We start from the raw sequence: 263,057 nt of genomic DNA on the forward strand, positions 1-263,057 counted from the left end.
TCCTGCTCCTGTGGCAGGAGCACTGATTTAATCTCCCTGGATGCTGAGAGGACTGGCTCAGGCACCAACTTGGGATTATTCCGGGGTAGCTGGGTTTTCCCTCATTTAAAAAAAAAAAAAGTCCAAAATGCTTTGTGACACACCAGGTCTTAATCAAAATTAATTTGTATGTGTCATTAATTCTCCCAGGATGAAAAAAAACCCAAACCACCAGCGTGGGTAACTGCATCTGTTTGCAAGGTGTTACTGGGGCACTAGAGGTGCTGTGTGAAGATGAGAAGAGCAATTTCTGGAAAGCAGAAGGTTCCTCGCAAGCAGCAGGGAAGAGCCGCACCTTCAGCTCTGTGGACCCTTACACCCGCCGCGGACGTTGGCTTTACGGCAGCACCGGCATTTTATTCGCCTTGATGCGCGGGCAGGTGAGGTTACGGCTGCCGCGCAGGTTCAGCTGGGGCAGGGACACATCAGAGCAAATTACGGGGAAGAGCTTCTGGGGTGAAACTCCCGTGAGAAAGAACGAACACGAGAAACTCCTCCCCAGCCGCTCCCAAGGGCTAATTGCTGAGCGTGATGGACCAAGAAGCACGCAAGGAGGGCCCAAGCAAGTAATTATCCTGCCTCAGGAGGACGATCATCACCTTCATCTGCAGCTGGGTTCAAGCGGAGGCTTGGAGGTTCATGTGGGTCAGGGCTGCTGATCGGCAGCCTGGCCGCACTGGTTTGGGCGCGGTGGAGATGCCAGCCCTGGGCTGGGCTGGCAGCAGGACCGGGACGTCCGGACCGGCAAGGACTGCCAGCAGCGCGTGGGGGTCAGATGGCCCCAGCGCTCCTCAGTCCCGGGGTCCCAAGGGTGACGCACCATCCCAAAGGGTCACCGATGTGCTTAAGGCAATCCAGGGAGCAAAGAGGGAAAAGTGGAAATCCTTTGAAAATCCGCACAGCCCAGTCTCTGCCACGCAGCTCTCGGTCTGTCCCGGTGTCCCTCAGACGTCAGCAGGCATCGCTGCGGCAATGCTGGGCAGCCAAGAGCGCCAGGAACCTGCCCTGCGCTTGCACAGGACCCGCGGGCAAAGGGCCGACCGTCCCTAAAGCACCGGGGAACTGCGCAGTCTGGGGAGGGAACAGGGCTCGGCAGCCGGTGCACAGGGAGCTGACCCCGGGTCCCACCTGTGGGATCCTGCCCTTCCCCGCAGTTTAAAGAAATGGGGACAAGAGAGAGAGCAAGGAAGGAAAAAGAGACTGGAGATGCACGGGCCCTCTGTCCAGAGGGGAAGGGAACGTGGATTCCCTTTGCACTGCAGAGAGCCTTCGTGAGAGGACAAAAAGAAATCCCCTCGCTGCTGCTCTTTGAAAAACAATTCCCCTTCCTTTCTGTCCTTCAGGAATCTGCATCAGCTGTGCAAGGCAGAATCTGTGCCTTCAGCAGGGCTTGCTCCAGGGCCTGCCTCTGCCTCCGACTGAGAGCAGTGTCCAGGCACAAGTCACCAGCGCTCGCCGTGCTGGCAGGGACGCGGCTCACGGCACGGCAGCGGCTGAGCCAGAGAGAGGAAAAACCTCCAGCAGCAGTCGGTCAGATCTGCGGGGCCGGGCTGCCGCCAGGTACGCTCCCCGGGGAGGCAGCGCTCCGCTCCTCGGGTTATTTGTTGTTGGAGCCTCAAGAAATTGGAGAGCGGGGTGGGTTTTTTGGGAGCTGTAAGCACACAGGCAGGAACTCAAGAGCCCCCTTCTGACCCCTCCAGAGGTATTTTGAAATAAACATTTTAAAAGGTTTAAATTGACAGCAGATTTTTCATGAGTTGTTTGTGGAAATGACTAATTACCTTCCCCTGATTAAGACTGAGCTCTTCCAGCCGTGCCTGCATGACAGCTGCCCCGTGGCAGGGACTCGTGGTGGGGTTGGCACCGGCCGGCAGCACCGCCAGCCGGAACGCTGAGCCGTCCCCGTGCCGCCTCAGACCCAGCCCTGATACAGCCAGTGGTGCTGGGAGCCACGGGGCTCGTGGGGACGGTGCTCAGCCTGGTTCCGTGGAGAGCTCAGCAATGGAGAGAAGAGATGAGAGAGGGGTGGGAGCTTCCTTAGCCCAATCCGGAGAGCTGGGCCCCTGGGTAATAAATCCCTCTTGTTTGTGCAGAAAGGGGATGCCGAGTTTCCACTCTCCGCCCAATTAAAAAACAAAAGCCGTGATTGCAGCGGCAGGAGTGTCCGGCTGATAACGCGCCTGCAGCTCGGTGGGGCGGCTGCCCTGGCGGCACACAGCGGGATGTCTCCGGGCTGGTCCCCACCACACCGAAGCCACTTTCCTTTTCCCTCAGAGCGCGCACGAGGGCTGTCGCAGGGCCAGGAGCCAAGGCGGATGCACCACGCCAGGTTCTGGTGTGCCCGTACCTCACCGGAGACCTGCAGCCCCCCATCTGCTGTGCCGGGGGGCCGGTAAAGCCGCCACCGGGCCAATGCCGCAGCGAGCGGCCAGCAGGCGGGAACGGGGGGCGTTTTGTCCCAGACACCAGCTCAGCACTCCAGACGAGCAGGAGTCACGATTGTCAGCGTGCTGCAGCCGGGGAGGCCGCAGGCTCGGCAGCAACAGTAACAACATCCAGCAAATGCCCCAACGGGAAAACACCGTCAGAACAGCAGCTAGCGGCTTTGCCAGGCGCTGTCCCCAGTTAGGGACCAGCTGGTATTTTTGCTCCCAGAGCACTTGTGGTCCCCCCGTGCCCCTCTGCCCCGTGCAGCACGGGTGATCCTCACCCCCTGCACCCCTGGCCGGCCAGCCTCTGCCCCGTCCCGCCGGAGCTCCGGTCCGGTGCCCTTCTGGGCGCTCTTCAGCTGGCGGCACAAACCATCTGGGACGCTGCTGTGCAGAGATCTTCAGCCACGAGCAGCGTCCCCACCGAGCTTCTCCAGCCTCACCTCAACGTCCCCGATCCGCCGAGGGTCTGACGTGGGGGACAGGCAGCTGCGAGCTCTCAGGGTGCCATCGGCCCCTGCTTTTATGTCAGCATCTCTGCCAGCCCCAGGGAGGCCCATCAGGCACCCGCCTCTCCCCTGCCTGCTGCCCCCACTCCTCCCAGACGCGTTTCCAGGCAGGAGCAGAACAAGACGGAGAAGGCAGGCACCCAAAGCTGCGGTCGCCCAAGGCGTCGCTCCCGGCTAACCCCACGTTGGCTGGAAGGAGGGCGGCCCCATACGGCGTCTGGGCAGGGACCCTCCATTACCCACCGCCCCCCAGCCAGCACCTTTCCCAGCCCTCCCGGGCCACGGACGCAGCCCCGCGGGGACACGTCCAGGCGCCGGCTGAGCAGCTTCTCCCTCTGGTGACACTGGGGAGCGGGCAGGCTGGGCACGCTGCGCCATCGTCCCCAACCGGGCGAGGGGGAAGCACCACAGGGCTGATGAACCAGCTCTACGCCAAAACGGCACAGGGACCAGAGTGAGGGACCGATGCTGTTTTGAGGGCGGGACAGCAGCCTGGGGTTTTTCTGTCTTTTAAGCATCGTCTCGTTTTGCTATCAAGGGAGCCAGGACCTCCTCAGCTGGGTTCACCTTCACCAGCAATGGCTCTAAAACCCCGGGGCTGAGGGCAGGCAGCCCCTGCCCCACGCTCTGGCTTCCCCCAGGGAAGTGGTCCCGAGCCCCCACGGGTTTGGGTGGACCCTGCCCCGCTCCCCAGCTGTGGCACGCCCCGGCAAGCAGCTCGGCTCTCCTGCCGCTGCCGCACTCGCCGGCTCCCTCCTTCCCGGGACGGCGGCCGAATCCAACACCCAAAATCCGGGTGGAAAACGGTCCGTGTCAGAGCACGGAGGGCAGCTGGCAGGATAGGGCCCGAGCGGCAGCGTGCCCGGCCCAACGCGCCTCCTTGCCCACACAAAAGCTTCGGGCAGTGTCACAAGGCAAACAGGCTTTAACGAACAGGCATGCGCAGGCACGTCTGGGCACCGCGGCGCTTTCGCAAGCCGTCCTCTGCTTGGTGCAGAGCTCCGGGGTGCACCCGAGAGCTCCCGTGCGCTGGAGTTAAAACAAGGATGAGCTTGTACTTCCCAGAGGACAACTGGAGAGAAAACATCTCGGCTTCTCTGCCGGTCCAGCACTGCCGGGATTCCCACCCGGGGATGCACGAGGGGCTGAGTGCCTCTCGGAGCCTCGTCCCTCTGTGCAGCCCCAGCGGCGGCTCCCGCTGTGAAGAGGCGGCGGTGAGGATAGAAGGGCCGTGACCTGCGGTTATTCTGCCGTCCCAGGCCCTCGCTGGGGGGACGAGGAGTTTCCAGGGAGTTCGCAGAGGTTCGGAAGCGGTTAGAAACCCCGATCTGACGCGGCAGGCAGCCACCCGCTGGCATTTTGAAAAGGGAGAATTTTGGGGTAAAGCGTTTTTTTTTTTTCCGCACAATGTTCTCCACATTTAAAAACCAAAACAAACCCCCCCAAACTTCCTGAAACATTGGTGCCCCCCTGCTCCATGAGGACACGCTTTCCTGCAGCCGCCCCGTGTGCCCCCGGGGACGCGAGCTGATGGAGCGAGTAGGGGAGAGAAAAAAGAGAACATGAGAAAAAAAACCCCCAACAATAAAGAATTAAAAATTGTGAGCCCCCGTATTTCATTCGTGGAATTTGTTCAAATGCAAATTTACCCACAGCCTTTCAAAAGTTTCTCACACTTCTCCGCAGAATCCCAAGCAACCCTGGGAACGAATGTGATTTCTCAGCAAGTCAGCTCTTAAAAATGCTCAGGGCAGGAGCGCCGGGTGGCATCCCGGGAGGCCCCGGGGTGCAGCGCAGGTCCCGGGCAGCTCAGGGACGTCACCCGCAGGAGCCTTCGCTGCTCGTTTCCGAAGGAAAGTGCCGGGGCAGCAGGGCTGGTCTCAGCCCGTGACACCACACGCTGTCACCCGGGCTTTGATCTCCGCAGCCTCTGGGAGACGTGAAGGAGGGAGCGCGCGCACGTTTGTTTTTTCCAGCTCCATTAGCTGACCTAACGAAGTAATGACATCCCTCTGCAGCCCTGGGAGCAGGAAGAGGTTCCAGGATGATTTAGTTGCTCCTGAAAGGCTGCTTTAAAGAATAAACTAATTAGCAAGCAGCCTTCGTTTCTGGATTTAGCAACCTTTCAGTGCAAATTAAAGGTGACGAGCAGCGTCTGAGCTGAGAGCTGCACGCGAACCTCGCTGTGCCAGGCGCTCCTCTGCTGAGGACAGGTCTGTGTGGGGTTGTGCGGGTGCCGTGGGACCGCTGCCTGCCACCGTGGGGCCGGGCGACCCCTTGCTCGTGTGGCCAGCGGGTGCTGCCCGGCCGAGGGCTCCCAGAGCCGCCGAGGGACTGGTGGGACTCGAGGGGGATGTGGAGCTGTTTGGGAAATCACTCGCGGCCAGCGGGCACTCACCACAGCAGTTCTGTGCACGTCGGACATCCCTCCTCTCACACAGCCAAGGGCTGGCACAGGCAGGGAGCATTTTTAAAAATATTAAACGTTGCAGGCGCATCCACGCATCACCACTCCTGCCTTCCTGGGCTCACAGGGTGAAACCGAGAAGACACGCAAGGGCAACCTGGGCTAGCGGAGGGTGTCCCTGCCCATGGCAGGGGGGTTGGAACTAGATGATCTTTGAGGTCCCTTCCAACCCAAACCATTCTGTGATTCTATGATTTTTGCACAGAAGCAAGCAGGGGGCCAGGCCCGGCTGCGGAGGAGCCAGCCTGAGCAGCTCCAGCCAGGAGCGCAGCAGGGTGCTGCGTCCCACGTCCCCCAGGAAGCGCCAGCACGGGCTGGGATTTTGCCCCTGAAAAGCCCGTTCCCCTGCAGCCCCGGGGGCCAGGGACATCCCGCAGGCAGCTGCTGCTCGGGCCGGAGGCGGCAGAGCCCCTCGCCATCCCTCCTGCCGCAGCCCCCCACCCTGCCGGGGCTTTCCTTCGGCATCAGCTGGAGGCGGGGGTAGGGAACAGCACCCAGGCCATTTATCTGCTGTGGTTTAGTTTCTTCCTTTGCTCACTGTAAATCTTTCTTTAAAGATGCTGACCTCGGCTAATGGACTGGGGTTTCCTCTGTGGCTTTTAGGGTGCCCCAGGGCCCCCTCCCACCCCACTGCTGGGTGAGCCCCTGCAGACGTCTCGACCCCCGGGACAGTAACTCCAGTCGTCTCCTTCCTCCCCCTCCTGTGGGAGTGCTCAGTCTCCCTCCTTTACACAGATATTAACAGCAACAGGGAGGGCTGGGTGAAGCTTCGCAAACGGGCTTGGAGAGGAGCTGCAGTCTGTTGGCGCAGCTTTCGGCACAGCGGGCTCCGGATTTACTGAGCAGGGAGGAAACCCGGGCTTTCCAGAGGGACACGATGTTCCTCGGAGTGTCCGTTCCCCAGATACGCTGTCTCCAGGTTCTCAGAGCTGGTGTAAGATGCCAAGGGAGAAACAAAGAGAAAGGGAATGCCATGGAAATCGAAACCTCCGTGGCACCCAGCAGCAGCCGCTGGAGGATCCTCAAGGGGACACGCAGTTTCTGGCAGCCCCAGGCAGCCCCTGCTCCCTCCCAGCCCCAGAGATCGGATGTACGTGGAGAGCAGCCACGGGCAGTTTCCCGACACCCAGGAAGGCAACAGGGACAGCAGAGCCCACGGCAGGGCCAGGGGCTTCAGAGCCACGTTCACTGGGGGACACCAGCGGGGCCATCAGGGCGATGGGCTGGGGACACTCGGGGACCGTGCTCTGCAAATGCTCTTCCCTCTTGGCATTTCTCCACCATTCAACTCATTAATTAGTGACACAAAGTGGGATTAGCAGGAGCGAGTAGGGCAAGGCTTTGGCATAATCCCCGTGTGGCATTAAGAGTGCGTGTAAAGCCCGGTGAGCACCTGCACACAAAAGCCTGTTGCAGTTACCAGGGAGCCCCACGCAGGCTTAATGGACTTTGGCTTGAGTCCTGTGGGGGGGACACCTATTAGCTCTTTACTCCCTGGTGTAAGCTCCTTATCTCTCGCATGGAGGCAATGCGAGCAGCTCCAGCACCTCCAGCCCCTTCCCTCGCTCATGGCAGGGCCGAGCCCCTCCACGCTGGCACAGCCCGGCATTCGGAGCGGAGCGAGGCACCGTGCCGCAGGAGCGCAGCCACGTGCGGTGCCACCGTGCGACGTGCCTGCACCGAGAGCAGAGAAACGGTGCCGCTGGGCAGGCGGCTCTGTGTGCCCGACCCACCCAAAGCAGCACGGACGCCACGCATGCCGGGCACGGCTGGAGAGGAGAGGGGGGAGCGTTGACAGGGAAGCGCTGACCTGTAATGACGCCGTGGCTGAGCTTGGGCAGTCGCAGGAAGCACTCTGCTGCTCCCACGGAGTCAGAGCGACAGCCGAGCTCGCAGTGGGGAACTCGCCATGAGGATGGAGGAGCTTTGGGATTTCATTTACACAAGTGCTGCTGTGCTGGGCAGACTCTAAATGGCAGCAGGAAAACAAGGCAAGGATGCACCCAGCCCTCTGCGGCACAGGGAGTCACCCTCAGATAGAAGGAAGGAAAAAGGTGAGACAATGCATGGGGCAGGATACACGGCTGAAGCGCCGGCCACTGCACAGCACCGCCTTCCAGCCACAGAGCTGGGGTCCCCTCGAGTGGCACAGTTCATAGTCGCTGCTCATTGGCAGCCTCTTAAATAAAATAACTTTCCATGTGTAAAAGCATGTTCTGCAGGAGGGAACCCATGTTCCGAGCTCCTCCAGGGTCGGTCACCCCGTGCTGTGTGCCAGGCAAGGGCTCAGCACGGGGCCTGCAGTGCCCCATTCCAAAAGCCTCCCTGCCAGGCACCCAGTTTGGGCTCCAGCACCCCGCACTTGCAAACACTTCCTCTCCTTCTCCACAGACGCTGCCTCAGCTGCATGACACCCCCCAAGGCCCCGGGCACATGAAGCTCCGGCCCTGCGAGCACACGCAACCCCCCGGGCTCTGCGTGAGCCAAGGGCTCTCGGTTCCCCATCCACCTCTCCAGGGACGCTGGCACAGCTCCGCTCACTGGAGACTCGACTAACGAGGGTGACGAGTCCCTGAGCCACGGACACAGGGACAGGGCTGCAGCGCTCACAAAGCCTCGATGGTGGCCGAGCCTCCGGCTGCCTGCTCGCCTTGCTTCCCTGCGCAGCGACTCAGCGCACCGCACGCAAACACAGCCAGGAAAAAATAACGGGCAATTTCTCATGAGTTCAGCACAGCAGCAAGGAAGCACAGCAGGCTCCCTCCGTGCGAGGGGAACTTTTGTGACCCTGAGAGGGTACGGGCCCTGCCCCGGGGGGGGTTCTGGGCTGGCACAACCTCCAGCTCCCCTCCCACCTCACGCTGGCCGTCCTGCTCTCGGCTCTCCAGCAGACTACCAGGGAGCTACCCAGGTAACCGCCGAGGCATCGCCAGAAGGTCCGTACAGGCCTCGGGTACACACGCTGTTCTACAAACACGAGCACACGGAGCTAAAGGTTGTTTTCACGCTCGGGGCAGTTGGCAAAGGATAAACCCATTGTTCAGCTCCGAACACAATCTTGGCTCTTTGGCTGGGCAAGGCCACAATAAAGAGTCAGCAGTAGCTAATTAGCCTCATGAAGCTGTTCATTAAACAGAGACAAGCACACAGGGACTGTAGCAATACAAGGCACCAAGTGGAGCAGGCATCTGCTCGCATGCGGCCCCAGGGCTTCTCCTCCGCACGGGGCAAGGGAGCCCCCCGGCCCCTTGGCCACTCTCTGCCCCTGTGCTGGACAGGGACACACATCCGGGCTGCAGCTGCTCCTAGGAGTTTCCATGGCAACTTCCACTCACAGAATCCCTCAATATTGTGCTTTTCCACTTAACAGGAGATCCCTGCTGCTCCTTTAAATAGTTCGTTATCGTTTGTGCTCCAGCAGACCGTCCCTCAACCAGCACCACCCTACGCAAAGCAGAACCGATTGTTTGTGCTTCGGTCGGAAGGGCAGACGGAGGGTGGGACGTGACCCAGCTGGATTCTTGTCCAGGCACCTTCCTCAGGAGGGGCCACAGGACTGAGCCTGCCTACCCCTTCCCCAGGCTTGCCCACATCCCCCCCACAAGCAGCCGCTCCAGGAAGGGCACAGCCCGCGTTGGGGGGCGCACGTGGCCATGGGGTGTCTGCGGGGCCTCGCTCCGGGACGGGTCTGGCCTCCAGCCCCGGACCAGCCCTTTGGCACAGCAGTTCTCTGATCCCCAGGTTCTGTGGTTTCCTGCAATAACATCTGTGATTAAAACCTGGTGTTTTGCCTAGAAATAGCAGCTCCTTAGACCATAGCCAAGTCATGCAACGCTTTCAATAGATGTGACCGAAAACCTCCTGTGCCATCCCCACAGTCGCCCCGAACAGCGCTGCGGTCCTGGCAAAGGGCTGCGGAACGCACGCGAGATGAGTTCAGCGCTCGGCCATCCGCAGGAGATGAAGCCGCTCACGGGGCACCTCTAGGTCCCGTCCCACGGACACAGAATCTGGGGAAGAAAGCATTTGCCATGCAAAGCAAACCTGAATTCGGTCCAGCTGCCTTCCCATCTTATTACTGGGTCAGGGAATTAGCTTCCAAGTCACGAGGTGTGTAGGCACAGTTTACAAACAGAAAGGAGTTACTACAAAATTGATCTAAATGAGCCGTTACAGAGGAGTTTCTTAATAGGCCTAAAGGCAGGAGACGTAGACAAAAGACGTAAACAGGAGATGGCTCCCAGACAGAATTTAGCCCAGAGAGCTGGAATAGCGAGTTCATAGCTTCAGGATGCTGAGCACAGACAAGCTGCCTTGGGAAATACCCGGGGAAGCGAGGAAAAGAAACAAAAGCTAGACAGGACAGAGACTTACACAATATGTATTGTGCAGCTCAGAGTTAATTCCATTCGGGACCTTCCCAGAAAAAGTGCGTAAGCTTGCAGGGAACTTGCAACATCAAGAAGAAAGATAAGTTTTACATGCCTGATACTGAGAGGTCAAAGCCAAGTACAACACAAGTCTGCCCATGAAAATAATACACGCAAGGCACCCTGTGGTGTCAGACTCTTTCCTGTCAGCATCAGTTCATGTCTTACCACCATTTCTTACCAGCTATTTCAGCTTTGCCACATCTCTTCTTGCAGTGGTGTCGAGACAAGAATCAGGAATTGCAATAGCTTCCAGAAAGACATGAAAAACAGCAACCTGAGTGAGCAGCAAATTCACAGCATCCCTTGCCTGCCCTCCAGTTTACCATTTAAGGTGCTACAATAGATATCAAATTGAATTAGAATAGGGAAGTGATTGACAGAGGCCAGGCAAAGTGTACTCTCAGGGCTCAGGCTTTTAAGAACAAGCGTTTTCAGAATTCTGCAACAAGTGCAGTCAAACTGCATTATCACTACTTACGGACTATACAATGATCCCAGAGGAAAAGGATCCACTTCCCCCACTGAATTGGATGCACGGGCTTTAACTACTAGTCCTTAGAGTTAAAAAGAAACACAGCATCTCTAAGTTAATATTGCAGAACTTTATACTACACTTAGATTATACTTGGCAGGACACTGGCATAAGGTAGTGGCCAATGCAAATACAATTCTTAGAAACAACAGTTGAAATTAAAAAAGTTTATTTGAAGATTTGTAAAACAGCTCTGTGAAAGACCAACATTTCCAAGACACTACGATATGATAATGCATCTTCCTATTGTTAGAATATAAAAAAAGTCACAGTCCTTCAACTATCTAAATAAAAGCACACAGTTATGGACCACACATTTTACTTCCAACACCAAGAAAGTGAATGGGTTTGAAAGTCAGACTAATCAATAGCACCAACACTAGGTGATCACAACCCTCATGGGACTGAGGGTCTGTGTTTGTCATTACTATGCAATAAAGCAGATTAGTGAAGCAAATCTTAATGTGAAAACAGACCCACGAGCACTGGAGAGTTCATACAATGAAATATCATAATGCATTCTTTACATTCCATTGATGCAAACAACAGTAGCAAGCCAGAAACACCAAAGAGTTCCCGTGAAACTCCAAGCTTCCATTTCGGGACAAGAAATCTTCAGAACTTACAAATGCCAGTTCCATTTCAAACACACTAACTTTATTCACTTTGTGTTTACATAATTTGTGCAATAGAGACATGTGCAATAGAAAGATGAAGAACAAGATGCAGAAGTGGACAGTACTACAAGGATCCAATATCACTTCATGGTAAAGCAGCACGGTATTATACTGCTTTCCGGTGATACTCGGGAGGGGCTACTTCATAGTCACTGGCGCTAAACAACGCAGAGGAATTCTTTGCTAAATACCTATGAAAAATAATTAAAAGATTAAATTACCTTCTTGCCTCAAGTCTCCATTGTTTAGCATCATGCGAGCAAGTTGTTAGGTGTGTGCTGAGACCATAAAACATGATTTCAAGTGCAGAAAACCAACATGTATCTACTAAAAAGTCAGTTGTGTAAAGCAATTAAAGATTTGACAGCTCATGCCAAAAATCAATTCCAAACAGGAACTGTCAAGCAACTCTGGCTCCAAGCAAGCACTGGGAGGTTAACAGGATGAAACAGTTTACATTTGAGGGTCAGTCAGCTGCTGTACCAAGAATCGATTTACTACTGATCGTACTCTGAGGGAAGAGACAAAGGGTAGGACACCATGAAGTTCTGTCTGCACAGATATGGAACTTAATGGTGAAATCCACGATGGCTAGAGCGAAGCGAGCAATGCCAACTGAGTGCGACAGCAGAAGGTAAGCATTATACGCCATTACTTCTCAGAGAGATTCAGGGATTTCTGGTCATCGCACTGGCTTCACATTTCTCTCTTTACAGCTGAAAGCTCTTTAGCACTTGCATTTACTTCAGACTTATGCAAAAGACCATGATCAACTCAAGACTCTGCCTGTTCCAAGGCAAGTTTGCCCTGGAAATCAGGCTGATCCATTTCTAGTTCTACTAAAGAGCTGTCATGGATTTGTCAAGGGTTTTCTTCCTACTTCCAATAGCTTATCCAATCACACAGAACTAAAACCTGGTATTTACTGGCCAAACAGCTTAATGCTTTGTTACTCTAGTTATTTACACATCAGTATTTCCAAACACTATCAGTAGACCACTAAAGCCTTGAATGAAAATACACAGAATGTTTCTCCATAACAATGAAACAGAAGTTTACGGCTGGAGTATGTTTGATGAAGAGTATCTGCCAGTACAGCAAAAGCAAAAAGCTGCACCAACGCAGTGAGGTGGCGTACAGCCCAACGGTTTCACACCATGCACCTGTCCCTACATACATCTATAAATAAATTGCAAAAGCAGCATACTAAGTTCCTCCAGTGCGGTACAGATGCACCAGGCTTGTATTATTATTTAGGATGGGGTTTTCATCCCAAATATAACACGTCTACAGCACCACAGGGTACTGCAGCGCACTAAAGCTACAATGACAGCCTGTCCCAGAATTAACATTAGTAAGGTTCACCAGCTTAACATTTACTCAGTTATTGAGTAACTGTTGTTTGTTTGCTATAATTGTCATCTGGTTTTTATAGCAACTACAAATACATGCTTCAATGTTTATTTTGAAACAAGTAGCAGACTTGGACAGTTTAAAAGTGCAGACTAGTAGATATGCAAACACACGTCTAACTAGCAATAACCTTAGTATAACTGGGGAGAAGTTAGAACCAGTCTTACTCATGTTACTGTACAGCAGAGTTTGAGAAAGCTTCACACACAGGTCCAAGATAATAATATATATTATGTGCTATACAACAATTGTTTACTGAAAAGAAGCCACATTACAACAGCCTGTGCTTACTGAACTTTTTCTTTCTTGCTGAAAGACTTAAGGAGCACTTACTTTAAGAAGTCATGCAAGTAGTTTAACAGCAAAGCCAGACTCTTCTCATCCAGAGGAGTGTAAGCAAGCATAGCTCCAATTCGGACTGTTTCAAAAGAAGTAGCACTTGTTAGTTATAAACAACATCTCTAACAAGTATTTCAGTACAGGCTAAAACCTTACAGTAGCATATAAAAGCAGCCTAGGAATCCATTCCAATATACACAAGCTCACCTAAAATAACTAGACTGTTGAAAAATCCATTTCCATTTCAAACCCTTGAATGGCTCTGCATATTTTAGGTACATGGAGTAAGGAAAGAATAAACCACCTTTCATAGCTGCTTGTCAAACTTCTGCAGTTCACACCCACTGAGACTCAAGACAAGAAAAGGAAGCATTTCAAAACTACTCTTCTTCAAATCTCTAGAGGTCATACTCACCAAATAACCTCAGTAGGTGTGGGGCACCGTAGACTTGAGACATTGGAGCATCTGGGTGATCTGCTAGGATTTCAGCATATTGGGGCCTCTCAAACTTGTACAGTAGTTGAGTTCCCAGCATGACATTGAAGTATTCTTTAATTCCAGCCACAACTTCATTGACTGCATACTCCCTGGTAACAGAGAAAACACTGCAAGTCTTGTTCTAGTGACTGGATGGACACAAGATGAGAGTTAGCTTGGCGAGTCCATCAAAATTGTAAAGATCTTTGACAAGCCTTCAGATTTTTCAAGGAAATTTGTCTGGAGACCTTAATATATACACCTGCGGGGAGTGATTCATTTCAAGACCTCCTTTAAAACTGGACTGTTCTGAACTCAGTGAGAATTTGGGCAAAGCAAGCAAAGCCTTGCTTTTAGCCATCCACTCACTTCAAGAAGTTAACTCCCAGAGCAGTCCTCTCAAAGCAACAGTACGTATTCATAAGGACACTTACCAGCTCTTCTGTTTTCAACCAAAGTTAATCCCATTCACACATCAGTTTGAAACTACAATACTACAAATAATTTGACTGAACTCCTGCTTCGCAGAAGGGGGCAGGCACCCAATATTTCAGGCAACTGACCCTTTCTCTCGAGGCCTCTCAATACCGTAACTCCTGCAGGCCTCCAACTTCACAACTAATTGAAGAGTAACTGTGTAGAAATTAGCAGTGACACTGCAAATCTGCCAAGTATTACCCTCACTCCACCCCACAAACAAATTTAGAACAGACATTAGGACAATTACATAAAAGAACTTTAAAACACCCTGACAAGTCAATAATATGCTTCCTCTTGAATGGAAGAAAATAGCTTCACATTTCTAGTTTCTCTCCCTTTAAAACAGGAAAGCTTACTTCAAGAATAAACACACCTTGTTTGTTGTCAGGGCTGGACTGCTGGGGTAATTACAAGTAAGAATCTTCAGAGCTATCACACCTCAAGGTAATCAACTCTGCCCATCTGAGTCTGTTAAAAGTCATCGTCTACCTCCCTGTCCCCCACCCCTCTACTTCCACGAGCACCCACCCATACAGCAACACTCGGCTCATCTGCTAGGCAGTTTGGGGGTAGTTTGTTCAGCTCACACGTAGCAAGTGCCAAGGACTTTATCCACCCAACCTCAGAAGCCTGAGCTAGAACGAGGGGGTGGAGAACTAGTCACTCGGCTTCTATGAGCCTCCTTTAGAAGAAGGCTTAGGGAAGGTGGAGGAAGCAGAAATAGTGTCCAGAAAGCAGAACTGCACTCTTGTATTACCTCCTCAGACATGTCTAAACTCCTTGATCACCTGGGTTTTGAACATGAAGCTGGACATAGGGCTGGGACACGTTTAACAACCTTACTCAGTTTTCCATGAAATACAAGTCCAACAACAGCAAAATTAGTGTTTGAAGTGACCACTACTTACTTGTTATCAGTATTTCCTCGTGATTTTTTGTAGTTTGCATAATCCTCTAAAATGGAGTCAACATTCTTCTTGGCAGGAAGATAGAAGAGCTACAAAAGAAATAAAACTGAACAAATACAAGTTGTCTATTTTATGCAGACATCTATATCTGCATGCTAAATTTAAACTAATGTACATAAGGACATTTCTAGAATAAATTAACAGGTTAAGATGTTAAGTGTTATTAAAGAAACAACCAACTGTTTTAGTTGTGCATACCAAAAAACCCTGTAACAGCCGCTATACCCATGTTTCCATTTAATACCTGTGCTGCTCAGCCGCAGCCCGATGATGAACTGCTGGAGTCACCCCAAGAGTCAAAGGTACGCAGCAAAGCGCACACACGCCCCTACAGACCTGCCTACAGCAGACCACACAGCAGCTACAACAGCAACGGTGACCATTTGGCTATTCTTCTGTCTGCTGCTCTTCTTGCATCCGCAGCTCAGCACCTGGCACTACTATCGCTGCAAAGCAAATAAGCCTGCCGAGCACCCACTGGGAAGTTTCACTGCACACGCAGTCTGAAGAGTATCACAGCTACATCACAGCTTACAGATTTGAAGATGAATATTCCCAGCCACAGTTCACCAAGGATTAACTTACATCTTTCATACCATACACAGATCATCTGTACACACGGACACTGGTTCAGTCATGTACGGCAAGGCTCAGGAATACAGCCGATTCCTGGGTTTTTGAGGCACGGCCCCCAGTTCACTTCTCTCTCTCCTTTCATGAGAGCACTACAGCCTGAAGACATTTGGGAAAGCAAGTCTCCAGGACTGGAGTCAGCATAACACGCAGTGGTTTTACGCACTTTTACTGCTGATGCAACTTGACAATTCGTATTCGCCAAGAAAAGTCAACCTTATCCACTAGGACTTGAACAAGATTTTTACATGTCTGCATGTCTACGAATGCAAGAACAGAGACAGTACCCTGGAGTAGCAGTAAGTTACAGCATGCAGTTGCAGCCTATCAAACAATAACAGTTTTCAACAGCATTATTTTCTATGCTTCTTGCCAATTTTAGTAGCAGTTTCATACAAGAAACAAGTTACGATCCATTAAAATGTTTTAAGCTCATGAAAGGGTTTTATATTTTTAAAATGGAAGTAAAGTTTAATTTACTGTATGAGGAAGCTTTATATGGAACCAGCCTGGCAGAAGTTAAGAATCATTGTCCTAAGCGACAGCATTCTGTCAGAGCTGTAGAACAACCTAAGCTACTCACAGAACTTGGTGGTGACACCTAAACAAGGCAGGAAGTAGCTGAGATAAAATAGACAGCATCTGCCACATTCCTACAGACCAGTTATCTACCAACTAAGTAAACTGTGAAAGCACACCAGCAGGCCGAGCATGCATAGTTAACACCACACTTAAAGCTTAAGTTTTTTTTAAATTATTTGCCTTTCTAGCTTATGCTTGATTAGACCAAGTCTATTCTACGAGTTTACTTGCAACTCTGCTGAGCTACAGTCCCACTCACAGGTGACCTTTGGTTAAAATCCAACCGGAATGACAACTGTCAAGTAAGCCATCAAGCTGGTGTCAGACTCTACAAGAGATTTTGCTACACTGCACTTGAAGAGGATATGAAATTCTAGTTTGAGTGTCCTTGCCTATATATGGCCAGATTGTTCTTTTGACAAATTACCTGCTTTTGCCTGGTGATCAAGTCCCAGTCATCTACCAGCCATGGTTTCAGCTCTTCTGGGATTTTCACCTTTACTTCAACTCTGTTCATAAATGTTTCTTCCTGAAAAAAGTGAAGCCAGATCAGTTTCTTCCAGATAACTGTCCAAGCTGAGTCCCCATTTTCCTTGTTTTCACAACTGAAATACACCACAGTAATTACTGTAGGCTCCACAGGGAAAAAGGAAATTGGGTTGAGAGCAGCCCTGAAGAGAAGGACTTGGGGGTGCTGGGGGATGAGAAGCTCAACATGAGCCAGCAGTGTGCGCTGGCAGCCCAGAAAGCCAACCATGTCCTGGGCTGCATCCCCAGCAGCGTGACCAGCAGGTTGGGGGGAGAGGGGATTCTGCCTCTCGTGAGACCCCCCTGCAGTACTGCATCCAGCTCAGGGGTCCCCAGCACAAGAAGGACATGGAGCTGTTGTGGAGTGAGTCCAGAGGAGGCCACGGATATGCTCAGGGGGCTGGAGCACCTCTGCTATGGAGACAGGCTGAGAGAGTTGGGCTGGTTCAGCCTGGAGAAGAGAAGGCTCTGGGGAGACCTTACAGCACCTTCTAGTACCCAAAGGGGCTCCAGGAAAGCTGGAGAGGGGCTGGTGACAAGGGCAGGGAGGGACAGGACAAGGGGAATGGCCTGAAGCTGCAGGAGGGGAGATGGAGATGAGATCTGAGGCAGAAATCCTTCCCTGTGAGGGTGCTGAGGCCCTGGCACAGGGTGCCCAGAGAAGCTGTGGCTGCCCCTGGCTCCCTGGCAGTGTTCAAGGCCAGGTTGGATGGGGCTTTGGGCAACCTGGGCTAGTGGAGGGTGTCCCTGCCCATGGCAGGGGATGGGACTGGATGGGCTGGGAGGTCCCTTCCAACCAAACCAGTCTGGGATTCTATGAACTAGCTTAGATTTTTCAAGGCCACTTGGGAACCTTAGTTTTGCAAGTTGCAACATTTCACACTGCCATACTGCAGGACAAAGTATTGCTGTCTGTATTTCTCAGCAAAGAAATTTTCTGTCAAAAATTCTGTGAGAATCAAAACCACATACACTTTCAACCGTTGGATCTACTCGAGCCCTCTTCTTCCTCGGAGGCTGAGGAGTCTCACTGGTACTGCTCCCTTCTCCAATTCCTGGAGCTGTACAGAAAAAAGACATTATGCTGTTTAAGAAATCTGGTAAGTCAGTAAGAAATACCAGTAAAAAAAGATTCAGAAGAAGGATTTAAGACTCAGATTTCTCTCAGGTCACCTTTTCTGTTTGTTTTTGTTTAAATATTACTTGTATTCTGGACAACACATATTTGTGGCAATTTAAACTGCTTATTTACACTTAACTGAAAATAGACATTTCTGCACTAAAACCAAACCAATATGTCAGTATCTATAACATTCTTGGGAAGAGTTTTTGGAACCAGCAATTCAGCTTTGCAGATATGTCATCTCCATCTCAATAAGAAAACATAATTTTGACTCAGGAAATTATTTCAACAGATCCATGGAGATATCACTTTGCTTTTCAATTGTCAGAGGTCAAAATCTTGACAGACTGAAACAAGCAGTTTGTGTACAAACCAGAAAAGTATACATTCCTCCTGACCAAGGGGAAGAGACATCTGAAGTCCAAGAGGAACAACACAAGGTGACAGTAAGTCAACCTAGTTGAGGCAGATTTAAGGTTTTACTCCACCTAAGAATCCTTCACTAAGGATATCCATTTATATACAAAATAAAGACATACTTACTTTTCTGTTTGTTCTTTTTTGTTTTCCTGCAAGAAGAACACAAATTATTGCAAATATAAAGATAGCAGTACTTAAAGAATCGGAAGTAGAAAGCCAGAAAAATTCTCCATAAGTCCAGAACAACGAGCGAATACTCTGTGACCTATGGAGTATTTAGATAAAAGCACATGAAAAATGTAGAGATGACTTAGCATCACAGTTATGATACTACAAGATTTTTCAAGTAATGGGCTAGAATTCGCCATTTTGGGGGGGAATCACTGAACTTGAATCTACAAAACCCCAGAAGGCACGCCAAGAACACGAGTATTTAAAAACCGTACTGACTAACACTTAACACAAGTAACATCTATAGATGTTTCATACTTTCCAAGTGCTCTTGGAAAAGTACACTAGATTTGTAGGTGTTTTATTTCTGTATTTCAGGGATCACAGAGACAGAATATGGGACAAGGAAACAGAAGTGCTGGGAATTATCAGATAAATCTCAGTCAACTGAATTAACTTCCAGCAAAGTACTGAAAACCCACACAGTTTTACCACTGCAGCAGTAGAGGGAAGTTTAAAGAGCACTATCAGAATTACATCCATGAAGCTGCATGGACTGCCTACGACTTTTAGGGGAGATCACGATTACACTCACCACTTACTAGAAACATCTGGAAAGGTACTAAATAGCATTGTCCCTAATATTTATCTTCTTCCAAATGCTTCTCTCAACACTTACTGTTTCTAATTTATAAATTTCACACTTCTCTAAAGTCTCTATCCTTAGCCCTTATCTTTATTCCAAACGAAGAGCTGTACTTCCAAAAATTTAAAGACACCTGAAATACAATGCACACATGTAAATATTCAGATAGGTCAAGAGTACCAATGGCAAAATTAAACTGTCCTAACAGTTATTTTTGTTATTAACTTTGTATATTCACTAACCATTTTCAGAAAATTTTAATTAAGAATACTACCAGTCACATTTCAAATTGCACACTATTAATAGCAGTCCAGTTAAATCTCTCAGAAAACTGTAGATTGCGTGGATAAAAGTCTTTACAGTACAAGTGAATTTCCTCAGAAATTCACCACTATCTCAAGTGACTCATATGCAGGCTCTGAACTGGGTTTATCTGGGTCAGGAAGTAGGCAGAGTTTCTAGGAAGGTCTGAAGATAGCAAGAGTAAGGCTTTTTTCAAGCTTCAAGTCAAACAAGCATTAGACTTCAACTGTGGCCAGAACAAAGATCATGTCTCTCCAGGAAGAGGGAACAATTGCCAAGTTAAGCCACTGATAATGGGCTTGTGTATTGAAGAGAAAGTCTTTTCTTCCAAACCTAGAGTAAACAAGGAGGAACAGGGAGTTCTTTCCAGAATTAAAATCACAAGATAAAAATGTTAAGCATTAGTCTAGAAGCAGAGTCTTAAAAAACTGGGACAGGCAATATAAAGTACTTAAAGAACTACCACAATTAAGACAGTAAACCACATCTATGTCACTGAAGCATGAATGCTAGCGTGAACCATTCTAGGCAGTTGCTTGTGCTCTCCCACCTCATTCCTTGTATTTCAAGTCACATGCCTGTGCTTCAACATCAAAGCTGTTTGCAAATCTGTTTGCAAAGTCTAAAAGACAAATCTGAGTTACAGAACAAACAGAAAGAGCTAAGGTTAGAGACAAAACATTAGCATTTGGCAGATTTTTGATAGCCTGTACAGCAGGCTGTCTGGAATAATACTCTTCACTAGTGAAGGCAGCTGTGCAAGGTGAGGTGCTGCTGTCATGTACAGTAACTGAAGCATGCAGTGTACTCAATCTCCAGGAGAAAGATGCAGCACCTGCATTACAGAGGTTATAGACAGCCCTATGGATAGAAGTTGTAGCCCAAGAAGTTGAAACATATCTAGATAGGTTAAAACACATCTTTTTGTGCCACTTCACAACTGCATTATGAACAGCAAGCCCTGTACTGCTGTATACGAGCAGCAAGCTTTCATCAACTTCTGTTTATACAGCAAGTACAGCCCAGCTGCTATTCTTCATTCACAAATTTCTCTATTGGCTGGCATTTTTCACTGAAAACTGACAACAAAACTAAAAAGCAGCATGGAAGTTTCAAAGAAGCTTCTGTGAGAAGAGTTTTTATTAAAAGACTGAACAGAGCTGCTGCAAGGTGCTAAAGATCTTATAATACCAACTTAAAGGATGCATCCTTTGAGTCAGACATTACCTCCTCAAAGAAGCAGGGTCAGCAATCAGTTCTGGTAAGAGGCCAGCCCAGCCCTCATTGCAGGGTTTTATTTTAGCAGAACAGGAACACACAGCTATAACAAGGATATTCAAGTATTAGGGATCAAAGTGTGAGACTGAATTAGAAAGCCAAAAATAGATGAACTACTGACATAACCATCTGAAATTGTGTAGAAACAAGACAATCAGTAGAAAACAAACGGTATTACGGCTTACAGAACAGCTCACAACAGTGAAATGCTATATATCAAAGGTGACAGAAGGAAAAGAAGCAGTCCATGCCACAAGAGCATAATACTGAACTTCCAATCTCAGTATCCGAAACAGGACTGTATTCATGATCAAAGGGTGAGACTAAAGAGGATGCCAGAGAAGACAACATAGTCAAAGACCGCACTTCACCTTTCCACAGACATTAATCAGAAGAAAGATAATCAAGTATCTGTCAGAGAACCTTGCGTACCACCTCAAGAAGCCAGCAATCTTTGCACAAGAGTGTTGGTGTTAATGCTCAGAGCTCCAAACTGGAGTGTCTTCTGGGACATGTCTAGAAAACTGTCAGTAGAAAATAAAAACAGCTTAGAAAATAGAATTCAACACAGACAAATGACATCAGGGAAAAAACGAGCCTTTGGAAGGTTTACTTACTCCACAACAGTTAGGATTTCATGACTAGGCAGATAAAAGTGTTGTGGACAATAACAACTATTTTACTTTCCCAAAATCCATGTGCCTTTTAAAGGGACTTAGAGGTCTAAGTCCTACAATACATGGTTAAGATATGAGCAGCAGAGTATGAAGGTAGCTGCCACTTGGTCTCAGGTATTTGAGTTCAATACATTCGTAAATGCCAGAAAAAGGAGATTAGGTGCCAGTTTACTGATAAAACCACAGTTGTAACTAAGCTATATGACATCATAAAGTCTCTCCTAATACAAGGTGACTAGTAATAAAAAAGTAAATTAAAATATTCCAGCGTGAAAAATAAGTATCTTGGAAAAAAAGTATGAAATCAGCCACTATTGCTCAAGCACCTTGGTCACTTACTTAGCTGTGAGAAGAAGCTTTCCTATTAAGATTCAATTAAACCATCAAACCTTATTAGCAAAAGGATAAAACCCAAAGTCCGGGTTATGTACACATGTGTCTCCTCTGCCTGGTCAGGCAACCTGGCCTTAGAAGGCACACAATAAAACTAGAAGAGGTAAACAGAACAAAGAATAGTTGGTAGTGTACAACAGCTTCTACACCAGGAGTAACCGGGCAGACAAGGGCTTTCTCAAGCTGACAACTGGGGAGGAAGAAGTGGGATAATGTGGTAGAAGTATCCCTAGCAATAAAATGTGAAGCTCAAAGAACTAATCAGTCTTTCCTCAAGACAGGTGAAAGACCAAAGAAACCAAAGCAGCTGACATTAAAAAGACAGGAGGAGTCAACCTCTTCCTCCCCTCTTCAACACAGTACTGAATTAAAATGAGAACACGCTGCCACAAGATGATGGGGATGCCAGAAGTCCGAATGGTTCAGCAGTTATTAAATATAAGGCAGTCCTACAAAGGGTTATGAAACCCATCACATGGATACAGCCTACAGCTCTAAAGTCCCTTAATTACAGGCTGCTAGAAGCCAAAAGGGTATTTGGGAGAGAACAGCATTCTAGGTTTGACTCCCTTGAGTGTCCCTAAGCACACGTTACTGGTGGCCATCAGACAGCAGAAGAGGTTAGGACAATCTCCAGCTTGAGCCGGTGTAGCCATTCCAATGTTGTTACAGCCCTAGACAACCAGCATGTAGGCAGTGTTCGCATGTCGCTTGACATTTAGAGGACTTGCCGTAGCTTGTTAGAGCACTACTAGCTGTGCCAAAGATAGCAGAGGATGCCACAAGAGACACGCAGCAGGAGTATACGCTTTTGAGTAATATGTTCAGATTAAGAACAAGACTTCTACTAGAAGAAAACACAGTAACTCCCATGTTGAAGTTGAGATACTGTTTTGAGAGCATCTCTGATGAGAGTGCTTGCATAGATCTCATCTAAAAACAGATGCCATTCTCAAATTTGTTATTCAGAGCCTCCAGAACGCTCTCAGCTGCCCTTCTTATTTTCCAAGCACCTGTTAACTCTCATTTTTTACAAGTTAATCATATTAGGCCCATCAAAGGTAGCATCAACTCTTAGAAGTTGGAATTCAGCAGAGCTACGTATAAAACAGTCTGGAGAAGCCAGTATCTGTAGTGTTGTATTTCATTTTTGGCAATCTGCTATAACCATACAGAATTTTTTCTTCTATGACAGCTTCTAGTTATAAGACAAATAATTGTTTTAAAAGCATGCATATTTCTATTTGATCAAATATTGCTTACAAATAGTCTCAAAGCTTTTAAACCAGTTGCTGCAGTTCACAGAAACAGTTGATTCTAAACAGACTCAAGCCAACAATAAAAATATAGCACATTAAGGAGCAGGATCAAACCGCACATTTCTAACACCACCTATCATAGCAGCCTCGCTCCCAAGACTTACAGAAGACAGTGGAGTTACCAGCTTCCATGGAAGCAGAACTCCAGGCTGCAGTAAGCATGCAGACCAACTGTAACTTTCTAGAACCATCCAGTTTCAAAAATCTGACATCAGTTGTCCTCCACTTTTTAAACAGTGGACACACTGAAAGCATTTGGCTACTCATAACATAACCTATCCCAACTGAAAAGGTATACATTTCACAGAAACTGAAAACTAGTAGTCTATACTGGCTTTAAAAAAACCCCACCAAAACGATATACTGCAGTACTTACAATTGTTAACTGAATTGCTACCAAAGCTTACATTATTACAACTGAGGACTTTAAGAGTGTCTTAAAGAAATCTATGAAAGCAAGGAGATTTGATTTCAGGATGAAAATCCTGGTTTGACAATCCATCCTTAACTCACCGCGTCGATATTGTAGGGGTCTCCAAACAGCAAACAGTATGCGCTCCATCTCGTCTGAAAAATCTAGGCACAATGGGGGTTGAGTTAAGGAAAGAATGTCAGACCTAGTGTTTAGCCTTAAAGAGAATCTATTTAAGATTCAAAATTTTACCTTTTTAGCAGCATGTTATAGTCTTACTGAACATTCCTGGAGGATAAGTTGTGCTTAGATTGTTATTTCCTTTCCATTATTGTTTGGCTATCTGAAGAATAAGTTTCAAAATATAAGTTACCTTTCCCTTTGTTCAATCCTCCAAGAATGCTACAAAAGGTAAATTTTGAGGCCCAAATAGGTTGACAGTGTTACCCTTTTAGATACTTGCGTGATCAGTTTCTCCCCCTCCCCACCATCAGTACTTCACGTATCTGCAATGACCTTAGATTTACAACAGGAGAACAATCCAGAAGTTTTATTTTGGAACTGTATTTTGAGATTTTTTTTCAGAAGCCATCTTGCCTTTAGCTGTAAGCAGGATGTGAGAAACAGTAGTTTGGTCAATAATACATCAGTATCACAACCCTGCATCACTGCTAGGGTAAGTCAAAGTATTTCCTCTCCCTCAGCCTCCAAATAGGGAAGAAAAATAGGGAGACTTTGTTGAAAGAAGCACAGGTCTAATTTAGAAAGATGCATTGGATGCAGGTAATGGCTAGAGACTAGGAGCAAGATCAGTGCAATGAGCATATGGGACCCTATTATAAAGAACTTTCATAATGCAAGACTGCTGTTCTAATGACAATAGTTCTCCTTCTTCCCCTTTACAACTCTGAAAATCCACCTTCAAGGAATTAATTTTTCCAATCAACATGAAACAGAAGTCTCAGAGAATTCGCTTATGGTCTGTTTTGCTATGCTGGAAATAACCACCTATGCTGACGATAGTGATGACAGCAAAAAGCAAAGCCACTCCCTTTCCCCAACTAGTTTCAACCAGAGAGTAGAGACAGACCTGGTAACGTGCTTTCAAGCTTTAGAGTTACACAGAGGCCTAAGATAAAGTCATTTTTGCTGTGTGGGTCTCCCTTGGATGCAACATTATTAGGTGTGGTTGAAAGGATTAAGCCAACTTTGATTTCAAGCACAGGTTAACATTTAGCATTTACTCAGCCAGAGAAAACTGCAATCAGACTGAACTACCACGATGACTAAAGCTGACAGTATGGGGAACCTAATCCTGAAGTTACTATTGGTATGTTCTCTGTAATGCAAATTGTAGACATTCACAATTGAGTCATCACTACCTCTGTCAAAGTTACACATGAAATTAATTCTACTCCCACTAAAATGCAAGACAGCTCAGGTACAACAATCCCTTAAGCAGTAATGGCCATAATTCAGATCTGTTGTAATTGGATTTTAATGACATGCATTAGGACCTGTCTAAACAAACATTTAGTTTGTGGTTTTTCCCACTCCCAACTGAAGACAAACAGGTGACTCTGTCCCTGCCAGAGAGCTGTCCTGAGCTGAGAGCGCACGCCAAACCGGCGGTGGTAAAGCACCGCAGAGCATTCAGCAGCAGCCCACAAGGCAGCATGCACGGGCCGATCCACTGGACTCCTCGTTCCAGAGACCAAGAGACAAGTTACAGCCTCGGCTAGGCTTCAACTAATCCCAAAGTGAAATCTGCATTCAGGATCTACAGCGAAACACCCACAGCTGTACCCACTACCGCTGCACTTCTCAAATCAGTGGTATGTATTTCATAACAAAGATGCCCATAAATGAGACATGAGATCTGAGGCTGCTGCCAAATGTTCTTCTTAGGAATTGATGTCATTTCAGCAGCTTTCTCGTGAAGACCAGAATCATAAATGAAGTTAGGAGTTCAAAACATCACATTAACAATGACCATCTTCATAATTAAGTGAAGTACTACCCCAAACAGAAGAGTTCCATGGCACATGAGCAAAGCAGTAGAGCTGTACTGACTGTATGAGAATCTAACCATCATGCAAGCCTATTCTGAAAAACAAAAAGGATGGAATGAAAGAAATCTGACAGTTTCATCCTGAAATTATTTTTTTCTAATAAATGTCTGAGCTTGCTTCTGGTCTCTTATGATACAAAACCATTTTTAATAGCATATAGGTTTAGTTTTGTCAAAAACAGCAAAACAAAGACTCCTTAAATGCAGTTTTAACAATTGTACAGTAAGAAGGCAAGGCATTTTAAGGATTTTATTCAAAAGTGCTTGCACAGCTTGGAAGAACTGTTAAATTCTATATAGAAACCGATTTCACCCAGCTACACGAGTCTTACAAGGACTCACCACTTTTTGAGTGTCAGTTCACTAACTTAAGAGGAATAGAGTGCAAAAGTAGTACAGAGTGTTAGTGTCTACTCAGTACTAAACACTGCACAATCCAAGAAAGCAGTTTTAATAAAATACTTCAACAAAGGCCTTTTTGATACCACAAAAGTAAACACAGCTTTTGTATGGCTTGTGTCAGAAGTAATGTAGTTTAGTCTGCAGAACCATTCTAAGAAAAACACTATTTAGAGATCAATAGTAAAACTGACAAGCAAAAGTTTGGGAGGGTGTTTTTGTGGGGTGCTTGGGGATAGGTTGGGTTTTTTTGTGGGTTTTTGTTTGTTTTGTTGGTTTGGTTTAAAAAAAAACAAAAAACAAAAAAACACCAAAACAAAAAGCTTCTTACACTTCAACATTTTTCTGCTGCAGACCAGAAGTCTTCTTGCCTGGAGCAGCACCTCTCATCTTCCCCTCTGCATATTGTTCCCTTTAAAAACAGTAAATTTCCATTAAAGTCTTATTTACAAAAAGAAGCTTGTTTTCCTTCAAAGAGTAACAGGTTATGCAAAACATTTAAAGAATGTCTAGCAAATAGCTTTGAGAATCAGTGTGTACCACAAGCAGGAACAAATTCAACTCAATATCAAGAAGCTTTAGGCTTCTTCATACAACAGCAGCATGAACACCCGCTTCCTCCCCCTCCCACCATCCTTGTTATTCTGAATCACGTGGAAGCAGCACATTGCTTCTGAAAAATAGAAAACACAACTCAATAAAAGCATTTCTACTAAAGAAATACAAGATTAGCATGCATAAAAATCGAAGTACCTGTAGGCATCCTGAAGCTGTATGAGAAGATCCTTACCACTTAACAACGTATTTTTAGGATCCTGCACAAGGATCATTTTTAAGCCCCCATTTTGCACATTGCAGGATGTACTTGCAGTTGGTCAGACTGCCTCTCCGTTTCACCAACCTACCCCTCCTTAAAGCTTCAAGTCACCACTTTAAAAACTAAGCAGCAGCTTGCCCTTTCTAAACTGCTAAAGGACAAAGATCAGAACACCTCTGTGAGCCAAAACATCTCAAGAATAAATGAATACATGAACACCTCTTGAAAGCTTTTTTTTTTTTAAACTCATTAACTGAGTTAATGAGCTGTGGGATTGAAGCTCTATAAAAAAAATAATTATTTACTGTCAAGGACCTCTAACAAAAATACTTACTGATTGGCCTTTTGAAGTTCTTTTTGTTTCTGCAAATTGGTATCCACGTATTTGAGCACTCTGCTTTCTGGAACCCATTCATCCCAGCTGAAAAAAAATTAAAACAACAAACGATCATTCAAAACCATAATATAATTCCATTCTACACGCAATAGTCAATTAAAAGCTTCACAGAACTTGAGACTGAACTCTGCTTTTGTGTCAAGTCATGGACTGGCACAACTGAAAGTGTAAATTACCGAACACATTCCCCACTGACTGAAGCTGTAAAGATTTCTCTAGGGAAGTATAGCCCTCAGTCATTTCCAAACAGTTTCCCAAACTTGAAGGATGGGCAATTTAGGAGGGAGGGGACTGTCTTTAATTTAAAAGAAGCATCTCAGGAAAAAAAAAAATTCTACACTTACTAAATTATGGGACACCTGTAGCCATAACTATATCATGAAGCAAGTTTCCTTTATCTATTCCAACATTTTATAGGTTAACAAATTCAGCAATAAGATCTTACTGTAAGAAGAAGAGCTCTGATTTCTGTCTGTGAAGGAAACCAAGATGGCATGAATATTTGAAGAATCTGAAGTGAACGATTTAAGAGAACAGGTGTTGGGGAAATTGCCATTACGAGCAAGAATTCCACTTTGACAAAGAGTGGATTATCTGAGCAATCTGACAATTTATTTCAAATAAAACACATTAAAAGTGGCCAAGTTATTCTAAAGTACACAAGTTAAAGATCTCTCTATAAAGAGTTCTGCGTCATTTTCATTTCATGGCAATAGCTGCCAGTCTTGGAACATCAAGGTGGCAAAACCAATACCACTACAGGAGTACAAGGTCCTCAAGAGCGTTAAGACAAGGCAAGCTTAGCATCCAAAAGTTAGAGAAACACATGTCCAGCTGTACACATGCTAAGACTATGTTTTTAGAACAGTGCTTTGGTCAGATATTTAAGCCACTTATCTTACTCCTGCCTGTACAGCTGCAAGAGACCTTCAAAAGAAGTGCTATATAACTGTGTGGCACATTATACTATACGATGAAGAAACTTTTTTGGTATCCTAACTGTTGATATTTGCAAAAAAATTAAGTCGTCGAGCAATTATCAAGCAACAAAAGGACCATAATTATAGAAACCAAAATTAAGGAGTGATATTGCCCCAGTTGTCTAGATCTTGCAGCAACGCCACTTTTAATGTAGTTAATTGGAAGCTTGAAGGCAAAAAAACTCGAAACAGCGCAAGCAAGAAAAGCAGGAGTCACGACATCACTTATGGCACCCGTCACGATAAACAAGGAGAGGAAGTATCAAATTTATGCTGCCTCATTAATACATAGCAGCCACCATAAGAACCAATTACACTCCCTGTAACTTCGGTGTTTACAGTAAAACATCTCTCCATTTGACAGGGAGGGTGTGCGGATGCATTTAAAAAAGTTACACATTAAAACACGAAGTTCAGCTTTTAGTCACATCAGTGAGATCAAGAGATTAGTGACTAAGTCTTCGCTTTAGAGTCTGCAGCATTGAAACAAAACCAAACCAAACAGGAAAAAGTGCTCTTCAAAAGACTTCTGGAGTCTGAACAGCTGAAGTGTCAAGTACGTAAGTGTGATAATGTCATTAAACTATTCACCTTCAATATATTTCATGGAGAAGTCTTTATTCTTAAGAAATCTCTCACCTAGAATCCTACCATTTTTGCAGAAGGAAAAAGTATTTCTAACTTTATCTTAGCATGAGAGGCAAGAACTGAAATACGGGCTAAACCTGCTCCTGTGAAGGACTGCACCAGACAGCCTTTCCCATTCTGAACACAGCCTTCACTGAGGCGTGCTTCTCCAAATCTTTGCTACCGAACTTTGCTGCCAAAAGCAGTATAAAAGTGAAGTACACTGCATATTTGAGTAGAGAGGTTTGCCTCACCTCGGTAGGGGTTCCCTCTCCTACCAACACATACAAGGAAGTTTTTGTACTGGCTATTTCTGCCAGGGAGAAATTACAGTAACTGTTGTCAACTTAAACAAACAGAATGCTATAAAGCATTCCCATTAGTCTCCTGATACCCTAAGCTAACCTGTCCGTACAACCATAGCTCTGAAGGAAATGGTTAGTTAGGCAACGTTTTCTTTGTGTTACTATAAATCATTGGCTTATGTATAAAAATCATTTAAGTCGATTTCAGAAACGATCTCCTAACAACACAGACATGGCAGTGCTAGTCCTCCAAGCTCCCATTCCAACGGGCAAAGCCTGCATTTCCCCGTAAAGGAAAATGAAACACTGCTTTCATTTTATGCAATACTTACTTTTTATTCCAACCACTGTAATGGATAAAGTATTTCACTTGCTTGTCCTTTATGGCAACCTTTACACACTGGAACAGAGAAGAAAGTTCAGTCAGTACCAAAGAGAACAAAGAGATCTAAATGTGTTTTTTGGGTTTTTTTTTTAGCTTTCAGAGTTTAAACATGCAGAGATTTCCATGCAAGCGATTGAAATATTGGCAGCTATTTCACAGCAGAAAGTAAGTTCTCTAACACAAGTTACTGCCTATTTAGGGATCTGGAAGGGCTAGGCAAACAAGCGACTCTGCAGAGTTATCCAAAGGGACACCTTCATTCACATGAAGGATCGGAAACCCCTGAGGATGACCAGAAGAGTAAACAAGCAGTCACTTCTCTACCCCCAGGTTAGCCAAAAGCCATTCACTAGAGAGCTTGTTCACATGCATGCCCCTACCTCACAGACAGGTAGGCTGGCTGAAGTAGAGGAGTCTTCAAAAGTAAAATAAATAATATGGATCTCTACAGCCACACAGAGCGCATTATATTCAGTAGAAAGAGTTGCAGTAAGGGCTTTTTCTAGGTTAAGAACGTATACATGAGGTAAATAAAAACAGTTATTTCCATCAAAAGACTGGCCTATGAGTACAGTAACTTCCTTACGCAGCGAGATTAAGATGAGACCATTAAAAAAAGGGAACAAATACACAACAAGGTTACTCCAACAAACACTCCACAATACCACTCAGATGCAAAAGCATCCCTCAAACTTTTCTGCCTTAGTTTAGCACAGCCCTACTTGCAGGTCAGCCTGCAAGACCCTGCCTCAGCTCATCCAGAGGAAGGTGTTCAGGGGAGCTCAACAGCTGAGCACGCTGCCCAGTAAGGCCACAACTGCCTCCTACCCCTGCAGCCTGGCACGCGAGAGCTCAAGACACCACATCTATATAAAAGAAAGACATAGCAGAGACATGTCTCTTCCTGCAAAAGCATAGCCCAGAACAGAAACTACATAACCCACCTCACGTCCCCGAGCTTCTTAGCTATACCAAATTAAATCCAGCAACTTTGGCTTGGGTAAGGCACTTCATCCAGAAAGGTATCGAGTCTTGCTCTGGATACACTGAGGTACAGATGCCACTGTACCACTTCACAGTGAAATGATGAGGGTGTTGTAAAACATGAAGAATCACCCTCTTTGGCTCTAGCTTTTAGTCCCTTTTAAAACATCTTTTTTTTCCATTGAAGTAAAATAATTACTCATAGAAGTCATAATTGCTATTTTCTTTCCATGCTAATTGAATTGCCTCTAAGTATTTGAGAGGGCAGAGCCTTCGGCTGCACAGCACTTTCTCAAGACCTTTGTGGTGACTCCTTCCTGCACCCTCTCCAATTAAAAAAAAAAGTAATTGTCAACATAGAGAGGAACATCATATTTCAGTACTAATCTCCAAAATGCCATGGAACTTAAACTCAGTTCTCACCCAGACTTGCAACCAGAAGTAAGGAAATTCTAATCTTTTGATATACAGTGGCTCATTTTCACAGTCCTGGAGTTAAAGGCAGCCAAATACAAACTGTATCCTTCAGAAGTGTCTACTAAGTGAGCATGAAGTCAAAGATGACTCAAATATATTCCTGTACCAAAATATTTTCCTTCCTGCTGGGGGTTAGAAGATTCTTAAGTGAATCAGGAACAAACTAACTTGTGTATTGAGAATCACAGAAGAGAAATAGGTCAGAGGAACAGGAGGAAAGCTAAGGTTACCATCCATTACTACCTACAGAGTATCTTTGTAAAATTAAGCCCAGTTCCTCCTGCCATTTCAGGAGCCCAGAAGGATCCAGACTCTCAATATAAATAGCCAGCCAAAAGCTGCCTTACCAACTGGGACATCCCTCCTAGCACCAAGCTGGCAGAGCCAGTTCCTGCAACGCTCCTTCCACGCTTGCGTGAAGAGAGGCACAGCACAGAATGGAGAAGCGCACCACTGTAGCAGCTCTGGGCTGTTTAACTGACCAAAGAGTTAAGACTGCTGCTAAAAGGAAAACAGAAGCCTCCATGACTCTCCTCTCCACACGAGCACCTGGGCAGGCACTGACAGAAGGCAGCGCTCTGAGCACACACTCATAACGAACTTGTCCTCCAGAACAAGGAAGAGAACAGAGTAGCATCACCGAAGTGAAAGTGGTTTAGAGAAGCATATCCCCTGTCAATGCTCTGGACGTTATTTTAACATTAGAATGACTATTTCCTGATAGCATGAAAAGAGATGTCAAGTACTTCTGGCTGCCTCCCTACTACCACCCGTCTGAAGTTGTCCCGTCAATTAACATTTACTGACACTAAAACCTAATGGATTCACATCTCTGTTTAAGGTGCCCCAGGAATTTCTGCAAGTCTTCCAATCCATGCAGCTACAAAAGCTGTTTCAGAGGAAGTGGGAATAGGCAGTCAAATTAGGAGCTACAGATGGCATGGCAGTGACATCTGCTTATGGCCCACAAGAAAAGCACGTCATTGAAAGTGTTGCAGCAGAGGCCTGACAGAGGCAGCAGGGATACTCCTCCAAGTCACAAATTTGCAATGCATGGTTTCTGCGGTTAAAAAGCCAGAACTGAGAATGCCACTTCCTTTGTCACTTCAGTCCAGCAATATCTTCTGCAGTGCTGTCCCATTTGAAGACCACCAGTTGTACTCAGCCACCTACACCTCTGAGGAGGCTCAAACTGCAGGTAACTTACTAGCTCATGCATTAGCACCAGCACCAAGTCCTATGGGCACAAATGCTTCCCAGTGTTCTGGGAACACAGGTATATCAGGATGTTCAACACATAGACCACCCAGCCTTTAGTAGTTTACCAGAATAGCTGCATAGTACCATTGGGGTTTGTGAATTTTTTCTAAAATATAGAGCTCCAGGATTTAAAACTAATTAATTTCACACATTATCAGGTTTTTGTTCATTTTGGTTTCAGTCCTTAATCCCATCTATAGCGAGGCACAGCAGGTAAACTAATACAATTCCTTATTTTCCTGGGGAACAATCAGAAAGGTCTAAGCAACCACACATACCTTTGCTTCATAAAGGAGAGGTCCATGAAAACAAAGCACTCGTTCACCTGAAAGTTGCAGATAAACATGTTAGAACACCATCAGTATGCCATTTCTGTAAAATATACATCAAGTACAACATAGAATGAATCCAGTGTCGACCTAGAAAGAAAGTCAAAGGCAGATACTGATTTGAGAAGCAGGCTGGTGTTTGAGAAGCAAATTCACTCTCATACAAAAGAGGATCAGAGCTCTGATTATTTAGGCCATGAAGCAGATTCCTGAGGACCTCCCTGAAGAGCACTCGTGCAAGGACAGCTGCGTGCAAACTGTGTCCAAGCCTGCCCAAGGTTTTGCAGAACGGCTGGTTACTTCAGCAAACAATTGGCATCAAAACAGACATTCCTGCCCATGCTTCCAGCCACTGCTAACTGAAGTTACAGACACCCTTGCCTCCTGTCTCAAAGCTGGGACAGAGAACTCCTTCAAAGCCTTGAATTTCAGATGCAGATGGCAGAACACACTGGCTTGATACGAATGGACTACTTCAGCCTAAGTACTCAAGCAGTAAGCAGGTAAAATCATCTTGCTGTAAGGGATTCTTTAGTCTCCAGGACATTGCATTTTGAACAGGAAATTAGCTCTCAGAAGAGATGTCACCTCTGCACATTAAGCTTCTGACACAAATGAAAGCAAGTGTTATTAGTGCTCCTTTTCCTGCACGAAGTACACCACCTGCTATTTCTAGCTCAATGAAGTCAGGAAGAAAGAGACCCAAACATTGTCTCCCCATCCGACTTGTGGGACAGAAGAACGCCAGGTTTGTGCAACAGCAAGAAAAATTATTCACTTTGTGGTTTTTAAGTAGGAAGACATTGTTCTTCAGTCTGTGTTTTTTTTCTCCTCAATGGCAAGGTCTTATCGTGCGGTTACATTGTGGGAATTTGAACGTACTTAACACAGGATATCTGAGTACAGATGTTTCCTTCTTGAAAGCTGCAGTACCTTGCATTTTCAGAGAGACAAGCTGCATAATACACTCCAGGGTATAGCACACATACAGTTCTTGCCACTATTTCCAGGACATACAGGACAGAAGAAAGCTGTCACAGTCACCACGTCCATGCTGCACAGTACACGTGCAGGTATTTATTCGGTCCTCAGTCTGGGCTGGGGGTGTGTAGAAGCAGGCTGTCTCACCAGTACCAGAGCTCTGGATGCCTTCTTCCTTGTGAGCAGCTCAGGAGTGACTGGGGGCAGGGGGGAAGGACCAGTTCTAGGCTATAGGTTTAAAAGTACCCTCCACCAAGTTTCTACTCTGCTCTTCAAAACTGCTTTTTGCATATTCAGGGGATAAATACAGTCAGTGGCATGTTGTACCATTAACTTTGACTCTCTTGAGTCCTGTTCAATTCTGGCTTTATTTGCTTCTTTACCCCACAGACACATAACAGGACTTTCATGAAACTTTTAACCAGATGGCCTCTAAAGAGATACTCCCTCTGCAAACAGAAATTGAATGTCCCCACATCTCAGGTTTTTTTTTTTGGTGAAGGGGCAGAGCAGTTCTTGCACTCCTTCCGAAAACAAACTTCTGGCAGGGTCAGGGCAGTTACAGTTTATCAGGTGGCTGATGACAAACCACCTGATTTTGCCTGAAGCAGATAAGGGAGGCTTCAGACACACCACTTCACCAGCTGTATCTGCTTGTCTCCCAGTCTTGCAACGGCTTCTTCAATCAGCACAGCTACTGTCACATTTCAGCTGACACATCCAGACTCTGAACAATATGCAACTGTAAATTTACTACTTCATTCCTATGTTGACTAGAAAAAACTGCTCATGTTTCAAATTTATGGAGAGCATGGGATTGTACAGATTGGATAATAAAATCTTAAAACAAGTATTCACAGTAAAGTCCAAGAACACAAAACTAGGTCAGAAATGTATTTCAACTGGTAAAATGCTTCTATGTATCAAGAAAGAAAAAGGAAAGTTTAGAAAGGTTCTCACAGAAGTGCCCATTTGGATATAGTCAGTACTTTTATTTAAAAAAAAAAAAGAAAGAAAACATCCTTATAACCAAGGCTAACAATCTGAATTTACATTATCATCCTGATTCATCATAGTGCTTCTGGAAGACACATCTCTGTTTCAATTAGCATACAAGGTCTTTCTAGGTAAGACATCCACAGTTACCAAGAATTATTGTATTTATTTTTAGAAAACACAACATGAATCTCAGTTTTGCAGAAAGGGTTCTTCTGTTTCCATGATAACCTCCCAGGCTTTTGCTCCTTCCCAGCTTACTGCAGACATGCAGGCGGCCTCTCCTCTGAATCTACACACCACTCATTCTCTCCTACATGCTGCCACCGCTGCAGCGAAGCACCCACACCTATTCCTTATCCCAAAGACAGTATATGTAGGAGAACAGCTCTTTAGCCAAAATAGCTGGTAGAAAAATACCTGACCGTGCCCTGCTGACTCCCCTCAACACCAAGCTACACAGAGCTCTTCTGTTGCATAGGAATGGCTGCCACCTGGCCAGCGCAGACTGCTCAAACAGCACTTTGGCTCTGAACAGGCACTTCTTCCCCTCAAAAGCTCCTGCAAGTCAGAATTCAGCTGCCCGCTCCTTCACTGTTTTACATGCAGAGTATTTATAGAAACATGAGGTTCTCAATCTATGGATCAAGGATACAACTACCAATGATGTCATCCCGTCCATGTCAGTGTAGCAGGCTAGCTAGCATCTTCAGAACAGACTAGAAAACACAGAAATCTGATCAGCAGAAGAAAAGTCTGCCTTAAGCAACTCAGAAGTTGAATCTGACATCTGAGACTCTCTTGTATTTGCTTTAAAAAAAGTCAGCGGTGAGGTGCAGATCACCTCAAGCACCTACAACTCTTGATTCCTTTGTCTAGATGCTGATCTCATTTCTCATGCCTACATGAAAACATCAGTCCCTTCATTTTAAGGGCTAATTGTACTTCTAGCTTGACATTTAGGTTTTCCTAGTTTTTGTAGGTTTTCACAATAAATTCAGTCGTCTCCTCACCCTTTGCTTTGCGAAAAATGCCAATAGGGATAATTTCTAAGTCTACCTACCACTTTGATGTACGTTTAGCTTGAAAAACCACAATGAAAATAATTTTCATTTGTCATGCTGTAAAGGGCCACAATAAAGCATTTAAGTCTTAGGCCTGCAGGAAGCTTTATTCACAGCGCTTTCCTCCCTTTTAATGTTACAGTTGAGATCAAACATATTTACATCTGTTGAAAAAAGCCTAAAAATTTTAACTTCTGTCCTAAATTGAGGTTACTCCTATTCCTACAGCTGTGAACATAAACAGAATTTCAGGCTGAAATTAAGTTTTAGTTTCTGCAGTTCACTTGATTTCACATTAATTATTATAATGTGACTCAGACATTAAAATTGTGAGGTTAAGAATACCACTGGTATTAAGCCGTGGCATGGAATGCTGATGCACGATTGAACACGCTCTGACAGAAGCGGCCATGAAGCACATACAATTACAGTGTTGTTTCAGCTACCCAGAATGGCCGGCTTCCAGTCATTCTTCTGCAAACTGTGCTTTTAAAGCTAAATCACAATCATGTGAAAAGTCCTGCTTAGAAGCCAAAGTGAGGGACAGGCAGAAAAGATGAAGTAGGTTTTCATTTGCTATTGTCTAGCATTTTCATTTACCTATCTTAGTATCACAACCATTATCTAAAAATCAACATGTATGCAGAATAAGTCTCAGAAAAAGCATAATCCTAACCCATATTCTTAAAAAAAATATAATCTGGTGCTTTCTTGTAAGTATGGATTCCAGCCGAACAGCCAGCTCTAGTCCAATTGCTGCCCCATGACTCCTTCTGCATAAGGATGCCTAACTGAGCTCCCCTTTCACAGAGGAATAAATAATGATCATGTTTCAAACTCAAGAAAATAAAAATCCTGACAAGTTTAGGAGATCTCAACGGTTTGAATGCCAATGAATATCCATGCCTGCAAGAAAATGAAGCATATTTAGAATAGCAGGGGATAGGAAAGCCCTGCATCTTATTGGTAGGCAAGATGAGGAACAGGGAGAGAGACAAAGACCACAGGAACTCAGTTCTTCCACATATTCTCACATTGTTAGGGCTGAGCAGCAAAAGGTAAAACCCAACCCATCCTCTGTGCTGAGGAACCATAGACCCTGGAGCCCAAACCCGGCCTAGCTGAAGGCCTCGCTGAAGGCTTGCTCAGGGCCACCGGCACGGTGAGACGGGCCACTGCAGTGACCCTCTGCCGAGCTCCAGAGACCCGGCCCAAGGCGGAGGCTGCGTCCAGCACGGCCAGGCCCGGCCCCTTCGAGCCCCGGTGCAAGCAGGCCAGCTCTCGGCCCGCCCGAGCCCCCGCCCCGGGCCGCCGGCCCCGCCGCAGGTACATCTCCTCACAGCCTGGGCACACGCCGGACCGCGGCTCCTCAGAAACAGCACCGGGATCTCACACCCGCTTTAAACCGTTTCCTTTGTTTCTTTTTGGCCCACCCACCGCCGCAGAGCCAGGGAAACGAACGGCACCAGCGGGTTTAAAGCCGGGCTTTCCGGCGAGCGCTGGGAGATGCGGCAGCGGGAACCCACCGCGGCCCCCAGCGCCGCCCGGCCCGGCCTCCCCGCCCCCGGGGGAACCCCCCACCCCGCCGCCCGCTCCCGACCGGGTCTCTGCCCCCCACCTCCCCTCAGCTCCCCCCTCACCCCAAGCCCCCCTCCCTTCCCCACACCGCCACCCCCCGGCTCCCCCACCCGCACTCACCCTCCTGGAATTTGGGCTTGGGGTCCTGCTTGGGCGCCATTTATAAGTGACTCTCCCTCCTCCCGCCCCCTCCCCGCGGGGGCCTCACCACCTCCGCCGCATTATGTGCGGCCGGCCCCAGCCCCCCCCGCGCCGCGCAGGCGCGCTGCGCCCCGCCGCATCCCCCGCGGCATGCTGGGACTTGTAGTCTGCGGCGGAGCACCCCGCATCCAGGGCCGCCCTTCTGGTGAGGGGTAAAGTACCGGTGTGGTTGTCAGCTGCTGGCTGCAGGGGCCGTGAGGCGCGCGGGTGGGGAAAAAAAAAGGGCATAAAAGGGGGGGGAAAAAGCAATGCGCCCAACGTGGGGCTCGAACCCACGACCCTGGGATTAAGAGTCCCATGCTCTACCGACTGAGCTAGCCGGGCGCCACGCGGACGGTTTTTCCTCCGTCGTACTCGGCAGCGCCCCCCCCACCCCCCCCACCCCGTTCCCCGGCGGAGCCGCCAGGGGTCGCTGGCGCGGGCGGGCAGGTCCCTGGGGGCGTGGTCTCATTTGCATACCCAGACCCTCACCCAGCCGATAACCGTCCCCCGGGCGGGAGCGGGGTGCGGCGGGTACGGCTGGGGGGGGGAGCTGCGGGACGGGACCACCAGCAGCCCGCGGGCAGGGCGGAGGAAACCCCTTTCTTTTGCATTTCTGTATTTATTCCGCTCCCTCTGCCCGGGGGGGGGACGCGAGGGCTCGGGGAGCAGCCGGAGGGTGTCACTCCTGCGCAGGAGCCCACCTCGTTTCGCCGTGCTGCACTTACATCCCATCTAAAATGCGCTTCCCGGTGCGTTGTGGCCGAATTGTGCTCAGCAATGTGGATTTCTGAGCGTGACCCGATCGTTCGGAGAGCGTCAGAGCTCCGGGTACGCCGGGCTGGAACACCCGCAGCCTGGCTCTGTTAGACCTCGCCCACCCGTCACCCCTCGGAACGGGCTTACCGGAAACTGAGCACCCGGTTTGCCGTTCTTCGGGCGGTTTTCCCTTCGGCTTACGCAGACGGAGCGGGGTGGGGAGGTGCTGGCGGGGGGGGGGGGGGTGCTGGGACGGCCGTAGTGCTCCCGCAGCGACACCCAGACGCGGTTCGGGAGGAAGGGACTGCGGTTTCCTCCGGCCCGAATTCTCCGGGGTTTGCATCCCGCTGTGTCCTGAACAGAGCGTCTCAGCGGGTGCAACGCGGGGAAAGCCTCAGCCGCGGCCCCGCGGGAACCGTCTCTCCCTGGGAAGGGGCAGCCCCCGGGAACCACCGGGGGTCGATGGGGGTTTGGGGGGGGTTTGGGTTTTTTTTTTTTTCCATTTCTCACTGAAATTCGCGCGGCCCCGCGGCGGGAGGGCTGGGAAGGGGGGGCGGCGGGGGCACCGGAGGAGCCGCTCTACGGCGGCCGCTAGGGGGCGCCCTCGGGCCGCACCGGAGCCGGGAGGCGCGCGCTGCCCGGCCCGGCCCTGCCCGCGCCCCTCCGCGAGGCGCCGAGCCCCGCCCGCCGCGCCCGCCCCGCCGGCATGGCCCGCCGCCGCCGGCCGCGCTGAGCCGCCCGCTGCCCGCACCCATGCCGGCCCCGGCCGGGCTCCTGCGCCTCGCCGCCGCGCTGGCACTGGCCGCGGGCGCGCAGGCGGGCGGAGGGACCGCGCGGACAGGTGCGCGGAGGGGGGGGGGGCGCGGGGGGCTGCGGGGATGTGCGCGGGGCGCGGAGTTGCACGCGGGGATGTGCGCGGGGTGCGGGGATGCACGCGGGGATGTGCGCGGGGCGCGGGGATGTGCGCGGGGTGCGGAGTTGCACGCGGGGATGTGCGCGGGGCGCGGAGTTGCACGCGGGGATGTGCGCGGGGCGCGGAGTTGCATGCGGGGATGTGCGCGGGCTGCGGGGATGTGCGCGGGGATGTGCGCGGGGATGTGCGCGGGGCGCGGAGTTGGACGCGGGGATGTGCGCGGGGTGCGGAGTTGCACGCGGGGATGTGCGCGGGGTGCGGAGTTGCACGCACGGGGGCTGCGCGGGGCGCTCCGCGGGGGAGCGGGGCCGGAGCCGGAGCCGGGACCGGGCAGCCCGGTGCCCCCCGCCGCTGCAGCCCCCGCGCTGGGCTGGGCAGGGCCGGACCCCGGCTGCCCCCCGGCTCCCCCCGGCTCCCCCCCGGCTGCCCCCGGCTCCCCCCGGCTGCCCCCGGCTCCCCCCGGCTCCCCCCCGGCTCCTCCCGGCTCCCCCCCGGCTCCCCCCGGCCGCAGCGCTGCGCACCCCTCTGGGGAAGCTCCGGAGCGCTCGGTGCCCGGGGGTGCTTTGCCCCCGAGACGGTTTCCCGTTGCAAAACTGGGATTTGGGGGTTTGGAGTTTTGGTGGGGGTCTCATATTTTTTTTTTCCCCCTCCCGGCAGCTGTAATTAAACAGCCGGAATGTGTGCGTGGAAACGGGGACCAGCCCCAGCCGGAGCAGAGCCCCAGAGCTGCACGGCCCCCCCCCCGAACCCACCTCCACCCCTCCCCACCCTAACCCTAACCTTGACCTTGACCCTTTCCCACGGAAAATCCCAGCCCCTGACCCCCCGAGAGCAGGAGGGACAGCGTGGGGTCCTGTGCACCCCACAGCCCTGGGGTTCCTGCCCTTCCCTGCTCTCTGCCGTGCCTTTGGCAGTGCCGGTGGACACCAGTTACCAGATCCAACTGGTATTTGGGTACCTGACCCCACTGGGCTCCCTTGGGAGCTCAGCATCCACCTGAAGGGGTAGGAGAGGAAAGGTGCTGAACCCTAAAGCCCACCACCCTTTCTTCCCAGAGCATGCTCTGCCGTACTCCAGCAGCGACATCGTCCATCCCATCAAGGTTGACGAGAGCGGATCGTTCCTGTCCTACGATTTGTCCCACCGAGTGCTTCACCGCAGGTCTCCTTCCTCCAGGAGCAAGTTTCTCGCCTTCTATGAACTGCATTACAAAGGACAACCCCTGAGATTCAACCTGAGCCTCAACAACAACCTCCTGGCGCCCGGGTTCGTCAGCGAGAGGCGGTACGGGGGGATCGCTACCGCCAAGATCCAGTCTCACACGTACAACTCCTGCCATATGATCGGGGAGGTTCAGAGCCGGGCGCTGACGGGAGGTCTGGCCGCGCTCAGCACGTGTGATGGCCTGGTAAGTACGGAGATTTTTAGTCAATACGGAAATAGCAGCAGCTGTGTGAAATCCTTTTTCCAGCTGAACGCGATAGCAAAACTCCTCCTGACAGCGGCAGAGTCAGGATCTCATCGCGTAGGTTTGATGCGGCCGTGGATGAGCTGACTGTAAATTTCCCATGGATTCCAGTGGTTTGGGAACTCTCCGGGTCTGTGTTTACTTGTTTGCGTCCAAATTCCCAAAGAGAGCAATTCTCATGGCGCCTCCATCTTCTAGTACAAAAATGTAGGATTCTGAGAAGCGCGTCTGAAAGCAAGGTGTTTGAAACCCGGAGGTCCTTGCGGTAATGCAGCTCACGTACGGTGACACCTCTGTGTGTTTTGTGAACACCTCCCCTCCCTCCCTCCACTGCAAATATTTTCGAAGGCGATGTGACCTGCGAGGGTGTAAAGGTTTGCCGAAAGCCAAAGTCACTTTCACAGATGAGACTCTTGTGTCAGCGCTCGGCGAGGCAGGTTCACCACTTCGGCGCAGACGTCCCTGTCTGCAGTAGCTGGCATCCAGGTAGCGCCCCGCGGTACCGGGTCCCCCCAGGGTTTAAAACCCCTCGGGGGCGTGCAGAGGGGGTACCACACAGCTCGGTGGCTCCCACGATGTGCAGACCCCCGTTCCCGAGCAGGGGCCGTGGGATGACAGAGGCTCTGGGGTTCCCTGGGGGCGGTGGGTGCGGGCGGGGGGGTTCTCCTTCGCAGGCGCTGACCCTGCCGCATCCCTGGCGCGGGGACGGGGTGGAGGGAGGGATCGCCAGCACGGCTCACGCCCGGCGTCTCGGGGTTTGGAGGGACGATAACTCCGTCGGAACATCGGTCTGCCGGCTGCCGCAGGTGGCTGCGTTGGGCTGGGAGCCGTGTTTGCGTTTTAAGCTTCCTGTGTTTAAATCAAGGCGGCGTGTGTCTGTGCGCCGAGTTAGCCCGGTACGGCGGGGTGGCTTGTAAACGGAAGGTCTGCGAGGCCACCCAAATCGCTGCGCTTCGTCCGGAGGCGCGGGGGCGTGCTGCTGGGTTTCGGGGAGAGGAGCGCAGCGCACGGGCGTGCGGCGGGGAGCGTCGCTGCTGCCTCCCCATCACCTGAACCTGCAGGAAGGGAGCTCAGACCCTCCCCGCCGTGGCTGATGGCGGGGCAGGACTGGAGGACAGGAGCTGGGCGCGTCCTGGAAGGCGTTGGTTGCTCTTTTCCTACTGAACTTAGCAGCATCTGCGGGTGTTTGGCACCCTGCGCTTCATGCAGCACCCAGAGGGGTGAAGGCTGCAATAAACAGCCGGGATGGAAAACAGACCGATGTGCCTGGGAGGAACCTACAACCTTTTGGTTCATTCTTCTTTGAATGTTTGTATGAAAGACGCTGATGGCTGCAGCGTGCGCAGCAGTAGAAAGTGCCGTGAGCGTTCCCGTGAATGTCTGTTTACACACGGGCACCCCCAGGAATACGTGATGCTTCTGGAAATGTTTGCGTGGCCTCATCCTGCCAGCGAGCTGAAACCTGCCATCAGATGTAGAAATCCAGCCTTGCAGCGTGAGTCAGGCAAAACCAAGCTGCTAACAGTGAACGGGCTGAAGGATGTTCACCCAGGGCATTTGAAATACGTTCTGGTTAAGAGAATTAAACTTCTCTTTGTGAATTAACCACAGATGGGAGAGGGTAAAAAAAAAAAAAAAAGTAGTTTTTCATTTAATAGTTTGTCATCTGCATAATGTGCCACCTGAAAACACCCATTTTGTAGTGGCGTTTGGCGAACCCCATCATTAAGGTCCGTGAAGCGTGTTGAAAAAGAACAGTATTCTGCAAATGCTACGGATTAGTATTATTTTTTAAGAAGCAGAAAAAATGGTTAGCTCACAAAAGGCATTAGCACAATGCTGCAAGAGGATCTGCAGTCCATAGACCACGAGTGGTGAGCAAAACTCGACCTTAAGTTGCTTTAAACCTTCTCTACTCAGTGTTAAAATATCCACAGCTTTTTGTCAGGTACTAAACCGCAGAAAACTGCACTTAGCAATGCGCTGCGTGTCTCGTCATTGCCACGGGAAGCAGCGCGTTCTGAGCTACCGCTCCGTTACGGGGAATTACTCACGGGCCACTTGTAAGCACGGTCGGTATTCCAGGGTGTAAACGAGGAACGTGCTGCTGGTGTGGGGAAGCACAGAGCTATAGGCTAGGGCAGGATCTTGCCTTTGTACCTGCAGTACGGTGGGGATACCTGGCATGGCAAGCCCAGCGTTGCTGCACACAAAGCACTCTGCCGTTCCCAGCCCTGGGGCACAGACGGGCTGTCCCAAAACTCCTGCTCCTGGCAGCCTCACGTGTCGAACCGAACCGCATCAGCCCCTCGAAGGGACGAGTTCCCCGTTGCCGGCGTCGGGTGTAGCGCAGTGACCGTACCTGGTCTGGCACCCTCAGCCAGCCCCCGAGACCCCTGCTCGCGTGGCTGGGCGTCACCTTTGTTACAACACTACTGTAAGACTTTAAAGGCCTCCTGTCAGGGATGTTAAAATACAGCGGAGTCGTGAGAGCTGGGTTCTGCTCTCTCGTGGGTTGTTCTGCCAGTGCAATTCATCTTCTCCAAGGCTGTCGGAGACCATGGTGAGGGAGCAGGAGGCAGGGGCTGGGGGTGCTGGTGTTGCTTACTGGGGTGAACTGGGACACGCAAGGTGCAGAGAGATTAACCAGCTGTGTTTTAAACGGAGAGAGCCGGACCTTGCCACGGGCAGCAAATGCCGCTCAGTGCTACCGCAGAACCGACCGATGACGAAACGTGGCCCCCGGGCAGGGACCCTGGGCAGATTGCAGCCGGGGCAGCGATCCCTGTTCCCTGCCTGGCTCAGAATAACCTGCATCAGGAAACAGAGGAGGAATCCTATCTGCGGCCTCCTTCCCTTCCTTCCCCATCCCCATGGTGTTTCCTCCTGGTTGTTTTACACTTGCAAGGAGTTAATTAGGGAGGAAGCCGTTTCCTCTTCCCTGGCACCGCATGAGAGGTGTGAAAGCGTCACTGGCGGGCTCGGTGCTCCTCTGCCTCGGAAACATTGGCGACACTTGCAGAGGCACGTTTTGATCCTCTCTCTTTGTCCCTGCCCTGTCCTGGGGTGTGAAAGCGGTAAACGTGTCAGAGCAAAAGTCTGGTCAGCGAAGCTGAGCGTGGACGGGCTCCCGAGGAAGCGTAGGACCCCCGGCCTGCTCCAGACGCTGCTGCCGGAGCTGTCCCGTGGCACGGCGTACGTCTGTGAACCCTCCCCACGGCAGCACCCTGCCTGGCCAAGGGACGCTGCAGGCTCCCGCAGGAGCTCCCTTGGGATGAAGCCGCCCGTGCAAAGAGCTTCCCGTGCAGCAAATGCCGCTGTTGGTTCTCGAGGTGCAGCGTGGAGGCTGGAGAGCCCTGGGCGAGTCCTAACGACCTGCTGCAGCTGGGCCGGGTCAGGGGGGGTCGTAATTAACCCAGGAAAGTTGTGTCGTTTTCTGCTAAAGGGGAGATGCCAGTAACGCATCCTCCCGTTGTTGTATGGAGGGGCCGTGCTCCTTGTCCTGGGACTCGCTTTCTTTGATTGGAGTTCCTGCCATGATCAAGTGCTGCCGCAGGTTCCTCTTCCCCGGAGGTTTTCTGGTCTTTGACCGCGGGAAGTCCGCAACCCGACGGTACACAGCGCTGGTGAACACTGGTGCTTCGGCAGCGCAAAACGCCAGAAGCGACTGTCTGCCTCTGACGAGGATGTCCTCGGGAAGACACCTCTGTTTGTGCAACACTTGCTCAAAACGCTGGTGCTGCGCTGTGGTCAAAGCCGTCCTTTGGGCTGTTGCCTGGGCTCTCCGGAGCATCTCCAGGAAGGTCAGGGAGAGGTGGCGTGAGCGCAGGCTGACCGCCTGTGCGCCTGTTCCTGGCTCTCTGGAGAAGGCGTTTCTCTCTCTCAGCATCCTGTGGTCCCTGAGCTCCTCACCGTTAGACACCCACTGGGTTCACCACCCAGCTGCACTTTGTGATGGGATCTCTTTAGCTTTTTGCTTTCTTAATGGTCGCTCCATGCTGGCTTGTTCTCTTTTGTCCGGGAGTTTAGAGCTCAAAATATCCATAAAAACAGTTTCTTTAGAGAAGACCTGTTTCTTCCTGGAAAATTTTGCAACCCTCTCCCTTTCCCAGGTTCTTCAGCGTGAGTCTGTGCTAGATACAGATGGCCTCACGGTGACAACTTTGTCTCTCCCTGCCAGAAAGGCGTGTTTCAGCTGATGAACGAGGACTATTTCATCGAACCAGTGCCCACCAGCTTGCGGGAGGATGGAGCAGCGCAGCCCCACAGGATATACAAGCGCCAGGCGCCCGAGCCCAGGGCAGAGCCGGGCAGGAGCCCACCAGCTCCGCGGGAAACCTGTGGCGTGCGAGGTATGGTCCCCTTTCTCTTGCGTTTTGTGATGAGCCAGCAGCTCAGCCCGGGGTTGGTATCTTTGGTTCTGTAAGTCTGGAGCACATGGTAGAAAGAGAAAGTGAGCAGCGCCGGTCCTTCCCCCCGCCTTGCCTCTGCCGACTCGTTAGTCTCGAACTCCGGCATTGGGCTCCTGTCTTAAGCTCCCAGCATCCACCATCACCGATCGCTCTTCGTTTTGCAAGGTGGGCTGGAGGTCCCTCTTGCCACGTAGGCTGGCAAGACAGAAAACCCTCGGACCAGAAAACTGAGCCAGCAGCGGGGAGGGGACGGGCCGTGGGCTGCGCGGCGTCCTGCCGCGGGGTGCCGTGGGAGATCACGGTCAGCAGTGCCGCGATGCCGCCGGGCGGTGGGTGCCCGACGGCCGGGAGCTGCTCGCTGGGGTCAGCCCCGGGGGTGCCCCACAGGCGGTTTTATTGTGGGAAGGCTCGTTCAGATCGCTGGCCAGGAGAGCTCTCCGGTGAGCGCCAGGCGCGGGGTTTGTGGCATTAATGGCCGGAGCCCGCAAGTCACGCGAATGGCTGCAGAGCGCAGGGCTGGGGTTTGACCCTGCCGGTTTTTCTGTATTTGCTCGTGTTTCTCACGTACGTGACTCTGTGTGCCGGACCTCAGGCCTCTCGCCCTCATCTTTTCCTCCCGGCCCTGCGGCAAGTGTCCCGTGAGGCAGAGACTGAGTGGTTGTTTTCATTTCCTTGCAAACATCGGTTTCTGACCTGCCAGGGCATTGGACTTGTGGAGAGAAACCCGGTCGCTGCCCCGGGGATGTCTCTGCCGTGGGGCAGAGAGTGCACGCCGGTTCCTGCTCCTCTGCCTAGAGCAGATGTGTTAGATAAACTTCCAAACCCAAGATTTCAGGTAATGGGGAATTCAGCGCATCCCCAGCAGCTCACAGGCACTTTTCTCTCGTCTGCATCAGTGAAGCTGCATCTTCCAGGCAGTGCGTCTTGTTCCACGTATTTCCTAGAGCTCTTCCCTTTCGGAAACTGTTTTTGGGTTTTGGTTGGGTTTTTTTTTTTTTTGTTATAATCAGGTTATCTTCAGGCATTCTTCTGTTAATCTAAATTAATTATTTAATCTATGGTAATAATCATAATGGCTCCTTCTAGCCTTTGAAGTCTATTCGCTGTAAATGAAGTTCACTGGGTGCAATACGGCCCGTGTGTAGAGCGTGTGGGTCTCCGCTGCAGTCTGGGCCAGCAAAGGGGCTGTGATGTGCACGCCCTGGAAAGGAAACCAAGAGCCTGGAGGGTTTTAACTGCTGCAAGCCTTTCAGTTTGTACTGATGTATTGCCGGTTTTCTTTGCAAAACACCCCGCAGCCAGATGGTGCGAGGCTGTTAGGTGTTATTTACCTTCCGTGGGTGCGTGGTGCAGGCTGTGTGTACAGCTGGGCGAGTGTCGAAGAGGGCTCTCAAAGGGAGATGCCGTGCGAGCCCTCCCCGGGGTCCCGGGGCCCTCTGCACCCATCCTGCAGTACCTTCACGTCCCGGCTGGAAGCTGAGCAGCAGAGGACACAATGGAAACAAGCTCCAAGGAAGCTGCTGCGATTAAACTGTCACAGTGGTATTAGCAATTCATCAAATTAGCCAGATACTTGGGATTTTTCGGGCTGGGGGATAAAACGCTCTTTCACAGCTAAAGTACAGTATAGTCCGTAAAATGTGAAAGTCCATTGTTAACAAAGCAAGGCCGAGCCCGTAGAAACTGGTCATAAAAGCAATTCCCACTGTGTGGGATGTGGTTTGTAAAGCCTTTCCCCAGCTTGGGGCTGACCCTGACCTTGATCTTGGAGCGGCGTCACAGGAAAAGTCTCGGCATGAGAATTCCCAGTTGCTGGTGTGCGTGAGGAGCGTCCCAGCTCCCCTCCGCCCTCTGTCTCCTTTCAGCCCAGTGAATGTTCCGCTTGTTTCTCCGCGGGAAGGAGCAGAGCTCGGGCTCCATGTGGCCAACAAAATCTCCGGGCGGTCCTGCAACGTGTCGGTCTTGCCCAGGACACCGGTGATCTTTGGGATTTGGCTCAAGACGTCAGTCCAGCTTCGGGGGCGCGGAGTTTGTCGTGTCGGGAAACTGTCTCTCCCTGCAGAATAGAGCTTTGTGATGGCGATCAGAAACGTTGGGCCGCTGGGGATGTTTCTCAGCGGTACATGCTCAAGCATCTCCACAGGGTTACCTGCAAATTCCGACGTCGATACAAACCCTAAGCTCTGCTCTGGGAGGCTCCGTGTTCCTTGTGGAATATTGCAAACCCCATGCCAGTCAAAGAAATGGCATCAAGTGCTTGATTTATTTATTTTTCTGTCATGCTCATGCCGCTGTGCAACAGCTTGAGGGCAGAGTCTTCACTCCCCAGGGAGTTTTTGGGATTTTGGGGGATTTTTTGGAATGTACAGCACAGCGAAATACATGTAGGTAATAGGTCTAAGTGTGGAGCCTCCTTCTTAACACCAAAAAGTTATTTCTTTGAATTAAAAAAAATACAAAAAAAAAGGTCTTGATTAAGTTGCAGACATTTAAAAAAAAAAAAAAAAGTCTTTTTTTTCCTTCTTTAATCCCTCAGAATCTCAGGAAAGCCTGGAGAGGTCAGAGAAGCGGAGGGAAAGGTGGGAACAGAAGCAGCACAGGAAGAGAAGAATAAAGCAGCGCTCCATCAGCAAGGAGAAGTGGGTGGAAACGCTGGTGGTGGCAGACACCAAGATGATCGAATACCACGGGAGCGAGAACATAGAGAAGTACGTGCTGACCGTGATGAACATGGTGAGTCCTGGTCCTTCTCAACGGCAGAGCCGCCCGGTCCCCGGGGACACGGCTGTGAGACACACAGAGACCACTGGGCTTGCCCGGACTCATCCCTTGTGGGACCTCAGCAAACCTCTCACCAGACAGGCTGTTCCCAACTGCGCGTTGGCTTTTCCGCGTTGCTCAGTGCTCCATCCACCGTGGGAGGACGGGTCGGGGTCGGCAAGCCCGAGCCCACAGGCTCGGTGCAGGCGGGAGCGGCTCAGCCTGCAGCGGTTTCACCTTCCCCGCGGGCTCACGGGCTGTTCTCTTCTCCTTCCCTCCCTGGGGATGGATAACGGATGGATGACGTGGCCTCCAGGGAGATACCCCAAGGGCAGGGCTGCTCCTCCTGCTCCGGGGAAGGGAGGTGGTGGGTGCTGCCCGTGGCCACGGCGCTGCCACCGCGGCTCTCCCCAGGCAGGCCTGCCGGCAGCTTGGGCACGGGGAGGCGGCTGAAGCTGAAACCACCTCGAAGCCTCCACGGGGACACCCACCACCCGCTGCGTGATAAGGAAACCTCCTCGCAGGAGGAGAGACCCACAGGGACCTGGGAGCTTTGGCTGAGGCTCCCTGGAGCTCAGGGCTGGCTGTGCCCGCAGACGCAGCGCTCCGGGGCAGCTGCCGTCGGGGCCAGTGCCGGCACCAGCCTGGTCAGCCGGAGAGACGTGAACGGCTTTCCTGGGAAGGTGCCGCTGAGGACAGTGAGGGGAAGGAGCACCAGGTCGTGCTGGTCTCCACTGGGAATCTGGGGAGGGTTGCCGGCCCGTAAAGCAAGCAGGCGAGTCAGCGTGAGTTGGTTTAGTCCGTTCACCCTCCTGCTGCCGCGGTCGCGCCTATTTGCGTTTCAGAAGGGGGCTTTGGTTGAAGGCCAGAAAGGAGGGTGGGATTGGGCAGAGGACCTCCTGGTAACATCCCCGGGGTTCTGGGCGTTGGTGGAGGCACCCAGAGAGCACAGGCTTCCTTCGAGATGTTAAACGCATCTATTGGGAGTGGAAGCAGAGGCATTGCTGTTGAGTTTCGGTGTGCTGCACAGATCATATCAGTTTTAAATGGATCGTGGAAATCCAAGTGCTTTAGTCCGGGTCTGCATCTGGTCTTGTCTTTCATTTTGGGGAATTCCCCGAGACGTTGTCAGCACCCTTCGGTAGCTTCCCCTGGAGCTCCTGTTCCCCTGCAGCCGCGCCGGCCGGCAGCCGCGTCACAGCACGAGGGCTTTCTTTCGGGCTTTATGTCTTTGGCTTTTGCATGTTGCAGGTGGCGGGTCTGTTCCACCACGCCAGCATTGGGAACCCCATCAACATTGCGATAGTGCGACTCATCCTGCTGGAGGACGAAGAGGTAAAAGGAAAACAGGGTGACTCACCCTCCGGTCCCGTCTGGGACCCAGGGGAGCTGGCCTGGAGAGCCCGTAAGCTCTCTTGTGCTGTCTGCGTGGCCTGGATGAACCCACGTGAGATAAACGCAGCCGCCCGTGCCTTGCCGCCTTGTCTTCTGCGTGGGCTGCAGCCCCGGTAAAGTCAGGGGGACGGCGCGGTCAGAGGAGCTGCAGACTCTGATTCTTACAATAACTTATGATAACTCAGCGTCGCTGCCGGTAGCGGAGGGCTGTGAATCGCTGGTTGTTTGTGCTCCCAGCTGCAGCGGTGGCTCTCAGGGAGCCTGACGCCGCTCAGACGGGCTCCCCAGCTGCATCCTTCGCCGTCAGCCAGGACGGGATGTTTTCCTGCGGTGTTTCTTAACCCCCATTACCAGATGGTTTAATGTTTCGATTGAATCACAGATCAAAAGAAAGCAGAAAAGGACTGTATTCCCACCCAGCCTACAACCTAGAAATACGGAGCGATTCCATCTGGATGGCAGTTACTCCCGATTCCACTCTGATGTGTCGGAGATCAGACCCCTCCCCACTGCCTCCAAAAAACCAAACAGATCCAGCAGCAATATGACAGCAGACTTTTAATTATGTTGGCAGGAGGATCTGAAAATCTCCCACCACGCAGACAACACCTTGAAAAGCTTTTGCAAATGGCAGAAGAGCATCAACGTTAAAGGAGATTCCCATCCCCTGCATCACGACGTCGCAGTCCTGCTCACAAGGTATTATGCCCGCGCGCTCATTTTATGCCGTAGATGCTGCGCTGGCAGCTAGAAACACGTCTGCCAGCTGCAGGCAGGGGAGCAGACAGGCAGCCAGAGGAACATCTCCGTGGGAGCTGTTGAAATCCCGCTCTCCATGCCCGAGCCCTGCCTGGACACCTGCACATAAGATGTATAACATGAAATCTGAAGATAATCTGATCCTAATGGCTGGAGCTGGTCTCAGATCTCAGGTTTAAACCTGGAGACAGCTCCCAGTCGACTAGCGGTTGAGGTTTCCAAGCCAGGTTTTCAGCGTGGTCCTATTGCCAAGCCCCAGAGTGGCTGGATCCTCCCAGGAGATGCACACGGGGATTAACTCTCCTTTTTCCCTTGGAGGCTGATGCTGGGATTGGCAGAGGAGCCTCTGAGAAGGCCCCTGACCTCCCATGAAGCTCGCAGGAATTCTTGCCTCCGGCCAAGTTTATATACCTTGCAGTCAAAACGTAGTTTGATGGTTTCAGGCTGCAGCAGCTTGGCTGCTGGCAGTATCGTGGTGGTTTGTGCAATGATTCACAACCCACAACGGTTTTATCTTCTTTAGGAAGTTTGCTTTGTAGCAGAAATGAGGCACTTAAGGCCACGTACTTTGATGGAGTTGTTCTTCCTGGGTGGCTGGAGCTTCTCCGCCCCGGACCACAGCACCCCTGGGATGTGCTTCCCCAAGCAATGTAGCAATTGCTTAATTATTCCCAGCATCAGCTTTATTTATACGATGGAATAAACGTGGCCGGGCTGGCTAGCAGTTCCCATTAATCAGGCGTAATAATAAGCTGGGGATACCAGGAGAGTAAAGGGGAAAGGAAAGGTCGTAAATCTTTCCGTTGTGGAAAGACGTTGGATGTCTCCATTCTCGCTTCTGTTTGGCCGTGTGTCTCCCTCCGTGGGCTGGGACGTGTCCCGCGCTCCTTCCCGCGCCTCGCGTTGGGTCCTGCCGCTTTCCAACCCGCTCTTTGCTCTGTGTCTGTGTGTTCCTTGTCTCCGTGGCCCAAGGAAGGACATCTGCGCAGCCATGAACAGACCCTGCGAGACCCTGGGCTTGTCCCACGTGGCGGGGATGTGCCAACCCCACAGGAGCTGCAACATCAACGAGGACACGGGGCTGCCCCTGGCCTTCACCGTGGCCCACGAGCTCGGACACAGGTACCACCGGCTTCCTCCTCCTCTCCTCTGACCTCTCGTCCTCTGCGCCGCTCAGTCAGGGCTGGAGTAGGCACGGGTGGATGTTGGGAGAAGATTGCTGAGCGGTTCCTCACCGGTGCAAACCTTCCTCCGCTTCCGAGGGAATTTACCCTGGGAGTTCCGTTTCAGTTTTTGGTTGCCCCAGGTTCAGTGGAAGTCACGTAATCCAGAGCAACCTGGACAAACGGCCTTTGTGTGTTATCCTGTGTTGCTGACACTGAAGGCTTTGGAGAAGAGGGTTGCCCCTTAAGAAGTTGTAAAATAGGCTCTGCGTATAGAATCAGCGCCAGAATTTTGCTTGCCCTAATTTCAATTAAGTTTTGACAAGATCACTTGAACGTTATAGTTCATAATAGGTATCTTTGGATGGCAAAAACACACAGTCAGTAAGGCCAGTAAGTTTAACTGACTTGATCTTGTTAAATAGTCTCATTACTTTTTTCTTGGCTGAGTTTTCAGTACGAAAGCTGAAATAAAAGCCTGGGACAAAGTTCAGGGCAGCGTCCCTGCTATCACTAAAACGTCCCGCGCGGCCAGATCCCCCGGTGCCTGTTAATTGCCGAGTCCCTGCAGAGCTGGGACGGTTTGCCATGTCCGGCGTCGCGCGTCGTCGTGCTGGAAAGCAGAGAGGCTGCGCGGTTGTAGCGGCGTGCGGCTCACCTCTCCTTTGTGGGACTGTGCTCTTACACAGTTTTGGGATTCAGCATGATGGAAGCAGCAATGACTGTGAGCCAGTTGGGAAAAGACCTTTCATCATGTCTCCACAGCTCCTGTATGACACGTCCCCACTCACCTGGTCCCGCTGCAGCCGGGAGTACATCACACGATTCCTCGAGTAAGTCCTCCTTCCTCTTCTTCCTCGCTCACGGGGTGCTGGGGGTGGCTCGGGGCTTGGGTCTGGAGGCCGCGATTGTGCTCGGAGTCAGCCCCGGGGCCGTGGGGGTGCTTTGGTCTCGCTCGGCTGCCTCGGTCCTTGCTGCCAAGGATGGGGGGGGTGAACACGGAAAAGCAGCGTGAGCGTTTGGGCCGGGGTGCAGGGGTTGCGGCTTGGACAAATAAAGCCAGAGCGGTCGTCTTCGGTGCTCTGTGCAGTTTTTGTCGGTGCTCTGCACGGGGCAGATGGTGTTTGCCTGTAGGCAGGAGGCATCACGTGAGGAAACGAGACCGAGCCAAATTTTTCCGTGCATTTGTTTATTTTTAGCACCCCATGGCTGATTTTTCAGCCTGTTGTTATTAAGTTCCTAGGAACGCGGCCCAGGGATTTGCCTTTGTCAGCCAGTGGCTTGCACTGGAGAAACATTTTCCTTCCTTGCTACGGGGAGGTCAGAAAACAGTGAGAGCATCAGCGAGAAACGGCGATGGAGAGCTGGGCAGGGGACCGGCAGTCACGTGGCGGGGACGCTGCCTGGGGCTGAGCTCCCATTTCTAAATCCCAACCTGGAACGTGGGGGCTTGGCCCCCACGCGGGGTGAATTAGTGTTAATTTACGGCTTTCGGTGGAACGGAGCTCTCTCTTATCCGCAGCGTTCTTGGCCCTCTGCTTTTAACCTTCACTTTTAGATTAAGAATTTCCTGCTTGCAATGACCCCGGGCTGCCGCGAGCTGCGACGGGGAAGAAACGGAGCAGCTGGATGCTTCTCCGGTTGGGTTTTGGTCTCTTTGCTCCCAGCAGAAGGGGCAGCTCTTCCTTACAAGCGGGGCAGAGCCCAGCAGGCGTCTTTCACCGGCTGCGACATCCCCCAGGCGAGGGAGAGGCCCGTGGCCGGCGCAGACATGAGCGTGTTGAATACGAGGTTGGCAGGAGAACGGTACGGAGCGAGCCAGCAAATGAGACCCTGCTGACCTGGGGTTGCTGGATGTGCCTGGAACAGACCTTACGTTTGGGAAAAAAGCACTCTCAGATGATGATTATTATTTTACAACAGATTATTATTGTACAAATGCTGCCGAACGTTTAAGCATCTGAAAATGATTCCTGTCATGGACAGCGGCATGGCCCCGGTCAGGCCCCGGGCGCAGCTGGGGCTGGGTGACCCTCAGGCAGGGCTGCGTGTCGGGGTCTGCTCGTGCACCCGGGGACGATGGCAGAGGCCACCTCCCTGCTGTGGCAGTGGTGTCCCCCCCAGGGAACGAGCATCCCTCGCTCAGGGTAACGATGGAGGCCGGCCCAGGGCAGGTGGTGGCATCTCCTCAGCCCCGGGGTCGTGCCAGCGCATCCAGACGAGCCCCTTTTGGGGTTCCGCGATTTTCCCCTCTAGCCCTCGGAGGAGTCAGAAGATGCTGTAGGGCTCTTTGCCAGATCCGCCAGATCCCCTTTTGTGCAGCTGATTCTTCCCAAGCTCCAATCCTTGCCTTTGTTTTTATTGAATTCAGTCCTGGCTTTTTTGGAGCCTTCCTCCAGTTCTCTGAGAGCTTGTGGAATTTTAATCCCGCTCTCAAATGTATCTGCAGATCCTCCCAGCCTGCTCACATATGGGGATTTAATCATCGTACCATCTACTCCGTCATCCAGCTCATTAACGACGCAGACGCAGCGTAGACCCCTGTGCGTTTTTACTGTGGAGTGTGGTTTATTGCGTATCCCTGCAAAGCCAGAGGGAGACTCATGCCAAGTTTTGCTGGCTCGGCAATGTGTTTTGGCCAATTGAAGAGACCAGGAGGACGACTGTAAAATATTTAATGAAGAAATAGATTTTGAACATAGCACTGGAAAGCCGACAGCAAATCTCAATCACCCCCCCCGTAGCGGGACAGAGACCTCTCCCGTAAGCTGGGGCAGGACAGACAGTGCCTCGAGCAGATCCGAGGGCTGGGGGCAGTTTTGGGGTGACGTGCGGGGCCCCGTGTGCCAGTACCTGAACAGGTCCAGAGGAGCACCAGTATCATGCATGTAGCTCGTGCAGGAGCCCGGTGCTTAAGCCTGGACTTTCCCCAGGAAAGATAGCATCCTTTCCGTTTTTAGCAAAAATACTTTTTAAGTGTTTTGCACCGGCAGGTAAAGAAAATGCCTCTGGAGGTGCGATGCAGTGACTTCACTGTGTGCCTGAGACAGGCTGCACCATGGTACCGCGTCCAGCTGCCTAACCCACGCCTAACTCATCCCAGCTCAGCCCCGCATCACCCGCAGCGATCCTTCCCTCCCCGCCGGGCTGGGAGAGGCAGGGTGCTCCCGCTGTTGTGGACTTGGGAAGAGACTTTCCAGCCCCTGGGCTGCTGAAAGCGACTCGTTCACTGATTTTTCTGATAGGGAAGCGTCTCATAAAAATATACGTACATGGTATTTTAAGGGGCTGCCTCCAGCCAGCGGGCTGTTCGCAGATGTCTAGCATGGACCTCACTGGGGTGGGATGGGAAAGGGAGGACGGGGTGCCCGTTCTGCTGGGAATCGCCCCGGGGCACTGCTGGCACCCCGGAGCAGGAGCTCTCCCGCGCTGCTGGCCCTTGTTTCTGTGTTGCTGCTTGGGGTTAAAAAGGAATCTTGTTTCAAGTTAATTTAGACCTGTTCCCAATCACAACAAGCCAGAGTAATCTAATCTGCTGAGAAACCCTCGCCGGAGACTTTGCCTTGCTGGAAACAAGTTTGTTTAAATCAACACTGAAAGCTAAACTAGTGACGATTTCTTGTGTGTTTGTGAAGTATCGTAGCAAAAGCACACAGAGCAGAGAGAGGCGGCCAGGAGCGTCCCTCCCGGCTCCCAGGCTGCCTGGCCGCCTGCCACGGGCAGCCCTGATGGCTGGGGTTTAATATCTCTTTTCTAAAGATGTCCTTCCAGCACAGATGGAGCGCTGTTTGTCGCAGCAAATACGAGGGCGAGTGCATTTTGCTGCTGACAGTCTGCTTTATTTCTATTAGCAGGGCATTGACACGAGGGTTGCGTTGTCCGCAGGGACGTTTCTGGGGTCAGCGTGATGTACGATCGCAGGGACAGCATCTGTTTCTCAGCAGTGCGATGTTTGTTCAGTGAAACCCTTCACCTTGAATGGTGAAAGTGGGGTCCCGACCAAGGACTGAGCTGATGACCTGGTCACAAAGCAAAAATCCAGGGGATCGTTCCCAGGGAAGATGACGTTTCTGGGTTTCTGTCAGGGGCACAGGGGCATCTCGGGGTAAAGGGGGAGCGTGCAAGGCACCGGCACGGCAGCCGCATGGAGAAACCGCTGCTGCCTTTGCCCCTTCGCCATGCCCGTAACCCGCCATGCCCGGGGGCCTTGGGGCGATCGCTCTGGGAGCGGGCACCCACCCCAAAAAGCGGGTACCCGCACGTGCCCATCTGCGCGCTGGAGCGGCTCCGGGGTCGGTTGGCGAGCCAGGGTCGTATCGGCTAGAAATGCCAACTGCTTCTCATCGTGGTGGGACGTCGCTGCGGTGTTCGGTTCCTCTGTTGGCAGCTGCCGGAGCGTTGTACGGGTGTGCCGAGCCGGTGGTGACGCTGCTCCGACCTCTCTCTTTCAGCCGGGGCTGGGGGCTGTGCCTGGACGACCCCCCTGCCCGGGAGGTGCTGGACTACCCCTTGGTGCCCCCGGGCGTCCTCTATGACGTGGGCCACCAGTGCCGGCTGCAGTACGGCGCCTACTCCACCTTCTGCGACGACATGGACGTAAGCCAGAGTCCCCCCGCGACGTACCACGGGCTTGTGCGGCTCCGAGGGGCTCTCTGGGGGCAGGGGGGCATTGCACGGGGCGATCCTCTCCCTGCAAGTTAAATTTGTGCCGGTGCAGTAACCGTGTCCTGTGCAACCGTGTTTTCCGCAGAGCGTCTGCAACACGCTGTGGTGCACGGTGGGGAACACGTGCCACTCCAAGCTGGACGCCGCCGTTGACGGCACGGCATGCGGGGACAACAAGGTAATGGGGAGCAGTCCCCTCCGCGCCTGCAGAGACTCCTCGTCCTGCACACGGGGGAGTTTTGCCGGCTCCGGCGCACGAGGAAGGGCTCACCTCGCTCTGGCCAAACCCCCGCCGCTGCCGGGGAGGGCTGCCTGCAGCGAAGCTGAAACGCCCTGAGACGGTGAAACCCGCAGTTAGTTCCCGTGGCGGGGGAGCACGAGCCTTGTTCTGCTCTCCGTCTGGTGCGGTGGCGGGTGCTCGTCTCCCCGCGCTGCTGCACAGAGGGTCCGGCAGCGCCCGCGGCAGCTCGGTGGGTGCTGCACAGGGCACGGGGTGCGGAGGGGACCAGCTCTCTGCAGCCAGCTCCTGTCACCCTTGGGCGGGTGACATACCAAACCAGGGGTTTTCCGCTCAAGGTAGCGTGAAACTATAGAGTTATAAAAGTATCTGTAGATGTGTCTCCTCACTAGGTTTAGTGTCCCGTCACGAAGCCCTGGCCCCAGAGTGCCGGGGATGACCCCGGCCTTAGCCAGCACTCCCTGCGAGACCTCCCGCCGTGCCTTTGTCCGTGGCTGCGCCTCGCTGGCTCTTCCCTCTGGGCTGCGGCCGCGTTACGACTCCCCTTGCTGAGGGGTCTGGGCGGAGGTTTGGGTCTGTTGCCTCGTGCAAACCCTCAGACAACCCAACGTCTCTGGCAGAGCCCAGCTGACCCCCAGGCACCTCCGTGCGAGCAAAGCATGGATTTCCATGGGGCAATACGGGTGCTGGGCTTCGTGCTCCCCGTGACCTTATTGCATCCTCACACCTTGTTTTCTCTCCTTCTGGCCTGTCCCTCCGCAGTGGTGCTTCAACGGCGAGTGCGTGCCTGTGGGTTACCGTCCCGACGCGATCGATGGCGGCTGGGGCTCCTGGAGCTCCTGGGCTGCCTGCTCACGCAGCTGCGGCGCGGGCGTGCAGAGCGCGGAGAGGCAGTGCAGCAACCCCACGTAAGCGAGACCTCGCTCCCCTGGAGCTCGCCTGGCCCCTCCGCGGGACCCCGTTTAGGAGAGGAACCCAACGCTTCCTTATCGCCCCGTGAAGCCGGGGACCATCGTCTGGCCAGTGCGGTCCTACCCCCCGTCTGCATCGCACGGCAAAGCGGTGCCATTATGCAGTTATCGGTCGGAACAATGCGATTTTGAAACACTCGGGGGATTCCTTTCGCGGGGTTATCCAGCCGGCGGGGCAGAGGAAGCCTCTGGAGGGGCAGAGTTTGCTCTGGCTCCTTCCACTTAGGAGTCACTCCTGCTCCGTGCAGGCAGAGAGCAGTTGCGATAGGACTCAAACAAAGACTCCACGCTTGTAGATGTAAAACATATCCACTGTCCTTTAATGACAGAAAAGAAAAACAGGCATTCTTTGAGCCTGATTCAGAATCGTTTTGAAAAATCCTGCTGCTGTTTATCACCCCGTTGCATTCCATGAGTGATTTTTGATCTGTGCCCAGCCGGGGGCTGCGCCCCCGCGGCGTGCCGGTGCCGCAGCCAGCGCTGGCTCTTGCCTGGAAGCGTCTGGGCACTGACGGAGGACCAGCCTTGTCCATCCCCTGATTTCTGGGCTGGCCCATCTGCTCCCCAGACGTCCCCTTGGTCACCAAATCGCTGTTGCATTGGATTCAGCCAGGGTCCCCGGCTTGCCCAGGCGTCAGATCGCGCTGGGATGGGGAGCGAAAAGGGCTTTGTGAGCGACGTTCCAGGGACAGTCGCTTTTCAGTGGCTGAGGGGCTCTGAAAGCGTCGGGAGCGGGCCCTCCAATGAGCCCAGATGTGTTCTCTGCCCAGCTTCCTCCTTGGGCGCGTTGTTTTTAGCACGTGCTATTGAGCTGTTTAAAGAAGCGCTGTGTAATCTCGGTCCCAGGTCAAGAGCTGGGTTTGTGTTTGACATGAGGTCTGTGGCAGAAGTGCAGTTGTAGTTTATGGAGTGTTTTAAACACAGCTGCGGGCGGGCAGGAGAGCAAACACTGGAAAAGCAGCAGAATTTCCCCCGGGCAGTTGTTTGCTTTGGCCACCGAAGGTAAATCTTCAGCTTTGCCTTTTGGATGGAGCGAACAAATGTGTGCACTGGGCAATCCTCGTCCCGCAGGCATTTCCTCAGGGCAGGGTATGTAAACACAACCCTAAAATAATAATTAACTTTATTCCCTTCAGCGAAGTGTGCCCAGACTTAACTGATTGGGGAAAAGTCATTTCCATGAGGTGGTGGGGACGTGGGCCATGGAGAGGCTGTGACCCAAGGAAAAGACAAGCATCAGGAGATGGTGGCAGTATTTTGAGAGTCTGTTAGCATCTGAGAAAAAGCTATTGCTGCTTTTGAAGTCCCTCTTACTTTAGAAAGTCCAGCAGCAGCTTTGCCGTTTGCTCTGACAGTAGAGGAGCAGAGTCGGAAGCGCGTCCCGGGCGGGATGGAGAGCAGCTCCTCCGGAGCGGCCGCGGCACGGGTGCCTGGCTGACCTGGCTCGTGGGAGCGCTGGCATCTCGTCAGCCCCGGTACCCGGGATGGTGAGGGAGATGTTGTAACCCCGGGGAAGGGTGCCTGGCTGCTGCTGCAGGAGGTGGGGGAGCTTCAGACGTGAACACCGCCAGGGACACCTCACTTTAATAACCGCTTTTATAGCATCGTACACTGTGAAATTGGCCATATCTCCGATGTTAAGGAGAGCCTGTCAAGAGGGACGAGACCCAAGATGTAGCTAATCCGGCTTGAGAGCCATCCCTTGGCAAAAGCTGCCTTTGGGCCACGGTCTCACCCTGCGTGATCCCTAGCGCAGCCCGGCAGCAGCAGCAGGGAGCTGGTCCAGGAGGGACTTGGAGAAGAAGGACGTGAGCCACGGTTTCCACGCATTTCAAAAGCCTGCTCCGCCGGGTGGGGATCCTTCTGGGGCGGGTGGTGGGTCCATAGCCAGCTTCCTTACCTGAACACTGCGGCAGAGCGATGTGTGGGTTGTAACTGGGAGAGCTCCTCGTTCACTCCAGATGGATTCAGGCTTGACCCAACCTCATGAGATCAAACTTTAGCAGCAGGTACAAACCTGCCCTCCCTTAGCTGTGACTAAAAAGGGAGTTTCCCCCTGTGTGTGGTGGGTCTTTATTTGATGGGACAAGGGAATGGCCTGAAGCTGCAGGAGGGGAGATGGAGATGGGATGTGAGGCAGAAATCCTTCCCTGTGAGGGTGCTGAGGCCCTGGCACAGGGTGCCCAGAGAAGCTGTGGCTGCCCCTGGCTCCCTGGCAGTGTTCAAGGCCAGGCTGGATGGGGCTTTGGGCAACCTGGGCTAGTGGAGGGTGTCCCTGCCCATGGCAGGGGTGGCACTGGGTGGGCTGGGAGGTCCCTTCTGACCCAGACCCTTCTGTGATTCTCTGCTTTTCCCTTTTCCCCCCCATGGACAGGCCCAAATACGGGGGCAGGTACTGCCTGGGGGAGCGGAAACGGTTCCGGATTTGCAACGTGAGGCCGTGTCCCCCCGACAAGCCCTCCTTCCGCCAGGTCCAGTGCAGCCAGTTCAACCCCATGCTCTACAAAGGGAAACTCTACAGGTGGACGCCAGTGCCCAACAACAGTGAGTGGAGGGCAGAGCCCGCTGCCGGGTTTCTGCCTGCAGCCCCAGTGAAAAACCTGAAGCACAGCCTTGCTAGCACTTGAGTTTGCTGTTCGTGTCTGTAAGATTTGCCTTGCAGCGTGTTTATCCCGTGTTTTCAATTATGGCTGGGCTTGCGGGGTTAAGTTATGTTTTTGGAGATGGTTACGTGGCCCCCAGCTGCTCGGGTTTAGTTTCTGCCTGTTGGGTTCCCCAGTTAACCCCTGCGAGCTGCACTGCCGGCCGGAGGACGAATACTTTGCGGAAAAGCTGCGGGATGCCGTCATCGACGGGACGCCGTGCTACGAGGTGAACGCCAGCCGCGACATGTGCATCAACGGCATCTGCAAGGTGGGTCCCACGCCAGGGCCCTCTGGGGAGGGAGCCCAAGGAGCCCCGTGCTCGGGGAAGTACAGGTGGGTGCCACGACCCATCCCTTAGGCGAACACCGTCCCCTCTCTCGCATGCACGGAGGGCCGAGCTTGTTTTGTCATTCGCCGCTCAGAAAGCTTTCCTGGTTTCCACGGGGATGCGGTACGCACGTATTTCAGCCTCTACGCTGGCCTGAAGGAAAGCACAAAACAAGGAAAATAAAGGCAGCACCAACCCAAGGAAATGAAGGAAGGAAAGTTTCACTTGAAAATAAGGTTGGGGATATGAAAGGGTGCGTAGAGAGGACGCCCAGCCCAGCCCTGCACCCCGAGCGTGGCCACGGGTCTGGCCTGCAGCGATGGAGATGCCTCCCCCGGCTTGGCAGCCTCTCCCAGTGCTGGGATTCGTCCTTCCTTCTGAGATGTTATTTTTCTTTCTTGGAAGCTCCCTACAAACATGCCGCAACGTGCGGCAGCATTGCTCTGGCTGCCAGCCGGGAAGGGCATCTCCCAGCACGGGAGGCGCAGGAATCTGGTGGAGATGGCGCGGTCGGTGCCTGGAATCATCTGGGAGATGCTGCCGCAGCTGGGGAAGCTTTGCCGAGCTCTGCCCTGGGTCCTCCAGCTGCCGTCGGTCGTAGCAAGATGGTCCCTTCGTTCACACCGTCCCTTTCCCTAGGGAAGCGGTCCTGAGGTTTAGGAATAAGCGCACAAGTAGGGCCTTGGGTTTCTGTTAAATTAGGGAATGGGCGGTGATCTGAGCTGCCGCGGTACCGTGGTGGGTTCCCACCGCAGGACGTACCAAAGCCGCGCTGCTGCAACGCCGACGGCCGCGTGTCACCAGGGACTCGCACACGCGGGAGCGGACACGGTCGGGTCTGCCATAGTGTTAGATAAAGATGAAAGGCTTTTTGGACAAATAGGCTTTTTGGAAAAAAGGCTTTTTGGACAGCGCAAAGAGCAGCAGGAAAGAGGGAAAATAATCAGTCAACGAGTTGCTTTGCAGCCTCTTACATAAAAACCATTTGTGGAAACTTCCCCCTCTCGCTGGCCGTGCCGCTGGCAGCAGCAGGCAGGGGCCCGACGGCAGCTGGAGCTTTGCGAAGGTCCCGTCTCCTCCTGCAACAGGCTGGAAGTTACTGCGAAGGCTGCGGGACACGGGCTGGAGGGAGAGCGCAGGGACGTGTGCCACGGCGCGATCCAGCAGCTCGTGGCAGATGAGAGCACGTTTAGCCAGAGCTCGCTGCACACAAAATCCTCATCGCCGCTGAGGCTGCCGCTGGCTGGGGCACCAGAGTTAAACCTGGCTCACCGCGGGCTGCCGCAGTCGCTAAAGCAGTGCTGCCGCTGCTGTAGGTGCGTGCCAGCGGCGCCGGGGCACCTCCGCGGGCGCTGGAGGCTGAAGGCTCCTGGCTGGCACAGGACCCAGCGGGACCCTTTGGGGTCTTGGCTGTGGCTTTCATGGCAAAAACACAGGGAGTCTCGGTCCGCACCCACCGAGCGATTTGGCACGGGCTGTGGAGAGTTTCAGCAGAACATAAAAAAAAGTTTTCAGTAAGTGTTTTGAAGCAGGAGGAGCAGGACCAAGGACCGAGGGGCTTTCCCAGCTTGGCTCGGTGCGTAACGTGTGCCGACAGACTCTGCTGCCTGGGGACTCGGGTAGGAAAAGGTGAAAAGGAGATGTGGGTTGTGCTCCTCACTGCGATGAACAGGATGGCAGGACCACAAGGATACGTTAGCGAAACCCGTATTGCAGCCGAGGTGTCTGTATTGCCGCCCATCCTGCAAAAAGACTCCAGCTCGCCCCCCCTCCCATCCGTGTTCCTTATCTCCCACCGTTTAGGACCGTTGCGTCTCTCCCTCGTTCCTCCCGCGGCAGTGGCCGATGGCGCGGTGCGAGGCTGGGGGCGTGCGGGGGCGCGGGCGGCTGACGGGGCTGCCTTGCAGAACGTGGGCTGCGACTACGAGATCGACTCCAACGCGGTGGAGGACCGGTGCGGTGTCTGCCACGGGGACGGCTCCACCTGCCACACCGTCAAGAAGACCTTCGAGGACAGCGAGGGGCTGGGTAAGGGCGCTCGGCTCCGTCCCCAGCACACCGGGTGCCTGTTCCGCTCGGAGCCGGGCTCGCCGCCGCCGCTCAATTGCGGTGTGGTTTTTAATCCCGAGTTGTGGATTTTGGTGGGATGAGACCCGAGTGGCAGCACAGGGAGACGTGGCGTTGCCATTCAACTTCTTGCTCCTCGGAAGAAAAATATCCTCTCGCTGCCTTTTGTGTGTAGAAGCCTGAAAAACAAATCCGTGCACACCGGGGCCGGTTCGGAGAGGTTTAAGGGGATTCTGTGTGTTGATGAGGACATGCTGAAAGCGTGGTAAACGCCTTGCCAGCACCCGTGCAGGGGATGTCTCGCTCTGCGATGGGCTCTCCCGGCAGGGAAGGAGCTGGGCTCGGTGCAAGGCGGGGGGGTTTGGTGCCCGCCGGTGCCTTACAGGGGTGTAGGGATTGGCATGATGCTGGCACCCAAGAGCACCCACCCAAGGGACACCAGCACCCACCCGAGGGCACAGATTGTCTCTGCCACGTCTTTGACTCCCCCAAGACCAATGCTTGGTTCCGTTCCCAGGTTACGTGGACATCGGGATTATCCCCGTCGGAGCGCGGGAGATCCGGATTGAAGAAGTGGCAGAAGCCGGGAATTTTCTGGCACTGCGGAGCGAGGACCCAGAGAAGTATTTCCTGAACGGTGGCTGGACCATCCAGTGGAACGGGGACTACAGGGTGGCAGGGACCACCTTCACCTACAAGAGGACGGGGAACTGGGAGAACCTCACCTCCCCGGGGCCCACCGTGGAGCCCGTGTGGATCCAGGTACGGTCGGGGATCTGCTGGTGGTCGGGGTGCACCGTGGGGAGGACGCGGGGGTGACAGAGCCGCCGGCTCTCCTGCCTTCCCGTGCGGGGCTGAGCTGCCGCGGTCCGTCACGGCCCTTCACTGCCGTCCAAGGGATGGAGCTGTGCGTCTCCTCGCTGAGCGCGTTTCTCCGGGAGCCAGCTGTTAAAGAAAAATTCTACCAGACGTGAGTTGCCCTAGGTTTGCTTTATTGCAGCGCTGGATGCACGGGGGAAATAGCTCCACCAAACGTGCATGCCAGGTGATCACCAACATACAGGTTCTATAGAATCAAAATATACATATTCATTATTTTTCCGAGAAAAGGCAGTCCTATGATAATCATTTCTTGGAATGCATTTCCCTATTCTCCTCCCCGTCACGCATGCTCAGTGATTGGAGTCGGTGGTCCTCAGGGGTCTCTGGTGGTCGTCATGGTCTCGCACCCGTGTCCGCTGGGTGACCCTCTTCTTGCAGGCATGCGCAGTATCCTCGCTGTGGATACACTTGTCTGTTACAACTTACTTCATAAGATTAATATTCCCGGGCCTATTGTCCGGTTGGGTAGGGACTGTCCAAGGAACGTAGCAGCATTGTACATTGCCATGGTCAGTTAGCTCCATTACCTATTACCTTGATTAGAAACCCCTTTCCCACGATTATAGGCTTTAAAACAGTTCTAGGCCTTAAGCAGCTTTCTAGTTAATATAACTTTTCTTATAGCTAAGCTTCTATATTTTTACACCAGCGTTGGGAGCAGCCAAGCACACACTGCTGGCCCGAGGAGCGTGCTTCCAGCCCACGCCGCTTCCAGCTGAGCCTCGTCCCCTTTGCAGCATTCCTCGCAATATTTACACAGCAGGGAGAGCGTGAGGAGAAAGAGCCGCTTTCCCGAGGCCTTTCCCATATCTTCTCCGGAGCAGAGGAAGAGCCCGCGCTGCTTCTGGCAGGGCTGGAGCAGCCGGCGGAGGCGGTGGGAGCTGGGAGCCGTCGCGGTGCCGTGTGCGGTGGCGGCGTGGCCCACCGGCACCCCTCAGCGACGCTGTGCTCGTTCATGGCGAGGGGCTCGGCCCCTGGGGTCGTGCTCCGTGGTCCAAACCCGGGAGATGCTGCCCGGGGCGCTGCAGGTCAGGCTCTGCTTCCTCCCAAAAGCCCTTGAGGCAGAAGGTAAAAATCCAGAAGGATCATTTGAAATCCTCTGAAAGAGCTAGAAATCTCAAGTTTTACTCTTTTTTTGCACATGGGAATTTCCGTAAAGCTGGTTCCCTCCCCGGAGTAGGTCGTTATTTTTCATCAGAGCCCCAAGGCTTTGAGGAGGTGAGCCCCGTCGGGCAGCGATGCTGCCTGGCATCTGCAGTGGCTCCCGGGGCAGGGGAGGGCCCCCGGGACCTGCCGCTCTGCCTGCCTGCCTCTGGGCAGGAGAGGTTACCATTAACCACATAGTCCAAAACAATTTAAACAAGTTGCCTTGCGGCAGTGAGTTTCCAGGATGTGGAGTTGCGGACAGGAGAGCATCTGCCCGTGTCCTGCTCCCGTCAGGCGTTGCCTCCAGCAGACAGCCTTGTGCAGAGCGGGCGCCGGGGGACAGATAACGAACTTCAGGGTTATTTATTTCTACGTGACCTGTTCAACCTAACGGTCCTTTTACCGCCGGGTCGGCAGGAGAGCCTCCGTCGTTGCCCCAGAGTTGTGTCCTCAAGCTTGCGCGGCTGCCCCATGGCCGGTCCTGCTCCGAGCCCCCGGCCGCCACCCCCGCTCCCCGGGAAGCCCCTTCTCGAATTCACGCATCCTGCAAACACTTTTGACACGAGCCCGACTCGGCCGTTGCTGATCCCCTCCTCCGCTGCAGCAGCGGCAGCTCTGGGGCTTATCTGGGAATTGCCTTATTTTGCAAAACGATCCCACTCTATTAATTTTCACCTTGTTTCCATGGCAAAGAGCAGCCTGGGGGATTACTTTTCAGCACGGCTTTATATTTTAACGAGCTTTGCCCAGCTTTGCAGGGGTCCTAACTGGGGGTGGGGAGGGCGGTGGGCAGGCAGCGCGGCGCGGGGGGCTCGGGGCCGTCCCCGCCAGGCAGGTCCCTCGGGAGCTGCTCACTGCTGCTGCTCTGCCTGTCTCTGCAATTCCTGCCCCTGGGAACGGCCAGCAGGACGGAGTGAGGGATCTGCCAGTTAATGCAAAGCTGCTGGGAGCTTCGTGCCCGTGAGGCCAAGCTTCCCCCCGGAGAAGCCGGTGAGAATTGTCCCCCGGGCGATGGCACAGCCGGCACCAGGTGAAATTCCTTGCGGCGCAAACGTGCTCAGTTTTGATCGCTGCGGTTGGAAATCTGAACAACAGTGTCTCAAAGGGTCCCACCACGAGCAGTGTGATCAAAATCAAACCAAACAGGACATACGCATGGATTATGCTTGAGCCCTGGGGGTTTGCTTCGTGGTCATGTTTGAACTTTGGTTTTTCCCTTTTAACCACCCCCTGGGAACCGCAGAGAGCGATTGCCCCTCCTGGGTCTGCCGCCTTCGTTAGCACAACTGGAGGAGGGGAGTAAGAGACTGGCAGGGCAGGAGGGGAGAGGGCTCGTGTGGGGCTGGGGCTTGGGCTTGGGCTTTGCAGAGCCCAGATTTCCAGCTGTGCTTTCCCCTCGGTTTTGCCTTCCCTTCCGCAGTGCCCTGCTTGGTGCAGAGGCAGTGACCACCACGGGGGTACATCCCACAGACCCCCGGGTCCGCCCCGGCCCCGGCAATCGCAGCTCAGTCCGATGCGCTCTTCCCGAGCATCAGCCCCTTTGCGGAGGCTCGCCCTGGAGCCCGGCCAAAGTCTTGGCGTTTGCATTTCTTCCAGCAGAAGTTCAGGATGAAATGTGAGCAGGATCCTGGGCTCGCCTGCCGCCAAGTGCTGCTGTTAATGGGAACGCTGGCGTGCTCGGCACCCGCAAATCACTTTCTGGGATTCGTAACCTAATTAAAACCTTTTGACAAAAATGTTTCAACATTCATGAAGAGGTTTTGGAAAGTCGCCCTCGCTCCCACTGAAGCTCCAAGAACAACAAAGCTTTGGCAATAATGGGAGCGCTTAGGCTTAGAAAAACAAGGTTAAACTCCCAGCCTTTGCCGAGCACTGGTGCGGGAGGCACTTTGGGCAGGATTTGTGTCAACCGCAGGAGCCGCTTCCTGCGCGTTGAGAGCGGCGAGAGCCACGTTTCAAGCAATTAATGAAATTCCTTCAGGCACGTGTTGCTACCAGCCATCGCTGGCGTTTGCTGCCGGCGGCTCTCTCCCGCTTGCTGCAGCCCCTTCTTCCACCGCACGAGTGGGGTGTCATGCCGGGGTGGGTGCACCCCCAGCCGTGGGGCACGGGGCTGCGCACTCGAGCCGCTCGCCTGGTGCTGCCCGGGGCACGTTGGTGGCAGGTCAGAGGCGCAAACGGGGACCGAAACGGGTAGCTGGCTTCTCAAGCTGAGATGCGCTGCCGTGCTTCCCCAGGGCGGTTGCTGGAGCAGTTGCACCTCCACGGCAGGCGGAGGCAAGGAGATTCGATTCCTCCTTTGTGGGACCGGACTCTTGCTGCCGCCCCGTTCCCTTCCTTCTGCCGCCATCCCAAAGGACGGGACACTGTGACTGATCTTCACCTGGCAGCCGCCGGCCGGGCCAGCCGCCATCAGTCCGGCAGACGGGGCCGGGGCGGTCAGAGCCTCCCTCCAGCTGTAACGTCCCTCGCTGAGAGTTCGGGACGAATGACGGAGAGAGGCAGATGAGGCTCAGCATGCTCCCGACCGCGTGCTGCAGACCCCGGGCTGGGTTGGGGCCAGCGGTGGCACATCCAAAACCTCCGCCCCAGCCCCGACTGCGGGGAAGGGGATGGGGAAGGGGATGGGAAGGAGATGGGAAGGGGATGGGGAAGGGGACATCTGGCCGTCCTGGGCCCTTGACCGTGCTGAACCTTGAGAAGGTCCTTGGATGGAGCTGCATGTGGCGGTGGGACTGGGCGGGATTAACAGGAATCCTTCCAGGTTTTTCGTCGGGGGGGAGATAAACCCAATGTCCTGGTGGTTCTCAGTGCTCTCACTGCTATTTTTTATCATTACCTGACACTTCCACAAGCGCAATGCTCTGGGCAGGGGCAGCTCCTCTGCTCCTACACTGCTCCGGCCATTTGCTAACCCTGTTTCCAAAATGTCCGTGTGCTGCTGCTGGGGTACGGGTAATGCAGCCCTGGCACGCAGCCGGATGGAGAATGACGTCTTTACGGCCGTGCCAGGCAGGTTCTTGTCTCCCAAAAAGCCTGCAGCGGCCGACCCCGACTGCTCTGCGCTAGCCACCTCCCTGACTGCCCGTTGTCTGCCCACAGCTGCTGTTTCAGGAGACCAACCCGGGCGTGCGGTACCAGTACACCATCCAGCGCCCGGCCGACAGCGAGAACGAGATCGAGCAGGCAGAGTTCCTCTGGCGCTTCGGCTCCTGGACCACGTGCACCGCCACATGCGGGACCGGTGAGTCTGGCTCCCGCGGGACCCCGAGACTCAGCCGCCCGCAGTGGAGTTGCGGAGCAGGCGGAGCATCCCCATGGCGTTAGAAATTCCTGGGTCTTTGGTTTCAGGAGGTCTTGGGGGGAAAAAAACTGTTACCTGCTGAGGTCACCACTCTCCGGTGCCCCCCCGCCGCGCTCGCCTGCCGGACCCAGCTCTTTTATCAGCACTTTGCTCCTTGCTCGGTGTCCTGTTACTGCGCCGGGTGTTCTCAGCATCAGCGTGATGGAGACAAAAGAGCTTTAGAGCTCCCCAGGGAGTGTCGAAGGGCCGGTCTCCCGCCTGGCTGGGCCTCTCCAGGGCATCGTTTCCAGGATTTATGGAGAGCACGTGGGAGGGTGCCCGGCACGGGCAGAGCACCGATGTCCCGCACTGCTCCATGGTGTCAGACACTTGCTTCCCCCCCTCCCGCCCCACTGCGCTGCCGGCCGGGTGTCCCGGGGTCCCTGGGGCAGCTTTTGGGGCAGCCCATGGAGGGGGACGGTCAGGCACGCTGCAAGGGGGGAGGCTGGCACCAGCGAGCGCTTCCTCGAGAGCGGCTGCCACTGAAAGAAAGGGAATTCAAGGACACTCATACTTTCTAGGTCGCACAGAGTGCCAGGAGATGTTTCCTGTCTGTTCCTGGGAGATAATGTGGATTCCTGCTTGGAGCAGCAGGGTTGTGGTGCAGCAGGAGCTGGCGGGGCACGTTACAAACATTTACACTGAGAGCCCTTCGCTGTGGGTTTGCACGGGCCCTGCGGCGTGCAGAGGAAGGGGGAACAGGAGCTGAGGGCACTCGCTTTTGTTGGAAACCAGCTTTCCTTTGCAAGGTTTGAGTGCTTGGCTTCCAGAACAGAAGGGAAATACCGGAGCAAATCAGGCAGGAATCGGGTGAGGATGCTCGCCCTGTCCAGCTGCAGGCGAGCAGCTGGAGGAGGGCTGAGCCCGTCCCTGGGCTGGGTGGTGGTGTGAGCTGAGACATGGGTTTGGGAGAGCTCAGGCTGAGCCTCTCTGCGGGGGCCAGCCCCAGGGCCCCGGCCCCACCGGCCCTGTAAGCTCCCGAGCGCTCGAGCCAGAGCACAACTCAGCAGCTTCAGCAGAGTCGTATCAATCTCAGCTGATGGCAGCGGTTAGGATTTACAGCTCTCCCAAGTCACGGGTCAAGTACGTGTTGCAAAAAGGAGGACAAAAGCAGGCAGCGAGGCAGCGTGTTGAGTGAGGTCATCCTGAGACATGTCACCCCGTGAGCGCTGCGGACCGGGCGCAGGAGGCTGCGGCGGTGATTTATCCATGAGCTGCGGCTGGGGCAGAATGCTGCCAAAAAAGAGCTGTGCTGCTGCCAGTTGGCTCCCCTTCGGACACAGCCCCCCCAAAATCCTCAGTGTGCGTGTGCACGTGTGTGTTCCGATGGCTGGATGTGGCTCTGGCCGGCCCGTCGGTGAGCATGGGCTGGTGGTGCCGGTACGGCTGCAGCATCTCTGCCGTTCGCCATCCTGCTCCTCCGCCCAGCGCACGGTGCCCGCAGACTGGAGACGCCCGTCCTGGCCGCGGCTGTGGGGCTTTTCGCAAGGGCAGAGGCGGGGAGAGGCCTTTTCCCCTGGCCGAGAGGTCCCCCCGGCAGCAGGGTGTTTTCTGTGGTGCCTCCACCGGCTGCGTCCCTGTTAAATCCCATTAGGCAGCTTGTGGAAGGGCTTTTTTCTGCATCTCTCTCATCTCACTGCTGACCAGAAAAGCTGTGGGATGTTAAAGGTTTTATTCCGGAGATTTCTGCTCGGCAGCTCTCCCAGCATAACTCGCCCAGGAATGCCCCTGCGACCAAAGGACGCAGCCGGAGGCCACCAGGACCAGGCTGGGGTTGTTGCAGAAATCTGAGAGTGGGAGCCAGCAGAAGGGTGACAGCGTTCCTGCTTTTAACCCGTCTTGTCCCCGTGAGCTGCTTGGTACGGAGACAAAGCCCGGGAAGGGCGAGCAGAGACGTCCCGTGGAGTTTGTGAGGTTGAAGCACCTCTCTGAGTTTAGGGGCTGCCGATGGTTCTGGACACAGTTGCCCACTCCTTGCCTTCTGTGGAAACTCTTGCCATCCCTTAGGTATTTCCCAACATCCCTAAGCCCTGAAAGAACAGGTATAATCCGGCACCTTTTTCCTAAGGGAGGCCATGGTTTGCCAGCTCTTTCTACCATCTCTTTTCAGCTTTCTGCCATCTGTTTTTAGTTTTCTGCCTGAGCAGCCCCGGACTCGGTCTCGGGGCAGGAGCCAAGGTTTGCCTTGTGCTGGACAGACAGAAGCCCTGTCTCACCAGCCTCAGCGAGGGGCTTTGCCTGCGGTCTGCTGCTTCGAATGCCCAGGAGCCTGTGTCCTGCCTGCACCGGTGTTGCATCCCTCCATCCCTCCATCCCTCCATCCCATCCCAGGCATCCCTGCTTTGCAGCTGCCTGTCCCGGGTCATTCTGCAGCCCAGCTGAGCTCCGTAGGTCTGATCACACACATGCTGGATTGACGCCGGGTGTCCAGCTCTGCTTTTCCCACCCGGGTGCACTGGGAGCACTGGTGCTGTTGGGCTCTGGGAGGGCATTGGTACCTCAGCAGAAGTGGGCTCTCGGCTTCCAGTTTTAGCGGTGGTTTCATTTACTTTCTCTTTTTTGGTGGCTCCAGCTTACCTTAGGGTGCCCTGTCACCTCCTGGCAGAGGATGCTCAGTGGTTCAGTTTGATTTTTGTCTCGAGCCAAGCCCTTGCCTGTGTCCGCAGGGGTGCAGCGGCAGATCGTGCACTGCGTGGAGAAGCTGGCCGGCATCGTGGAGGAGCGGTACTGCGACGCGCTTACCCGCCCTGACGACCAGCAGAGGACATGCAGCGAGGAGCCCTGCCCGGCCAGGTCTGCTGGATTTCCCCTCGTTCCTTCTCGGCAGAGCTCTGATGCCCAAACTGCCCTGAGGGGGTGACCAGAGTTGGGGGGACCTGGGTGACGGCAATGCCCAGATTGCACCAGGACACGTGCAGCTCTCTGCACCCTGGGTTTGCACCTCTCCTCTCCCTCACACTGGAGAATGGGTCTCAGACCCTGCCTTGGTCCGTGGGAGCAAATCCCTGCGGTTGCCCGACCGCCGCAGCGCGTTGCTTGTCCGCAGACCGTGAGCCACACGGGAAGGCACCGTCCTGGCAGGGCCAGGAGCCCTCCTCTGCCTCCGCGCAAATAACCCTCCCTGGCCCAACACGGGGACTAATCCATCCCTGGCCCTCGGTCTGGGCGCTCTGGCCTTGGCCTGAAACGCAAGCCGCAGCTGGGATCCTGACTCCCCGGTGACCCCAGGCCCCGCTGATCGTTACGGGTGGCTGAAGCCCACGTGCATCTCGTGTTCATCTCCCGGCCCCAAACACCCCTCGGTCGGCGGCGGCCGAACCCCCCCGCCCCGCAGCGCTCGGCATGGTGGGGCACGGGATGGCCCAGCGCGCGCCTGAGGCGTTTCCCCTTTCCCGTTTCCCCAGGTGGTGGGTCGGCGAGTGGCAGAAATGCTCGGCTACCTGCGGCCCGTCGGGGCTGATGAGGAGGACGGTGCTCTGCATCCAGAGCGTGGGGCTGGACGAGCAGCGGGCCTTGCAGCAAGCAGACTGCCAGCACCTCCCCAAGCCGGACGCCGCCGCACCCTGTCACCAGGAGGTCCCCTGTCCCTCCCAGTGGACTGTGGGGAACTGGTCCGAGGTGAGAAAGAGCATCGGGGGTGTCCCAGGGTCTTGCAAAGCCAGCGGGAGCTGGGGACAGGGTGTTCCTGGACATCCTCAGCCCGCCCGGGGCCGATGGGCACACTCCTGCCTACAGGGGACATTCATGGGTGTCTTTCTGCGGCTCTCGGCGTGACACCAGCTCACACGGACGGGAATCTTGTGGCACGGGGAGGTCTCAGAGTGAGGAAGGGGCACCGAGCTGTTTGACTCTGCCCCACGCTCTCTGAAGGATGCTCCGTGCTTGGTCGCAAGCAGGGTGACACCAAGAGGTTTTCAACCCTTCGATGTATTCTCCAGCACCGCAAGCCTTCCCCTTTGGTTTGGCAGGAGCCTTAAAGACTCTTCTTGCCTGCTGAAGCAAGGCGTCGGGGGCAAGCCGGGGTCTGGGTGCACCGGGCACGCTGCCGGGGAGCAGACCTGGCGCGGGGGCGAAGCTGCGGGGGTGGGCAGGGACAGGGACCCCCTCAGCGATGCTCCCGGGGAAGGGGGGAGCGAGCCGCTTTTCGGTACTTCTTCTAAAGAGAGGGAGAGATCAAAAACGCCATGGTCTGTGGACGCCCTGCGTAGCCTTTATTTATCTTTGTATTTCTGTGGATCAGCTTAACCGCAGGTTGAGGGTTTTAACCAGAAAATTATAACTCCTAATTTAAGCGGCGGTTTCAGAAAGTGTTCAGCGTGAAGACAAGTATCAGGAGAGAAATGAGAGACCCTGGGAACTGAGCTTGTTGCTAAGAAACAAATGGACTAAAAATGTGAACAGAAAATTGCTAAATGAGAGCTATTTAGAAATATTTTTCTAGGGGCCCACAAAAGCCACAATGCAGGGCTGAGACGGACGGCTGCAACAGTTTAAAGGGAAAATCGTGAATTGCCCGTGGTCTGTGCTGTGCACAGAGCCAGCACAAACCGTCGCAGTCGTCCTCTGCGGTGTTGGCATCGACAGATCTGTGAGCCCAGGAAAAATGCGCTCAGGATTTTCAGATGTCTGTAATTTTTCTGTCCTTCTTTCATTTAAAGCAAGAGCCTCCTTCCATTTCTACCACCACCATAAGCAGAGAAACTCGAGGGGCTTGGAAGCTTCCCAGAATCGCGGTCCTTCTGTCCTTCCATAATAACGGGGTTGTTGCTGGTTTTGTACTTCAGACCCTCGGGCAGGGCAGCGCAGGCGCCTGCCTGGCACTGGCAGCCCCCGGGGACCCCCAGAGCCGTCGGGGTTATTTGCAGTTTGGGTAGCCCAACAAAGTGCTTAAACACTGGGACTTAGTGCCTTCAGAAGGACCCTAAAGCAGTGTATGTCCAGCTTTAAGGGCTTTCCAAAGAAGTTGTTAGTGCGGTCAGAAGTATTATTTGTTATCCATTGATACACCAACGGGAGCGGCGCTTGATGCTAAGCCCTGCAGCAAGCTCTGGGTGTTCCTCCACGAGACTCCTAACAGCCATTCCTTATCTGTGTCCCGGAGGCTTTCCTGATAACCCAGTCTTGGCAAATAAGCCGCCTCCTTTTCCCTGCAAGAGCTGCAGTACCTGGGATTTATCTCCTGGATGGAGCTGGAGGCATTTGCTGAGAAATTTTAGCTTAAGGTGCGTGCTGCGGGTGTTGACCTGTTTTCCCTGCTTTGGCCATCCCAGGAGGATGAAGCAGCTTGCTTGCACCCCTCCCGCAGATGTTACTGTGCGGTAATGTTTTATTTCAGCAGCATTGTGTAGCTGGTGGAAATACCTGGTGGTGGCCATGGGATGTTACGGACTGTCCCTCTTGCCGGGCACAGTCCTCAGAGTCGCTTCTGCTCCTACCTGGCATTGCCCAGGAGACACGGAGCTGGGGAGGCCACGGCCAGCATGGCACGGCATGGCACGGCATGGCACGGCATGGCACGGCATGGGGACCTGGCTGCTGGGTCAGCATCTCCTCCAGACAGCTCCTGCCTGGGAGGAGACGTCCCACAGGGTGGGCACCCACCCGGGAGCCCACCAAGACCAGCACGAGGAGCGGGGCAGGTCCCATCCAGGCACCTGGCGCTCGTGAGGACTGAGCAAAGCCGAGGAAGGCTCAAAATACAGGAGGATATACTGGCTGAGGAGCACATCTCCCGGCCAGCCCGCCCAGCAGCAATGCCTGTCCACCTTCATCTCTAAATTCCCGCGGGCTGGTGGCTGTGCATCTGTCGTGGTGTCACCCGGCCGGCAGCTAAAACAACCACACAGCGTTGGCTCGCTCCTCCCCAGTGGGATGGGGAGAGAACTGGGGGAAAAAAAGTAGAACTTGTGGGTTGAGGTAAAGACAGTTTAATAGGACAGAAAGGGAAGAGAATAATAATGATGATACAAGAATACACAAAACAAGTGATGCACAGCACAGTTGCTCACCACCCGCAGACCAGTGACGCCCAGCTAGTTCCCGAGCCGCGGTCTGAACCCCCAGCCGGCTTCCCCCCAGTTACGTATGGAGCATGACACCGTATGGTATGGAATATCCCTTTGGGCAGTCGGGGTCAGCTGTCCTGGCCGTGTCCCCTGTGCACCCCCAGCCCCTCGCTGGCCGGGCAGGGTGAGAAGCTGAACAGTCCTTGACTTGGTGTAAACATCACCCGGCACCGACCAAAATATCAGTGTGTTATCAACAGTACTCTCAGCCTACATCCAAAACACAGCACTACAGCCACTGCTGGGAAGAAAATTAACTCTATCCCAGCCAAAACCGGGACAGCAGCAAACCCTTGGCTCAGCACATCTGTTTTTATCCAAATAGCAGCGATTTCAGCAGAAATCCTCTCCGCTAGGTTTGTTTGCCTTGTTGACCATTTGTTCTTGTTGGCTGGATTGTATAAGGCACTTTGATCTCCATGAGTAATGCTCTGTGCATCTGTCACCGCAAACTCCAGCGGCCCATGGCTTGTGCAGCCCACATGTGATGTTATAGCGCTATTATTTACTTATCCAGCAGAAAATTTTTCTGTCCTTCTTTCCAGCTTGTGGGTTTCTTTTATACTGAACGATCTCAAAGAGACCATTATGGTGGAGGAGGGGGTGCCCTCAACAAAGCCGCCTTTTCCCTACTAGGACAACACCCATGTTATTATCCCCTGCTTCAAAAATTTCTCTTCTAGAAGAGATGCAATTCATGGCGATAGGTCATAGGAAAGACCTATTAGATGATCTTACCCAATGCCTTTCACAATGTCCGTCTCCCGGGAAAATTGTCGCTGGCTGGAGCGCGGGTGAGGGATCACCCTGAGCAAAGTACCCTGCACTGCCAGCCCTGCGCTGGGACGGTCTTTCACGGGGAGACAGCGCCGGGGGTAGATCTGGCCGGTAACAGCACTGCTTAGCGGTGTGACCGGTATCTCCTGCTCCTGCCTCCTGGCACCGGGGACCCCGTGTCCCAGCTGAGACTGGCACAGGTGACGCCTCGGGACACAGGTGGGTGGTGGGAGCGCGGCAGAGAGATGTGGAGCCCCTTCTCCCTGCACCCAAAGCGTCGCGGTGCGTGGGATGGTCGAGCACCCGCTTCGGCGTCTCGGAGGGGAGAGCGGGCGCTGCTGTGGCACCGCTGCCGGCCCCTTCCCCGCTCCTCCTGCTGCAGCCTGTGTCACCCGCGCTCCCGTCCCTGACGTTTGCATCTCTCTTCCTTTCCCAGTGCTCCATGACGTGTGGAAACGGGACACAGAGGCGCCCTGTTTACTGCAGCAACAGCACTGGAGCCGCGTGTGACCCTGCAGAAAGACCCAGCTCGGAAACTATTTGCTCCTTGCCGCAGTGCCAGAAGAAATTAGACAATACCAACACAGACTGGTCTGGCAGTGGGTCCTCCAGCAGAGAGATATTTAATGAAATCCATTACATCCCCAGCAACCACATTGCTAAATTTAACCCCTTAATTCCAAGTATTCCGGAGTCCAACGATGTCAATATCATCACTGAAGAGGACTTCTCAGCCAGAAAGGGAAATGTCTTTGTTGACGATTTCTACTACGATTATAATTTCATCAACTTCCACGAGGATCTGTCTTACTATCCCTTCACGGAGAAGGAGACCAAAGGCGAGGAGCCTAAGCCAGAGCTGAGCACCAACAATGTGGAGGGGTCCCGTGAGTTGCCCGCTGATGTCCTGCACACTGCCATGCCGGGAGGAGCAGCGAGCGAGGACCATCTGGTGACCAGCGAAGCAAACACTTTTCCTCCTGTGCATGGCGAAGGAGAGACGGAGCCTGGGGGTTTAGCCATGAACGACCTCCGGAGCGTGGTCCCTGAGGATGCGGGGACAGCCGCTCCCAAATACGCCATCCCCGACTTCACGGGTGAGGAGGAGGACGCAATGCTTGTGCCCCGCTCTGAGGACCACCTGCCCACCTGGAGCACCACGAGTCACGATTCTGCAAACAGCCACGACCACCCGCCCCCGGATGAACCCTGGGGAGCTGTTCCAACGAGGACCGGTCCTGGGCAGGATGCTCCAGCTCATGGCCTCGCTCCCCGGGCTCCTTACCCGGCCGATCCCCCCCCCCCACTGCCTGCTGGCAGGGGCAGCGCTGGCGCAGACGCCTCCGACAGTCTGGGAGAGCTGGGGAGCAGTGGCGAGGGGCGTACGAGCACAGAGGGGCCGGGTAACGCTGGCAGTGAGGAGCACGACGTGGCCAGTTCTGCAGGGAGAGGCCGTGAAGACTCAAGGGAAATGGGTCTCGTCATCACCAGTAGCGCTAACAGTGCTGCCCCCGAGACCGAGGAGCAGGAAGGGTGGGCAGAAATGCCAGCGCCGGAGCGGACGGTGGGCACACACACAGCACCGGCGGCCGACGAACAAGTCCATGGGACAGAGAGGGCAGATCTTTTCTTCCCCACCCCGCAGGGACCGGCGTGGGAGATGGGAAGGAGTGCTGGCAGCACCCATCCCGCAGCGAGTCCCTATCCCGCGGGTGTTGACGGGGGCCCCGCGGGGCAGGCAGGGCACCAGCCAGAGCCCCGCACCCCCACATCCCTGAGCTCGACCGCCTTGGTGGCCACTACAGCCTTTCCAGCAGCAGTGTCCTCGTCCCCCGCCGTGCCCGGGCCGGCCACCCAGCTCACCTCCAGCGGCCTCACCCAGCAAGATGCCCTGGTGCCAGCCGTGCCCACGGCCCCGGCTCACAGCCCTCCCACGCACCCAGCGGGAGCATCGCCCTCCCTGTCCCCGTGGACCATGGGGGTGTCCCACCACCCGGAGCCAGCATCGCCCCGTGCGCAGCAGACCTCCCGCGGGGCCGTGCTCGGCAGCACCGTGCCAGGACAGCGCTCGCCGTGGGCAGCCCCAGGGACATTTGCTTTCAGTGATGGGGAGCACGAGCTATCCCAGCCCACCCCTGCCCCCCCACCGCTCTGGGAGAAGGAAGAGACGGAGAAGGAGGAGGCTTTGCTTCCACCGTCGACCACCACGGCGGCGCTGCCCAGCTGGGAGGTTGGGAACTGGAGCGAGGTACGTGTTGAGTGCCGTTAAAAGCATGACGTGGCCGGTGCGGTGGTGACAGACCTGTCCGTCTCCTGGCTGGTCTCTGGGGCGTTGCTGTTTGCGTGCAGACAACGTGCACGCCTCACACGGGCATTTTTGCGTTTTGGCTCAACGCTGAAAGCCCCCGGCACCGTGGGGCGCAGCAGGCGCGCAGCCGGTCCCGCCGTGGGCCGCGGTGGCTGGGACCCGCTCCCTGGCGTGGGTCAGCAGCCCGTGCCCCGGCTCCGTCCTGTCCCGCTCCCTCGGGCACCAGCTATGGTGGCAGCTCCTTGTGCTCTGCGATGCCCGGCTCACCCCGTCCAGGCACGTTTCCAGGCAGCCCCCCCTTGGTGCCCTGGCGCAGCTCCCTGTTCCAGGAGGGCCGGTTCCCCGTGCACGGGAGAACCCCTGGCACGGGAGCAAGCTCCTGCCATTGCGTAGGAGAGAGTACCTTAAAATATGCCACGAAACGACAGAGGTTTAAATGCCAAGTGTGAGGCGCGTCAAGGCTGCGCACGAGCAAAGGGAAGGGGCTGTGCTGAAAGCAGGGAGCGGGGATGAGCAGCAATTCCAGCTGTCCTCTCACTGCCTAGCCATCCCGGGGCCGCTCGCTGCGTCGCCTTTGCAGTGACAGACAAATGGCTGTGGCAATTCACAGTAACGAGCTTTTATCAGAAAGCACAAAAATAACAAGCCTTCGGTGTTGTGGAGCACCGGAGACTGAGCGCTGGGGGAGCCTTTCAAGAAGGCGGCACAGAGGAGCCAGGAACTGTCGGGACAATACTCAGTATCAGCAAAAATGCCGTCCCACCCGTGGGTTTTATAAAAGGGCTTTGAACATCGCCTGAGCTGGGGCGTTGGGGGGGAAATCTGCCGCAGGGACGGGACCGGGGGCAGCTCCGTGCTGGAGGCACACGGGTGCGTTTTGAAAGCCCTGCAAAGGCTTTTGAGATGGAAAGGCTGCTGCGAAATAAATCAGATCAGTGTGGGCAGCGAGGGGTGGATCCAAAAGAGGAGGTAGAGGCACTGCCTTTCAGGTGGAGAGAAACCTTTACCGGAGCGTTTAACACTGACAGAGGAGGGGACAGGCAGTGCTGGGAAAGAAGGGCATGAAATGGAGCTTTCTGAGACAGCAATCAGACGTTGAAGTCATTAGTGCTGATTAAGAGAGACCTAGCAATAAAAAAGCTGAAGGCACCCCCGGTGCTGCCCCATTTCCCACCGAGCTGTGGGCAGCCGTGGCTGGGGGCTGGCGGGGGGGCGATGGCCATCAGTGCCGGGGTCGCGGCATGAGAATCCTTCTGGAAGCCACAAGCTGCACAGGGAGAGAAGGGCCAGTTCCAGCCAGGAACGGCTGCAGGGGCTGTGGAGGAGGGTTTCCTCCTCCGTCCCCCAGACCCAGGGCTGCCTGATGCGGGACTGGTTGGAGAGGAGCCGGTGGGGAGTTCTCCGTGGGGCTGGGTCCCCTGCCAGGCGGTGCTGAGCACAGCCTCGGGGAAAGCTCCTCTCCCCGCATCGTCCCGCAGCCCTGCCTCCGCACGTCTGTTTTCCTGACACCCGTCCCGATGCGCTCGGAGCTGAGTCCCCAGGGACCGTTCTGCTGGGCCACCGGGCTCCGTCCTTGGCCAGAGCCAGCCAGGGAGCCGGGACATCAGGGGGATGAGGGGACAGCCCCGCTGGGGCTGGCCGGAGAGGAGCGGAGCAGGAATCCGCCTCGTGTGTTGCAGTGCTCGGCCACCTGCGGCGTGGGCGCGATCTGGAGGACCGTGCGCTGCAGCACCGGCAGCGACGACGGCTGCGCCGCTGCGAACAAACCCGTCCCTGCTCGGAGGTGTTCCCTGAGACCGTGTTCGTCGTGGCGCGTGGGGAACTGGAGTAAGGTAAACGGGTGCGCAGCCGGTAGGGAGGGTCCCGAAAAATCCCCAGAAAAATGAAGGCGGGTGATGCCCGCGCTGCGGCTGGAGGGTGACCCGACCTCGGGGTGTGCTCTTGCCCATGGTGCAGGGAGGCAGAGGGTAAAGGCTTGTGCTTGCCACAGGGTTTAAACTACTCCGCCCCACAATAGTAATTTCATTTTTCCAGCTCTTGGGCTGGTTAAAAAGCCAGGAATTTGCAAAAGCGAAATGAAGAGAGGTTTGAAAGTCTCTGGAAAACTTTCTTGCCGACCTGCGCTACCAGGCGGTGTTTGCAGTTGGGTGAAGCCAGTAGGTTCAATGGTGGGAACGACCCGCCTTGCTCTGGGTGGGCACCAGCTCTGGGCTGCGCAGCTGGGAAATAGCAGTTGTAAGTAAAAACTTGGTTTCCGTTACAACTGGAAGCCGATATTGCAACCGAGGGATGGTTGTGACAGATTCAGAGCTGCATGGGACTGTTCTCTAGCTTGGACTAGAGGAAGAGGTGACAAGAGGTTGAGTATCATCAGCTCAATCCTGCCCAAGGCAGAGCGTGTCTTTGGGGTCACCTCTCTTTGCTGGAGGGATCCCCCCTTCCCCAGCCCCTGCCACCCTTTCCCGGCGTGATGCTCCTGTCGTTTCCCAGTGCTCCAGGAGCTGCGGCGGGGGGATGAAGGTTCGGGACGTGCATTGCATCGACACCAGAGACCAGAGGCTCTTACGGCCCTTCCACTGCCAGGCTGTCCTCTACAAACCGCCGGCACAGCTCCCCTGCCAGAGCACGCCGTGCCTGGCCTGGTACACGTCCTCCTGGAGAGAGGTAGGGGCTGCCGGGGAGGGGGCTGAGCGGGAGGGGGAATGCTTGACCCCCGAGCGTCGCCGCAGGGCTCCGACCCTGGCTGGGCACACGCAGCATGCGTGCCTGTGAAGGGGTGTTTCACACCCGCGTAATCTTTCCTCTCTGTCCCTGGAAGCACGTTCGGCCAGCACTCAGCGTTTGCTTGCCCAGAGCTGGGCAAGCGTGTGGCCGGGGGCGGGGGGCGAGCTGCCTGCAGCGACGTGCTTCGCTGGAGCCCCCCATCACTGCCGGCGGGGAGGCAGCGCGCTCAGCCTGCCTCTTCACACGCCTCCCACGTTTAAGCAGATATTTGCAGCGGGTCTGCCAGATCCTCCTGCCTCTGGGAATCTCCCAGCCAGTTTCAAGCACCGAGAAGGAAACCACCCGCTAATGGCAGGGGTAGCTGCGAAGCGGGGGCTCTGCCTGGGAAGCGGGTTTTTGCGTGTCCTTGTGCATTTGTAGGGTGGGTTTGCAGTGTATTTCCTCAAGACACCGATGCACGGGGCGCGTCTGCCTCTCCGTTGCGCCGCTGGCTTCCCCTTTCGATGGCTTGTGTCTCGGCAGTGCTCAGAGTCGTGCGGCGGCGGGGAGCAGGAGCGGCTGGTGACGTGCCCGGAGCTGGGCCGCTGCGAGGAGGCACTACGGCCCAACGCCACGCGGCCCTGCAACACGCACCCCTGCACCACCTGGGTGGTGGGCTCCTGGGGAGAGGTGAGCGGGCGCGGGCGGGAGCGCGCTGCTCCTTTCCACGGGGCTTCTGCACAAAATGCAAGGGATGGCGGGGGGGAAAACCCAACCCTCAAAACCAAACTGGGGGCTACTGCAATAAAAACCTCCCGGGGTCTGGTGCTACCGGCGTAGCGCAGCGTTGGGGGGTGGCTCTGTGGGGCGCAGGGATGGGTGTTCCCCCCACCCCGGGCTGACGGGGCTGCCCCGCTCCCGCAGTGCACGGCTCCCTGCGGCGGGGGCATCCAGCGGCGCCAGGTCAAGTGCATCAACACCAAGACGGGGCTGGCCGAGGAGGACAGCAGCCTCTGCGACCACGAGCCCTGGCCTGAGAGCACCCAGAAGTGCAACCCGCAGGACTGCGAGAGCTCCGAGTCGGGTAAGCGACCGTCCTGCCCCTCCTGAAAGCTGAATGTTTTGTCCTCGGCGGTTACGCGCCCCGAGAGCCTGTGCGCGCTGTTTGGGGCTCACGCTGCGTTTTAAGGACATGGTGATAATTGTGGAGATGGGTGTGAAAACCACCCAGCTCTCAGTTAAGGAATATTACCTGCAGAGCGGGCGGCTCCTCCATCATCACTCTCATGGAGGAGTGATGCGTCACCCTCCATCGCCATCCTCTGCCGTGGTTGGAGACACTTTCCCGTCGTACAGCGCTGGTCGGGGCTGACGCAGCGTCCCCCGGTTAGAAACGGGTGCGCACGGTTCTGCCACGGGTTGCGGGTCGCAATGCGAGGAGGCACAGCACCGCGTCGCCGGGCGCGTTGTGCACTAGGGGGGTTTGAATGGCACCGTGCGAGGGGGTGCGGGGGGCGTGCTGCGCACCGCTGCGTGGTCTGCTTGGTCTCTGCGGAGCCGCGCCATCAAACGAAGAAAAGGACTCGTAAGAACATGACCCATTTCTGGGTCCAGTAACTGGAGATGTTTTTTCTAACCGAGTTTAGACACAATCTTTATTTTTCTTGTCCCCACCTTTCACTTCTCGGTCCCCCCCGGATAGTCTGGAGTTGGGCGCCAGCAATAACTGGCCGTGCTGAAAGACAAGTTACACTCAATTAATTTTTCCGGGGCAGGTCGTGCCCCGCGCTCTCCCAGCTGGCCGTCGGCGCGACGCCGTCCTGCTCCCGGGAAGGGACCCCGGGAAGGGCCGTGCGGCCGGCGCTGGCACAGCAGCGCCCAGGGTGGGACGGGCTGGGTGCCAGGGGCAAGCCAGGGGTTCGGGCACGGGGAAGGGCGATGGGCGCGTGGTGCTGGCGGCGCTGCCGAACTGGGAGCTGGTGCCGGCTGCAGCGAGGGGAGTGATGGGGGAGGAAGGACAAACCAGACAGCCCACTAAAAAGCACTGTGTCTGCGGGAAGATGGAGGGGGCGTTTTATACACGAGTTGTGCAAGGCTAGCCTGGCTAGTCGATGATTAAGTGGGAATGTTATAATCTCCTATAAACATCCAGAGCATTCGGCTCTCAAGGGGCCGGGTGAGGTTTCACCGGCACAGACGCCAGCTGGGATGTGCTTGTCGGAGGCAGCAGCATCGCCCAGCAAAGGGACCACCGGCACCCGCCTGTGGGAGCACGCCGGGGGTGGCGCGGGGCGGAGGGACCTGCCTCAGAAGTAAGGTGTAATTCAGAAAAGGAAGCCAGAAGGAAGCACCAAGCGATTAAGCTCTCTGACCATCAGAAAGCTGTTTAGTGACAAAATCCCAGGACGCAAAACGTCTGAAGCAAGCCTGGGCTCACCCTAGGAAGTCAGGTAAAAGAGCAGTTCCCAGCATCTTTGGGTATGTCTGAGCAGATGCTCCAGCGAGTCAATCCTGTTTTAACCTCAGCCCTGCAGCGTGTCCTCCAGCTTCAGTCGCCTGCCCCGGCTGCGGCCGTGGTGCTCGGCCGTGCCACAGGCACTCGCTTGGCTTCTCCTCTCACCTTCGCTCGGAGACATACGTCCCACGGCACCGGGCAGCTCCCTGGAAAGCAGAAATCCGTGGGCTGCGAGGGTTAATGGCACTGATAGGGAAAGCAATAGAATGAGGGGATCAGATGTCATTGACATTAGCATGTTAATCATTAATTGACCTTATCTTTTTCATGTGCTTGGACAAAAAAAATCCTTTATGTCTGCCCAGAGAGAAACGTTAGAGCCTCAGGAGGTTTACTGAACCAGGAGAGGGCTGCGAGCTGGAGCGGGATGGGCAGGAGGGCAGCGGGCGGCCGGTGCCCAGGGTGCCTCGTCCCCCCCGTGCCGGTCCCCCTCGGCAGCCTGGGACACCCCTTCTCATCCTTTCAGCTATTGGTATTTGTCCTGCGGCCAGCCGCGTTCCTCCTAGCGCCCGCTCCGGAGAGGGCAGGAGCGTTGGCTTTGGTTAACCGGCATTTGGAGACGGTGACCGCTGGCCGTTGGGACGCTTTTAGCCATTAAATCCTCCTTTCTGGTGGCTGCGCGACCCTCCTGCATTTGCAGGTCTGTTGGGCGGTTCAGCGTTTAGGAAATAATTAGTCAGGCTTCTTCAAGAAGCGATGTGTGGTTCCGGCTATTTTTGTCAAGGGAAAATTTCCGTGCCGGGCTTGGTGATGAGAGCCATGAAGCCACGCGGCATGGCCAAGGTTGTACCAGAATAAACGCTTGGATGTGTAGGAAGCCCGCAAATAAATGTTAAAATCCTGGATTAAAAATGACATAAATGCTCTGGCTGTAGCCCAGGGCAGGAAACGCCTCTTGGAAATACAAACATTTCCTGCCAAACCGTGAAGGGGAACAAAACTTTCACATGGCAGGAAATCACAGATGTGTAAATCCACAGGCAGAGGCTCCCAGAGAAGGCATGAACGTAAACTCCAGCCCTTTCCTGTGTTTTAAAGGATCTTTACTGCACGAGATTAATGCAGGCTGGAGTGATTCATGTGTTTACGGTAGAAGCACAAGGAGCCTCTATCTATCTCCTCCAACACGAAGTGCACGGAGACCAGAAAAATCATGTCTTGCCTTTGTGAGCAGTCGTGTTCTCGCTGGACGCAAAAATGCAAATAACCCCAGTAGAGTTTAAATGTTAAAACCATTATCAGATGAATTTTTAACAGAGGTGGAACAGATTAAGCATAAACAAACATCTCACTGGCAATCAGCTCTCTTCAATTAAAGGAGGGCAGAATTAATTAGAACCAGAATCCTTTTCTGTTGCCAGGTTGTAAATTAATTGATGATTACACAGAGGTTATTTTTAAATGTGCCTGTTGTTTTACAGCTGCATCCAGCTCTGAGCGGAGAAGATAGGTTGGCCGTGTCCTTAGATGGCTCCCAGGGAGCATTGGAGCCCGTCGGGCGCCCAGATGCCTCCGTGCGATGCCCCAGCCAGGCTGGGGACACTTATCTTACTCCGTGCTGAGACGAGGAACTCCGACAAATGCAACTCCAATCTGCGTGGAGGCTGAGAGCCATCGCTCTCACCCATGCCAGTGGAAGCCGGGAAAGCCCTGCGGCTCCTCGCTGGCGTCCGGGGAGGTGAGGAGGACATCCCTGTCCTGACAGCAGGGCCTGGGCGATAGGAGCGGGAGGAGATTTGCTGGGGGCTGCCGGGGAGATAAGAGCAGCCTCTGGCTCCGGAGAGCCTGGTGCCCTCTGGTTTCCACCCCTGCCTAGCTCCGAGCCCGAGCCGTGCTCTCACACCCCCGTCAGCCACTCCTGTTACCGGATCACTTCTTGTAGCCCAGAAAGCCGGACAGAAACCCGCATGGCGTGTTTATTTCTGCGTTTAAGTATTACACTTTGGTTCGTGGCCGTCTCGGAAGGCGCTGAGCGGCAGGTCCCGCCTGAGAGCTCGGGGACACCGGTGCCGGTTTAGCCAGCAGGTCAGGGTTGCTTTGTGTTGGAGGAGGACGCCAACGGGTGAACCGAGCAAAAGTCACCCCGCTGCTGCAAACACAGTGGCTGTGCCTGAACGATGGCTTTTGGCCAGACCTCGTCAGTGACGGGTGAGGCAACCCTGAATGCGGGCAGCCCACAGGATGCTCGTCGTGGTAAATATCATAAAATGAATAACTTCCCTTGTGCCTCTTTCTCTGGATCCGATACTGGGTGGGTGTGCCAGTTCCCCAAATTCACACCAAGCAGGTGATGGGTCTGGTTCTCCGCCCTGACCGAGGCACTTTAGCAAACGCGACTGTTGCCCACAAGTGTCTCAGGCTTTAAATACCAGCAAGGGAAAGGAATGAAGGTAAAGCATTCAGCTGGCCCAAGGACAAATGTCTATAAACCGGCCGTGGGTACAGTTTCTCTGGGAAGGGGACAAAGGTTTCCAGGCAGCGGGAAGGGCTGGAGCAGGATGGAGCTCAGCCAGCACCAGGGACCGTGTTTGGTGGGGCGAGAGGGGCGATGCCTCGGGGGGGACCGAGGGGTAGAGCCCCCCCTGCACCAGGGCCGTGCTGGGGCAAATCCCAGACGGTCGGCACCCTCTTCTGCCGCTGCCGTTTGCAGCGCTCCGGGCTCATTATCCAGGGTCTGGTTGTATTTCTGGTTGCCTCAAGATTAATTGGCAATTAAATGTTATATTCCTTCTTGCTTTGAGTAGGGAAATGGAATTATTCATGGTGTTGCACGTAGCTGAATTTGTCCACAAGGGACACATACTGGAAATAATTGCAGCAAATTCCAATTTTCTCTGTCATTTGAGCATGTAAGTCTGTACGCAAGTGGCAAGGCAGGGAGGTGCTGCTAGGCGAGTCATTAAGTGCCCTTTATTCACTGCTAATTAGCACAGCTGCCAATGCAAAATGGGTGCTTGGGAAAAGGATTCCCCATTTTTATTAAATGTGGGTGAAATGAATGTTACGCACTTTAACCTTACGGAGCCACAGGCTTTCAATGGCACGGGCTGGCAGAGGCTGTTCAGGTGTCCCTGTATCGGCCCTTCCTCCCGAGCGGGTCGATGCAAACGCCGGGTCCGAGCAGCGACGGGGCCGTGCACGTCCCCTGCAACGTCCCCTGCAACGCGCCCGGGTGCCGACACAGCCCGGCCAACCCACACCGAGTCTGCACAGGGGCTCCCTCAAAAACCTGGGCAGCGGGAGAAAAACCCGTAAGAACCGTCGGGCAGGTGGAGCAGAAAGGCACGTTTCCTCGCCCCATGAGAACAGCGGGGTTTCCTTGTTGTGGTGCTGCACGCTTTTGGTGTAAATGACCTTGGCTTGACTAGCCGCGGTGGAGATGCTTCTCCTCCGGTTGGGGGAGATGCTTCTCCTGAGATGCTTCTTCTCCGGTTGGGGGAGATGCTTCTTCTCCAGCGGTGGGAGATGCTTCTCCTCCCTCCTTCTTGGCAACTGCTGAGTAGATTTAAGTTTTAGAAAGCGTAAATCGCAATGGACCTCAGCGGCCAGTGCAAGCAATTAGGAGGGTACAAGAATCTGCTGCTCGTCTGCCTTGGGTGCGGGCACCCAAGGGACCCGGCGGCTGCAGCCTGGGTGTCTCTGCCAGGAGCCTCTTCCCACCGTCTCCGTAAGGGCCTGGCAGGGAGGAGGCAAAGCCTAATCCCAACAACAACATATTAACCCTTACTTAACCTTTTTTAACTTCAGAATACATCAAAGACATAGTTTTCCATGCAGAAGCAAGACCTTCAGCAGAGAGGGTCTTGGCCTTGGAGTGCTAAAAATGGGGAAAGCAAGGACAAAAATGCAGAAACGGTGCTTCACCCGTGGCTGGAGGGAGACCGGTGCTCGGCCGTGCAGTCGTGCGCTGGGGATCCTGCCTGGATTCGCTTTCCCTCTGTGTTGAAATAGAGGAGGGCTCAGTGCTGCCGCTGAGCACCGTTACCCTGCCTAAGCCTCCTGTTAAAAAAAGGCCGAACGAGCAAAGACTCGGATGTGGCACGGCTGTCTGCTCAAGCCCGACTGCTCCTCGCAGGGCTGGCTGCGGGAACCGCCGGACACGGCGCATTTAAAGCGGTTTTGGATTTTGGAGAGGAAGGCAGGGGTCATGTTCAGTGACTCGTTTCAGCAGAGGCGGGTTTTTCTCCCCCTCCCTGCGCTCGTGAGAAGGAAAGGGAAGACGAGGCAGAGCGTAGGGAGAGTCCTGGCTCTGCTGCAGCTCTTCGGAAATGAGAATTTCTCTCTGTGGGATCCAGAGACTCTGAAAAATGGATGATCCCTCTGAACCTCTTAGAGAGCACCGGCGTTTTCCTCCCTCTGGTCTGTAATTCCCAGGCTGGATGCTCGGGGGCGTCAACGGAGCCGCGTGACGGTGCTGGGGCTGAGCGAGACGTTTCAAGAGCAGCAGGCTAAGACCTGAAAACTGGTGGGTTTTAGTGCTTTTCCCCCAGTTTTCCACGCTGCGGCCGTGTCGGTGCCTGCCTGCGCAGGCAAACCTGGCAGCGGAGCACACACCGCGTGCACGTTGAGCAGCCGCCGCGGCTCCGGCGTTGCCTGCGATGGAACGTGCTGCCTTCGCCAGCGCTCGTTCCCAGGGGAGCGCACCGCGCGCCCCGGAGCAGGACCCTGGGATAATGCTCGTTAAATTCGGCGCTGGCTCTGAGAGCATCCCGAAGGCCAGAGGTCAGCGGCTTAATTCTCTGGTTTTGCTAGCTCAGCTCTAAGCTCAACCTTTCCTTGTTTTTACAAAACCTGTTCCAGGAAGTTTATTTTTCCCGAGCATAAAAGTAAATGCTTAGGTCTGTATGGCAGAAGCTTAAATGAAATTTAAAGCGACTTCCACGCCAACTTAAAAAAACAACCCCAAAAAGTGGGGGTTTTCAGTTTCTAATGTGCTGACTTAGCCTGGATTTTAAAAGCCCTGCTTTAAGCTATTTCTTTAGACTAAAATTTGGCATAGTTTTGAACACTGGAGCAAATGAAGTGTTAGGATTATAAAAAAAAAAATTGTTAATAGAAAAAAATAACAGTAAAGGGATTAAATGAAAATTGGGTCAATTCTGTAGGGACCCTCTCTGAAGAGCTGACAAATTAAGTGCTTATTACAGCTTCCTTTGCCCAAGACCAAATTCCAGGGAGGAATCACGAGCTCAGCCAAGATTCTCAGACCTGAGCTCGACCCCGCGCACGCATCCACGCTGAGACGCTACATCAGCCCGAAGCACGGCCCGATCTGGAAAAATGATGAGCGCTCAACAGCTCCCATTGACTTCATTTTATTGCAATGCTTTGGGAAGCCGGAGTCCTGCCGCGGGGTCTCGTGGAAGGTCAGCAGAGCGCTGAGCGATGCCTCCAGCCAAGGGCGCTGGCTCTTCTCCCCGCTCCGCTCAGCCCAGCCCAGCCGTTACTCCGCAGCAGGCTCGTACCTTTGCAGATAACGTGCGGTACAAAGAGAAATAACTCCCGGCAGGAGACCGATGGGCTTATTTGTGCCTGGGGACGGCTCTGGGTAGTGCAGGTACGGGAATTTCCTACCAGCGCCCAGGGTGTCAACCGTTGGAAAGGGATCAGAAAAGAGCTCAACCTTCACATCTGGGCGGAAAGCGACCTTCAGGAGAGGCTCCAGAAGCCCAGCCTTTACAGCTCTTTCACGGGAAGGCAGGAGGCAACTTGGTTGCGCTCCATAAATAGCTTTCTAGGAAGAGCGTTGCGATAAGCAGAGGGCTCGTGAACAGAAACAAGCCCAGCAAGGCGCAGCGGTAGCGTGCTAAAAATACCGAGGTTCTCGGCGGGGGTCTGCCTCAGCACAGCATCCCCCAGGAGCATCACCCCGGGACTGCAGCACTGACCCTCTGAAACGCGGGTGACGTTCCCATCCATCCATCCAGTATTTTTAGCTGAGTGGTTCTACACGCCTTGGAGTTTTTACTGCTGTTACACTTGCTCCGTGCAACACCGTGAATAATTAACCCCACGGAGCACGCCAGCCCCGTCCGTGCCAGCCGGGAGCCTCGCTGTGTTCTCCATCTCTCCTACTCAGTATCGCTTCCAAAACCAGCAACTCACACACCACGAGTGTATAAATCCCGCAGGAAGCGCGTGTTGGGCAGGTGGGGGTACCCAGTGGTCGTGCCCCGGGGAACAGTCAGTGATCACCGAATCCTGCACGAGGGGAGAGGAGGCTGAGATGAGCGTGCTGAGCCGGAGCTAAACCAGCGTGTTTTAAGGCACGGCTCAGCTGGAGCACCCCGGTATTGCCGTCACCAGCCGTTGGGGGCAGGAGGGGGGGTTCTCCGGGCTGACATGCGCTCAGGCGTTTCTCCCTCGTCACACACCCCAGAGGTGTTCCAGCATCCCCGCTTGAGACAGCCCTGTCCTGCGCAGACGGGAGCACGTGTATTCCCGTGCTCGAATGTCCTGATGCGAAAGGGCCTGGGGGTTCAAGGGATGCCGTGGGGAGCCGCAGGGCTGCTCCCAGGGAATACCATCCCCGAGACCCCGATGGAGCATCGCACAAGCAAACATTTCCCTCTTCCCCGCCGGCTCTGGTGCTCTCGCACGGCGTGGCTGCTCACAGCGGGTCTGGGGACGTGTGCTGCTCCCGGCCCAGCCCTCTCTGGGGGCAATTTTTCGTCCGCTCTGCTCAACCAGCAGGAAAAACCTGCATCACCCCCCACACACACACATCCAGGGGGTCGGACCAAACCCCCAGCCCGGGAGTGCGATACAGGGCCAGGATCACCAGCAGGTCGAGGGAGGGGATTCTCCCCCTCTGCTCCGCTCTGGTGAGAAAGCTGGAGAGGGGCTGGAGGGGGAAATCCTTCCCTGTGAGGGTGGGGAGGCCCTGGCACAGGGTGCCCGGAGAAGCTGTGGCTGCCCCTGGCTCCCTGGCAGTGTTCAAGGCCAGGTTGGATGGGGCTTTGGGCAACCTGGGCTAGTGGAGGGTGTCCCTGCCCATGGCAGGGGTGGCACTGGGTGGGCTGGGAGGTCCCTTCCAACCAAACCAGTCTGGGATTCCCTGATTCCATGATCCAGCACTCGGTCCCAGTCCATCAGCAGCCGTTGGGTCCGACAGCACGGGCAGGCAGCAGCTTCTGTGTGAAACGGTTTGTTCAGGGACACTGCTGCTGGGCAGACATAGCTGTTCCTCCAGAGGAAGGGAGGAAATACCTCTACTGAAATAGAAAATAAATTTTAGACCAGTATAGTGACCGCCTTACTGACGGGCTGGAGGGAGGTGAGGGCTGTGATTGAAATCCCAGACTGGGGGAAAAGTCTCTGTTCTGCATCTGTTGCGTCCTTTGCATTAACCGCTGCGGGTCGGCTTGTCCCCGTGGGAATCGGGGCAGCAGCCTGTCCCTGAGCAAAGCCTTTTGTGTGCAGAGGGGAGGTGGTGAGGAGCAATGGTCAGCGAGAGCTCCCCCGGCTCAGTCCCGGTGTTTCCTCAGCAGAAAAGTGTCCTGAGAAAGAGAAAAGCCCCTTTTCTTGCCCCGTTTCTGTGTCTGCTCAGCGTGGTCCTGGGCAGAGGGTGCCCCAGAGAGAGGCAGCCGGGGGGGGACCGGGGGTGACAGCCCTGCGCGTCTGCCCCGGGGAGCATCGACTCTGCCCTTCTTCAGAGAAGAGCCGGCATTTATTTCAATCACTTGCACGGAGGTAGAATTAGACAGAGCTGATGGGATTTAAATGAGTCTCTCACAACTGGGTGATACGCTGGAGGCTCAATGAGGCGCACGCACTCATTGATATGAAATAGAAAAGGAAGAAATGAAAAATGAAAGCAAACCAACTATATACGCTTATCAACAGATAAACAGTGCGTATTTGGTGATGGGTCTCCGCCGCTGTAACTAAGCCAAGCTGCAGCCTGTTTGAGCCCGGTCTGGCTGGCGATGGAGCCGGGATTTCTGCAGCCTCTGCTGCCGGCGCAGGGGAGGGCCGTCTCCTCCTCGCCCCATCCCGTGGGATGCACGGCACCGTGGTTTGCATGCGGTGGCAGGTGTGAGGGTGTTTCGGGGTGGTGGGCTGTTTCGCCCTATCGCACCCCAAGGGCAAGGTCTCTTTGGGGCAGCACTCGCGTCTTCCTCCCCCCCCCCCCCCCCCCCCCCCCCGCTGTGAACCCGAGCGCTGGACCAAACGCCCCGACGTCGCGCTCCCGGCCCCGGAGAGGGATTTGTGATTTCCAGACTGTTTGCAGAGAGGAAACAGTTTCTGCAAACAGTTTGCTCAGCCTGCGAGTGACTCAGCCGGGGTGGCCGGGCTGCGACCCGTGGCCACCACGGCCGCCGCTGCAGCTGGCCGAGGCGCTGCCCCCCCGGCGGGGCTGGGTGCTGGCACTGGAGCAGCGGTTCCCAAGACAAAGCCCATCCTCAAAGTATCGCCAATGTTGTTCTGAGGTTGTGAGACACCTGCAGGAAACGAACCAGACGATGCGGGTTCTCAAAATAATCTAAACACTGGGCAAAGAAAAATTAATTATCACCTTTCTGCCGCCTTCTGCTGGCATTGTGGGGACGGTCTGGGCACTGGGAGGAGATGGCATTGCGGGGAGGTTTGTCACCTCTCCCAGGTCTCCAGCACTGACCGTCCTCCCCAGGGACCGAGTCCTGGGCTCAGCCCCGCTCCCCCATGTGGTTCCTCTACCCTGGGAAGATGCTGCAGAACTGTAGACAACAACAGAGGTGTTATTTCCGCTGGCAATTAGAAGTAATGAGGATGCTCCATACCCAGATGAGGGTGGGCTCCGCACTTGCTGAGGTCTGTCTGTGTCTCTGCCAACCGCGCACCGATTCTCTCATCAAACGCCTGATAACCGCGCCGGCGACACCGGCAATAACGCTGTCCTTGTCCTCTTGTCTCCCCTCCAGGCTTCGTCTGCGAGCGCGACCGCTTGACGTTCGGCTTCTGCCAGACCCTGCGTGTCCTGGGAAGGTGCCACCTCCCGACGGTCCATCTCCAGTGCTGCCGAAGCTGCCGCCAGCACGGGCACCGCGCGGCTCCCGACCGGGACCGCGGGGACGAGCGGGCCTCCAGGAGGTGACAGGACCGTCCCCGAGGGCGAGAAGCGCCAGGCCCCGCGGCGGCTCCCGGAGCAGCGGAGGAGGGAGCTGGGTCACAGCCAGGACTTGCGGCTCTGCTTCGTCCCGCGGCAGCGCTGGACGGTGCCGCCCGTGAGCCGCGCGGTGCTCTGTCAAAACACGGGGAAGGCTTGATTTCTTTTATTTGTGCTACACTATAACGGTGCTCAAACCATCGGTCTGAAAAATAAGGTCTGGCGTGGGCAGGGTGTGCAGGTCCCGCCGGTCCCACGGGAGATGCCGGGGCAGCCGGGACCCTCCACTGGCGTCACGCTGCCGTTGTGCGACTGGCGGGGAAACCTTTTGGGGAAGGGAGATTGAAAGCAGCAATAATTTGGGGGGAGACCTCTCAGAAATGCTTATGGTGCTATCATTTGACATTTTCAGCCTCTTGATGGTGTTGGCAGGCCAGCACGAAACTCTTGACTTGTATTATTATTTTTATACATATGAAGTGAGCATCTAGCATTCCACCAGTACAGCCGACCGTTCCGATTAGTTGTTTCTTTCCTTAAGGGACTTGAAGCTGGCAACCCATTTCTGTAATTTTCATTAAAATGTTTACGCGCTGAAGCTAAACGGCAGTAATTTAACAAATGGAGAGAGGGCAGAGGAATAAAGTATTGGCTTCAGTTACCCCCCGAGCCCTGGGCTCGCAGGGTGTGCAGAGGCTCCGTGCCCTCGCCTCCGCGCTGCTGGCTTCCTCTGCCAAAGCCGTCGCCCGTGTGACGCTGGGGCAGAGGGGATGTCAGGGCCACCAAGGCACGAGTGAGGTGATACCTGGGGTTTGGAGCCCAACACTGCATTCCCTTGCGTGGATTTGTGAAGGAGAGGGAAAACTGCTCTGGCCCCGGCGGTGAGCAGCATCCCCTTCGCTGCATCCTTCCTCGGGAGCAGCAAAGTATTTACGCTCCTGGATTTCTGTATGCAGTTATGGCGTAGCAGTTTAATGGTTGGTTAAGGTGTTTTTCTGTGTTCTTACAAGCTAAAATCCTTTTTTTCCTGCTTACATAGATTCACCTCTGTTAAGGTTAGTTGATTCTTTTAACTAGAGTATCCGATATTGTACGAGGAGCGGCACTCGGCCAGCACAGCCCTTACCGCCCGGCCCGGGGGTGTCGTATGTTAATCCCCCCCTGTCTTAGGGAGGATTTGCTGTTAGTTGGTCCCCACAGGAGGGTCAGGAGCATTTCGGTAGGAATTCTTTTCCGTATTACTCTTCAGGTGACTGAGGATGCCCAAAACTGGGGGACCGTGAAGGCAACCCTACTCGCATTGAACGGAGAAAGGCTGGAGCCCAGCCTCGGCCGCGCCGCGCAATGCGGTCACACAGCCCAGGGCGCGTTCCTTCTTCACCCGCGCTGTCAGGAACAACGTCCAGCCCCAGAACGAGGGAAATTCCTGCGTGTAATTTGTATGTAAAACACAAGCTGTGATTTCACTATTTGTGTTTCATTCCTTTCCGACGTGGTGTAAATTTTTTTTGTTTGAAGAGCCTGTGTTCAGTCCTGCGTCCCTTCTCCGCGGCACCATCCGTCCCGTGCTTTCGTCACGCTCCCAGGTTTTGCTGAGGGATAGACGCTAAATGTGTTGGGGCTTAACGGCTGTAGCTCGTGAGTGTGTTAAATTAAACAGTTACTGAAGGAAATGGAAGGGTTTCGTATTTTCTCTTCCCCTTGGGGAATTTCGAGGGATTTTTCACTGAAAGCGCAGTTAAGTGGAGACAGTTTAGGTACTGGCAGCAGCGGGGGTGTGGATACAGCAGAAAGGGGCGATCAGTTTGCATCTGAAAATCACTCAAGGCTGGGATTCGTGTGGTTGGAACGCGAGCTGGGCCGATGGCAGCCCGCTGGTGAGCCGCAGGTCGAAAGGCTTCAGCCTCTGCGGTGCGGAGGTGCCAGCGCCGGTTCTGCCGGTCCCATCCTGGCAGCGGTGACCCAGCCTGGCCAGCCTCTCCCGCCGTACCTGCCCACGCGCGGGGGCACGGCCGCGACGAGGGCGCGGGATAATCCGTCCCGCAGGACACCCAGCCAAACCCATGGCACCGTCCGGGAACGCCGGAGAAGCGATTGCAGCCGAGGGGAAGACCCATAACAGCAGCTGCTGTTTTGAAAATGCTTCAGCCTGGCCGAACGCAAACCTTGGGGTTTACGCTGACGAAACGGGCCCCAAATCAAAAGCACTGAGCGTCCGCGAGAGCTCTGTGCGCCGCGTGCCGTGCTGTGCTGTGCCGTGCCGTGCGGCACACGGGTTTTCCTGTTAGCCCGGCGGCGTGCCACGCACCTTCGCGTGGAGCCGGTCCCTGAGCACCCCCAGCCAGAGCAGATGCCCACCAGCGCCTTCGTGTCCCTGCAGCCCTGGCCGCGTCGGGTCCCTGCGGCACAGGGGAAGAACTTTCTGTTTCAAGCCAGAGAGCTTTCTGTTTCAAGAAGGGCTGACCCCGACACGTCTGAAGCTGCGGGGTGTGCAGAGCAGAGGTGGGCGCCCTGGCTCTGCGATGACTTTCAGCTGTCACAACACAGCGGCGGGGCCGGGGCGTGCTTCTGGGGAGGGCTGAGCAGAGCCCGTTCCCAAGCGCTCAGCCCGGGAGCAGCAGGAATTAATGTAAACCAAAAGCGTGGCCAGCCCCCCGAGCCCAGCGGCTCCAAACCGCGGAGGTTTCTGGTGGGTGCTGAGGCTGGAGAAGTTTGTATCGCAGTGTGGGGATCCCTCCTGGAAGGGCATTTCATCTGATTTTTCACCACATAATGAGCCAGGCCTCCTGCGAGCACATAAATTGCATTGTAAGTAATAATCACGCTGGTTTCGCTTAAATACCTGCAACATTTCCTTTCAGTGAGACACCTACAGCTTGGAAAATGGACTGCAACTGTAAATGAAAAACTGTCCAGAATTGGTGCAGTGCTGAGTCTCTGGTCCTGCCGTCGGGAGCGCTGACATTGATGGCAGAATCTGCTTTAAGCCAGGGGACGCAGGAGCACGGGTGTGCAGAGCTCCTCGCTTCCTCTCGCAGCAAAGCCAGACCCTTCCAGCAGCAGATCTGGACATTTACTGCTCGGCTTTGTTAGTATCCGCGTGTTCACTTGCTCCTTGTAACCCAGGAACTAACTAGAATTGCCTTTTTTTCTTTTTTTAAGGATGCTTTCATTAATGTGTTGACACAAGAAGCATGTTACTTTAGAGATATCGGCTGCAGTAGTGCGCAAAGGAAAGCAGGAAAGTAATGATGAATCAAAAGATGCTTGAAAGGTGCTTTTCCCTGTGGTATCTAAGGACGGTTGGCCAGGAAAGCAGGCTTAGCTTTTTTGCTAGGTTAATTAGAGCAGCGTATGAAAGAGAAAAAGCGAGAATATGTCAGTGCCCACCGCAGAGGTCCCCGAGCTCCACGGCCGCTGTCCTCCAGCCAGGCTCCGGCGGAGCAGAAGGAAGCCATCCTCTGCCGGCTTCCCTGCCGGCGATGCACCGCTCACGCCGAGAACACGCGTGTGTGTGACCGGAGACGCCGGCAGAGCCTTCCCCTCCGAGCCGCCCCGAGAGCCCTGGCTATGACAGCACTGACAGACGGAAAGCCCTAAATCACGCTTTTCATTAGAGATCCAGGATGCGTGGTGACCAGGGTGCATTCCCTTTGTCATTCCAAGATACTTTTGGTTCATTACTTCAGAAAGCCCCCATTGAGGACCAGCGCTGCAAACCTCGCATGCTTCGTTTGGCACAGAGTAAAGGGGGGGATTCCCTCTCATTGTGAACCGCAGCGGTGGGGGGGTCGAAGTCTCCCCGACCTTTGGCCGCTCGGTTTTACTTGGCCCAATTGAAAGACATTTGGTTTCTCTGCTAAGCTGTCGGAGGCTACAGGGAATTTTGTTCCTGCAGCCTGGTCACCTCCCAGCACCGGCTGGACGTCGGCACTGGGTTCACTGGAGCCGAGGGCTGGTTTTTAAGGGAGGAGTGTACATTTATACAAATGTAGGCAAGCTTAATTACAACAGCAACCGATACCGGCGCTATGTCGCCTCTTTCAAAAGAGCTGTTCTTAAAAGTTTGTGCCATTGAAGAGTCTTTTTGGGTGTGTGGTGTAGCCTGTACCTCCCTCGGCCGGCGGCTCAGGCTGACGGAGACCTGCTGGCCCCCGTCTCTGCACATACCCGTATCTAGGTACATATATATATACCTATATATATATATATACCCGTATCTAGGTACATATATATATACCCACATACAGGTACCATACATATATTCAGCTGTCACTGCTGCAGGAGGGGCATTGGGCAAGCACGTGGGTGATGTTTCACAAGGTGAGCTCGGCTGGAGCGTCCCTGGGCTCCGCGTGTCACAGCACCGGAGCGGGGGACCAGGGGCTGCCACCGAAAAAAGAGCAGAAATCACCGGGCTGTTGAGGATGGAGGAAGAAACTAGCTGCTTTGGGCAACACCGTGCAATGCGACACGCAGCACAGAGCTGCCGTTCCAAAAATTGCTGAAGAGGTTGCCCTCACCTTCGCGACTTCAGATTTATCCGCTCCAGCGTTCCCAAACTGCGCTGGGGGTCAAGCTGAGCTGCTTTAGTAAGCAAATGCAGATGTGGGCCGTGCGAGCCGTGCAAGCCGTGTGAGCCGTCCTTCGCACAAGCCGTCCTTTCCCCGTGCCCCCAGGGCACCTCGCTGACCCAGCCCCCCCATACAGACACTCCTAAGTATTTTTTCCCTATATTTTCCACAGAGGAAACAGAACAAACAATACACTTTTAAAAGAGGATTTTAGCTAAGTTTCCTGACATCTATTGTAATCTGCAGCTCGTCATTACTGAACAGGGAAAGAATTGCTCACAGGTTTCACTTGCCGTTTTTTGGACTAGCAGATGATAAATCCGCAGAAGGCGGATTTGGGACAATGGAGAACCCTCACATGGTGCGGGCTTCACTCTCAAGATGCTGTTGATGAAGTTAATTGGAAAAATAATTTGGTTCTGGAGCCAATCAACCCTAAAGTGCAGGTTTCAGAGCTCTGCTGAGCAGTTTGGTACCCGGAGGCTGTTTGAGCAGCCCGGGATGCTCAGGGGCTGCACGGGTGGCTCAGACCAAACCAGAAGACAATTTAAGTTTAGTGTAAATACAGGGTGAACTAAGGCCCTTAGCCAGGCCACTTGCTCCTTCACAGTAATATTTAAACCTGGTCAGTTGACTATTTACATTACAGAAATACTGACTTTAATGAAAGACATTTCCTCCCAAATTTTGCTGGTTTCCAGCCTGCAGCTGCAGCTCCTGTTCAAACCGTCCTGACATCCACGAAACTGAACTTCCAAACGACTTTGCCTGGGTTTTTTCAGGACCAATTGTAAATATAAAACCTCCCTGAAAATTTTTCTGTTTCTCCGTAGGTTTTCAGTTTATGCTTTCATTTATAAACATCCGACTTTGCTAGAGGTCAGCCATGCAAACCATGGCCATCAAGGCAGCCTCGAGGCTGGCCGTGCCCTGGGGAGGCACCAGGGTCCACACCTCGTCTCCCACCTCCATCCAGCGTCTTTTCAATAGCCTTTTCTCACCCCCCTTTCTCAGAGGTAGGATTAAATCAGCCATCACCGCACCGCGTCCATCAGGGGAGCTGGATCCAGCCCAGTTTCTGGAGACAGATGGCAGGCGTGATTTAAGAAAACGTTTTTCAAGACGCGAGAGCTCCCTTTTAGCGGGTAACAAAGAACGTGGGAAAGAACCGGGCTAGGATCCAGCGGGAAAGTTGTGAAGAAGGCTTGTGACTATAAAAGGAGACCGAGGGCAGTTGGTGTTAAACCAGGGGAAGATGAAAGGAGGGTGGTCGGACCGAACACCCTGCCCTGCAGCTGCAAAGTCTGCACCGTTACTTGCCCCAGTGTTTTGGGCTCTTTGGGCCCATGTGGGGGTGGTGGGACAGGGGACAGGAGAGAATTGGAAAGGCAAGTGCCAAGCAGAACTATTAGACGTAGCTAAAATAACGAGGCCTTCTAAAAGAAACTGAGCCCAAGGTCTTGTCCGTCAGCACGGCTCAGTCGAAGGAAGCAGCTCGCGGATGTTCATCACTGGAAACTGGTGCTGAGCTCAGCCAGCTCCGCCGGGAAGGCTTCCCCAAGCGAGGGAAGACCTGGAAAACCAAATGAGACGGGAACCTGCTGAAACTGAAGCTCTGGGGACACGCCGACCGTCCTGGTGTCTGCAGCCTGGGCGGTGGGGAGAGGCTGCGGGGCCAGGGCAGGTGCTCAGCGTTGGCATCGGCATTGTGATGGTGGGAAGGGCGCTGGGCGCTCCCCGGCCCCGCAGCCAGCACCGGGATTGGGTAGGGCTGTCCTGCAGGGTTGTTTTTTCCAGGGGAAAGGAAGGAACGGGAGTGTTTTAAACAGACACCTCAGCTGGGTGCCAGGGAGATGGGCGACCGGGAGGTGGGCGACCGGCAGCAGCATCCCAGCACTCAGCAGCAGGATGGTGCTCACAAACACTTTGAGACTCCTCCTGATTGCAGCCCCACAGAAGAACCTGCACAGGGGAGGTGTTAGGGCACTAACCTGTAGCTCATGTTTTGCTGTTGCCTCTATTTATTCCTCGGGATCTCCTGAAAGCCTCTCTGAGAGGAGCCGGAGGCTTTTGGCTTCAGCTTAGAAACCAGACCTTGTGCCTCCCCCAGTCACCTCCAGAGCTGGAGACAGGAAGGAACCGAGAACTCATTAATTGGGAAGCAGCAGGCACTTTATGGGGGAGGTTGTTTGTGTCTCATTAACAATAACACTTAAAATCCTTCCGCATCCCGAGAAGCAGTTGGGTCACCCTGTCAGAGCACCTGTGTTTTGCAGGCTCTCAAATCTTGCCCAAGTGCTTCTGCCCCGACCAGCTGATCTCAGCTGGAGCGTTTTAATCCCCCAAGAGCCAGAGGGGCCATCGGTCCTTCATCAGCTGCAAGCACCGGTGAGGGATGTGGTCCCACCAGTGACCCGAGCACGTGAGGAGGCAGCAAAGTCCAGATGGACCAGGAATAGCTCACAACATCCGTCCATGCCTCTTCAGCTAACAATGAGAGAGGTTTTTATTTTCTCCTGTTCTTAAAACCTCTAGTGCTGGTGCTACACAGAACGGTTTCATGAGCACAGCCTTGAGGGTCAGAAAAGCAAAGGCAGGACAGCAAGAAAAGGATTTGAAGAACTTAGCTGTTTTATATTTTTTTGGCCTTTATATGGCAGCTGATCGCTGTTGGCTGCTCAGGGTGTGAAGCTCAGACAGGAACAGCCATCATCCAACCGCTTCGGGGTGCCAAACCCCGGCACCGCCAGCAAGTGCCCCAGCAGGTCCCGGCTGTGCCGGGGCTGCCCGTTGCAGGCAGCGGGCAGGCAGAGGGACATTCCCAGTGGGAAGCAAAGCAGCAGAAAACAGGAGGAGGAAAGCGAGGGGCGAGAAATCAGCTGCCTTGGCCGCATAGCTGGTACCGCGGCCCGGCGTGCTTCACTCACCCAGAGCAATCCCTTTTGTCAGGAAATTATGGCTGTTTCGAAGGAGGGGAGAAGGAGGGGGAGGGCCTGCCCAGCCCCAGCCAGACCTGATGCAGCCACCACTCGCCTCCATTTGTGCTTTAAGGAAAGCTCAGTGTGACTGGATGTAAATATTTAGAAATGTCTATATGCTAAAAATACCTCTATGCCTATATGCAACCGCTCCGTTGCCATCTGTAGTGACTAATAGTGACACCCCCACGTAAAGTTTTCGCAAACGAGCCCCATGATCCATTTACACAGCCCGGCTGCCCTCCAGGTGAGGTGAGCCCTCCCGGGTGTAAGCGGTAAGAGAGGAAGCAAACAGTCCCTTTACCTCACGGCTTACACCTCACTTGCAAGGGCTTGATCTGGGATGGGAAACAATTTCAAATCTGCTACGGCCTGCCTGGAAAAACAGAAGCTGCTATAAATCCCTTTGCGTGCAAGAGGAGCCCAGGAAAAGGGCGAAAGGATGATACTGGCTTTTCGTGGAGGAATTGGAGAGGGGGAATGGCCTGCTCCGTGCCTGTGCTGCGGTTCCAGGCTGTGCTGGGCAAGGCAGAGCCGCGGGGCAGGAGCTGGCCTCAGGAATGCTCCTCTCCTGCCGGGAGGGAGATCTGACGGATGGGGCCACACTAGCACCCCCCTGGCTGAGGTCCCCACAGCTCCACACAGGGTCGGGGGGCTGCTGTGCTCCCTGCTTCCTTTCACATCCCTGCAGATGTTTCCCGGATTCCCTCTGAGCCTCTGGCAGAGGTTTAACCCCGGGTGCCCACGCTCCTGCCATGAAACAGGGGAGAGCCGAAACCCAACAGAAACCATCACGGCTCAGACCAGACACCGCCACGGTCGGCTCCTCCACTTCCCAGCTTGTCCACAGCTTCTCCAGCAGACGCCCGGACCGCTCTCCGACCAGGAGATGCGAGGCTGGTGCCAGGTCGCTGCCCGGGAGCAGGGCAGCCCTGCGGGGACTCGGAGCAGCGGGAGTCCGGGGATGCTCCTCGCCCAGCAGACAATTACTGGTTGTGATATCGCTCTGTGGCTTGCTGGTGCCCTCTGCAGTTGTTTCTCCTTATTGTAAATGCAAAATATTATTAATACGAAGGGACAATTTTATTTCTTGATGATAGCCAGTGAGGACAGGCGACACGTGCCTGTCTTCCCGGGTTTGGAGGAACATCGCCTGGTCCTCGGGCACCTGATGTCCTGCCCGATACGACCCTCCTTGGCCTGTTCCTCCACTCGCACGCAGCCGGCGTGACCTGCTCGCCGGCTGTTTCTCTGCCGCCGCATGGTACTGCTTCACCGACGCGGTGACCCCAAAACCCCGTGGCTGTGGTGGGAGCGCAGCGAAGCCCCTGCGCACCCCGGTCTGCAGGGCAGCAGCAGCACCGGGGATGGACAAAGCTCCCAACCCCAGTTTAGGTGGAAACGCTGAAAAGCGCAGCGGCTCTGGAGCTGCCTCCTGAGCTGCTAGAGCCCAGCCCTGGGGAGCCGCCATCCCCGTGCCCCCAGCAGTGACCCGTTCCCTGAGGAACTGGGAGTATTCCTGGTGTCAGAGACCTGCTTTTGAGGTCAGGTGCATTTTACCGAATTGCCGCTCCACAGAGGAACATTAGCCTCCGTGCTCCAGGGCAAAGCCCTCCGTGCTAATGATCTGAAGGCACTGCAGAAACAGGGAGAGACCTCGCATGGTCCTCAAAGCATCCTCTTCCCTGTCCCCCAAGGGCAAAGCTGTTGTCTGAGCTGGGGACACCTTCCTCTGGGTGTGTTGCAGAAGGCCCGTTCGCTCCAGCTTAACACGGTTTGTGGCACCATTGCTCTCCATGAGGCTGGACGAAGAAGATGTAGAAGGCAGAATCAGGCTATTTCAGCAAAGAACAATTAACCTCATCTTATTTTGCAAAAGAGTGTGTTTTCTATGTTTATTTTAAAAAAGTTTGGATGTAGAATAGAAGCTGACTTCAGGGTTTGGGGGTTTTTAGTAGACATCTCAGAAGAACGGCTGAAGCCCCCCAACCCCACTAACCTTTCAGTGGTGCCACCTGAGGCTGTACACAGGCACCCAGCAAATTACCAAGCAACCCATCCAAGAAGAGGAGCTGCGCATCTCATGGTCGCAGTTTTTCACAAAGCCTCATTGCTCCCAGCAGATATCTTCATTCTGAAAAGAAAATATCAACTCCCTCGTTGGAAAGCAAAAAAAAACAAGTTCCAGGAAAACAGCTGACAGATAATGCCAGCTCACGCTCGCAGGTTCATTTAACACATCCCTGTAGGGTATTTATCTGCCTGTAGTAACCTCTTCCACATTATAACGCAGGACGTGTGGCCCCGCTGTGCGGACACAGTGATGCACGCTCCTTCCTTCCCTCGGGTTTCGGAAAGGCAGCCAAGCTGCCTGGGCGGCAACACACACTCCGTGCAGGGATGGGTTTTCCTCCTGGGAGAGAGGGAAGTGGAAGGAGCTGCCTTAAATCTAGTTCTAAGTTAAAACACAAGTTTGCTTTTCCTGAATTGCTTTTTTTTCTGACCCAGGGTTAGGACTTTGATAAAACCCTTCCGGGTCCGACAGGCACAGGGGCAATCCCTGCCTGCGTCCTCTCCAATTCTCTCCTTTGGAGTTTGCTCGCTTTTGGTCCACTGCAAATTCAGTCCTGAAGGAAACATTTCCTAAGGCCTTGGTTGGATTAACTCGCTGCTGCTGCTTCTGCCAGTGCCAGAAGGTCTTCTCATGTACCTTGCTCGGGAGAGCCCGTCCCTGGTACCTCCAGGCCTGCTACACGAGCACTTCGGCAGCACAGGTCTGTGCTGGCGAGCGGTGGAACCCCGTGGGCGTACGGCAAAGCCGTTACCAGACCCGATGTTACATCTTTGAAGTTACGTTTTGCCACGGCTACATTTGCTGGCCTGGTTAGACCTCAGCCGTACGGTATTTCTAGAAAATTGCATCTTTTGATCATCTGTCAAGCAAAACATGATCTGGAAAAATCCTTTTTAGTTATTTTAGTAATTTGAAATAGACCTGTGCCTCTCGAGCAGCTGAACAAGCTGCAGACGTCCCGCTTTGCCCTTTATCTGGGAGGCACTAACACCAACAAGCTGCCCTGCCTAATGCTCCGAAAGCCGCTGGCTCTTCAGAGCTGAAGATCTCCTCCGGGCAGAGGTTTCGTCCTCCTACAAAAGTAAAGCTGTTTTTTAAAAACTCAGCTCACAAGCTCCGTCAATCACTGTGCCCAAGCAGGAGTTAGCAATTGCAACCGAAACGCGAGCTGGTTCCCGCTTTTACGTAAAACTCTGGGAACCCAAATCCATCCCGCAGGGAAGCCGTAAGGGTTTGCTGGGCTCGTCCGGAGGCAAATAGCCCACGGGGCCAGCAGCTTCAGGGGTGTCAAAAGCAGCTGAAACCAGCACTGCTGCTGGAGAAGTAAGGCTTTGAAGTCCCATATTGGCATTTAAAAATATTTCAGCCGTCTCTGGCCCGATACCTTTAGCAGCGTGGGGGCTACAGACGGGTTCCAAGGGCTTTTGTGCAGAGAGATCCAGAACAGCAGCCGGTCACCTCCTGCCCTTGACCTTTACGTGCAAATCTCACACTCACTTATCTTATTACAATCCAGAAGCTGTTTAGTTAAATTAAAGGTTATTTGAAACTGGCTGAGACTCCAAAAGCATGACTTGGAGCGTTTTTGTGTCGGATTGGGAAATGGAATAAGATAACCCTCTTGGGATTAAATTTCTAGAGAAATAAAGCGAGTCATTGCCATTTCCCACCCCAGAAAAGCTTTTTCCTTTTCCCAGGGTATTTCGGGTCTTTCTCATGGTGTTTTGAAGGATACACTTACATTTAAATTGGAACAAAGCTCATGTAATTTGAGCAGAAATTACCCTCCTGGAGCCTGCTGAGTTTTGCAGGAGGCTTTGCCGTGGTCAATAGGCTTTAAGCGCAGAACAGCACCATAATTCTGCAACATGAACTGCATCGGTATGGGCAGAGCCCTCCCTCCTGCACACAGCCCTTCATCCCTTGAAAACAAATTCAGCAGAAGCTTCCTCTGGGACATATCACCCAAATGAAAACTGATCTGTCAAACAGCTGTGTCCGGACTGTGGCAAACCCGAGCAGGGAATAGGAAAAGCAGTTGCACCTTTCAGGGCTGCCATTAATCCCTTCCCAGGCGGGCGATGCCAGCCTCCCCCCCAGCCCTTGAGCCTTTCCCTCCGACACGGAGACACCACGTTCCTTGGCTCTGGCAGGTGGGTACTCCGGGACCCGTCAGGGACCTGCTGCTGATTTTGCAGGGAAGTCCGAAGATGGACCTTTATGGACATCAGCATGATGAACCTGGTGCAAGGCTGGGGTGGGATGGGGAAGGGGATGGGATGGGGTGGGATGGGATGAGGATGGGGTGGGATGCAGCCCCTGTGCCCACCACCGTTGAAGCCCAGCACACGTGCAGACAGCTGTGTGCAGCTGTTCTCCCACACCGTGGTGAGCCCCCTGCGAGGAGGTCTCAGGGCTCATCCCAAACGGGGAATAAGCTCACGCGGCGCGTTCCGAGGATCGTACAGCCCCAGCCACGTGGGCACGATTCAGCACTGATGAGGAAACCTCTCTTCATCCTCCCACTCGGTGTAAAACCATTACTTTAGAGATATTTCCCTCCTGTAACTATTTTCTGGGGGCAGCAGTGGAAGCAGACAGCCCCAGATTCATTACGATTAAAGCTCTGTGCTCATTTGAGTGTAAAGCAGCTGGACCTGTTGCCTGTTTCCTTTTACTAATCTGACAAGCAGTGTCTCTCCTTACACAGCAAAGGCACGAGGACATACGTGCCTGACATTAGGAACATTTAATCAAAACAAGATTCTCTTATTTTTCTCCTGATGCTTTCTATGTGGGAGTAGATCTATCAGAAAAGAAGCTGCAACAGCTCATGGAAATGTCATGAAAATGCTGTATTGTGCTGCAACAATACTAACTTTCTTGCTTTTAAAAAAACAACTGTTATCAAGTGGAAAAGAAAATCCATTCAATTTATAGGCCTATTACAGCAGGACATTATTTGATTACTCTGTTTTAAATGGCATCCTCATATGATGCTGAAGGGAGTATTTTCATGCAAATCCAGCCAGGACAAGAAATATTCTCATCTAATAAATACCAACCGAAGCAAACAGTTATGTTTACATTTCTTGTCCTAATAACATTTTAAAATAATGCTTTAAAAGTTCAGAAAGATAAAAAATTTGGATGATACAAATCCAGATCTATCTTACTACAAACATGGATGAGAGTTTAGGGTTTTTCTTCTTCGCTTGAGTCTCACTCCTGAAAACTGAGCTCTCCAGCTACTTCCCTGAGCATCGGCACGACGGTTCAAACCCGGGAGTCTTGGTTTGGCAGGAGACAAAGAGGAAAAAGGCATGTACGTGGGATTTTGGGATGTCTGGCGGTAACAAATAAGTTTTCTCGAGGGATAAAAGTTTTCTGAGAAGGTTTCTGCTTAAAGGCAAAAAATGTAAAATGTGGCATTAGAAGATAAAGAGACGACTCTGAAGGACAACTCCCCAGTCTGTAATGGCAGCTTTAAACCAGTGTAGCCTGGAACCCTGATAAAGAAAAATATCTTTGCCCCCACGTATTTACATCTTGGACCATTATTAAACAGCCCACGAAAAGCAAAGACAAACAGCAAATAATAACAGCCTTTGAGCGGCGGTTACCCTCACCCTTGCCAGGAGCCCATGTGCTCTCGGCCATCCTCTGCGCCGGCACCGGGCCAGGACCTGGGATACAGCCCTGGGTTTGGTGGCTGGTGGGTGTGCTAGGCTTCCCTTCGAGGGGAAAAGAATTGATATTAAGGAATGAAAAAGGGAAAATAAAGAGAAGGAACATTAGCACAGGACTTTTGAAAGTTCCTGAACACAGAGAACGGGTCCAGAGGAGGTCCACGAAAATGACCCGAGGGCTGGAGCACCTCTGCTATGGAGACAGGCTGAGAGAGTTGGGCTGGTTCAGCCTGGAAGAGGCTCCAAGAAGACCTTTCAATTCTTAAAGGGGATTTAGAAGCAAGATGGAGAGACTTTTTTTTCCAGGGCCCAAAGTGATAGGACCAGGGGTAAGTTCTAAACTAAAAGAAAGTAGATTTAAATTAGATATTGGGAAGAAATCCTTCCCTGTGAGGGTGCTGAGGCCCTGGCCCAGGGTGCCCAGAGAAGCTGTGGCTGCCCCTGGCTCCCTGGCAGGGTTCAAGGCCAGGTTGGATGGGGCTTTGGGCAACCTGGGCTAGTGGAGGCTGTCCCTGCCCATGGCAGGGGATGGGACTGGATGGGCTGGGAGGTCCCTTCCAACCAAACCAGTCTGGGATTCTATGCTCTTTTCTCAATGCTCCCCCTCGTGGGAAAACACTTCCAAAACACTTCTCAGCTCTGCTCACTTCCTTCTCTGCAGGATCATTAATAGTTAAAAGATCCTTTGCTTTTTGGTTTCGTCCTTTTGAAAAGAAAAAAAAAATATGACAGATTGCTTCTACTTAATAGAAACAAAGTCAGTTTAGATTTCATTTTAAAATGGAAATACTCTTCTATATGCAGTAGTATTCTCTTTTAAACTGACTTTGTGCAGACTTGCAGACATTGCCTCGAAGCCATTTTGGATACGATGCGTGACGGCAAGTCGTACGGAGCAATAAACGAAAACAGAAGTTGCAAGGAACAGTACAAGCACCACAATACATCATGATTGAGCAATTCAAAGGTTTTTGAAAGAAGAGTTGTGTTAGAAGTGCTGGGCTGATGATAAGTAACTACACAGAATAAATCCTTTATATTGAACTGCTAATTGCATTTACTGAAACTATAATTTTCAATGGTTACCATCTAACTAGTTTATTAAAGAGTAAACAGTGGGGAAGAAAAACATTGCTCTTGTTCTATATTTATGTTTTAATGGCATGTCACAGAAAAACTGGGAATCTTATCACAGGAAAATATCTCCACCTGCTTTTCATAGAAAATAATTTTTTTTTACAGAAGTAGTTACCATCTAATGAGTTTTACCAGCTGAAAAACCCCCACCCACCCACCCACCACCAGCAGAGAACCTTGCAAAACACATCTTTCCGTATACTTCGTGATAGACCATTCCAGCAGGAGTCTAAATGCACAGGTTTTAGGGTTTGCCCAAAGTAGGATTTTTTTAAAAAATTGGTCCACAGGTTATTTATTTTGGAAACTACCAAGTTTTTAGTTTTCCATGCAAACATCGAGTAGCCGATTCCTTTCATACCTGAGGCAGTGCACATAAGAGCGTCCCACATTTAAGCTTACATCTAATTACACTTTACAGAAGCATCTGTAGAAAGTGCTGCTAAAGGACACACATACTTCCCTCGAGCTAAATTCAAGGTGAGCGAGGAGGGCACAGAGGCTTCTGAACTTTAAGTAAAATTGAATTGAAGCCAAGTAACTAGAGTTAGGAAAGTAATTTTCACTAGAACTGACAGTTCTGCAGATGTGCAGTAACATATGGAAAAAGGGCATTGTTTCCCCCCCACCCCTTTTTTTTTTTTTTTTCCAGATAGCTTTGGCACTGCAAGCAGGGAGGTTACAAGCCCTTGTTGGCACAGCTGGGATGTGTGTCAGTACACTGTTTTACAGAGGGAAAAATTCCTCCCACTGTTTATAATGCACAGCCTAGCTGGAGTCCATTCAATCATTCCATGCCTTCAGGAAAGCTTTATCTGGTTTATTATTAAAATGGTTACAAATCCCTGAAATCCCAACAGATGTTTGCGCTAAACTCCAAGGATTTCTCACCATTTAACCAAACACAAGCCCACTGGAGTCATCACTGTTTCATGGAGGAACGGCTCCTTAAATCTCTCATGAACCACTGCGGGGGATAACTACTGCATTGAGCAGATAACACACCCCTGGGACACTCGAAGAGTTTGTGGGTGCCACGGGGCATGAGATGGGCGGCACCAACCTCTCCCCCTGCACATACATTTACCACTGAGGCCCTCCTGCGGCTGCACGGCAGATACGAAACATCCCTGCCCCTGGGAGGAGAGCAGAGCAAAAAACATCTGCCTAATTCTTCAGGAAAAGGTAAATCCATGGTCAAATCCACAGCTGCAAGGGAAAGTAATCCGAGGGAACTTCTCCAGTGAGAAAACATAGGACAGCTGGCAACCTTACAGACATCCCAGATAAGATTAGCGAGGGAGCAGCAAAAGAAAGAGGACAGAGGGAACCGCAGGGATGAAGGGCGGTGGGATTCTCTCACCTTCCACGCTGCAGGCGAGTCATACAAAAAAACCAGGATCAAACTGGCAAGATCTTGGCCATAGGAAAACTTTACCCCTGGGACAATTATAAAGCAAAGCCTGCAGAATCAGAAACATGTACTTACAGAGAAAAAAAAAGCAAGTATTTAGCAGGAATAGCATCCCAGTTAAAAATCTACCTTGTTCCACTCCAGTCCCTTGGTTCTGAATTCTTTTTCTGAATTCATTTCAGCTTTAATGTGTTACCAACAACGAAGAAGTTGAATGAAATGTTTCCTTCTCTAACAGAAATCTAAGCTTAAAGGAAAAAAAAAAAAATTAAAAAATGTCTGACCTCAGAAAGCAGCATTTCAGTACAAGAATCTGTTTTATTTTTACAGTGCAGTGATTGAAACAATGTAGAAATTTAACTTGCAAACCTGAATTTATATCACAATGTCTATCAGAAGGCAATACATATGCGTTGTTTTGGTTTTAATCATAAAATATTTCTCTGGACACCAGAAATTACAAACTCTTAACACTATACACTTCACTTTATTTTAGAGACTAATTCGTCATAATTTAAATCTATCTTATAAACAATTTCTTTTAAAAAATGTGGCAGATAAAAAGAACTCAAGTATTAAACTCAAGGCCTTGATTATTATTATTTTCCTTTTTTTTTTTAAACAAAGATATTTTAAGAAATGTATCAAAATGATAACTCTGTGGGTATTACAGCTACTAGTCAGGCTCTGCAACACACTGCTCCACAATTTCACGCAAGTTTGGATTCTCCATCGCAGCTGCTACTCTCTCTTTGTCATTGATTTGCTTGTTGACTGCAAAATATGACACAAAAAGTAAAGTCAGAAGCAGTTTTCAGGGGGACTTTACACATACCGTAATGTGAATCAATCAATTATAGTGCAGCAAAGATTTTCCAAACCTAGTGAATGGCCAGCTCAAAGACTGAGAAAGTACTGCTGTACAGTAACAGGACATTGCGTCAACTTTCTTTTCAATTTTCTTTCTATGTGGAAAATTTTATTTGCCTAATATCCAAAACCCAACAATATTTGTACAATGGCCAATAAAGCACCGTACAGGCAGACGTTTAAGTTGCATGGCCTAGAATAACGTTGTGCCAGACACAATAGGAGGATGACATGACAAGAAGAACATGACGGTGCTCAAGAGCCAGTAGTCAAAGGACAGAAGATTAATAGGAAACTGGGAACAAAGCACATGAAAGCTCAGTCACAAAAAAACAACCATCAGAAACCAAACACTTTTGTTACTTTTCTAGTTTAGGAAAAGACTGCAAGGTGATTTTAAGACACGTCATTAGCACAAGTGTGAAATTTGTGACAAGTTAATCCAAGTTCTCCAGGTTCAATTTCTAGTAATTTCATCAAAAGAACTGATCTTCCCCATACAACGATATTTAATGCTTCAGAACAAGCCTGGGACATTGCCTGGACAAAGGGTTACAGCTGTTTAAGCCAGTGATTGGCTATAGCTCTGAAATAATTTTGATGTCCTGCAAGTTTTATTTTAAACATTGACTGAGAAACATGCATTTTTGTTATGATGATGTTAAGATAGCAAGATCAACCAGTCATGAAGTTCTTCATGTTAATTATTCAGCAGCACAGTAGCAACTTCTTTTGTTATAAACAGAACTCAACACCTGCAAGAACTGTGGGGTTTTTTGTTTGCTTAAACAAAACAAAACCAAGCATACCTACACAGTACCAATACAGATTTTCAAACAGCCTCAACCACATGTTTAATTTTAAAGCTTTAACAGTGTATTCATTTCTGAAAAGGATAGCAAGGTAGGGGAAGAAAAGGACTTCTCAAAAGAACACAAACACACAGTCTAAAGCTGCACTCATTCATAAGCTCTACTTACTGTCTTCTTCAGTGGAATGTGTACCTTCAGATATGTAGATTTCCAGCTAGAGGAGAGATAGTTAGTGTTAGATGCATACATCAACAGTTGAATATATTCATTACTGGCAGAAAAAAGTTGTGCAGTACACATACAATGCATGGAATTCGGACTTCTAAAAGTGTTCACAGCCAAGGGGATCAATGACAAGAGCTGATCTTAGACTTCACTGCAACACTACCACAAGACAATCTCCTCCTCCCCTGTTGCAGAGAGGCCCCAATAATCTTTCTTCAAAATTGTGGAGGCATTCATTCCTCACTAATATCAACTGCTCTTGTGAAAAAGTAATTGCAGTTAGGCTACTGGAAACAGAATTGGCACTACTTTGCCAACAAGTTCTCTGCAGGCTATAATTAAGGAACAATTGTGTTTAAAAGCCACCAGAATTGCAATTGTCACTTTCACAAGGTAAGTACTCTTGAAAAAACATCCTTAGGAAGAGATTCCTAATAAGATATTCCCAATAAGTTTTGCTCAATGATGAGAATCACAGATATTCTATTTGAAAATGGTAATGTAATGCAGTATCTATTTCCTGCATGGGAACAGATTGTAAGACTAGAATCTAACCAGACCTAAATCACCTTGATGCATTTAACAGGCCTGGGAAAACAACAACAAAAAAACCCACACACACGCTGAACTGCAAGGAGATCTCATAAAACTGGTGTACCAAAGGAACACCAAGTAAACAAATCCTATGCCTTTTATCTTACCTCGCTGAAGCTAAACCTATTTGTTACCACGTGTCCAGCGTAACAAATCACTGTCTACCTAATTTTCTAGAAATGCAAGTCTCACTTTACGCTGTTTAACTGGAAAGATGAAGCTAGCAACTGTAAAAACAAGACAACAAAAATATATCAACACCAGAAAACATAAGCTAATGAATTTATATTATTTCAGGCAAGTTTCTAAAGGTCTATAAAAGACAATGTCTGTCATTAAACATCTACTCTTAGTTCCTGCCAAGACTCAAACAGCTTTTTTTAAGAATATATTAACCCCATTTCCCATATAATTTCCTACACTCCAGCAGCACAGCCAGGGCTGGCTCCTTTTAGGGACAGCATGTAGACCAGGGTCAGGACCACACAGCACCCATACAACAGTTCCTGAGACACAGGTCACCAAGAGATTCATTCCCTCAATGCAGTTCCAGTTTTGAATTCTGCAGTTCTAAACTCTAATGAACCTGTTCTGAAGTTTTTACTTCCTAGACGATACCTACATAAAGTCATGGAACTCCCTTTAACCGGTTTCTAACTGACCACAGAGCAGTCCTCTTGCTTTCAGGGCTGCTCACTCACTGAGGGTTGGTCCACTGGAGACAACTCTCAGATACTCCATATGGAACAGCAGAGTTGTAACTATTCATATGTTATATTTATGATGCATAGATATCTTCAAATATTGCAGAAGGCCAAATTCATTTTCCCCAAGGCAAGAGTACGACTGTGAATCTTTCTAACACTGGACTTGGAAACACCCTCCCTGCCACCCAGCAGGAGCCTGAATGACAGCTGGTGAGGAAAGCCCTCAAACACAGCGTGTTTCAGAAGTGCAGCAATAAAGGGTCTTTTGTGAAGGAAAGGAAGAACCAGTTATGCACCGATCCCTTCAGGTGCTCCGCTGTACTGCCATGCATATTCCCTCCCGAGACAAAGCACAAGCTTTAAGACGACTCCATCCCTAACCACAGCTTGCCAGTTACTGCAGCACACGCTCTGTTAAAGAGAACATGGCATACATTTATGTAGTTTAAAGCAAGTTCCAGACCAGATACTTTACCTTATGTCTAAAAGGCAAACATCTCTGAAGTTTTATTCTTAAACAGAGGCCTGTTTAAACAAAACAGATAGGAGATTTTCTTGTAAAATTCAAGGTTTGAGGTGCGTTTTCAGAGAATCCATATTTAACAATCAAAAACCACCAGTATAATCAACAACCTTATCCTTTTGCATTCCAAGCAGCACAAGCTGCAGAGGAGACTAAATAACCTGTGGTTTGACCCTTCAGATGGAGCTTCTCGGTTAAGCTCATACCTGCCTGACACACTTAGGAAGTCTCTGGTCTCTAAACACCTCCTAGAAACACCAAATACAGACACATTCCTCCATTTCCAGCTTTCTTCGATATTTTTGGTAGAGCTTCCCAGCTGTCACTGTGGCTGCATCTGTACTGAGAAAAATGCTTCTTTCGTTTTCCAACATTTGTTAAAAAATCCAACATAAATTGTTTGAAGAACCCAAACCTACAATGACCTGGGGGCCATTCAAGCTCATAACTTTTTTATGTCATAACTATTTAATGTCTAACACGGAGACTGAGCAGAGGAGTGTTGTGGTTTATCTTTGGGAGTGAGATCTGAGTTTGGGGACACCCCTACCACTAGCCCCTGGTTTCCCCACAAGGCGGGCTCTGCGATGAGCTACACACAGCCAAAGCCAAACACAGCCCCAGGTTGTCCTCAGGCTCAGCCAGGGGTAACAGCAAGAGAAAATACTCCCCAGAAGAAGTCCCAGCTTAGAGTACTCTGTACACATAAGGAAGGTTGGAAAACCCCTGCTTCCTGCCTACATTCTTACATACACTACCCAGCTATTTCAAAGAGTTACCATAACCCTTTCCGGTAGCAGCATGAGGAACTGTGCTTCAGAGGTCACCCAAGACTGATAACGACTGCACAATCAAATAGACATCAAAGGCCCGGCTGATGTTTCAGTGCCGAGAACATGATTGGCACAAAGTTTAACGCGTACATTATCGATCCTCAGGTCTGAGCTTTAACCCACTGACATTCATAACTAGGTCAAACTATAAGTAAATTATTACTGTTCAGCACGCTAATGTTTTACTATCTATACTTTACTTTCTACATAAAGCTGCAAAGGTTTATTTGGGCATAAATACATGTACTTCTTCATTAAAGACTTATTTTCCCTTAAATCTTCAAAATAGACTGAGAAATCTTATATTCATATATAATGGTAAGAGTCGCTAACCTCAGCGCATTTAAACAAATCATTTCAGAGATCTCATCTGAAAAATCACGTCTGAGATCTTACCACAAATGTTAAGGAAGAAAAATGCAAAATAAGTCGGTGTAGATTCTCGTTCAACTTACTTGCTTTCAAACTCCTAACAACCTAGAACTCTATATTTGGTATTCTTAGATTGTATTTTTGTATGTGTGTGGGAATGCAGCCAATAAGGTAAGGGAAAGATAAAGGAATCAATTATAAATTTTTATTTTTTTTTTTTAATTTAAGACCTGACAAATTCTCAGTTTAACATTACTAAAATATTTTGGAAAATATAAAGAAGGAATTCTGTACCACTTCCCAGTAGATTTTTTTGAGAGCTTCTCTTTGGAGAGTTTCCCTAACTTGATAAAAACAGATGGATGTCCCCACATTTCTTGTGGTTTTTGTTTGTTTGTATTGCTAGGTGGGTTCTCAAGATGAAATTCCTGGTCAAACTGCTGGCAAAGCAATACTGAATTTTAACGAGGACTGATGTTATTCAGACAACCTAAAATTAACTTTACGCTCATTGTTACAGATTAAATGAAACAGAAATCTTACCAATGAGAGTAGCCAAAGAACAATGAGGTACTGTTGGTGTAAACCTGATGATAACCAGATATTCATCTTCACCTATCTCATGTACTTCAACACAGCTTTCCGTTACCACTTCCAGTTCTTCTAAAGTATTAGGTTTCTCCGGGTCCCGGATAGTACGAATTATATCTAAAGCAGAAGACAAGTGACGAACAATAAAGTAGCTTTCCTGAATTTAGTACAAGTACTTTTATTAGAAACTATCTTCCCAGCATTATTTTGCTCCTCCTCCGAAAAGGCAGAGCTGTAAATATAAGTGACACATTATCTTGAGAGTTGCTTCAGACCTAGGGAAACAGAGGTATTTGTTGTTCACTGTGCACGTATTTTTCACATTCCAGTTCCGAACTTGCTATTATTTTTAGAATCCCATCATAATGAATAGAAATCAAAATGTGCCTCTCAAAGGCTATATATTACCTTCAGAACCACAGGTCATACAGTATTAGCCTATCCAAAAGACATACATAGAGGGAGTATTTCAGACAGGTTTGCTTCCCTTTCAGGTTTTTCAAAATCAAACTTATTAAGAAGACAAGTCAGATTTCCTTCTCATCATCTTCTCTCCACTTCCCAGCCTGGGCCTCACAGATAAGATTTTGAAGCCCTCTTAAGGAAAGCCAACACAAAAATAATGCCCTAATCCATATTTATCTGTATCAATGGTCACTTCCATAGCTTGTAAAATGGAGGGATCAACTAGGTTTAACATACCTGTATAGAAAGCGATAAGCAGCGTTGCCTTTACAGACGCAACGTGTTCTGGATTAGCTTAAGGAGGTTTCATCACACAATGAAGCAGAACTACATTTATTGTTGCTTTTCCATAGACCAAAACGTTTTAAAGTAATATTCAAAAGCTACAATATTTGATTACAGGACACCAAAAAATAATGCAGAAGAGAGTATATGAATTCAGTAAATTTCCTAAGAGCCTGAAAAAAAATAAGTCTCCACATTTCCATGTGTTTGCTGAGTAATGTTTGCAGAAGAAAAGGCAATGAGATCTCTAGCCTATTCATGCCTGCGCCATGTACATGGCGTAACTTGAAGAAACACTAATTTTGACAGTGAAGGCCAAACCTAGGAAGTTCCCAGCTGTCACCTCTCACTCGTATCTGCCTTGTATGCAGTTATTTGCCCCTTAGAAATGCAAGTACAAGTATTTCTGGTCTAAATAAGGTAGCTAAAGGCATACAGGTTAAGATCAGTTTAAAAAAACAAACAGGTTAAAAAAAAAAAAAAGAAAGGGGAGGTATTTTTTGCTAGTTGTAGTGGTTTTCCTTTCAGTGTAGGCCTACCAATAGCTCTACTCAATAGCTAACTGTACTGCTAAAGCCAACGTGACACCAGCCTTCACTACGGCCAATGACTTCCGTCTATCTTCAGGTACAGAGAGACCCACCCAGCTCGAGAGCTGCAAAGCCGCTTGCAGTGCATTCCTGCCATTAAGCTGATAGGGCTAGCCCGTCGGCAGGGACCACAGGCCGACCGAGTACAACATGGCACTAATACTACTGCATTACTTCCAGGCAGGAAGGAAGCAGGCAGCCAGCGGGCAGGAATGGTTCGTGTCTGTCTGGACTCCATCCATCTGAGAAGGGTATGCCTGAAGTCAGAGATGTACCCTAACCTGTGAGCAAGGAAGAGACTTGTATTTGTACAGATGTATAAGCTTTCAGTCCTGGTACTCACCTCACCTTCTCAGAGCCTGTCACCCTTCCGCAAGGGCTACTCAAATGGCTCTCAAGAGCCAGGTAATCCTCCCACAGGGCTGGGAAGCACTTGCTTTCCAAACTTAGCTGTCATCACTCATACCACAAAACAAAACTCGGGATGAATGAGAGAACTGAGCCCTGTCCCTGACTTCCAGGGAAGCAGACAACTGCTTGAACTATTCTGAAGCCCCCAGCCTGTTTCTCTGCCCACATCAGAAGGGTGTGATGCTGCCTAATTACAAACCTGGGAGACACAGCAGATGTCACAAGGCTATTTGTTCTGTGGTCCCAAAGAACGGATAACTGTACCCTTGACTACATTAAGGATCATGATGGTAACAAGCAAACAAACTGTCTAGCTTTATTAGTATGCTTACCAGCAAACAGATTACCAGTCTCATTTGTCAGACCAATAAAAAAGTACTTTCACATTTTTTTCCATTGTTTTGGCTCTAGTATCACTTTTATGCTTAAATTCTTAGCTAACTACTGAAATCTAGCCAAACCAGAAATTACTTCACAACATAAGTATCTTTGCATACACATTTCCTTGTAATGTCTGATACTTTTCTTCATCTATTTTTGAATTTTATCCTCTTTCTATATGAAAAGGCCCTAGAGGAAATCAATTACTTCACCAAGCAGCGAGAGAGACGCTGAAATTGATTTAGTTCAGCAGCGCTTCATGGATGCCTCTGGACTTTTAAATCTAAATTTTACACAGACAAATGTTTTAGTTCTGCAGACATCGTGCACAAGCATAGCCCTATGGATGAACTGAAATCAGCAGGATGACTTACACGCCTAAGGTTCATAACTGTAGTTATTACTTAGAACCACCGATGTTTTAAAGTACCTATATTTTAACATCACTCAAGTTTTAAAATTGAGTTTGTTTGACATTGTTTCCTCTTTCATTCCTTTTAGATAAAGCTGTACAGTGCTGCATAAAATCCTCACACTACTCCTAATTGCCTACAATATAACAATGCCTTGAAGCTTGACAATGTTTTTGGAATCCTCTAAGATTCTACATGCAGCAGTTTTGTAAAATACGCAGAGATTTCACCTCTGGAAATCTCAATCATTCAGTAACAGAAACCTCCACTTCGCTGGACTATCTAGCTGACCTTTCTGGAATTACTTGCCTTTCCAGGTGTGTCCAGCTCCTCTTCAGGCCCAGGTGATGAAACATCAAGGTAGTTGGTAACTTAGAGGTAACTCCCCCCCGCTCAGGGGCCGAGCCGGCCCAGCAGCAGCCCAGTCCCTTCCCACAGGCGCAGGGGCTGGGAGGCAGCAGCACCACCCACCACTCGAGCGGCGCGTTAAAGACAGTTGTCTCGGTGCACACTTTTGCTCAGGGTCCTAACAGTGAGCACAGCAGCCGGTCCATCCCAAGGTCACGGCATCCAGCCCACCTCCAGACACAGCCCGGGGCTGGCGGTGCGGGTGGGGAAGCTGGCAGGCACCCAAGGCAGGCCCTCACCCTTCCCGGGCTCTCGGCACCCCAAGGGCAACCCCTGCCCGCCCCACATCCCTGGCAGTGATTCCAGTTCTCAAGCAAATACATTTCCTGCCCGCCCCTCCTCAAGAGCGGCCACCTCCACTCCAGCCCCTCAGGGGCGCTCCCCCCCCCCCCCCAGCCCCAGGACACAGCTCTGGGCCCCCCCAAGGGCTGGCCGGGGCCTGGCTTCCCCCACCGCACAGCACCACCACGGCCCCTCACAACCCGCCCCACGGCCCCCCACCCCAGGCCTCCCCTTCAGGGACGACCCTGGAACCCCCAACAGCACCACGACAGTCACCGTAAACCTCGAGCGCCTTGTCCTGCTCCATGGCCTGGTGTCGGGGAGCATGGCAGCCCCTACGCAGCCCGGAGTACCTCAGCACCCTGTTCAGCGTGTGCGACAGCAGCCCCAGCACCAGCGACATCCTCCCGCTCCGCCATGGGAGAGCGCGAACCGGACCCTCGCAGCCACCGTCCGCCGCTGCCAGCGGGAAGTTCCTCGCGGGGCGGGGCCAGGAGGCCAGGCCCGGGAGCGGGGCCTGGATGATGGAGACCCCGCCCAGAGGCGGGAACAGGGTGTTGCGGCCCGACGGGTGTGAGCCCTATGGGTGGGGTCACGCTGAGGAGGCTCCGCCCAGGGGCGGGGCGAGGCGAGCAGGTCCCTCAGCGCTGGCGTGGGGATGTCGCTGCCGCGCTGGGTGGCTGAACTCGGGTCTCACCGCGCCGCCCGGGGTTGCTGCGTCCCCTCGGGTAACCCGGGCTGCGCCTGGGCCCTGTGGCGCCGGCAGGCCGGTCCGCACACTCACGAACACCCCCGGTCTGCTGGGCTTTGCCCCAAGAAACCCCACGCTTTCCAAATAAGCAGCTAAGCTTCTAAAGGAGCTTGCGAGAGAGAGCCGTCATGATTTACTTTCCAAGCTAGAGCTGCACGAAGAGGCACCGGTTGGATAATGGGAATTAGGGGTAGGTTTGCTGTAGGTTTCGAGTTTCTCCAGAACGCGTCCCTAGGTGCTGTGACGAACACCAAGGCCCCCTCAGGCTGTCGCCTCCCTTGGTCTCGCCGGGAGCCATGGTGGCGGCAGGCCGGTGCCTGCCCGCCCCAGCGGACGCTCACGGAGACTACAGTTCCCAGCTCGCATTGCGCCTCCGCCCGCGAGCGGTGAGCTGCGCGGCCTGCTGGGAGTTGTAGTCGCACTCCGGCACTGGTCAGCGCTGTCAGCTGACCGGAAGGAAGAGCTGCTCCCTTCCAGTGTCCAACATGGCGGCGGGCCGGGGTGCGGGCGGCCCTTAGACCGGGGGTAGCGGCCCTCCCCGAGGAGGATGGAGGGGGCGAAGCGGGAGCTGCGCGTATTGCTGGCGTCCCTGTCGGGGGAGGCGCAGGGCTCCCTGCGGGACGCAGCCTGGGTCCGGCTGAGCAGGGGCCAGGACGCTCTGGGCAGCCTCCTGGTCCCTGGTGGGATCTACCTGGAGTCCCTGGTGCCGGGCGGAGGCGGCTGGGCCCGGGGCAGCGTCCTCCCGGGAGCCTGGGCTGAGTAAGTGGCAGGGGGTGAGCAGGGGAAGGGGAGGCCGGGAGGGGTCCCCCGGCGTCACTCTGCTTTGGTGAGAGGCACCGGGTGTACCCCAGGGGCCGAGGGCGCTCCCCAAAAGGGAGCAGGCCTGCGCAGGCCAGGGCAGGCCTTGAAAGCTGCAGGAGACTGAGGGGGACTTCCAAACCCTGCCTTGAAATAGCATGCCCTCAACTTAAAATCCCTTTGCTGGAGGCGATGTTGATTTATATCTACTTATCTGTGTAGTTGTGGGTGTGTTCATTACAGTAGAGGAAAAAAAGGAAAGGGAAGAAAAATTGCCTGGTTTTGTCGAGTTGCTGGCTTAAAATTTCAGAGTGTCCTGACAGCTTGGCTTCCTTGTCTGCTGGACAGGGGCAGACATTCAGTGATCACATGAGATGCTTTTAATGCTGAGTCAGAACCAAAGTTACGTTGCATTTCTAAAGGTCTACAGTGTCGAGCAATACCAACACTGCTGTGGTGCTCTAGTCTTGTGCCTCACTCTACACCATCCCAAGTGGCCTTGTAGCTGTTCCCTCTGCCTGTGCCCCTCTCCGTACGAGAGCAGGTTGGGAGACAGACACCTCAAGAGTTTCTCACGTGAGAAACGGGGAGGCAAAACATCCAGAAATGGGCAATATGCTCTGCTTCTCCCTAGCTGACAGCGCTGGTGTTCCTCCTCCTAAAAGAAGTCCTGAAGCAGAGTGTCCCTCACATGACACCGATGACTAAAGGAAAGAAACACACAAGGATAGAAACCCCTCTGTTCTTGAGAGGAAAAGAAGTAGGGATTCCTCAAGCGCTGTCTTGCATTGCAGCCTCTGCCAGTGATGAAACATGTTTCAGTATTGGGGAGGGAGGGGGTGGCGGCAGAATCTTTACTGCAAAAGATTAAAATTACACTGCCCATCATTAGCACACAGCCAGAACTGTTCAATGTATGAAATGTGGAAAGAGAGTAAGGTCAATAAACATACTGAATGTTGTATCTTCAGCTTCATGTGGGACAATACAGAAGATGATCTGCAAGCAGGCAAGACAAAAATACTGGCTCTTAGTAAAAGTCATGAACTGTTTGTCTATGAATTCACCATAGAAGATGGAAAATACAACCCGATTTCCCTGCACTGTTTTAAGGAAGATACACTTAAAAAGCTCCTTGAAGTTAAAAACATTAGTGAGTAAATTTCAATGTGTATTCTGTATTTGAAATGGTTGTAGGCCTAAGTCTGCTTCACCTGGTGAAACAAATCGAGGCAGTAGGACTGGACACCAGGGAAGTGTCAAGTACTTCCACACTGATTTAACGCAGTCAATAGCAGCATTAATGAACTTGAAAAATAATAGTGACGTTTCTGTATTCAAAGGTGACATTGTTAGAGGGAATGAAACTGTTCTAGCGTAAGGTGTTTGAATGATACAAAGTTAAAAATAAACTTTAATAAAACATACTTATGCAACCCTGCTATCTCAAACTTTCCCTTTAATATTGGAACCCATGGGAAGAAAACGGAAAGATAGGGCTCCTCACTAATCCTGCAAAGACTAGTTATGTGTTTAACCTTATGTTCTGTGATTAGCAAACGTTATGTTCAGTTAGAATGCACAGACTTTGCAGAATGTGGTCCTTTGATGTTTTACAAACAGTCTCTCTTGTTAAAGTATTTTTATTTCCAAAGATAGTGGCTTTTATTTTCAGTGCTGACTGAAATATTATTTTGTGATGGGGTTTTTTTGTGTGTTCTTATAGTTTTGTCTACTTAAAAAGTCTGCACTGTTTTAGGAAACTTCTAAAATTAATGCTCCTGACATAGAATGTGAGATTTGAAACAACCCACCCCCACTCCCCAGTCTCAACTCTTACTAAGATGGTAGCAGAGGCAATGAATTTGAGCTGTAATTTTCTTGAGCTATGTTTACAAATCAAAAGTACCAGATTGCTATAATCCTAAAATATCTTTAAATTTACAGGTCTGTCTTCAATTTTCTCTTTGAGGATACTGTCTTTTGAAAACAACAAATGCATACTTCTGCTCAACAAGTTTATTGTTGTGCATCTTACCTTTCCTGGAAGAGACTCATCCATAGAGACATGTGACTGCCTTACCCTTGATATGCCTCCGCAAGTTTTGGAAAGAATAACAGATACACACTTCTGCAGGGGGATTCTGTTTCTGTTAGATAGTTCTGGCTGGATTTGTATCCTTTGCAGTGGAGACTAGCTCTCAGCGTAAATAATCTGGAGGAATAAAGTAATTTTTCTTTTTTGTCAGGGTTAAGCAGAAATTTCTTGAAGGCTATTCAAGCATCTGTTTTGAAGAGGCTGTCAGTAAAGGGGTTGTGTAGCGAAGTGCTAGTTATTGTAGTAAAAAATGCCATGGTCATCTATCAAATGTAGTTTCTCAACATGCCACTGGAAATCTGTTTCACACTGGTTTTGATACATGGATCTGTGTGTAACAGGCTTTCATTTACCGTCACTAGCCTTTCTTTTAATTAGAGCCTTTCAAAATTATCTAGAGATATGCAGGGAATCACAACTTGGAAAACGGATAGCTGTCTGTGTTCTAAAGAACAGGATCTCAGACCTGGCAGACTGTTTGACAAGTGTTCAACTTTAACCTATTCTTTGTCAATTTTTTCTGACGTATGTAAAAAATGCAGTAAAGTCAGGTCATTTTTTCCTTCTAATTATATAACTGTCAATATATCATTGTCTCAGTTCACTTCTAAGTATAAATTAATTCTTTTGAAGTGGCACAAGCTGCGTGCTTGTACAGCACCTAGCACGATTCACTTCTGATCCTAGCTGGGCTTAGAATGCTCTAGTAAACCAAACAATTCTAAATGTTTTGTTGTGCAGAGATTGGCTTGGACCACAAAGTTAACAGACATTCACCATCGTCCTCTTCTATGTAATTTCTTGTTTGCTGGATGATATGAGGTCTAATGTTTTCTTTGATGCTGTTTAAAGACGTGTTTGACTCTTTGGATGGTGCAAATCTAGCAAACGTCAACATAGCACTGTGCCAGGGAGACGTACAGGACGAGGACAGGAGTCCAGTCATCCCATCGCCACTCACTGCGGTGAAAGTGTCGCATGATCTCAGTGTTGCTGTGATCGTCAGTTCTTCCAACGACGCCATCTCTCTGGATCTAAACATGTACTTCAGGTACGTTTGCAGCAGAATTCTTAAAGCAAAGTTTGGGTACAACTGACATTAAAAAGCACCTAATCTAGGTCCTGTAACAGTTGAAACGCTGTCAGCTTTTTATTTTGAGTTCTGATTCCATGGTAGAGCCGAAATTTTGTATTTGTTTAAAAATTGCCCGTTAATATTTGCTCCAATTTATGCTCTGTCACTTTAGCAAATAGAAAAACTTTGTATTGGATTTTATACCTCTTCTAGGAAAGTCGGGGTACGTGCTGTCAACGTGTGTCAGTGGTGGTTGTGGCACCTTTTAGAAATACTATAGACTATGGGATTGTTAACCTGTTCTGACACAGCTTTACTGATTCTGCTTGATACATTAGGACTAGGTTGTAATTGAGAGGTGTTGTCCACCTTAAAGGAAATAGCATCAGGTTTTGATGGATTATCTGGATACGTTTTTGTGGAGGTTGCTAATCTGAGAGAAAACTGCTTCTCTGATAGCTCCCATTTTCCCAAATTTCATTTGAGACATGAAGGAAAAAATCTCAAATCATCTCTACAAGGGAGGTGAAATTTAATATTTCTTTATTTACAGACGGTTCCCTGGGCATTTGCTCTGTAAGAGAGATTCTGAAAATCTTCCGGTGAAGCCTCCTGAAGGACTTGATGAGGATGACCTTGCTAGTTCTGACTATAGCATGGAGCTTTTGTCATTGCCTTTCCGCACAGACAGGTACATAATGAAAATATTTTCTAAAACAGGCTGGATTTTGCCTCCTTTAGATCATTGATTAATAAAACTGCTGATTTTTTTTTAAATTGTAGTTGTAGCAAGTGAAATCAGCTCATCCTGCTTTAAATCTTTTGAATGTTAGGATGGTGTTAGGAGATGGGCCAAGACAACTTGGCATGTGTCATCGAACATCTTCCAAACAGTAATTACTGTTTAGGGTGTTACCTTTAGTTTGAACCAGTGTTGATAGATTTTTGTATTCCAAGTACTTTGCAGTTTGTTGTGTGTTTAGCACAGATGAGTGCATGTGAACAAAAATATTTTCTGTTCGTGTCCAACATTTTAACCATGTTGTGACCCTTAGTATTAGAGGTATTAATACTAGTAGAATATGTTAATTTTAACTTGATGTAAATGTAATAAATACTCAATTCTGGAATTAATTTCATTCTTTTTAATTGGTGGGGGCATTTTCTGTAAGGAGAAGAAAATTTTCTACTAAAAATGCTCAGCTTCATGGATGTTGTCAGCTAATGTAGCTGTGATCATTCAGCTTGGCTGTTGTATTTAAACAGAAATAAACAGGACACGTTAAGGTTAAAATGCAAGATGCTGGATGGAATCTATAAGCTTAAAATGCATATTATTTAACTGAGGAAACTTTGAAAATTTATTTATCTGCATTGTTCTTGGAGTAATAGCTGGTATTATAGGTAGCTTCATTCTTCACCCCAGGTCCTGGACGGCACACTTATCCTCACTATCTGATACAGTAAGGAGAAGAGGACCAGGTTCTCTGAATTTGGTGAATGATTTGAATTTACCTTGGTATCAGTTTTTTACCCATCTTGAAGATCATGATCCTGAAATCTATGAAAATTCTGAGAGGATGGTGGCATTTGTTCCACGGGCTGTTACGTGGGTTCCTTCCAAACCAGTGCAAAGCAATGGTACAAACCTCAGTGATGCAAGACAGCAATGGAAACGAATCCCCAGAGAAGCACCCCAAGAAGTGGTGAAACTGGAGTGTAAATTGGTAACTGGAGTTAAAGCACTGTTTGGAGTAGTAACAGATGACAAAGGATTGACTCTTGCTCTCTGGGATTTTGAGTCGCAAGATGTGACGTATCACCACTTTGGCAAAAACAGCGTTTATGTGGATTGCAGTGAAGAGGTGCCATTATGTCTGCTTCTGACAGGTGAGGGGTTTGATACATTTGTTCTGATAAAAGCTTTGTTGTCTTTTTGTAGTGCTCTTCTTTCCTGTCTGCCTGGCTGCTGTTGGCTAATTTCTAATGCGTTCTTGCTGAGGTGAAATCCAACTGGAGCCTTTTGTGTCATTATTTTGGAGGAGAGGCAGTAGATAGAAATGTTGCTGTGTCGCAACTTGCTTATATATTTTTAATTATGGTTTGATTCTTTTATTTAGAGCATGGTCTCTCCTTAGTTCTCTTTGGTTTAACTCAAGAAGAGTTTTTGAATAGATTGATGATCTATGGCAGCGCTGGAGTTGTAGATTCTGTTTGTCATCTCAATGGATGGGAACGATGTTCAATTCCCATACACGCGCTAGAGGTAAAGAAATCCGTTTCATGTCTTACAGATAACAAAAATACTTCTTTAAAGTAATGAATGCAGTTCAGCAATGTTAGTGTTAAGACTAAGAGTACACAATTAAGAGTATACCTCAGTAATCTAGGGGCAAAAAGTAGTGGTTTAGTTATTAAATGAGCAGTAAAAACCCTGAGTAACCCAGAAGAAGAAATACAGCAACAAAGTTAATGCACGTGAAAAAAAAAATTTTTTTTTAAACTAAGCAGTGCTCAAAACTCCCTCTTAACTGGACCCAAAAGCATTTTTGCCAATTTCTGCATCAGTTTTTGTCCTCTTGCAAAATGTCAGATGTTAAGGCAAATCCTTGGAACTAGATTTTTGTTTTTATCATAGCACTTCTCGAAGCCAAGAGGAGAACTTAAAGCTACCAAATGTTGCTTGATATCCCTTAACAATAGGTGATAAAATATTTGTAATGTACCAGACCACAAAACAAATGTTGTGTCTCTGCAGTTTTCCAGTGCTCTAGTTCTACTTTCAGATGACGGAAATCCTTGTTTAAATAAAACTCTTGTTCCAGAGGCCTGCGACTCTAACAGCCTGTCCACACCATCGTTCGGTACACTGCCAGTCTGTGTTTTCCGTCGTGTTTGGAGGGGGGAGCTTAGATGAAGACGTGGGGTAGGGTTCTTGGGGTTTATTTGAAGGATGTGATGGAAAGTGAATTGATGGAGGGGAGAATCACAGCAATTTTCAGTTGTCATAAGCTTAGTCAAAGTCCTGATTCTCATGGTACTTACTTTATATCCCAGATCAAACTCTGTAATAAATTGCTGAATTAACATTTTGTCTCTGAAGATACGGGGCAAGGTTTCTGCAAAGCCTACTAAAGGAGCGTGGCAGGTACTGAACAGGTCACCTTGTTATTTCAGGCTACAGGTGTTGCACACATACTTTAAACTTCTTTTTTTTCTGCGTGTAAACTTTGTCACTGAGTATGACCTAAAAATACTAGCAGTAAGCGTACAATATATATATTTTTAGAACACGTGCATAATTGTTCTGCTGCATGTTTGTCTAGGCAGGTTTGGAAAATCGTCAACTGGACACGGTAGACTTATTTTTAAAAAGCAAAGAAAGTCTTTTCAATCTGTCTGCAACCTGCTGTGGACCTGAACAGGCTTCTGATAGTGCATCCCAGGCTTACCTGAAAAGTGAGTAAAATACATTTAGCTACACAGAGGTTTACATTTAATTGCCTTTCTATTTATGGCTATGCATTTGTAAAAACAGATGGAATTGCCCATGCTCTTGTATGTTTGGATGATGCTATATTGCAACTTCTCTACTGCTGGAAAATAAGAGAGAAATGGTGCATAATGTGCAGGGGTTTTATTGTGTTCTGATGTTGATATATGCATGATAAGCATTTTGATGTGAAGGCAAAGCTTGTTACATATAACGCTTGACACATTTTAGAAGATTTTTGTAGCATACCTTTATGATTTTTAAGTTGAATTTTAAATTTATGTGATCAGTCATATGGTAGAGGGCAGATGTTTTAACTCTTTATGTAAATATTGCAGATTTGGAAGAGCTGAGACCAGCGTTAAACTTGCTTTGCTCAGCGATCAAAGAAAATGATATGGAGCCGCACAGTAAACACTTTTCTGAGCAGCTGCTAAACCTCACATTGACTTTCCTTAGCAAGCAACTGGAAGATGTTTTTGTGCACACAGAGGGTAAGATTACTCATTTTGAATCGTGTAGTAAAGTAATGTGTCATTGTTTAGGTAAGCAAGAGCAACTATTTTTTTTAATTAAAAGCCTAAATTTACCTAGAATTAACAAAAAAATGTGCTAGAGCTAAGTGAAGGAGAGACGTTAGTTAAGGGGAAACATGAGAAATTAATCTGAATACAGTGTCTGTGTTAGCCCAAACAGCAGTTATCTGGCTCTCGGATCAGACAGGATACTGTCAACAGGGTCGGATTGAGATGCATAAGAATGGCAGAAGGAGGCTTCCTGGCTGCTGCTGGATACTTGATGGCAGTGCCGTTAAATGGCTTGAGTTTAGCCCTCAGCTGCTCGTTCTTTTCTCAGTGCTGCCACTTGCAATATTCTGGCACAAATATTTATATGGCTGTGGAATGGAATAGACTAGTTTAAGAAGCCGATGCAGCTGAAAAAATAGCCTACCAGGTTATTTTTTTTTATCTGGAGCACTCCCCAGTCTGATTTACTGTGTGGCAACACAGCCACACATCCTGTTATAGCCTGTGGGGTGGCACAGAAGCAAGACGCAGCGTCTGGTGAGGGTTGCAGGCTGGATGCGGCAGCGTGTGATTGCTTACGGTGGCACCATTGCCGAGATGTTGCTCTTTGAAATGCAGCCTAAAAGCTACAAGGAGAGAGTAACAGCTGGTATACTAGCGAAGTAATAAAATCACAGAATGCCAGAGGACAGTTTTGTCGTGCTAGAGAACGCTACAGAGAGTGGGATGACATGTCCCAACGTACAGTGTGTTGCCTTGCTGTCTCAGTGGTGCTTTTCAGTCTGTGGACCAACATGTTACACATGTAAAAGTGGAACTGATTTCTTCCAATAGTAAAAGGTGCAGACCATTGACTGTTACTCGGTTTTTTTTCTACATTAAGTCTTTGTTTTTTCTATATGAAGTCTGAGTAGTCTTTGTTTCTTACTACATGAATGTTACGTTTTAATGTCCCTGCATTTTCAATGGGACTTACCTGACTGATAATTGGTTGGATTAATGGAAAATGTCAGTTCTCATTTACTTGTCCCTGAAGGGAACACACATCAGTGAGGACAGGGAACCTCAGGAGCACTGGTAGGGTTGTGACTGTACCCTGACAATATGCTGATCGTGATGGATGGTGTCAGTACCTGTACAGGTCAAACTACAGTGCAGAGCTGGTGTGAACACTCTGAGGTGTGTTCTGTTTGCTAGTCAGGAGAATACATTCAACATCGCTAAGCGTTAAAACTGCTGTGTTGTTCATTTCTGGTTAACTGATATCTTGGATGCTCTTGACAGAACCTGATGAATTCCTGCAGAAGAGTGCAGATATTTTAACTGATTACATTATAAGACTTAGAAAATTTCTGAGAAAATATCCTCGACCGCAAGTAAATACAGTATACACAGGAAGTGATCTTGATGAAGACCTACCTGCACTGGAAGAAAGCCACACGTGGGAAAAACTGACACCAGAGGTAAAAATGAGTAATCCGTTTTTTTACTATTCTTATTGAATATATTTAAGGAAATTATTAATGTGGAAATATCTTTAAACTATTGGGAAAAAATCAATATAGGGATCGTAAAGATAGTAACGCTGAAGATTAATGGGATCAATTTATTCAATTTTTTCCCTGTTTTAGGAAGTCATTGCTGATGCCATCTTAAGCAACAAAATGCCAGAGGCCCAGACCTTCTTCCGAATGCATCAGCATCCTGCTCAGAATCTTCAAGAATTTATTCAGATAGGTTTGAATCTGGTCTACGACCGTCTTCTGAAGAACAACACCAGAGAGGCCTCAGAACTTTTAAGAAATATGGTGAGAAGTGTTCAGTAAGCATGCTGGTAGTTCTTAGCACTTCTTCGTGACTAACGAAATAAATGAATGCTAAGAGTGTGGGTAGCACTTAGGTGTCTTATGGATGCATTGATTGTACCAGATACATGTATTACAGTGGAAATTAACTTGTTTTAAAGAACTGCTTTGATTACTACTGTACCTTCAGAATGCAGAGGTAGCCTATTTATGAAGGTGTATTGACTGAGGTAATGATCAGCAAAGTGTAAAGGGGATTCTGGCATGTCAGGTATTAAGGGGTGCACATTTTATATCCAGACATGCTGGAGACGTCGTGCAGATCACTGGGTTATTATGACATCTCTAGTAACAGGTGAAGGGAACATCACAAGATGCGTGTAGAAGGTTGTGTGCTTTGGAAAGAAGCAGGTGCATTTATCCTGTCAATGTACAGCTGCATTTGTACAGTTTGCATACAATAAGTGTCTTCTTTCTCATTAGGGCTTTGATGTGAAGGAGGAGTTGCATAAGATATGTTTCTACACAGTTGATAAACATGTGCGAGATTTGTTGGTAAGTGTAGAAAAGGCATTTTTTGTCTAGCTGGTGTTCTCAGGTCTGAAGTCTGATGTGCGTTTATGCTGAGAGGAAGCGTTGTATTGAACAGACGTTCAGAATGGGAACAAACAGGTTTTGTCCCTGTGTCCTTGCCATGTAGTTGCTGAAAGATGTCATTGGCATGCCTATGTTCTTTTGTATTTGCAGTTAATGTAAAAATCGATTTAAATGTCATTTCTTTGTTCTGGCTCTGATCTAGTTCTCTCTCATCTGCTTGCACACAGTATGAAGTCTTGGCCCTCTTGAGATTTAAGTGTACTGACCTCAATGCTTCCAGCATTTTTTCCTACAGTTAGTTAACTCTTTACACTTGCAGGATCATTTACAACTGAAATATATTATAATTAGATAAAAATTGTAATTGGAGGTAATGCTTTAATTTGAATTACAGGTGAAAGTTTTACAAGAAGAAAATTATTTTTCTGAAAAAGAGAAGAAAATGATAGACTTTGTGCATCAGGTTGAAAGCTTTTACTCGGAATCCTTCCAGGAAAATAAAGAGATTCAATCTCTTGCCAGGTAATGTGGGTTATCAGTTTTAATTACTAATTAATAATGTTAATAGGATTTAAATAATACTGGCTTCTACATTACTTATGATTTACCCCACTAACAAATATGGTCTTCTGTAGTCTCATTAATTTCACACTGGTCTTCATTTGCAGAAATAAGGGTCAGTGTGGGGACTGATTACTTCTATCGTTAATCTAGCAATTGCTGTCATGTTCTTTCCAGACTAAGTCATGATGTACCATTGTCAGTGTATCAGAGTTCTTCTGTTTGTGTCATGATCACCATAAATGAAATATTTTTAATAATAAAGGCTATTATTAGAATTATTGATCAAATGAAACATTCAGATGGAATGTTTGCTCTATTTTTGATATACGATATCCATAATATAGCAAACTAATGTAACCTAGAAGAATCATTTTACAGTTAAACAATTTTAAAAACGTTATGATACTTACCGTTTGCTACGTCAGTTTTGGAAAAGTGAGTTAATTCTTTGCCCATTGTTCTCACATGCACTCTCAGACTTTTTGCTGAAGTAAGTCCCTTTGCCACTTCCAGAACTCTCTTTAAAATGGTCTAGCAAAGTTTGTTGATCTTTTCACCATCTTCTATTTGTTAGATTGTGGACTGTTTTTAAAAGAGTACTAGGGAACGCCCTAATCCAACACTCCATTGCAGTCTCAAGACCTGGAGAAAAGAACAAGACTTTTCCAGACACACAGCTGTCTTGGACTCGGTGCTGCGTTGTGATAGGCATCAGGTTCACAGTAGGAGAGTCAGAGTGATGTTTAACTGGGCTCAGTGGTGGGATGAGCTTATTCAGGAAATGATTCTTCTCCCCAGAAAACCACGCCAAGGCAAGTATTCTGGTACTACGGACTTAAAAGAAATGGTGAATTCAAAATCTGTCTTTGACGTAGTATACTGCAGTTGCGTAGGAGTGACATTGATAGGACTAAAACTATGTGCTACCGCAGCAGGTCACTAATTTTTTGTCAGTAAAAATGGATAAACAATGTCTTTTCATCCTATTGCATTCTGGCAGGGATCTGTGTTCTTCCTGTAGAAAAAAATTTGGAACTAGCTGAAAGGGACTTGTCTGATGCATGGCCACTTGTTGTAGATGTCGTACTCTGCTACGTTCTGTAAAGCTTATTACACTGTAGTATTATATTTAGCTTTTCCAACATAAAGTTCTAGCAAGCTGTAACAGTGTACTTTATCTCAACATCATATTTGCAACCATTCATTAAAAATACGTACATGTATAAAGAAATGCCAGTATTTCCCTAAGTCGTGTTTGTTTGTGCTGGTTTCATCAGTTTTCCTTTTTGAAACACAGAGCTCCAGGGATGTAATCCTGAAGTTCTTTGGATGCACCTGACAGCCCAGCATGATTGGCTTAATATTTGTTCATGGATTGAAGGCTCTGAGCCCAACCAGACTCTGTGTGGAGAAGCTAACTGGCCCCTTCTTACTCCAGACGTTATTGATGGAAACATGTTATGTAGTCGCTATATGAGAAACGATATATTAAACAAGCTGGCTAGGTACGTGCCCTTCATGCATTATACTGACTTTCTATCTTAGGTGAAGCCAAAATCAGATAGTTACAGAAGTACATGTTAACAAAATATTGGATACATACTAATTTTTATATTTTATTTAGTGCCCTTTTTTGAAACAGCACAAATCCATTAATAAATCTAATTTTAGTCTTGTACTTGCACTCTCCCTTATCTGAAAACAGTAAGAAACATGAGAGCAACAGAAATCCTCTATGAGCCCTTTGAACTTTCATAGTTATTATATTTCCCATGCCCATTTTGATGCAAGGTAGAAAATTCTAAATGCATAGCGTTGCACTCCTCATGCCTCATTCTCTGCAGTGAACTGGTGTATGGTTTTTCTCTTTTCTGATAGAAATGGAATTTTTGTCTCTTCTGAGTTGGAAGATTTTGAACTTCTGCTCCAAAGACTATCTTACCTTGGGGGTGTACTGCAAAATCCTCATCCTGTTCCAAAATACAGTGCTGCAAGTGGTTTGGACTTCCATGCTCGTTTTGTCCTTCACTGTTTAGAACATAATTTGCAGTATCTGTTATACACTTACTTAGACTATTACAGGTATGAATGTTTTTCATCGCTTAGATCTTGTGCGGATTTAAATAATGAAACACAGTTTTAATAGTTGGCAGTAAGAGTTTTCCATGGCCCTTGCTGTTTGGTGAGAAAGACTACTTGGGTCACAACAGTGTCATTTAATGAAAACCTGTGGGGCAGTGTGTTAGGTTTCATGCTGTATTTTGAAGCTTTCTTCAGGTTGTCTTGTCAAGATTAGTTTGTGTGTCAGTCATCAGAGGCAATGATTGTAGTTGTATAATAAGCAATACAATCTTAAATGAGCCAAACCAGCTTGTTCTTCAGAAACTCTCACTTGAGCACAAGTATGAGTTCATTCTTGATACAGTCACAGATAAAGAAATTGCTAGTTTCCATCTAAATTAGGATTAGTTGGGTTTTGAAGGAGAAAGAAACATTAGGTATTGGAACTGTATGAATACTTCCCACTTACTGAATGCTTTGCAATTCAAGTTTCTTAGATGTAACTCTTAGTGTAATTATTAAGAAGGTAAAAATAGACCAGAGAAAAGCCAACAAATATTTTTGTTTTGGTTTGTTTTGTTTGTATAATCAGTTTTAGTTTGCATAAAATATTTAGACTATGCAGAGTGGTGTTTGTGAATCAGGTCCCTTTGGAAAGTGTTTGGATTGTCAGGTCTGGAAACTATGACTTTGATTTAGGGAAGCAAGCAAGCAAGCACAGAAACACAATCTTGAAGAAGGGAACTGTCAGAGTTGCTGTATCATCTAAAGCTGTACGTCTTGTAGCGAAGGGAGATGTGATTTGCCTCTTTCATAAGAATGGATGAAATAAGTCACTGTAACACCAAGTCAGATGCTCTTACTTTTCAATGCAATGTGATGTTGGGGCAGAGGATGGTTACAAATACTGTATTTTCACCGCTGCTGCTCATCTTCTTTCCAGTTTAACTCCTTCAAATTGTGCTATTTTGGACAACAAGGAATTGCATGAAGCACATCCCTGGTTTGAGTTCCTTGTTCAGTGTCGGGGGGTTGCCAGTAACCCACGAGGTAAGAGTCTGGCCTTGCTCGAGAGGTGGTTGGACGTGGATGCTGCTAGCGGAGTACTTGGCACAGCTGGCTTTAAATCTTCTGCTCTGCTGCTTTTTTTTGACCATGGCAAATCACTTACAAATGCATCAGTTCCTCGTGTCTAAAATGTGGAGTGTAATTCCTACTTAAACTGTACACAAACATTTGGAGGCTGTAGATATGTGAGAAATATTTTGTGTGTGATCATCATTACCTCCAATTTGATTATATTCCCAACAGGTTGAACAGAAGGAGAATTCATAAGAAAATGCATATATAATTAAAATTAAAGCTTCCCATAGTTCTTGTGGTGCATTTTGACTTCTCTGCCCCTTGGCTAATGTGTTTGCTTTTTTTTGTTGTTGTTATTGCACTAAAAATCAGTAGAATTTGTGCCCTTAATTCACATTTTTAAAAAAAAATTTCATCTTTTGTAGTCACATGTTAACAAATGTTAAAAATAAGCCCAAGTGAAGCTTTTTCAGAAAGTGTGATCAGTATAGTATAAAGAATTGAACCAATACAATGCTAGACTGTGGGACTCAATCCAAATCAATCTGTGTAGGTAAAACTGTGGTTTGAAATCGGGGAAAGCTTGGTAAAATTTAGAACAGCTTATCTGTATTTATAAGTAAATTCAGAAAAATCTCTATTAACAACAAAAAATAGAAAATTCAACTCAATTTTTCAATTCAATTTTTCATAGTTGTAGAACAATTTTAATGCATCATTTAATGATTTAATATTGGTTTTGCATGAAATTAAATCTCACTTCTGTTTTTTTTTAAGATCCAAAGATGATTTTTCAGGCTAGTCTAGCAAATGCTCAGATCTTGATTCCTAGTAATCAAGCCAGCGTGAGTAGCATGCTACTGGAAGGACGTACACTATTAGCACTTGCTACTACGATGTATGCACCTGGCGGTATCGATCAGGTACTGTGTGCAATGAATTATTGCTAAGCTTTCGGAGAAGTTCTCATGTGGTCTTGAAAACTCAAAGGAATAGGTTAATAAAAATAAATATACTAATGCCATCATTTAATTCCCTCTCATAAAAATCTGGTTTCAGTGTTGTGTGTTTCAGTGTTGACCAACTGAAGCGAGTAGAGCGCTTTGAGGTTACATGGTTTAGCAATAGCAAGGCACAGTGGCTGTGAGTTGGAGTATTTAACTCCTTCATAGCAGTTACAGCTGAGAGTGTGTCGTGGTTTTATCCCAGCTGGCAGCTGAGCACCACGCAGCTGCTTGCTCCCCCCCCCGCCTCGGGATGGGGGAGACAATTGGAAAAGTTAAAGTGAGAAAACTCGTGGGTTGAGATAAAGACAGTTTAATAGGTAAAGCAAAAGCCGCGCGCACAAGCAAAGCAAAGCAAGAAATTCATTCACCACTTCCCATGGGCAGGCAGGTGTTCAGCCATCTCCAGGAAAGCAGGGCTCTGTCACATGTTTACTTGGGAAGACAAACGCCATCACTCTGAACGCTGCCGCCCCCCCTCTCCCTCTTCCCCCAAGCTCCTTATAAACTGAGCATGACATCATATGGTATGGAATATCCCTTTGGTCAGTTTGGGTCACCTGTCCTCTCTGTGTCTCCTCCCAACTTCTTGTGCACCCCCAGCCATCCCGCTGGCAGGGCAGTGCGAGAAGCAGCAAAGGCCTTGGCTCTGTGTAAGCACTGCTCAACCACAGGTCCATAGAACAAAAACATCTCTATATTATCAACGCTGTTCCCAGCACAAATCCAAAACATAGCCCTGTGCTAGCTACTATGAAGAAAATTAACCCTCTCAGCTGAAACCAGGACGGAGTGTTTATAGACACTTGTGTTCCTCAAATAGTTTTAGTCTGCAAAAATATTTTCAAAAAACTTTTAAACTGGTGTTCCTGTGTTTGTTAGACGACTATCCCCTTTTGTGGTCATTTGTAGTTTTTAAGTAAATGAAGCAATGGGGAACTGGACCACTCTTCTCTTGGAGCTCTACAGCTGTTATGCAGCTTCCAGATTTTTATTTTTAAAGGCTGAAAATCTTCTAGACAGATACCAAAAACATCAGTTTACTGATTACACTGTGTAAACCAGTTGCATTGTGCTGTAGAGATCAAAAAGCACATTATCAATGATTCTACTTTCAAAAGAAAAATGCTCAGTGAACCACATGTTGGAACAGAATTTATCAATTCAGATAGCTTTTTGATACATAGCACAATAGCCTAAAACATCCAGTACTGTTGAAGATATGTCTAATATAAACTAAAAGGATTTTCCAGGAAAAAACCGATACTTTCTGTGTTGCTGCCATGTGTCAAATTCCCATGAAGTAGTTTGTTTGACACATTGAAAGATTGTTTTGTTATCTTAACGCAGCTGCTGCTTCCTAATGACGTAATTTTGCTTCCTTGCAATGTAGGTTCTTCAGAATGAAGATGTGGAAAAACCTCTAAAGAAAGTTGATCCTCAGCTCTTAAAAATGGCATTGACTCCTTACCCCAAACTCAAAGCTGCTCTCTTTCCCCCGTGTACTTCTCATGGAATTTTGCCACCTGACATCTCTCTCTACCATCTTGTTCAGGTACACAAACTGCTTTTTGGCAGAACAAAAGTAAACTAAGAGAAGCTTGTTTTCAGCTAAAGCCTGGAGGGTGGGGACCATATGTTATTTCCTTGGATTCCTTCATTTGGAGCTGAAGTTTATTGCTTCATGCTGAACAGGTTTTTAAAATGGTATCTAAATACTGTGAGTCTGGCTTCCCCCCATACCCCCAGACATGTAAAGACATTGACAGCGTTTAACTTCAGCAGTTCTGGAATGTCAGAGATGTGATACTCTTGCAGTGTTCAGTGAGCAGGTTGTTTAGTATTACAAAAATTAAAATGTTTTTAATTGTCTAAGGGAAATTGAAATTTAGAATGAAAAGATAGCGTCTCGTGGAATGGCATGACACACTTCTGGGCAAACGCCTTTTACTTCAGATCTGTGGTGTGAGATAAACTGAAAGGTGGAAGAAACGCTAAGGATTATTCATTATTAGGAAAGTGTTAACTTTGCTAAGATCACAGTTTAGTAGAACGCTTAAGTACATTCTGTCCCTCTTTCCTGAGACGAAAGTCAAAGCTTTTCCTTGCACTTGCTTGCGTTCTGATCCTACAAGTAGATAAATGTGTGCCTTTGAGAGAGAACTGCACAAAATATACCACTGCATGATGGCAGCACAGGCCATTCCTGATTGTCTGCTACTATAGCTCCCTAAAACATTCTATATTCTGGTCTGATGTGAAAATCTTAAGCTGTCTCATTATATTTTGTTTCTGATCTTTCAGTCATTGGTGCCCTTTGATCCCACTAAATTATTTGGCTGGCAGTCAACAAATACTCTTGCTGTATCAGGTATGTTACTTTCAAGTTTGATATGCTTTTTTAGCCTGAGCACCTCTGATGAAATACCTTCCAGTGGAATGATTTGGCAAATAAACTTATTTTAAAAGGCCATTTCTTTTACAAAAAAACCCCAGTGTAATTTACTAAAATTTTGTTTTGAAACTAAACCCTAGGTAGATTACCTTTCTCCATTAAGCTCTTCACAGACAGAATTTTTTCTAAATGTGTTATGAGATAGAAAAGCAGTATTTTCTTTTAAAAGCAAGTTGAGGGCCTAAGAAGTGATCTAGAGTTCTGATTATACAATGAGAATTGAAATTTCAGTGGGGTTTGGGTATGCTGAGATTTGAATTAGAAGAGGAGAGGTATTTGATTGTCATCTCATGTTTTGTAGCTGAAAGCCATTTTCTATGATTAATTCAACTGTTTATCAGCTCATAATAATGGTGATATTCTTTCTAGATGCATCAAGTGACTTTCCTCATTTTTCATCCCCTGAACTGGTGAACAAATATGCTGTAATGGAACGATTGGATTTTTTGTACTATTTGCACCATGGACGTCCATCATTTGCTTTTGGTACATTTTTGGTCCAGCAGTTAGTAAAGAGCAAATCCCCCAAACAGTTGTAAGTCTTCTCAAAAATGACAGTCGCGTAGTTCTTTTGAAGTTATAATCTAGCACATGGAGTAACATTAATCCTCCCCAACAGCAAGCAAGTGGTGTGCACTGGCATCACTTGAAATTGTAGGTGTCCTAGGAGTCTGTTCAGTCTATCGAGTAGGCTGAAAATCAAATACCACCTAAAAGAAGGTGATCCTTATTTTGAATTACCTAAATAAAATCTACACAATGAAAGCAAGGAATGAAAAATGTTGCGGTCATATCAAACACAGGTAGGCTTTTCTTCTAGGGACCTGAACCTCTAGATCACTTTGTAGAAAAAAGATGCCCCTTTCCTTTGACATTTCCTAAGGATGACACGTCTTTAGTTCAATTAATGAGACAAATAATGTACTGGAGATTGAAGGAATTAAATTTTCGGGCTGAAGCTTCAAAATCATGTTCAAAAAGATATGGTCAAATTACACATCTCGCTTGAATATATTAAAATTTACTATTAAGTATATTCAAAATGAGTAGGAGTTACATCAGAAAAATCACTAGAATATCTTGTTTGTGTATGAGTCACTGTATGTTTCTTTTCATAATTTCTATACAAATCAGTCTCTCTTGTGTAAACAGCTGATTTGGGCAAAAAGGAAAACATTCCTTATTGTAGACTGAAGCACTGAATGGTTTAAAAGACAGTGAAGCATGCATAATTCTTCCCGTTAGTACTCTGGAAAACTGCGGCTAACCAGAGAACCAGCCACTGTAGAAGCCTTTAGGGTACCTTTTTCCCTTCCTGCAACCCGCAGATCTGTTTCAGGCCCTCGGTGCTGCAGTGCTAGGGTTGTAAACTGTGCAGTGGGACTTTTTGCACTAACACTCTGACAGGTGCTTTTTATTAATTACAGTATAAAATGCATTGGCTTTAGTTTTTTTTTAGTTTATGAAATGGCAGACTCTGTGCTTGTCGTGTGTGAGGCTTTATTCTCATTCCTACATTTTTTTATAAATATCGAACTGTTGGGTTGTAAATATCTTCATGCTAAGAAAGTCTGTGAGTTTAGTAAACCTTTTAGGTACTTGTTTACATGGGGAATATTAGTGTTTGAAAATTAGTTAACAATCATATGTGTTAACTGGTGTTCTTTTTGTTTCAGGATTCAGCAAGCAGGAAATGAAGCCTATGTTTTAGCTCTTTCCTTCTTCAGCGTCCCTTCAGTAGGAGCAGCCTGTGTGTGCTTTCTAGAATTGCTTGGTCTCGACAGCCTCAAACTCAGGGTCGATATTAAAGTCGCAAACATAATTTTCAGTTACAGAACTAGAAATGAAGAATCTCAGCACAATCAAATAAGAGAATCTTTGGGTAAGAGTGTCTTTTGTTTGTTTTAAAATAGGGTACTACGTATTTATTGGGAAAAGAAGCAGAGATGGATTGGAAGATGGTGCCTGACATCTCAGGAATGCAGTAAAAACATCCTGTCCTTGGAAGAGCTAAGAATTCTGCTCTTCTTTTATTCCTGCTCCTTACTAGTTTTGAAGGTGCATTTTGAACCTGGCATATCAAATAAGGCAGGAAGACTGTAACATGACATGCAGCCAGAATTGCAGGGAAATCTAATAGACACTGTCGAGCAGCTGCCCAAAGCTCAGTGTAATATTTAGAAAGGTTCAGCCTAATGTTGTAACGATATAACTAGAGGATTAAACAAAGGGACATTACCAAATCTCTTTTCTCTTTTGTAGTTGAAAATTGTCTTACAGCTGCAGTGAAATCAGGTGTTCAAAGCTGTAAGGAAATCAAATTTCTCCTAGGAATAACTTAATAGAAAGTTGAGTTTCTAACTATGGGTCCACAACTAGGAAACTACGGGCATTTATTTATATCTTACTAATCATTCTAAAAATGCATATATTATTTAAATCTATAGGTAGAGCTTTTTCTTTAAAAAAAAAGGTTTTGTGATTTGAAAGTTGAAATTCTTTTTCAAAAATCATGTAACCATATTGGTGCCAGACTCGGCATAGATATTGAAACATTTGCATTAACAGGATTTGTTTTGCTTATTGATTCTGGTTCTTTTGAAAATACTACCCTTGCTCTAATCCCAAATAGCATCTCCGAAATAGTAATACGTTCTTTTAAACAGTTAAAAAGTTAACAAAATTGGCTGATGGTGATAAAGCAGCAGCAGCAGAAGTTCTTATCTCCTTAGAAGAAGCCTTTTGGGATGCAGTTGAGCATCAAGGAATAAAGAAGTGAGTAAAACATGATTTAAAGATTTATGCTGGCAAATTGAGATTGAGCACTGAATTTTACCATTTGCAGTAAACTGAACAACATTTGAGTTTAGAATATAGTCTTGGTATTTCAAATAGCAGAGGTAATAGATGCGTATTGGCAAGAATAAGGCAGTGCAGACTCACTATTCCACAGAGTTCTTGCAGCGCACTTAGCAGTGAAGATTATTGACTTCTTTTCAAAGCCCCCGTTGTCAAGATAGGTGGGTGTACCTGCCTGCGTGGGTGGGAACGTCCACGGGCGTGGAATGTGACCTCACCTGTAGTGAAGTCAGTGGAAGTGCTGGTGTTGCCGTTTGCAGGCAGTGGATCTCTGGCCACATGATGAGTTTATGCATTAACATCTGGTATAAATACCAGTTTGTTACAGCTGAAGCTCTTGAAATTCCATGCAGGACGTCTAGTGACTCTAGAAGGCAGTGGTCTTTGGTAATGCAGTTCTGTAAACTCCATAAACTTGGACTGAGTACATCTTACCTGAAGGAATGTGCCAAATCCAACGACTGGCTGCAGTTCATCATCCAAACCCAGCTGTACAGCTACCAGCCAGATGAGGTAAGCTATCTGTGTATCTGTGTATGGTTTTAAGTGAAGATGGATCTTAGCAAGAATGTGCTTTGTCCGTGATGTTCAAAAAAAAAAAAGAAGGAAAAAATAGATTCTTTTAACAAGAGAATATCACATTGTGGAGACAACATAAAATTGAAGCCTCATCAGTTTCCAGGGAGTTAGAAGTGGTCTCAGACTGCTCGATATGCTCTGATTATGATAGCGCTTCTCATACAACTGGATTTCCCAACTTTTCTACTTTCTTTCCCTGCTGGTATGTGGAAAGCTAACAGAGACAAAGGAAATTGACTCCAGAGGAAGCTGACTGTTCAGCAGATAGAGTAATACGCTTCTCAGAGCATGAAAACCAACTGTTAAAGAAGATGAGGAAAAAAAATTCGCTGTTTGAAAAATCTTACGGGTTGTTATTTATCAGTAGTGGAGAAAACAGTTTTCAGAGAGGAGTGATTTGAGTGTCTCTTTGAAGTGAATTGGACACAAAAGTATTTGTCAAGAAGGGACTTAGTTTTCATTTTAAATTTAGTTAATATTATGACATACTGTTTGTAAGTTTAATTTGGTTTTTAAAATCATTTAGTTACTGAGGGTTTTTAATTGAATGGTTACCATATGTTCAGTGTAAGTTTTAATAAAGCCACTCATCTTTCCTTTCAAAACTTAAATCAATTTTTGTGTAAAGACACTTAAACTTTTGAGAATGTAAATCTTCCATTTTTAATTTTGTATGAAATTTAAAAATTAATAAAATATTACCAATATGTAAGAATTAAAAGCAATTTGGGAAAAGTAATGTGAATAAGCTAACTGGAAAATTCCAGACCTAGGATTTTAACTTGGATCTCTTCATTGTTTTCTTGAAATGAAAAATATGTAATTACACAACAGCAACTAACTAGATGCTTTTCATGATATGCTGGTAGCAGTACGAGAGATATGCCAAAAATGAGTGTCTCTAAGAGGCATTTTAGCTTCATGTTAAAGGATGAGCCTCAATGTTTTATTAGAATAATTCAAACCTACAGAACACTTTTTCTTCTCTAGGTCTCCAAAAACATTCTAAAAAATCAAATTTGAAGAATGTTTCATTTGTCTTTTCTGTGTATTTATATGCTCCAGTCCTTCTTCCCCCTCGTTCTCATTGGATCTCAGTCTGTATAGATGCTTTTGGTTCTGTTTCCCTAGGTGGTTTCTATCCTTCAAGATTTCTCTCCTGTTTTACAAGATCACTTGATGTTGGCATTGGAGAAGTTGCCATTGTTGTGTCCTGCTGCAGGGAGTCCTGCAAACAGTGCTGCCAGCATGTGCAAGAGCAAATATGCAGATAGTCTCTTTCAAATCCTTTTTCAGTGCCAGGGGAACTCCAACCCTTCATCTTACCTTTTGACTGAAGGATTGAGAGAGCACGCTCCCATTCTGAGTGTTTTAGCAGCATGTTTCCAAGTGAGTATTGACAAAGTTATTTATCTTGTGGAGGAATAAGTAACTATGTTAAATGGTAGATATGTAGGTTGCATTCATCAAGGTTTTTTCTCCTTTTTTTTAGTAATTGTGAATAGTATGACACATTTGGCCAAGTGATACATAATGAGGTGATGTTTGTCTCTGGTTATTATAAAACCATCATTTTTGTCGTTTGATAGGATGCAAACATTATTCATTGTCTCTGTGTTTGGATAATTACTACTGTGGATGATATTACCAGAGCTGAAGCAACAAACCATATTCAGAGCTCAGCAGAAAATCACGAGTGGGATCTTCATGACCTGTCGGTTATCTGGAAAGTCTTTTTAAGAAAGCAAAAAAGTAAAACACTTCTAAATGGCTTCCAGCTCTTTTTAAAGGTAAGGTAATGTCTTTGTAGTGTAATGTCTTTATACTTGAGTGTATCTCAGATTGTCTTGGAGAGGAGATGGCTAGATTCCTCCTCTGTCTTGCTAGTTGTGGCCTGGATAACCTGGGTGTAATCCTCTGAAAATCCTGGATCCAAGAAAGTCTTTGAATGGAAGTCCTTCCAACTGTTACAAATTTGCAGATCATATATTAGCCTTGCATGCAGTTTTAATAAATGAGAACTTTATTGTTCTGATACTGAGAAAGACAAATTCTACATTTATTGAAGCATTTTTAGGAAAGAATTATAACCTATTTTTGTGTCTTAAAGGATTCCCCTTTACTGTATATACTGGAGATGTATGAACTATGTATGAACTGTAAAAAATACAATGAAGCTAAAACCAAACTGGACAAGTTTCAAGAAAGTCTCACAAAAGTAAGCAAATTCATTTTCTCTAAATGTCATTGCCTAGGTCTTCCCTTCTTAGAATGTGATCAGCATGTAATGTCATATATGAAAATACTGAAAAAAGGCTATGCTTAGAATGACCTAGGAGCTGATTTGTGAAGCAGTAGGTTTCAGTAGATTCTTTTTATTGCTGGCAGTTGATGGAAAAATGTTTTTGACAATCCAGAACCCACAATGCAGCTTTCTAAATCATTTTGGTTTAAGTTGATATGGGCAGATTGAAATAGAATGTCATCCTTGTGTGAGCAGTTTACTCTTTGAAGGTTGGCATTGACTCAAGTAGGACCACTGTTCGTAAATTGAATTATTTGTGGTGAGTAAGTGTGGGATATTCTCTATTTTCTACTGACCAGGGCTGATAAAGCAGTGACTTACAGGGAATATCTGTTTAAGACAGACAACTTTTTTGAATATGTTTCAAAGTTTCTGCAAGTGTCTGTGATATTGCTTTAGTTTTGGTAGTTGTGTAGACTTCTCTTTGAAAACGACTCAGTGAACTGAATTACTTCGATTAAAACACTGATGTAGCAGTTGGTTTTAAGAGGACTAAAGTGTTTTCATGCAGTGTTCCTTGTTTGTCACATATAGATATTTTTACAAATTATTTCAATTCCTTCCATCACAATTTTCTAGTTCCCTGAACATCTTGGTAACTGAGATTCCCTGTCATTAGTGTTTTCCTTCCTGCAATTCAAGCCAAGGCTAGATCAGTTTCCCTTCCCTATGTGCCACTCACATAGTGGATATGCTTATCAAGTATACAGCTGTATGACAAGAGCTATTCATCTAGCAATTTATTTTATCCATCTGTTTCTGATCCTTCTCGCATCTTTTATCTCTTCCATGATTATCAGGAGTAGTAGATGGTCACCCTGTCATAAAATTTACTACTCTCAGATCAAAGTCAAACATACATCAGTGATGGATCAGTGCCCCCTTGGGAAGGGCACTTAATATTTTCTTAAAGAAGGAGGTAGATCTGGTACACCTTCCATTTCTACTGCGATTCCCACCAAAATGCAGAATATATTTGCAAAAAACAAAAAACCCAACACATGAAAATCTTTATCTACACAGCTTAAAACTGAAGAAGAAGCAGCAGCCTCAGAATTACCTGTGCCATGGTTGGAATCACAAGCATTGTTCCTTCTGGAATTGATGATGCAGCAATGTAGAACAGAATATGAATTAGGAAAACTCTTACAGCTGTTTTCTGCAGCAGATAACCTTCTACTCGATGGTAAATACAGCTTCCTCTGTTAAATGATATTACTGCTTTAAACTAAAGGCCACATCCAATGTTTTTGGAGTGACCGAAAATGTTTACTTTAAGTGTGTTCATACTGGTTTATTTTTGTATAAGAATTTATATAACCGGACTTGGTCCTTATGGTGAATTGCAGTGGTGAAAATGTAACTGTGTGTAAGTCATTTTGGGAGAATGATTATGTGCAGGCATTGATGAGGAGTGCACAGATTATCTACAGAAGTATTTTAGTTATGGATTTAGAGCTCATTTTCAGTCCCATGAAAGCTTTAGTGTAAAATCTGTGCTCCTTCTCTGGCAGGGTTGCATGCTGAAGTAAGTAGCAGAATTTCCTCAGGTTTAAAACCCAGCTGCCTTTAATTGTTTATACTCTTTTAAAACAGGCCCTTACGTGAAGAAACTGTGTGCACTCAGTGAGACCCTGAAGGATTCCTCCATATCAATTAATCGCTCCATCCTAACCAGTTACAACATGGAGACATTTCAGAGCGAGTGCAGATCAATTCTGGAGCAGCTGCAGGAGAAAGGAATGTTCTCCCTGGCTCGGGAGGTAGCAGCACTAGCAGAATTGCCTGTGGACAATGTAGTTACCCAAGAGGTACAGTACAGTTAAATAACAATATTCACCTCTTAATACTCCTATTGCTGGCAGTATGAGAATGGTACTTCTCAGTCTTCCTGAAACACAATTTTTTCTTTAAATCACTTTTTATTTTAATTACAAGTACACTAAACAAGTTGACTGTCAGCGCTGAGCTGAAAAGAACAGTGTGGCTTTTCTTATTCTCTTACTGTTTTTACTTGCTATACAATCAGTTTTATTTGGTGAGAAAAATTGATGGATTTGTTGCATATTGGGACACTTAATCTAAATTCAGTTTTCCAGTATGGCCCACTGGCCATCCAGTGGGATTTTTCTTTTCTGGAAAGATAGTTGTTTAAAACCTCTGTGAATTTTGCAGGTTCTAAGAGATCTACATCGTTTAAGAGACATCGGACAGTGGCATCAACACCAGACAAGAATTGAATTCTGGAAAAAATGTAATGACAACTTCATGAAAAATTCAATCTCCAGCAAAGCTGCATCCGATTTTTTTTTTAATCAGGCAAACACAGCGTTTGACTCTTCAGCTCATGAGAAGATAAACAGCATTATGGAGAGACATTTGTTGCTTACCCTAGCTGGCCATTGGCTAGCCAAGAATGACTCGGTGTCACTGGACAAATTAGGAGAAATAGAGAAGCAGATCTGGATTTGTCGCATCGCACAGCAAACGTTATCTACAGATGAGGGGTCAGGCAAGACAAGATTTTCCTCCCATGCTGTAGTGAACAGGGATCTTACCTTTGATAACTTAGCTAAGGAGTTTTCTTTTTCAAAGCTACCTGCTCTGAACACACCACAGTACTTAAAACTGGAGGGTCTTGCAATCAGAGAGTCTCCACAGACCTTGACTAATGATGAGGAGGAATCACTCAAGTTTTTGATTGGATGCCTTCTTGATGAAGGAAGCGTGCATGAAGCCAGCCGCGTGTGTCAGTATTTCCGTTTCTACAACAGAGATGTTTCACTGGTATTGCATTGCAGGGCTCTGGCCTCAGGGGACACTGATCTAGACAAATTACACACAGATATTCAGACTCTCCTTGGAGCAAGAGAGAAGAGATCTGAAAGCAGTACATCTCAGCAAAGCAGAGCCCCGAGCAGTAAGTAACACTAACCGATTCGGCCACTTGGCAGGTAATACCATTGTTGGGGTTCCCCTGGATTCCTCCTCTGTTGTTGCCGTGTTAATTTCCCCCAAAACTTCTGCAGGAAATAAGGTCTGCATGACAGCGGGTTGTCTCCTTGGTTCATTAATCCTCTAGTGAAAGGAATTTGAAGCCTTGTAGTGCATTGCTTGTTTGTGCTTCAGGCAGGATGGTTCTGTATACAGCTTCGATAGTCTCTTAACCGTTCATTTTTTTTATAGTTCACAACTGTTCCAGTGAAGTAACACTGAACTTCATCCACGTTCCTGCTTTTGGAATACACACTCTAGTAAATCTTTAATGTCTTTCTGGAGCTGAAACGTGGAAAGGCTTTAATTAGTATATTTCTCTGAATTCTTTGTACACTATAAGAGTTTAGGTTCTTATTAATAGCAAGGCTAAGGCTGACAATGTTTATATATAAAGTACTCTGTGCATATTTATGAAGTCTGAATGAGAAAGCTGTCAGCTGGAATGTTACTTTCTAATACTAGCATATATAAAGCTTAATAGGAATAGAAAAGAATAAATGAAGCCTAAGCCATCAGAAAGACCCTTATGCTCTCTTACAATTAGGAATTTTACATCTGAGATATTATTGTGGATATTTTGGCTCATTTGTGTTCTGTCATATTGTTTGTACCCTAATAAATAAATAAATAAATAAAATTATCACAGGTATCAAGAGTTCAGTTTTCAAAGACAGAAAGTAGTATGTATTTGCTACAGATTTCTGGAGTGTTGCTCCAAGTATAGGGCTTGTTGGTGATATCTGTCTTTATGAGAAAGGAACTTACAGTATTTTTGTTTCCAGCATCAAGCTTAGAAGACTGGACACACATTGGGGCTCCATCTCCAGATGATCAGGTTGTTGTCAGTCTGAAGGCTCTCATAGATGAATGTGTCCATGGGAGAAACTACTGCAGACAGGTTCTCTGTCTGTATGAACTTTCTAAGGTGTGTGTCTAGTAACATTACTGAATGTTTTGTATCAAGCTGTGCTGCGGAGGTTTGTGGAGAAAAGGATAAAGAGTGGTGAAATTGCTCATCGGGTGCCTGAACCCAGCTTCAGAGGGTGAAATTACCAAGCCTCTGTGTGGAAAAATGGCCAGATGCTTCCTAGGCGTGAAGTGTTGACATGCACTCAGCTCCTAGACTCCCCAGGCCCCTACCTCTGACTCCACTAAGCCAGATTTCAGCCTGTGTCCCTTTGATGTGCCCTTTTTATAATCTTTCAAGCATGTGCTGTTCATCTAGCACTTTGCTTTAGACCTTTGTTGTGGGATGCCTTCATAATCACCACCAACCCAGAAGTAGACAAAGAGATAGCAGCTGCCTTAGAAGTTTAGGCACAGAAGTGCTCTGCAGGCTCCACACAGTAGCAGCTCTGTACGCAGAGGCTGCTCAGAGGAGTGGCTAATAACTTCCAAGTGGTTTGACCCAGACACTGATAGGAGAAGTAGCAGATTGCTGTTTGCTGCCTCTCTGCTCCTTGACCTTCATGACTGCCAGCAGCCCACCTCTGCTCCTTCTCCAGAGGCTGCTGCTCAACACTTCTTTCAGGGTACAGAACCCCCTTCCATAGTATTTGGTCCGTATTTTTGGAACGGAGCATTATTTTTTTCTGAATAAAAATAGCAGTGTGTGTGCTGAATATATTAGTATCGTCTTTATCATAGAGGTTCTTAGATTTTCCTACAGAATTTTTCATGCCTCGAATGTTCAGAGTGAGTGCTTTAGGTTTGAACGACTCAGGAGTAGTCATATGACTGGCTTGTTCCTTTTATACCATCCGTCTGCTTCTTGCCTGAAGCTGGATGTCCATACTTTTGAATTAAGAGGTGATCATTGTGTTCATGAGGTACATTTGCCAATTAATAGGTAAAATTTTAAAGTTGTAATATGTTACAGCAGAGTATTTACAGAGCCTCACTAACTCCTCTTCCAAACGTAGCAAATGTTGAAACTAGTATATCTTTTTCACTGAGAGTTTGTAGTATGTAGAGAAGAGGAGAAGGAACTTCATAAGTAAAACTTATGCAATAAACCACAATTCTTCATTTGGGAAGAAATATTTCTGTCTTTCTTTTAAGTATTGTAAGTGTTAAGGTTTATATTCAGTTCAGGAAAGTGTCTCTGTCCATGGCGACAGCTCTGTGATACTCCAAATACAAAGTACTCACCTCCCATCCTGGTCTGGAGAACATTAATGCTGAAGATATACAGTTGAAGGCACTGTTAACTAATAGGAGGACAGATTATGGGTGCATTTTTTGAAACGGAGTTTTGTCTGCTTTTCCAGCACTCCCCTCTTGCATCAGCTCACCATTAAGAAGATGTACTACAAGTCAATATATATGTTCTGGACTGGAATTTTTGCTGTGTAGAATCTCCTAAGCGTGTGTGTGTGTTTCTTAGGAATTGAACTGCTCCTACAGCGAAATGTCAGCCCACGACCCGGAAAAAGTGCTTCGAGCAATTCTGTCGTCCCGTCAGCTGGACAGGTGCAGGAAAGCTCAGGCATTCATCACCACACAGGGGCTCCAGCCTGAAACTGTGGCAGAGCTAGTGGCTGAAGAAATCACGCAGGAATTATTGGCATCTTCAGAAGGGAAAGGTAGTAAAGAGGCTTGATCTTGTATTTTAGCATTTTTGGTTTGTAAGTGGGGTATGTGTGTATCTGAAAAACAGTCCTGGCGCTCAAGATATTTGAGTGCTGATTATAGCCAGTAATGTTTGGACAGCTCTTGGGTAAGGTTTGTAACCTTATATACCTTATATAAGGTTTTATACAAATGTTTATTTTTAGTTATTTTTGTGTCCAGTGGGGTTTATTTTTTCTGGATGTAAATTTAATAGTTTTCAAAAAAAAAGGGTTGTTTGAGGGTTTTAATTGTGATCTTTGCAGCCCCCCATCATCTGACTTGGAAAGACTCATGTTAATTTCTTGGTGAAAAGCATGGCCAAAAGATTTTCCCCTTTTTTTGACTTTGTGAAATGAGGCATGCTCCTCAAAACAGCAGGCATTTATCTGGGGGGACTTTTCTATTTGAGTCACTTCCTCTTTGCCACAGCACTAACAACAAAGTTCCACGAGAAGCAGTGAGCCATCGGATGGAGATTCGTGAGACTCCTCTGCTCCTGCTGTCTCCCACCCTGCTCCCCCTCAGTCCCGCTGCTCCCCCTCAGTCCCGCTGCTCCCCTTGCGCCAGCTCACCTGGTTAGCTCAGATGATTTGGTGCACCTCCTTCAGAAGACTCAACTTACGAACGCAGCAGAAAACAAATCCACAAAAGAAAGAGTTTTCTGTTGAGTTCATGAGTTGAAGTGGTTCATGGAAGAGTATGAATCAGAGCTGCTGCAAGGGGCGGGTTAGAATTGTGTTGTGTAAGGAAGAGGAAAATGTTCTTTTTTCACCAGCAGCAGCCTACTGGATTTGTGAAATTATAGGTGTAATTACAGTAGCAATATGGTTGGTTCAGTAGGATTTCATTGGATTCAACTGGCAAAGAAGTAGGATCTGATTCTTCAGTTTAAGCAGTAACATCAAAAGTGTCCTTAGAATTGTACTTCCAAGTCCTAAGTCAGTCTGGATGAAGTTATATTGGTTTGTTTGGGTTTTTTTCTATCAACATCGCTCATCTCTCCTGAACCATTAGCACTTATGACATAACTCTCTCTCTGTGGACACAGGACAGAAACAGGTTTTGAACCCTGCAGCTGACAGCCAGGCATTCCTACAGCTTGCTAAGCTGTGCCAGGATCATACATTGGTTGGCATGAAGTTACTGGGTAGAATTTCCTCCGTTCCACATGGGGAACTGTCATGCAGTAAGTAAACGGCAAATAATACATGATGTAACTAGTGCATTACTAACCATGGCATTACTTGGTTTAAAATCACGTCACAGAGAATAAAAGCAGTGCTGGTGGAAGCATTAAGAGATCTGAGTATATGCCCAGTAAATAAGCATGTTGCTTAAGTGTTGCATCAGTTTACTTTCAAACAGAATACAGATGTTTTTGTGCCAACAGCTGGGAAATGCAGTCAGTTAGCTCCCTGAACTTGTGTAGGTAAATGTTACAGAAGGAGGGTATTGTGACTTTCTTTGTATTAATCACAAGTAGAAATTGCTTGCTTTATCCATTTGGTAAACTAACTTTGTAGATCTTTTGTTACTAAAGTCCTTTTCGTACTTTGCAGCTTTATGTATCATATATATAACCAGCAGTGGGAAAACAAGATCTTCTACTTATTTATTTAGACTGTTTTTAGAAAAGATTTATTACAGACAGTTCATCTCTGAGGAAAATGAATGAGGGTAAGATTTTAGGGTAAGTTGTCTCGTGACTATTAACGTGGGCAGAAATTCCAACGCTATTTTGTGCAGAGTGGTGAGGAAAGAGCATCTTCTAGAACAGGTTCTGCAGAAGCAAAAGCATGGCTGAAGTTAATGTTCATAGAATCATAGAATATTTAAGGTTGGAAAACACCTTTAAGATCATCAAGTCCAACCGTCAACCCAACACCACCGTGTCTACTAAACCATGTCCTCAAGTGCCACATCTACGTATTTTTCGAACACCTCCAGGGATGGTGACTCCACCACCTCTCTGGGCAGCCTGTTCCAATGCCTGACCACTCTTTTGGTGAAGAAATTTTTCCTGATATCCAATCTAAATCTCCCCTGGTGCAACTTGAGACCATTTCCTCTTGTCCTTGCGCTAGTTACTTGGGAGAAGAGACCGACACCCACCTCACTACAACCTCCTTTGAGGCAGTTGTAGAGAGCAATAAGGTCTGCCCTCAGCCTCCTCTTCTCCAGGCTAAACAACCCCAGTTCCCTCAGCTGCTCCTCATAAGACTTGTGTTCCGTTCCCTTGACCATCTTTGTTGCCCTTCTCTGGACACGCTTCCAGAACCTCAATGTCCTTCTTGTAGTGAGGGGCCCAAAACTGAACACAGTATTCGAGGTGTGGTCTCACCAGTGCTGAGTACAGACGGATGGTCACTGCCCTGGTCCTGCTGGCCACACTATTCCTGATACAAGTCAGGATGCTGTTGGCCTTCTTGGCCACCTGGGCACACTGACAGCTCATATTCAGCCAGTTGTTGACCAACATCCCCAGGTCCTTTTCCGCTGGGCAGCTTTCCAGCCACTCTGCTCCAAGCCTGTAGCGTTGCCTGGGGTTGTTGTGACTGAAGGGCAGGACCCGGCACTGAGCCGTGTTGAACCTCATACAGTTGGTCTCAGCCCATGGATCCAGCCTGTCCAGATCCCTCTGCAGAGCCTTCCTCCCCTCCTGCAGATCAGCTTGGTGTCATCTGCAAACTTACTGAGGGTGCACTCAATCCCCTCGTCCAGATCATTGATCAAAGTATTAAACAAGAGCGGCCCCAAGACTGAGCCCTGGGGAACACCGCTTGTGACCAGGTGCCAAGTGGATTTTACTCCCTTCACCACAACTCTGGGCTCGGCCTTCCAGCCAGTTTTTCACCCAGCGAAGAGTGCACCCATCTAAGCCATGAGCCGCCAGCTTCTCTAGCAGAATGCTGTGGGAGACAGTATTGGAGGCTTTACTAAAGCCCAGGTAGATAACATCCACAGCCTTTCCCTCATCCACTGGGCGGGTCACCTGGTCATAGAAGGAGATCAGGTTGGTCAGGCAGGACCTGCCTTTCAGGAACCCGTGCTGGCTGGGCCTGATCCCCGGGTTGTCCTGCACCTGCCTGGTGAGCGACTCAAGATGAACCGCTCCACAATCTTCCCCGGTACCGAGGTCAGGCTGACAGGCCTGTAGTTCCCTGGATAAAACTGTTGAAACTGTTCCATTAGAATCCAGCTGTAATACTGGAAATTTGGAAAACCTTTGTGAGAAATAAGTAATTAAAAATAGCATATTCCCTGTAGTCTTTATGTCCCTAACACATTTGTCCTGCTGTCAGATCTGAACTTGCCCCTTATTTTGTCTGGTTAGGTAATAGTATTTTCACGTATGGCCGACTAAAGGAAAAGACTCTGAGGAAACAGTGTTGGGAATTACCAAATGGTGCTGGAGAACTCTGTCTGTCTCTGAATGGAGTCTCTCCTAGAGTACATTTTTACAGGTAGAGGTATAATTGGTTTGTTCAAAATATGTTGTATAGGTTTATGACATTAACTGTGTTCTTTTTAAATATGTTGTGTACCAGTTGATGTAACACTACTACTTTTCTGAAGTGAGTTTCATGGTGCTGAGAGTCTGGGACTCCACCGTGTCAAGGTTGCTTTACAGAATTAGATCAGACCTTCCACAGAAAGTGGAATATGCTAAGATGTGCTGTTTTAACTCATTTATTTAGTGTATGGAATTTATAATGATTTTTCAAACCCAGATGTAAAACTTGTGGCCTTCCTTTTTCAGCCGCAGAGCTGATTGGTAATGGTGGGGTGCTGATGCGTTATTATACGTTTGTTAATCAGCTTTTGGTGGAGGAAGTTGGAGGTTTTGTGTGTGGAATAAAATAATGTTTCAGAAACTGATCCAAACCCCCCAGATTTTCCCACAGATTGAGAAGCCAGACTGGATGCACACTGTTATAGAAACAGTTACTTCTTAACATTGCATAGGACAGAACCATAACAGCTCAAGTGTCTAATCCAGTTCTGCTGTTTGTAACCGGAAAGGTTGTGTGTCCTCCACAGAGATGGCATCGCTTCTGGAGAGGCACAATAACGAACTTCCTCAGCTTATTAATGGAAATACCTGAGTTGTTCTATTCTTCAGTTACAGAATTGCTGATTTTGGCCCATAATTGCTTTAGTTTGACTTGCCACATGGAAGGAATCACCAGAGTCCTCCAAGCAGCACGGCTTCTCACGGACGAACATTTGGCACCTAATGAAGAGTACGGCCTCGTGGTACGTGTCTTTGACGCCACATGTGTTCATCCAGACACTGTGTGAAGGTTTCCGTGTCACGTTAGCCATAACTTTGCTCGTGAGCGGTGCACAGGCAGTTATGTAGGTGGGTGATGGAGCAGAGTCGAGTCTTTCACGTCCAGTTGACTGGTCTTGTCCTGCCTGTCCCTGGAAGCCAGAAGTGGGTGTTTGGTCCGATGTGCGCAGTGAGGATTTTTGTGGCTCTTAGAAGACTTCTCTGGAAAAATAGAGCTGGAGACAGCGGAATGGTGAGGTGGCAACAGTGTAGTAAATCAGAATGGGAATGTCGAAGTACTTCAACTACTGGTGAAATGTGACAATTCGTATTACCGGGCTGTCATGCATCTTTACATCCTGCCGTGAGGGGACTCCTGGAGTCCGAGACATGCCCAATATCCTGCTGGCATTGCTAAAAGGTTTGCTGCATATTTTTATTTCGTAAGTTTATGTCCTTTCACCTCACGGTAAAAAAGATGCAGTAGGTTGGTTTAAAAGTAAAACCTCCGTGGCACTAAGGGAACATCTGCCTGCCACGTGCTACTCGCTGTGCCGCGTCGCTGCGTCAGCTGGCATGGTACCCTGGCCTCACGCAGCCTTCTCCCCACTGCGGCACCGGCTGCTTTCAGAGAGGATTTTTCTGCTTTATTTGAGCTTTGTACTTACACCGTTATTTCCACAGGTTCGTCTTCTCACTGGGATTGGCAGATACAATGAAATGACCTACATATTTGAACTGCTGCATGAGAAACACTACTTTGAAGTGCTCATGAGAAAGAAATTAGACCCAGTAGGTGGAAGGGGATAAAGGGGAGAAAACTGTCAGAGGACTGTGAGGCTACATCAGAAACTGATGTTTACACAACAAGGTGGAATTATCTGGGGATTTTAATTACTGCAGCGTAGCAAGTGTTATTCAAGTTTCATAGTAATAACTTAATTCTGGGTTTTATTCTGGTTTTAGTTTAACAAGTTTGTTTTAATTAGTTCAGTGTTGCAACAAGAGCAGCATTGAAACTTCAAGCTTGGGAATATCACCTAGCATTTTCATGTCCTGCTTTGGTTTTACTTCCAGTTAATGTTGCATGGGTTTTTAAAAATCATAAATATTTAAGGTTTCTTCTAACATACATAAAGTCATAAACAAATGTCAGTTTTAACATTTGTCTGTAAATAAATAAATGCATAGGTGCTGGATTTTCTTACCTGCCATAATGTAGTTAAGCCCAAGTATAATATTGCCATTATGTTTTAAAATAGTATAGGGAAACCTCAAAGAGCGTAATCATCGCTCTTTGGGAAATCGTACCAGAACAGATTTGCTTGTGGGTACTAAAAATGTGAATAAAAATACAACTCTTCAAATCTTAATCCAATACTCCTTCATCTGACCAGAGCGGGACACTGAAGACAGCTCTGCTGGATTACATCAAGCGTTGTCGCCCAGGGGACAGTGAGAAGCACAACATGATAGCCCTTTGCTTCAGTATGTGCCGAGAAATCGGAGAGAATCACGAGGCTGCTGCTTGCATACAGCTAAAACTGATTGAATCTCAGCCATGGGGTGAGTGGAAACTCCAAAACCAGGACATACGAGCAGGTTTGTTTAAGAAGGAAGGCAGGATGGGTAGATGCCATCCTGGTGACAGCCATTAAACTCCCACTGTCTGGAAGGAGGGTCCTGTTTGCCAGGCTTGGGGTATTCCTGCACCTAACAGTTTATCTGGCCGCTCCAGTATTCTTCAAAGAGTTGAGATTTTTGACTCTTCCTGTAATGTTCCCTTCCTGTGGCACCAGGCATGGGAGGAGGTAAGGGCACACGCGTGTTTTCCTCACGTCAGTAAGATGCGACACGGGTTTTATGTTTGTGCAAGATGATTTGTTAACATCTAAACTGAGTGAGTTCTCTATGGCTGGGAGAATGCTGTGCAGCACACAGACCTCACTGCGGAGCAGGTAGCCAGCACCGGAACGACAACTAAACCAGAAGCTATGCCAACTGGTTTTCTGAATTCATCCGGTAGTAGTCAGTTCTTGTGTCTACCACAAAGGTATGATTTGGATTTCTTCCCAGTTCTTCAGTCACTTGACTAGGTGCCAGCAATAGCTTCAGTCCATTAACCAAACAGGCATCACTATTTCTTTGCACTTTTTAATATGAATTTTTTTTTTTTTTTTAGTCTTCTGTTGCTTTCTGAAACGCTACTAGGGACAGACTTGGTACCAGGAGGTATTTTTGTAACTTATGTTGTGACCTTTATAAATCACTGGTTATGCTTTTTTCCCCCATTTCAGAGGAGTCTCTTCAGGATGTTGCAAATTTAAAGAAACTGCTGATGAAAGCTCTGACTCTTTTTATTGATGCTGCAGAAAGTTATTCCAAGGTAAAATGAGATGGAATTGTGGGAGTTCTGTGCAGCATTGGGAGCACATAAGGGGTGAGCCGCACTTACTTGGGGAACAAACAGCTGCTCTGGGAACGGTGTGCAGAATCCTTCCCAGTAGAAGAGTAGCAAAGGCCCTTCTTGCTCTGGCAGCTCAGCAGTGCTCAGCAGTCTCAGGAACACTGTCATATCAAAGAGCACTATGCTGCTCCCGTTCGGGTTTTAACATCTAGGGCCGCAGTTGGGTTCCTCCGTTTTAGTGACCTTGAGCTTAACTAGCAAGACTAGAATAATATAAAGGATGTTTGAAAACTGGGGTGACGAAAGCAGTATTTGTGGTGAGGGAAGCTTCATTGAAAACTAATGGAATCTGATCGACGATAAAACTGCAGTCATGTAAAAGATGAAATACTAGACAACTCTGAAGTCCTTGTTGCTCTCAGGAATACGTATTACTTACTTGCCTCTGGAAACATGCTTCAGAAGCTTGCATTTGTCTTTGACTTGTTGAACAGGACTCCTGTGTCCGGCAGTCCCTGCGCTGCAGTCGGCTGACGAAGCTGATAACCCTCCAGCTGCATTTTCTCAACACGGGTCAGAGCACCATGCTGATCAACCTGAGCAGACAGAGCCTGGCGGACGCCATCATGTCCTTGCCTCGATTCTATCAGGTCAGCTTGGCTTCCTCATCTGTTTTTTTTTTTTCTGAAAATGATTGTTTTAAACAGCAGGTACTGAAGCACTCTGCTCCCGTGAGCATAATGCTCAGCTCTTCCATGTGGCCACCATGTCCCGTGACTATTAGCCCATCATATTGCTGCAGATCCTGGTGTGGGCTGATGCTTTTGGCAGGTCCTGCTGCCATCACACAGCCAGGACCGAGCGCCTCTCCTGTCGCCCTGAGTCTGCACTACAGCTATGAAATCTAACTACATTGGTGTCCATTGCTTTGTGAATTTGGAATTAAGAAAGAAAAGGGCTTTTTCAAGAGAACAACCCACCCCAACCCCTCCCCAACATCTTGTTAAGGAAAATCATTTGCAGTATTTTGTTAACCCTTGTATTTCTCTGTAACACCACTGCTCTCAAGACCAGCATCAAGAGACAGGCCAAACAGAAGACCTAGAATATTTAAAGTGTTCTAAGTATAGGAATGTTTCTGTGCAAGAACAAACTCTTCCTGCTGAGAAATTCCAGCATCTCTTCTCCCTGCAGGCAGCCATTGTGGCTGAGGCTTACGAGTTTGTTCCAGACTGGGCTGAAGTTCTGTATCAACAAGTGATCACCAAGGGAGACTTCACTTACTTCGAGGAATTTAAACAACAAAGACCACTGAAGCCTAGCATATTCGAGGAGATTGCTAAGAAGTAAGTAGTTGTATGGTCAAATTGGAACTTTCTTTTCCATGGACTACTTTAGAGGAGCAACTGCATGTTTAATAGCATGCAAGTCAGTACTGTTAAAGGCTTTTATGTGATAAAGTGTAGTATATAGGGACTTGAGGTCTGCATTCAGCTTAAGCATGTGGTGGAAATAACACTGGATCTGCCATTGTCATTGAGCTGGATAAATAAGGTGCCTTAGGGCTGGTCAGATCACATCTTTTTTAAAATGAATCGGAGCAAAATAACCAAGAGAATCCAGTGTTCATGTGGAGCACAACCTCTTTTTAAGAAATACAGTTCTTACAGTTCTGTAGCAAGATAGTCTTATAATCATTGTCTGGGCAGCCTCTCTATTTCAATTGCACGTACAATTATTTTCAGGGTTAAACAACACCCACCTACTGATGCTGCTCTGAAAAACCTGAAGAAACTGCTCACTTACTGTGAAGATATCTACACATACTACAGATTGGCTTACGATAACAAGTTCTACGATGTGGTAAATACGCTTCTGAAGGATGCACAGACTGGCTGTTGTCTTAATGACATGTTATCAAACTAGACTCCAGCCTCCATGGAGTAGAGACTGGCTCTGACAAGTACCAGTCCCACAGCTGCTTGCATGGTCAGTACTGATTCTTTAACAGATACTTTTATCAATTACCTGCTTACAATGATGTGCTGCTACGTGAAAGTTACTCCAGAAAACTGGCAGTGATTGTAAATATTTAAAATGCTGAGACTGTGTTAAACCTAAAATTGTGTTTTGTATAATAAATCCTACTGTTTACAAAATACTTGACTAACCAACAAATACAGGCTGGCACAGCTGATGATCCCAAACTGGTTTGGTTGGAAGGGACCTCCCAGCCCACCCAGTGCCACCCCTGCCATGGGCAGGGACACCCTCCACTAGCCCAGGTTGCCCAAAGCCCCATCCAACCTGGCCTTGAACACTGCCAGGGAGCCAGGGGCAGCCACAGCTTCTCTGGGCACCCTGTGCCAGGGCCTCAGCACCCTCACAGGGAAGGATTTCTGCCTCAGATCTCATCTCCATCTCCCCTCCTGCAGCTTCAGGCCATTCCCCTTGGCCTGTCCCTCCCTGCCCTTGTCACCAGCCCCTCTCCAGCTTTCCTGGAGCCCCTGCAGGGACTGGAAGGTGCTCCAAGGTCTCCCCGGAGCCTTCTCTTCTCCAGGCTGAACCAGCCCAACTCTCTCAGCCTGTCTCCATAGCAGAGGTGCTCCAGCCCCCTGAGCATATCCGTGGCCGCCTCTGGACTCGCTCCAACAGCTCCCTGGCCTTGATGAACCAGAGAGATCCAGCAGTCCTTGCAGCTGGGGTGCAAGTGACGGCTCCACCATAGGAAGTGTAGCTAAATCAACAAAAGGCTGAAATAGAAGGCTAGTATATTCAGTACATTGGCAGTGAAATAAGCAGGAGAAAGTTTTAGCTGCACACCAGGATAATCCATTCTTTGAATCCAGTCTGATTAACCTTGGTTTTGTCTTCTAGCTTAGTGATAAAGTGAAAGTCTTGTACATAACAGCATATACTGAATGTGCTACTGTCTTGGAGTAAAAGAAGTGATCAAGTACAAGCGTTTCCTTACAGTTATTAAATTTTCACTCCTTTCCACACTTAGCCCTACTGGGCAGACAGTTGGCATCGACGCCCCGTCAGGAGCCAGCGCGTCCTGCCATCAGTGCGGTTACAAGATCGCGTCTGACTGACCCGGGGGGGGTGAGACTGGGACGCTGGCTCAGGCAGAAGCCGTTTCAGCCTGGATCCTGCGCCCTGAAAGCGCAGCCTGCAGTCACCTCCCGGCCAAAGGAGGGGTGTGGGGAGGCTGACAGCAGACTCCAGCCTACAGCAGCTTTAAAGTAAAATTAAGCAGTGGTAGTGTACTATCACTAAACGTTAGCCTAGCAAAACCACAATTGCCATAGCACTCTGTTAATTAGCAAAGAGATCTTAATTTGGATTATAGCTCACAGTCACCTGTTGGCTGCTGAACATTTTCACTGGCAACCACTGCACATGCCAGCCATTCAGCCCAACTCGCCATTGCACACCAGTACACCTGGTGCAAGTCACAGCTCCTCTGCTGAAGAAAATGGTTTATGCAGGGAGGATCATGCCTGAGCAGAACACGAGTTACAATTCCAGTTCTCGTCAGTCTCACAAGACCAAATTAGACTGAGCTGGCTGTGATTAGGCCAAGTTAAACAATGGCTAACAAGCTTTTAGCTTGAACTTTAAAGCTCCAAGCATGAAAGGAGAACTTCAAGCTATCCTCCTGAAAATTACCATCCCTGGTCCTTTAAAAATTTGGGACCACTAACAGCAGGAAGAGTCTGGAAGCACACGCACATCCCACCCACACTGGGAACAACACGCATGTAAAGTGCAGGCTGTACACGTGGGACTGCTTGCGGTAACAGCAGCTGCCACCAAGAATAAAGCAACATCTCCCACTGCCAAGGGCCACCCTGAATCACTCCTAAGGTAAGTGCAACCTGCTGAGCTCAGCAGTCCCCACAAAAGAAAAGATTACGTTCCTCATGGAAGACCCGCAGTATGGCAGTCCTGGAGTACGGCGGTCCTGGAAGGCTCGCGTTTACCACCAGCATTGCTAAGGCTTACATAAGAAAGAGATGTTTTACGGGAAGGAAATCTTGCCCCTCTACCACTAGTTAATCTGGATGTCGGAGCAAGGGCCAGCCCTCGTAACACACCCAGCACAGCTCTGTTTCACAGCTCTACCCCTTCAAGTAGCTTTACTCTTAAGATACTAAAAGAACTGGTCCAAAGGCAGCCCTAGTGAAGTCCTCAATAGTGATTTTTATTAAATTAGTTGCTTTATAAAACATTGCAGATGTCATAATTGTTAACATAACAATTTGCCCAACTGTAGGAACTGTTGCAGTTTGCTAAGCAAGTTGTTTTTTTTTTCAAATGAAAGAAAACAGCTGAGTTGTGAAGAATCTATCACAACCCATGAAAGACCAAAAGGAAGTCTTGGTTGGTTTTTGTTTTTTTGTTTTTTTTTTTTTTTTTTTACACTTAAACCAGGCAATTAACTGTTAAAGAATACCCAACCCATACAGCTGCATTAGTAGAAATTTAGATGAATGGAAACTAAACTTCGTACTCGAGACACAAGTTGGTTCTTTTCAACTCTTGCCCTGACCCCGCGCTCAGCCCGGAGGCAGCAGGTATCTCGAGGGCTGCGTTCCCAGAGGAGCACGCTCTCCCTGACAGCAGCCGTTCCCCTCCCCAATATGCTGAAAACCTCAAGCTCTAACTTAAGAGAAAGCAATCAGAATACTAAGCGCACACCACGCCCGTGCTGCAAACTGCTTTTGTTCATCAAACAAGTCATTCAAGGAGGTACGTACAGTTAAGGCCGTGTCACTGAACTGTGCTGGTAATAATACTTTGCCTTCTTGAAATCCATTTCCAATTTAGTGGCTGTTACTATAAAAACCAAATAGCAACAGTTACCATTATCAGAGTTTTGGGTTTTGTAACTGCGATTTACATAGCTTTTAAACGTCCTCATTCTAACCCCAACCACAGGACAGGGAGCCCGGTGCTTTCGCACGGACCCATCAAGAGTTAAACCACCAGCACAGAGATACTGCAATTCTGATTGTAGCATTTGGCAGAATTTAAAGGAAGAAAAGTTGTGCTACATGTTTAGGGATTATGGGCAACAGAAAGACGACAGAAGGGGAGATAAATGTCACATGAAGTCTTCAAAGTCTTGTACGTATTCTCCATCATATCCTCCATAATCAGCCAGGTCATCTTTCATCGTAGCCTTTAAACCGCCTCCAGGCACAACACCCTTTTTCTTCTTTTTGGCTTTATTCTGCTTAAATAGGAAGAGCATGTTTACTTTAAAATCCACAGTGATTTGTCATTGCTCTAATTAAGAGTCCTGAGGTACGAGCATTCGCGTGCCCATGCAGTGAACACGCTGCCACCAATTTCTGCTGCCGCGTTCCATCCCCCAACGCCACCCATTCCTAGTCCAGCTGTGCCAGCATCCTGCATCCCCACATCCCACGTGTTGTCATTCGTCCTGTTGTGCCTAGACTCAATCGAAACCAGCAGTAAATGCAGAGTCTAGTGCTCAGTTTTGTGAAATCACCAACTGAACTAATGGACGTGAAGCACCAGGAGAGAAGAGCGTAAGACCAGGAAATATACGTACTACTTCTTTTTAGACTCGTTTGGCTCAGTAAGTCCCAGGCTTCTCTCCAAAGCACAGTTTGTCTTAAAGAAAAGTTTATCACGTTTGCCGACCCCAGACTTTCACATTAACACTGTCCATGAAGTTTGGTTTGCGTTAAGGTGCTTTGCTGGCGCCTGGGGAGTCAGAACTGGCACCCCAGGAGAACAGTTGCCGAGGTTTCCCCTTTCCCACTTACAAGTTACTACTCCCACTGACAACGCTCTGCTATTTGTTTCCTAACCACCCTCCAATTTGATGTAACACATACCAAGAGAGTTGCACTGCCAGTCATATTTTCTGCTTGCTTTTGTTGCTATCTAATAATTCAATTAATCACTGAATTCCAAAGGAGTTTAACACAGCTGTATGCTATAAACCACAACCTTTTACATCACAAGAGCATCGGTTAAGCTATCACATCACCTGTTAAACTTGCCCCCTTCCTTGCCTATGCAGCTATTGCTCCTTTAGTTTGCATGGCAGCACAGAAATCCCAATTATCTGCTAATCAGGATCCCAAACCCTGGCACAGATTTCAGGCACTTCCACAGACCAGTGTTTCACCGATGCTGAACTCTACATGTGGTGTAAAAGGGAACAAGGTTAGCATAGAGGTGTAAATTCATCACGGTTTCACCTGTGATCACTAGATTCAATCAACTCCTGATTACCTCACCCAGCGAGGAGGATTTAACTCTAACCCAGGGTTATCGTTTAACCTCCTGCTACCACCAGTCACAGCATCAGCAGCTCAAGTCAGCGCGAGACCTGTTCCCCGTTCCAGATCAGCACCGCTAGCGGGTATCGTTACTGAACACGCAGAGACCTTACCTTTTCTTGTTTTTGCTTTTCACTGCATAGTACTGTCAAAGTATTTGTGATCTTTTTCAAATCATCAATTTCCACTACATCACGGGAAAAAAAAACAAAAAAAGATTCCTCAGCACAACAGTCTCTCAGAAGGCAGTGACACAATCTGACATCAACATTCGCTAAGAAGCAGAAATAAGCATTAGCAGTAAGTATGGGCAATTACTTGCTTTAAATCAGCAAATACTGAGTATATAATTCTGGTCTTTAGAATCACAATTACTATTTCAGACAGTCCCTGATAAAGCAGCTTGAATGCTGCAGAAGGTAAAACTTGTAAATTAACAGGGAATACAAAAGTCTTCATGAGAAGGCATTTGAACAGTAAAATACGGATACAGTGAAATACAGTAAAGTCTATCAAAAGGAGCAGTGGATTAACAATAAATTATTGTTATTAACAAATGGCCCAAGAGGTTGCGAGTCCTTCACTTCAGAAGACCTGGAACCCCTCTGAAATGGAAGCCACCCGCTCCAACCAGGAGCTATCGCTGTACTTCTACAGCACAAAGTAGTACCAAGTTACCACCTCCCTGAAGGACAACGCGCAGCATAGGGAAAGATCTCAAGCAATGAATTCACTGAGTACTTCAGCCTACCAGAGCAGTGGAAAGACATGAGTTTAAGTTAGTTTCTCTGGGAAGAGGTACATGTTGGATTCCAGAGGGATTTATTTCACAGTCCCAGAATGACATGGACTCAATTTTATAAGAGTTTCCTTCCAAATGAGCTACTACTCGAGTTACCTGGCTCAGAGAATTACTATTATTATTTTTTTAGAAATGGCTTCAAGAAAAACATGCAAGATCTAGATCATCGTAAGAATTCACACTTTAAAATGACTGTCTTAATCGACATGCAGAAAGAGTAACTCTTGTACAAGCGCACAACCTGTAATAAAGTTTGTGGGAATGGAATCGGATACTAGTGAGCGAAACAGATGAGTACTTCATTTGACATAAGCTACACAGATCAATCTCGGCTGAGCGTTTACTGTAACAGCATATTTTCAACTTCAATTCCATCGCAGTTTTGGTACCCGTGCATTCTAGGATGTCTTGCACTTACATGAAATACATACGTCTCGAACTAATGCTTCCAAAAAACTGGCATAATGTAGTGATTTTTCATACTGTGTAATTTTCTCTTTTAGTAGTTTGCCAAATTCCGTAAAGTCATCTTTTGAAGAGGGATTCATGGCATCTATTCCACAAGTGTTATTTACACCTGTACGGAAAGACAGAGGTATTACAGAAAGCATCAACTGATCCCTAAAGGATGACACCAGAGGAAACAAGTGACCTCATTCACATTCAGCTCCTCATCTCCACGGGAAGCTTTACAAACCAAAGCTGAGGTTTGCTCACTCACTTCCCCCTGGCTTCTGCCACACAAAAGCCAACAGCCGGAGTTACTACCCTGTACGCAAAGAGATTTTTGCTGCAAAGCTTAGTAATTTGAACCAGGTATTCCTACTCTTTGGAGCAACGTGCACTACGCAAAGCCCCTTTCCCCTTAAATAAAGAATTCCCATCTTGAGCTTTTAAGTGCAAAATTTAGTTCATTCTTTGCAACTGTATTCAATGCACCCCCCCAGGCACTGTTCTCTTTCAGATGACTCTCAGAGCAGAATCTGCATTGAGTAAGAAGCTGTGTAATTCACTATAATCAAGGCAACACGCTTTCATGTTTGAAGAACGCAGCTATGAATCAGTATCTCTGCTAGTTCTGTCAAAGCTCAAAACCAGAATGATCTGCTTTAAGCCTGCTTCGTCCACGCCAGGAAACAAGCTCATTCCACCAACTTAGCTGGCTTTCTCAACATCTAGCTTGTTACGGATTGCCTGAAGTAAAGCATGAGTCGTGCTGTGCCACACTCACCCGAAGCCTCATTAAGTCGATGTCGTAAAGCACCTCAGAACACCAAGACAGCACTTTTTTCTTCCCTTTTTACACACTCATCTTTCTACCCCAAGTACCAATACGCTGGAAAACTTAGTCAGCCATCCTTTTCCTCTAACGTCCCGCCATGGCACAGTGAGAAGCAGCTCCTTCTGCTCTAAAGGTGGTGTGTGGTTCTTGCAGTTCATCCTCAGCACCAGGACAGGCCTCCTGCACCTTGAATCTAAACCCCTCTGTTCTCGGTAGCACAACCTGCACATGCTTCGACAGGCAAACCCGCTGCGTTCTTGTTGCAGGGTATCCACAGGTAGCAGCGCTATTTAGAGGATACAGCACTTCCATGATGCTACAACTTCATCGAGGCCTGACTTGGGGCCCAGCACACTCACCAAATGTTTCTTTTGCTAACTCGAGGTCCGACTCCTCTTGCAATTTCTTTAGTCGTAGTTTGTCTGCTAACTGTTCTTCTGGTGTAAGTTCTTTATGTTCCTCTGGTGCCTCTAACTAAATTAAAAATGCATATAGGGAGAACGTTATATTTCTTACCCTTGAGCAGAAGTAGTACGAGAAATCGTGGGTTTTCCAGTGCCACTCAAGTAGCTTACAGCTGCCCAAAGTCAGTACACCTCAACACGCCCAAACCTGAAAGCCACCCCGGTACAGCAGAACAACGCCACGCTGTTTAGTAAGTTGTTCAGTTTACAAGAAGCGGGAAGAAACACCTGAGTTCTAAGTTTCACAACTGTGTGTTTTATCATGAGGTGCACACAAAAGAGAGAGCGAGAAGCGCTATTTCCATAACCTGGTCAAATTACAGAGAACTTAAAGCTAACACTCCCCAGATGTTAGTAAGTACAAGACTTCAGATCTTTACAGGTCTTGTTCAACCTCAAAAAAAAAAAAATCAAACTTGCCCTCTAAACTTTATGAGCTCTGGAAGAAAAAAGCAGTTACCCTTTTTTTAAGCTCCTCTTGCTTTTTCTTCTGTAGCTTTTCTTTTTCTTTTATTTTTTCTGCTATTTTCTTTTTTTCTGAAACTTTTGGTTCTGTAAAACATTGAACAACACAGCACTCAAGTCTACTGATTATTTTTCTCAGCAACTACAGAAACACTACTCGGAGAGAAAGCCACAGAGCTCAGTTACCGGAATCTGAACGCAGAGAGTTAAAGACGTGCTTTGTCAAACACAAACCCGACCCCATTACCTGGTTTTGATTCTTCAGACACGCTCAAGACAGAACCAGTGCCTGTTCCGAGGCTGCGTACAGAGCCACGGATTCCTTTTAAGTCTTACCTTGTTTTACCTCTGTCTCCTTTACTTCCTCCTCTTCTTCCTCATCATCCCAGTTATCCTACAAAATAAGTTTTAATTAAGATTCTTTGACAGATACTTTCTACTTGTTTAGGTAACAAACAAAGCACAGCAGCTTACATCTAACCTCTTTGAATGCTCACATATCCACCAGCCTTACACACTGGAGGAAGCGGGGAGGCAGTCGTGAGAGCTGTACAACCAGGGCACGGCTTTTGGGAGTGGACTGAGGTGTTTCAGGAGCAGCTCTTACATGGAAAAGGCAGCTTTTACTCAAAGAATCAGAAAGCTCATGTCAATGTAGTTACAAAAGGAAGATCATGAACAGCCAAATCAACACGCACAGTAAAGGTGAGTTTGTTCCTTTCAGCACGCATTACAAGACACTGGGAATTTACCGGTCGCGTGCACGCAGTACAGCCGCCACTGGAAACGCCCCACTCAGCTGAAACCATTTCGAACCAGACCATGCTGTCACCACCACCAGAAGACCCCTTCTTTCCAAAGCACCCGCTCACCCCTCTCCCAGTGCGAGGAGAAGCGTTTGTGTGGCTGCACCGGGAGCCACACACTGGGGCGAACACCAACCCGACCTGCAGAGAGGAGAACGCAGGGCCCAGTCTCGGGCCGGAATACCAACTTTTACCAGCCACAGACCACATTTTTGACCAACGACCATCGCTTTTTTTGATAAGCAAAGGGTCTTCCCACAAACAAATCGCTTAAACGCTCTCAACAGCCATCACGTTCTCCAGCGTATTTTCAAACAGCCTCAGCTGCGGTATCCGCAGTAACTCTCTGCCTCCAGCCTGTCCAAGATCCATGGTGGCCCTCAGGTACGGCGCCACATGCCTCACAGAGCCACGTTTTCTAAGGAACAGACCTGCTGATGTCATCGGCAGACTTGGCCAGCAGTAATTCTGCAGCTTCTTCGTAACGGTTAGCTGGGTAAGGGTTACAGGAATATATATTCTTGTCCTAATGCCACTGCAAATTCTAGCGCATGGCCTCCGCATGGAAATCAATGCTCTAAAATTGACCTGCGGTTACATGCTGAGTACCACACGATGTACACACCAGAAGTTAAAGCCAAGAAATCTCACAGGAATCTAATTTTAGTTCCCTGTTTCAACTTGCAAGCTTAAGACATTACACTTGACAAGACCTAGTTTACACAAAAATCACACGTACTGTCAGTACATCCTTATAGATACGCTTAAAAACCATAAATCCTGAATTTTGTGATTTCCACCTCACAACAGTAATGCAGGCAGTCATGCAAGCTATTTGTTAATCACTAAGGGTTGCTTCTGGTGTGGCAAAATAAAAGACATTGGCAGAAGAACTCGGTATTTCAGTGCGACGTGCTGATCCAAGCAAGGAAGACACCCGAGTTCATCCACCAGCTCACTCAAGTTAATTGGCACTTGTAAGGGATTCAGCTTCCCTTCCACATTCCAAGAAGCTGACTTGAATTTGGAGCAGCATTATTTTAGCTCATATCTAATTAAGAGTTTGTTACACCCACTTCTTAAATAGCTCTCTTCATTACTGCTGTATGTACCTTGCTGCCTTCTCCCTTGCCCTGTCCTTCAGATTTTAAAATCAAGTATTTTCTGCTGCAAAATCCCAGAAGAAGGGCAGCCTGCTCGTGATGTAAAGGTACTCATGGGATTGAAGGGAAGTACTGCGTGTCATCGTTATGTTTGGGAGACTTAACAGAAGGTGTGTGGGCAAGGACTCCCCCACGATGACGGACACACTCCTTCCCCACAGCAGACCACGTCCCCGCTAGCCATGCCCCACGGGGACAGCAGGTTCAGCTTGCAAAGCCGAGGTGATAAAGCAACGCAGACATGGCAGACCTTGGGCGGGCGGCGTGACCGCCTGGCCCAGCCTCCCCCCGAGCTGCAACAGGGAATTTAAGATCTCGACTCTAACCAAAGGGACCGTCGCCTGCTGGGAGCCTGCCCACAGCCCCGCCAGCAGAACGACGCTGCTGGAACTCGGGACAGGCAACTGCCAGCCCAGCGGCATCGGAGAACGCTCCTGGAAGGGCAACCTGCGAGACGTCACCGCTGCGGGTTCACTCATCAGCCTGTGTGCCAAGACACGCGGGTCTCCCTGCTACGCTCAACACTCTCTCACTCTTCTCCAAGATTTTTGGAGAAACATGGTTTATATATTGGGCAAGGTTTTTTTGGTGTTGGTTTGTTTGTTTGTTTTTTTACTGGGGGGAGCACCCAAATATTCACCTATTTCTGCGTTTTATAATTCCAGTGAACTCTCTCTTGGAGGAACGGAAGATTGCCATAGTGCTGTATCTTTGCACTGATAATAAGTAATTGAAAGAGGACACCTTTATTCCAAAATATATCCACTAAAGTAGCTTAAAACTTTGAAGCATTTCAACAATACTCATTTACACATACTTATCTAAAATAAGACTATTGAAAACATTTTCTATTTCATGTAAACAAACCCTTGAGGGGAGCAGCTCTCTTATGATTTCACATGCTCTGTCGCATCTACCTTAAACCTATGAAAATGCACATTATTCCTCCCAAAAACCCAGCGGACGCAACTGGAAAGTGACAGGTACTTTAGATTCCCGGCTAAACCTGAACGCTCTCCTCCAAACAACTGCGCCGTGCCAAAGGCTGTCACCTGGATGACAACACACACATTTCCCAGTTTTGGCTTTGTTAAGCACAGAATTGCCCAAGAGTAAATAGACGAAAATTCCTTGGCAGGAGGCCCATCTTCTGGGAAACTTGTGTGCTGGGTAACACTGGAGAGTAGTTTTGTTGCTGATGAAGATGCTAATTTTAGATCTAGGGAAGTCGAACTTTCCCAACTTAACGGTTACTTTAAGTTCATTACTAAAAATCTTCAAAACTACACAATCTGAATATATAAAACACATTCCAAAACATGATATACCAACCTTAAGATGAGCTCATGGTCAGAAAACACTTTGTGCTTCTATTTTAGACCACGTCATTTTTCTTATGCAGGCACCTCCCCAAGGTGGACCCTTGCAAACAAGGCATCTAGAGCCGAAGCAACCCCCTCCCAGGCTCAGTCCTGTGATCTTTTGTGTTTCTACAGGAAGAGCAAATCAAAGTAAAATAAACCAGCTCTCTTAGCTGGACTGGTCCTTCTGTCTAGATGCAGCTCCAGCACTAAACCCATAATCCCTGGGAGAGTTCAGCGGTTGCGTTCTTACTGCACGTGGGAAAACCTTGTTCCTTTAGTGACACAGCCACAGAAAGCGCAGGTGTCTTCAAGAGACCACCACTCTGGTCCAGTTCCCTTGGACACGTTCTATTGTAGCAGGAAAGTTCCTCACTTCCAAAGGCAGGAGGGAAAGCCGGGCTGACAGTGAGCCTGAGATACACGTGTATACATACACATACAGAAGTTGTATACATATGCATAAGGTTACATGCTAACCACGCTCTTTACAAATGACTGTGGCTACTGTGTACAGAGATACCTTTACTTACTCTGCCTGCTGAAATGTGACACCTATGATAACTACAGGGTGTGGGCGTTACTAAATTGAAGGAGGCAAATGGACAGCCTGTAACTTGCAAAAATTTGTTACTTTTTTTTTTAAGAGAAGATGAACTACTTTTTTGCATACTATTTATAAAAAGAATAAGCACCCCAAGCTCCAAGGACAACTGTGTTGGTGTTTTTCAGAGATTCTGGTAACGCAGCCAGCAGCCTAAATAACAAACCCGAGGAGCCCTCGCCCGTGAGCAGCAATGCGCTGCTCCAGACAGCGTCATACTTGTGACCACACTACAGTGACCAGGTCACCTCATGAGATCGCCTATCACGATACCTCGGCAGCTCGATCTGAAACAAAAAGGTCTTTTTCAGTTGACCCATTTCTATTCCTTGTGTTCATCAAGCACGTTCCTCGTGTGTTCCCTGGCGTCGTTTTGCTTACTGCCTGTACGAACGCAAACTGGGGGTTCTGTGGCATCCAGCACCCAGTCCCCCCCCGTCCCTGCCAAGGGACAGCTGGAACTCAGCGTGAGAAAACAAGCTCTTAAGGGAGGTCTGCTTTCATAAGCATAAGAGATGAATATCCGCATGTTTCAATGCCAATTCCGTGCAGACATCACTCTGAAACACAGTAAAAATTTGCTCCAAAAGCACCTTAAGTAAGGCGATGTTACGTGATCCGAGCACCACTAAATCTGAAACTGCGCAGGAAGGCTGCCGTACTTTCCAACTGTGGCAGTGGGGCCGGGGAGGGGGGGTGGTGGTGGCGGTGGTGAAGAAGTAGAAAACAGGGGTGGAAAAGACATCCTGCTACACACGGGAGCCTCTGGTCGACAGCAGAGGCACAAACACGGCACCGCTTTCAGAAACCCAATGCTCAGGTCTCACCCAGCTCTCCATACTCAAAACTGCCCATCTGAAGGGCTACGTAAGACAAGGGGAAACAGGAAAGCGCCCCGAAGCCTGGAGAGCAGCTGGAGAGCAGCAGGTGGATCCCCCCGAGAACAGGAGACGTCTCCTCGGGCTTGAGCAGTGTCTGTCTGTCTGTCCTTTTCTGCGCTGGCAGACCCGACGCAGCGGGAGCGAACCTCGGGCAGAAAGGCCGGCTCTGAGCGGGGATGAAGGGGCGCGGGGCAGAGACTCGCTTTCCACTTGGCATTTTGACTTGTCATCTGCAACCGGCCGCTGCCCTTTCGGAGCGCCAACACGCCAGAGCCGCCCCCCGCGGGCCCGGCCCGGCCGCGGACACACGCTCCCCTTCGCCTCGGGCCGGCGCGTCACCCCCGCAGGCGGACGGGTGAATCCAGCCGGCCCGACGGGCCCGACCCACCCGGCGGGAGGTTTCCTCACCCGCCGCCCGGGCCGCCCCTGCCCCGGGCCGGGCCGCGCCGCCGCGGGCCCGCGTCCCCCGCACACGCGGCACCATATGGCGACGGCCTGCGGCGGGCCCGGCCCGCTCCCCGCCGCCCCCGGGCCCCGGCCAGCCGGCGGGGCCGGCCCCGTGGTCGCGCCACGCCGCGGGGGGCCCGGCGAGGGCCCGCCCGGCCGCACCTTCACGTCGTCCTCCTCATCCTCGCCGGCCCAGCGGTCTCCGGCCACTCCCGGCACCAGCCGCTTCGCCACCGGCTCCACCACCTCGAAGCTGTCGGCGTCTGTGGGGGAGAGGAGAGCGGGTGAGCGCGGGCGGGCGAGGGGCGCCGGAGGGGCGCGGCGGCGGCCGCCACCTACCCCACGAATCCGCCGCTTCCGCCGCCATCTTCCCCGCCGAGCCGCGACCGCCGCCGCTCACAGCAGGCACGGTGAGGCAGCCGCGCCAGAGCGGCCCCAGCCAGCGCCGCGCGCGGGGCACGCCGGGACGGCGGCGGACTGCCGGCACCGCGCCCCGCCCGCTGACAGCGCGCGCTCCCTCCCGCCGAGCTCCGCCCACCGCGGGGCGGGTCGTGAGGGGGTGGTGGCCATGGCGGGGGGACGGGACGGGACGGGGCCGCCGTCGCTGTCGCCACCGCGGAGCACTCAGCCGCGCTGCCCCGGGCCCGCCGTCAGGCAGCCCGTGCTCCGGGCGTCCCGCCGGGCGGGGTGGGCCTGGCGCCTTCCCGGTGTCATGAACGGGGCCGCGGAATGTGGGGTGAGGCGGCAGCTGTTGCGGTAACTCCCGCCGCGCTGCTGCATCGCCCTGCGGAGCGGGAAGGGGCGGCCTTGCCGTGAGGGTCGTTACACCGTACAGCCGCGCTTCCCGGCACGGGCAGCGTTGAAGCCTCCGCACCGGGGAGCTCTTGGCCCCGCCGGCCCGGGCCGGTGCCCTCGGCTCCCGGCGGGACGGAGGGAGGAGGCCGGGGCAGGGTGGGCCCCCCAGGCTGGGGCAGGGTGAGCTCGGGCACTGCGGCCGCTGCCCCGTTCTGCCCGGTCCTCGGCCTGGGCTTCACCCTCTGCAGGCGGGCTGGGCCGGGCCGGTAGGGAAACGGAATCTCATGCAGAAACTTGGTTTCTAGGTATCGGTTCTTGAAAATATGTAAGAAACAGACGCAAAAATGGAATGTGGAAGGATAGGGAAAAAGAGAAAAATAAGGGTTTTTTTTTTTAAAAAAGGAGAAAATCCCATTAGGGAATTCATTTAGGAATTACCCTTGTATCTGGTCAGAATTTATGCCCTCATCTTTGCTGCCATGTCTCCATTTTCCTTAGGGGAAAAAAAAATGGAAGCCCACTCTTTTGAAGATCCTTTACCCATTAGAAATATTAATGCACGATTTAAACAGAGCAGAAGGCAAAGGCTTGGAAAACACCCCAACTGTTGACCACTAAACTTCCCTAGCTGACTTTCCTTCAGCTGATTTGGATTCTTCTTTTCCTTTCTTAAAACATTAGCAGTACTGACAATTTAAAAGCTTGTTGCTTTTCAGTCAGTCCAGAACTGCTTGATTCTATGGACGTATTCTGGGCTCTGCGTTATTTAACGGTGTTTAGCAGTAATAATGTGAAGAGTAGCATCATCCCATCGAGGTACCTCGACCTTGCTGAGGGACTCGCGTGTGCTACCTTAAGAGCACCGTTGCGCGATCTTGGATGTCATCTTAGAAACATCACGCTTCTGCTGCAACGCTGAGATAATCTGTAATCGATGGAGAGACTGGAGGCCGGACGAGAAGCGAGAGGCACAAACCCAGAAGTTCCACCGAGCAAGGCCTGTGTCCAGCTGAACACTGCGCTGCCTTCACCCCTTTTCACTTCAGAGGACTCTGGGAGTGGGATGTGGAAGCTCATCCTCCAGTACGATCATCTGAACATCTTTCGCACTGACTGGACCTGTTGGCTAGTAATCTAAATCAAAGTGTGCTAACATACGTTACTGTATCAGAAGAAGGCGTAGCCAAATAAAGTAAGGCAAGAAGATGAAAGATCCGATTATCAACATCTTGTTGAGTAAAGAGGCATTTTGGTGACACGACAGTACGGTTCTCCAGGTGTTCAGCAAAAGACAAGTGACGCTGGTCAAACTGCCAGGCGAGGCCCACGCTTGCTCTGCAGTGACCCATGGCAGTGGGGCAGGCTGTCAGGCTGCAGTCGGTCGCCTCTGACGGTCCTGCAAGGGATTTAATGGAATGATGATACTGCTGAGCGGGGAAGAGAAGGAAGGAAAAAAACAGTTGAAGCCTGATGCGTGAATGTTGCAGTAAAGTGTCTCCTAATCCCCTAACTGGTAGGGTAAGCTTCTAGCAGAGGTAGGTGAGGACTTAGTCGTTTCCTAGCTTTCAGGTTTGAGATCAGCCAGGAAGAAATGTGGGCAAGTGGTTGCAGCAGAGCTGCCAGCAGCCAGAACGCACCTCCACAATTCATCTGCGTGATGCTGGTTAGGGAGGGATTTTTGAGCTCAGATCCCTGAGGGACAGTGGCCCTGTGACTACCAGAGGAGCACAGACAAGCCCTGTACTAAAAACTTCAGACACAGCAGCAGCTGACCTTAACCCCATGGAAGTGTGAAGATACCTGCACGAGTTAAGGGTCCACAAAGGCAACACTCGATCCCCAGCCTGAAGACTGACTCGAGGGATGGAGAGGCCATAGCCCAACTGCAAGTCCTCACTCTTCCCCAACCTCCTCCCCACCGATCCCAGAGAACGGTTTATTCCGGAACTCGCTCTGCCCATGAGACCGAGGGAGAGAGACCCGGGTGGTGCTGTGAGAGGTAAGCAGAGCTCTGTCACAGCCCTGACGTTGTTCGGATGGTGCTGGTGGAGCAGGGTAGCAGAGGACACGTTCGTCTCAGGATTAAACATCAAAGCCATGACACAGGCCCCCCCGAGCCTCCTCCAGTCCAGCTTTTCAGTGGTGCGTCTCCTTGTCAAATAACATCAACTACATAAAAGCTGGAAACGCTCACTTCGCCCAGTTTACTTCACTGCCACCTCCCAGCTCTGTGATTTCTGTGAGACTCTGAGTGATTAAGTGGAAAAGGAGGGTATCCTTTGTCTGAAGATGATAAATTTAGAAGAACTTGTGTCTTTCATATAACAAGTGGAACAATCTATGATACCACAATATATGTTGGCTATAAAAAAACCAACTTCCATATTTATTGTCTTTTTGTTGTTGTTACCCATTTACCAGGCAATATAAATAACAACAGAGACATAACTGTAGATCACATAACGTTGTAAGTTATATCCTCACCAAGTCTACAGAGCTTCACAAGCTCAGTATGCTGTGAGGATAATTAAGAAACTGCCAAGAACTGTGCAATGATTGGGAACATGCTAATTATAAAAATACTATGTTTACACAGCACATTTAAAGTAATGTAAACATTTGGATTAAAACAGTGAAGTAGTATTCCCATTGTATAGGCGAGGAAATTAAGGCACAAAGGATGAAACCACTGCTCAGCAGAGCTCCGAGTCAGAGGAACTACTCCCTCCTAGGAAACCAGACAGTTCTCGCTTTGGAGAAGTCCAAAGGTTTCTGCTTCGGAGGAGAAACAAATAAAAATGAGACAGACTGGGCATTGTGGTCATTTCATAAAAGATACCCCTGGAATACGTATCACGCATTGAAAATCAGGCTCAAAGCAAGACTATCTTAAAAGAATCTGCTGTAAAAATGTATTTTTTCCCTTGTCCGGCCTCTGGTATCCTTAGCTTTTAAAACACGTAAACAATGCTTCTTTTCCTCCTGCTTTAAAGGCTGAAAACAGACATGAGAAACGTCTTGCTTTACAGAAAACAGTCTTCACTGAAGGATGCTAGCAGCTAAAAATCATAAAAACAGTAGCCAGAGCATAAATATTTAATATAAATCTTTATGATTCTATACACTAGAAATGATTGCAGAAGAAACACAAATTTATAGAACATGAGTTCTCTTCTGATTGTATTTTACAAGATTCAGCCTATCAGTCCAATGACATTTTTGCAAGTATCAAAAAAAAAATAAAGCAAACCAGTATTACATTACACAGACAAGACAGCCAAAGTAGTGATGTTCTTCACAAAGTCCAGACAAGTTCATCCTTAGCAGACCATCCTTGCTTGCTTCCAAACACCCTTGTTGTCAAAGTTTCACTGGGTTTTTTTTTTGTTTGTTTGCTTTTTTAACAAAGTTATGACTACTAGCTCAGAAAATGATGCGCCTATGCTACTTCTCATCAGCCATTTATCAGCTTGTTGAGGATTTAAGTATCAAGAACCTAAGATGCAAACCTGGCATGCCATTTGGTGTAATCAGACCTTTGAGAGCAGTCCTTTAGCGTCTTCAAGATACACAGTGATGCTGTTCTCCAGCCAAATGAGGTTAATGCCACAATTAGAAAAATTGTCTTCCCATTAACTTTCACTTGGCTTCCACCCCCCAGCAGCTTTAGCTGACCTACGCCCTGCAGCCCTATTGCCACAATCCCACTTTCTCCTCTTCCATTCATTCCAGGCGAGTTTTCGGCCGGATCAGCTCCCAGCACAGGCTCTACCACGCAGGCGCATGAGCCCAGCGCTGGCAGAAGGAAGTGAGTGACTGACCTGCGGCAGGGAGGGAAGGAGACGTGGCAGTGAAAGCCTCCCAGCGCTCTGTCAGCCCAGACCGCTGGGGAACTGCTGCGATCCCAGGTTTTCTTGTCAGCCTTCGCATTCCAACGTTATACTATTCACAGAATGGATTTTAAACTCCCTTTTAACTTCAATCCTCAAAACAATCCTTTTACCTGAAGACACTGATGGACCACCCATGATGGATTACTTCTCCCAGAAAGAGGCACTGGTCTTCTAAAAACAGACATTTACCTCGCTCACAGGAGGCGAGGGCCAGGAACAATTAGCTGTGCACTGCGGTCTGGTGCTCACCACATCGCCCGCGTGATTGCTTTTCTTCTTGTATCCATCTCTGATAATGAGTTTAAGGAAGTTTAATGGCCTGAGACACGGCACTGGCACGACTGCCAACCAACGGTACCGCCTGTCCTCTTTGCCCCAGAGATCCACAGAAGTCCTGTCACCAGAAGAGTACTGCCTTCCTAACTCCATGCTCGACGTACGGTGGAAGACACGATTTTAATGTGGCTAGTTTCTCTTTGCACCTCTTGGAACAAACTTGTTCAGCTGAGCCGGTACCATACGGGTCGGCATTGCCAGGTCGTTTACATTTTTGTAAAGTGACAATAGGCTGTGAATGTTTACTTTCTGGCCTTGACTGCTATGACGTTAGAATTTAGCTATCTGGACTCGATTCATTTCAACTACACCAGCAGTAATCTTACACTGCAATTTTAGCTTCGCAAAGGTGTGCTCTCTACGTCCTTCAGACGGAACATAGCGGGAGCACAGCGCAGCAAGGGGACGGAAGAGGCACGGTTAACTGGTTAACTTCTCTCATTCCCCACACTCGGGCGTACTCAGTGCTACTCCAGTCCTTGCTCGGAAGTGAGAGGAACGTGTGACAGCAAGAGTGTCCACAGGCCCCTGCGATACAGGCATCGTATCACAGGCAGGGGCTTGCCTTAGTGTCCATATAAATCGTGAAGAATCTCATCATCTACTTGAATATACTAACGATACGTGGTTGATTCAAGTTGGTGTAGACAAAGAAGAATAAAGGGTAGGATTTGCAATGCAATAAGGAAGCCAGAACCAGAAGGAAAAATAAAGGAATATGGGTATTTACTCAGTAGCATCACACTATTCCTGTGCTTCTGGACAGCTTTCCTTACCGAACGAGCTCTGCTGCTAGCGGCTGTTTCAGACTGCGGGCCCACACTGCTGCTCCGCTGGCGGCAGAGGGGGTGATGAGACTCTTCCCCACTCCTTCCTGGTCCCTGTCCCCATCAGGGCTCGATGCTCTTTCAACCACGTGTCAGTAGGACTGCCCTCGAACAGGCATCGGACAGAGCTGTGTTTGGGGAGGGGGACCACGTGCCACGAGAAGGATGCTTGCTTCTCGCGGCGAGCGAGGGCAAACCGTTCCAAGGGCTCTGCTGCAGCGGCAGAACGAGCCAGCACCGCTCCTGCTGCGTTTTGGTCTCTTGGCCCAGTGCTCGCACAGCCCACTATTTCTGATAACACGGTTAGGTACTTGGTTTAAAGAAGGTATGTCTCCTTAGCATGCCTTTGGTTGACACCACTCCTGTTCTGGGAGATTTTTAACTGGGTCTGGAAACATTCAGGCTTTTGGATATACTTCAAAAGTAATGAAAACACATTTTCCTACAGAGATGGAAGGTGAAATGAATCAAAGGTGGAAAGGAAGCAAGTTACACCAAGGTGAATGCTAGCCTAGCTATATAGCAACTTGAGGAAGAAAAAAAAGATTGAATGTGTATTTCCAAAACAAGTATGAAAGACGTTATTTTGCTGTCAGAGCCAAGAATGCTCAAACCTCGAACAGAATATGTATGGCCATGTAAAATTAACACACGATTACCACGATCAAGCAAAAGACCACAAATGAAATCATTAAGAACTTTGGAAATAGGATGTTGTGTTTTCTAAAAATACATAAAATTGGAATAAATGATACAACTATAAGACTAACTGCTTGAGTTGCGCAATTCTACATTCAAGACTCAAGTAACGCACGTAGTTGAGGCTCCCCCGGTTATCGGCGTCAGTTTTGGTGTGCACAATTGGATGCAGACTCTCAGCAGAGAAACGGTTAAGTCTCACCCCCAAGACTAGCACAACGAAAATAAAACCTGAGGGATTAGAACTTTGCTTCACGCAAAGACCATTTGTACCAGAAGTGTTTGACATTTTTAGGAACTTACATTTTGAAGAAGGTAGACTCATTCTGCAAAGAAAGTTCAGAATGATAAATACGAGACTTGCAGCGCATTAAAATATTAATATTTAATATGTTTACTAAGCAGTCTCTGTTATTTTGCTGTGCAGCTATGTAGAACTAAATCCCTCCATTTACATTTTGATCTCCTTCACTGATCTGATCATCACCACACAGATACAGCTGTAAAGTGCAATGTATGCTTTGGTTTCCGTAACTAAAGAAAGCACTTTTCGAATGGTTTTAGCCAAAGGTAGGACCCACGTGTTTAAGGACATTATTTGAATGGACGATCATCTCTCTTCACAGTGAGAGAAGAGCGATGAACTACTTCACAAAACCCTTTCGTTCTGGTAGACCAGTGACTTTCAAAGCAGTTCTATCATGTCAGTTACTTGGAGAAATTTGGAAGAATTCCACATTAAACAAGGCTTCACTGTCAAACTACTGAAAAATCTCAGATTTAGATTTACATTTTAACGAACAACTAAGAAATAGTTGGCAAACCATGTAGCAATTGGAATACAAGCTGACCACTTTCAAAATCTATAAATACTTCCAGAACCGTCTTACCGACATAAAACCAGGAAGGAAGGGGGGTGGTTACAGGGTTCACACGTCTGCGCAAAAGCATATATAAAGGTAATGTTATGTACATTTTATTTCAATAAAGACATAAGACAAACAGCGTAAAGATGCCCAGATGCCCTAAAGATAAATACATTTAAAAGATTCTCATTAAAATGAATCTGTAGTATTTCTTTCCTGCAAGCAAAATACCTTTCTTTAAATACAAAAAAAATCAGTATTCTGAATTGCAAATGTTTTCACTTTTTTGCAGAAAATCTGCCATGATGATTTTTTTTTTTAATGAATAAGGATTTTCCACAAAACAGGCTTGCTCTACATGCTAATTTTTTTAAACAGTTCAGTGACACAATGTGCTAGCTACATACACAACAGATAATATAGTAAGAAAACACTCAACCTGATGAAAAGTTAAAATCTTCATTAATACACTGGAAAAAGTTGACATAACTCATGCCTTTTAAAATCAAAAATACAAAAATTAAATGTTTTCCTAAAAAGATTTTCCTTATTTTAAGGACTCATTTGAAAATGAAGCTGCATGTAATTTGTACAATAAAATTGTACAAGTAAACAGGTAATATACATAAAAAATTAATTGACATACTTCTCAATTATCAGTTGTCCACCTTTAATTTCCAATACTGTACTTTCTTAACAAGCATACAAAATATCAAACTTCTCTTTAGAAAAAGTGCCGTTCTGTGACATCTTTTACACAAAAACAGTCTGAGCCTATGGCGTGTTAATGCAGTCGAGAGGCAAAGCATCCTAACTTTTACAAATTATACCTTCCATAAAAAGCCTCCTGAAAAGGAGATTACACACCATTATAAAAATATCGCCCTCTTGTCGTAGCTGCATTAGAGACCCAAGGCTGAAAGACTATTTCCATATAGCATAGGAAACCACTATGATAGCGGACTGCCTGCCTCGGTGGCGTGGGAGTGTACTGTACCACAGGATTATGCATAGTTACTGCCGGGTACCGTCGCTGTCACACCGAGTTTAAACTGATTGTAACGGCGAGTGTCACAGAGGTACCACCAGCCCATGCCAAACACCTTAAAATACTGAGCCACTGCGCAGAACACGTCAGTCTTGGAGGAAACAGAAGGCAGCAGTAATGGAATTGCATCAAACCTAACAGGTGACCGAGCTAGTTCTCCTTTCAAGAGCTGCATGCACAGCATAGTCTGAGGTATTCCTTGTCCATCAGTCCTTGTGCCACTGCCAGATATTGTCTGTCCAGAGTACATGCCATCACAATGGTTTTAAAATATTCTGAATATTAGTAATTCTTATATTCTTCTTATCTAGCCAGTCTCTTGATTTTTGAAAAGATTTCAACTACAGTAGAATATTACAGAAAGAAAATATAAATGCAGGGGTTTCTTTCTAAATGAAACTTACATGGACTAAAACTAGAGAATATTTTTAAACAAATATACAGTATGCAGGCAGACGAAGCAGGAAAACGGCCATCCAACTGTTTAATAAAAAACTAGGAAAATTTGGCTATTTCCAGAAAAACTATGAAGCGCCTCAACTAAAAGGAATGCATAATGAAATTCTAATCTAATACAGGTCAAAAATGTAAAAAGGTTATAAACCTTAACAGGAAAAATAAAACAACTTTTACTGGCCATTCCTGTTGAAATGAGAATCTTAAAAGTAACAGAAAAGTGGCTACAAACCCACTTAGAGCACCGAACAGAGAGAAAGTAAGAGTCCATTTTCAATCTCTGTTATATCATAAAATCCTGTGTTTCTACAGGTCAAACTGCTGGTGGCAGAAACAGAATTCTTTATAAACTGCAGATGTCCTGTACATAAAAAAATTTCATTGGAGTTGCACTAGTTCTAAAGACTTTTCTGTTCTAGCCTGCCTACTGCGTTGTACTGTATTGTACTGAATGTATTCAATCTCAGATATATAAAGTCTCTTTCTGTAACCCTTGATTATTGTTGGGCACCAAAGATAAGAAAAGCAAGACGGGGTACAAAAATGCAAAATTTCAACAGTAATGGCAATGTTTTGTTTTAGTCCAAAAGGGTCCTGCATTTTCTCCCCCTTCAGTAATTAGACAAAAGGCTTTAATCTGGGGGTAGCAAGTCATGCAAGCGAAATCTGTCTCTGATGTGAGGTCGGACATCTTCATTCTGTAGGGGAAAAAGGGGGGGGGACAAAAAAAGTGCATGTTTTAGGAGAATGACCACATCTATACGTCAGATGTTAGCATGGTCCATTTTCTAACACCAGTATTTTAATATAACAACATACAGGCATGAATATATGTAACTACAGGAGACTTTTAGAAATATCTACATAATGTTCACAACAATTTAGGAGTACTTTATTTGCATTTTAAGAACAAAGGCATGCTTCACAGTTGACAACAGGCATTATTTAATCTAAATGCCTACAGATTATCAATTTCATTGTAATTGCTGTTACAATTCTCCATTTCTTGATTAAAAGCACCGTTAGAAATAAGACATTCTGTCTTTTGCGATGTAAATAAGTCCTTATGCATACTTGAATTACTGCCCAGAGTATTCTTTTCAAAGAGAGACATACATGACTTTTAGCAGTCTAAATCTCAGCAACTCAAAGCATCTTACAACATGTGAAAATACTTACGAGAGCTAGCTAACGTTATGAGCGGGGGTGGGGGAGAGCCAAATAAAGGAAACACTTACCAGCTCTACAAGTTTCTCCAGAAATGGGATCAATTTTAGGAGTTCGTTGTCATTTTTATCCATGAACCAGCTTTCTATAGGAATTCCATTTGAAAGCTAAAGTTAAAAAAAAAGTATTAAAAAAATCATCAACACATGATTTATACTTAATTTATCTAAAAATATGACTTGTGAAATAACATTTTCGGGAAAAAGGCTTCCAAGCTAGAGTTTATTAATATGTATTTTTCCTCTGAAGTTTGAATAAAAATTGACTTCCAAAATATCGCCTTCCTTTGCATACATCACTACAAAAATCTCCACATCAAAGCTTAAATAGAACCAGCTCTATAAGTTCCATGGAACTGAAAAGCGTTGCTATTTTGAGAAAAACTGATGTTAAAGCACACCTGGATGCTAACAGTGTACCACTGTACGCAGTTTGTGCACACAAAGTCAAACAGGGTTGGGGCTTTGCTGCGCGGAGGCAGATGAGCCCTCAGAGATCACTCTGCGCCTCTGTCTGGATCGTAGCACTACCGGGCATTGCTCCCCAGGCCTCGGGGAAAACCTCAGTCCCAGAGTACAACTTCGTAGCATTGCAGCATAAGCAATTTTCACAGCTGCGCGTCATTTCAGCCAGTGATTTGTTCTCAATCATTTCACTAGCATTAAAAAACTAAATCCACAACAGAGTCCAAGCAACAGACTTAGCAGACTGGGGCTTTCTTTAGAAAAGCCAACTGAGAAATAAAATCAACTGGTTGTACAGTCTGTTCATGTAAGAAGTCACTTAGTTTGCACTTGATGAGCTTGTCACAAAAATAAGAGAAAAGCAAGCAAACATAAGTGGTTTGTTACAGTTTGGTTTGTAAACTTAAATACAAATTTAAGCACAAAACTTAAATAAAAACGTAGTGTTTCACTGTTCCTTCAGAACGGTTTTTGCCATACCTGAGAAGTTTGCTGACAGTCCTTACCTGATAAGCAAAGGCTTGCGGTGAATTGTCAATGATGATCGTTTTTGAAAGATCTCTACCAAGAATGTTTAAATCCTTTATGTAATTTCCTTGTACACAAACACAATGCTCACGGAAAAGTCGATGCCTGTGAGTAAAGTAAAATACTAATTAATGAGGCAAACTACAACATCTGCATTGCATAGGGGAAGAGTGAACTTCGCCAAATGTTATCCTTTTTTGTCTCTTCTATCTACTTAGCTCCTTTTTAAAGGATTTTTCCCTTTTTTCCATTTGCTTTTGAGCTTTTTACTGGTAAAATTACTAGTTAAGGTGATTTTATATTAACCTAGTTCTGTATTTAAACAGAAAAGCTCAACTCAGATGTAATACGTATTTGTCACCAGGTTCTTGCTTGCTAACCATTTGTACAAAGGGACCCAAAACGTTTAAATGATTTTGCAAGGCCCCAAGATCAGAGATTAGTCCTGCCCAGGTACTGATTTACTGGGGTTTATTATCCCTTTATTTTGTTCCAACTGTTAGAGCAGACGGCCTCCCTGTGCCGCTGCGTGCTAGAACACAAAGTATCAGAAGAAGTGTTTTCTTTTTTATGTTACCTCTGCTTGCAATTAACCTATTTCAGTTATTAGAGCTTGAAAAAAGCCTCGAGGCCTGAACATTCCATCAACTTCTTCCTTTCCAATTAGTCTACTCCCTTTTAATTTATTACAGAAGAAATACATAGTAAATGGATGGATAGGCTAAAAGGACCGAGATTAAAAAAAAAACAGGAATGAAACTGAAATTTCATGGAATATCAACGCAATTATTATTTAAAAATAAACCATGAACTAGACGGATTTTGAGTTTTACACAGTCCTATTACAATACGGTTTCTTTAAGGCTGCTTATTTTTTTAAATTAAGTGTTTTAAAAGCTGTACATAGCGTGCTTAATTTCATAAAGGGGTTGAGTTCCTAATGTTGCTATGGAAGAAAACAAGCTGATGCCTCGGCAGCGAGTGAATTTATATATAGATTCTGAGTCACACGTGTGAGTGCCTGACAAGTCTACCTTTAGGCTAATGTCAAAACTAATCATGCCTTGATGTCAGCTTTTCAGCGGCACATGAATCACAGCTAAATTCATGCATCACACCAATCTTCCTGCAAATTCCTAGAATACTGTTTGGCTGTATACGTTATTATCTTTTTCCTGTTCCTAATGCAGTTAGAACTGCAGTCCTGAATCATGCGTGTTAGGTTCTTGGAGAAAGGTTTTTAACGGTACGGATGCAGGCATAGACTCATTTTCTGTAAGCGCAAATATCTTACTTGTTCATGCGTCCCCTCTGGCTGCCTGATTCAGCTAGGCTCAGATATGCCAATGATCAAAAGTATCTGAAAGTCTGGTTTTGTCTGCCCGTTCAAAACGCAGTGGCCAGTTAAGTTTACCGAAACCAAACTAGGGTTCTGTTGTGCGTGCCACAAAAGCAAGGAATAAGAGAACTTTTCCTGGATTAAAACTAATGAACAGTTTATCTTTATGCTCTTAAGGAAAACGAGTTACAATGTGCCTAAAGCACCAAGTGAAAACAAGCGATGCAACTGCAATCTCAGTCCAAATGGTCACTTTATTATGTGTGTAAAGAAAATCAAGTTTTTCACTGAAGAATATTACAATAAAATGATGCAGAGAAGTGCTTTGCCAATCATGTCTCAAGTACAGAATTTACAGAGTTCTGACTAATCAGGTAGAAGTGTTCTCTTCCCTTTCTTGGGACACCCAACGTAGGGTGAATCCCTGAGAAGACTCCTCTTTGGATTTAACTTTCCCACACCACAGTCCACCTTCCAGATGAGAACAGAAATAATCTCATCCGGCAGAACTGCTTTATGCCTTAAGGAACTGTTACTGAGAAATGCCAATCGCTTCCAAACAAAGCTCAGCATTAAGAAATTAAAACCCAGAACAACTCTACTACAAAACCCACAGACAAATTATTCTGTGACTGAGTAAGAACTAAAAGCATGCTGATTGTAAAGATAACTATACAAGTCACGATTTATAAATAATAAATCAAGTATGACTGGTTTAAAAGTAATCTAATAGTTCATTTTCTTTATTTGCAATGTGTATCCCAAAGCAGCTCAAACACATTTCTGATACTCTGAGCAAGCCTAATGTGCTGCAGAGAATGAACGGCCACGGAGGGCAATGTAAAGCTTATCACCAAGGCAGTAATTCAATCACTTCATTTTTTTTCTCTCACTCTTAGACCAGACAAAACCACAAAGAATCAGTTTAGTGAGACACACTGCAATAACGAACATGTCACAATCACTTTCTTCATCACATTTGTTAGGAAATAGGAGTTAGTTTGCTTACAACAGGTATGTTCACAATTTTCTATTTTTACCTGACCAGTTGCTTTTTAGGGTCTAGTATGTTCAATAACTTGTCTGCATACACCTTCTTAGAAGCAGTAAAAAGAATGATCTATGGATTAAAGGGGGAAAAGTAATTATTTTAGATATAAGTAGGTGAACATAATTTAAAAATGAAATTCAAAGGTGATGTCTAGTTGTTTTTACCTCATAAATCTGAGACATGCGTTCCAGGAATTCTCGGAAGAATGGCCTTAACCGGACATAAACCTGAAGCAGAGACGGACTTTAGTAAAGATTCAAAATACTTCAGCTATTGCCTGCACTACTAAGTATCAGTTTGTAAAGATTAGGTCAAACAAGCATTATGAATAAAGTAAACAGCAAATATTAACTTCCTACAGAATAACAACTCAATTAAAACAATATTAAATTAGCTTGCAGCCTAAGCAGCTGTACTTGAAAGTATAAGAAGATAAAACTAGGCTTAACAACTTTACTGGAAATATTGATGGAATTAGAAATAATTTCAATGAAAATATAAAAACTTGGACAATCTCTAAAGAAAAAATGAAACTGGTTGCTTTGACTAAACATTTTGAATCAGCTTCACCAGCTGGGCAGCATCAGTTCAATTACTAGATAACATGTACCAGCACATGAACTAAATCATATTCTTAATAACCTTCTTCCACTAAGTACTACACATTGAATAGGGGGGTGTCAGAAGTGATTAGAAAAAAAAAAAAAAAAAAGGCTTCAGCTGTTGCCAAATCTCCATAAATTCAGATACCACCAGCACAGAGCTGCTGACACACATAAAGAGAGATACCAAGTTCGGAGACTTGTGCATCTCGCTCTGATTTAACTCCAAACACAAGACTTGAGCTCACATGGAGACATCTGTATCAACCTGCGGCTTTGGGCAACAGCCCAGTACCAGGGCAGACGTGCCAAGCACTGTTCTATTCCTGCGGTACAACATTCAAATTTCTATTTGAATGATGGCCTGCTGTGGCGTTTGGCACAGATCCGGTGACCTAAACCAACAGTGATGACATGCGAAGGGGTAAAAGTGACAGCCCTACACTCTGCCTACCTTTCTTTTTGGTTCAGAGATTGCCCTATATAGAATTACACGGGTTTGAGGAAAGAGTTACTGAAATATCTAGAAAGAGAATGGAGTGTATCGAACTACTTTTGATTTCAACTAAGGTAATTTCAGCTTTATCAATTTTTTTTAACAGCCAGTTAGGAATAGGCTTAAATTTACCTTCAAATCACAGTAAATCTCCACAAAGGATTTGTATTACTTGAATTGAATTGTATCAAATTTCTACATGGACACAACGAAGTGACCAGTGAAGAAGAAAAGGGAAATAGTTTAAGAGAATACAAAATTTCATATTGTTAGCACATGCTGCAATAGATCTTGGTCCTTTAAAGGAAGCACATATTTCTAAACCAATGTGAATTTCATTATCTAGCTTAAAATTTGGTAATGCTTTTATTTGTTTCTTTTTTAAAGTGTCTAAAATTCTGGCTTAAGTTTCCAGAGTGACCAGTTACTACAGTAACACTTAAGTTTTCTTTTTTTCCCCTACACTAGGAGCAATCATCAAAAGCAGACAATCTTATCATGCCCAGTAATGGGAGCTCTACTTCTGGCATGTGAAGATACACTCGTTGACTATGCAAATGAGGTCTACTTCCCTTCTCATTCTGGCAAACCCACATTTGGAGGCAGTACATACATATCCCTCAAATCGGCTGTTAAGGACAGTTTGGAGAGGCCACAGCCTGTCCTTGACAGGCTGCTGGGCTGCTTTTACCCAAGATAACTACTGAAAAGCCAACTCTCTAAATACAGAGTTGACAAGTGTGTCTTTGCCCCATGTCTTCCGACATCGGTAAAATCTTTGTGAAGAAAACACCTCATCTTGCCATAATAAGGTAGTGAAGTTTTGCTCAAAAGACTAGACAATGAATTTACCTTGCCACCAGAACAAACATAATTAATTAACACAGAGGCTCGAGGTGACCAGATGCTAACTAACATTCAAGTTGTTTGTGATTGTAAATTCAGTGCAAATTGTTCACTCTGAGCGTTTGCCCTGTCGTTAGCAAGCATATAACGCAGCCAGCAACCTCCCTAGTTGTAACCCAGCGTTTAAGGGAAGGTAAGATCATGTTTGGCAAATGCCAAAAGGATTATTCTGTTCATGTCATTCTTCCCGAGTAAATATTTACTTTATTGTGACCTAAATCTTCCTCTTCAGAACTAAAAAGTAAGTCACAGAAAGGATATTAATGTTTTCACTGCACATGAGATAATGGTTGCTAATGGTGGTAGGTAAAGAGGATGATATTTGGTTCTAAGGTTTCTTCAAGAGCTTGATTTCAAATTAACCACCCTATTCTCTGTTACAGAAGAAACACAGATATCATTTCAGAAAGTCTCTTCGACATCTCTTCAGTAAGGTGAGGCATCTGTTGATATTTCAACTGCCGCTAATATAAATAAAAACATTTTCTATTTAATTTATTATTCCTTTTAAATCTGGATTGAATTAAATTGGTCACAATGGCAAGTTAAAAGAATTTTAAAAGTCATCTGATTAGATCAGAGAACAGTTATGGCTGCCTGGGTTCCTCACATGTGCACACTCTTTCTGGTTCATCTTTCAGTTTTCTTGAGCCTGCAGCTAATGGCAGCATCTTTGTAGTGTGTTCTGTTGTAGACTACCGCCACGCAGTCATACGCGTGTATCTATCTTAATATCCATCTTTCTCTAAGAAGTTCAAATGTGAATGCAAACATGAAATCCAGGGAAAATAACTTGTTTGAAGAACCTGTATTTCTAATCCCAGCTTATACACGCACATGTAATTGAACAATAACATCGAGGGCAGATTCACTGGTTTGTGACACTCTGGCACAACATAAGGCAACCGCATCATTATACACAGCTACAAGGAGCCGGCACAGAGCTCCGGGTAACCAAAGTAGAACAATTAAGTAACCAAAGTAGAACACAACACATCCATCACTCTGATGAATAGATCTAATGTGAAAGATAATTTTTGAAAATATAGATAGAAGTCTAATAATAATTTTCACTGTTTTTAATGACTGAAAGTTTGTCAGCAGAGATACATGCTATCATCTACTTCAAAGTGACTTATACTCAGAAATGCGTAACATATATGAAAAGCCCCCTCACAGTTTTCTTGTGGGTTTTCTTGTTTATTGGGTTCCCCCCTGCCCCAAATGATCATCACATCCCATTATTTCAATGGCAACAAAATCTGAATGTGCAAAATCAAAACTGTCGTTCAATGCATTCCTTGTTCCAAATATACAAGGCTTTAATTCTTCGAAGGTGGAACTGGAAGGAAATGTTACTCCTTTCATGCATTAAAACCCCAACAAGACACATATTCCACTTAGTGTCAAAATCTCTGACATTACAGTAACGAATTTCAGTATACCTGTAGCATTCCTCTATACCTGATGATTTTACAAGGTGAAAGCCAGAGACAGGTTAGTGAACTTGCCCAGGATGAGCACTCTGCAGCATGGCAAGACCCCTGCCTGGCCCCGCTGCATCCCTGTCCCCACCTGAGCGTGGGGCACGCCAGACCCCAGCCCCAGGCTAACCTGGCTGCTCCCAATCTCCCCTGAAAGTCTTGACAGTCTGCTGGAAGGGCAGACAGCATGTGCAGCCAGCAGACCCGAAGCTTGATGGCTCTTCTGTTACTTCCCAGAAACAGAGTGGAGTTCATGAGAAGACAGAGCCCGAACTCACAAGCATTGTTTGCCTCGCTCCTCTGCAGTAACAAAGTAAAGGATTGAAGTAGTCATTGGTGGCAGGAAGATGGAATCCATGTAACACTATATTCAGTAACCTACAAGTGACCTATGAAGTTCCCAAACATCTTTCAAGGATCAAAGGGAATTATTCTGTAATAGAGCTGTAAAGATGCATTTCAACTGAAGAACTGAGAGAAAACATCTGCCTTTTGGCTATGGCCTGCTAACGCACGGAAGATATCCTTCGTGTGGAACAGAGGGCCAGATGATCTCATGTCTGAGACTTGAAGCCAGCAACAGAAACAAAACCTCTTTACCAAGAAAAAAAAAAAAAAGATAAATTTCTTCATAAGATAAGCTGCTTATCTTATTATGTAAAGTAATACAAAGAGTACAAAGTCTAAAGTCTACAGTTGAAAAGTTGAACATTTATTTTTGTTTTCCAGTCAGATGCAAGACAGATACGGTATTTAAGAAAATTTCAGCTTTGCAAAGACTGTATTTTTACTAAGTCCAAAACTTAAACACTAGTATAATTTAGAGGGTTTTTTTTTTTCCAACCAAAACACAAACAAATTCATTGTGTCAAAAGCCTGAAGTAAGCAAGCCCAACTGTACCCATTTCACAGTTTTTTCTGTTTATTTTTTTAAAATGGGAATTGGTGAGTGTGACTCATCCAAAGGTTTTAAAACCCCCTATATATCAGTGCTGGAATCACATGGTGACGTTGAACTTTGCAGAACATTGCTCTATGCTCAGACATTAAACAGTTCTTCTCTTCTGCATCACTCTGGGCAAGTTATAAGAAATAACTTAGGAGCAAACAAGCCCATATTTTTAGAAATCTTTCTTTAAAACCAGACCATCACTTAGGATCACTGAAACAAGCAACAACAGAGCTGAGTTCTTGGACATGAAACTTGTGCTTGACTCGAGGGCCAATGGAGTGTAGCTGTATTTTACAACAGACCTTCTAGAACCCAAGACAATGTGATTCTTGCTGTTGTAGGATCCTACAATGGCCAGTTCTGGAGCATCTTTTCGAGACACGCCTGGTTTATCATCACACTGTTACTGGCTTGATGCCTTCAGATGGGTATGAAAATTGAAATGCTATGAACCCAGGCTCACACTTGCAGTATTAGTCAGACTTAATGTGAGAAAGATAAGATATTCAGTAGGAAAATGAGTACTGAGCCAAGTTCTACTCTTTCTTAAAAAATAATTAATAGATGATTGTCTAATATTTCTGGAAACCCTACATGAAAGTGGTACATATTTTGGTAGTAATGGAAAACATCTTCAGAAATGCTCTTCCACATGGAGTATTGTTTTCAGTGGGTTATATTATGCAATACTTTATATATAGTAATTTGCTGACTTCTACTTTGCTCGGACAGCTTAGTGTCTGCTGCTCTGTTGCCAGCTGAAATTACTTTCAAAATGAAATATGGAGATGTGAAAGCAATACAGGACAATACCAGAGGTGACAGTCAAATTGATAAGCAAAAGAAATACATTTTAAAAGCTGATAAATTGCTAATCACTGACTAAAAACACTGAGAAGGATATGAAATACCAACACATGTCTTTTCAACTTTTATCACAGGAGAAGATTATTTGTCTTTTTGCATATTATACCCTAGTTAAAGACAAACTTAACTGTATCCTTAAAATATCTGTCTTCCTTATTACCTGTTACCTAGTAAGAGGTGAATGTTTTATCAGTGTCTAGTGCAATGTAAACCCAGCAAAACAGAATACAGTGATCAGGAGAGCACGTTCAAAGGCAGCGGCCGGCTTTCTCAAGCCTGCAAGAACCTCTTGTTCCTTGGCACACCCAGGCTAGACTCTAGAGAGAGCTAAGAGAAAACTTATCCAGGACCCGCACGGTAACTGTACTGTATCAAGGGCTGTACAGGCCTGTGTACAAGGCCGTTAAATAAAGCTTTAGAAATATTGTAAGTCACTCTCTTCGTTGATTTCAATTTCCTAAAGTCAAAATCCCGGTTAGATCTCAGCATAAACATACAATCTCTAAAAGGACTGCAGTCATAGACAGAAAATACTCAAATCATACTGAGATCTCTTAAGAGAAGGAAGGAAGGAGAAAGTGAAGCTTTAGTCTTCTTGATTCTGTTAGCAGTGTCAAGAACATCCAAAGAACTAATTCTAAGACTTCTTCCAAGTTCAGCCTGGAAGAAACTGTGCATGGCCATCACCAGAGATAAGATAAGCCCATGTAGAAAAATTATTTCAAGGGTTTTTATATGCAACGGCGAAGAAAAACATTTTTAAAATCAGGAAAAATACCTGGACAAGCGTCCTTTTAAGGTGCCTGATGACTGGCTCATTCTCCAAAGATACTACAGTGGGGTCCAATATCCTGCGAACTACATGGTGGGGAAGCTGTTGCTACTCCCAGGTACATCACACAAAAGGACCTGAGAACAACAGCTGGGGTCAGTGCAGCATCTCTGGCAGTTGCTGGAAGAGAGTTCTTCCTTCCCATGCTTTTCCTTTATGGTACGTCAGTGTCACACACACACAGAACTAACACCACCTCCAAAAGCAGAACAAAAACCTCAATCTAGCGGTCTCCACAAGACAATCAAAAAATCACTCTAAGTACCCAGCAGAGTCTCTGGGAGTAAAGATGCAGAACTGGAACTGGCAAAGTGTACAGCAAGTCTAACGACCACGACAGAAGCATCTGAAGATGTCTTCTATAAAGAAAAAACGATGGAGCAATGTGGACTGGTTTTCCCTACCAGAAAGTTAAGAGTCGGTGAGAAGCTGTACCTGGGAAGTGATACTGCCTGAACTTTCAGTGTTCCTGCCTCCACCTGCCGGCAAGGAGAAAGGCTGTTGCTGCAGATCGCTGCTACAAAGATCACTCACGCTCTCTTAGCAATGAATGGTTACAACTGGAATCAGCAACCGACATTACCCCGTTGTGGTGGCAATAAACAGTGCTCCACAGTAATTCTAATACAGGAAAAATCCACCTCGCAAAATTTGACACCTGCAGTTTATAATCCAGACAGTTGTTAAATGCCAGACAGTTACTTATTTCTCTTTAAAGAAGATAAGAAATACACACAGCAAGAATTCATATGTTAAACAAAATAAAAAGGTATATATTTTTTCAGTGCACACTAATTACCTGGTAAATGACATCTTGAAAAAGGACTGGAAAAGTGAGTGCAGCATCTTCTAATTCATTTAGACTACAGTGCACTAATGTTTCATCCTATTAAAAAAAAAAAAAAAGAAAAGATGATATAAAAGAAAGATTGTGAAAAGAATGCTGAAAATAGAAGTAGTTTTCTGGATTTTTATGCTCATTTTAAGGTAGGTTTATTTAGTCTGGAAAATTTATTTTTGTGCAAGTGCTGTCAAGATTGAAGAATTCTTAGAATGAATGATATATTTCGTTGTTCTTTCAGTTTTTGAAAAAAATTTCCACTTTGAATTGTGTGCTAGGGGCATAATTATAAGAAGGTATCTTAATTTTGTAGGCTATCCTGTCATTCAGTTCAAGTCTGCACCTGTCAATCTGAATAATCTATCCACTCATACGACCACGGGAGGACATGCCAACTGATACTGTTCATGATAAAATAATGTTCTTGACATCATTAACAGGGTCTGAAACAACTTTCAAAAAAGAAAGTCTAAAAGAAATCATTATAAAGACAAATATATTTAAAATATAAATAAATAAAAACACTTCTGTTTTTTATATTTTAAAAAGTGGATTTGTGCCCCCTAAGAGTAAGAATGTTCTAAGAATTAAAAGATTCATTTTTGACCTATCTAGATGCAAGACATAAGAAGCTGAATTTTCCCATTTATTACATCTCATTTTTTTCCACACTGGATTTCAGAAAGCTTTATGGGGACAGATAACTCTTTGTTTGAGGCGATAAAAGTTGTAATGCCTTTTTTTTTTTTTAACCCGGATGTTAAGTATTCAATACAGCAAGCATTCTATTCTTGCCACTATTAAATTTTTTTAATGGAGACTATAACTAAAAATACTAAAAACTGCGTAACCTTCACCAAGGCCTTTTTGTTTAAAGCAAAGATTAATGATTCCAGCAACAAACAAAACAAATGAAATGCTACGCATCCCCTGCTTTTGGTATGTGTTTATAAAGATATTTACCAAGTCTAGAACTAATGAGAATTCTGGTGTGCTTCTTGTTTTTAGTGGAAGAGCTGGCTTCCTGTTAAGTTGTTCTTCTGTTAGTGGTGGAACATGTTTGATGAAATAATATCTGAAAAGAATACAGATTTTGCTGTAGAAATATATATACATTATTTAACTGGTAACATTGTAGCCCAACTTAATATTTCAAATATTTAAGGCTGCACAAGAAGTAAGTATTTTCAATTGAAAAAACCCCACATCAACATACACTTATTTTTTTAAGTTAAGAGCTTTTGGAATTCATCACCATAATATAAAAGTGTTCCAACTTAAATAAAAATGTCTTAATACCCAAAATTATCAATTTAATATTTTCAGCACAAACATCAGCACTTACGGATCAAAGACTTCCCAGTCTTCTTCATAGGTGGCTTCCGCATGTGCTGATGAGTAGCCACTGTCTGGAGATACTGGTGCTAAAATTCAACGAAAATGACCAAAACCAAAAATAAAACAAAAAACCACAAGAGCTAGTCTTATTAGTGCAGTTTTTAGAAGTGAAAATTTGCACTTGATGCAGGCGTGCCTCAAACAACAAGAACAAAACCTCTCCCTTCACCCCTCCCTCTCACCCAGGGTTCCTCCAAATGGCCTGTGCTGCTCACAGGAAGCTGCCCGAGAGCCTGACGTCACTCACGTCATGCCACAGCCCTTCACGACCTGGCCAGAACGACAGTGCCCGTACAACACAGCACGGCATCCGCGCAACCGGATGAGCATGAGCTACTGCGACGCACATTCCAGCCCAAGAAGCTGGCACAGCTCTTCCAGTCGGCAGCTCAGGGAAGAGGGTTCAATATTAATAAAACTGCCTTTCTTCTGGAATCTTTGTTTTCATTTGAAGAAATGTTATGAGGTCAACTGAGTTATACCAGGAATAGATGAGACTTGCCAAAACTGTGTCTTTAGTGCATAAAAGAGATCGATCTATTGAACATAAAAATCAATATTAATACTGTTTGCATGCCCTAAGCAAACGTGAAATATTAATTTATACAAAATGTCAGAGCTAGGATTTCCCTCAGAGCACAAATTACATACAGCTTCAACGTTTGGGTCCAAGGCAAGGACGCATTTCTTACCTGTAAGTGGTGGCAGGTCACGGTCATTTGTTTCCTCCACTTCTTCCAGACCATTATTGACAGTGGATCTGACCTGCACTGCTTGGCTAGTATAAGCTGCTCCATTGGTCGATGTTGCAGTACTTGTAGTAATCTCATCTACCTGTTCCATATCAAGTTGTTTGACTATTTCTTCAGCTTCAACAGCTTGTCCTGGAGAATCTGATCCTGATGTTCCTGAATTAAGATTTCAGCACACTCACAGTCATTGCCTTTAAGCTGAGTTACCTATCAGAGTACTGATGGTCATTATTAACCATAGGAAAAAAGTTTCAGAATAATTGAAGATGGTTGCATTTGATTCACGTTACAAAAATAAGAACCAAATTGAAGACCAGGACAAATGCCTTCATGTTTGGGTCAAGGAACTTAATACCATTATTTATTTATTTATTAAGAAAAGGTACACTGCTAGATACTTACACCTATGAAAGACACGTTCTAATGCATATAAACTTATTGCTTCTTTTACTAATGACTGACCCTTCTAAGAATAAAGGAGGCCTTTTATCTGGTAGTAGTAACTCTTGGTCTATAAATCAGAAGGAAAAGTGTACTGCTGCTCAAAACAGCTTTTTCTTTAAAAAAAACCAAAAAACTATCATTCTTAAACACTATTAGCTTTTAAAATAATACTCACCATTTTTATTTGCTGGTGAAAAAAAATTGAAAACAGGAGAAAATATGGTTCCCAGTAATGTAGTTCGTGGGGGACTGCCAGTGGCAGGATTATCTTCTAATTTTCCATTTTGCTTTACATGTTGGTTTGTCATTTCGTAACTTCCAGCTTCTGTAAAAGAAAAGTTATGAAATATAATACCATGCTTCTGTTTTGCACTGTTACATGCTCTCTTTTATTATTACTTTCACTATAGGAAAGATCCCTCTTGCTCATGGTTCAACTTGGTCAACAAAAAAGGATACAACTTAAAAAAAAAAGTGAGCTAGCAATTTAGTAACATAAAAACGAAATGCCAATTTTCAACACAGTCTTCAGTTTAACACTTCAAATTAAGAAGCACTCATTGTTTATAAAAGTATGCTATAGATTAACAAATAATAGAAGTTTAAATCCTTTAAATGGGCTTGATGATGGAAGACTGACGTTAAGATGCTGCACACCTTGCACACAAATAGATGTCAGTATCAGTGGGGCTCCACTAGATGGAAACAAGAGAAAGAGTCAGTGGAACTCCGATGGCTGAACCTCCAAACTCACAAGATCAAGTCCATATTTTATTATTTGCTACAGATACACATGCACATATGTATAAAAACAATTATGAAGTAAAACAATTTTTAGTTGTTATCACAGGTAACACAAGACACAGAATTAAATAAATCTTCCCATTACAAAACATAATGTGTAACAATTCAGGTTTTCTATAAATGTGCATGTACAGTAAAGTATATCCTAGAACTAAAAATTGCCATCTTGTGGCTGAGCTCCAAGACACAGTTCTGGGACTGAAATGAAAGAGAAGTTATTTACTTCACAGTAACAAGTCTTTGAGATGTCTGTCCATATGGAAGTAAGCAAATGTACTTTGTGCACATGAGCTGAGAACCTTTTTGTCAGCTGAGCCTGATGGAGCTGCACGAGTACTTCACACTTCCTATCGTTTCTATATAAATCATAGGGTGTGCCAGCTGCAACTTGGTGCCTCCACTAATACGGAATATTTTAACTATGCACTTCATATCGCTGTAACAGCAACATGGGCTCCGTGTGCTTTATGTGCATATCTCACAACACACTCAATTTAAGTCAATAGTTTCTCTTTCATCTTTGAGCACCATCTGCAGGCATCACACTAAGCGGGTGCATATCCGTGATCTCTTCAGGAGGCAAAAACCTTCATTAGCAGTAGCAAATACTGGAAAAGGGGTTGCTCCAAAAGCCATATTCCACAGACATCCAACAACCAAACAGGTAATTCTCTCACAGAGTAACCTTTCCATCACTGAAGTCGCTCATTTGGAGCTCTGTCCTCTATTTAGCTACTGATTTTGCAAACCTTGTTGGACTATGAAATCTCTGAGACCTCTGCCTTGCTGACAAACTTGGCAGAAACCAGACAATGGATTCCAAAGTTACCAGGGGAATGGAGAATGAAGGAACAATGACAGGCTGCACAATCATGCAAGTCTTGTTTCCTTAGAAAAGAAGTTTAAAAAATGGATTTTTTTTATAGTTGGATTTGGAACCACAGCTGCTACGTTAAATGTCACTGACCATTTCATCATGTCATTATTAGAGATATTCAAAAAGAGATAATCTTCACAGGGATGTGGTCAAACACTGGAACAGGGTTGTGGAAGCGCCATCCTTAGAAATACTCAAAACTCGACTGGACAAGGCTCCAGGCGGCCTGATCTAACTTCAAAGTCAGATCTCGCTTCAAGCTGGGTCAACATTGCTGTGAGGGGCACGGGGGACTGGCCCAGGTGACCTTTAGAGGCCCCTTCCCATCTAAATTTTCCTATGATTCTATGACAGAAACATCTCTGTGTGTTTGACAAGCACTTTCAATATCTAAGGACACCTGGTTACTTCCACAAAGGTCACGAGTTGGGAAGTTACATGCCACTTTTTTTTGTGGGCAAATGGGAGAAGACCTAAATCAAAGAATTATTATTGGCTTTTTAGAACAATAATTTTTTAAAAAGTTAAATTAGTTCCAAAATAGCTGGTCACGATCACACATCCAAATTGTTCTTACAAGGATATAGTGGATGTGTCTGAGAAGTAATGTTGCAATTATTGCTCACAGTCTTAGAAACCTTATTTTGGTACTATTAGGTCAGCCCTGCCCTCACTGAAGTCAATCATAAACCCCTTAGTAACCTCCACCGCTGAAATGTCCTATACTAGTTATCAGCTGTAAGACCGCTGAATCACCATTTGACTGCAACAACATAGGATTAGAGTATTTACAAACCTCCATTCATTTGACTTTTCCGTCGTACTCGAGAGATCTGTTTATTAGGCTTTTCTCCTGTTTGAGGTGTGGATGTAATCAAGTTGTTATCTATATCCCGATCAATTCTACTTCTTTTTGCAGGATTTTCTCTTTCTTCCTTAAAACAGAAAAGGGAGGGGGAAGAAACATACTGAATAGTGCCCTCTTTTCTCTGCTGAATACTACCGGAAAACGTTCGCTGTTAAGGAAAGTTTCACAAAAGATCCATTTATTGTTCCACTTCCAGATGCAGAATATGCAATATGTATCTGGCCAGCTGGAATTTTAAACTCATTCAAACTGACACCACTCAAGGTAAATAGCAAAGTATTGGGAAAGAAAACTGTACTTGGAACTTCTGCAGCAGAAAAACTCTAAGTACTATTTCACTGGATAGCCAATTTATAAATATTTAAGTGCCATGGAATTGGGGAAACATAGAGACAAGGCGACTAAAATTATCTGAAACTTGATTTCTCTGCCTGACAAATATACAGGAAGCAAACTGCACAACAATATCCAATATGAAATTCTCTACCATGCTCCCTACATAAAGCGGCTTGCTAAGTTGTATACAAGTATATAACTTGCTGCTATCCAATCCGTATCAGACAGTACACGGCGAAACTTAGCTGTTAAACATGTTGTAAGCAAGGGCTAGGACCCAACAATTATTGTCACCTGTAAGTAAGTGGCTGTCCTCCCCTGTGGCACTTACACGCATGATATGGAACCACACATTTTTGCATATTTTCTGTGCATGAGTATATGGGTAGGCACACATGTTCAAGACAGGTTTCTCCCCCTTTTTCCCCAAAGCACCTACTACAACATAATAAAATGGCAATCTGAAATCTAAAGCATCACCATACAGAGTACACTGAAATGTAAGGTGTGAGACAATGCAAAATAAATTGAATTAAATACAAAAATAAATAATGAGGCCACAGACCGTATCAAAGTTAATTAAAATTTCCATTTTAGAATTACAATATTACCTTTCTGGAGCAGCAGTTTCACATCTTTAAAAAGGAAAGAGAAAAACAGTTTGCGTGCTCCAAAAAAAAAAAAGTAAACAGATCTTTTAGAAAAATTAATCTAAGGCCCGTGCTAACAGCACAGTAGCTGAAAGAAATACTAACAAACATGGAAATGTATTGACATCCATACCAGAAGACAAGTGAACACCACTGATCGCAAAAGCTTCCTACTGGCAATATCCTTCACCAACAACCTTGGTGAGAACAATCTAATTACTACCACTTAGAATTAATAATATGTATATACCATAAATCCATATAATGAGAGAAAACGGATGGCTCACTGAACTGATAAAAGAACAGTAAGGCATCTCATCTTCTGGGTCATTTGTTCAAATGTTTGACACTGGCAAAAAATGGGAGAAATTAATTAACTTCTAAAAGCTATCCACTGGCCTTCACGAAATGAGTTGTGCTCTCATTCTGCTTTATGGAAAACAAGTGCAAACCAAAAACGACAATGGAAGCAGGAAATCTGGCTGATGGTATCAGCACAGGCATCAAGAATTCACCAAATCTGGAGATCCCTTTCACGCTTCAGAAGAGGAGCTATCATGATGTGGTGTGAAAGCTCATGCTGCTGTGCCCATGTTGTACAAGTTAATAGAATTCAAAGGTGAAATCAGATATAACGGTATTGTACTACTTGGTTTATACACTGACAATTTTATTGTACAGGTATAGAACTAAATATACCTATTATATATACTTCTATAACAATCTATTTCAATTCCATTTTCTATCCAATTCAACATAACCCATTATTATCAATAATTGTGCCATAAGGAACATGACAATGTCACAGCGACATAAATATTTTGTTTAATTTTAGGCTGTTTTCAGAAACCACGTATGTATTAAGGAATGGCCCAAACTGAGACTAGAAGCAATGACAACACTTTCGATGTCGATGTAACTTCTGACAGTGCTAGAACCCCCCAAAACTGAACAAGTTTAGAGGAACTTCCAACAGCAAGTTCTACTGTATTTCCAGTGTTAACATTTAACAGTGTTAAAGTTTAATAGTACTTCCTGTACGCATACATGTATTGTTTTTTCTGGTATATTGGATCTGTCCTTTTGTAAATGACAAACACGATTGTGCACTCAATACTATTGCTGACCTGCACAGGGGCCATGAACTAGCAAAAGACCTCAAGATCAGACCTACCACCACCCTCGTTTGGAGAGCTACCTTTCAGCCTCTGGTTTCTCTAACTGAAGAGCTGTAAGGTTTTTTCAGGTTTTGTTTAAGGAGTATTTCTAATAAGACATTTTTACAATACCAGTTAAATGACCTATGACTATGATCGAAATTGTCAAGGTATACTTGTTATGAAGGCATTTATTGCTGTAAATCCATATAACCTCAGTGGTGATTCAGATTTTAGCATACCCATAAACGAACTACTATGCAAGTTGTACACACGCACTATCTTGAAGAGTTATAACGTTTCCATGGCAGCCACAAGACTACTTTGTTAAGTCATTAGCGTTTTGGAAGATAGCCCGGCAGTATCAATATCATGCCATGCTAATGCCACTGGAACCACTCCAAGTCCTGCTACAGGCACAGGAGAGGACATGAAAGGAAACAGGAGAAAAAAGTGGACATTTTAAATTAAAAACCCTGTCCAAAAAAAAAAAAAAAAAAAAAGAATGAAATGTAATCCAAAGATTTGGAAGAGGAAGGGAAGAGAAGAGAGGAAGAGAGAAAGTTAACAAATCCTTAAAGAGACAAAGGAAAGGAAAACCAGACATATTTCCCTTATCTTAAAATTCCAATGTAAAATGTTTTGCTTAGATTTCAGTGTTTTGTTGCAGTGGTTTTGCAGCCAAAATGTTGCACTACTGAGCTACAATACAGATGCTGAATGTAATATAGATTAATTGTCCCGGTTTAATGAAAAACAAAATGTAAGCAGATTTAACTATTTATTTTTCCTGAAATATTTCTTTGTTGGTACTTCAGTGTTTCTATGATAAGTAATTAACACATGCCATAAAATATTAAATTTCACTATATTTTTGACAATTTAAGAATATACTGTTAGTTTAATTAAAATTATTTCAACTTCAGCTTGTTACAAAATTATCGTTTCAATACTTACTTCAAAACCCAGAAAATACTTCTAATTTATATCCTATTTTTATTTATCATATAGTTAATCTGGGCTACATTTTAATTTAGTTATGACTTCTTGGTGACTCTTCTTTAAAATTTACAGCCACATAGTGTCAATATCTGGACTGCTGGGGCTGAGTTAAGTTTATTTTTTTAACTAGCCTCCCTTTACAGAAAAAAAACCACAGGTTTTTGAAGCAACTGCAAGGTAACATTCAGTCTATCAAAGTAAATATATATAAAATTCACCCTCAAAACGTACATGCAAGAGGTTTTAACATGTGAAGATTAGTAAAGTTCAGATTCCTGCCTGGATCAAGGCAGATGAGATTTAGTAGTTTAGCCCTGACAACGTCTGCAGTTGACCCACTACGCGAGGGCAGCGTTCACTGCAATAAGATACTGAGTAGTCACCTCAATTTCACAATAGCTGAATTTGTGAGGTTTGACCTTTATTGATTGAGAGACTCCTAAAAATTCTGAAGACAAATGCTAAAAGTATTCAGCAAATTTATGCTTACAGACTCGCTTTTCTTAGTTGCCAGTACTGGCAACTGCCAAAGTCAAAGAATCCTCAAACCAGAAATTAAAAATCTACTGAATTTACTAGTCAATATTTTCACAAAGAAATACCTAGGTAATAAATCCTGTGATTTATTGGATTATCTTAAATAGCACTACAATTGACTCTTGTAGGGTTTGAAAGTCTGTTTTTTGGGTTTTTTTAAAATATCTGTTACCTGACACAACTATCACAGCTACTTCTCACCTTCCAATTCTTTACAAGAATGTTTTGCTTCCACCACATTACATGTTTATTTATTCTTAAAAGAAATGTTTTAAAATCAAATTTAACCGAGTATGACCCAATTAAAAAAAAAAAAACAAAAGAAGAAACCCACTGATGGCATACCTTGGGTGTGCTTCCTTTAATAAACTTTTTGATTGAAGACAACAAGCCAGTTTCATTTTTCTGTGGTTTTCCTCCGCCAACAGGTAAGCTCTCTTCCACCTCCGAATGTTTCCTCTTTGCCCTCAAAGCACGTTGTGTGTGAATTTGATTCGATTGCTGAGAAGCTTTCCGCGTTCTCAGCCTCATTTTCATGTGTACCACATGTAAAGCTATAAAAGGAAAAAAACAAGAATACTTAGTCATTGAAGAAATGTATTAAGCTTCAGATCATGAACTCAAAAAATTATGTAACACTGACAATGCTCTGATGCACTGAGCTTTTACATCCGTATATACATTTAAAGCTGCAGGAGGGGAGATGGAGATGAGATCTGAGGCAGAAATCCTTCCCTGTGAGGGTGCTGAGGCCCTGGCACAGGGTGCCCAGAGAAGCTGTGGCTGCCCCTGGCTCCCTGGCAGTGTTCAAGGCCAGGTTGGATGGGGCTTTGGGCAACCTGGGCTAGTGGAGGCTGTCCCTGCCCATGGCAGGGGTGGCACTGGGTGGGCTGTGAGGTTCCTTCCAACCCAGTCTGGGATTCCATGGCTTAACTGAAATCAAAGAGAAGACCTATTTATGTTAAAGCATAACATTGGCAGAAGAATAAATGAATATAATCTGGCTGTGGATACATCTAACCATTAGAACAATGAGGTTTTTGCATAACCCTCCAATGTGAGTAGTAGGAACAAAAAAAAAAAATCTACCTGCTTTTAAGATGAAAAGGATTGTATGGTGTCTGGTGTCTTCAGCATCAAATGACTAGGCTCAATGACCTAGGCAGTCCTTTCCAGCTCTCTGCTCCTCACAATACTTCATTTTAAGTCTCTACATTAAATTTGAGATGAGGCATAAATCTAAATTCGTGTCAAGTGTTCACAGAAGAAGAAATCATAAATGAGACTGTGCATTCAATATGGGTGAGGATATAGCAGCTCAACCAAGGAACCTAACATTGATCTTCAATACAACTATATTTGGGAATAAGATTAGACCACAGGAAGACTTGTGCAAGGGCAATATTTATTAAAGCAGAGTAAAAGGCCATTCCAGAGAATCTGTCCCATTTATCTCCAACCTTCAATTGGACTGCTGGTATAGTCAAATTTGTGCATAAATATAACTGCTTTTCTGGACTGAGGGATATGCCTTCTTCAGCTGACCGAATCTCATACTTGGGTTGACTGGAATGGGACTAATCAGGAGCAGAAAAAAGAAGTAGCAAGAAATCCATCTGAGTTGTAACCCACAGAAGTACCAGTAAGAAACTAATAAGCATTTCCTAGCTGAAGTCATGATGAAAAAATTTGTTTTTAAAGAGAATCATATGCTTATCATGATAGGAATTGGTATCTGCTTTTCTGAAGTAGATTCAGCATGCATCTTATTGCTGAATAGATAGAAAAAATATCTATAACATTTAAAATATAAGTAATGTCACAAGCTATCTTGTTTAGGAAAAGGCAATGGTGGCACTAGTGTGATTCACAGACACAGAAATACTGTGATAATATTTTTCAAAAACAGTCCAGACACTGTACACAGTGGCATTTGTTCGCAGTTAGAGAAATCTCAATCTCAAATGAAAGGTGTTCCAACTATTGAAGAATAATATAACTACTGACACTATTTTTTAGAAGACTTCACAAAAAAGTACTCAATTGGTATTGTCAGAGTGAAATATTTTAGGTACATATAATATTTGTTTTAACTACCAGCAAACATGGCATTTCATTTTTCATATGTACATGTCCAGCATTTTCCATTAGTAGTTAATACAACAACTGTTTACAGACAGGAAAAGGACAAGTCAAGATTTTGAATGACTGAAGTAACTACAGCAAAAATGTCAGGTTTAAAGAAAAACAACAGAGAACGTACACTAAATTTATAAAAACTGGTTCCTTATAATCTTGTGCCCTCTAGTAACCAAAGCATTAAACTCCAAGTCCATGAGAGTATCCTTTCCTTATTAATATTTGCAATAAAATTTGCATTTTAAGACTCTACTGTATGTGGGAAAAAAGTAATGCAGAGAAATAATGAAAAAAAATCCCTAAAGATTTTAATCCAATTTTCTGTTCCTATTCCTTGCCACTAGGAAAATAAAAAGATAAAAATAACATTCTTATACAAAGATATAAAATAAATATGCCTATTATCAGAACTTGAATCTCAACTTTTCTTTCTTACAAACTGCTGCCAGATTAATTTTGGGGGTATGATTTATGGTGGGAAGGATCCACAACAATAGACATATGCTCCTATTGTACTTCTGTACAAATCAGGAGGACCTAATTATAAAATTGAAGAAATTATCAAACACCAACAGACAGGATGGTCCAAAGATACCTTAAAACATAGAATATATTTTCACTTCAGAAATACTGAGGAAAGCATCATTTTTTATCAACATTGTGTGGATTCCAACATTTGTTGGAATGAAGTTAGAGAAAAAACAACACTGTTTTGCCATGTTAAAAATATTCTTAAAACTCTCCATGGGGCTCTAGTCCTTCCATGCTTTGAAAAGGGAATTTTATTAGCATTATTATCAAGCTGGTTAGGAATTAATTTGGTTGAATTATAACTCTGAAATTCTTTGATTTGTATATTGCAAGGAGACTTAAATGAGATCCCAGGCAGCAGTCTCTAGGACAGAGAAGTGAGCAGAGGAGGAGTGCAGGCAGCAGAGCCATAAACACATCAACCATCCCAGCTTCACCTGGCTTCACCTGGGGACCAACAGCTCAGTATGCTGGGCTCCTCCACAGCTCTGACAGGCCAGCCAGCCCTATCCCACCCAGAATGACTAACCAGTCTTTTTTTTCTGTTCCACAGGTTGAATGGATTGTTGTTTGCAATCCTTCCTGCCAGGAAGCCCTGGGAGCCAGGCACGGGAACAGAGCAACAGGGCAGCCTATACCCATGATGGTCCCCTGGGTACAGGAAACATGTTTATGCTGAGAAGTTGAAGAGAAGCGGTAAAAGGGGAATCAAATCAGAAAGACATAGGGAAAAAGGTACAAGAATATGTAATCATCAGAGCAAGCTTCTCAAAGGCACTTTAAGATATGGCAGGATGACATGAGGGACCTAGTGGCTTGATCCTGCTCCCTCCTCATTTCTTTCCCACACCCATTTCAGAGTTTGCCTCCTCCTCAGAGACCAGGTCAGCTCACTGAGCTAACAGGGAAAAAAATTACTTCATTTTTATGCCAGTTAAATCAGTTTATAAAGGGAATCAATGGGCATCTGAATAATGCAACAGAGCAGGCACTGGAGAAGAACACATGGCGCACCTCACGAGTGACGTACCCAGACACCACACAGCCAACTGAGCTGGTGTATTTTGGAGAGCTGAGCAAGACGCAGGTCCACAGATGGATGGAGGGAAGCTGGGAGTCACTAGAGGCTCCGTTTCCAGAGTACTCACTGTGACAGAGCACAGGGTTCAAAGTGGCCCTGATGTCTTGGAGCAAACAGGTAGGCAGTGTGTGCGTGAAGCCAAGCACCAAGCAAGCAGTGTGGAGCACAGTCAGTCCCACCAACTGCAGTCCAAGAATTCCGTGATCTCTGTGACATCTATCAATGCCTTCACAGAGTCATTTAGGTTGGAAAAGACCCTTAAGATCATCGGGTCCAACTGTTAACCTAACACTGCCAAGTCCACCCCTAAAGCATGTCCCCAAGCACCATGTCTACAAGTCTTTTAAGTACCTCCAAGATGGTGACTCCACCATTTCCCTGGGCAGCCTGTTCCAGTGCTTGACAACCCTTTCAGTGAAGAAATTTTTCCTAATATCTAATCTAAACCTCCCCTGGCAGAACTTGAGGCCACTTCCCCTTGTCCTATCGCTTGTTACTTGGCAGAAGAGACCAACACCCATCTGGCTACAATCTCCCTTCAGGTAGTTGTAGAGAGCAATAAGGTCTCCCCTCAGCCTCCTCTTCTCCAGGCTAAACAACCCCAGTTCCCTCAGCCGCTCCTCATAAGACTTGTGTTCCGTTCCCTTGACCATCTTTGTTGCCCTTCTCTGGACACGCTTCCAGAACCTCAATGTCCTTCTTGTAGTGAGGGGCCCAAAACTGAACACAGTATTCGAGGTGTGGTGTCACCAGTGCTGAGTACAGACGGATGGTCACTGCCCTGGTCCTGCTGGCCACACTATTCCTGATACAAGTCAGGATGCTGTTGGCCTTCTTGGCCACCTGGGCACACTGACAGCTCATATTCAGCCAGTTGTTGACCAACATCCCCAGGTCCTTTTCCGCTGGGCAGCTTTCCAGCCACTCTGCTCCAAGCCTGTAGCATTGCCTGGGGTTGTTGTGACTGAAGGGCAGGACCCGGCACTGAGCCGTGTTGAACCTCACACAGTTGGTCTCAGCCCATGGATCCAGCCTGTCCAGATCCCTCTGTAGAGCACAAGAGGACACTAACCTGAACACCAAAGCTGAGGTTCGAGCATTGCTGTTCTTAAGCCTTTTCTATACAGTAATGCTTTTGTGCCGCTCACAACTGTGGTCTCTAGTTATCCCAATTAAAGAAACTAATTTTCAATCGCCTGTACTATGAACTCTCTGGAAAGGGTATATTACACAGAACTGAAAGAGTCAGGACTTCCTAAAATATACACGTTGAGTATATCAAGATATACACAAGTGAGGTTCTTAATTCTCATTTACCTAGTTCAAAAACTCTGAAAGGTAAGAAGAGAGTTACATCAAACTAATTCAAGCTTTTGATTGACGATGGATAACTATTTACGAGGGGGAATTAGGAATGAAGTAAATGAACACCAAAATATAATGGGATTTAGTATATTCAAATATGTAAACCACATTCATTAGAATGACACATACATTTTGAAAAACTGGAAAACATCCTACCATGTGACTTTATAAACCAGTAGTCTTTTAAAATATTCTGGTGAGAAATCTAAGGTGACTGCCATTGCCTGGGCAGGAATTAAACAAGACTGTACTAAACCCAAATGTGTGTAAAAAGGAATCAGAAAAACTTGTAAAACATTGAAAGACTGACACTAGTGAAAGTCCAATTTGAGAATGAAAATATTACTTAAAATTTGCTATGCTACAAGTTGCCTGATTTCTCTAGAACCAAAACAAATACCAGGCAGACAAAGGATGAACCCATGTAATGTTTGTCAATGGTGAGTGTGTATTTATCCAGCAAGGAACTGTTCAACTCATCTGTACGCTATTGCCAGAGAGTTCTTTGGCTCATTTCGCATCCTGGGTATCAAGCCTGGGGTTATAAATATCTCTAATGGACTTAGCAACAGTTACCTACAACCCTCTCAATGACAGAAGTTTGCTTTCCTAATGCTCCATGCATTTGGCAGTGGACAGTTTTTACTTGCATTACATTCATGTTTCTTTTCCGAAACAAGCATAAACCAGACTACAATACTTAACACACTCTCACAGTCAAAATAATCAAGTCTAAACATGTACGTGAATTTCCTTCCGCAAACACGTACAATTGGGATTGCACCACAGCCTGCCGTTCGCGGAGAGCCTGCCTGAAGGACTGTGTAGCCAAGGCCCTCGCGCAGCCAGAAGCAGGCCCCACCTCGTTGGGCCAGGGAGGTGCGCTAAGACCCAAGTCGAACAGTCGTGCAGGCGGTTGTATGTGGGATGACACTAAACAATCCTAAGCAATTCCTGTATTTTAGTTCTCTTTTCAGGAGCTTGCAGCTCAAAATCCTCTCTCTGAGCAACAGTGCGATTCCTTCACAGCATGAAAAGTTGATACTGAAGTATTACCGCAACAGCACAAACCTGAAGTAGATTAAATACATTAACAGCAAATATACTGAGCATTTAAAGACTTGAGCCATGTTTCCGCACTATATACAGGTCACATTTTAAGCTCTCAAACCCTCTTTCTTTCTTGAATTCCTTCTGTCTATAATAAACCCAGAAAGTGTGGGGGTGGGGAGGAGAAAAAAGGGGAAGGGAAAAAAAAAAAAAAAGGAAAAACCTCATTCTTCAAAAAAAAAGGAAAAACTTCATTCTTCAAGAGAGAAATACATGGCAAAGAGGGACTAAATGGAATTCTCATTAAACAACATGTGAGACAGGAAAATAAGAAATGAAGGAGCTATTAAAGAGCAGCAGCTGAACATGATACAGCTGCAATAAATTCCCCATTTTCCTGAGTCCCCCCCACTAAGTTGTCAGGCTCACTACCCTGTAAATACTGTTGTTATTCCATGGCACAGGTACAGTGTACCTGCAGGAAATAAATTCCTGTGAATGACTCATATTTCTAAATAAGAGCGTATCTCCATGAAATTTTCGGTTAGGAATGATTTATTTTCCCACCACATACGGTACTACTGTTTTATCTATTTTCCCCAAAACTATTAAAAGAAAAATTAGATGAGGCACATATAATTACAGGGTTTAAGGCTTTTTGATATAGGAAAAAGTTTAAGACGGTAAAAGAACAATAGCGATGAACAATAGGAAGAGATAACTGACAAGAAAAATTAAAATTATAGTGTTGAACAATTTCTACATTTATTTGGCACTCAGTAATAACACTGAATTGCCACCACTGAAAACTATATATTCCAAGCCTGAACACCACAAGAGCTCTAGAGGCTTAAGACAACTGATCACACTTCAGGAGTGTAATTTGGTGAGCGACAGGAATACATTAGGTGTTTTGGTTTTTTTTCTTTTGAACTTATTTGGGTTTTTTCCATCTGATCCATTTCTCCAGCATTCCAACGTAATGCCCAGGTCTTTCCCAGGCAGATCAGACATGCTACAAATCCCCTCTGGATCTCACAGGAAATCGTGCTCTCCCAACAGCACAGAAGGGGGATGCACAGAGCCAGAGAGGGCTTGCAAGCCTACCTGGCCATCCTCCACGGTGTTGGGAGGGAGACTCTGAGCTTGTCGTAAGAGGTGAGATAGTAAGAGAAGAGGAAAGGATGAAACTTGCGTCAGCTATGCTGGAATCCTCAACATTTTTTACACAACAGAGCTTCTGCTGCTATAGCTTACATTAACCTCCTATTGCGAACACAGTCTATGTTGACACAATACTTTTTCCCTGCCACAGTACCCCTCCCTTCCAAATGACAGAAGGCAGCCAAAAACGCTCCTTTCTCTCAGGGTAACTGTGCCCATACATTAGGTTTTGCCATCATGGAGCTGATGACCAGTGAGTATGAAAAATTCACATTGCAAAACAAAGTGTTTTGCACAAAACCGAAAAATTTTGTGGAATATATCCAGTTTTAACAGCCACAATATTCTTCCTGTGTTAGTTCCACAGCACTTCTTGAAACAACTTGTTTACACAAAGCCAAGGTGGCAGTACATTTCTTTTACTTTTTAAGATCTTGAGCAAGAGTATCAATGCATGTTGTTTATGTTGTACAGACAGATGGATACGTGACCAAGACACTGAGCTGTGACCTGTCAAATTTAACAGCTGTGACAACTGATGCCCAGGTTGGAACTTGTGAGCTACCAGTGGTGGGTTCGGTGTCCCACTAGCAACCAGCTCAGATAATGCAGCCCTCACTGCTGAGAAAACGTGCTCATTTCTTTCAAATATTTGTGAACACAAGCTGGATCACAGTGGGCAGATCCACAGAAAGAGGAACCAAGAACAAATATTTTCTTCAATTTCCTTTTAAACAAATAATACCAGTCATGTTTCGTCAGCACATTTACATTACTGTGACATGACCCAGATTTCAAGTGTGAAGAAACATCCCAACAAGATGTGTTGACTGAGCTGCCTGAAGTCCGTTCACATCATACCAGTGACGCTTTCAAGAAATGTAAGATCTTATGCGAGCCTACGAAGAAGCCCAAGTGACCATGGGAAACAGACAAAAGGTTGATAAGCCTATGCCTGGTGGGGAGAGTGAAATATGGGACAAACGATAACCCTTGTGTAATGAGATACCTGTCTGGACCCACAACAAAGTCAAGGAAAATGACTGACAGATAAAGTCTTTCATCCAGACAGGCCCCAAAGCACTTTACAAACTTCAAGGAAATGCTTTTTGTTAGTTCAAAGGTGTTGAGACTTTTCCCCCTCAAAGACTCTTGGCCTTTGTTTAACCAACTTATTCTCCTTCCCTAGAAAATGACTGCAATTTCATGTTATTCGAGCTGATGCATTTCATATTTTGCAACATACTGTATTACTTGTCACTCTTCTCAAATCTTCAAGTGTGTTTTTCTGCAACTGCCTCCTATAGAGACAACTATTAACTAGGAAACCATGATTCAAAGCAGACTGGACCTAGTACCAGTATAGTGTAGGTAAAAGCAAAATAAAAAGACAATGATTTATAAAACCAGCAAAACACACAATGTGTACTATTCAAATGTTGGCGCTTGGTTATGAAATCTGGATAAGTGTATTAAAGAAACCACAAGTTTCATCAAAACAATAGCTAGTAATTATAACCTTCAAAGACGCAATGCAAATGGCACCTCTAAACTTTCCTTGTTTCATTGAAAGCACCTTTTCTTCTCCTCCCTATGTTTCGGGTTACTAAGTCACTTCAATCTGAAATAAAATCACTCCCAAAACCCCTGGGTTTCCGTTCCCTTGATTTAACCATGATTCCTCAGTATGTCTGCCTGGGGTGCACATACATAGTTCTACTCTCCCAAAGCTTAAGCATCTCCCCTAAAAGAAATATTTTCTTAGAAAGATTCTGCCAAAGAATGAAGGCATCTTTTTATAACTGGCCTTAGCAGAAAATAAATTTTCTGTGACTTTATTTTTCTGCTCCAGCAATCATATTTCTAGGCACCATTGTTTTGCCACTGCTTTGCTAGTGAGGCTTTGTTTTGATTATACTACATGCATTTGGAACTGAAAGTTTATTCCCTCCTGGCCAAGATATTTTTCTCTTTGCGACTGAGGGTACATGCTTGTAATTAATTCAGTCTTTTCAGTTTGGGTCAGACTACTAACCAACAAAGAAAACGGAGAGCTGGGTTAATCCTAGAAGAGTTAATCTCAGAACAGAACCCCAAAATCTCTTGCTGAAGAAAGATACTATTTAAAAATCTCTGATGCTGCCAAGACAAGAATTTTACATTAGTCATCTGCAGATCTTGTGAAGCTCACCAATAGCTGAGAGGTTTTGAAATAAAAGTTTGCAGTGCTTGAGCTTTAGATGAGCGGGTAACAAATTCCACTAGAACCAGCACTGTTCCTGTTGAGATCTGGGAACGGACCAGCTGTCTTTAGACACATTAGGCTCTCTGGACATTTAATCCACGCTGCTAGGCACACAGGGAGCCTATTTTTGGAAGTCATCTCCCTCTTGTTATAACCCGTGGTATAGACAGGTTGCTAAACACTTCCTGAACAGACCTTCCAGGATGTTAACTGACCACGGAAAAATCCTAATGAGTTATTTTTTTTAATTGTTCATCTCATCCATATTAGTTATCTTTTTAATCAAAAAAACCAAAAACAAACCCCACAACCAAAAAAAATCAAGAAGATTAATAAGTCCAAGTAAGTCTGTGTTGGACTATGGAAGCCATGGAGTAACTCCTGTGTTTGTTATGACAAACTAATAATTTTTGCAAGGTCTACACAGACAAGAGAGCTGCATTTTGCTTAACTTCACCAGAAAACCTAATCTCACTCTACTTCACCTTAATCTCCCTGTGGGATCAGAACCACAATCACATATTCCACAGGACTTTGTCAGGTTGCCGTCTTTTAAAAGGCTAGATAAGGATTTTGGCTGCTCCTTTGGCCTCAAAAATAGCAGACTATTTTTATTGTAGGATAAAAACTCTTTAAATGATAATATGATTCTTACTGCCCTGGAAAACATTTTTCCTTGGTGCACTATATAGCTTCAAAACCTTTAAAAATAGTTTAAAGTGTGCTCTCTACCTTGTAAGGGGTTGCTATTATACTCTTCCCACACCTGGTTTTCCTGATTTAAAAATAAAAAAATCAACCAACTCTGCTGTTAAAAATGAGGAAAATGCCATCACAGTCAAGATTTTTATCAGTCACTGTCCATACAAATTTTAAACTGAACATTTTCCATTACATATACATGCTGATTTAAACCTGACTTTTTCATAGCCCACTCTGGCCTATTTCTTGCATGGAAAACGTCATTCTTATAACTTTCAGGCTCTGAGATTAATTTGATAATCTGTCTATGTACCTAAGTTAAAACTGATCTGAAAATACATGCTCAAGTTTTAACAGCTTTACTAATCTGTGAGTGATATGTTTTTACAGATAACCTTAAAACATAATATTCAGACATTATGAACTGGAATCTCATTCAGTTTCAAAACCTAACTGAAATAAGTTTCAAGGACCTGTCTGATCCCATCACAATGAGGCTATTTTACACATTTCATTTTTTTTTTTTGTTCCTATTTTATTTTGAGTGAAAAATCCACAAGAAAAAACAAACCTCATTGGCCAGTCAGTGGAAAGTTATAGGAAGTTTCTGGTCAATATTCCAATAATACAAAGTACAGTAAGCACAAGTTACCCACAGCAACAAAAGTTCTGTAAGTCCAAACTGATCTGCATACAGACTATACTGTTTCCATTCATCTTTGATTCCACCCTGAATTTCACTCATTTCACAGGCTAATTGCCTCCAATTTGGTCTAACATATCTCTGCCACTTTATAATGGATGAGATGTAATGAAATAATAACTTTATGGCTGTGAAGTAGCAGATATGGCTCTGTAAACAAACAGGCAATTGCTATGTTGAGTGAGAAGATAGTGTTTGTCTAGTGCCTTACTTTGGAGAGTTTATGTTTTGAGAAAAAGGTAGGAGCTATAGAACTATTAATACTGCCATTACATGGGTTTACATTCTTAAGAAGCAGCATGCAAAGTCAGCTAGTATTTTAGTATGCCTGCAACCTGAGAGACTTTTTGAGTCAGAGAAAAGGGAGGTTGCACATCTGTATCACAGGGCATGGATTCATATGTTACACTAGTAAATCTGAATGGAATAGAGGCGGCTAAAGTCCACTAATCTGCACATTCCACCCATATATCTGTAGCTATTTTAAAACAGAGAAAACCGCAAGAACAAAAAATGCTATTATCACCTGTGAGCTTACATGGTTGTTGGATTCTTTTCAAATCACTCCCCAATCTTAAGAGTAAACCTCTCCATCAGGAATCTCACAGAATAAGAAAGGGCTGTGCCATGTTCCAGAGCAATACAAGTCTTAGAATCATGGAATCCCAGAGTGCTTTGAGTTGGAAGGGACCTCCCAGCCCACCCAGTCCCATCCCCTGCCATGGGCAGGGACACCCTCCACTAGCCCAGGTTGCCCAAAGCCCCATCCAGCCTGGCCTTGAACACTGCCAGGGAGCCAGGGGCAGCCACAGCTTCTCTGGGCACCCTGTGCCAGGGCCTCAGCACCCTCACAGGGAAGGATTTCTGCCTCCCATCTCATCTCCATCTCCCCTCCTGCAGCTTCAGGCCATTCCCCTTGTCCTGTCACTCCCTGCCCTTGTAAACAGTTCCTCATCTCGATGGTGGTTAATTTATTACATTACAAAGTAGTTACATTATAATTTGGGAGAATTTTCCAGGTACTGACAGTGGTTAATTTATTACATTACAAAGCAGTTACATTATAATTTGGGAGAATTTTCCAGGTACTGAGGAGACGTAATTTAACTTAAATACCAAACTTAATGCAAGTTAACTTAAATACCAAACAAATACTTGGAAGAAAGTTAGTTGTCACCTTTGTGCCTTCAATATATATGACAAAGCACACAATACTTTTCACTGGAAGCACTGAAGAAACAATTTAACAAAATAATGGACGAGTATTCTCAATACTTACAAATGCATTAATGAAGACAGAAGGACTGCATTCTAATTTCCATACCTCCTTCCTCTACATCCCTTCCAGCTCAGCAGATACTTTTTCGTTGTGCATTATGACCAAGGGCAGGGGTGCAGGAGGAGAGGGAAAGAAAAGGCAGGCTACAGTTCAGTGATGTTTTCTCCAACAGTAAAGTCAATTTAAGGAGCTATTCATTCCTCCACTGACTGTGCCGTTTGCTGCCTTTCAGCATGTAGTTGCAAGACGGTAGTTTTTGCCAAGCAGCTGGCACAGGGAGTTCCAGTCTCCCCTTCTCCGGCACAGCTCACTCTCACTCGCATGATAGAGTCTGCTGCTCTGGCAGCCCAGGGCTCCATGACAGCCCAAGCCAATCTAATTGCCATCATACTCCTGCACCCTCCCTGAGGCAGCTTTGGCACTTGGCTAACCCACCATTTAGCCATATTTTTAGGCCAGCTTAGTAAACTGAAATGTTTCAACACAGAACGACAGGAACAAGGGGTGGAATAAAAACATACAACTCCTGGCAGGTGAAAGGACAGCTATAGTAGTAAACCAGCAAGCCCAGGACATGTGGTTAAAGCACTGTACCATGATCATCCATGTGTAACTACGTAACTTAACACAACTGTTCAGCTGTCAGCCTGCTCTCTGGCACAGTCCCGGATGGCAGCAATGGCACTGTGCTCTCCTGGATGCTGCTCAGGAACAGCCCAAAGCTATACATGGGAGAGCTATACATACTGTTCCCTACAGGCAGGGCAGAGGAGGTCACCCCAGTTTGGAGGAAGGGAGCTTAGCTGGGAGGGTGCAACCTGTGTCACACCACTTGCCCTCAAGGCCAAGGAACACATCCTGGCCCACTCACTTACTGGTCAGTGGGACTGCAGCAGCCAAGAGACTCTTCTAACCTGTGGTGGAACCACAGCTGCTCCAGTATCAACTGTAAGGCTGGGGTTTTTTTTGTTGATGTGATCACCAAAACTATTCGGGTTTAAAATTTTCCTTTGTTATTTTAACAAAGACCATCCAGTCACAAATTTTTAAAGCAACAGTATTCTATGTCATGCATTTCATTTGCTTATTGTAGTCTTTGAAGGGCCGTTATTCTTTAGCATAAACATTGATAAGCTTTTTCTATTACAGTTGCTTTTTTTACAGCCTGGTTTCTAGACAAAATAAGGCTTATACAATTGCACTGTCCATAACTGTCTGCGTGTCTGTCAGTCCTCCCCCGGTAAATGTGGAACCCACTGATCAATATCAATCCAATTTCACAGTGGGAGAGAAATTTCAGACATACTAACTTCCTACAAGTTTTCTGACAATCAAGAGTCTTGTAAGTAAGACCGACCCTTTTAGCATCCCCAATTAGCGAAAGATGGCCACAGCCCAGCCCTTACCCCACATCCACTCTGGCTACACAAACACACTCCACCTTGTCTCCTTTCCTAGCCTACCTCAGGGAAAAAGGTCAGCTCCTCAGCAGAGACAGGGCAGTGAACGAACAACCGTGCGTTCTGCTTCCAGCTCAGCCAGCAAACCCAGCGCTGGCACGCCAGCAGGAGGGAGAGCAAAGAGGAGGTTCTCTGACTGGAGGTGGGGACACCTGAAATACTGAGGAGAGAGAGCCTGGAGGTAATACAGGAGACGAGAGGGCTGGAAGGCACAAACGAATACGAGTTTGTGGGAGAACAGACCTTATCAATTCTGCTGTTCAAGAAACAACATATAACTAACTGGATTATTTTAGCTTGTGCGCATGATTATCTCATTAAGAAGAATCCTCATTTATGACACTTACAACATGACAATAAAATAACTCAGAAATAGAGTTTGAAGAAAAATGCTAAGCACACCATTCATGTAAATGGTTAACATCTTTTGTCCCTGAGCACTACAGTGGATCAAAACTCCTACAGAGTAATATTTTAAAACCTGCACATTAAAGTGGGGGGACAAAAAAAAAATCATTCTCTCCTCATCCTTTCAGTATCATGTATGTTATAAAACAGAACTTAGTTTTTTAAACTCTTTTTGAGCACAGAAGATCAACAATGTCCACACAGATTAAACAACCATCTATTGCAAACCAAGTTAATTCAGCAGACTTTGTGCAGAAGCAGATGAGGAGCATCCACATAGCCACAGGGAAAAGAGCAGAGCTGAGCTATGGAACTCAACAGGTGAAAAAGCATCCATTCAGACATTCAGAAACCTCTGTACAGACTTTATCTGATTTGCTTCTATCCTCTGATGGTTGACTGAAGGCTCTTAACCCTCTTCTACAGCCTTTTCACATCAGATTTGTCCTTTCTTCTATCAACTGCCCTATGCTTCTCATTCCTTTTGCAAGGAACTTAACACAAACAAAAACTTTAGAAGTGGCATAGCATCTTCTGCCTTCTGATAAGGCACGATGTTGTTTAACATAAATCTGCACCTTTTTTTTTTTCATTTGGATTTGGTGTGAGCTTTTGAACAGATCTTATCATCCTATTTGTAGTGCTTCAGTTCACACAACAAAGCAGTCTCAGAGCATACCAACTGGAGTTGTCTGACTGAAACTAAACTGGAAGATACACTTCAACCACTAAAGGACATGGGACCAGACCAAGCAAAAACCTTCAAAAATGCAAACAACATGGGCATCGAGTCCTCAACACCAGCAGACTCATAGGTCTGCTCCTATTGCACCACACTATTTGACAATGCAGATGCAGACTGACAACACTCTGAGTAAGCTGATATAACAGCAGTGCATTTATCAGCATAGTTAAAAAATAAAACTAAACCATCAAACAAACAAACAAAGCCCTTTACCCTAGTAATTCTGACAAAATATCAGCTATCTGCAAATGCAGGCACAGAGCCTTTCACATTCCCAGCAACAAAGTAAATGGCAGATTAACAGCTACATATACTCCTCTAACCTTACAGCACCTACACTAGAAGGGAACAGAAAATGCATAAAGAGGAGAAACAGCAAAGACCATCTTCTTGAAATAACTTTTTAATTTTGAAAGCACGGACCACTGGTGACAAAGGTTTATTTTCTAATCTTAAACTAATTTATGGTTTGGAACCCTATTATGTTAATTGACTCAGGACATTTTTATATTAACTATTAATCTTTGAGATTGAACATTATCAAACATTTTCCAGGTATATAATAAACCAATCTACTATCAAAAGAGAATTATCTTCAAATAAGTCTGACACGGTAATTAAGCATGACACCTCTTCACGTGAAACTATCTATAGAGCCCACTTTTCCAACTGAGCTCTCAGAGACTTTCTCTTCAGAGTGCTAGTAAGCTTTCTAGTCCCTAAACAACACGAAACTAAGGAACTCTAAATCCAGCAATTACAGTTGTTTAAGAATATCACTTTAGCTACATTCAAGTCTTCAAAAGTTTCTTCCAAATGTTCATTTTTAAGAACATAAATTAAAAGTACCAAGATTACACTAACTGTCTTGTTTTTTTTCTTTCATACTCATCAGTTCTGTCTTGATAAGCAAAATAAACAAGCTTTTCCACTAAAAAATATTTAAATTGATTAAGTTATAACTGCTTGGTCTTGACAAGAGTTTAAGGTGTCAAATAAATTGAGCTATGTAATTCAGACAAATATACTGTATTTAAATCTAGCATATACAAAGCCCGTAAGTACCTTTAATGATCTTGTAGATATTTCTGCTATTTATAAATTATCTCCTTCTTGTATACTTTTTTCCCCTCTGAAAACAAACCTTGAAACTTCAGTTCACACTATGCTTTACTTTGGCAAACACAGAAACAACATAACTGTTGCCCATGTTGCTACTAATAACTAGCTTTCTCCTACCCTCTTTATTTATTTAACTTCTGACAGACATTCTTCTTCATCGCTTCGCAGACGTGCACACAGCTACACACCACAGACAAGAGGCACAGGACTGTAGGACAAGCAGCATGTCACAGTTAGCCATATTCAAAAGAGAATGAACTCAGCCCTCACCTATAGGATTTATCTCCCTCCCAGGTAATGGATTTGAATCAGGTGACCAGGCATCACGCGAGAGCCCAAAGGCATTATTTCATATAAAAGGAAGCCTGCTGCACCTAAATGAGCTCCCCTAGGATAGTAAAATGAGAGAAGTTCCTGGGAAAGGGAGAAAAGAGACACAACTCAGATAGTGTTATCTCATATGAAAAGGGGATTGGAAAATGAAGCGAGGACAAAGGAGACTATAGAACCTCGCTGTTACCTTGAGTCAGCCCACTCCTTCCTGAAATAGTGAATGCTTCAAAAACACCAGCTATGAGATGTAAACTACAGAAGAGCAAGCCTAGAGGAAACTACAACTGATGAAGGAAAATCCCACCACAGGGGGTAAGAAATAAATATATCTGTTAGACTCTCTGCTCCAGCACCTTCAGCCCCTCTATACTAAGCTGAAGATCCCGAGTACCCTTGAAGCTCTATCTAGACTACAGAAATCTATGTTAGACTGCATCTAAACCAGAAGCTTTACCAGTACACTACTACCTGTTAGAAATGTGAAAGGAAGGGGGAACTACTGTTTTTTCCCTAGTTGAATATAGCTAGGATAACAAGCCTCTTATAAGAGCAAAAGCAACTTGTGCTGGCAAAAGGAACCCCTTTGTGTGGGGGTTTTACCACTAACTAGCCTGGTATTGCTGTGCCAGTAAAGTCCTTATGGTATAGTCTAATCCTTAGATTGAATTACCTACTGTTCCTCTAATTAGCACCTCCTAAAATATAGGGTGAATCAAAGCAATCATGTTTTAGAATGGCCTAAAGTAAACTGAGTTATGATTTAGACTGAATCAGTGCAGCTAAAGCTAAATTGCTTAGAACAACTGCTCTGATTTGATCCCAGTTCCTGTAAATTTATTAACTTAAATTAGTTATTCCTAAACACAGCCTAAATAAGGACAGGTTCCTTTTCTTTCATATGAGGCTTCAAGGATGCTAACATGCCCTACAGTATCACCTTCCTAGCCTTACTCTGCTGGTAATGACACTCCTGCTGTGTTGCCACTGCGTGTGTTTATATATATAAAATAATTTATTTACAGGTAAATTCTAATCCAAATGTTTTAGAGTCTTAGATTTTTTTTCTCCTACTTACACTTGGTATATTGGCAATGAATAGTAAGATATATTTTTTGCATTGTGCTACTTTAAGTAAGTATGCATAGCTGATTTTCCAGGTGCTGTGGAGTTAACAGGTCCTTTTAGTCAAATTTATTTTCATCATGATGTTATACTTAAAGTTACACTGCTACAATAAATATTATGAATTCAAAACTAAAAGCGTTTTATGCCTTCCAACTAGATCCCTCACCCAGCAAAAAGAAATTCCTAATTCAGGCAGGAGTTAGGACTGTTACAGATAACTTCAATTTCCATCAGCTCTTTTACAGGCAACTCTGGTATCCACATCACTTGGTGGACAGAGCATCCTCACCAGACCTAATGCAACAGATAGGTGGCTCCTAAATGTTGGCTTTAGGGTTATTTTTAGCTGAATGCATAGAAATCTGATTTATGGGACTGGACTCTCATAAAACTTTCCCCACGGGGAGCTGTATTTTCTATGTCACAATACAGCTGAGATCAATGCGGCTGCTGAGTTAATGCTGTCCACCAGCAGATGCACATTTCCTTCCCGGTGGCTTGTCCGCAGATCTCAGCGTTACCATAAATACTAACCCATCAGATAGGGAAACTGATGCAACAAAGGACATATGTCAATCACACATTGGACAGTGTTGGCAAAGGCGAAAATACACTTCAGGCTGATACTCAACTCGTTATTTTCTTATACCAGACTGTCCTGCCAAGTGTTTTCCTTGGATCACAAGGTGTGATGAAAGAACTTCTTATTTTCCATAGTTAAGAGGACGTTAATCAAAGTAATTACTGAAACTGATCTGATTGGGAAGTAATCTATTTAGAAGAAGTTACGACTGCCAACTGGGAAGCTACTATCCAACCTCGGAAACAGATTGCTTTAGATGTGGATGATTTCACACTTAATTTTTCAAGTGTTATTGAAAATGTCTTCACCTGTGAATATAAAATATTACTTTTCTAAAATACTAAGTAATGGCCATCTAGGCAACTCAACATGTAAACAACATGTTATACTGGCTTTCAAGTATCTCAGTGTATGAGTTTCTCCTCCTAGCAATCAAAAGAGACACACTGCACTGCAACTAACACTGCACTTCAGCAAATTAACCTAGGTTTAAAGTACTCTATAGGGCCTGATGCTGTCAAAATCCCTGCCTGAGATAGCTAGTCTTTTTAAACAAGCTTGTGAAGAGCTTACTGTTCCCTTACAGGATCAGAGCAGCATGATTCAATTTAAATAGTCCGCCCCCTAAAAATCGTAAGCCATTATGAATTTGATTAATTAACTATGCACTTATGGTGCATATTTGCATTTTTTGAAGACTTAACTGGGATGCACAAACATCAAATGAACTTTTCATATACAATAGATGAAAAACAATCTTCCACTTAAAACGTACAAGAGATTGGTGCCAACGCTTTAGTGGTAATGTAAGCTGCCAGCAAATGAAAGAATTTCATTCAGACTTAGTCCTTTACTTTCTGGGCTAGTAAGAGTAAGAACCATCATATCTGATCCACTCACAGTAATGAATCAGAAAGGCACTTGTTTGAGGGGAATGCTCCTGAGAAATACGGAATAAGGATGCGGTCATGGGCAGGGGGGTGTGGGCGGGTGGGTGTGACACATGGGACAACAGCCTTTAAAAGTCCTGTGCTGACATTATCAAAGTCCAAAAGCCATGATACATAGGAATTGGCTCCCCTAGGGAGACCAGGCTGAAACCACATGGACAGGGAAGAACTTGTACAGGGTTTGAACAGGGAAAAGCTGCAAACCCATATACTGGAAAAGGCAATTTCGGAGGTACACAGTTATCCTGGCTTCAGCTGTGATCTTGAAATTATCATGACTATGTTCTGGAACTTCCAGTTACTCCTTCAAAAGGGCAATAAGTCTCAAGCTTCTGTCAGAGTATACATATGTCTAGAAATGCACATTAAATGTGAATTTCTGCCAAATTCCAGTCCTACTTGACACATCCCACCTTTACAGACTCACAGAACGGTTGAGGTTGGAAGGGAACTCTGGAGGTCATCTTGTCCAACCCCCCTGCTCAAGCTTTTCTTAAAGCTCTTGTCAAAATAGTTCAGTTTGACTTTCAGTATTGGTTCTTACAAAAATGTACAAGTACTCCAAGTTATTACTCCACTTACACCTATGAAAAAGTTTCTTCCATGGGAACAAATATTTGCATAGAAAACTGTCAGAAGAGAAAACATGATTCTTAAAGTCTTCTGCAAATACTATTTCTGTTGGTGTCAACCTCAGCAGCGTTACAAGTGATCAAAGAAAATAAAAGCCAATACAGTATGGAAAAACTTTGTAAGATGAAGACTAAGTTTCCTTTTGAATTCAGTAGACTTTAACTGCTTAATGCTATTCAGCCTGCAATAGTGTCACGTCAGTGTGCTGGGGAATCAACACAGTGGAAGGAAGTTATCAACACTTGCGGTGGAAGTCTGAAGATGGAAAACTACCTTCAAGTTATGAAAATGCATGTAGAGCTCCAGCATATGTGGAATGTTTACATCTTTAGAAAAATGATCTAACTGTGCCATTAAATGTCTGGGACAGACTCACAAGAGAATTTTTTCTTTAATGAAAGAACTTTCTCAGATGAAACAGGAATGTCAGCTTTAGTACATACTCCACTGACTGGAACAGGATCAAGTCTTAACTAAGCTCCACACAATGTTTTCAGGGGAAAACTGGAGAATGTTGTATGGAATTTAAGTCGGGATTTGGCTTGCATCCTAGAACATATATCTTGTTATGAAAACTGCTGAAACACTTTTAAGTGGGCAAGCCACAAGTGTCCTTGGAGCTATCCAGTCAACTGGAAGTCACACAGACAAAACCTAAAGTAGAAAAGCTTGAAACTGGAAGGGGGGGGGGTGGGGGTAGGTGAGGGAGGGGCAAATAATCTTGGAATCATATCTGTTATATAGAACTGTTTGCTTGTGCCTACAGCATGAAGTAGTTACAACTTGTTTCTGCTATTGTCACAGATCCAATACGTTACTCTAGCTAAATCATAATCTCTTCCTGCCTCAGTTCATCCATGTGTAAACCTGGTTCGCTAACTCTTACCTTAATGTGTCATGGGGCTTAATTAATAACACTTAGGTCTTTTAAGCCCTCTACAAACATTAACTACTTCTTGTAACAACTCTCTGAGGTATTATTATCCCTGTTTTACTGATGGAGAAATGGCAAAAGAGGTTGTGACTCGCCCAAGGCAACAGAGTAAGAGTTATACTTAGAGATCCTCTTCATGGACTAGCATATTGTAACAGTGGAAACTTATCAAGAATGGCAAAATCAATAATTAGAATCTCAAAATTACATTTAAAAGTGCACCATAAGCAACTGGAAGACTATGAAAAACCCCTACCAGAAACAATAGGCTTGGGATCAGAACAAGTGCTACAATTATCATCGCAGAAAAAGAAATATCTTAGGCAGACCTAGGCTAGAGCTCACCAAAACAGTCACAAAGAAATAGTAAGACCTGTCCTCTTGTGTGCACCTAAGTGCCATAAAATTGAGCAACAGGCTTGTACAGTACTCTCTAGTAACACAGAAGTGAGCAGATAATCAATGTGGTATGCAACATGCTAATATCTTGTGCCGCGTCCACGGTATTGACAGGGGATGCCAATAGCGGGTTGAGATGGCGGTGGTCCCGCACGTTACTGGCCGGTACACCACGGCCGCCTTCCCCCACCTCCTGCCGCCACAAGTGACAGCAAAGTTGGTGTGATTCCCCTCTGCCCAGCCGCGCTGACATCCTTCGCAGCAGCCTTTCGCCGCCCGGGATCTCTGCCCGGGCAGCCTGCGGTATCCGCCGGGGAGGTAGCGGGGCGACAGCCCCCGCCGCCCCCCGGAGCCGGTGACAGGCACGTCCAGCGCTGCCGCCCCGGCGACAGCGGCAGCCAGCAACAGGCGCGTCCTGCGCTCGCCCCGCGGGAGCCAGCGCCGGGCATGGCCCGGCGTGTGTAGCAGGGGCTGGGATGCAGCCCGCAGAGCTACACCCCCTGAGCCGGCCCGGCCCGGGACGCGCCCCCGCCGCCCGCTGCCGCCCCCCGGCGCGCACAACGCAGCCCCCGCGGCGCCCACTGCCGCCCGGGGCGCGGGACGGGATGAGGCGGGCGGGACGGGACGGGGGGCGGCGGGCGGAGGAGACTCACCGCAGGCCTCGGCCTAGAGGGGGAGGCGGGGGGTGTCAGCGCGGGGGTGACAGCCGCGCCGCCCGCTCCGCCGGGGGCAGGGGGCTGGCCCGGGAGGGCTGCGCCCCCGCTCCGGCGCGGCCGGGGCTGGCTGGCCTCCGCGGCCGGCGAGGGGAGGTGAGCGAGGAGGGACGGGGTGTCTCCGCACGCAGCGGGGCGCAGAGCCCGGCGGGCGGGCGGGGACGCGGGGCGCAGGGGCCCGCCGCGGGGCAGGCCCTGAGGGGAGGCTCCCGCCGGTCACTCTGGAGCGGCCACCCCTTGCCTTCCCACCTGATCCCGGGCTGGGACCCCGCGCTCCCTGAGCCGCCGCGTCAGTTACCTGCGGGTGCGGGGTGCCGGGGAGGCGGGCCCCCGGTGTCCGGGTCCCCGGCGGCCGGCCGGGCCGGGCCAGGCCGGGCGGGCGCCGCTGTGTTTACACCGCCGCCGGGGCTCCGCGCTCCGCAGCCGCTCAGCAGCCAGTCGCCATTTCCCGCCTACCGACCTGCTACACCGCACGGAGGGACCCGGATGGGGAGAGGGGCCGCCGCGCAGGCGCAGCCCGGCCGGGGGAGGGGGGCCTGGGGACGGCGGCGCCGGGGCAGGCCGGGAAGGAGGGAAGCCGGGGCCTGGCGCGGGGAGCGGCGCCCTGAGGCGGCGGCCCCGGCGGGGCGGGCGGAGAACGGCGGGCCGCGGCGCAGCGGGGTTGCGGGAGAAGGCCTGGCCGCCTCTTCCCTGGGCCAGGAGCCGCCGCTGCCGGGGGTGGGAGGCTGCGCCTGAGGCGCCGGGGCCGAGGGTGACTGTCGCGGAGGAGGTAGCGGCCGCCTCGCTCCCTTGGCGCTGGGCTGGGCTGGGCCGGGCCGGGCCGACCGCTGGCCGCCGCGCCCTGAGGTGAGGTGAGGTGAGGCGAGGGGGCGCGAGCTGTGAGGAGAAGGGGGGGGGGGGGGGCGCGAGCGGTGCGGAGTCCCGCCGAGCCCTGAGGTGAGGTGAGGGGGGGCCGGGGTCCCGCCGCGCCGTGAGGGGCGAACCCGCCGTTGGCGGCCCTGACCGAGGGGTGCGCGGCTCTGGGAGCGCTGGGTCGCGGCGGCCCCGGGGCCCTCCCGGCCGGGAAGCGCCAGGACCGGCCAGCAGCGAGCCGCAGGGCGGGGGGGAGCGGGCACCCAGGCAAGCTGCCCGCGGTCCGGCTCGGTTCTATCCCGCCGGAGGAGGCGGGTGTCCCGGGGAAGACCTCGCCCGCTGGGGCTGGGCGCAGCTCGGGGAAGCCGCTGCGGACGGGAGGGAGTGTTTGCCGGCGGAGCGGGGGGCGGAGAAGCGGCTCGGTTACGGCAGGGAGAAGCGTTTTCCTGCGCTCCCTGGGGAGGAAGCGGTGCGGCGGGAAGCGCCCGGGGAGGGTTCGGGGCGGGTGGGCCACGGCCCCGTTGCCGCGGGGGATGATGGCCGCCCCCTCCCCGGGACGGAGGCTCGGTGGGCTCGGTTCCCTCCTGGCAGCCTTAACGCGTCCCCTCGGCCGTCAGCCCGGCCTTTACAGGAGGCTGCTGGCTCCCCGCCCGCGGGTGGAAGCACCGTCCTGCCTTCCCGCTCGGCGTGCCGTGGTCTGGATTGCTCGGCTTGCCTAGCTTTACCTCCGTTTGCCATGCGTAGGGCAGTGCTAGTTTTGTGGTTTGCATTGCTGTTGTAAGGCGCCTGTGGAGTCCAGTGGGAAGTTTTATTTCCACTTTCTCTTTTTTTTGTTTTCTTTTTAGGCAGCCTCTCGATGTGAAATGTTGAGGATGCTGCATGCTTTAGTATTTGAATGACTTAATGAAGCAGCTTGACCATCTCATGCAGTAAAGTATAAGAGGACACAGCGAGGTTAGATTTGTAGTTTGCATCCTACTGAACTTGTATATCTACTTTTTTCTTTCCGATGGTGATCACTTTTACCCACCAAGTTTTTTAAACAGAAGTCTTCAGTTTGCAGGTCAATATGTTTTATGACATTAGGGTAACTTCTCAAGGTATTGCTGAAAATGGAGTGTTTTTACAAAAGTAGCTTGTATCCACATCCTGTAATTTAGCAGTAGGCAGGAACCCACGCAAGTATTGTGTGTTCTCTTCTTCTAGTACCTGTTGACTCCCTTTTTAGCTTTTAAACCTGGATCATATTATAAAAGTCCCAGCTCTCTAGTCACTTAAAATATTTATTAGCTTGTTAAACAGAACCACATCTGCTGCTGTGAAGCCAAGATTTGTTTTAGAATTCTATCATAGGACTCCAGTATTCTTTAGCAGAAGACATTATAAAGCTAATTTTACCATAGTTTTTTAAGAAAAGAATTCATAAAAAGGCAGTGGAAACAGCGTAGTCCTCATTCAGAACAGATAGCCTTATTCCTTTAGAGCATTAAAGTATTTCTAAACACACACGTTAACCATAGCACCTGAATATTTTTTGTATGATCAGCTGTGAAAAAGGTTAGCTTGGACATGTTAAAACTTAATTAAGATTGTTTGTCAGTCTATTAAGTCGAACTAGTATGGCAAGATAACTTTGCGATGTCTCATAGTACCAGCCCAAAAGGACATTCACTGATACTTAGAAAGTGGGAGTTTTGAAAAATGGTAGGTGGAAATACTTTTTCAAACCACATAATTAGAATTAAACTAGCTGCCAGAGGAAATCATTCAGCAAGATTCAAAGCAAGCAGATATTTGTATGAACACCAAAACGGTCTAGCACCTTTATAAGGAAAGCCAGAAAAACATGTAGGAGAGAGGTTAAAGCATATGACTCAGGGTTCAAACTAATCTTTATGGGAACGAGAACTGTACTTTGTGTGTTACAGAATATTAAAATGTCTCCCACAGTGGTCTTGTGCTGTCCTCAAGTTACCTGGTTCTGAGCCGTGTCAGGGAGCGGGTATTGGATCAGCAAGCTGGGAAGCTTTGCCGCATGTCAGGTGGGAATATGTAAAATCATGTCGCTAATTGACATTGCTGTCAAGGCAAAAGTTCAAAGGTCCACCTGCTGTAACCTGTTTCCCACATTATAATGTACACCATGAAAAGAGCATTAGCTCTCCGTGTGTGTAAAATGTAAAAAGACTAAATAATGCCATGTCTGCCTGCATACACATGAAGCATTAAAAGCTTTGAATGAGTATTCGGTTCAAAGAAAAGGCTCGTGTGTTGGCAGCAGCGGGTTTTTCCCCTGACAGTGGATTTCAGGCACTCTGTCAGACCGAGATATTCTAGGTGCAGGTTTTCTTCACTTTACAGAGAAAATGAAGGAAAAAAAAAATTATAGTTGCTAGAATGTTGCACATTCTTGAAATGTTATACTCTGAGTGTTCATTTGAAAGGCCGTTCTTCAGATTTTATGATTTCCTCCCCACTGTTTTTTTTTTTTCCTAAGTCTTGCTGATCTGTTAGCTTTGTGTTTATATGCTCATTTAAAATGACGTGCTTTAGAGTGATTTCCCTGTTTGTTGTAGAGACTAAGTATTGGTGACCCCACCAGTTTCTCCTGGTAAGCTGTTTCAAATACCTGCATTTGGAGGTTGTATTTCATTTCAGTTTTGAGTTTGACTTCAGCTATTGCATCTAACGCTTCTCAGCAAGATTCAAATGTCATGCACTGCTGGAGTTCCTCTTTCATGTGTCAGGACCCACGTGTGGGGATCAGGTCATCACTCAGAACTCTGTTTCATAAGCTAAAATCCTAAATCATGCCATGTGGGCTTTGCTTTTTCAGGGGGAAAAGCTTCAGTTCCCTGGATAATTTGAGGTGTGCGTCTGTCTTTAAGTTCTCTCTAGTATTTCAGCATCCTTCTTGCAGATACCACTTGGAACTCTGAGCACAGCAGTTCAATCCAGTTTATTTTGCCAAAGTGAAAGCAACTGTGACATGACTGGGAGATAGTTGTTGTATAAACAAAACAATTCTTGTTTGGGTTTATATTTTGAAAATCACCTATTTGCAGTGTTTTTTGTTTCTTTGGCTTATCTGAAGGGAATAAATTTTGTTTAATAGGTAAACAGAAGCATGCACTTGACTGAAATGAGAAGCAGCTACCAGGCTATGCTTGCTCCTTCATGCCTAGACGTCTGTGATCCAATCTGTCTGTCCAGGAACAGCTATAGACTTGCTGTTCTTGCTGCTGACACTTCAGCTGACAGGAATCAGAATTCATATGGTACTGTATCCCCTACAGAAACAAAGGCAAACGCAAATTTAAATGAAACTTTGTCTGTTTGATCTAGCACAGTGCATCATTGAAGATTGCCATAAAACAATCCTCTGGGGATAGAAATACACATCCGCAAGTGGCCAAGGCCGGGTTTAGGAAGTTACACTGCAGAGTCTCCATACTAGCGTTCCCGTTGTGGCTACAAGGAGAGAGTTTGGTATAGGTTGAGGAATTAGAGTATTATGATTCCTATATTGGCACAAAGTTCTTGTGTAAATATCATTACCCTGTTTCTGGCTGGCTTGAAAATTCCACTGTGTTCTAATAAGTAGGTATATATGGCCCCAATTGTTTGTTTGTTTGTTTTCCTATTTTATGTAAACCACTGCTATACTAGAGAAATATGGTCTCCTTAGTCCTGGAGTCAGCTAGAAAGCTCTAGCTAGTGCGGAACACTGTGCCGTTTCTTCACAGTGATATAAAGCACCCAATCTCACCTTTTCTAGTTTATTGCAGCAAGATTTTTGATCCTATTAAATATTCTGGTTTTTCCCCTCAAAGAAAGGTCCCAGGTTACTTAAAGTTCCGTATATATATTCTGGAATAAGGATTGCAGTTGACAGCTAGATTTATGGCATGCTGAAATTCTCCATAATGCGGATAAACCAGAAAGTTGTCACATACGGAATTTCTTCAGAGGCTGGTGCTGAACAGCAAAGTGGATTCTGCTAAGAACTAAGGACTTCAAAAACCTCACTTCAAGTAAAATAGCATTTTTTCAATGCAGCTTTTCTCCAATATGCAAACAAAATAATGGTATTAAATATATTAGTATAGAAGAAAACCTTTTAAACGCTCCATTACATATATTTCTTTGCCTTGGGAACATGCAAGAACATTTTGACAGCTGTTAATCAGTTTTGTCAATTCACTGTTCTGAGGATATGCAACCAATGTTGCTAATGCACACCATGTTTTGAGCAAGCTTAATAATGGACTGCTTGTACTGACAATTTTATTGTTGCTACTGGAAAAACACAGTTTTAGGGTAATCAAATGTCATGAGTTCAAATAAAATTTGGGCTTTTCTTGTGGCATATGGAAGTTGAAGAAATCACTTTGTTCGTGCTTTGTTGGGGTATGTGTGGGTATGTAAGTTCTTCAGTTGCTGTGAGGTATTTGGGAAAGAGTGAACTTGTGGAGTGGAGGTGAGCTCTCCACATTGCACCAGTGCACACAGCGCGCGCGTGTGTGTGTGCTGGCAAGTCCATGAGAGATTGAAGTGAGCAGTAAATGATTATGTGTGCAGAGAAGTGCCTGATGAGTGATGTACTGTAAAGTGACAGATGAAGATCTGGCTCCTCTTCCTCTTTCTTTTAGTATTGGTTTGGCCTCTGGCAGGTCCTGTATTGGATTGGGTTGGGGAGATTGAATGTAGGGTTTTATAACTGAGTTTTCAAAAATTGTTTATGCAGAGGGTCTAATGCCTGTATTAGTGTTAAACTGAAGCAGAAGTGCATGACAACGTGTGTAAAGTCTAGTGTATTTTCCAGGCGAATCGTACTGTGATTCACTGAAAACATTTAATGTTCTATTGCAAAATACTTGCTTACAAGAGACCTTTTGTTCGGCAGGCTTTGGATTTTTCACTGCTTCTGATTTTTCCATATGAAAATGTAAAATGATAACATTTAATAAAATACATACATTGTTAGTTATTTAGTATCTGGTTTTATGTTGTCTGTCATTTTAGGCTTCAAAGTATTTTAAACAGAATGCTCTTTGCTGCTATTAAAATTCTGAAAAATGTGGTTACTTTTAATTTGCTTCATATTGAGCCATTTTTTACCTTTTGGTGAGATACTGCCCATGAGTTTGGCTTTCCTAATGTTTAAAATAAATTCATCAGTGAGTCTTAGCTTTTGTGGGATCCGTGTATCGTTGAGAAAGCTTTGGCAAAGCCTGTTTACTGAAAACCTACAAAATTTGTTGTAGGTGCCTGCATTTCTCATACTTGTTGAAATCATCCTTCAGTCTTGGCAGCAAAGCCTTCAGCTTACTGTTAATTGTTTTCCTTCTGCTTGTTACAGAGGTACTTGGAATTTATGTAGTCATGGTTATTCTGAGGTTTTTCCCGCTAAGGAGGATAAACACCCCTCTAATTTCACACTTACTAGGTTTGAACACTGAATCAAATCATCTTAAGAGGAAAACTTTGTCTCTTTCTCTCCATTCTTTTGTGGGGGGGAGGGAGGAAAGGAACCTTGAAATAAGAAGGAGGGGAGGGAGGAAAATAACAGTGGCAGAGAGAACATTAAGTGAATTCTAGTTGGGGGGTTTTTTTCACCTCCTCAACAAGCTAAATTTTTACCAGCTTCAAATTTCGTGTATGTCTCTGAGGTATAAGGGAGTACTCATATTTTAAACTGAAACAAAGATTTATTCTCTGATTTTTAACAACCTAATTGATTTGAGCTGTCTAATGGAGTAGCAGCTTTGAAAGTTCATATCCCATGTGTATGCTAATGTCTCTTCAAGTCAGATTTCTCTTCAGGGCTGGGCATGAAAACAAAGTACTGCAATCACTCGCTGATCAAAAATGACTTAGGAATATGTATTTTCTCAGTTTAACCTTGGGCAAAATATTTTTGGCATCACAGCATTCATTTACATGGACTCGAGTGCTTTTAAAGTATAGCCTTTTATAATTAGTGTTTTTAAAGTTTGGTTATTTATGCAAAGTGTATAGGGGTGTTGTTCTCCTGTAATTTTGCATTTGAAATCTTTAGGAAATGGGACAATTGCAAGAATTTTCTTGGTCTTTGATATGGTATGAGCTCTCGGTGTTTGAGGAATTCAGTATTTTCCTAAACTTTCTCACACAGTTGTTATATGTTAATTAGTTTATATCTGTGCTGTGCTTTGAAGCTGTAAAGTGTTGTTATTCTTTAATTAAAAAATTGGTAGAGATCACCGTGTTTAAATGGATGCAGATAATTCACAATACATTCAAAGCAATTCTTCTGATAACCCTGCTGCCGCAGCCTGTATTAGGTTTGTAATTACCCCATTGTTCTACTGGATGCCCCAATCTGGGGTTTGCCTCTTGCCCCTGAAGAATGAGGACAGGCAGCGTCTGCTCTTTGGCCAGCTGTCCGCACACCTTTACACCATGTGTAACGCTTGGTTGTCTGGAAGTCTGTTTGCTGGATGCCCTTACTAAGGATATTGTGAACTGGGTCCGACAAAATGATCTTACTAAAGCAAAACTAAAGGTCTGAGCGGGTTCAGTCGTTCGCTTCGCCAGATTGCTCCCTCTGCCCTTCAGGCCCTGAGACGGCTAAATCAGGAGCCCCTCACTCAGGTGTTCAATGGAAAACAGGGGAGTGAGTTGAATCTCCACGTGGAGGAGCCTGTTCCTCTCCATAAACTGTAATAAGAAACCCAGGACAATTAGACACTTCACAAATTATCCTTGCTAAGTGCCTGAAGTTGAGTCGTGTGAATCAAAGCCTTTGTACCAGAAATTGGCTTAGCGCTGCTGGCAGAGTTGCCGCGCGTCTGTCTTCTGTTCTCCAGATAACGAGATTTCTGTTTTATTACAACTTTCACTATCATTTTGATTGGTAGATTGAAAAATTAAGTAGGGAATGAAATGGAGAATAAAGTCTTTGGCTTACCCCCCAATAAAACTTTTGCAATATTATGATGTATTGCAAAATGATTTGGGTAACTCAAACTCTGTGTGCAGTCACTGCTGGCCCTGACTGGGGTTCAGATGTCGTGGCAATTACTTACAAAAGTATAAATACGAAAGGAAAATAGATCATGTTACGATGTTCCTCGTGTTTTAACAGTATTTTTTTAGATACTGAAAAAGTGAGTCTCTTCCTGTGTACTGAATCACAGCTCCAACGCGAGTATATTTAACATTTGAAAGAATGTCTGTTAGACACAACCCAAGAGAATTTCTTCTCTCTTGTCCAATTTCCTACGTTTTCTGTGAAGATTATTAGCAGATGAACTTCTGCATGCTCGGGAATAATCCCTCTCTTACCCTTGCATATGGAGCTCCGGATCTAGACAACATGCCAGAAAGAAAGAGGTAAGAACACATAGCTTACAAAGCGAGAAGCGTTTCTGCTAGAATAATTCATGTCAGCAATTGTGGCTCTTAACACTTAAACTGGGTCCAAACGTCGTATCATGTGCTGCTTAATGGTTTCGTAAAGCACCAATGTCCGCACCTTTTGCCAGATGCGATTTCCAAGCTTTACCTTTTTAAAAGCTGTTTTAATTTTTATCCCTAAGGTTGTGTGGGATGAGCACAGCGAAGCAGGAGCCGTTACTGTGCTGCCAGGAGTTTGGTGTTCTATAGCCACGCTGTCCTCTAGCAGGGGAAAAGCGAATTTGGGGGGGGCGTGATGAGGAATTGGAGGCAGAGGGAGAAACCAGTTTAGCACCAAAGGTTATTTTTACTCCAAATGTACTATTTTCTTCAGCTTTGTAAAAATTGAAAGGGTTTTTACTTTTCAAAATATATGATGTCTCTAAGAGAGAACGAGGCCGTTGGCTGCCAGTGGCTCCCAAGTTCCTACAGGTTGCTCAGAGGTACATTGGGGAAAAACAAGAAAGTAAATAGATTTTTCATGTTGCTTTTGAATAGTGCTTTTTCTTTCCCTTTAATCTCAAGTCAGTGGGAAGCCCATTTTCCAATAAATACATGTAACCCAGTTTGGTGTGTGTTTGCAGGGTTATGCGAGCGTGGAGCTGTTATTCGTTATGGATGTAAAAAGTAAGTGCAGGGAAGAGAATGAACTAATTGGAAATCATTCTTGAAAAAATGGCATAATTGAAATAATTTTAGTTTTCTGGTACAGTCAAAATATGCTCTACCCCTTTTATCAGCTGATTTTTTTTTTTCCCCCCTCAATGTAAAGAACTATATTAAAATTCAGCTAACAGGCTGCATAGAAGGGCAACGTGCCTGGCTGGCTAAAGCAATCACTGATAAGTAAATCTAGTCTGAATTCCATTTTAAATATGGGCTTTTTCATGCCAGCGTGGCTAGGAGTTAGGCCTTGGTGAGAGGTAGGTGCTCTCTTTACCGCACTCACAAATTCTCTGGCAAGGCTGAGCTCTTGCCAACGCAGACTTGTAAGGTGAAGCGAAGCTCTTGGGGATGAGAAGGGAGGAGAAGGCGGTTGGTCCCATGAGCTGCTTTTTGCAGGAGACCACTCCTTACATGCATTGCTGTGGCCATTAAAAGTTCGTTATAAAACAAGACTTCAGTGAGCTGCGTGCTGCTCGACCTGCCTGCATATATGGTTTAAAAAGCCCAGGGCTGGGCCATCATCTAGAGGCTTTGTTTGGTTTTTTTGTGTAAAGCAGTTCCACCAAATGTGAGAGCCGGTTTTATTTTGAAGTCTAGCTGGTGGTTTCAGGGAAGCAGATGTTTAAGTAGCTCGCTCGCTCTGAAATATGTCAACGTTTTGTATGCTGCCGTTTCCATGGAAATGGGTATCGGCTCAGCAGAAGTGGCATAGGGATCTCAAAATTACATTTTAAAAAACAAAATCAAGATAGGTTAGTCATTCTTATTTTTCCTCATAAACGCTGATAGCGGTGCTGAGTGGAACCTGGCTTTTGAATATATTAGGTGTAGTCATGCGAATGGGCAGATCAGTGAATAATATTTTAAATTAATGTTTTCAAAAAGTGAGCTAGTGTTTGATGGACCTCTGTTAGCAAAGCATGCACTCACTGCATTTCGTTCAGCACGTGCTCTTCTACGCACTTGAAGGCAATCCCAGTCCTGTCACTCTTTAGGCCTCCACCTTCCTCCAGAGAGGTGAAATGTGCATTGGAGGAGAACTGCAGATTTCAGCTGGCAAACTACACTGAAAAAAATAAAAAAAGTGGCTCGTGAAACAGAACTGTTAAGTTGTGAGTTTGTAATCTTCAGCAGCATGTACAAATGAAGCGAGCCCCGTATTTTTGGGCTATTTTGTTAGCCTTTGGGGACGTGTGCTTTAGGAATAGCCCCCTGACAGCCGAAGTAGTTACCCCAGTTCAGCCTTGCTACAGCATTAAACTAGTGGGACCTGGTGCTTCGCAGGATGTTGTACAAAGAGCAGATCTCACGTGAAGCTGAGGACAAGGAGCTCCAGGAATTCGTCGCCTTGTCTCTTCCGCGTGGTCATCCGGAGGTTTATGTCCTGGCCGGCGCAGTGGTTAGCTGCCCACGCGAGCCCAACGCCCCGAGTTCCCGGCTGGCGAAGGGAAGCAGCTCTGTGCCCGGGGGAGGCCGAAGGCAGCACCGCTGGAGTCGCGGCGCTTTGCGGCGTGGGAAGGGCCCGGTGCAAACGCAGCCCAGGAGGGTCTGCTGGCACTGTGTGTGGGGGAGGAGAGAGGCAGAACCGCCGGCCTGAAGGAGAAACAGGAGCGAGAAGGTGGCCCGGGACTGGCTGGTGGGGTGGAGGAAGCAGCGGGAGCTGTGTGTGTGTGAGGGGAGATGGCTCAGGAAACAGCTGTAAGGAAGCCACCTACAAACAGAAAGCAAGGAATGTTGCTCTAAAACCATTGGCAGTTTCCCAAAATAACACAGACTTTTTTTTTTTTACACTAAAGTGGAATTTGTTTGATGGAACAATTCCCCTTAGAAATAAAATTCTTTAAACATTGGATCACTAAATAATGAAGGGTAAAGTGCTTAGTGACCTAAATTAGATTCCTTAAAAGGATACCCACCAAGATCAAACTGTGTTTCTATATGGGCTATACTTAAGCCAACTATTTTCCCAAAACACAGAGGCAAACCAAGCCTACGGTTCACGTGTGGGCCTTGCTCCCCGAGTCTCCCAGCACTTCCCAAACAGCGAAAAGGAGCTGGTGGCGTTTGCCTGTTGCGAAACATCGCTGAGTGCTGTGGGTGCAGCAGCAGCGCTGCTCGTCCTGCCAAGGAGAAAACCGAACCAGAGATGGAATTTCCTTCCAAGACAGACACGTGTCTCTCCCTCAGAGCTCCGTATTTCCCTCTCCCTTGGATCGTTATGGAATACACCATAAAACCGTATTGATTTCTCAAGGAATAGAACAAACCCAAGAAGTGAGCACACTGGTGAGACCAATTGTCCGTCTGGGCTGGCGTCCTGCCGTTTTACCATCTTCAGCTGGTTCGAAACCCAGGAACTTTTCTCATCTTGCCAAAGCAAAAGGAACCCGTCAGGAAGGTGGGTGCCACCTTAGGGGTGTTCCCTGGCAAAGGGATGTGCAGAGAACAGTCACCCTTCCGTTGTTGCGGACATACAGCCAGTGCCCTCTCATTAACTAACGAAGCCTTGCTCAAACGCTGCGCAGACAAGGGCAAGGCGGGCGGGCAGCTTGAGCTTACGGGGGTCTGCGTCAGACGGGAGGTAAATGGCAGCTCAAGGGTAACGGTTTAGCGAGGCAGCGAAAGCTGGGGTGAACCTTGTTTGGCTTTTTACTGCCTAAAGAACCGTCACGTGGGAGCATACATGGAAACAAGTTACACTTAATGAGAAATTGATTATGCATAATAGCTCTAGCAAGCCTAATTGTGAAATGCACCTATTTCCCAACATCAGTTATCTAATGATTATGTCTAGAAATGCCAGATAATGTCACTCTGTATCATATACAGAAGTAACCAGGTTACAGGGAACATCAGACGGAACAGAACACAGTACAGAACCCCTCCTGTCCTTGACCGTCTCCCTCACGATGGTAAATACTCAAAAACGGTCCCTGAGCGCTAACAGGGCGTTCTGCTTTTGATGGACAAGGGGGGAGTTTGGGCTGTTGTTTTCTAAAATAACATTTGATGTTGTATCTCCTCATCACGCCACTGGGGAAGAAAGGTAACACCAGGCTGAGTCAGGGAACGGTCACAAGATCTGGGTGCGAACATCACCGCAGATTCCTCACCACAACAGGTTCAGTGGGTCCGTAACAGAAAGTTCCTGACTCTTGTGCGGGAGCACCGATGCAGGCGTCTATCGAAGGGCAGCTCAGTTCTACACCTCCGTAACGTGTGCTCACCCAGAAGCCTCGGAGCAGGGCTGCAGCGCCAGGGCTGCAGCGCCAGCACTGCAGACGGGCCTGGCCCCAGCAGCTCCCCGCGGTGCCAGAGGCAGCCGAGCGCGGGAAGGCTTCCTACAGCGGGTACAACGCTGCCGCCCTTTTCTTACCTACCCAAAGGGCAGCTCAGAGCCCAGCGCCGTGTTGCTGTGCACGTCCCCGCTAGGCACCCGGCGCTGGAGGCCGAGTCCTGCCTTCGGGGTGGCTCTGCCCCACCGTGCGGCACACGGCGAGTTCCTCATCCCCGTCGCTGCCCCCGTGAAACGGCTGCAACCGCCCTGGTGTCTCAAGATACCTTGAGGTGAAGCCCTAAGGTAATCCAATTTTAAAAAAACAAAAGAAAAAAAAGCCCGAAGCCTCACATACTTTAAACAACTTAATTTATTAGAACCCATAAATGTTGCTTTCATTAGAAGAATCAAGTTAACACCTAATTCAGGGTGAAATTACATTTTAAGACAAACAAAAAACCATCGTGCTTAAATACAGTATTTACTGAAGACTGCTATTCTTAGAATCCTGGTACAAGTTCATACTTACTGTGTGGTATTAGTACGGTATCTAATTCTGAGCAGGTTCAGCATTTTATTTTCAACTGAAAGTACATCACACCATGCAAAGGGCTATTTCCCCCCCATCTGCCTCCCACAAGTATGGAACAAAGAGCTCAAGCCTTAAACAAAAAAATCCTTGAGATGCATTGCCAGAATCTGAAATTTTTATTTCTTGCCTATTTAAGACTGATTGGTAGAAGATAACCTGTAGCCAAAAAAAGTAAAGTAAAATAGTATGACCATTGAAATGTATTTAAAAGGTTCACTGAATTGGCATTGAGCAAACCTTAACTGTTACTTCAAATTGGAACCTGAGTACAGAGAGAAAGTACAATCACCCATGTCATAGGCCCGATGATTTCTTTTCACAGTAGCCCTTTTGGAGAAGCAGGTTGGGTTAATAACCCTGATTTCCACTACTGGAGATCAACAGAATCATTTCCATAAAATTCAGAAAGTGCTGAAACACAGAATACAAAAAGTATCTAACTTACAAACCTTCCGAGATAGAAAATCAAAACGTGGACCATGGCAGATGTGAGAGATCTGTATCAAAGTATTAAATTGTAAATTAACTTGCATGGCTGCGACACAGGATGGATGCTCTCGAGACAGTAAACCAGGGCGTACAGCATTTTACCGAGGGAAAGGGTCCTTCCTCCCCTCAGGGTTCCCACAAAGCCGATGCGCTCGCTCTCTTTCACACCTACACAGAGATTCCCTACAAGCTCTGCTGAATTATTCGCATTACCTTTTAAAAGAAGCTGTTAGTTACACAACTTTTTCAGGATGCATCAAGTTATCAAAATTCTATCATCACCGCTTTCCAGCACTAGCTCTGAGACTGGGTCGCCAGATATGAGAAGTAACACGGTACTTGCTCCCAGAGACTGCCACAGCCTTTCCTCGGTCACATTAAGGAAGGAGCAATTTTTTAAACATTCAGTTTTCATTCTCAACTGACAGCTCACCTGCAAAACGCAAAACCACAGCACTCGTGAGAGAAGCAGGAATATTTTTGCTCACACAGGTAGTGTAGAAAAGGAGTCCTTTGGCTGTACATTGTTTCCACAGTGTATTTGTTACATGAGATACAAACTGTACAAGTTCTCCAGTTTACAAAGTTTTCTAAATTGCAGAAACAATTCAGCCCGTATTTATAATATTGGTTTTAAATGTAAAGATTATTACAGATAAGGTACAGTCTAAGCAATTGGCTCAATGTAACAACAAAAATGTATTTTAATACAATTTGCAATAGTACAACTATGTACATATGTACAGAACTGTTTCCTTCTGTCACTTCGCTGACTTCGAGCGTACTCATCACTTTTAATTATCAGCTTCCTTTAAAGTCAGCAACGCCGACGTAAAAATGGTTCAGTTTTGCAGCACTTCAAGTTCCTCAGTGGAGATCTCTTCTCAGCCGTGGTTTCTGCTCAACTCGGGCCTTAAAGAACGCCATCGCTGAAGCGTGGCTTGCCGTAATCAACGAGGTCATTTTGTAGATCTCTCTCTTCATCATCTGCAATTAAAATATTCAGATCAAACCGGACGTGATACTACTGAAACACCATACAAGCAGACTCCCAGAACGCGCTGCTAACACGTACGTCCGCTCTGAATCGGCCTCGTCTGCTTACAGGAGTGAGGTCATCAGGAAAGCTACGGGGAACGCATACGGCCTGCGACCACGTCCGGCTGTTGGCACCCTGGGAGCGGCCCCTCGAAGAGCGGGGGGACCTGGCGCTGTTCAGTACCTCTGGCTTTACTGCAGCCAGCTTCAGAGATCTATTGACTGTAGAACTGGTTAAACTTCCTACTGCAATTTGAGAACCTTCCTCTAAAGGTTTTGAACTCTCCCACTAAACCCCAACCGCTCCGGAGAGTCACGCTGCCATTTCTGACCCCTTCTGGGGGTAACGCGTTGTAGGATTTTACAAGGGCTGGTAGCGAGGGGACAAGCACAGAGCCCTCAGTAGGGCCCCCCCAGGCCATGGCCATACTTTTCCCACCTACTTCTCAATGGAAAAACCGATCCTCTCCACACAAACACGGCACAACATTTTTCAGTGTTGGGGTTTTTACTAATGCTGGAATTGACTTCGCTGTCAATGTTTTTACTACCACTATCTCCTATCTCAGGCTTGAGGGCAAAATTTGAAGAGAGACTTTTAACAACGTAAAAGGCAGCTCTCAACCTTTTCAGATCTCTTATCAATGGAAATAAATCCCTGTTCTCTCTCCCAGCACTGCTGAAGAATCCACAAGACGTTTTTCACCACTACTCTTCACAACCGGAGCGAACCCAGCCAGCCCAGCTCCTGCGAGATCAACAACACTACTCCCGAATCACGGAGTAACGGCATCACGGGCCGGGGACTCCCTGGCAGGGCAAATGGCCACTTCAGGGTCAGCTGCTCCGTACGGCAGATGTACGGCTCTGTCCCGGCCTGAAGAGCAGAGGGCGCTCACCTCGTCTTTCACATCCAGAAAAATTGTGTCTCTCCACCACTCTACCTTATCTACTTCTTGACTTCTATTTCTTGGGTTTGGGCCTCATGAAAAATCAAAATAAAATAAAAAAATCTTGTGCATCCTCAGCATAACCATTCACTGTAGCACATACAAAAAATCCATCAAGAAAATGCACATTCAGTATTTTTTCAAGTGATGTTTTAAGATACAATATTCTGCATTCTACCTGCCATCATTCAGATATGTCCTGTGTGGGTCCCCAGCCTTCCTCAAGAAATGAAAAAGCCCTAAAACTTGTGTTTGTCTCAATTAATAAACTCTTCCCACATTTCAGCTGTGTTCCTTCATGTTCAGGAAAGATGTGTGTTCAGAGGAACGGAGAGTAAAGTCGAAGTTTACTAAAGTCCTTTACTAGAGGAGAAGCTGGCTGAGGCTGGCACCAGCCTGCGAGCGAGGTGGGTCCCCGTCAGTACCCGACTCCCAACAGCAAAAGGCTGAAGTCACCTACGTGACACGCGTTTGGTAAGAAGCTACCACCACAGCACTGGACATCGCCGGATTTCTGTAACCCTCCACCGACCGGCCACCACTAAACCAGATTTACTAATAGTCGAAGCCAACAACTTTCAACCACCACCTCGCATTTCAAACAGGTGTATTTAAATATCGTCACCTCGCATCTCCAACCAAAAGCAGGAATGTCAGACCGGAGACTGACTTTCACTCGAGCCTGTCTCCCAGATTTGTGTATTTTCCTCTGATAATTTTGATCTAAGGCCCACACATTTCTAGTGGCAACAGAAAAACATGTTTAATTACATTGCTTTGTTTGCACATGCCACAAGCTTTGTTCTAGCCTAACGCAAACCCATGTGATGTTTTTCTAATAGCTTTTAGTCAGAAATTCAGGGGGTTTTCCTCCCTAAATTATAACCACTCTCCCTCCAAACCCCCCCAGTTCTCCCCTCTCCTACCCCGCACACAAATTAGTGTAAAGACTTAACGCAGACACTTTTTCTAAAATGCTCCTTCTGGAAGTACGAGGTACCACTGTGTGACTTGTACCTCAGATCAAGTCGAGTTATTAGGAAGCGACAGAACAGAGGGCTTGGAAAACCAAGTCTGAGGTAGTGACGTCCGTTGCTCGCCTGTTCTTCCTGAGAAGGCTTCCCCAAGTCTCTCGTTAACCTTTACGACCAGGTATGAAACACATTACGTGCACACAGATACACAGAGGCCTTGATCAGAAAAAAGATTTTTTGCCAAGTCCAAATTTAAAGCCACCTGAGCAGTGAACTGACAGGTCCCACTTCTAACAGGAACCACTTTTATGAGGCCCCTTTCAGTTCGAGCTCTGATTTATTCAGTATCCCTTGCACAGCAAGCTGCTGCATAAGCAAAATCTTTTAAAAAAGTTTTTAACAATTTTCCACCACTTATTACTACATCAAGCCCAGCCTTTCGTGACTAGAGAACGCTGTTCATGTTACGGGTAACTGTTTACAACCAACACGGTGTGAACTCTCGCTCCCTAAAGCCACCAGCTCCCAGCAAAGGCCACCCCAGCAATGATTCGTGCTGACGAGCAAACCAGCACGGAGCTGTGAGCTACAGCAGGAGCTGCGTCCCCGCACCGCCCGGGCAGCACACCTCCTCTTCCTCACACCTCCTCCTCCTGGCTCAGCAGCGCAGCAGCTGCGGGTAACGAGGAGCCCACAGGCTGAGGGAAATGGTGGAGTTAGCACAGATTTCCCTAACAGTTACGTGGCTTTGGTTAAGACTGAGAACTGCATTCCGAAGCCCAGGCACAGAGCTGGGCATTGCCCGCTGCTCACCAAGGGGAGCTGAACTAAAACCCATGAAAACCCCGACCCGCCCAAGCGCTCCGGTCGGCAGAGCAGAGCTCAGAGGTACAAACATGCAGGACGTACCGCGCTTTCCTTTTCCTTACGAGATCATAATCATCAGGAGCAAGTCTCCTACTTCACAGCATCGACAGAACCAGCTGCACACACGCTTGTAGGAGCATGTTACAGCCCAGCAACAGCCCGTCCAGAGGAGCAGCCCGTAGCAATCCAGAGAGGCTAAACTCCGCTGCTCCAGTTTTGAGCAAAAGTGTAATAAAACAGGCCACGGCTTCTGGAGCAGCAGCAGCGTTTTCATTTTTATCAGTAAGTTAATTAATTGCCCAGGGTTCTGATCCATACTTTTCTTTTGCTTGTTCATGAGTTTCAAACTACCAGCCCAGCCAAAAAATGCTTACACTGCATAGTTAGATGCATGCCCACAGAAATCAGTCGCTTTTTATCAGCTTTAGTCATTAATTATGCTTGGATACCAATTAAATACGTCTGAAGAACTACCAGCTAAAAAACTTGCATTATGAGGATCAAACTCAGGGTGCCCGTAGAACTTCAAACGGGGTTTGGTTTTTTCCCCCCTCTTTATTTTGCACTCTCCTTAACTGGAAATACTAGATACGTTTACAGAAACATTTTCCCCCTACAGACATGCAAACCTTTCACAAAGCATTACCGGACAACTAGATGGAGAAGGGTAGACAACGTGGCAGATACACGGCAGACAAGCGATGGCCAGGCGATGCACTGAACTGCATGCAGAACAAGGTGGCGAACATGCACGTACAGGCGTTAGGCTGGCACCAGATTAATGACTTGTGAAGTTAGGTTAGCAAGGAAAACCAGAAGCCTGTTGAATCTGTGTACAATGCACGAAAATCACACTTGGAATTGCTAACGGAGACCTCGCCGCGTGCCGCTTCAGGGCAGGGGAGCCGAGAGCAGCAGTCAGAACAACTATGCTTCTGTGTTTGAAAGTGGCTTCAGTAACAGCAGCGACTGCATCCCAACTAGCTCGATACCAGATTTGGGGGCTTAGGCAAAACCATTTCTGAAATTTGAAGCGTCTTGATGTTCCCAGCAGAAACTAGGAATCAAAACCCTCTCGGTGAAACTGCTGCAACATTGCTTTCACACAGGGAGCAAGACCGAATTGTAAAGGTTGCCTAAAGGTTATTTATTCTGTATTAGAAATTTGCGATCAGCTAAAAATAGCGAGGCTTTACACAAATTCAACAAGTAAACTCAGCGTGGATTTTATTACAATGGGATGGAGATAAGGCCCAAGCTCACCTTGGACGTCTTCTTCTCCACCATCACCATCCTCTTCCTCATTGTAAGCCAGCTCAGCCTGTTTGTCTGCCTCATACTCACCCACGTTACCATCATCCCCATTATAATCTGCCAGTTTAGAACCCTGCTGCGGATCAACAGGGGATTCATTCTCATCAAAGAATCGGCCTGTGAAGTAGGCAAAGGATTAAGTCAGAAGCAGAGAGGAAAGAAACAGGAAGATCCTAAACGAAGGCTGACCGCGGGTTCTCGCGGGAGTTTCAGCTGGAACGGAGCGGGGGCAGAGGGAGCAGGTTTGGGCAGGGGGACAACAAGGCTGATGGACGCCCCTGTGCAAAGGGGACGTGCTCGGCCAGTCGGGTCTTGTGCAATCTGATCCTTACACACGTCGCTCCCTGGAGAAGAGAGCTGGAGTAAGCATCCAAACAAAAAGCTCCCCCCTCGATTACCTACAAACACTAATAAAACTTTCCTTAAAGTGCTGAAGTGCATACAGAGGGAGTTTTTGTATCCAGAGTTTTTTCGGAGGGGGACTGGCATTTTCCTGCGCACGATGGAGCAATATATTGCTGACTTCGTACAGGGTAACGGCTGCAGAGCACGTACCACACTGTCAAGGGTAAAAATCCAGCAGAGACCTGCCCTCTGAACTGACTTTTTTTAAACTACCTAATTAATTTGGCTTTACACTCTGGTTTCCTATTAAGCTTTAACAGTTTTCAAAATGTTCCAAATCCAGTATTTTTGGTCTCCCAGCAAAGAATTAAGAATAGTTCCAGATACTGAAACAATGCACAAGAAAAATGAGAATTAGCTGGAAGTATGAAATGACGCAACAGTCAACCAAGCACACAATGGAAGATTAATGGTGTGATGTCAAGTTCAGAGCTGGTGTTTAATGGGATATGAGATCTGTTCACGTCCAATGCAGTTCAGTCTGCTTCCCATCGCTTAAAGAATGCAACACTGAGTCTGCAGAGGATACCAGCCTGGAAGGATTATGGATAAATGGAAAAAAATAGGATTAAAGTGCAATACAATCTCTACAGACTGAGAAAAAAGTCTGCCAAGGCAGACGTTAAGTGATTCACAGCAGAAGCAATTAAACAGAGAAGTAAAACTGAAGAATAGGATTTAAACGTTAGGATTAAAAAGGAGGTTGAGGTTACAATGGACAGATGTAAAAAATAAATTATTTCTTAAAACAATGAAAACTATCATGTGTGGCAGTATATAAAAATCAGGACAGAGACAACAGCACGGTGGGGAAGAAAAGCTGAAGAATCACATCTAGTGCAGCTCAAATGTACAGAAACAGAATTTTCAGTTATTTTCATAAAATAAGCAGGAAGAAACTATGATCCATTTAGATATCAGAAGTTTAATATGTTACTCATTCTCTATTCATCTCTTAATTCAGCAATCCTTGCTATTACTGTTTGTATTCTTGGACACTGCATTATATATAGAAGCAGACAGAACCGTACAATTCGCACAGATTTAATATAAAACAAGCTATGGAAAGGCAACCAATACACTTCACTTACAGAAAACCAAGCCTGTGGAGATGCCAGAAATACTGTGACAAACAAGGTCTGGATAAACTTAAGTGGAAAGAAGGAAAGGTTAAAATCTCAGAGCGAGATCCTAGGAAGCACAGCGAGCCCCTGCGGCCACGAGCTGGAGCTCGGGGAGCAGCCCGGCGCTCGGCACAGCCCTGGCGAGCTGGACTCCGGCACAGCCTCAGGCGTGGCTGCTTTTCGCTACAGGCTTCACTCTGCTCGAAGCATTTGGTGGTTTAGCTCGAGCTACTTCAGAGCACGGGAGGAAAGGCCGAGGCTCACCAACAGTCGTTCTGGGCTCAGCGGTCCTGACAGCCACTCCACCGTGTGCAGAGCCAGGCGTGCAAACCCGTAGGCAGTAGATGACTTCCCGCACAACGGCGGGAGAACAGCAGTGCTCTAAGACAAGGCTCTGGGGATACCAAACACCAGGAGGAGTTGCCAGTAGCTCGAGCCAGCCACGCACCGATTGCTTTCTGCAACAGACACCTGAAGCCTTTCTGGGTCTCTCCAATCACTCCAAGCATGACTTGCTCTCTGTAATGCAGGCACTACTACATGGACTGACTAATTTGAGGCATGGTGGAATACATCGTCACAAAGCACGAGAGGTTCGTGACAGCACGGGACATCCCATACGGATGTCACAGATGCTAAAACCTGCAGGTAACTTTTACCAAAATGAATTCTGAATGGACACATGGGGTATTGCTCAAAGCTGGATCCTTACAAACACGCTACTCAGAGCGGCTGTCCACGTGCTCATTGCTCAGGACTTGCTTATAGGACAGCGTTAACGAGCAGCACGGACTGGGGGTTTGCTGCACCCAGCTCTTTCCCAGGGTGCCAGGTAAGAGCACAAACAGCGATGCTGCTGCAGCCACTTTCAGGTTCTGCTTCTTTTAAAGCCCGATGGCTGCAACATGCCCGTCTCTGGGCCTAGTACCAAAGTTACTTTTTAATTTTGATAGCATAGATTTTAAAAGTAAAATATCCTTTGGGAAGAAGTTCCCTGCTTCTGAAAGCGGACAGGTATGACAAATACCTGACCAAGGAGGGTCATTCCTCTCATCCCATGGGCTGATGCAGAGCAAGTTTTGAAGCGCTCAGGAACCAAAAGCCCAGCCAGGCAGGTCTCTACAGCGAAAGCTGCATGCCGGAGCCGGGCGTCTCTACAGCCCAGGGATGAATTTGTCACCAATGGACCATTCAGAATGCTCCCTGCTGATCAGTCAGGACATAAATCTTCTACCTGGATAAGCTGTTTCCACACGTGATGAAGTCCCTCCCTCACTGTATCATTACAGTGCACAACATAAGGTATTACAAATGTGAGGGAGCAAAGAGAAAAGGAGAAGACTCATCAGTGAGGATTATTGACCTAGGCACCCATTCAGATCCTGCATGGAGACGCTTCATCCACTACTCCTGCCTACACAGCTATCCCCCATCACTCAATCCATCACAGGGCAGACGGCCAACCCAGTTAAAAACCCCAACACCCACAGTACGAAGGGCTCTCATGTCAGCTACAGTCACTCAGCCAGATGAGCGGCTCCTCTGATAAACTAAGTAGTCTTGTAAACCTCAGGATACACAGAGTGAGAGAAAAGCTTGCACAGGTTGCATGCCAATTCTGAATACACCTATCCCACTTCATCGGAAAGATCCATGAGTGATATTGAAATAACTGAAGCCTTCCCTAAAGATCCATTTCTAAAAAAACCCACCAAAACCCCATATAGTAAATCAATGTCTGTTCTCTACCTCTTCAAACCTGGTCCTTGTAGAGCTTTTTTTCTCCTTATACTAAACCCTATTTATTTATTTTTCTCTCCCCTGAATTCCTTCCAGCTTCCCATCATCTTTCTTTGATATTTAAAGCCAGAGGACGGCCTCAGAGGCTCTAGGTAAACCAGAGTTACTTACTCCGTGTTATTATCTTATTTGACATTCCTGTTAACACATCCCAGAAGAAAAACCTCACTTCAGACATTTGTTAGCAACCAACTTCCACTCTTGACCACATCGGTTTGGACCGACCTGCTCACTTGCTATTCGTCACTCACTCTGTGCAGTAATTCTCCATTCTTACTGCAGACTACTTTATGTTTACAAACGTTTGTGTTGCTGAACCCACATCTCATACACTGTTTATCATCCAGCACTCAACATCCCAAACAGTGCCAAGGAAAGGAGCATCTCTGTAAATCTCACAGCAGCTTTCCAAATAAAAGTGTTAGCGATACCTATGCCTGGAATGTTCTTTTCTTAAAGTTGTGCGCTCACCAAATAGCAATTTGTTCCTGAGCAGGTCTCCAGTAATTTGCCTACAACAAAGTCACGTTCCTGTTTTTACCGCTTTCCTTCCTTTGAATACATTCTTTTCAGATCATGTCCCTTTGACACAACCTGTTGTCGGAAAATCCCCGTTACCCACTTGTCACCATACTCGAACTGACTGAGACTTGGTTCAGTTACCTCCCCGGGTGTCAGACCGTGCTGCCAGGGCTCTGCAGCTCCTCAAACCCTCTGCCCGCTCACTTGTAGAGACGTGTCTTGCAGTAGGGCAGCACCTCTCCCAAAGTCGTTAATGGCTCACAAACCACATCAGGGAGCTTCTTAAACCTCTCGCGTGAGGCTTGGCATGATCTGCGGGCTTTGGCCTCGGAGCCTTTGGGGGTGGCAAGGGGGTGGGGGACAAGGACAGAACACGCTGGACTCCTGCACCCCCGTACACCCCTTTACGCCAACACCCCCCCTACAGCTACCTGCTCGCAAACCTGACCATATGCTCACAGGCCCCATTTTACTTTAACCTCTGCTTCAGAACAGCAGCTAAAGCATTTTACAAGAACAAATGGAGTATTATTTCACACTTATTTCTGTTATTCAGGGAACATTTAAGAGATTGCTAGAGGTTAACACTTTTTTCCTGCAATTTCTGCAAGCTACGGAATCGCCAGTCAAGTTCTAGACCACAAGAAGGAACCAGAACAACTTAACTCTAATGAAAGGAACTTCACAAACTGAATCTTCTGTGACAAAAATGAATTCATAGTTTCACATTCCTGAGAGCAACCCTAGCTTTCAGAATTCTCTTCATTGATCACTGAAACCCATCCATGATTCTATTTCAGCAAAATTGCTATTTCTGTACCACTGCGTGTATGATCCACAGAATTAATACAGGTTTCCAGCAGGAGGCTATAGAATCCTTTTTTCCTCCCAATTTTCCTGACTCTGAAGATGGCTGTTCCAATGTAATAACTTGTCATCTTGGGAGTACAGACAGATTTTAATCACAGAAACCAAGGCCTAAGTGAAAGCTACTTAGCTGTGAGCACAACAAAATCTAAAGTTGAATTTATAATAGCTATAAAGAAACATCTTATTTGGGTAAAAACCAAGGAGATGTTTCAGCACTGTGTTTTTTCTTCCAGGTGCCCCTTCCCCCCCCAAACGCTAAACAATGAGAATTAGTTCTTTAAAAATAACTTGGTTGAGGTACACCTCGTCAGAACAAAATTCCGGCCAATACACATATCCCACCAAAGTCAAAGTCCACCTGTGTAGGGACTGACTGATTACGATGTTGTCCAAACCATTGTCTTTAAGTTAAGTAATATAGCGGGAATGTAAGTAACTCAGTATTGTGCATCTATCAAAAGTCTTTACTTAATCTATTTAAATGTGTAGTAATTTCCAAAAACATTTTAAGTTCCTATAGGCAATTTTTTTTTAAAAGACTGAATATATAAATATATATATGAAAGATGACACATTAAGGCGTATCTTGTGCACAGTAACATATTACGTTTCTTTTCAGGCGTACTCTCCAGAAGGCCACCTGCTGCAATGGTTCCCATTCTCCAGGCAGGCACTATTACAGATAGAAAATGAAGCAAATTTCTTAATATATTGAAGTATGAGATATTGGCCGACTTACTTTGCTTCATCTTCTGCAAGTCACTAACTCTGCTCTTTGGAATCTTTATATGGTCCGTCTCAATTTTGTGTTCTTTCTGGTTTTCCATATTTTCTTCAAAATTTAGGTGCTGGAGAGAATTTGGAGGTATCTGCTTCGCAATGTCAGCATTTCCATCATTGTCACTGTGCAAACCTACAGAACGAGGAAGCATGTTCCGTTTTTACATGGGTCCAAAAGAAGGTTATCATGATATCACAAAAGTTAATTAATCACATTTTAATATGTAATCAATCCTAAGTCGTTACCTTCTCAGCCGATTTTCTGTATGTACTTAAATGCTTGATGAAGCCCAGAACAATATGTTTCTGTATTTTTTTTTATCCTCCTGCTGATTCTGCTTTTCAAATCTACTAAGCATCATTTATTGTTTCAAGAGCTATGATCTGAGGAGCAGGTTGCAGTAGGTCACAGAAATTATGCTAAAAATAATACGCAGAATCACAGGACTACACATCCAAGGAATACAGAAAACCCCAGTCCCCTTGAAATTCACATTGGCCTTCTGTTGATAAACTAAATTCAACAAAGCAAGCTTTCAACTTGCTATCTTTTATGTTTTCTCATTAATAAAAGTCAAAACAAAAGACTACCTCAGAAGAACAAAAAGAAATGAACTATTTTAAAATATTTGACATTTGGAAATAATAAATTTTAAATGGTGTTCACAGACTTTGAGCTCACCAACTTTGGTTTTCTAATCTGCTTACACATCCACTGCAAAAGGAGAGAAATTAAGAAATACTTCTGTGGCTTTTTTTCAAAAGAACCACCGATGGGCATAACAAAAAACTTCAAGCTGTTTGGTCACGTCACAAATACATAACAAGTACGTTTTATTTAATGGTTTTTACCAAGATGGTATTTGAACATGCCACCTGCAGTGCAGATACAACCTAATGTTCTGTTTGACATTAAAGTGACTTGATCCACGAGCACTAAATTTAAGCGTATTTTCTATGGATTTGTGTCCTTTCTAACCGCGATTCTTATAAATCCTTTCAGTGCAGTACTTTTAGTTCTCTCATGTCCTAATCCTCCCCCGCATCACCCTCAAGTGAGCTGTTCTCAGAAACGGGAGGACACTGAGCAAGCGGAGTACTGCTGTCTCATCTCTAGCTGGCTACCAGCAGATCAATCAACTCTTGATGAAACATTCCAGCCCTGTCTAATTAGTACCCCTAAGGACTAACTTCAATTACTCTCCTCTGTCCAGTGGAGAAATCTTGAAGCACTTATCTTTGAAACTTCTAATGCTCAAATTTAGCTGAAGTTGGTCAAAAGGCTCAGACATTACTGGGGGAGTGAAAAGAGGTGGTACAACCAGCAACCTCAGGATACAGACTGAGAATACACTCAATCTTGTGTCCTGCAGAAACTGATCCTTGGTTTTCTTCTCGTAACCAGATCAACCACAAAAAAAGGGGCTGGCCACGTACATCTAACATTCATGACAGGTAGCAGGTATTAAATGGTAACTTTCCCACAAAATGGTGACTTGTCACCTGCTAATAAGAATTTTACCTGGTGCCAGATTTGGAGCATGGGGCTGTTCGGTTGGAAGATTTATAACGGGCTGATGACCTTCACTTTTAGGAGCTGAAATAAGTGGCTTCTTTAAAGCTGAAATAAAATACATGGACAAAAGCATTTACATGAAACAGACAGACACTATATACCAGGTCCTCCTCTAACAATCTTGTAAACTTTGTTGCTGTTGTTGTTTTCTTGTATTTAAACCATAGATGAAAATACAAAATACAAGATGGGGGGGGGAGGAAATAATTATCAGAAGCATTCAGTTTTTAGAATTCAAACCTCTAAAGCACAGTAAAAATTACGCTCCACTTGAATTTTGTTACCATAGACAGATTTCAAAACTTTGTATTCCCTATGAAACACATGGTATTCAAACAGAATATATATACGTCACCGAGAACCCAAATGTGAAAGTATTAGAATATTTCTCCTAACCAGTGGGAGTATCTTCAGCTTTAGCTGGGTCATTATCTTCTATTTCAGGCATGCCTGCATCTCCTCCTGGTTTGATTTTCTCTGTAAGACAAGAATAGGATATTCTGCCTAACCTTTATGTTTGAACATTGAATCTCCCCCCTGTGGAAGGCTCTAAGACCAGAAGAAAAGTCCTTTATCCACAGAACACGTCCCATAGCAAAAAGGCAACTACACCACTCGTTATGCTGTACTGCCAAAGCCGCTGAGGACTGCTTTGGAGCAGTGATCCCAAAGTCAGTGCAATCTTCAGAAACGGAGGGGAAACAGATGCGCTGCTCTTGGTGGCAGAATAAGAGAAGCCTGCTGCAAGAAGCTGGCCGGAACAGACGCTGAGCTGATACAAAAAGTGCTGATTCAGCAGCACAAGAACTAGAAACAAAGGAACCCACCTGCCTTGCAGGGAGGCAACAACCGCAACAGTTACTCACCGAGAGCCTCCCGTACAGCTCCTGACAACGAAAGGTCCCCACTGCTCCGCTGCCTCACCCAGCTAAAGCCCTCCCACAAGGCTCCGGTGCTCCTCGCCTCCAGTCACCTTCTCTGTGCAGATTCCAGCTCCCCAACAACATGCCCCATCCCTAGCCCACCCCAAGGCACCTCACAGGAGGTGGAGAGGCAGTCCCCAGTTCACAACCAGCCACGTGAGGAAGGAGATGCCGAATGAACCAACAATGCAAACACAAGACTCGCACAAGATTCTGCAAGAAACTACTTTAACGACAGGACGTGCCGATCTCTAGGTACCTATCTACTCCAGTTTAGTGCAATCGCATGCAGCTAACCAAGTCATCTGAGCCAAATAATTCATGGTTCTACTTCAGAGAAATGCACGATTCTGTATGATAGCAAAGGACACAACACAACTGGCCCATTATCTATCAGAAATTACAAAAAGGAAATACCTTTGCCATTTACAACATGATCCGAAGGCTGCTCATTCTTTACAGCGTTTTTATCTTCTGCCTCTGGAACAGTCTTAGATATTGCCTGGTCAGCATTGTTGGGACTTACTTCAGTGTCTTTACTGGACTGAATTTTTTGTGTGGCCTGTTAGAACAAATTCACACAGAACTAATATTAAGCACATCCCTGAAAATTACAAAACAAAACCCTTCAAATTCAAGATTACTTTGGGTAAGCAAAATTGCATTTATGAATTAGATGATCACCAAAGCAAACAACAGCAGAAGTCCTCTATATACAAACCCGAGCCCTGAGGGTAGGAGGTAGAGCATGGACACGTAACTTAACAGAAAACGTAAAATACAGCATGGCTGGGTGACATTTACATTGGCATATGTAGCTCTTAAGTATAATGCAAAGAGGTTAGGGCATCGTTCGCCTTAAGCCTCAGGTCAGAGGCTTTGAAACAAGTCTGGATTTTAAGGAAAGATCCGACTGAAATCTACTTCAAGTTTGCCTTATTATTGGAAATGTTTATAAATGGAGATGAAGTAAGGAAATGAAATTTTAAGAAGAGCAGGTTATTTCGTCTCATTGTAGGAAAGAGGCCCATATTCTACTGGCAGCTTGCACCATATAATGACACCCTTGATACCATTCAAATACCATTGTTATTTGCATCACATTAGCACCTTGAGGTCTCAATAGAGATCAGGTTCCCTTTGCAATAACCTATATAAGGCTGTAAGAACACAGATCCTACCCTGGAGAGCTATAAAGTAATATCCATTTTACAGAGAAGAAACTGAAATCCTTAGCAATGATGTCATGCAGGAAGGCTGTAACAGAGCAGAGAACAAAGCCTGATCTTCAAGGCTCAGTTCACCGACTGAGTGTAAGAACATCTGCCTGTTTTGCTACCACCCACTTAGGTCTGCCCAGGACGATATTTAACGAAAACTTGGGGGAGAAATGCCAAAGGCCTCCATGTTTCTGAAATGCAGAGTCAAACCAACAGCAGACTTCGGGCTCTTCTAATTCAACCACGAAACTTAGCCACACGTTACCTTTTGTTCCCGCACAATTTGGTCCATTAATTTCTTTATGTTTTCTTCATGCTGCAGTCTCATTTCCTTGATCTGCTGCCCACACTGCAGACTTGATTAGAAACACATTATTAGTTGGATTTAATTTCTTGTATCTGCTCTCCCATAAATAAAATAGGGAAAAAAAATATAAAAATGAAGTGGCACAAAAAGCCAAACCTGAGATATAACTAGAATAGTCTGTCCAAAAAGCCTTGTCCTGGAATGTGTATGGAGTGGAAATGGACTGAATACAGAAAGAAAGCAGAACTGGAAAAAATAGGGACAGAGCAGAAAAACAGTAAAATAAATAGAATGGCCTTGAACATATTTGCTTGAAAACCTGGGAAGCAACTGAAAATTCAAGCTTCGCAGTTAATCTGTCATCAGCATATATTAATTCCACTAGGAAAACAATATATCTCCCATGGCTGTCAACACAGAAGAGGCACAACTACTACTATCAGTTACTGCTTCAACTCAAATAACAAGATCTGAATGACGCAGATGAGATGTCCCAACTTCTCACACAAGCCACACAGAGACCAACCCAATTCAACAACATCCCTGTCTCCCACAAACACTCGTAAAGAATGGGGTGTGTGAAAGTTTCAACCGTTCTCTCAAGTGCTAATCTTCCCATTCCTCAAAGTTTCAGAAGTAGTTGTTCTCCCTGCTTCTCCATCGTAAACTTAAAAGGCTGCAGTCAACTCAAAATGCCGATATACACAATGCTTTCAACTTCAGTGGAAAAAAATAAAATTACACTTTAGAAAGACAGCAATTAACAACCCTGGTGGCTTACAGAACTGTGTTGATTAAACTCTTCCAAATATTTGTCAACTAAGATCTTCACTTTACAAAAGATGCATTGCTTAAATTGTCCAATGCTGAGCAATTCTAGCAAGTCACATTTTTCTTAGATAATATCTCACTTTGGGGGGAAGAGTAGAACACCACAAAAAACCTGAACTTAAAAAAAAAATCAAACAACTAGCTAAGTGAAAGTTATATCACCGAGTACACTCAAGTTGAGAATTAGCAGAAATAGCATTAATTTACACTTTTTAATAAATACAGACATCCAGTACGCACACACAAACACTACAGACACTAACATTCCTGAAGACGTACCTATCGTATTCCAATCTCCTTGTAAGGTAAGTATTGTTCTTCTTGTACTCATGAAGCTGATCTTCCTGGCGAATGAATTCCTGACGTAATTCTGCTAGTTGTTCTAGAGCAAAAAGCAAAAATCAACATGAATACGGAAAGATAAGAAAAAATGCCCCACGGTGAATACAACTTTCAATATTGCCATATAAGTTAAAAATTTGCTCAACTAACTTGAAAAAGATGCCAATTTACTCATGTATGCCAGATGTCATATGAATTATAGCACAATTCTTTTGACGCTATGCCAAAACTCCTAAATTTTTCTTTACCTTTTTAATTCAGAAGACTTACACAATGCTATTTCACCCATCTGTTGGAAATCTCCTTAATTTCCTGAAAGATTCTGTTATTCTGAGTAACACAAAAGTACTACTAGGTTACTTTAGGCACAACGGTCAAATAGTCTTTTTCTGCTACAAATGTACAAAAGAAGGTGCCTTTCCACTCTCCATAAACCCAATACATATTTCCTGTCTTCACAAGTAATTGTTGTAGCAGTTCTCCCTGCTCCTCAGGCTACAAATAATTGTTAAGCTTCCTACTATTTCAAGTTGCAATTGCATAGATACAGGCAGAAATGCCAAGTATGTTGTCTGCAGGCATGTACGGATTTTGGCATTAACTGTTAGTTTGGCATAAGATTATTGTATGGTAATTGTAATCATGTTTGTATTTAACAGCCTTAAAAGATGTTTTCTGGACCTTTTCAAGCCCAGCCTAAGTATCACAATGTTGCTGATCCAAACCGTACTAAACTGCGTATATGGTCACAGAAACGACTCTGTTCTCTCGGAGTGCCAGAACACCCGTTCTTTGGGCAGCCAGCAGAGCCAAGTCTACAAGAGCCAGCCCTGCACTGCCCCAGCCCAGGTAACGAAGAAATACAGGAACTCTCACATTAGGCCATGTTCCAGCACCACTTGATCTTTCATTTAAAACGTGTGCTGCAGCACCTCGGCAGTTAAAACACACACAGCTTCACTGCCTGCCCGTAAATTCCTTACCCTTTAAACGATGTATGTCTGCCATTTGATAGGATATGTTGTTCTGCAGCTTAATCTGGAAGAAAGAAATGGTTATGTAAATACAATCAGCAGTTAGGGTTTAGACTGAGAAGACATTGTAAAGACAACACACATACAGGATTATCAGAATGACGCGTTCAAAGTTCTTGTAAATATAAGTAATGTATATTTAGTTAGCTCTAAGTGATATCACCAACCTGAACACTATATTTAGGCTTTGCTAACAAGGATTTAAATTCATTTCCAGAACATATTTCTATCGAAAAGGTAGATTCTGTCAGGACTAAAATAAATACACTGCATTCTAATACTGCAGGAGACAGTGAGTTTCCAATGTCGAAGCATAAATGTATAAAAATAAACACGCAGCTTCATTAGCAAAAACCAATTTCTACCTAATGTATATGTAAAGTAAATTTTTAATGTGATGCCTCCTAATATTCATACCACGCATTTTAAGAGAGAATCTAACACCAGTAGACTTCCACAACAGCTTTTAATTTGGTATTTTTAGTAAGGAAAAAACCAGCAGTTACAATAAATAACAAACGCATGTACACAAAGTCATTAAGTAAAGTTGCTTTGTCTTGTTCTTACAAAAAAACAGCAGACATGAAGAGAAAGATGCACCAGTAGAACATACTGAGAAAGGTGAAAGAAATCCACGGCCATCATCAGGCCACACTGATGCTGAAATTATTTTTCTTGGAGTTTCGTGATCAATATAAACAGTAACTCTGGGAAGGTGCTGGAAGAGGGTTGTCCCTCCTGGGTTACCAGCTCAGTTACCTCTCAGAACACAACGAAGCACGCTGCCCTACACACAGGCGATTCCAAATCCCACACAGGCTCTGAGGCTCAATGTCCGAGCCACTTTCCTGCACTTCCTGTCAAAACAAACCAGGCACATGCCCTTACTTAAAGGCTTCCTCCGCCCAGCTCTACATTCTCTTTTATCAAATTATTCATGCCTCTAAGAATGTTTCACGGAATGTTTTTGCTTTTAAAAGAGGCACTCCAACCCCGGACTGTGGGATCTGATTTGTCCCATATGGGTTGGGGCAGGCGTTTAGAACTGGAGAGCTATGGCCATACAAGAACTGATGAAATCGTGATTTTCTGCAGAACAGAGTGTACAGGGAGGCACGCATCCAACAGCTCCAGTCACATAACGGAGGCTCCTCGTGAAACGGAGCGTTCCATCGAGAGTTCCCTCTGTGCCAGACTGCAGCGTCCTGGCTCATCCCTAGCAGCAACGCACAGGGGCAGAGCCGGCAGCAGACCCTGCCCCACCGCCCAGACCAAAAGCCAAGAGCCTTTCTGGAGTACGGAGAGGCATCGGCGCTGCAGGGGGAACGCCCAGCCAACTCACAAGGCTTTTCCCAAAAAAAGAGCGAATGCGGATGATGCAATCTTTTGGTAACCTGAGAACCCTGCCCATACTGCCCTGAAATAGGCAAGAAACTAAAAACACCCAATATGGCCCGTACGGAGCCTTCTCGGCATGTCAGAGCACCGTGAACCAGTTACACGCGGCTCGGCGCACCGAGAGGCTGAAGGCGCTCTACTTACAGGAGCCCAAAGAAGGACACTCGGTTAAATCAAAGCCTGCGTTGGACTGCCTGGGCTTTATTTCAGAAGCGCAAGTAACCCCGTGGTGGGACCTCACACAGAAGAACAAGATGAAAGCTACTGCCAAGACTTTCTATTCTAAGAGGCACCCAGCTCGTCATCAAACTAGGACAGGGGAATGGGTACAGAGACAGTGATTTGTTGAGCATTCATGAAAAAGCATCTTTTTTTATTTTGCAAAGCCACTGGCAATAATGACCAAATTTTTCCTGTCATCCACTCTAATGCGGTTCTTTCCTGGAACCTGACAAATCTACAAACAAAGGAGACCCTGGGAAGTAGTGGGTCGGTTTCAAACCTTCATCTGTCAGAACTGATAACACAGAGGGCCTTCCCACCAGCTTGCTTCTGCTCGCCCTATAAAACATTTGATGTGCAATGGGCTGGGGGAGGGTTGCCTGTTTGTTAGGAGGAGCTCGGTTTGAAGGCAGCATCGATTTTATCACACAATCTTTCATTCTGGCAATATTGAATTTCAGAGAAAAGTGACAGTATTTATATCCAAAACAGCTTAGCTGACAGCAAATGTCCCTCATCTGAGAGACAGAAAGGGGAGAAGCTTTTTTATGATTCATGGGATCTGTTCCACCTACACATGCAAAAAACAACATTCCACAAACTGTGGCACAAGCCCAGTTCTTTCCGAGTTGTGTCCTCCTTGAGTCTAGACCTATTTGTACTGTTCATATTTCTCAGTGGCTTCTCAGATCCCTTCCAAAGCAGTTGGGATGTATAAAAGAAATTCTCTGTAGCCCAATGAGCTCTGCACAGGAAAAGCACGTCAAAAAATCCTGTGCGTGCTGGAGCTACGTGCATGCAAGGCAACCTTCCAGCGCTGTCTGAATCGTAACAGGTTTGTCATATAATGAGAGGCAATGTAAAGAAAGAAAGTTATAAACACGTCAGAGCTTATCTCTATGTATGGCAGGACAACTCGGGTGGTAATGATTCCCGATGAAGCGAGCGGCAAAAGTGCAAACATCCACTCCTATTTCTCCGTGCGTCATTTCTTTACCGAGCAAGGTCATCCTCCGAACTGCCTGTCGAAGCAGCACGAGGAGGTGTCCGTGCTCCTCTGTGCAGCTTCACAAGCCTGGGCATTCCCAACACATTGCTAGATTTTGAAAGCTGTTCAAAAGTCTGTTCGCACAAGGGTCTACATGCCACAATTCCATGGTCTTTCTATTATGGTCAACTGCCTTTTTCAGAATAGGCAGTGCTATCATCAAGCAATTAGTACAGTGTTGAGATGACATTGTGATCATGAGGAACATGCAGTAAGATTGGAAGATGCACTCAACATCACTGCTGTAGAACTACAGCATTGCAGACTGAGGAACTATCAAGAAGTTTTGGCAACAAAGAACACAACCAGCTGCTCCCAAGGATGTTTTACTAAACAGTTGCATCCTAGGAAGCATCATTTCTCGGCACCAAAGGGGCAAGGCTGTATTACACATCTGGCATTGCTGGCAATAGCTCTGGAATGAGAAAGGCACGCTCCCGAGAGCCGCGGTACCCAACACTGAGCTACAAACCCCCCACACTGGACAGCTGCCATTTGGAAGCACTCCACCACAAATTCCTGCCATTCAATCATTTTATTGAGCTTATTGCAAAGGGATGCGTAAAGCCATGGAAAAAAAAAAAGTATCCTCACGGTATACTGCAAAAAAGCATGAAATACTCAGGAAACTAATGCTAACTCCGCACACGTCACCTCTCCAGACACTGGGGCAATCCCCTGCTTGTCTCCCCAGAGGGGAATCCCCCCGGTTTGTTCAAAGGTCCAGCATGAGCTCATCACAGAGTGACAGAAGAGAATTCCCAAGAACTCGTGCTTTTTCTACCCCCCCCCCTTTTTTCTTTAAACACAAGACACTAGGTCACACTACTACACCTGCTCATAAGAGCAAACAATATTCTGGTGCAGTGTGACCGGCTCATTACGCAGGCAAGGGGAGGGAGGGGAGAGACAAGGGTTTGGGCTTGACTACAGATAGCACTGAGCTAGGAGGAAGCAGCCTGCAGAAATCCAAGTTGCCTCAGCACTGGGAAAGGCACACTTGATTTACATGATCTCAAGGCAAAGAATCTCTTAGGGAGACAAAGGAGCATAAAGCAGAACTGACAATGATAGCCACCAAAGCAGCATCTTTCAAACAAGCTTTCCATGAAAAAAGCCTTGATCCGTCGTGATCACTTGATACTCTGGGAATTACCAGTGTTGGTGTTTTATTATAGCTCCTGCATTTCACAAACGGACATTGGTTTGTTCAAAGAACATCCTTGCCAAATTCTATTTTGAGAGAAAAAAAATTACCATTCAAGCCTTTTTTGGTCAGACACTTTATGCCTACTACTCACTATCTTTTTGTAACAGGTCTTTATTCTCTAAAACACAGCTTTATTCTCTACTCTCTAAAGTACAGTCACTTAAAGTGGTTTTTAAGAAGAAAAATAGGATTGTTGCCACTGAGAACATGACAGTAGCTCACATGGGAGGAAAAGAACAAGGGACAGTGACTGGTTACTGATAAAGCTTACCGCTATTCTTGCCTATCAAGGCATATTGAACATTTTGAATGCAAGATGATGATATTCAAAAGCTACGAGCTCACATGACCTTAAACGGCACCTTCTGGAACAAAGAAACAGAGCACATACTGCAGTATGCACACAATTAGCAACAAAATTAATTTGTGAGGTTTACTAGTCACATCTGTGAGGTGCCAGCCTCTGAAAGCATTCAAACCAGCCAGACTTCAGGAGAAGACCCTGGTGGTCAGCAGGCAGAGCAGCTCGCCAGCACCTCCATTTGTATCACGCGCATTTTCCAGTGACACTTCCAGTGACCCTTTCTGGACACCCTGACTTGTGCCCGCACTTTGTCTCCTGGTGTTCTACAGTAAAATGTTACAGATTTCCAAACCCCACAAATTTCTTGTGTTAAAAGCAAGCCTTGCCACGCAGCCCAATCATTGAGAACTTCCCTGGATACCACCAGTGGAGTTCTACACCTGTCAGTCAGTTACAACACACAGAACAAGCTCATTGCCCTGAGAACGCAGGCTAACGAACAGGAACACAAAATCAGCTTCACCTCCATAAAGAACAGCCATACGACAAGTACCCACCTACACTACTTCCCTTGAATATCCTTAGCCACTTCCCCAACAGCCCACAGCTCGGAGGCAGTTTCAATGCATTTATCAACCTTCAGCAAACTGCCTCCATTGATGTGCCCGGTCTGGCCATGAACTCCTGTGATTTTAGTGTCCTCAGCAGCCCGAGAAAGGGAGCTCCAGCTCAGTACCCTGACTGACCACCTTCCATGTTTTCAAGCCACCACCATCTCTGGTAGTATTGGCCCTCTAGTTGCATGTAAAAGTTCAACTAAAAAAAAAAAAAAATCAACCACAAAGCAGGCCCCCCAAGACCCCGACAGTTTAGAAAATGACTAGTTTTCTGTCTTTAACAAGGGGAAGCATTTTTGTTAAAACCTAACTGCTTTGAGTTCAGCTTCTCTTGCTCATCAGACTTAACTCTTTTGGTATCTATATAGATTATTCATAAATTAAACTAGATTTTATAGTATCACAGTATTTTTAATCACAATGGTGTTAGTTGCATCTATTTCCAACAGAGAGCACCAGTATCCACCATGACAAATCTAATCAGGCTTTTCATTCCAATCTCAGAAAAAAAACAAATTAAAAGTTTAAAAAACATGTTTGCTGAACATACAAATGACTTAATTGTAGTGGTTCAGCAGGAAAGAAAACACAGCTTTAACACAAACTAAATCAATTTGAACGAGTCTGTAATGAGACATGTAGGTATTCAGATTTTTCTGTGAAAACCAAATGCATTTTCTTATACTGCTCATCAAATGCGTGACATGAAAGGGCCAGAAAAACAAACTTAGCCAGTAATAAGCCCGAGAGTGTGATATTTCCATAAATCCTACCGTGATGAACAGTGTTGTTCAGTGAGCAGAATTAGGAACTACATGCAAATAGAGTCCTCACTACCGTACCCGACGTACAAGTAAAAGAACTTGTCTGCTTAACTCCTCTGGAAAGAGTTGTCTGCGATTATTATGAAAGCAGAACAGTGAATGTTGATGCATTCGCTCATCTTCCCTTCCACAACAAAAGAAATCCCCAGGCCACCTCCACAGAAAAGGGCAGGCTGAATTTTCTATCAGCTAATGAAAATCAGATGTTATGTCAGCAGCAAGATTTTATTTTTTTCAAGTATATGCCATCTGCATAAGGACCAGCCCCTGGCGTGCCATGCGTTTGGAGAGAGGCCAGCTCAGGGTGCTACTCCTGAACATTACACTTGTTTCATTTTCCTTGAGGCCGAACAAACTGCAGTTTTAAGGCTGTACGCAGCCTTTTGACTGACCACAAGAGATCAAATAAACTCAGCAGAGGAGGAAAGCTCATAAAAAAAAAAAATTAAAGACAGCAGTCTGGAAAACAGTGAGCTCTGAGAGTTTCATTGGTAGCACACACACTGCCTTTGCTGGACATTTTCGGCTCTTTCCTGGGGTGCGTTCAGAAACCCCGCGCCTCGGGGGCTCCGCTCACCCTCAGGCTGCAGACGCTGCAGGGACCCCGGCCATGGCCGGGCGAGAACAAACGGTGTCCCCCGGGGCAGAGCCACCCCCCCACTCACACACCCCGGGGGACCCCGCCGCCGCCGGGCCGGGCAGCACCCTCCGCCTTACCTTGCTGTCCTCGCACTTCTTCACCTGGCCGTCCCTGGCCTGCAGCTGGCTGCTCAGGTGGCTGTAGTCGGCCTCCTTCTGCTCCAGCTGCTTCTTGTGGGAGTCCACCTTGCCCATCAGGTCCGAGTTCCACTTCTCCAGGCGGCCCCGGGCCACCTCGGTGCGCTTGGCCTGGCTCTGCAGCTCGGCCACCTCCTCCTGCAGCAGGGCCTGGCGGGACGCGGCGTTCCAGCAGTTGAAGGCGAGGATGGCGATCACCACCAGCAGCGCCACGAAGACAAGGGAGGGCAGACGGCCGCCCCTCCGGTTGGCCCCGAAGCCCACCATGGGGGAAGGCCGCCGGGCGGGGGCTTCACCCGCTCACCGCCTCCGCCCGCACCTGAGAGGGGAGAAGCAGGGCCGGGGGGCAGGGAGCCTGCTCAGGGAGCCGGGCGGCGGGCGGAGGCGCTGCCCCGGGGGGCCGGGCGCATCCCCGGCGGCGGAGAGCCCGGAGGGCGGCGGGGCCGCGGGGGATGGAGGAGACGACAGGAGAGCAGAGCAGAGCAGAGCGCGCTGCCCGGAGCGGCCGAGGGGAGCGGGGCGAGAGGAAGCCGCGCCGGGGACAGGCCGTGCCGCGCTCCGTGGCCGGCCCAGGCGCCGCTCCCGCCCCGCGGGGAGGGACAGGCCGCAGCGCTGTGCTGGCGCCGCCACCGCGGCGCACCGCCCACCTCGCCGGCCGGCAGCGGGCCGCCCCGCCCCTTCCGCCGGCCGCCCCGCCCCTTCCGCCTGCTGCCTCTCGCGAGACAAGCTCCTCGAACTCTCGCGAGAGAGTAGCTTCCCACCGCCCCAGGGGCGCCATTTTCTGCGGGGAGGGCGGGGGCGGCGGGATTCTGCTGCCAGTGGCACGCACCCGCTTACACACACACCCCCACCCGTTTACACACACACACCCCCGCTTACACACATACACACCCCCTCCCGGCGGCACCGGGACCCCAAAGGGACGGGCTGAGCCGCTGGGGCGAGATAACAGGCGGTTGGCAGGGGAAGAAGCAGAGTAGGATGCTCAGTGCTTCCCCGAAAGGTGTTTCCTGAGGAAACACAGCGCGTCTTCGACATTATGTGAGGAAATTAGTTCCTACTCAAGCATTTATTCTTAATCAGATTGCCTCACAAACTATTAATCTCTTACCACTACGGCACGTGTGTCTCACAGGAAGGAAGGGGGACAGAACTGGTTGGAGACACGGAGGTGGCTTCCGCGCTCAGGCCGTGGGGCAGTTCACAGCAGCAGGCTGCGGCCGCCTGCTCACCTTTTATTTATGAAAAGGCAGATCAAAGCAAAGGCAGGCGTGCAAGGTTTTACTGCCTCAGCAGTTGTTTTTTTTCTGTGATAAGATTTAAGTAATAGTTCTGCTGCACTCCTGTGGCCGGGCACCTCAGACAGGAAGAAGGATTTGGAGCGAGCTCCTGTGGTACAGTGATGTGCAAAATGGTGTGAGAGGATGTGGGAGAAGCAGAAGGGGATCTCCTGATAGGAAAAGAAGGACATTGAAGGATTAAAGTGTAAAATACATTCCTCTCCTGAGATACAGCATACGTCATGCAGAATCTGTCAGCTGTGATAATGGTGTCGTAGCACATACACCCCTTTCTCTTTTCCACCTGATTCTATACCATACTTGCATACCAATATTTGCACTTTAGCACTTTAATTGCCGCTATACTGGTAGCCAATTAATTTGCCAATCTGCTTTCTGCAGATGGCAGTGTAGATTCACATTCTAAATCTAGTGTTGCAAATTGTACTTCACTGTGAAGCTAGAGACATCCAGGTTTTTAAGTCCGCTCTATTAAGCTTGTTCTTTCTGGATACACTTACTCTGTGCAAACCTGAACGCTGTGAGAAAGGAAATGCTTGTCTAAATAATGCAAATACAATATAAACATAACAAATTAGAGCTCAGAATTCTACCTGGATTTCACACATGTTGGTTTCTTACCAACCTGCTCAGGAGTCATCTCTTGAGGTAGTGCTCAGCGATGCGTCCCTCTCTCCCGCCGTGCGAGCCCAGCTCCGGGGCTGGCAGCACATGATCTCCCTCCCAACAGGGAGCCCTGTCAGCCGGGGTAGGACCTGCCCCCTGCACGGGTTTTGTGGTTGCCTTTGTGTATCTGCGAGGCGAGGCAATACCAGGCAGTTGTCTTTTTCCAATTAATTTGCCATTTAATTTCAGCTGTGTTCTAGTCCTCAACTGTTCTTTTCCTGGTTGGAAGGGCTGTATTCCTGCTCCCTCTTCTGAGCTTCTGACGGGGATCTGCCATTGTGTGCTCATAGCGTATCTCTTGGCATCTTCAGCTCAACCTCTGACCAGGATCTTGGTTCATCATTCAGAACAGTTTGTCTCGGCTTCTCTGGCTCTTGACCTCACCGTGGTACAGGGTTGATGGAGAGATCCGCGTGCGCACTGCATAGTTGTCACTGTGAAACAATGCAAGCACAAGAACTAAGTTCTAATCACTGTACCCCTCTTGCAGAAACTGAAAGACACAAAGAAGAAAAATTGTTCAGGATTGTATCAAAACCTTACGTGCTTCCAGATCTTGCTGTTGAAGAGCTGCCATAGGATATTCAAATTTAGCATCCTTGTAGAAATAAAAAAAGTCAAAATACGCAATAGCAATGTTTAACTTTGGAAGGGGGAGCTATGCAAAACAAGGAGGTTTGTCACAAGAAAAGTTTTTAAGGGGATGTAAAGTGGAGATTGTTTCAAGACAGAGTATTAGAAACTCGGCCCAGGGGTAGGTCACATCAAAAGCACTCCAGAAGATCTCAGAAATAACTGTACTTCAACTGAGCTTGAGGGGCTGTTTAATGTTAAAAGCCATCTTCCTGGGAAACAAATTGTGTCCAAACAAGGGAAACAGAAACACAATCTGTCGAGTTAAATGTAGAAGTACTGCGTGGCAGCCAGAATGATCTCACAGAGAAACTTGCTGAAGGTGTACAAAAGTGTTCACATGCATCAGAATTAAAATCTGGTCACCTGCCACCTTACCAACTTCAGCAAAAGAAGTGATGGAGGAGAAATGAGGCTGTAACAGAAAAGATGCTGTGTTCCTATTCACTGCGGAAGATTCTCCTCAGAGCAGAGCCTTTTCTCGGGGCGTGCGTATGTCAGAGGAACGGGAAACATCAGTGGAGCTGAAGTGTTGGAGTGACTGACGAGGTTCTCAGGACCAGGACAGAAGGAGCTCGACCATGACGTTACTTAGCTACTAGCATAGGTTCCAGCTAGGTGGCAGGACACTGTTTAACTCCTGGCTCTCCTCCAGGAGTGACCTGAAGAGCTACAAGAGAAGCCTGAGGCAGGTTGATGGAAGCTATGGGTACTAGGAAGGTCGATCAGCATGCACAGGGGGTACGTTTGGAGAGTCAGCACGGCTCTTTCGGAGGTCAGTTCTCTAGATTTATGAGCGATTTCTGAAGGAGTCAAAAAGCAACTGCTTGTGGTCAATTTGATCACCATAATGCACTCAAATTTTTAAGAAAGACCCTTGCCAAAGGTTCTGAAACTATTAAGCTGTGAAGTAAGAGGAAAAGTTTGCTTATGGATTAGCAACTAGGTAAAAGCTGGGAAGAACAGAAAAAGTAGCTTCTTCACTAGTGACATGACAGTTTGTGACCTGTCTCTTTCCACATACTCATAAGTGATCCGAGGAAAAAAAATGACTAACAAGGCAATGTAATTTGTGGAAGTTATGTTGCCATTCTTCATGATAATAAAAAGGGAAGCTGATAGGGTTACTGAATTTCATGACACTGGGTAACTGAGTAAATAGAACAGCAGAGGAATTCAATTTTGGTAAATGTCAAGTAATGCGTACAGAGAAAAAACAACCATAATGCCACATACACAGTGGGCTCTTGGGTCTCCGATAATGTCTCCTTTATCCTCATGGATGTTAAAAATGGGGGTGGGGAAAGTGAAGTAAATGCTAGGAATTGGCAAGATATAAATTCAGAATAAATGGAAGACAGTGTGTGAATTTTCACTGCTCTTCTGCACCTTCAACATGGTGGTTCCGATCAGAAGGTTGTGAAAAGGTTACGAAATGAGGGGTGATTCGAGGTGTGGGATGGCTTGTGTTGGAGGAGATAGTGAGGGAGTTTGGAAAGGAGGACAGGGAGAAGGACTGTGATAATGATATTTAAAATGATCAATGGCATGGAGAAGATGAACAGGAAAGATTGTTTAGTGTTTATTTTGCCAGTACAACTAACAGGTGCTGGGTGAAATTACCAGGCAGCAGGATTAAAGAGAAGGACATGCTTTTTCCACACACTGCACAATTCAATTGTGCATCACCACGGCTCTGTTGTGGAGGTCAAAAATACAAATGAATTTAAAAAGATGTTATGTAAATCAGTAGAGGAGCTCAAGGACTGCTAGCATGTGGTTGAGCTTCAAACTGTGCTCCTCACCTGGACTCCTTAGAGGGTACATGAGGCGCAGGGTCACTGTGTACTTCTGCTCCTAAGCATTTGCTCCTTGTTACTCTGGGAATGGATGGACCTTCCATGTGACATGGTGTGGCCTTTCCTACAGGAATGTGTTTCTGGGGACTGAGAGCCAAAGCACAAAGCGATGCAAAACTGCCCCTGGGACATGGTCCTCTTGGGGATAAATGAGGTGTTCTAGGGCGCGTAGAGTCAGGAAGAAACAGTGAAGCATAAAGAACATTGTTGATGGCTGGCAGATCGTGTAATGAGGTGCTGAAATGCACTGTCCTTGATGGTGCTCCTGCAGTGGCAAGCGGCGTGGCGCTTGATAAATGCTGCAGCAATCCAGAAGTACCAGTCTGGAACAGCTTTTCCTTGCCAGGCTGTGAAGTCTGGGGGGAGAAGGGAACTGCAGAGGGAAATGTCTTCACTTAAGACTCAGAACTTACCCTGGAGTCTCTCTTCAGACAAGGGCTGCCATTTGCTGAGCTTCTGTAGAGCAATTGTCTGCTGCTGATAATATTAATATGTACAAGTGTTATTTAACAAAAGAACAGTAATAAAATAGCAAACTCTTACAGTGTATTCATTAAGATTATAAAGAAAAAGTAATGCAGCCAGTATTTATGGACTTTTTTGTAAGTCACAGAGAAGAAAAATTAATTAATTGAATTAATTTTCTGTTAGCATTACTAGGATGTCATAAAAATGCAGAGAGATTTGATAATGTGAAATTACAGTTGTTCTGGAAAGTCTTAACATTTTCCAAGGAAAACAGTTAGAACTGAGTGGTAACTGCAGAGGAGCATAAGCTGCAACATATGAGACGTTATAAACGAATAAAACATTCAAAGTAACCTCATAAGCTAGGAAACTGCTGGTTTGATCTACGTACTGTTACTACCTAGAACAACGTATTCTTTTTGTGTGCCCTGCATTTCATAGTCAAGGCCTGAATGCTAATAACCTGAAAATACATCCTCTCTCCTGCTCTATCAATCAGTACTGTGGTGAGCGGACAACATTCAAAACCATTTTGGATGTAGAAGCCACTGTCAGCTGAGGGCATGCTGCGTTAGGGATTGATCGTGCACTGGAGAAATGCATGCGGTGGTAAAGGGGTAACTCAGAAACCAAATGCTTCCCGATGCTCTAAGACTAGACAGGTTGAGGGGGAAAGCACATTTCATCAGTTCCTTGTATGGGCCTAGGGCACGTGTAGTGATGAACAGATACGCAGTGACGTTCCTAAAGGGCTTGCTGACTGTCAAGAGTAAGCACGGTGACTTACAAGTACCTGAAACTCCAACTCCCCAGGCTGTTGTCTGGCACAGCCCTCTGCATTGCATGCCCAGAGCCTCCCCATCGCATGCCGAGAGCTTCCCCATCGCATGCAGAGAGCTTGCCAATAGCAGAGGCCAAGCTGGAGACAAGACCCAAGGTGTGCCTGTAGCACAGACCAAGCAGAGTGGGTACCAGCTCCCAGCTTAAACAGCTTCACTGGAGCTCCCAACCCATGGGGGAGGCTGAGCAGGGGAGCTGGGGCCGATTGAGAGGGTACAGATAGCCAGGAAAATCACAAGGCTTTTGACGAAAGTCATTTCGGTGAAATCCAGAGAAGAATGAGATTGGGAATGATGAGCCTGCGGAAGAGACGTCACCCAGCCAGCAGCCACCGCAGCAGCGGGGCTCCCAGGGAGTGGGCAGCAGGAGGAGGCAGAGGGTGCTGGGCTGGCACTTGGTCTCTGTCAGCTCCGGCTGCAGTATATCGGGTCCAGCCATGGCCACGCATCTAGGGCTGCATTCATTTGCTTCAGTTATTCTTCTGTTGATAGGATGAGCCATAAGAAAATATTCCTAGGCTGAACTGCCTTCTGGGACTTCATTTTGTGTTTCTTGGCTGGGGTGTTGCTCTCACGAACTCCAGACTTTTTTCTTCTTTAAATAGTGGAAAAACAAGTGTAAAGTTAACATTTTTATATATAATTAGGTATAGAATAGTGAGTATTGCATAAGAGAACATGTTGATTTAATAATCTATTCAGCATTACAGAAAATTAGTGATTTTAAAAGTGTATAATTAAATATTCTAAGATACTGCTTCCTTCCAACTGCAGCAGAATGAAGCTGCTTTTTTTTTTTTTGCATGTGTTACAAATTTCTATTTTTTTGCAAACATTCTGAATACAGAACTTAAATTAGCCCAGACTTTTAGCATATCCTTTAAAAACTGATTAACATACTCCATCTGTTGGTAAGCTGAGCAACTGTCAAAATGAGCAGCAGAGCCTACTAACATTTCCATGTAGATTTGTAAGACTACAGTAAAAGTAGCAAGCTATTAGTACCAAAATAGCACTCTAGCAGGGGAATGGTATGGCTTTCTTTTCCAATATGATTGTTTCATATTGGTGGATGAGATAGATACTTAAAGTTGTCTTGCAAAGTGGCTACCACCTCCTTAACTTAGAGCTGTATCAAGTTGCTCATTTGCAAGAATAATAGTAAAAATAGTTTCAGTTTCAGCACATTTTATGGGTACCCGCGAGCGGTCATTGTGGAGCATACTATTGAGGCCTTTTTAGGGATGGGTTCCCTTACAGACTGGATTTCTGTCAGTTGGAGAAATATGATTCTTTAAACCCATTGTTGTTTACCATTTCTAGGTTGAGCAGCTACTGATACTGTGATTACTGTTGTCTGGTTGGTTTGTCTTCAGGTTCAAAAGCAACAACTCTTATGGTTTGTTGCCATAAAACTTTGATAAGTTGGGGCACAGGTAAACTACGTATTTCAGTAAAACTCAGCAGCAGTCTATCTCCAAATCAACACCACATATATGTTCAAATGAGTGTACGTAGCACTGTACACTTACACAGCACTCGGCAAAAAGGCAAGATGTTTCCTCCTCTTAAGGCAAAGCAGCAAAGCATAGAGAGGAAGGAATAGTGACGTATGTCATGGGCATACTTCTGTTTACATCAGTTTGCTTGTACTCCTTACCAGCTGATGCCGCGTTACAGTAATTGTGTACCTGACAACTCTTTCTTCGTTTGAGGTTTAATCAAAACTCATTACAACCACAAGATAGATTAAACAATGCTTTGAAGTTTATTAAGAACATGGGTCTTGGAAGAGATTTCATGTCTTTTAAGGGTGTAATGATCTGTCTTGTCAAAATTCCAAATGGCTCCCGTTCTTCTGCCGCTTTCAGGAAGCTGAGGTGCTGCTTCCCTTGTGCTGTTCAAGAGTGAGCGTGGAGGAGCAGGCTGTTCCTGTTAGTGAGGGAGCATCAGCAGAAGGGGAAAAAGCTACAGACGCTGACATCTTCACGCCCACGCACACGTGTACCTGGACATCTATGTGCTCATTGCAAATATACTTTGTCATAAAGCAGCGCTGCTGCTTTTTTCGTCCTTATTTTTAGTTAGTGTGCTCTATTTGCACAACAGTATGTATAGGCATTCGTGTCATGCATCAAAAGAACCTTTTATCCTTGGAGTAAGGACAAGAAGGGGAACTACCGTGGAAGAGGTCAGGCAGGCAGCCCATCAGTTCAGGCTTCTCTTTTGAGCGCGGCCTTGGGTAGATCTGCTCCGCAGGGAATCATTTTATAGGGATGGAGGGCAACATGCAGTTGGAATTAAAGCTATGCAAACCCAATCGAATACTTAGGGGGGGGAAGAAGTGGGAGGGAAAGCTGGAAAGAGCACAGAAGGAGGGGTGGAAGAAAGACAAAATGAACTGTGATACCTAGGTCACGGTGAGGAATCGTGGCAGAGGTGCATGAGGAGGCACAGAACCACGTTCTGGGGGCTAATTTTGATTCATAAGCATCTCAGCTATGTTTTTCCCGTCTCTAAAAAAAAATGTAACTTTGGCTGCAGAAGGCAATTAAGGCATGTTGACTGCTAAGGAAAATGTTTGCTTTTATCTCTTTAAGGATAAAGATGGCACTTAGGACAGCTTGAAAAGAAGGTGCAATAGAATCAGTACCTTTTTTATAGCTGAAATGGTATTAAGTTAATTTATGGACATCTGATATTTGAAAATCTTTCTGAGAATAAGTCATTTGGAGTGAGGTATCAGAAGCAATCTCTTATAACATGTTGCACTATGAAAACAAGCCAAGGAACGTCTGGGATTGACTCGTCAAATGGCAGCAGTGTCTGGAGAACGACTAGTCTAAAGAGTACACCTGTCTGCAGGAATAGTGCCTGGCTTGAAGCTCCTTCCCCAGCCGGGAGCAGGAAGCACATCTGTTCCTGAGAAGCAGCCGGGGAGGTTCAGTGCCGACTTTGGTGTTTTCTCTAAGTAGCATTTCCACATAAGTAAGTTTGTTTTCTTTTTTAATAGAAGCAGTCACGGCTATGTATGCTGCTCTGAGGTGCCGGTGAAATTCCTTTAATAGCAACTGACATTTGCAGCAAGGATAAAAACCGCAGGTGTTGGCAGGAACTCCTATAGGTTATTGTGAATAATTACTGAAAAGGCAAAGCATTGTTTTAGACTCCCTGTTTGCAGGGAGCTGCCTGTGTGGGAAATGAGGAGTGAACGTTGCACTGGAAACGGCTTTATACCTGAGCTTCAGGGAGAAGCTGCCTCTGGCAGCCAAGGATGGCTGCTCTGCTCAACTCCTCGGAGGAACTCCTGGGAGATGCCAGCTGAGCTGGGCAGGCACAGAGCAGAGGCCGAGGGAGAAAAACGCCCCGTTTCCCTAGGGAGAAGCAGGAGGGGAAAGCATTGCCGCAGATTTCCCTGGAAAGAGATGGACTTCAGCGGAGCGGAGCTGCAGCCGGGTCCGTGTAGAGGCCATTGGAGAAAGCAGCCAGGGGCACTGCAGAGCCCAGCTGGAGCAGGCGCCGAGGGCGAGAGTCAGATGCGTCTAACGGGGTAAATTGCCAGCGGCACCTGGTAGAAAACCAAACCGGAGCGCTCCCTCCTGTGCTGGGGAAGCTGGCGGAAGAGAATGCTGCTCAGTCCCCAGTGCAGGAGGATGGGAAAGGATTGTAAAAGTCCTGCAA

The 263,057-nt window shown here is 47.0% G+C and overlaps 7 protein-coding genes, 1 long non-coding RNA gene and 1 other non-coding gene across 25 annotated transcripts; 3 read left to right on the forward strand and 6 right to left on the reverse strand.

The window, feature by feature from the left end:
* Window positions 1-10,561: 10,561 nt before the first annotated feature.
* MORF4L1 (mortality factor 4 like 1) lies at window positions 10,562-37,158 on the reverse strand. 5 transcript variants are annotated; one of them, XM_075764341.1, is made up of 14 exons: window positions 37,020-37,158; window positions 32,230-32,276; window positions 29,178-29,245; window positions 27,379-27,405; window positions 26,871-26,957; window positions 26,051-26,131; window positions 23,351-23,413; window positions 18,174-18,199; window positions 17,480-17,568; window positions 16,407-16,508; window positions 14,705-14,793; window positions 13,254-13,426; window positions 12,833-12,917; window positions 10,562-11,277 (listed from the first exon to the last, which is right to left on the reverse strand). In XM_075764341.1, exons 1-14 carry the CDS (start codon window positions 37,057-37,059, stop codon window positions 11,193-11,195), a joined length of 1,062 nt encoding a protein of 353 aa, XP_075620456.1. In that variant the 5' UTR covers window positions 37,060-37,158; the 3' UTR covers window positions 10,562-11,192. The 5 variants fall into 5 exon arrangements, with proteins under 5 accessions (XP_075620456.1, XP_075620455.1, XP_075620458.1 ...); XM_075764340.1 differs by having other exon boundaries at window positions 27,379-27,444; XM_075764343.1 differs by lacking the exon at window positions 27,379-27,405.
* Window positions 37,159-37,351: 193 nt separating this feature from the next.
* TRNAK-CUU (transfer RNA lysine (anticodon CUU)) lies at window positions 37,352-37,424 on the reverse strand. Its single transcript has one exon. It is a non-coding gene; the product is annotated as a tRNA-Lys (tRNA).
* Window positions 37,425-38,532: 1,108 nt separating this feature from the next.
* ADAMTS7 (ADAM metallopeptidase with thrombospondin type 1 motif 7) lies at window positions 38,533-92,114 on the forward strand. Of its 2 annotated transcripts, XM_075764538.1 has the most exons (24): window positions 38,533-38,679; window positions 39,807-40,159; window positions 44,400-44,571; window positions 47,168-47,364; window positions 48,643-48,726; window positions 49,361-49,485; window positions 50,518-50,667; window positions 51,398-51,541; window positions 55,160-55,304; window positions 55,459-55,551; window positions 56,374-56,519; window positions 58,957-59,126; window positions 59,362-59,495; window positions 61,463-61,583; window positions 62,140-62,384; window positions 66,753-66,894; window positions 69,660-69,786; window positions 70,398-70,611; window positions 74,272-76,083; window positions 77,823-77,975; window positions 78,634-78,807; window positions 79,390-79,536; window positions 79,771-79,930; window positions 90,265-92,114. In XM_075764538.1, the coding sequence occupies exons 1-24, from the start codon at window positions 38,592-38,594 to the stop codon at window positions 90,435-90,437; spliced, it is 5,469 nt and encodes a 1,822-aa protein (XP_075620653.1). In that variant the 5' UTR covers window positions 38,533-38,591; the 3' UTR covers window positions 90,438-92,114. The 2 variants fall into 2 exon arrangements, with proteins under 2 accessions (XP_075620653.1, XP_075620654.1); XM_075764539.1 differs by lacking the exons at window positions 55,160-55,304; window positions 55,459-55,551; window positions 56,374-56,519; ... (1 more) ...; window positions 59,362-59,495; window positions 61,463-61,583 and having other exon boundaries at window positions 51,474-51,541.
* A 14,499-nt stretch (window positions 92,115-106,613) lies between these two features.
* Window positions 106,614-115,581, reverse strand: CIAO2A (cytosolic iron-sulfur assembly component 2A). Of its 2 annotated transcripts, none has more exons than XM_075764429.1 (5): window positions 115,297-115,581; window positions 111,795-111,959; window positions 109,999-110,048; window positions 108,166-108,211; window positions 106,614-107,089 (listed from the first exon to the last, which is right to left on the reverse strand). In XM_075764429.1, the coding sequence occupies exons 1-5, from the start codon at window positions 115,478-115,480 to the stop codon at window positions 106,992-106,994; spliced, it is 543 nt and encodes a 180-aa protein (XP_075620544.1). In that variant the 5' UTR covers window positions 115,481-115,581; the 3' UTR covers window positions 106,614-106,991. The 2 variants fall into 2 exon arrangements, with proteins under 2 accessions (XP_075620544.1, XP_075620545.1); XM_075764430.1 differs by having other exon boundaries at window positions 115,354-115,577.
* A 706-nt stretch (window positions 115,582-116,287) lies between these two features.
* On the forward strand, window positions 116,288-154,383 carry SPG11 (SPG11 vesicle trafficking associated, spatacsin). 2 transcript variants are annotated; one of them, XM_075764434.1, is made up of 40 exons: window positions 116,288-116,587; window positions 117,598-117,779; window positions 118,574-118,801; window positions 119,577-119,775; window positions 120,353-120,490; window positions 121,226-121,689; window positions 121,920-122,065; window positions 123,126-123,258; window positions 123,631-123,786; window positions 125,104-125,282; window positions 125,451-125,627; window positions 126,108-126,179; window positions 126,616-126,743; window positions 127,419-127,597; window positions 128,083-128,290; window positions 128,664-128,867; window positions 129,790-129,896; window positions 130,707-130,852; window positions 132,327-132,488; window positions 133,238-133,304; window positions 133,758-133,923; window positions 135,065-135,270; window positions 136,055-136,163; window positions 136,601-136,760; window positions 138,123-138,215; window positions 138,416-138,616; window positions 138,937-139,044; window positions 140,155-140,317; window positions 140,728-140,942; window positions 141,307-142,051; window positions 142,911-143,053; window positions 144,515-144,713; window positions 145,790-145,927; window positions 148,865-148,998; window positions 149,699-149,806; window positions 150,412-150,580; window positions 151,312-151,400; window positions 151,916-152,071; window positions 152,616-152,767; window positions 153,167-154,383. In XM_075764434.1, the coding sequence occupies exons 1-40, from the start codon at window positions 116,376-116,378 to the stop codon at window positions 153,345-153,347; spliced, it is 7,122 nt and encodes a 2,373-aa protein (XP_075620549.1). In that variant the 5' UTR covers window positions 116,288-116,375; the 3' UTR covers window positions 153,348-154,383. The 2 variants fall into 2 exon arrangements, with proteins under 2 accessions (XP_075620549.1, XP_075620548.1); XM_075764433.1 differs by having other exon boundaries at window positions 116,294-116,587; window positions 137,958-138,215.
* Window positions 154,384-155,607: 1,224 nt separating this feature from the next.
* On the reverse strand, window positions 155,608-166,515 carry EIF3J (eukaryotic translation initiation factor 3 subunit J). Of its 2 annotated transcripts, none has more exons than XM_075764346.1 (8): window positions 166,359-166,515; window positions 166,182-166,282; window positions 161,094-161,151; window positions 160,753-160,844; window positions 160,188-160,302; window positions 158,965-159,123; window positions 157,858-157,931; window positions 155,608-156,663 (listed from the first exon to the last, which is right to left on the reverse strand). In XM_075764346.1, the coding sequence occupies exons 1-8, from the start codon at window positions 166,384-166,386 to the stop codon at window positions 156,532-156,534; spliced, it is 759 nt and encodes a 252-aa protein (XP_075620461.1). In that variant the 5' UTR covers window positions 166,387-166,515; the 3' UTR covers window positions 155,608-156,531. The 2 variants fall into 2 exon arrangements, with proteins under 2 accessions (XP_075620461.1, XP_075620460.1); XM_075764345.1 differs by having other exon boundaries at window positions 155,608-156,660; window positions 166,359-166,512.
* Window positions 166,516-172,215: 5,700 nt separating this feature from the next.
* On the reverse strand, window positions 172,216-217,526 carry CTDSPL2 (CTD small phosphatase like 2). Of its 3 annotated transcripts, XM_075764353.1 has the most exons (14): window positions 217,316-217,479; window positions 196,443-196,563; window positions 195,699-195,907; window positions 191,600-191,738; window positions 189,298-189,447; window positions 188,619-188,834; window positions 187,874-187,952; window positions 187,492-187,603; window positions 186,487-186,573; window positions 179,713-179,775; window positions 179,538-179,617; window positions 177,137-177,263; window positions 176,178-176,273; window positions 172,216-175,637 (listed from the first exon to the last, which is right to left on the reverse strand). In XM_075764353.1, the coding sequence occupies exons 3-14, from the start codon at window positions 195,888-195,890 to the stop codon at window positions 175,572-175,574; spliced, it is 1,407 nt and encodes a 468-aa protein (XP_075620468.1). In that variant the 5' UTR covers window positions 195,891-195,907; window positions 196,443-196,563; window positions 217,316-217,479; the 3' UTR covers window positions 172,216-175,571. The 3 variants fall into 3 exon arrangements, with proteins under 3 accessions (XP_075620468.1, XP_075620467.1, XP_075620469.1); XM_075764352.1 differs by lacking the exon at window positions 196,443-196,563 and having other exon boundaries at window positions 217,316-217,526; XM_075764354.1 differs by lacking the exons at window positions 196,443-196,563; window positions 217,316-217,479 and adding an exon at window positions 209,076-209,206.
* On the forward strand, window positions 217,089-222,859 carry LOC142603475 (uncharacterized). Of its 6 annotated transcripts, none has more exons than XR_012837418.1 (4): window positions 217,089-217,113; window positions 218,715-218,823; window positions 219,820-219,911; window positions 220,985-222,859. It is a non-coding gene; the product is annotated as an uncharacterized LOC142603475 (long non-coding RNA). The 6 variants fall into 6 exon arrangements; XR_012837415.1 differs by lacking the exon at window positions 217,089-217,113 and adding an exon at window positions 217,571-217,953; XR_012837416.1 differs by lacking the exon at window positions 217,089-217,113 and adding an exon at window positions 217,571-217,873.
* Window positions 222,860-229,604: 6,745 nt separating this feature from the next.
* Window positions 229,605-254,304, reverse strand: GOLM2 (golgi membrane protein 2). 2 transcript variants are annotated; one of them, XM_075764356.1, is made up of 10 exons: window positions 253,551-254,304; window positions 247,160-247,214; window positions 246,114-246,216; window positions 244,962-245,052; window positions 243,894-244,038; window positions 242,950-243,030; window positions 242,500-242,598; window positions 240,937-241,110; window positions 235,426-235,593; window positions 229,605-231,320 (listed from the first exon to the last, which is right to left on the reverse strand). In XM_075764356.1, exons 1-10 carry the CDS (start codon window positions 253,875-253,877, stop codon window positions 231,247-231,249), a joined length of 1,317 nt encoding a protein of 438 aa, XP_075620471.1. In that variant the 5' UTR covers window positions 253,878-254,304; the 3' UTR covers window positions 229,605-231,246. The 2 variants fall into 2 exon arrangements, with proteins under 2 accessions (XP_075620471.1, XP_075620472.1); XM_075764357.1 differs by lacking the exon at window positions 235,426-235,593 and having other exon boundaries at window positions 253,551-254,287.
* Between the last annotated feature and the right edge of the window lie 8,753 nt (window positions 254,305-263,057).

The sequence above is a fragment of the Balearica regulorum genome, chromosome 12, assembly GCF_011004875.1.
Source record: "Balearica regulorum gibbericeps isolate bBalReg1 chromosome 12, bBalReg1.pri, whole genome shotgun sequence".
NCBI lineage: Eukaryota > Metazoa > Chordata > Aves > Gruiformes > Gruidae > Balearica > Balearica regulorum.

Bases quoted from the DNA above. Each gene is read 5' to 3' on its own strand.
- CTDSPL2 (XM_075764352.1), bottom strand. From the start codon at position 195,890: ATGAAAATGAGGCTGAGAACGCGGAAAGCTTCTCAGCAATCGAATCAA. The intron at 186,574-187,491 runs GTAAATATCTTT...TTTTTTTAATAG, and splicing joins TCTCATTAGTTCTAGACTTG to GATGAAACATTAGTGCACTG. The intron at 176,274-177,136 runs GTAAGGACTGTC...TTTTAACTTTAG, and splicing joins CGCAAGCCTTTGCTTATCAG to CTTTCAAATGGAATTCCTAT.
- ADAMTS7 (XM_075764538.1), top strand. From the start codon at position 38,592: ATGCCGGCCCCGGCCGGGCTCCTGCGCCTCGCCGCCGCGCTGGCACTG. The intron at 44,572-47,167 runs GTATGGTCCCCT...TTAATCCCTCAG, and splicing joins GGAAACCTGTGGCGTGCGAG to AATCTCAGGAAAGCCTGGAG. The intron at 78,808-79,389 runs GTAGGGGCTGCC...GTGTCTCGGCAG, and splicing joins ACACGTCCTCCTGGAGAGAG to TGCTCAGAGTCGTGCGGCGG.
- MORF4L1 (XM_075764340.1), bottom strand. From the start codon at position 37,059: ATGGCGCCCAAGCAGGACCCCAAGCCCAAATTCCAGGAGG. The intron at 12,918-13,253 runs GTGAGTATGACC...CTTTTGAAACAG, and splicing joins ACACCTACTGAGGTTATTTG to TCCGAATTGGAGCTATGCTT. The intron at 11,278-12,832 runs GTAAGTGCTCCT...TATTTTTCATAG, and splicing joins TACTTGCATGACTTCTTAAA to GTATTTAGCAAAGAATTCCT.
- SPG11 (XM_075764433.1), top strand. From the start codon at position 116,376: ATGGAGGGGGCGAAGCGGGAGCTGCGCGTATTGCTGGCGTCCCTGTCG. The intron at 150,581-151,311 runs GTGAGTGGAAAC...CCCCCATTTCAG, and splicing joins GATTGAATCTCAGCCATGGG to AGGAGTCTCTTCAGGATGTT. The intron at 151,401-151,915 runs GTAAAATGAGAT...CTTGTTGAACAG, and splicing joins CTGCAGAAAGTTATTCCAAG to GACTCCTGTGTCCGGCAGTC.
- EIF3J (XM_075764346.1), bottom strand. From the start codon at position 166,386: ATGGCGGCGGAAGCGGCGGATTCGTGGG. The intron at 161,152-166,181 runs GTGCGGCCGGGC...CTTATTTTGTAG, and splicing joins ATGAGGAGGACGACGTGAAG to GATAACTGGGATGATGAGGA. The intron at 160,303-160,752 runs GTAACTGCTTTT...TTTTTAATTTAG, and splicing joins AAGAGGAGCTTAAAAAAAGG to TTAGAGGCACCAGAGGAACA.
- GOLM2 (XM_075764356.1), bottom strand. From the start codon at position 253,877: ATGGTGGGCTTCGGGGCCAACCGGAGGGGCGGCCGTCTGCCCTCCCTT. The intron at 246,217-247,159 runs GTAAGGAATTTA...TTTTTGCTCTAG, and splicing joins AGACATACATCGTTTAAAGG to AACAACTAGCAGAATTACGT. The intron at 242,599-242,949 runs GTTAGGAGAAAT...ATTTTATTTCAG, and splicing joins AGCTGAAGATACTCCCACTG to CTTTAAAGAAGCCACTTATT.
- CIAO2A (XM_075764429.1), bottom strand. From the start codon at position 115,480: ATGTCGCTGGTGCTGGGGCTGCTGTCGCACACGCTGAACAGGGTGCTG. The intron at 111,960-115,296 runs GTGGGGGGCCGT...CTTCTGCTTTAG, and splicing joins CCCTGAAGGGGAGGCCTGGG to ATATAATTCGTACTATCCGG. The intron at 107,090-108,165 runs GTAAGTAGAGCT...CATATTTTGCAG, and splicing joins ACATTCCACTGAAGAAGACA to TCAACAAGCAAATCAATGAC.